Consider the following 219027-nt stretch of genomic DNA (forward strand, 5'->3'; position numbering starts at 1 on the left):
AATGCGTGAGTTGTATTTATCTGTAAAGTCTAGTATTTGATAGCTACATATTGTTGCTTTCTCCACCAAAATTTGAGTTGGTTTGCACCATGGAAACAACTTGTACGATTACAACTGGATTTTCTAAGACTTTGACTACAACTTGAAACGACAATTTACGTATATATGTTTTTGTTTGACTGTGGTTGAATATGTGAATAAGAAGTTTGATATAATTAAGTAATTTTAGCATTCGGATTGAATGATGATTCGAAAGGAACGTAGAACTAGCAGGAATTACTATTCATTATTTGCTACTGAGCATGCGCAGAAGGTGTTCGACAAAATGCGTGATCCAACTGTAAAGGAAGAGGACCAAGAGTATTTGGTTGTTATATAGATATATGTTTATACCTATTATAAAAGAATTTTGTTTTACAAAAGAGTATTTGGTTGTTATATTCCCTCATATATATTTAATTTAAAGATAATTGTGTCATTTAAAATTATATAATCTATGAAAATATGTTTTGTTATTATTATGCTTGTCTTTTAATAGAAAATGCATAAAATGTATGGAATGCCCCAAAAAAATTACTTGTTATTATACCATTATGCTTGTCTTTTATTTATTATTATTGATTCTAGCTTGTAATGTATTGAAACTATATAATCTATGAAAATATTGTTCGTCATGAAAACCCCTGAAATATACCCACTTTATCAAAAATACCCTAAAACTTTCAAAATGTTATCTAAACCCTCAAACTATCAGATTTTTATCAAATATATCCCGCATTTATTTTCTGATCACCAAAAACATGATGTGGCTCGATGGATGCCACAATGTAATTTATATTTTATTTTTATAAATGCAATGACAAAAACGACGACATTTCGTACCATATCATTTATAAAAAAATCACTCTGAAATTTAAAATTCACTACTATTGTGTTTGAAATTCACGCTAATAACCTAGAATTAGGGATAAACACGATAGAATAGTCATTTAAAAAAAATAGAATATAAATTACATTGTGACATCCAGCGAGCCACATCACGTTTCTGGTAACCGAAAATAGATGCAAGATATATTTGATAAAAACCTAATAGTTTGAGGGTTCAGAGAACATTTCGAAAGTTTCAAGGTACTTTTGATAAAGTGGGTATAGTTCTATTCATGAGTTTTCATGAACCCTTTAATATAAAAATGCCTAAAATGTACGAAATGTAAAAAAAAAGAATGTATTGAAACTAACTTGTAATATATTGAAACTATATAATCTATGAACATGTTGTTTGTTGTTGTTGTTATTATTATTATTATTATTATTATTATTATTATTATTATTATTATTATTATTATTATTATTATTATTATTATTATACTTGTCTTTTAATAAAAAAATGTCTTAAATATACGAATGCCCAAAAAAAGTTTTGTAATATATTAAAATTATATAATCTATGAAAATGTTGTTTGTTATTATTGCTATTATGCTCGTATTTCAATTAAAAAAATGTCTTAAATATACTGAATGTCCAAATAAATTTTCTCGAGGGTTATCGCCCCTGAACCCCGTACAACTTCAGCCTCTTCCGAACTTAATTCCTGACTCCGCATCTAGGGGAAATCATGTTCGTTAGGATAAAAATGCTCAATCATGCAAAGTAACACTCCATTAGCGAATTCCAATTTGTCCCACGTTTTACAAAGTAACATGAATTTTGAGAACTTCCAAAATTTATTGCAAATTTAGTTGGGTTGGTCTTGCATGCACCCGGTCGCATACTATGCAATCGGTTACTTTTAATAAGCATATGATATACATTTGTTCGCACAAATGTATATTTATGTAATAGTACAAGTTCTCATTAATAAAAGTAACACTCATCCTGAATAAATGTAATATTTTATAAATATTACATTTCATCGTAACAATAATTACTTTTTGTACGATAATGATTACTTGACCAAATAGTTAAGAATATAAATATTAATGAGTGAAAAAATAACTAAAAGTAAAAGTTCTTATGAATAAAAGTAAACGTTATTATGAAGAAATGTAAACTTTCAAACCGATCCCATACTATGCGACCGGGTATACCCAATAATTTGTGTATTTAGTTTTGACCAAATCGAGACGGGCTTGTAATCGAAATCTTTAGACATCCTAGTCTCGAGTTTTAAAATTTTGATGTCATGCTAGTTTCGAGTTGGCCAAAATCTTGATTTTCAATAAATTTAAAAATCATCAAAGTTCATATAGTAATTCTTCAATTTTATTAAATATGGAAAAAATCAAAATTCACTAATAATTTATTTTTCACTATTCAAAGTGATTAGTTTAAAATTAGTGTTAATAGACAAAAATGCCCACTTCCTTAAATTTTTTTTGTAAAAATGCCCTAAGTTATCATACAAAGCATTCTATGCCCTAATTATGTGAAGTATCTATTTTACCATTTGATGTTGATGGGTTTGCTTGATTTTTTGTGAAAGTCTTGCACATTTGACCGATTTGATAGCCACCAGTCATAAAAGTGACAGTTATCAGTTAAGAATACATATGAACGGTGGACACATCGTTGACTTTTATGACTGGTGGCTAATAGCTGTCAAATCGGTCAAATGTGTTAGACTTTCACAGAAAGCCAAGCAAACCCATCAAATCAAAGGGTATTTAAATAATAAGGCATAAAATGCTTATGTTTATAAAAGATGACATTTTTACTATAGAACTTAAGAAATAGGGCATTTTAAATTTTCACTCTTAAAATTATGCCTCTTTATATATAGTGTCTCATCCACACGTTCAATGTTGCATCAAATGAGAGAGGAATGGCGTTTTGGTCGAATTCAACTTAATTGAATATTTAGATTATGTATTCAAAACTTATGTATAGGGCAGTCTTTTGGTATGTATAGATCTTTTTTTCTAATTATTTTTTCTTTCTAAAAAATACCATTTTTGTCTAATAGAGGCCGTTTTTGGTGCGACCACTATATATATATGTTGTTGGGACTCCACACTCGATCTGAACCTGATTCGGCCTTCTAAGATATTACGTAATTAGTCTTTTGTTTAAAGCAAATAAGATATTTTTAAAAAATTAAATTGTTCATTGCTACTTTAATATACTAGTTATATTACGGAAATTAGTTTTTTATTTAAATTAAATAAGATATTTTTTAAAGATTAAATTATACTTTTTGTAAAAATAAATGAAACTTTAAATTGATTAATCTGAGCACGACTTGTCGTATGCAAATGTTTGTTGTATTCAAATTGCTTTTTACGTAGATTTTTTTTTTGATCAGATGCTTTTTACATAGATAGGAGTATATATCTTTGGCTTATATAATTTCATATCTGACAATTTAATAATTAATATTTGGATTTAGTATATCCCACTTTATATTTTGGAGTATTCCGAATTCAAATTTTTGCTTTCGTGAGATTTTATTGGATTTCGTCGGTGGATGTTCGTGCATTATTAGTGTTTCATTATTGTCCCGAGTTTTATCAAGCAAGAAAATTTAGAATTTGACATTTATACATGGCGAAATAAACGACAAGTTTAGAAAAAACAATTGAATAGTAAATTGAATTATTTTTTTTGACGCGGTATGTCTCGAATTTAAGAGCATCCACAATCATTGAGTCAGTTGGAGGCTCATCCACAGATGAAATTACTTATGAGTAAATGCCGTGCATCCAACTGACTCGTATTGATTTTTGCATTTTTCATTGATTTATTCATTTTCCCCTCTATTCATAGCATATGTCGTTTTGAACTTACGGTGTTTTTATATATGGAATTAATTGATGAGTCATAATATATTTTGATATTTTCGTATTATTATTTTATAAAATACTCCTTTCATTCCTTAAACTTGTGCATCCCTTTTGTCCATACGAATTAAAATTATTTGGAAGCTAAATTAAATTGATTTTATATTAAAATTCAAATCGAAGAAGGTATGTTTCATTACAATATATAGTACAGATAACACAGATAAGGCAATCAGGAACTCTGAGGGGAGAGCTGGGGGAATTGTGTGTTTATGGAATGTTGGAATATAAGCTTGCGGGCGTAGTACAATGTAACACAGAAATGTAGGAGATGAGAATACAAGGGGAAAAACTGTATTGAAATTACAGAAAAACTGAAACCAGTGAAAAAGCCGAGTCGAGGAGAGTCCTCTGTCCGCAAGACGAGATACGCCCCGGTAGTGCTCTCGGTTTGGCGTGTCGTCCCCAAAGATGAAACGGCTTCGTCTCGTAGGTAGCAGCACCGCACACCAACGAGCTCCGGCGAACTGGAACGAGGCGAGAACAGAACTTTACGATGCAGAGTGCAGCAGAGTAAGAGTGTAATGCTTGTTTTCAGGTGTGTTATGATGCATGGAGGCTGTCCTATTTATAGGGCACAGTCCACATCAATAGGGGGAGTTAATACCATTGATGGTATTTAAGTGTGTCGGGAGTTACAGACAGAAACGGACGTAACAGCCCTGCTGTTTGAATTTGCCATGAATTCTCCGACAGCGGTTACAGAAGTAACGGCTCTGCAGTAATGTGGAAGCTTCCTGGGAGACCAAGGGTCCTCCCGGGCCAAGCCCGAGCGGGCTTCGTGTGCATGCGCGTAGGCCCAACCGAGTTGGGCCTCGAACCAAGTTTTCGTTGGTCCAAAAAGATAAGGGTAGGCCCAAAGACCACCCAAAGACCAATTGCCAAGATCCAAGTCCACGGCCGCGTGTCGGGTGACGGGGACGGGACGGGACGGGACCGGGACCGGGGCCGGGGCCGGGGCCGGGGCTGGGCGCCGGGCGTCGGGCGACGGGCGGGCCGGGGCCGGGGCCGGGGCCGGGTCCGGGACGGGCCGGGGCCGGGCGCCGGGCGTCGGGCGACGGGGCCGGGGCCGGGCCGGGCGGCGGCGGCGGCGGCGGCGCGCGCGTGTGGGCTGTGCAACCCGTCACGTGTGCACACAGTTTTATTACATCCTATGATGTAATAGCTTTTATACTGTAATAAATGTTATCCACATTCCGATGTGGGATAAGCATTAAATCTTATTTAATGCTTATCTTTTCCCACAGCTCAATGTTTCAAGTACCCAACTTTAAACAATTATTTCTCACTCACCGGAAATCGGTTTTGAGTAAATAAATATACTACGATCATCTACTCGGAACGTAGATCGATCCTGTCCCATTTAATTATGCTAAATTAAATGTTTTCGGTACTCGAAAAATTCTCAAACATTGGTTACTCACAACCAATTTCCAACAATCCCCCACATGAGTGGAAATAGCCAAATGCAAATGCAGACACAAGCTCTGTTCTCAAGAGACCTTAGTGCATTAGAATAGGTGGTTTGCGGCCTTGAACCATCCTTAGTTAATACTATCGGATATACTGGTGAATTGGTAGAACTTGATGTCTTTGAACCATTTCTCCTTCGTGTATACCGAGACAACAGTATTAACACACTAACGCCTCAACCTCATTTCGTTCTCACGTTTTTTTCCTTTGCGGGCCTTGGACAGCTCTTTGGATTCATACGTTAGGTCGATGCGGCCCCCACATCTCACTTATATAGGTGATTCTTTTCCGAGTATCCTGCTATACTCAACCTCCCTGAGGTGTTTAGGAATCATTAAAAGTCAATGACTTAACCTTACCACTAAGCAGGTTTCAACACTCAGTTGCTCTCTAGGGAATGCAAGTAGTTTGAGTGTTCTACTTGGAGTCTTATAGCTTAGTTTTCCCATTGAACCACGTTCTTGGGATCTCCAGTCATCATGGTTGGGTTACCACTATAATCATCCTTATATTGTGGATTTGACACCCATTCCCTTTAGCAATTTATACATTTGATCTCGATTCAAAGCTTTAGTGAGCGGATCGGCCAGATTATCTATTGACTTTATATAGTCAATTGAGATAACTCCACTTTCGATCAAATGTCTTACGGTATTATGTCGTCGACGTATGTGTCGAGACTTACCGTTGTACAACCCACTTTTCGCCCTCCCAATAGCTGCTTGGTTGTCGCAGTTTATCATGACAGGCGGCACGGGTTTTGACCAACATGGAGTATCTTCCAAAAAGTTTCGTAGCCATTCGGCTTCTTCACCTGCTTTGTCTAAAGCGATGAACTCTGATTCCATAGTTGATCTAGCAATACATGTCTGTTTTGTAGACCTCCACGAGATTGCTCCTCCCCCTATAGTGAACACGTAACCACTCGTTGATAACGAGTCTTTCGCGTCGGATATCCAGTTAGCATCACAGTACCCTTCAAGTACCGGGGGGTATCTCGTGTAGTGTATTCCAAAATTTAGAGTATACTTTAAGTATCTCAAAACTCTCTCAAGTGCTTTCCAATGTTCTTTACTTGGATTGCTTGTATAGCGACTCAATTTGTTCACTGGGCATGCAAGATCAGGTCGAGTGCAATTTGTAATATACATAAGGCACCCAATGATTCTTGCATATTCTTCTTGTGCAACAGGTTCACCCGTGTTCTTCTTCATGTGAACGTTGAGTTCTAATGGGGTTTTTACAGGCGATTTGTCAAACGCATTAAACCTTTTGAGCACTTTCTCAATGTAATGAGATTGTGTCAAAGTTATTCCATCGGTGGTCCTGAGAATTTTCATTCCAAGGATCACGTCAGCTAACCCCATGTCTTTCATGTCAAAATTTCTTTTTAACATGTTCTTTGTATCAACAATGATACGATTGTTGCTTCCCATAATCAACATGTCGTCTACATAGAGACACACCATAACGTACCTATTACTAGTGCTCTTGATGTAGACACATTTGTCACATTCGTTGATTTTGAAGCCATTTGACAACATGACATTGTCAAATTTCAAGTGCCATTGCAGCGGCGCTTGTTTCAGTCCATAGAGAGACTTTACTAGTTTGCATACCTTTTTCTCTTGTCCAGGTACTACAAACCCTTCAGGTTGTTCCATATAGACTTCTTCTTCTAGATCACCGTTTAAGAACGCTGTTTTAACATCCATTTGATGAATCTCAAGATTGTGCAGAGCAGCAATCGCGAGAAGCACTCGAATAGATGTAATCCTCGTCACTGGTGAATAGGTATCGAAAAAATCGTACCCCTCACGCTGCTTAAATCCTTTAACGACTAAGCGCGCCTTATATTTGTCTATTGATCCATCAGCTTTATATTTCCTTTTTAGGATCCATTTACATCCTAAGGGTTTACAACCTTCAGGTAAATCAACCAACACCCAAGTGTGGTTTTGCATGATTGAATCAATTTCACTCTGGACTGCTTCCCTCCAGAGTAGTCCGTCTGGTCTAGAGAATGCCACTTTGATAGATGAAGGTTCTTCATCTAGCATGAAGGCGATATATTCTGGACCAAAGTCCTTGGCTATCCTGCCTCGTTTACTACGTCTTGGTTCTGACCCTTCAAGGTCAGGGCCTGGTCGCTTTCGCGATTCGGGCACTGTCTCAACAGGTTCAGAACTAGTAGCTTCTTCTCTAGTATCGTTGCTTGTACTAGCTTCTTCTTTTCCCTTGTCTTTACAAGGAAAGATATTCTCAAAGTAAACAGCGTTATTTGATTCCATCGTCATTCCTACAGTCATTGTTGGAATGTCTGACTTGTGAACCAAAAAACGATGTGCATTGCTGTTTAGTGCATACCCAATAAAGATACAATCAATTGTTTTAGGACCGATTGTGACTTGTTTGGGTGGAGGCACTTGCACCTTGGCTAGACACCCCCACACTTTAAGGTATTTGTATGAGGGCTTTCTGCCTTTCCACAACTCATAGGGAGTTACGTCCCTTCCCTTGAGTGGTATTTTATTGAGGATATAGTTGGCTGATAGAACAGCCTCCCCCCACATGTTCTGGGGTAACCCAGAACTAATCAACATGGCATTCATCATCTCCTTAAGAGTTCGATTCTTGCGTTCAGCAACACCATTAGATTGAGGTGAATATGGAGCAGTTGTTTGATGTATTATACCACTAGCGTTGCATAATTCCTCAAACGGAGCAACATATTCTCCTCCTCTATCACTTCGAACCATCTTAATTCGACTACCAAGTTGATTCTCGGCTTCCGTTTTGAAGTTCTTGAAAGCTTCAATAGCCTCATCTTTACTTCTTAGAAGATAAAGATAGCAATACCTTGTGCAGTCATCAATAAAAGTGATAAAGTACTTTTTACCACCTCGAGTTTGCACAAACTTTAGATCACACACGTCGGTGTGAATTAGTTCTAAAGGTTTAGTGCTCCTTTCCACAGAGTGAAATGGAGACTTCGTCATTTTTGCTTCAACACAAGTTTGACATTTGTTTTGAGTGTTAAACTCGTTTATTTTTAGTAAATCCATATTTACTAATCTTTTTATCGCATTTAGATTCACATGTCTACAATGCTATAAATCACAACACTCAAATAGATAAGAAATAAACTTATTCTTATTATTATTGAGTTAGATAAGCTCTTTGGCTATGCTCTACCAAAATGCTATCTAAACAATGATTATTACAACTTGGACTCAAACTCTAGTCTAAGCTTCCAAGTTGTCTTGATCAACTTCTACTCAATGATAATGATATCACATCTCGCCTTCTTCTTTTTGAGGTTGGAGCAATCCTTTGCCAAGTGGCCCGGTTTGCCACAGTTGTAGCAATCCTTCATTTTTGCTTTGCCTTTGTCCTTGGCATTTGGGCGAGCACGCTTGTTGTTGGAGGGACCGCCTTTCTCCAACAAGTTGCCTTTGATTTGAGGTGATTTTTCGACCTTGGTCATACATTCCCTCACATCAAATTCTAGGCGCAGCTTGACCATGAGATCTTCAAGAGTTATCTCCTCTTTGTTTTGCATAAGGTAGCTCTTGAAGTCAATCCAGCTTGGCGGTAGCAACTCAATGACTGCCGCAGTGATGAAAGCTTCGGGCATTTTCATCCCTTCGGATTCCAACTCATGCAAGATAAGTTGGAATTCTTGCACTTGGTCCATGATCGATCTACCATCGATCATCTTAAAGTCTAAGAACTTAGCTATTACATCATCACTACGATATTTGTTCTCTAGAGCCTCCCAAAGTGGTTTGGAGGTCTTTACATTGGCGTATACATTGTATAAACTATCCTCTAAACATTCTAAAATATAGTGTTTACAAAGATAGTCACCATAGCGCCAATCGTCATACGCGGCATGCACCCAGAAACTGGTCTCGTTGTCCGCCGGCGCAGGAGGCTCGTCTTCCCACAGGAAATCGACCAAGCCCAAAGTCATGATGTAGAACATCATCTTGTGCTGCCACATTTTGAAGTGTGACCCACCAAACTTAGGTGGCTTTTCGGCTATTGCATTTGCCCTCGGGGGCTGCATTGGCACCGAACCCGCTATGTTGCCATAGCTCACCACGTTGGTCCCGAAGGCCCCAACCGTTCGTCCAAAAGTGGACCCCATGGAACCACTCGAAGTGGAACCAATCGTTGATCCAAACGAGGTTTGGCCAACCGTTCCTTGCACGGAACTAACTCCTCCAAGTGTGGTTTGGTTAGCACCAAACATGAAAGGAAGTGGTGTTGAACCACCAAAAGGACCACCACTAAAAGTGGAGGCAGCAGCGGCAGAGGTGGCGGGTGCCACGGTTGATGCGGCCGCGGTGGAGGCGGCGGCAGCAGCGGCGGCAGCGGCAGCGGCATTGGCAGCGGCAACGGCATTGGCAGCCTCGGTGGAGTTCGCAGGACCGGTCGACATCTCCAGCAAAGGTATTAGGTTTCGAAAAAATTATGTTCAATTACAAGTTCTAAAAACCTCCCACGTTGCAAGCTTATCTCGTCTTGCGATTGTTGGAATATAAGCTTGCGGGCGTAGTACAATGTAACACAGAAATGTAGGAGATGAGAATACAAGGGGAAAAACTGTATTGAAATTACAGAAAAACTGAAACCAGTGAAAAAGCCGAGTCGAGGAGAGTCCTCTGTCCGCAAGACGAGATACGCCCCGGTAGTGCTCTCGGTTTGGCGTGTCGTCCCCAAAGATGAAACGGCTTCGTCTCGTAGGTAGCAGCACCGCACACCAACGAGCTCCGGCGAACTGGAACGAGGCGAGAACAGAACTTTACGATGCAGAGTGCAGCAGAGTAAGAGTGTAATGCTTGTTTTCAGGTGTGTTATGATGCATGGAGGCTGTCCTATTTATAGGGCACAGTCCACATCAATAGGGGGAGTTAATACCATTGATGGTATTTAAGTGTGTCGGGAGTTACAGACAGAAACGGACGTAACAGCCCTGCTGTTTGAATTTGCCATGAATTCTCCGACAGCGGTTACAGAAGTAACGGCTCTGCAGTAATGTGGAAGCTTCCTGGGAGACCAAGGGTCCTCCCGGGCCAAGCCCGAGCGGGCTTCGTGTGCATGCGCGTAGGCCCAACCGAGTTGGGCCTCGAACCAAGTTGTGCATGCGCGTAGGCCCAACCGAGTTGGGCCTCGAACCAAGTTTTCGTTGGTCCAAAAAGATAAGGGTAGGCCCAAAGACCACCCAAAGACCAATTGCCAAGATCCAAGTCCACGGCCGCGTGTCGGGTGACGGGGACGGGACGGGACGGGACCGGGACCGGGGCCGGGGCCGGGCGCCGGGCGTCGGGCGACGGGGCCGGGGCCGAGGCCGGGCGCCGGGCGTCGGGCGACGGGGCCGGGGCCGGGGCCGGGCGCCGGGCGTCGGGCGACGGGGCCGGGGCCGGGCCGGGCGGGCGGCGGCGGCGGCGGCGCGCGCGTGTGGGCTGTGCAACCCGTCACGTGTGCACACAGTTTTATTACATCCTATGATGTAATAGCTTTTATACTGTAATAAATGTTATCCACATTCCGATGTGGGATAAGCATTAAATCTTATTTAATGCTTATCTTTTCCCACAGCTCAATGTTTCAAGTACCCAACTTTAAACAATTATTTCTCACTCACCGGAAATCGGTTTTGAGTAAATAAATATACTACGATCATCTACTCGGAACGTAGATCGATCCTGTCCTATTTAATTATGCTAAATTAAATATTTTCGGTACTCGAAAAATTCTCAAACATTGGTTACTCACAACCAATTTCCAACATGGAATAGGGAGGTGTTCGAAGCATCTAGTTCTTGGGATTTACCGGGGGCCGTGGTTGTTAACGGTAGGTACAAGGAGGACGGTCTATTGTGTTGCATTATCAATGTTTATGCGCCAACTGAATCAAAGGAAAAGAGGATTCTCTGGGATGCAATTGGTTCTATTGTTGAACAGAATGCGGATCGAAGTGTGTGTATTTTGGGAGATTTTAACGCAGTCAGGAGAAGAGAAGAGAGGGTCGGCAGCGGGGAGACGTTTCGAGCGTCGGATGCGAGGTTTTTCGAGGATTTTATTAGGGGGAACGATCTGAAGGAAATTCATACACAAGGTCGAAAGTACACTTGGTACAAGCCCAATGGCAAATGCAAGAGCAAGATCGATCGTTTCCTTGTTAACGAAACTTGGATGCTTACTTGGGAAGGAAGTTCTGCACGCGGTCTTCAGCGTTCGATCTCGGATCACTGCCCAATTGTTCTTACTACTAGAACGGAGGATTGGGGACCAAGACCTTTTAGGTTCCTAAATGCTTGGACGAATCACCCGGAGTTTGAAGATGTTGTAAAGAAAGTGTGGACGGGGACTGACTGTCAGGGATGGAGCTTTTTCGTGGTTAAGGAGAAATTGAAGAAACTTCGCGAGGCTTTAAAAGTTTGGAATCGTACATCCTTTGGTGAGATTGATTCTAAAATTCACGAATTAAAGAAGGAGTTACAACAGAAAGATGAGCTTGACGAGCAGAGTTGTTTAGGCGAAGTGGATGTTATCAGGAGAAATGAGCTCCAAGCTCTCATTTCCCTTCAGATGAAGCATAAGCAGATGACTTTACAACAGAAGGCTAAACTGAAATGGCTTAAGGAGGGAGATGTGAATTCTGGCTTCTTCCATAAGGCGATTAAAGAGAGGCGGTTGAAGAATGACATAGGCGGACTGATCTTTGATAACTCATGGATCTCCAAACCGGAAGAGGTAAAAGCTAGGGTGAGAAATCATTTTGAAACCTTTTTCAAGCAGAAAGATAGACAGATGCCTGTTATTCCCATTGACTTTGTGAGAAGGAAAATTTCTGATGAGGAGAGAAATTGGCTGATTAGAGGTTTCGAACCCGAAGAAGTTAAAGAAGCGGTCTGGAGCTGCTCTGGCGATAAGAGTCCAGGACCTGATGGCTTTAACTTTTCATTCTGGAGATCGGCTTGGCATGTGGTTAAGGAGGATATCCTCCAGGTCTTGAAGGACTTCCACGCGAACGGTAAAATTCCTAAAGGAGGTAATGCTTCTTTCATCGTTTTAATACCGAAGAAAGAAGGGGCTGATTCGTTGAACGAATTTCGTCCAATCTCGCTCATTACCAGCTTGTATAAAATCATTGCAAAGATCTTGGCGGGGAGACTGACGAAAGTGATGGGGTCGATCATCTCTGATAATCAAAGCGCTTTCGTTAAAGGGCGGTTCATTCTCGATGGTGCGGTCATTTTGAATGAAGTTGTTGTTGAGTCAAAAAAGAAGCGACGAAGCCGGATATTCTTTAAGATTGACTTTGCCAAAGCTTTCGACTCAGTTCAATGGGATTTTTTGGATACTTTGCTGGATAGAATGAACTTCGATGGGATTTGGAGGAAATGGATTCAAGGGTGTCTACAGTCAGCCACGGCAAGTGTCCTTGTTAACGGGTCATCAACGGGAGATTTCAAAATGGAGAGAGGCTTGAGACAGGGTGACCCGATGTCTCCCTTCTTATTCCTCATTGTTGCCGAAGGATTGAATGCGCTTGTTGAGAGAGCAGTGGAACGACAGTTATTGTTTCCTGTTAAGATTGGTAAGGATGAAGTGCCGATTACACACCTCCAGTACGCGGATGACACAATCTTTATTTTAGAGGCTGATGAGCGTAATGTGGAATCACTGAAAAGTCTGTTGCTTCTCTTTCATTTTGTCTCGGGTCTTGCTGTCAACTTCGCGAAGAGCAGCCTGATGACGGTGGGAGTGAATGTGTCAGTCGAGAGGACATGGGCTTCGTTTCTCCATTGCAAGATTGGTTACTTCCCGTGTCTTTACTTGGGAACCAAAATTGGAGGCCGAAGCAATGGTGTTAGCGAGTGGAAGTTCTTGGTGGATAAAGTCTCAAACAAAATTGCAAGCTGGAGAAAAAGACCTCTCTCGTTGGCAGGGAGGATCACTCTTGTCAAAGCGGTGCTTCAATCTATTCCGGTATATCAACTGGCCTACGCTTTCATTCCCAAGACTGTGCTCAAGAACCTCAATTCCTTGTTCTCCAGATTTCTGTGGGGTGGAGACTCTCAGACGAGAAGAATCACCTGGTTTAAATGGAGCTCCTTGTGTTCCAATAAGAAAACAGGAGGTCTTGGGTTTCGGGATGTGGAACTGTTTAATCATGTTCTGTTAATTAAATGGCTTTGGAGATTTTTGGTGGATGGGGGAGCTTTGTGGGCGAGAGTGATCAAATCGATTTATGGGGAACTTGTCTGGGGCGAAGAGGGGGATTGCTCGATGGTGGGAAGAAGTGGGCAGTTGGGGTGGTGGGCGAAAATTGTGGAGAAAGGGGGAGGAAGAGACGATAGATGGTTCATTGATCACCTTCAACACAGTCTCGGGGATGGGATGAATACAATGTTCTGGGAGGACGTGTGGGCTGTTAACAAACCTCTCAAGTTCTCTTTCCCGAGATTGTATAACTTGTGCTCGAATAAGAAAGCCCTTGTCGGAGAGAGTGGGTTTTGGGAAGGAGAAGAGTGGGTGTGGTCAGTGAATTGGAGGAGGGATTTGAGGGAAAGAGAGAATGGACAGGTGGAGGAACTTTTGAGACTTGTTGCTGCTTTTGTCCCTTCTACAGGTTTAACTGATGGATGGAGTTGGAGGGCAACTACGGACGGTAAATTCTCAACAAAGTCGGCTTATGATTTGGTGGCGGCTTCCAGAGAGGCGCAACAAACTCAACCGGCTGAGATGGCTATGGTTTGGGAGGCTCCAACATCGCACAAAGCCAAGGTGACAGCGTGGAGATGTCTTAGAAATCGTTTGGCTACATGTGACAACTTAAGTAGACGACAAATTCAAATTAGCTGGGAAGAGAGAGGATGCAACGCCTGCGTCGCTGGAGAGGAGACGACGGAACATCTGTTTCTTCATTGCCCGAAAGCTGCGGCGGTGTGGGACCAAATCTTCCAATGGTTACACATCAAAACGGCAAATCCTAGAGGTACTCTCCATCATTACACTTCCTTCATCTCTGCTGCCAAAAAGAAGAAAGGAAGAAGATTGCTAAATGCGTTATGGGTGGGAACGGTTTGGACACTATGGGAAAAAAGAAACGAGAGTCGTTTTCAAGGAAAGATTTGGGATATTGAGAGACTTGTTTTACAGATCAAGGGTAGACTTTGGAGTTGGAATGAGGTCTATAAAGTTTTGGAGTTGAGAATCCCTTTCACCATGTGGTGCTCAAAGGGTTTCAATCTTTCCTTCTTGTTTTGATTGGCATCCCTGGTGCCTTGCTTTTTATCTTAATAAAATTTTAATTTTACCGATCAAAAAAAAAATTACAATATATAGTACACTATAAAAAAAATTACATTTAATTAATTGAAACGTGCAGCCCATGAGATTTTCTCTTTTCTCGAGATTTTCTCTTTTCTCTTCGCACCACATCGAGCACGAAATCTCGCTCTGAGGCGTGCACCGCTTGGGCTCAATAGCAGCAGGTAGGGATGTCAAAAAAGCCCGAAACCGACGGGTCGACCCGAATAGACCGATAAAAAAGGTGGGTTAAATTTTTAGCCCGAAAAAAATTTAGCCTGAATGGCCCGAACCGAAAATAGTCCGAGCCCGATAGGGTTGGCCCGAAAACCGAGTGGGTTGGCCCGATTAACCGAACACATTCTTAATAATTGATTTTTAAACTTTAATACTTTACTTTTTTATTCAATAATAATATTTTGATGCATGTAGAATATGTTTTGATTTTTTCCAACGGTTAATAACAAACATCTATGATATAAAAGTCAAAGAAAGATAGTCATTTATATTAAATCTATATACAATTTTTATCAAAACGAAATTAAAGTTAGATATTATGTAAACTTATGTTAAAAAAATACTACTTTTTGTATCTAAAATAAAGCGAATTGTCTTGATTTAAAAAATAAGACATATTTTTATTAAAAGAATATGATTATTTATATATATAAAAAATATATATAAAAAATCGTAAAATTTGCGGGCCCGAACGGGCAAGCCCGAAACCAAGTGGGTTAGGGTCGAAAAATTTTAGCCCGAAAAATAAAAAAATCGACTAGCCCGAATCGAAAATAACCCAAAATCGAATGAATTGACCCGAAATCAAATGGGCTGACCCAATTGACATCCCTAACAGCAGGGCTTGCGTGAGCCAGGCATGCGCCTGCTCGCCGACTTCCACTGCGGATGCTCTTATGAAGTGGAAGGGTATAGTTTATCCAAATTTTGATTGATTAGAATTCTCTTTCATAAATCGGATAACTATTCAAGTGAATAGGTTTTTTTTTATTAAAGAAATCAGTAAATAAAGCTGATTTTATTGGTTTTGATGTACATGATATTTAAAAATCCAGCTGGTCTTTTATAAAGTAGGCTGATATTTTATCTTTATGTCACCTCCCGCCCCTACAATTTCCTGTTACTAGTAGATCAATCATTTCTGATAAACTTTATACTAATAGATAATAATAGTCGGCTGGAAAATGAATATTTGAAGAGTTTATAAGTGAATTACAATGCATTTCCGTATTATTTACTCCCTCCGTCCTACTAGAATTGACACTTTTGAGTTAGACACGGAAATTAAGAATAAAGAGTTAAGAGTGTAAAATAGGTAGGGTCCACTTATTTTATGTGAATAGAGAAAATAGGGACCACATACTATTTTGAAAAAGTGTCAATTTTAGTGTGACAAACAAAAAAGGTAAGTGTGTCAATTCTAGTAGGACGAAATGAGTAATTTTTAAAAAAATTATTTCTGCAAATTTGGGTAAAAATATTGGCATCACAACTATATTTTGTATATATGAATTCTTTTTCTTTTTAATATATACTAGGATATATTTTCTCAGTTCTGTGAAGCTTATTAGTATTCTTTTTCGGGTTGTTCCATATAATTTGATCATTTTTTTATATGGTAATTTTTTTTTCTTTTTATTTATCCTTTTATTTTTTCATCTATTGTATTTAACACACTAAATATTAATTAATTTCTTAAAATTTGTATCCAAAAAAAAAACGATTAAGCTTTATGAGACGGAAGGAGTATATGATAAAATCAAATCGGATTTGGGCAACACAGCACAACTATTTGGTCACACTCTATTCAAATGTAGAAATTAGCATTTAATGGGCTTTCTTACTAGTAATACAGTAATAATCTTTTAATAATGATAAATGCACATAATATGTGCACACATAATTGGATTTTTTTTGTCATTTTACATATTTCCATAAATTAAGAAATTAAGTTTATTTTAGTTGAAATTATAATTTACATAATTACCCATGGTGATTATTAAGGAAAAGATTATCTATAATCTACCCTTAATAATTAAATTTTTGTTTCCTTCAACTAACACCTTAAGCAACGCTCATGTAGTTAGGAATTAAATATATAGGAGTACTTCTTTGTTCTAATTACTTTTTACGTAATTAAGAAACCCATGGTTGAATACTTGAATGAAATCTATTTCATTCAAAAATTGTGCCAAAATTTTCGTACCATTTTTTTTTCATAAGACTTTATCTATAGGAATATTTTTATTATTATTATAAGTGATAATCATATTTTCCCTCAAATATATGTATAAAAAAATTCAAAATTCAAATATATTAGTATTATGAGGCGCTGGCAAACATCCTCTTAACATCAGATATATAGAATCTCTTAAGAAAAAAACATTAATAAAACAATAACAAGGCAAAAATCAAACATATCAATATTGATGAATTTTTTTTTTTGCAAAAAATTAAAATAAAATGGAAAAGATAAAAAAATTAATAATGTTTTCAAAAATAATTTTAATGCTCAACCTTCCAAAATACATAAGGAAAAAATTAATAATATTTTGAATTGTTATAATAGTTTAAATAATATCATATGCTACCTATATTATTTGATTATTTCATAAAAGAATAGGTTCAGGAAACAATATATTAAATTAATGAGATCGAAATAAGAATTTACAAATATAAATGAATGACTATAAGTCTATAACTATGAGAATAATGTCACGCATTGAGCGCATCAATCAATAACGTAATAACAATGTATTATAAGATAATATATTATAATAAATTAGTGAAATCGAAATAAAAAATATAAAATAAAAAGAAATTACTATAATTGTGAAAATAATGTCATACATTGAGCGCATTAATCAATTACTTAATGAAATTATACTATAAGATACTATATTATGATAAACTAGTTCAATTGAAATAAAAAAAATAGTAGCACATATTCGAGTATAGAAGATGTCATCAAGAAAATAAAACTAATATAATAAAAATGAAAGATTAAACATGAAAAAGGAACAAAAATACTACAAATAAAATAAAAAGGTTCAAAATAATAATAATAATAATAATAATAATAATAATAATACTAATAATAATAATAATAATAATAATAATAATAATAATAATAATAATAATAATAATAATAATAATAATAATAAAAAACACATAACGACAAAAGAAGGATTCATGAATGGTGTAACAGATATTGGAATATACAAATACAACCTCTCGTGAATTACTCTAATCTTTAGTCACCGTGCCCAATAATTTCAATATTTCATACCTATTTATTTTGAATTGGATTTTTTAAATTGGAGACAATGTCATTATTATAAGAAGATAATAATATATACTAGTATGATTTATGTGAAGAGGAAAGGTACAAAGTTGTCACATTACAATAGAATATTTGCAAATATTTTTAAGATAATAATATGTGGATCTATTTTTATTGAATTGAATAATTTTAAATTAATAAATATTAAAATAATTATAAGTTAATAAGTTAAAAAATTAAGAGCAACTAAATAAAAAAATATAAAATATCAAGCAATAGCAAAAATGGTTAGAATAATTTAATACGTTAGTTACATTGTTTGATTATTTCATAAAAGTACAAGTTAATAAAAAAATCATAACAAATTAGCGAATTTAAATGACTATAATTATGATAATAACGTTATACGTTGAGCACATCGATCATAACTCAATAAAAATATATTATATGACAATATATCATAATAAATTAGTGAACTAAAAATAATAAATTAAAAATTAAAAAGAAATTACTATAATAGTGAAAATAATGTCATATGCTGACACATCGATTGATTACTAAAATGAAATTATACTACCGGACATTATATTGCATTAAATTAGTTATCTTGGAAAAAAAATATATATGTATAAAACATGAAGGGATAACTGAATTGTTTAGAATAATATCATACGTTAATTAACTACTTTGTTTGATTATTTCATAAAGAATATAGGTTAATGAATAAATCATAATAAATTGGTGAAATTAAAAGAAAACTTATAAAACATCAATGTATGACTATAATTGTGGGAATGTCATACATTGATCACATTGATTGATAACTTATAAAAGTATACTATAGGATAATATATTATACTAATAAATTAGTAAACTCGAAATAACAAAATAATTTTTTTAAATGAATATAATTAAAAAAAAAAACAATACTATCATACATTGAGCACATCGATAGTTACTCAATAAATTTATACTGTAGTAAATTAAATAAAATAGGAAGTAATTCTATAATTGTGAAAATAAATTAATAAAAACAACAAAAGAAAAAACAAAAAAAAATGAAAAAAAAATGGAAAGGAAAAACAAAACAAAAGTATTACTCCTATATTTTAGAGGAATATTGAGGCATTTTTATTCACGATTTTTTTTAGAGGAATATTGAGACATTTTTAAATGTTATATATAAATAATAAATCGTAGATTAACTTATTCACAAATTTTTATTCTTTAATAGAATTATCAGTTAATCGGATTATGCATGATTAATGAAGTATTTTAATTAACAAAATTCAATAAAATCGTTCATATCTTTTCTAAAATAAAGTGAGCATATCTAAGTTGGTAGGATCTTGATTAGTGGCCATATCAATATTTTGTTTCCAAAATTGTTGCAGTAATAAAAGAGAAAAAAATCTTTAGAAATTTTCCAATATGAATTAAGGATAATTTAGTAATAACAATAATTTAAATTAGGTAATAAATTTTTCAAGGGCATTATGTGCGCACATATTATGTGTGTTTAGCAGTACTCATAATCTTTATCATTTAAGTAGTATCTAGATTTAAAGTTGACTAAAATCCAACTTCTGCGACAGAAAGGAAAAAAAACATATAAATATATACTATAAATAATTATGTTTAATTAAATTTTGGGCAAATAATAGATCTCCTGTAAGAAAAGTAAATATCCCAACTGTGTTCGGCATTAAATGATACTGGTATAATTAATAGTCACCAATTAATATAATTAATTAATTAATAGTACTGTAGATGGTAAATAAAATTGCTCTAGTTTTTCCTACCTAGGCCTAATACCCAAAATTGTACGTACGTACCTGAGTTGCATTTATGTCTTTGATTTATTTTTTATATATTTTTGTTTGAATAAGAATATGAAATTGAAAATGTGAAACAAATTCTTTAAAAGTTAGATGTTGAAGTATGACTCGGGTGTGTTGTGTTGCTATTAAAGAATATATTTTGTATTAGTTATCAAGTTTCTTAAATTAGCTCAACTTAGCTACTCAAAAACTCTCCTTCATAGTAGTTTCGCCTGCGTGTGATTAATTTCACACCTTTTAATTTATATATTCTTAATTGTAGTTTTCGTTCCGCACCTTTTAATTTATACTCCATATTCTTACTTGTAGTTTTCGTTTTTTCACTTTTATGTGGGTGGAATATATTTTTAATTGTAGTTTTCGTTGTTTTTATTTTTATGTGGTTAGTGGTTTCGCCTGCGTGCGATTATTTTTGCACATTTTAATTTATATATTCTTACTTTTTATATTTAAGAGACTCTTTTTTATGGCATGAGATATTCATCAAAATTACCATGTGAAGGTTCACTATTGAGAAATCCAATTTCTCATTTTTATTATCCGCTGCATTGGAAATAACTGTTTCGAGTTTTCATTTTAATGAACACCACAAATAACAAATCATAGTATTTTTTTTAGTTTTGGGGTCCAATTATGATTAGCTATTTGTGGTGCTCATTAAAAATGAAAACTCGAAAAATTGTAAATTATGTAGTGTAAGAAGCAAGCCAACAAACCATATACCGAAACAAAAAAGATAAATAAAAAGAAGTAGACGCCTCATATTTTTCTTGGTTTCGGATCCCAACAACTTATTATTATTATTATTATTATTCTGTCAGTGAATAATTTTTATATATTCAATAAATTTATGCAGCCACATTATAATCACCTACAAAATAGTTTAAATTATTTTTTAATTTATTTATTTTTTTTTAGTAAAAGTAGGATTTAATTATTTTTATATTATCTATCTTGGAATACTTATTTTTAAATTTTTTTGTATTTTTATTCTAAATTTTAATAAAAATAAAAAAGTTACAAAAAAATAACTATAATATAAACAATAAATAAAATAAAATAAATCTTATTTTTATTTTTAAAATAAATTAAATAATTATTTTTTTATTTAACTAACTTGTGGATGGCCACAATGTAGCTCTTTACATCACTCTTTTATTTTTGCTATCTCAATTTGAATATTTTTAAAGTTCCTCTTACATTAAATTAATGCTGGATTTTTTCTATGAAAACAGTAAACATTGAGAGTTGAGTTTAAAAAATTAAATAGTTTTTTCCTTCATTAAATATTTGGACATACTATTCTCTACAACTCCACCCCTTTCAAAGGTCAATGCACTGTTTTTCTTTCATATTTATTACAGAAAGTACGATATATATATATATATATATATATATAGCTGTAGATATGCAGTGAGAATTTAAATTAAATAATTAATATTATGCCAGATGCCATCTATATATTAAAACTATCTTCCAAATATCTAGATATGCATATATTTGTTGGCATTAAATTCTGGGACAGGGGCATCAATGTCAAAATGAAGCAAATTACTCTATAAATTCACTACCAAGAGCTGGCTGGACTTCACACCACTAAACACTTTTTCACTTGCAAAAAATACTCATGGCTTCTAAATTGCTTTTTGCACTTGTTTTCTCTCTCTTCTTGCTTTCTCAGGTAAAAAATTTTTAAATATTATTCCTTATTTTTCCTTACATTTTAAAAATTAGATTGTTGCAAAAAAAAAAAACACCTACGAGTTTAATAATATTGCTAAGTTTTTATTTTTATATTTTTTCATGCAGGTTTCATCTGATTCAAAGAAGAATGAAGAATCCAGCCATGCTAGCCAAACATCACACGTAGTTTTATTTTTTCTTTCATTTTTCCTATTTTTATTTAAAAATAATATTTTTCTGTCGTGGACTAAATATGGCATATATGTATATATAGATCTGGATAATTGTCTCTCCATTTTGATATTTGGTTGTTTTTTTTCTTCAGGTTTTGAGCAGAGGTGACAGGAAACTAATGCATGCGGGTAAGTTGATTACTTATTTTGATCTTATTTTACAAAAAAGTCTTCTATTTTTATGATATTTCAATTTTTTATTTACTGTTTTTTGCTTAATTATGTACAATGATGATATATTGCGTATATAAGAAGAAACATCAACTGGAAAATACAGCAAAAGATGATACAGTAGTCAGGCTATTTATGTATCTGCGGCTTTTTAATTTCTTTAATTATATATTTTTTTTATAGTGTCATTTTTTTAGAATTAATCATTAACTTAGTACAATTTTTTATGGCTTTAATTAATGTGTATGAATCTAGCTAGCTAGCAATGCATTAAATTTGTTGATTACTCTTTCTGTGTATTATGCTTAATTTCGAACTGTGCCAATTGAAACATTAATATTGTCCAGCTCATTATTGTGACACCTACATATTAGCATGAAATTTCAAATTATTATCTTAGTAAAATTTAAGAACAGTTAGATTCTCAATTAAGACGATGTAAAAAATCTTCCACCTTGTAATAATTCTTTTATTTTTATTTATAGGGATTATGGCAAAAAAATACACGAAATTTTGGTAAAAATTGCAATTTTTTCACCTAATTTTCAATTAAGCCAAAAAATACATGAACTTATATTTTAATTGCGGTGAATGACTTTTGCCGAATTTAGAGTTTATTCATCATATTCAGAAGCATAATCTTGATCAATGTTGGTGGAAGAAACTTAGTATCATGTTCAATAATTAAGTCAAATATATTAGGTTTTGTCTTCTTAGACCTCCTTATGAACTTCCGAATGATAAACTGAGCTCTAATTTCGCAAGTCAAACTCACGTGAAAATTGCAACTAAAATATAAGTTCATGTATTTTTTTAACTTAATTGAAAGTTCATGTGAAAATTGCATTTTCATCAAAATTCATGTATTTTTTATTTTTTTTTTCTGCCATAACCCCTTATTTATATTGTATGTATAATTTGTATCAAAATAATTGTATCATAGCTAGACATATCAATTTTATTAAACACAACTGCATAAAAAAAAATCATATTCATTGTCGATACTTGCCAATGACTCTGAATTATTGTCACGATACTTGAATTACAGTGCTAGATGTCTCGAAGTATTTAAAGGCTCGACTGATACCCCGAGGTGTCGCCCTCGCCCCGGCTCCGGCCCCAAAGCCTAGCCACGGGGCGGTCGACTGCGGCGGGCTATGCAAGAACCGGTGCAGCCTCCACTCAAGGCCAAATAGATGCTTGAGGGCATGTGGAACTTGTTGTGCTAGGTGCAAATGTGTGCCACCGGGGACCTTTGGCAATAGAGAAGTGTGTGGAACATGTTACACAAATATGACTACCCATGGAAATATGAGCAAGTGCCCATAATCAATCAATTAATATATGTATGGGGCCCCATTTTGCAGCTGGATCTTTTGTGGGTTTGATTTGATTGTCTTAGACTATTAGGTTAAGTTTGGTGGGACTATTTTGGTTTGGATTTAAATTATTATCATGTTTGTTGTTTTGTGTTGTCCTTGTGTAATTACAGAGATATGTTTGAATGAGGAGTTGGGAGTATTTCTATGGCTACTACTACTATTGTGTTTTTCATTTTTACTTGGGTGTTTAATTAAATAATTTGGTGAAATTTTTATGAGAGGTTTTATTGATGAAGGAAAATAGTCATTTTATGTAGCATTTAAATAGTTATCTTTTATTTTTCACACTGATTAAATTCTTTAAAAATGTATATAATTATTCTATTTCATATCCATATTATTGCTCTACATATCATTTTCAGTTTTGACAAATTTAAAAAGTGAACTATAATCCAAAAACGAATAGAGAATTAATTAATTTAATGGGAGGATAGTGTACCACATTTGATGATCACACTTCGTATTCCACTTTCATGTCTTAATTTTTTATTTCCTTTCATGTTTTTTTTTCTTTAATTTCAAATTTATATGCTTTAATTTTACTATGTCATTATTAACAAAGGTTTAAATATATAATTATTTTTTTTATCATTTAATTTTACGTTTATCGATTAATAATTACAAAATAAGACTAAAGCATACAAAATATTGATGAATAATTTCACTTTTATTGATTAATAACTACAAGTCATTTAATAAATTCAAAGTTAAAGTATATACATTTTTTTATCTGAATTACTCCGAATTGACAGTAGGAGTATATATTTTTCTTGGAATCTAATTTATTGCTGAAGTATATAATTGAGTTGGGGGTTGTTAAATGCTTTAATGAAAATAATTATACATTCCGGTTGAATCTTGAAGTATCAAAGCTGAATAAGTGAGACAAATTTTCATGGTTAAATCTGTGAAAGTTTTCAATTAATGGTCGACAAGATGAGGCCATGGCCATCTATGAATTAATTTCATATCCATTAATGGGCGTGGGTTACAAGATTATTTATCACTTATCACAGTCGATATTTCTAGAAATAATTAAATAGATAGGTTGTACTTGACCTATCTCAAATATTTAGTCTATTTAATATTCATTTTAGGATTTTTCGATTTATACAGTTTTATTATTATCTTTTGTGCCAATTACAAATATGTCTGGTGGTTTTGAAATTTAATTTACATTAAATTATTGTGAGTCTTGATTGAATAATTTAGTTTTCAAAAATAACTTTTAATCCACTTGACAAGCTAGAGTGGACCAAGTATTTGGGACAAGGGGTATCCTTTATTGTAAAAAAAATAGGTTTAATTAGCTATTTATTTTTCTTTCAGATTTAATAGAAATTTAAAATGGAGTTATAAGGATAAAATAGTACAATCATAATTATTTTTATTATTTTTTAAACATAAATGGCTATAGAGAAAAAATTGAGGGCTTTGTTTAATGTTACTCAATATATTTAGTTTTTTTTTTTGGGAAAGGTAATTTTTTTATTTTTAAATACTGAAAAAACACTTAATTTCCCACTTTTAGGAGGAATTCTAGTTTCTAGCCCATTCAGTTTCCAAGCTTTTGTGACATCTAAAACTACAAAAGCCCAATAAGGTATTTAATTAGATACATATTGGCAAAATTCGAGATTGTTTCTCTTTTTTATTTATAAAAATCAGAAATTCAAATGCGCCTCTTCGTTGAATTTTAAAGTTGCTGTGCTTTTGAAATCTGAAGAGTTGTTTATTTTTTTTAAGAAACCACTGAAGAGTTGTTATTATATTTTTATACTTTCATAATTATGAATTACTATAACATAATGAAAGCTTAGTAATTTCAAGTTTAATTTAAGCTTTAGCATTCATTTTTTTTCTTGTATTAATACTAGCTTAAAATTGAGTTTAATCTATAAATTGATCGTTTTATAAAAAATTGGAACTTAGATTTAATTAAACATATGATGGAACTTACAACAATGTGAATTTCATTAAATTTAACTGGCACTGCACTTTGAATTTAGATTGTTTGAAAATTTAGAACTTAAATTTACATTACTTAAGTTTTGAAGTGAAGTATAACTAATTTATTAACAAAAGCTAAAATGCCTTATACTTTCTTTTTGTTTGTTCAAAATTACAAAATAATAGAAGTAACATCTAAACTAAAAATTTATTCGAAAACATTCCAACGACGAAGACTTTCTTAGTAGAGAAATTAGGTTCAATCGTCACTACGATGGTGAATGAGTCGAGTCAAATACTAGCAGGTTTGAATTCAACTTGTTTAAATATTCGAGTTTGAGCTCGATTCGAGTTTCTATCATGTCGATCGATCTCGGCTAGTCACTCATTTACCGAGTTTAAGCTCGGTTCGAGCTCGGTTTGGACGATGCTTGATAATGTCGAATTGCTTGAGCTCGACTCGTTAATTAGATGTTCGTATATATAATGCTCGAGCTCGAACTCGTTAAAAATTTAATAAAAACTTCTTATTTAATATGTTGCTCGAACTCGATTCATTTAAAGCTCGTGCACTAATTCGATTAAAAGCTCGACTAAAGGCTCGTGAACATGCTCACAAATATGTTCACGAACAATCGAATTCGAACATGTTCACGAGCTCAACGAGCCGAGTGCTGGCTCGAGTTTATTTACTATCGAATCGAGCTACGCATGAACTTTTTTCGAATCAAATTTCGAATAGCTTGCGAGTAGCTCTGTCAATCCTAATCATCACCGTCACTCTTCTCCTAACTCCCCCAAAAAAAACTTATATTATTACAATTAATCACGATCCATTTTCTCTTTAAAGTTGCTTTTTCGAGCCGTATATAATTAGGTCAGCCACCTAATGCAGAAAAGAGAACACATATATAATGAGTAGAAATTGAGATGGACACGACTCAAGTTGATACATATATTTTCTTTCTTTCTTTCTTTCTTTCTTCTTTTTCCTTTGTATCAAAAAATGATAGATAGATATATATAAAGTAAAATAATTTAAGATACATACATACACGATCAAGTTAAACAGAGAATTATTATATATTTCATTTTGAACAAATCTATACATTTTACGAACAGATCAAAATAAGTAACGAACAGACGTATTTGGTAAAAAAAGATAAAAACTCGTCAAACCTGGGGCAAATTACTGTTCATGCGGTACATTGATTTGTTCATCAAATTTATACATCTGTTCGTTTTTGTTTCACGATTCTCTATTATCTAAATATTTAGCATTCTCTGTTTAACTTTTCTCCATACAGGGAAGGGCTAAAATAAGAGCATTTCTTAAGATATAAAATAAGAATTATTTTCAGCCCTTAGATCATCAAGATCTACGGTTGATGCGTAATCTTGTTGGATGGATTTATGGTTCTGAGTTCGAATCCCAAAGGTAGCAAAAATTTATTTTTCACAATTCATACCTTTATACAGCGAATTCATACGTGTTATACATAAAATTCATACATTAAAAATTGCTCTTATTTCTTATTTTAAGAGGTGCTCTCATTGTAGCCCACTCCTCTCCATACACATATATATATGTAAATGGTAATTACGGGTCATCTAAACTGACCACACATGTAGCATATAGATTCCCCAGAAAACACTACATAATATATCTATATATACAGAAAAAAAAATGTGTAGAGATAAAAAAAAAATTGTGAATGTAAGTTGGGAAATTTGCTAACAAGTCTCTGTCTAATTAGCTAGCTAGAGTGAGCCGTTTGCTCATGTGGTTGACACCAGAACAAATCACATGGTGTCATTGTACAATTTATCAATTATGATGATGTTGAATGGTGGTATCATTTTGTAATGAATCATTAAATGTCATCTACTTAAACTCTATTAATTTTTAAAATAGTTTTTCGATGTCATCAGAAACTACATCCAATAGTTTTTGGTATGTGTTTGGATAAACTCCCCGCTCTCATACTAGTTCGCAAACCACACAAAGATATAGGTCGGTACATAGGCTCTTACCCTATAGAAATGTTCGGGACGGATCTAGAATTTGTCGATAAAGGGGACTTCGCAAATTAACCACACAAAGACGAGGTAAATTAATGACACAAAATAGGTCGCTATATAGGCTCAGACCCTATATATAGTTTATATATAGGGTCTGAGCCTATGTAGCGACAGAAGCGGATCTAGAATTTGTCGATAAAGGGGGCTGAATTTGAAGGTATCGCACGGAGGTTCGAGGGCGGTAGCCCTCGGGTCAAAAAATTTTGGACAGTCAGTACAATTTGTTTTTGTGACTAACAAGAATTTTAATGGACTTAAGATTAAAAATCTGTCACATAATATAATAAATAGTTGTACTCTTTTTATTGATTCGATACATTAAAAGCATATAAAGAGCTACATCTATGCATAATTTTAAAAAATAATGCATATTCCATAAAAATAAACTATATGCATGTTCAAGAACTTTTATCATTTTTGAAGACTGGACTGGGCTATGTAGATTTAAGCTAAATATATTCAATATATATAGAAAAAATATTTGGGGCATAGAAACGTAGATAAGATTCGAACCTTAATATGTTTTTACTAAATATTTTTTTTGTAAAAAAAAAAAATTCATATGATGTACCCTAGAAATTTATATGTATGTACATCATATATAATAGCTATGGATATATAAATAATAATTTTATATAGATTTTGATACGTTGGAGTTGGAGAAAATCTCTAGATTAAATAATTCATAGTGTTCTTGAAAATTTGCGAAGCACGTTATGCTGTAAAATAATGATTTGGGATAACCACCACTTACCAATGGGATAGGTGTCATTCGAAACCAATGGTGCAGGAATTTATAGTACTTTTTAAAATTTTATTACATTCAAAGAAAGAAAAAACACACTCACACACTAATTTTTTAGGTGACTCGAACCCCCGATGTATTGGTTGGAAAACGTCTTCATCGTCAATTAAAATCTCAGGAATTTATAGTATAGTATTATTTTTATCACTCATTAATTATTTGTTATTTTAATTTTTTGTAAATTTGTTCTCACTCTCAACATTCATCTAACAAAAATTGCATGAAAGTTGTTACTTAATAAACACTCGATTGAAGTTTATTAAGTTTATTAAATAATCGTTCAGGTTCATTATTATTATTATTTGATTCCAAATGAATTAAGATCCTCACTCGATTAGGGAAAACATCAGAATAACATACATAAGAAACCCTAGATTTCTCAAACTTATTTTGTGTTATAACGAGATAGTTATGATCGATATATTAATATTTAAATTATCTGTGTTGTGGAGATAAATCAATTCTCCAAATAAAATGAATCAAACAGTTCAATTTATTTTTTTCAAAAAACTAAAATTGAAAATGAGATTATTAAGTCGACAGCATTTCGTAGCGTAACATTTTACGATTGTCAGTGTCAGGAAGATCACCAAAAAAACAAAAGAGATAAACGAAAAAAAAAGAGGAAACTTCGTAGAAGCTACAATGCTTTTGTCACTTTTAGAGACGCTATTATTTGCTATTTTCTGTTACATTATTTTCTTGTTAAATTTCTTAATAATAATAATACAAGGAATTTTATGATATCCAAAAATAATAACCGGGATTAGTAATTACCAAGCCGTACACGTTATTTTTATCAAATAGTCATTAAATGACCTAATCTTAAAATGAACTATCGATTAAAAACCATAAAATAGAAAACAAAACACTAATGAACAAAAGAGTACTTTAACATATTTTGTATTCCCAGCTAATTTTATTTTCTATCAAATTCCCCACTTTTTAGCATTTTCTAAAAATTATCATGTTATACAAAATCTGACGATAGAATGATAAGTCGCCTCATTAGATTTTTAGGATTCTAAGGTAGAAACTTTATTTTCAACCCCATCCAATAAGACGATGCCGTTCCACTTAAGAATTTGAAAAATGCTAAAAGTTGAGAACACAATATATGATTTACCCTTACTATAATATGTGAAATGAAATTCTTATACAAGAAAGAAAGAAAGAAAAAAACTTAAAAAATCTTTGAAAGCACAGGAATGTAGTTGAAGCTTATTAAAATTAAACCTCTCCGAAGAAAACCTAGTGGGAAAAACCACGACAAATGAAAACGACTATCATTTTTTTTTAGGGTGAGAAAAAAAAAAGACTATCCTTATTCCTTACTATAATATACATATCAATTACCCTTCGAAATGAATTAAAGGATCTTCATATAGTCTTCAAATAAGGATGGTAAAGAATATGCGTATGATTAATTTTTAACATGCCTAATAATTAATAATGGTATCTAATACTTCTTTCAATAGACGTGTCTAATTGTTAATAAGTGGGCAATATTTTAGTGTTATCTTATTTGTATATATATGCATGTGAAAAACACATCCTACCTAGTTAGGAAAATATCATTCATCGTTTTACCTAACTCAAATTATTGAATTAATTATGCTACGTGTTTGTTTGGTACAATATTGTACATCAAATTGACAATAATAGAAATCTATAAATCAAATTGTTTCAATACTTTATAGTAACTAATTTACTCTATTTTTCATCTTCAGTTCCTTCTGTACCTGCACACACATTTTTATCCATTAATTAATCCTCAAAAATTTTATTGTTTGTATATTAAGATCAAACTTTATAAATATAAGTAAACACCGAAAACATAAATCGTGGGGATTTAATTAATATTCTAATTAATGAACAAGTCTAAAAACAATTTAAAAACAAGTAGGTACGTGTAGTCGTTCAATGGGAAAATTTGTCGGGCTAAAGTTGAATACATACAAGTTATTAAAGAAAATCAAGTACTTATTTGTATTTTTCATATAAGTTGAATTTGTTGTACAAATTAAATTATACTCCATATATATTTAAATTCATAGCTATTCTTTTTTTGAATTAGAAATACAAGAGATATCTGAATATAATCAATTATGCAACTCGTACGCAGGCGGCCGCGGGACCTCAACACCACGCAACTGTGGAAAAGCTACACCGCACACAGGCGATAATACAATACCACCTAAAAGTGGGAAAACCTCAACAACACACAACCACACAACTGCGGCGGTAATATAACACCACCTAAAAGTGGGAAAACAACACCAAACCACACAACTGCGACGATAATATAACACCACCTAAAAGTGATAAAACACCGCATGCAGGCGGGAACCACACAACTGCGGCGGTAATATAACACCACTTAAAAGTGGGAAAACATCGCATGCAGGCGGGATTGAACCAAATACCTCTCACAAGAGAGAGTCTTTGAATGCCTCAACTTTATCACTAGAGTAAGGTGTCATTTACAAATCCAAAGCTATTCTTAAAAAACCTATACATCAATAGTCATCAGAGTTATGATCATTCGATTGAGGTCCAACCAAACTGATAAATATACATGCATTTATATATATTTTAGGTTTAAAACCTAGTCGAATTTTTTAAATTGGATTATAAATTGAATAATGGAGAGATAAATCCAAACAACATTTTTAATAATTTTAAATTCGAATTAAAAAGTTACCGTGAGACTAAAGTTGAGAATATTTTTAAAAATAATCCTTAAAATTTATCTGGTATTTGAGTTCGTTTTTTTTACGTGAAACTTTATTGTACTGTTTATTAGGACTTGACGAGGACTGCATGTGCAAACATGCATGCTTTTCTTGTCCGAATGAATGAATACATAATTATTAAAATACATATAAACTTGTCTATATATATACTTATGTACTTTTCGAAAACTTCGGATATGACCGGTCTATGATTTAATAATAATGGAGTGGTTTGGGCCATGACACTCTTGTTCTATTATATATATATAGAACTCTCACGAATAACTGAGTTATTCGTTTTCATTCACGGTATAATTGGAATTAATTAAAACAAATTATATGATTAAAACAAGTGTCTCTGATATTCAAAACCAATCTCTGAATAGATTTCTAATTAACTTGATTAAACCTAGCTATTTAGATAATACTATATGGTCGAAACACAAATGCAAAAAGTTATGTTCATAGTAGTCACTCCGTCGACTATGAAATTTTTTTTTTAAGAGCATGACACGAATTTTAAGTAAAACAATTTGTGTAAATGAGTGGATAAGAGATCCCACAAATTAAAAAAAAAATGATGATAATTATGGGATTATTTTTAAAAATGGTGAATCTAATGTGTACAGATACATGGGAATTGTAAAAGTAATATTAAATGAATTTCGTCACTTATAAGATTCAAATCCTGAACTGTAAATTCATTCAACAAGCAATAAATCCACTGTAAATTTTTATAATTTAAAGAACGAAAATAATTTATATTTTATACAATATATACCTAACTCATTTGAGCCGCTCTCTATATACACAAACATAAACAAATATAATAAAATTAATCTTATTTATAATGTTCCCAATAAAATTATTCATATTTCCACCCCAATATAATACATATTGTTTTAAATAGACTATGTCAAACATATGCCCGTCCTCGGCCGGAGGAAGAACAACTTTATAACAATATTATTAAATTAAATATAAAAACAATTCTTACGTAAGATTACATCGATTTTATTAATCAAATTGAATTTGTAAATATTGGAAGTTATTAATGTTAAGAATTTCCCAAATTAGTCTTTTGTCCAAATTGGTAAGTGATGTAGCTTTGCTGCTAGTAACAACGACATTTCGATAGTATATTTTCCTTTATTTTAAATTCATTTTCGAGAATCAAAATTATTAGTTCTTATCCCCTTCCGATCTTAGCTGCAGCCGTCATCTACAATTGTACTGTTTCAAATAATTTCATTTTTTAATATTGGTGAAATTTGAATTCACAACGGCAAGCTAGAATTTGATAAATATTAGATGAGAAAAATAGCACTTCCATAGTTTGTTAATCAAAAGATTGGAGGGATCTTGTTAGGAATTTGCATTTGAAATTAATGGTTTCTCGACACAATATTATAGAAAAGTAAATTATTGAAATGCATATTTTTATGTATTTTTAGATGGACTGATACATATTATAATTAAGGGGTTATGGTAAAAAAATACTCGAACTTTGAAAAAAATTATAATTTTTATCTGAACTTTCAATTATACCAAAAAATACATAAATTTATAATTTTGTTGCAATTTTCACCTAAGTTTGACTTTCAACGAAATTAGAGCTTAATTGACAGTTAAGATTAAGTCAAATATATTAATTTTTGTCTTCTTAGACCTTCAAACTTCTAAATATTCATCATTATCAGAACTTAGACCAACATCAGGTGAACTTTTGGCTGTCAACTAAGCTCTAATTTCGCCGAAAGTCAAACTCAGGTGAATAAAAATTTATGTATTTTTTGGCTTAATTGAAAGTTCAAGTGAAAATTATAGTAATTTTTTCTAAAATTCGTGTATTTTTTTTATCATAACCTCTATAATTAAATCTTAATTATTAATAATAAATACTCTATCCGTCCATAATTTTTTGACACATTTTGGATGACACAAGTTTTAATAAAATGTAAGGAAAATTGTTAGTGGAGCGAGAGTCTCACTTTAAATGTGAGTGAGAGTGTGTGAACCTTATAAATGGAAGTGATAAATTTTTTGTGGACGGACCAAAAAAGAAATTGTGACAAATTTAGTATGGCCGGAGGGAGTTAGTATTAACTATGAATTAATAACTCCAAATTATTAATCCCTAACTAACTACTATTATCTATTATAACCAATAGTGATCCATACTTAATTAATTGTTAGTTGCAACCGTTCCCACAGCAAAGTTTTCTCTAAAAAGTAATGGCGTGATGAAATAATATTATTTTAACATATGATATTGAAAAAAATAAAATAAAAATTATGGCCTGAAATGGCATTAATCAGGTCTTCGTAGTTGCTACGACCAAGGCAAATAGGAGCTTCGCTCACCCCACAAAAAGAATAATAAAAACGTTTCAGATATCCAATGATTTGAATATAATAGTAACTTTTTAAATAAAATATTAGAGTATTAGAGAATATAAATTAAATAGACAATACATACTATACTATACAATATTCCATCGAGATACGTAAGCTCCCATGCTGACCAAGTGGGCTCCACGCGCTTTCGGTGACTCCACGTCTTTTTAAGCGTGAATATTTGAATTTCGAATCAAATTTTTGTTTAATTTAAATTAACTAGAAAATTCACATTTCAAAGAAAATAAATTTGATCCTAACCGAATTATTCACAAATTTGAATCTGAATATTTATCAAATCCTATTCGAACTAAATTTTTTAAAATATAGTACTCTTTTTTCTCACAAAAATATGATTTTTTAAAATCATTTTGTATAGTTCATAGAAGTATCTCTTTATATTTTTACACCATTTCAATTCATTTTTTTTTTCTTTTTATAAGGTGAGAATAATTTTTTCACTCACAATATATTTTTATCGGGATGAATTATACCGAGAATATTATCTTTCTTGAGAAATGAGCATGATTGCATAAATCAGTATATAGTGTTACATAAGCTACAGTATAATACTGGACAAAAATTTACCTGGGTTCCAATCGTGGAGGGAGCGAAAATTTTATCAAATTAATTGAATTTCGTTATGCAGTCATTACAAGCAGCTTATGCAAATTACAAACATCTTATGCAACATATATACTGACTTATGCAATCATTCTCCATTCTCACCACATTTGATCTTCTCCGTATGTTTATCTAATATTTTTAAAATCCGTGTAACTTGCAAATGAGCATGTTGTTGTGAGATTGAGGAAATATATTATACTCTCTCCGTCCACGAAATAACTTCCTAAGAGGGAGTGACACATATTTTAAGAAAAAAATTGTTGAGCGTATTGAGAGTAAAAAAAAAAGTTATTGAGTTTATTGAAAATGATGAAATTGTATTTCAATAAATATTGAGAACAGTGAAAAAGTGAAAAATAAGGATAAATGAGACATTTATAAGTGGTGAGGTATAATTAAAAAATAAGTAGAAAATTCTTTTGTGAACGATCTCGAAAAAGTAAAATAGGAAGTTCTTTCGTGGACGTAAGAGTATATTATAAATATGATTTTGATTCTTTTTTTAATTTTAAATTAAAGTATAATCGAAATTATTTGAAAGTCTTAAAGTATGAACAAAACTCAATCAAATCAAAACAAAAAATTCAAAAAAATCATATATGAACATGAGAACATCCACGCCGTTACACAACAAACCGCCTCACACTTAAATTAAATTCGTAACCAAATATTCAAATTTCGAGTACTTTACTCATTCCATTGCCACCACACCACCACTCGCATAATTCCTTCATTAACCCTTCAAACTCCATCAAAATCACCCCATAATCAGCTAATTACCCATATTTTCTGGCAAATTTCATAATCCCATTTCCGAAATCACTCGTGATCGCACCTCTGAATCCAGCCCATCTGTAAAAATCGAATCTTTTTTTGTTTGTTTTACCGCCCTTCCATCCCCTCAAAATCCCAAATACAGAAAACATCCAAACCAATTTAACTCGCCAGTAACGTGCAGATGATATTTCTGTTGTAAATCGTAGCTGTTTTTTTTTTTTTTGGTTGTATTATTTTCCTAGAATAATCATTTAAATTTTCGTCGTAGGACCACCGGATGTTTGGTCTTTTGGTTCCCCCAACTAGCAAATTTGCTTCTGATTCTCTCATTCAGGCACCCGTGATTATTATATTTGCAGATATACACTCATATATAGTTACACACAGTGCCCAATTTTCATCAATTTTAAAGCTCAGGATGTCTCATAAGCGGCATGGACGGGAAGAAGGCGGTTCCATCGATGAGAAGCGTTTGAGGAAATCTCATTCTTTTAGAAGGTAGTTTGATCGCTCAATAAAAAAGTTGATCATTTTTAGGCACATGATCTTTTTTTTTTATTTTTTTTATTTTGATGTTATGGAAAATAATTAGTTTTGGAGTTGATCGATTTGGAGTTTTGATTGAGGATAAGATTACATCTCAAAACTGGATGGATTTCAGCTTAATACAGTTTGAACTTTGTTTAGGGAAATGGTTGATCTTCATTATTGTGTTAACAAATTTTTAGGCACATGTTTTTTTTTTGGGATGTGGAAAATTAGTTACTGTGGTGATGAGATGAGTGAAATGAGCTAAAATGGTATCTTCAAGGCCATGTTTATTGATCTTTATATTGGTTTTCGCCTGAGCTTTCGAAAGTAGAAGGGTGTTTACTATGCTGATTCTCTGCTTTTTTGGCAACTTCTCATAGTGTAGTGCTGGAAGTGATCAACTTGATCCGAATGCAAAACCTCATGAACCCGCTTCTGGAGCCTCTGATTCGTCGAGTTGTAAGTGTAATCGAGATGTTTTCTTTACAAATATCGGTAGTTTACTTTGTCGTTTGATGATTTCTTGAATTTTAGTGTCTCATATTCTATTTGTTGTAAGCATGTAACTTGGATCACTTGATTTCTTTGTTGTGTAAATTGGTTTAGGCGATGAACCCTTCGTTGAAAGATCCCATTTTGGCTGCTATTCGGAAAGAAAAGAGATGCTGTGATCTTGTTTACTTTGTCTTTTGATGGTTTCTTGAATTGCAGTCTCATATTCCATTTGTCTATAAGCATATAACTTGGTCACTTGATTTCTTTGTTGTGTAAATTGGTTTCGGTGATGAACCCTTCGTTGAAAGATCCGTTTTGGCTGCTATTTGGAAAGAAAAGAGATGCTGTGATCTTGTCTTGAGTTTCGTTTGTTTTAGTGTCTGAAATTGTGTTGATCTTTCTGCACGCCTCGATTAGATATCTATATTAGTATCATTACGTACATGAAGTTTATGCTCGATTACTTCTAATATAAGTAGGCTATCTAGTACTATTTCTTTTTCCAGGCACAGGTTCTGATTGATTAAGGACGGCGTTTACTAATATTTAGTTTGTTTCGACTCGAGCTCTCAGGTCAAGGAGGAAGTGGACTCGGCGTTGAGAAAATATATAGTTAGTGTTAAACGGTATGCCAGCAGGCCTCGGTTCAAAGTGACAATTTTGTTGATCGGGATTTTTCACTATTCATACACCATTTGGATCAAATTTTGCAGGAATTCCGGGAAAGACTCGTGCTCTTCTGATTCAAAGAGTTTACAGTTACAGCTGCAGTTGAAATTTTTAAATGCTATATCTCTTCCTGTTTTCACTGGGACACGTATCGAGGGAGATGGTGGCACCAGTGTGGAAGTGGCTTTAGTTGATGTGCATACCGGTGAAGTTGTTTCTAATGGTGCTTGGTCCTCTGCAAAGGTGGAAATAGTAGTCCTCGAAGGAGATTTTGATGGTGACGAGGGAGATAATTGGAGCGTCGAAGAGTTTGCAAACAATGTAGTGAGAGAGCGCGAAGGCAAGAAGCCTCTTTTAACGGGAGATGTGATCTTGACCCTTAACAATGGCACGGGATCAGTAGGTGATATTTCGTTTACGGATAATTCAAGCTGGACAAGAAGTCGTAAGTTCAGACTGGGGGCGAGATTGCTAGATGACGTTGGCGGTCTCAGAATACGAGAGGCCAGATCGGATCCCTTTGTCGTCAGGGATCATCGTGGAGAATGTGAGTTCACTTCTTAGCCCTTAGATTTCTCTTAATGCCTAATTAAGAGAGTAATTAACTTCAAGCTTTGTTTTTTTTCCAAATAGTTTCCACTACTTAGCTTATTAATCAGTAATGCTTGACCCCTCTAATATGTGATTATAATTTACTATTTTGGTATATATTCAGACTTAATTTACTCACACATACTATAAATTACTGAAACTTTAGGAGCTGAGAAAAAAAAATTGATATCTGGAATGTGGATATATGGCTTGTATATATTCTGTTAATTATATAGAGATTGAAATTGCTAAGATAGTTTGCCTTCTTTATTGCCATTGCTGTGCATTCTTTATGACTGATGAAACTGGAAATACACGAGTAATATACGCGGATGTGTATAGTTTGCAACGATAGAGTGAGTATTGGGGCCGTGTTGGTTGACCTATTTTCTTTTCGTATTTGCCGTTTCGAAGTATACAAGAAGCACCATCCGCCGTCTCTGACTGATGAAGTTTGGCGGCTGGAGAAAATCGGAAAAGATGGAGCTTTTCACAAGCGCCTGAGCAAGGAAGGAATCCGGACCGTGCACGACTTCCTGCTCTTGCTCTCGTTAGACCCCACAAGGCTTCGAAACGTAAGCACACCATCAAACTCATCTTGTATTCATATTAATGAGATATGTTTCTTAAAATTTGAAATTCCTGCAGATCCTCGGCAATGGTATGTCCGCTAAGAAATGGGAAGTCACGATGGAGCATGCTCGGACATGTGTACTCGACAAAAAGCTCTACTTGTACAACACCACGTCTCCGGGGCAGAATGGTGTTGTTTTCAATGTAGTCGGGCAAGTGGTCGGGATATTCTCCGATGGCCAGTACGTGGCCTCTGATAAGCTGTCCGATGAAGAAAAGGTCGCCTTTTTTTTTCATCATGCGATTTACTTCACAATGAAGCACAGTTCAGTTGGTGGGATGCTTCCCCTCCAACCATTATACGACGAAGCACTGATCACACTGTAAATTGCATTTCTATGTTGATTTCAGGCAGATGCTCATCAGTTGGTTACCTCTGCATTCAGATATCACGAGAAAATCGTCATCATAGACGAATCGTCCCTTAATATGCCTAGCTCCTCGCCTGGCGTATCCAATGCCGAGCCTTCTTCAAGCTTGCTCTCAGAGGGTAGCTACCAGCAAGATTCAACAACTTCTCAGAGCATGAGCAGATCAACCTACTCACAGCTAGTAGCTTCGTCCCCGGACTTTATGCAATCGTTTTACCCCTTTGGAGCTTCCAATAGCTTCGACTATTACCTGCCCGGTATTGATCCGATGGAGATCAGGTACGACCAATCTTTAGGTTTCCCTAGTCAGGTCGCAGACACCTCAATCTGCGACACTGATGCCATGGCCCGGTATTTTGAGCCGGATTGTTCTTTACGGAGTCCCAACGCGGCAGTATCTGCCGAAAGAACTCATAAAGGGTGGAAATTTTTGGCCTGTGTGTTGAGATGGAGATTCTCGGTGAAGAGAATCGTGTCTAGGAAGAGCCGGTGCTAGGTCGATTTCTTGATGCCGTGACACTAGGCGTATTCATTTATCGAACGTTATGTTTGCCCGATAGTTAAATTGATCTGCCCGACTAGACGTTGCGTGCAGTTATGTTTTCTTTTATTAAAGGAGGATCAATAATGGTTCCCTATTTTCTCTCCTGCGACTCGAACCTCCCAACCTATTGGTTAGAGGGGGAGCCTCTTATCGATTAAGCTGCACTTATTTGTTGCTGCGTGCAGTTCTGTTATGTATAAAGTTGTTAGTGAAATGGCCATTCATTTATTTAGGGGGTTGAAGGTGAAAAGGTTTCTACTACATATTTTGTATAAAAACGATTGGTTATGAGCCAGTTATGAATATTCCATTGCAAAAGTTAATGTATTATTCTACTATATAGTTGCATAACTGCAATAGTCTGTTTACATTGATGATGCTTGAGCAATTATGAATGAAATCAATATACTACAAACAATGTACTCTGTTGAGTATTTGATGCTCAAGTTTGATTATTGTCATTATGTAGACAAAGTTGCTAGTGTTGCTCTCATAGTATCGGACAGTGTTGATACTTCGGCTGGTACTGTTCATTACGGGAGTACTGTTCATTACAGGTTTACAGCTATATATTCGTTTTTGAAGTATATCTCGTGAGTTTTAGATATACTTGCTTCATGAGTCCAGAGCATGCACATCTCCTTGGTTATTTGGAGATAAGGAGTTATCTACAAGAGTCCTTGGTTCATCACATCTCTTCTAGGGTTTGCATCTGCCTACATCTATAAAAGGCTGAAGAGATCGTCACATGAAGGTGGCTGCTGCGTTCTTACTCTTCTTCAGTTCATAAAGAGTGTTTCTTGTGAGTGTTGAGTTCGTTCTTTACGTGAGTAAACGAACTAGAGTGTGTGTTGCTTTATGCATTTGTAAGCAAGGTTGGGAGAGTTGATTTTTCTTGTTTTTCCTTTACCAGGCTTGTTGGTAAAGCTTATTTTCGTGGGTGTTGGTGGTGAGTGAGGTTCATTCACACTTAGAGAGTTGATCGTTGTTCTTCTCTCAATTATTCACGGTTGTGAGGGTTTGAGAAGTTATAGAGGCGAGAAAGCTTGAGAGTTTGTCGTGTAAGTCCTTTGTATAACTTATCTTCACTAGTGGATAATTTACCCTGGGCATGGCCCCTTAGACGTAGGTTGTTTAACCGAACTGGGTGAACAACTCTTGTGTTCAGTGTTGTTACTTTCGTTGATACTTTGTGTTGCACGTTTGCTGCTATTTTGTGTGTGCGATATATGCAATTGGATAGCTTTTCAATTGGTACCAGAGCGGGTCACCTAAGTTATCGGTGTTGATCTTGGTGTTTTTCGCAATCTATCCCGTTGTCGCGCTCGATGGCCTCGCAAAAAGAAGGTGGGTCAATTGTCAGGCCACCATTACTTGATGGAACGAATTTTGTGTACTGGAAGTAACGAATGGATGCTTTCATTCGTGCTGTTGATGAAAATTTGTGGACCTCTGTTGAAGAAGGTTGGGCTCATCCAGTTGATGATCAAGGAAAAGTGAAACCCAGAGTAAAGTGGTCGACCGGTGAACTGGCTGCATCGAATGCAAACCAAAAGGCCCTGAACTTTATTCAGAATGTTGTTTCTATGGAAGTTTTCATGCTCATATCTATGTGTGCTACAGCAAAGGAAGCATGGGAAGTTCTTCAAAGCACCTACGAAGGGAATTCCAAAGTAAAGAAACAGCGACTTCAACAATTGACTTCGAGGTTCGAAGAGTTAAAGATGGACGAGTATAAAACTATCACTATGTTTCATGGTAAAATGCTTGCTATTGCAAACGAGAGTTTTTCATTGGTGAAAGGATACCAGAAGAAAGACTTGTTCGTAAAGTGATGCGGTCGTTGCCTGAAAGGTTTGATTATAAAGTTACTGCTATCGATGAAGCTCACGATGTCTCTGATATGAAACTTGAGGAACTTATAGGGTCGCTGAGGACGTTCGAGATGAATCTCAAATCTGAAAAATCTGGTGAGAAGAAGTGTATTGTTTGCAGCTAAATCTAGAAGCAGTAAATCGGAGATGGCGAATTTTGATACAGATGATCTGGTGGAATCGTTTGCCTTATTTACTAAAAAATTTGGAAAGGCATTTAATAGGTTTAAGAAGAAAAGAGGCACTCAAAAGGATTTCAATAATTCGAACATTCAAAATTCGAACCATATGCAGAGTGAGAAAAATTCTTCTATGACAAACATTCAATGTTATGAATGTCATGGATTTGGTCATATTCAATCCGAATGCGCCAACACCCTGAAGAAACTCAAGGAGCAGAACAAACCCTACAATGTGTCTCAAAGTGATGAAGAAACGGATGAAAGCGGGAGTAATTCTAATGAGGAAACTGTAGCTCTGGTGGTAAGAACTTTGAAACAGGTGAATAAGTATGAGGATCCTCTAAAGCTTGAAGAAATAACTGATTCTGAATCTGTGAATGTTAAGTGTGATGGTAAGCCAGACAAAGTATCAGACGAAGTAACTACTTTGATGCCAACTTCAAAGAAAACTGATATTGATGTTGTGGCATTTACTGTCAAATTGAATGATCTAAATAATTCTGAGTCATCCCAAGATATGCTGAAAGATGATGATGCTATGGATCCTGATGAAGATTATCTTGTGCAAAATTATGATCTTATGCATAAAAAATGCCTGGCTATGCTTGAAGTTAACAAAATGCTTTCTGTCAAGCTTGGAGTTGTCATGAAGGAGAGAGATGATTTAAAGATCTTGTCAGATAGTCTTCAGAGAGAATGAAGTTGAAAATTAGTGAACTCGAACATCACCAGAAACTAGTTAAGATGATGAATTCTGGAACTAAAAAACTTGATGAAATTCTGGAACAAGGGCAGAATACAGATGATAAAGCTGGTATTGGATTTCACAAGAAACAATGGGTTCCAAAAGATGAGATTTTGAGTACAAACAAAGTTTGTAATCCTACTAAAGATGTTCCTCCTGCTCATGTCTCGTACAGAAACTTGCCTCCTAAAAGGAACTTTCCATCTAAGTTTGTTCCAGTTTGTCATCATTGTCAAAGGCGCGGCCACATTCGACCTCGTTGCAGATTTCTTATAGCTGACAGGAAGGCAAATTCCAAAATCTTGAGAAAGTCCTCCTACAGAAATCACAGAAGTTATGTTGTTTGTATTTCTTCTTGGTCAGGCGCGCAAGATAAATGTTATCTTGATAGTGGATGCTCCAGTCATATGACTGGAAACAAGAGTTTATTGACAAATATCAAGACTGCATCCGGGGAAGGAGTTACTTTCGGTGATGAAGTTCAAAGTAAAGTAATTGGAATAGACGATGAGACTGGTATGACTGGCAAAGGTACTGTTAGTATCTCTCATTCCTTTCGACGTGGAGTTGTTTCTGGTTTAGCTAATGGTGTTCATGGCAATGGTCTGCTAGTTGCTTGATCTATTTGTGGTACATCCTCTATTTGCTCTTGATGTGAGGGGGAGAAGTAGCGTTTGGTACTCTACTGCTATTGCTGCTACTTTATGATGATTCTACCTAGAAGATAATGCTCTTGATTATCTGTTGATGGTCTTTGTTTTTTTCTTTGTTGGTTGATGGAGGTTTGTTTATTTGAACTCTCTGATCGATGCTATCTCCTGTATATGTTTGATGCCTAAAGATGAAGCTTGTGTTTAAGGGAGAGCTTCTTATGCGAAGCTTGTGAATTTGAGGGGGAACAATTATAATGCTTACTTATGGTATGATCTTGTTGGTTGTTGCTTCTGTTGAGGTTTTGCTGGTGCTTTGGTGTTTTGTCAACATCAATGACAAAGGGAGAGTTTGTTGAGTATTTGATGCTCAAGTTTGGTTATTGTCATTATGTAGACAAATTTGCTAGTGTTGCTCTCATAGTATCTGACAGTGTTGATACTTCGACTGGTACTGTTCATTACGGGAGTACTGTTCATTACGGGTTTACAGCTATATATTCGTTTTTGAAGTATATCTCGTGAGTTTTAGATATACTTGCTTCCTGAGTCCAGAGCATGCACATCTCCTTGGTTATTTGAAGATAAGGAGTTATCTACAAGAGTCCTTGGTTCATCACATCTCTTCTAGGGTTTGCATCTGCCGACATCTATAAAAGGCTGAAGAGATCGTCACATGAAGGTGGCTGCTGCGTTTTTACTCTTCTTCAGTTCATAAAAAGTGTTTCTTGTGAGTGTTGAGTTCGTTCTTTACGTGCGTAAACGAACTAGAGTGTGTGTTGCTTTATGCATTTGTGAGCAAGGTTGGGAGAGTTGATTTTTCTTGTTTTTCCTTTACCAGGCTTGTTGGTAAAGCTTATTTTCGTGGGTGTTGGTGGTGAGTGAGGTTCATTCACACTTAGATAGTTGATCGTTGTTCTTCTCTCAACTATTCACGGTTGTGAGGGTTTGAGAAGTTATAGAGGCGAGAAAGCTTGAGAGTTTGTCTTGTAAGTCCTTTGTATAACTTATCTTCACTAGTGGATAATTTACCCTGGGCGTGGCCCCCCAGATGTATGTTGTTTAACCGAACTGGGTGAACAATTCTTGTGTTCAGTGTTGTTACTTTCGTTGATACTTTGTGTTGCACGTTTGCTGCTATTTTGTGTGTGCGATATATGCAATTGGATAGGTAACTTTTCATACTCCCTTCGTCCCACGAAACATGAGTCGTATTTGTTTTAGGCCGTCCCACGAAACTTGTTACGTTTTTTTATATGGCAAAAGTTTTTTCCTTTATTCATATTTTTATTTTTTCACTTACCATATTTAACACACTAAATAATATTTTCTTAAATCTCGTGCCCAAAAGAAATGACTCATGTTTCGCGGTATGGAGGGAGTATGAATTTATCACAATTTGAAATAAATTAATGTTTGTAACATATTGCAAAATCATTGAGTTGGTTTTGACTTTTCAATTGATGAAACTTCATCTTGTCTATAGATTGTATATTTTGAACTGCATTCACTACGATATTTCAAATCTTTAATAATTTTCCCAAACAATACATTTCTTATAAGACGATTATTTACAAAATCTACCCAGCGAAAGATAATGGGATTTTTTATTTTTTGCTTTTTGAACAATTTAAGCATTTGATATTATTGATAGTTCAGAACATTTTTGTAAAAATGGGTAATAATTTAGAATTTAAATGGATATTTACCCATTTTTATAATACTATATATCCATGTCCTTTTCAGTTACGTTGAACAAATAATTGAAAAATGCAACCAGAATCACAACACAGCTCACATCATTATTAGAAGATAAACTTGAAAAAAGAAAAGAAGAAATCATCAAGCAAGAAGCATAGACAGAAACCTTTTAATTCAATAAATATGTAACAAAGTTGCTAATGTGTATATATACATAGTAAAACTCATACCTTTTGCAAAGAGAATATGTCTGAGATGCATAATGCTGAAGATGTGTGCAATCTACATTTTACAAACCTTGCTGTCTTCACACATTTCTTTCTGCAACACAAAATTCGGTCATTTAGTAGTTTCAAACATAAAGATTTTTGAAATGCACTTCGATTCTTATGGTTCATCAGTCATGCACATAGCAAACTCCTCGACACTTCTGAGCTACACGCTGTGACAGTATTTATTCAACTAAGCACAAACATTCTCTCTACTAGAGACATGCCAACGTAACTATAAATGGCGTGGACAAGTAAAATGATATACAAGATTGAAAAATATGCATCATTTGTGGATGCAATGCAAGCACATGCATACCTTTTTCCTCCTAGCCTCCAAAACTTCTTCTAGTGGTGGTCGGCCTGCATAACATCAAATAATTTTGCAAGACATCAAATATCAGTGAAGACCGAGACAGTGGAAAAAGGTGGCCTGAAAGACAGGAGAGGAACCTGTGACTTGAAGACGATATTTAGCCCAAACTCCATAAACAGCATCGGCAATGCTTGCTATCTGTGGGTCACACATTGTCATCAATCTACTCAATAGATGAAAGAAGCTTCCAGTTGTGAAAAGAAACAATGTTATTTGAAGATATCGAAGCTGGACTTACAGGTTCATATTTTGTAATGGCATAAACCCATCCCAAACCAACCGCTTCATAAAGTTTTCGGAATGCCTGCATAGGTGAAATCTCTTCTGCGTTATATGCTGCTTCACAGACGAAAAGCATGTAATACATCAATTACATTACAGTATTATCCCTATCGAGTTTCTTTTCCTTTTTTAGTCTGATTTGGGGAGCATGGGAGCAACATATGTTCGAAAATTCGCACCAAGAAAAATGGTAATGGATCATCAACATCAACATGAAGAATGAAAGTAGACTACATTATGGTAACTGAAAACGAATACAACCAAATTAAGATGAATTAATTTTCTTTGGGAAGTTTGTATGCAAAAATTCCGATAAATATTTATTTGAGAAATCAACAACCATAGCTTTAGTGTTCAAGCTTATCAACCAGAAGCACTCATCAAATTTATAACTTGTCGTGAAGAGGTAAGACCGTTTTTCAGGGAAGATTTGCAACCGACAGTTCTGCACACATGACTGTAAATACATAGGCAAATAGATAGGAAAGCTATTTTAAACATCCAGGAATGTGTTAAATACCTAAAACCCACAAGTAAACTAGGTAAGAAATCGATCATCAGAGGGTACTAGGGGTCTATCTATGATAGGCAGATTCAGCAGGAAGATGTAAAATGCAATGGAGTTGACATGATACTAAGAGTGAAACATATAAATAGTAACTGTTAAGAACAGATGCCGTAATATAGCTCGGCGATGAACACACAACAACAAACCTAACAATCTATGAACTCAGATTTACGTGGTTCGGCAAATCAAAGGCCTACATCCACGGCGGAGTCACTGCATTCGATAGATTCAATCAAGTAATTCTCAGCGATTACACTATGAAGATGAATAACACAAAAGTATCTTTCTCTCCAGATCTTACCACTCTTGTTTACACTCTTCCTATACAAATGTATCACAATCTAGAAAAACTCATCAATCCCTAACTAATGGATTGAACACAGCATATATAGAGAAACAGCAAGAAGAAAAACGTGAGCTCCTCGCCAGCTGCAGAAATATCAGTTATAACTAACTTCCCATATTGCAACTAACTCCCTGGACTTCACATATTTGCTGTTAACTCCCCATGCACACGTGGATTGCTCACCACAAATAACAATCTCCACCTTGGTGAGCTAACTCCACCCCATGAATCTACCAAATATCAGTTCCTCCGCAAGAATGCCCCATCACAGGGCTTCCAACTCTTTGCACTTAAGTAAAAGATAACACATTAACCAACTCTAAACAATAGTTGAATTTAGAGCTTGGTAATGCTTTTGTTAACATATCCGCTGCATTTTCATCTGTAGAGACTTTCACCACTTTAACTTTCCCTTTATTCACTATGTCCCTCACGAAATGATACTTTACATCTATGTGCTTCGATCTTTCGTGGAAGGTGTGATGCTTTACAAGATGAATTGCACTCTGACTATCACAGTTCACTTCCACAAACTCTTGTTCAATCCCCAATTCTGACAACATTCCTTTCAACCAAAGAGCCTCTTTCACTGCCTCTGTGAGAGCCATGAACTCTGCCTCTGTTGTAGAAATTGCCACCACAGATTGCAGCATAGATCTCCAACTGACAGCAGATCCAAATAGAGTAAAAATGTAGCCAGTTTGAGACTTTCTTGTGTCTTCGTTTGCTGCATGATCAGAATCTACATATCCCTTCAATGGTTTTCCATCAAAATGTTCTACTTTCCTGAACACTATACCATAGTCAGCTGCTCCTTTTAGATATCTAAACATCCATTTAACTGCATCCCAATGATGTTTCCCTGGTTTAGCCATGTACCTGCTTATCACACTCATTCCATGAGAGAGATCCGGCCTAGTACATACCATAGTATACATCATACTTCCAACTGCATTAGCATATGGTACTTTACACATCTCTCTGATCTCTCTTTCATTATGTGGTTCCTGCTTCTTACTGAGCTTAATATGCTGACCCAAAGGAGTAGAGACAATCTTTGATTCATGCATCCTGAATCTCTTTAAAATCTTTAAGATATAATCTCTCTGCATCAACCATAATTCTCCTGTTCCCTTGTTTCTGACTATATCCATGCCTAGTATCCTTCTAGCATTTCCTAACATTTTCATGTCAAATCTAGACTGTAACTCCTTTTTCAGCAAATCAATTTCTCTTTGGGAATTGCTAGCAATCAACATGTCATCCACATATAAAAGAAGATATGAGATTGCTTTATTCTTGTGTCTCTTAACATAGACACAACTATCATGAAGAGATCTGCTGTAACCAATCTTGGATATCTCTTCATCGAACCTTTTGTACCATTGTCTTGAGCTCTGTCTCAGACCGTATAAAGACTTTTTCAGTAAGCATACTTTCTCTGGATTTTCTGGATTTGTAAACCCTTCCGGCTGGTTCATGTAGATAGTTTCCTCTAGATTCCCATGTAAAAATGCAGTTTTTACATCGAGCTGTTCCAATATCATGTCTTTCTGCACCACCAATGACAGCAAGAGTCTGATAGAGCAGTGCTTCACCACAGGTGAAAATACCTCATTGAAATCCACTCCCTCTCTTTGAGTGAAACCTCTAGCAACCAGCCTAGCCTTGAATCTGATCTTTTCTTGCTCACCATCCATCTCAACCTTTCTTTTGAAAATCCATTTGCAACTAATAAGCTTTTGTTTCTTAGGCTTATCAACAAGCACCCATGTCTTGTTTCTTTCAAGTGATTCTAGCTCCTCTTGCATAGCTAGTATCCAATGCTCTCTGTCTGGACTGTTCATAGCTTCAGTGTAATTTATGGGATCTTGGTACTCAGTTTCCTCGGCAACAGATAGAGCATAAGCAATGAGGTCAGCCTGACTATATCTAGCTGGGGGGTGTATTTCTCTTCTTGTTCTGTCCCTTGCTAACAAGTAATCTTTCAGAGTGTTATCTGATTCTACATCTTCTTCATCAGATGACTCCACCTCCACAGCTTGATCTTCATTTCCTTTTGATGACTGATCTTTCCTCATGTGCTCCACCTCAACATGTGTAATGCTTTGTCTCCCACTAACTGTGGCTGCTGGATCAACTTCGTGGTTAGCTATAAGTGGCATTATTTCTTCCTTAAAGACCACATCCCTGCTCACAAGAATCTTGTTTATGCCAGCTTCATTACACCACAGCCTATAACCCTTGGTGCCTTCCTCATAGCCTAGCATAATGCACTTCAATGCTCTAGCTTCAAGCTTATCTTGTTTCAAGTGCATATATGCCAGACATCCAAAGACCTTCAACTTTGAATAATTTGGAATCCTATTGCTCCACATCTGCTCAGGAATTCCAAAACCAGTTGCTGAGCTTGGGCACTTATTTATCAGTTTAGCAGCTGTTGTTACAGCCTCACCCCAAAATTTCTTGGACAGACCAGAGCTTAGTAGCATGCATCTCACTCTCTCCAAGAGTGTTCTATTCATGCGTTCAATAACACCATTTTGTTGAGGTGTTCCTGGTACAGTTTTGTGCCTCTGCATTCCCTTCTCTTTGCAGAAATCATTGAATTCCTTTGAGAGGAATTCAAGTCCATTGTCAGTTCTTAGACACTTTAGGGATGTACCTTTCTCCACCTCAACAGCTTTGCACCAATCTTTGAACTTAGCTAGTGCATCACTCTTATTCTTGAGTATGTATACCCACACCCTTCTAGAATAATCATCCATAATGGATAGAAAATATCTGCCTCCACCTAGACTTTCAGTCCTAGCAGGACCCCAAAGATCAGCATATGCATAGTCAAGTGGAGCTTGAGATAAATGTTGGCCCACACCAAAAGGTTGCTTCTTACTTTTGCCCAGTATACACTGCTCACACCCATTCTTCTTGAGCCTGCCAGAATATTCAATCTTATTCTGCTTCACCAATTCATTCAGAGCCCTTTCACCAGCATGCCCTAACCTTCTGTGCCAAATCATGCAATCTTCTTTTATATTTGCTTCACATTCACCAACCAAAGTCTCAGCTAGCAGATAATAGAGGCTTGACTTCCTTATGCCTTTCATGATGACTTTATCATCTTTCAGAATGCACAACAGTCCATTATCTGATCTCCAGCTGTAGCCTCTTGATTCCAGAGTACCCAAAGATATCAGGTTCCTCTTTAACTTTGGAATATATCTGACATTAGATAGCCATTTGACATTACCATCATGCAATCTAAGTTTGATATTACCAATTCCTTGAACTGAGCAAACTTCATTATTCCCTAGCATGACTGATCCTGCAGGTTGTATTTTCAAATCAGAGAACCATTCTTTGTTGGGACACATGTGAAAACTACAGCCCGAATCCAAAATCCAATGTTGATCAGTCATTTTATCAACAATATTCAGAGCTTCTGCAGAATCAAACTCTTCAGCTGCATTGGTGGCATTTGTGACTGGAGTCTTCTCATTTTGTTGTTTCTTTTTCCAAGAATAACAGTCCTTTTTCAGGTGCCCAGGCTTCTTGCAAAAGTGACATTTTCTTGTCTCTTTAGTGTCAGAATCCTTCTCTTTTCCTTGCCCAGATTTCTTCCAATCTTGAGCAGGTTTCTTGCCTTTTGCTTTCTTGAATTTCTTCACATTCAAGGCTTCATTCGTGGTTTCTTGTTTCCCTTCATTTGCCTTTTGTAATTCCTTTGCTCTTAGTGCATTTTGCACTTCCTCAAGAGTTATGGAATTTTCTCTCCCAAACAGCATAGCATCTTTAAGATGCTCAAAACTCTTGGGCAAAGCATTAAGAAGTAAAATCGCCTTATCTTCATCTTCAAGTTTAACATCTATATTTTCCAAGTCATCTATAGATTTGTTAAACTCATCCAATTGATCCTCCATTCCTTTTTCCTCAGAAAACTTATAGGAGTACAATCTCTGTTTCATATAAAGGCGATTCGCTAAAGATTTAACCATATACAAGGATTCTAACTTTTGCCATACCTCAGCTGCCGTTTCTTCTTTGGCTACTTCTCGAAGAACTTTATCCGCAAGGCAAAGAATAATGGCGCTGTGAGCTTTCTGCATTTTCTCATCTCTTTCAGCCTTCTTGATGTCTTCAGGAAATCCTTTCTCGCCCTTCAATGCCCCAACAAGACCTTGCTGTACAAGCATTGCCTTCATCTTGATTTTCCAAAGGGCAAAATCGTTCTTGCCGTTAAACTTCTCGGCGTCGAACTTCAGAGAACTCATTGTGTCGCGGATTCGATTCCGGCGGACGGCGCCAATCTGTTAAGAACAGATGCCGTAATATAGCTCGGCGATGAACACACAACAACAAACCTAACAATCTATGAACTCAGATTTACGTGGTTCGGCAAATCAAAGGCCTACATCCACGGCGGAGTCACTGCATTCGATAGATTCAATCAAGTAATTCTCAGCGATTACACTATGAAGATGAATAACACAAAAGTATCTTTCTCTCCAGATCTTACCACTCTTGTTTACACTCTTCCTATACAAATGTATCACAATCTAGAAAAACTCATCAATCCCTAACTAATGGATTGAACACAGCATATATAGAGAAACAGCAAGAAGAAAAACGTGAGCTCCTCGCCAGCTGCAGAAATATCAGTTATAACTAACTTCCCATATTGCAACTAACTCCCTGGACTTCACATATTTGCTGTTAACTCCCCATGCACACGTGGATTGCTCACCACAAATAACAGTAACCTCAACATCTTTTACAACAGTCCCATCCGATTGAATTGCATGGATTCGGCCCATTGCCTGGAATTGGAGAAAAATCAGAAAAAGTTAACCAGGACTGCATCAAAGAAGCATGTCTGTTGTAACTCACATTGTAGGCAACATCCACTGACAGGCATTACCATCACATTTCAGCAATTACATAGTCACAGTAGGTAGAAGATAAATGAACATAACACCATTTTTAGACAACCTTGGCTCATGGGGGAAAAATAAAACGATGTCAAACAACACGTAGGGATTCATATTGAAGCTAAAAACTGTGTTTGTCTAAAGATTCCTTTGCCAAATTGACAAAACCAATCAATACATAGCACAGAATAATGAGCATGGATTCCTAAACATAAAAAAGACAAACATCAGGTTGCAAGAAACATGAGGGAGAGCAATACAGTTTTGTAATCAAGGCCTTGATTATCCTCCGCACTATAGTCATCCGAACTTATGTCCACGAATTTGATAGTTTTATATCCTTCATTCCTCTCCCTCAGCATATTAACCTGATAACCACATGATTTCAAGGTCAAAATTTTTCTTCAAAATCATTAATAAAACCAGAAACAATTCTGATAATCATCATGTGGCATCATTTCATCCAACAGTAAAGTAAAATGTTTGTTTTCTACTTTGGCATTACCTCCCTCATACATAGAGGACACTCCCCATCATAAAGCATCTTAACCTTCCAATTCTCAGATGATCCCTCTCCGATTTCTTTGTTGAGAGGCGAATTATCCACAGCTGATCCATTTACAGCTCGAATCGACAATCTCACTCCTGGAAAATTAAAATAAAAAATTAAATTCCAAAAAATGTCATCCTTTTCGAACCCTAATTTCCAGTAACACAGTCTAAACTTGAACCTCGGAAAGGATTATAAACTTCGAAAAAAATCAACAAAAAATGAAAGCCACCAACAATTCACCACAGAACCTTACAACTTATGCACCACAAAATCACGAAAACCATTTAGGATATGCAGATACCCGATTTATAATTAGGAATTGGGGATGACTTGAGCAAAGGGCTCGAAGCAGAGACAGTATTATATGTTGCTCGGAGATGACGAGGGGCGGAGAAGAGGCGGGTGTTAGCTCGTCTTCCGACGGAGATTGCTCCTCGTAACGCCATTAACGATTCTTACTTGCTTTGTTTGTAGAGAAATGCTGTATAAATTTCTGCATTTTGTGTTTGTGAGTTTTCTGTTGATGCGAACGGTTTTCTGTTACGTGGCGGCACCTTCTTCATTCAAACGATTCGCGGGCTCCGCCGCAATCGGGTCGGGTCCATATTTGTCCCGGCCCGCCCCAGAATTCGAGAATTCGGGTGGGTTTGGTAGGATTTTAAAATATTTTGATGATGTTCGATTATTTCAAATTAAATTGGTTTGTAATTATTAAAGATTAAATTAATTTATGAAATAGGATTAACTTTTTATAGCATTGTTTCAAAATTAAGTATTGAATCGAGTCCATTCAATCGAACAATATATAATAGAATTAAATCTAATTAACCAGGGGCTTAGCTCACCTGGCCACTAGGTCCTCACTTAAGTGATGAGACTCGGGTTCGATCCCCTTTGGGAGTGAATTTGGTCATTTGGGAGCGAATTTGGTCATTGGAGAGATAAGGTGGGTTTGATGAATTCTTGGAGTGTTTGGGGAACTAATTGTTAACATCTAACGTTACTTTATCCGATAAAAAAAAAGAATTAAATCTAATTGAATCCTGCAAACCAAGCCTCCCCTATATTAATTTTTGGTTTGATTTTAAATTTCTCCGATAAAAAAAAAAAGAATTAAATCTAATTGAATCCGGCAAACCAAGCCTCCCCAATATTAATTTTTGGCTTGATTTTAAATTTCAATGTCGAATAAGTATTACAAATTCAAATCCAAACACATGCTAAAAATTATCGAGGTTTAATTTACTTTGGACTATAAAATTAATTTTAATTAGAATAATTAAAAAATTTAAATCGAATACGCAACAATGCTCAAAGTTTGAGGTTTAATGTGCAATTATTTCAAAAATAAGTTGCTGTATAATAATTATTTAAGTTGAATGACATCATTATTATTACTATAGAAATAACACACAAATTTGTGTACAACCGGTTGTATTGTACAATCGGATTGATCCGTACTCATAATAATATTATTTATATAATTTAGGTCAGGATACGGATTCAAATCAAAATACGAGTCAGAATTTAGGTGTAGATGTAACTCGGTCATATGATAGAACTGTAAAATCGATTGTACCCAAGACCTTCTCTGTAAATAATATTGTAGAGTAAATATAATTTAAACTTCTTTGAACTAACAAAAAGCCAACAACCAATCCAGTGACTAAATAAAGAAAAAAAATTCATAAGTAAATAAAAATAATAATAATTTTTTTTCTTTATTTTTAATAACTTAAGATCTAGTACATATCTAATCAAAATCGATCGAGTTAGCTCGATTTGCTCGTTAGCCCAATCGACTTGGGCCAAAAAGTCCGAAATTTTTTAGGGCCGAAAAAATCAATCCTTATACACCCTCTTTTTCGTGTTTATTTTGAATCGACACATCAATTTCGAATTAAATTTACATCCCTAATAATCAATCAAAGTTGGGATTATGCTTTTTTTTTTTAAAGAAAAAAGAAAAGTGGGATTGGGAATTTAACACACTTTTCCCTAAAAAAAAAGAAAAAGAAAAATGGGTCAAAAGTGAGAATACAGAAAAAATTGGGCTATTTTCGGAAATAGAAACAAGAAGCGCTACTCACATCAAACTACTGTGCCCCAAATCTCATCAGCCTGCCACTTCTTTCTGAGCTTAATCTGATTCCTTCGAGAGAAAAAGAAGGGAAAACCATGGCGTTTTTACTCAACAAAACCGCTCTCTCCGCGCTCCGCTTCAATTCCCAGGTACGTGTATGAGCATATCTCGTTTCGATTAGGTTTAATTCCCCCCCCCCCCCCCCTTTCATCGTGGTGTTTATATGTGGAAACAAGCTGTAAAATTTGATGGGTTTGATGTGAAAATATGTACAGAAATCCAATGATGCGCTGGCGCTCTCAAGGCGTGGGTTTCATGTGGAGCCAGGTCCGCGCGAGAAGGCTGTAAGTGATTTCTATTCTCTCAATTGGTATTCTATTTTTTTTTTCTTCTTGTTCGATGGTATTTTGTATGGATATATAAATTGGATCTGAATGCATATGTGGGTAATGGATATGATTCTATTTTTATGGTTGATTGTGGATTTTTGACCCGAAATAAAGAGTTTGAGCTTTTGGTTTTGTGGAAAATCTTTTCGTTTTGTGCAATATTATATGTTTCATTTGTGACGAATCAACTGAATATTGTCTCATATCGATCATAGTTGGAAGTTCAAGCTCAAATATTGAATAATGGTTATGATACATATGATTTGAATTTGAATTGATAATTTTTAATTAGAAAAGGATTTTCTTTGTTTTGTTCTTCTACTTTTGGTAATTCTGGTTCTTAATGACAAGGATTACAGCAGTGTTGTTTCATCAATGCTGTTGTTATGGTAGCTAACTTTCGTGCTTCAATTAGAGTTCTTTGGAAATGATACCTCCTCCCTCGAAAAGAAAAGGAAATTTGCTAGAAGCTATCAAACTGGTCTTTAGATGTATGGATACATATGGAATTGTCCCACACAAATTGATAGCATTTTATGTTGTTAACATGAAGTTTGAAGCGTCTAGGGTGTGCAGATGCTTGTCAAGAGCTTAATCTATCAGAAGGAAGCAACATAATTTTATGATTTTACTTTTCTTCTTGAGCTATCATATATATTTTTCTCAGTAGAGTTGGCCGACGGCTGCAGTTTTAAGGGCAATCGGCATATCTAATGATTGCCTCTTTCTTCCAGAAGAAACAAACTTTGATGGTCTTGATTTTTTCCATTTGACCCTCCAAAGTTCTTTCTTGAATCTCTGATGCAATGTTTTGCTGCCTTGGGGTTCCTATCACTTTGTGATATGCAGCCTCCATGTTTCATTGATCACTTCTTTCTTTCTTTCAGTGCATTTTTGCCTGTAAAATTATACAAGAGGAACTGGATCTATGTTACATTGCTTGTATTGTGGAATGTAATGATGTTGATAAGATTCCACAAAGATTTGAACAATAGCATCTTTTTCCTGGCTATTTTATATTTCACCGTGCATTGTTTGTGCTTTTGTCCCATGTTTTCAGTTTTATCTTTGGGTGTTCACCATATCTTGAATGGTTCAATTGTTTTTCAGCTCTTGGCGGAGGACTCTTCTCTAAGACGCTTCAAATCACATAAGCAAGGAGTACGACGACTCAGAGTTGTAGGAGATGTTCTTACTGTTGTAGTTGTAGCCGGTATGTTTATCCTATAACGCTATATCTGTTCCTTAGGCTGTATACCTCTTGTTGTTTGGTTTTCTCCTAAAAGCACTTTATTATTTGTCTAATATGCTAGTTATAGACTGTTTAATTACTTTATCTTTTATAAAGCAGTTGAATCTTGAATCTGAAGTGTTTCGTTTCGTCATTAGCCATCCTGATGATTCTGTATGATACACGCGAGGAATGGTTTTACATTTGAATTAACTTGATCACCAAGTCTTCTAAAATGCTTGTGATTGCAGCCTAGATTATTTGAAAATGTGACATTGGTTGAAAAATTTTAACTCTTAAGTTGGTTTCATGTTGTGAGGACCTTTGAGTTCTAATCCGATTTCGTATATCATCATTGTTTTGTGGATCCGATTGTTGAAAAGATTTATATGATAAAGATCAAATTGTAAACTGTGACTGTTAGGGTAATCTAGCTTGTTGTCCTTTAGCAGAGTATCTCACTTCTCCTGTGTTTGCTTTTGCTCAGGATGCTGCTACGAGATCTATGATAGAGCAGTTAGGCGAGAGGAAGTCCGTAAGAAGGCGACTTAGAGTGTGTGCCAGTTTGATATTTTTGCTCTAGCAACTTGTTCCAACTCTATTGCTGGTACTGAAATAAATGCAAAAAAAACAACTAATTTTCATGGCTCGGTTGTGATCTTTCAGCTACAAGATTGTTCGTGGAAATTTTTCTGTATTGATTTATTGCATTAACTTGCTTTAATCTCACAAACTATATGTTTTGTGATGAATCTCACAAACTATATGTTTTGTGATGAATCTCACTCTAGAAATATCTGCCATCCTAGAAATAACATTATTCACCTGGAAAATTGTTTTCATTCTGTATCCAATCTTGCAAGCTAAAAGTAGGTAATTGAAGATATGGATGCTATCATGTTTTTATTTGTTTATACTTTAATTTAGTAATATATAGCCATTTAAAATCAGATTTTTAGTGTTCGTCGTTCTTCTCGTTCCCCAACCATGGAAACACTTGCGTTTATGTTGCTTTCGAAGAAGAATGTAATGGACGCAACTTCAAAGAGGGAATATCGGAGATAATGATTTTTTGGGGAACAACTGTGGGAGAATGTTGCGAAACAAAGAACACAAAGCCTTCGGCACATTTGCATTGTACCCTGCCCGGATCCTAACCCAACTAGACTATCCTGTTCGGATGTCAAGTATTAGTGTCATTTCGATGTAGTGTTATTGTCATTTCAGTATAGTGTTGGTGTCATTTCGAGATAATGTTATTTATATAATATGATAGTATCATTTGTAAAACAAAATAGTGTTAGTTAGTGTTAGTGTCATTCCAAGAAAAAACGGGTCAAAATAGTTCAGCTGGGTCAGGATCCGAGTATGGTGCAACCCGAGTGTACAGGAGACTATCTCAATAAAGAAATATAACTTTTTTTGATTAGCTTCTGCTTGGCGGAAGAAGGCCGTTGATACCAAATATAAAATCAAACACAGCAAAATTTACAATTTCATTTCCTGCTATCAATTTGGGAGATAATCTGTTGACCCTGGCAACGTTTTGTAAATAACCATCTTGGCTGCCTCAGTCCAGCGCCTTAATGTTTCTGATGTCATTTGGTGTTCTTCATAGTCTCTCTTGGCGGCGGTATGTGTCTTCGGGATATGTTTCCTTGATGATATTTGGAATTGAAGGCCCTCATTTCCTAGACTCTCTTCTTCTTCCTTTATTTTCATCGCCGAAATCTCAGCAGACTCGCTGCATCTAACCACGCTGATCATTTCAAGCGTCGGAATTTCTCCAATATCCAAAGGGATCGCTTCCAGGTGCTTCAATCCTTCAAGTCTAAGCTTCTTCAAAACTGGGAAATGGGAGCTGTCTGCATCCCAACATCTCAGATCACATTTGATAATGCTCAAGAATCTAAGGCGGCGAAACTCCCCGTTAACCGGACTCCACCTCTGTCCCTTGACGGAATAAACTAACTCGAGAGCTTCTAATTGGGGCAAAGAACCGATGATTGTTACATCATTCCAGTCAAGACTGCAGTGTGCCAGTAACAGCTTCTTCAGAGATACCGGAAATGCACACTTGAGCCGATCTGCATTGCATGAGGATTGGTTAGGAAAGGTGGAAACTACTAGCTTTAGTGATTGAAGTTCATGTAGGCTGCCAAGATTGTGGAGATGGTCGAACAAGCAATCATCATATCCCTCCAACTCATCTTCGTAGATTAGATGCAATTTGTTGGTGTTGGGAATTCTCTTACACACCTCCTCACTCAACCTCAAATTTACTGCTTTTATCAGTGTCTGTAAGTTTCCCATGACAACAGAGTCATTTGGAGAAGGAGGAGGATGGGGAAGATAAATCCGTGAGCACTCCACATGCCTAAGTTGTGACAAGCTCCAAATTTCAATTGGTGCAACGACAAGTCTCGCATGAATTGACAATGTTTGTAGGTTCCAAATGAAGGATATTGAAGAAGGAAGCCTTACCAAGATGCGGAAGTACGGTTGGAAAGTAAGGCACCGCAGGTTCAAGTTCTGAATTATATCCTCCGCGGAACAGTCGCTAGCCATAGTCAAAACCCTCAACAACTTAAACACAACCGGCAGCTTCGACCCTCTGCACACCAGAGAACGAAGAAGCTGCGCTGACATCAGAGCATCAGACATCTCATGAACATCTTCACTCTTGATGAAGTCATGACATATGAACCGACGCTCCTTACTCATGTTGTCGAGTGCCCTCTTGGCATAGAAGAACCTGCCTTTCTCAGAGACTTTCAAGCACAGATCTCTTATCAGATCGTGAAGTCGACAAGACCTAATCTTCCCATTATATCGATATCTGCCAACAAGAACAAGATTCCTGTCAACTAAGTCATTCAAGTACCCCTCTGCAATCTCTTCTAACATTTGGGCTCTCTTCGGCTTGATAAATCCTTCAGCAACCCAAAGTTTGATGATTCGTGATGCACGAATCTCACGGTCCTCCCGGAAAATCCCCATATAAAGAAAACATGGTTTCAGATGAGGGGGCAAGTGATTTTAGCTTAAAGATAACACATCTAAGATCTCTTGCTTCTCCATTGAATTGGGGATTGATTTTATATTCTCGGCAACATCCTCCCAGAATCCTACAGTCCTAGGCGATTTGAGAAGAAACCCTCCAATCACAACAATTGACAAGGGTAGTCCTCTGCACAATCTAACAATCTCATTTCCCACACTTTCTAGTTGAGGATAAGGGCAATGTTCTTGCTGGAAAGCGTTTCTGCAAAACAACACCCAACTTTGATCCTTTTTTAAAGGTTTCATGGTGATGCAAGAACTAGAGCCACAATCACTAGCCACATCCGACAACCTAGTAGTTAAAACGATCCGACTTCCATTCCCATTATCAGGAAAGTAACGCCTCACCTCATCCCAAGCTTCGACACTCCATATGTCATCTAATACAATCAGATATCGTCTACCACATAAAGTCTGATGCAACTTTAGCCCTAAATCATTTCCACTTCCACTTTGGCCTATGCTAGAGAGAAGTTTTGAAAAGATTTCTTGTGCACTGTATTGTTGAGATACAGTAGCCCAAGCTCGAATGTCAAAGTATCTCTGGATGAGTGAATTTTCATAAACATTTAGAGCAAGCGTGGTCTTACCCGTGCCGCCCATCCCCACAATCGAGACGATGTGCTGCTTGGGCTGATGTATGGTGAGCTTGTCCATGATGTGGATCACGTCGTCTTCGAGTCCCACCGGAGAAGCCTTTCCGGTGGTGGTGGTGAGAGGTTGTTTCTCCTCCACAACATCCTTGTCACCATGTGTAGCTTGCTCCTCTCTCACTCGCCATTTCTCCTTAAGCTCAGCACCCTTTTTCATGATACCATCCATTTCTTCAATTATTTGTTGCAGATCCGACAACGAGCATCCATGACTGGATCCAGCATGAATTTGATCGACAATGTGTGATTCAATAACATCTTCAGCTGCGTGAGCTGCAGATGCGATTTGACTCTCCAGATCTGATGCTTCTTTGCTACCTCCATCAATATTACTGTTGGTAATCAAGTCGAGCAAGCCATCAGCCTTTTCCCCAAGCGATTCAATCTGTTTCTTGTCGAATACAGTTGAAAGGCGAGGATGGCTCATTATCTGCTCAATATTGTTCATCAAAGAAACCAGAGCTGCATAAGCTGCCATCTCAAATCCTTCGATTAAGCAGCAGACTGCAATTGAAATTCGATGAATCTGAACGATGGTTATACTGAGATCTGAATTATATTGAAATTCTTTTAGAAATATTAGTTTTATAAAATCTATCAAATTTTCAAAATTTGTTTTGTAAAAGTTTAAAAAATATATATTTATAAAAGAACATTTTGGGTAGTAGTGGTTAGCATTATTATATATTTTTTTTGTTATTAGAATCAATATTTGCTTAAGTAAAATGGTTATTTCAATATTTGTAGATAATTTAAGATACATTTACTTTTCATGATTTAAAATATACATAATTGAGAATTTTTATCCTTATTAATGGGATTTCTCCAATCCCCTTTCAATTGGATAAGACTCAAGCCTTTTATCTTAAACAATAGAAATGATCAAGGGTATTGAGATATCTTAAAATTTGAATTCATCTTAATAAATAATGAGTTAACATATACTCTCTCCGTCCCGCCCAAGATGCTACATATTCCTTTTCGGGTCATCCCAACGAAGATGATACATTTCTATATTTGGCAAAAATAAGGAATTTTAAACACTTAATTAACACTAATTAAGTATTATCTTATTACCTTCTCTCTCTTACTTTATCACTTTATTACTTTCTCTTTCTTATTTTATCACTTTATTACATTCTCTTTCTTATTTTATCACTTTATTACACTCTCTCACCTACTTTATCACTTTATTATTACACACTTAAAATACTAATCTACAACTCCTTAAATTTCGTGCCGAAAAACAAATGTATCGTCTTGGCCGCGACGGAGGGAGTATATGCTATCTTTCCCTATTAAGTTAACCCTCAATAGTAAACGCCTCCTTGTACTATCAAAATTATATATCTTCTTCCCAAAGTCTCATTCCTAACTAATGCCATGCATATTTTTATAATTTGATGGATCTATAAGGTAGCAAGGGCCTCCTAAGAGTAATATTTATAGAAGCTCTTAATTATTTTGAAAGAATTAGGTATGTAGGCTATAAATGAATACATAACTCCACATAAAAGATTGTCAAACTAATGAATTAATTTAATTTGAAAATTGAAAGTTGAAAGTTGAACAAAAAAATTAGTACGATTACTAGCTTGATGAATTAATGTACAAATGTTGCTTAAAGTAATTTTTGAATATATCATAATAGTAGTGCATTATTTTATGTCAAACTAATGCATTATTTTCCATATCTTCTTCCAATGGTAATTACTAATTAGCATCTACGTCAAAATTAGAGAAATATCGCATAAAGTTGTGTGTTATATTATTTATCCATAATAATTTTTTAAGTGCACATTCTGAAGATATGTTATCCATAATCATATCCTTAAGTATTTACATTTTTTTAAATCTTTATTTTGAGGGTTTAAATTATTGTTTCTTTTAATATATAGTAATGTAATCATATTCAAAACTTTTAATATATACTAATGTATTAAATTAAAATAATATCTATAGTAATAATAATAGAATTTTTGTAGGAATAAAAATAGAACTTAAATTAACACCCTAGAAGTCAGTATAAAAACTTCAAATCCAAATTGCGAATTAATTAGATGAATAGAATTAAATGAAATATCCTTTATATTGATGTGTAACTTTTCTATATGAGTTGGTCTTACATGAGACTGGTTCTCACCAGGAGCGAATAAATAAAAAGCATCTGCTACTCTACAAATAACATTTGTTAGCTCAGTGGTACGCTCCTTCATCTATCATCTCTCGTTGGTTCAATTCTTCGTTGCAACAATATTTTTTTGCTTTTTTTTATATATATTATGATACATATTAAAACATTACATTTCTTCATATCAATGGTTACCTTATCTTACGATAATAATTACTTGACCAAATAAATGAAAAGTACAAGTTCTCATGGGTAAAAATGACAATCATCGCGAAAAAAAAAAAAAAAAATTTCATCACAACAATAATTACTTTGAATTATCCATATTTTTTCAACCGGCCTGAGACCCGCGACCTGCGCCCAGACCCCGCTGACCCGCGCCCCAACCCTTCCCCGACCCTCTCATCCATACACTCGATCAGTCTCACCCATGTTTTTGCCTTTTTATCCAATCAAATTATTTATGTAATTTAACTTTACTAATTTTATTTTCATAGAAGGATAAAAATACTATTATTTGATATTATTTATCTAACTAAAAAATATTTCCTCAATGTCTTTATGTATTTTTCGAATCTTTTTGTGTATATAGATTTAGATTTTAGTAGGACTTAATAACATACTTTGTTGAGTTTTTCTTTATAAATTTATTGAATTTATATAGTAAATTTGTTTAAAAAATTAATATAAGTCATGGATTTAAATAATAGATTTATATGTGATAAATATAGATAAGATCGAACTTGTTTAGAATTTTGTTTGGAGTTGAATTCTTTTATGTTCATTATTATGACAATAATCAACTAAATAAAAAAGATTAGAATAATAATAATACTATGATATTACACTATTGTCCTTAAAATAGATTAAGAAATAGGGACATATTAGGAAAATCAAATTTTGTAAAACAAGGCTATTTTATAATAGGTATAGATCTAAATTATTGAAGAGATCTGAATTTCTGGACAGTCATATTCCTTGCTATCATAAATTATTGAAGAGATCTGAATTATTGTGAAAAATTAATAAATTTCTGGACGGTCATATTTGAATGCCCTTGCTGTCATTTTCCTTGAAGAAACGAGCTGACTTTGTAATACGCTGCGTATTATAGTCACGTTATAGAGAACGTGAAACTCCACTTCCTCACGATCACGCAAGAGAGTTTTTTACAATTTTGATATCTGATATCCTTCAAAAGACGACAACCCTAGCTTTTAATCTTCAACTACATTCAAAAGAAAAGCTAGTCCTACACTACGAGCCTCACAAATCAGCCCACATCCAAAATATAAAGTAAGCCCAAGCCCAATTAAAATAAAACAACGATAAAAGAAACTAAGGAACTTGATCAGCATCGATGGTAGCGCAGGGGCTTCTTGATCTCGCGACGAGGTCTCTCTATCGCGATGGTTCCGTGGATGTTTCTTATTGGCTTTTTGTTCCATCCGATGTTGCACCATCCGCAGATACTCCTTGAGCTGAAACAAAAATTTATCACGCTCCAATAACAGAGATTCAAGAGCCTCCACAGCAGTGGAGCCCGGCTCATAGCGTGGCATTAAGGAAGGTGCACGACCATACATGGCTTGAAAAGGACTCATATTTATACTCGTGTGGAAAATAGTATTATAAGTAAATTCAGCCCATCCTAAAATTTCAGACCACTTCTGCGGCCTGTCTGAAGTCATGGCTCGTAAATATTGCTCCAAGCTGTGATTCACGACCTCCGTTTGCCCGTCGGTCTGTGGATGATATGCGGAGCTATGTTTGAGAGTTGTACCGCTAAGCTTGAATAATTCTGCCCAGAATTTGATGAGAAAAACTGGGTCCCTGTCTGAAATTATGGAAGAAGGGAATCCATGCAACTTCACAACCATATCAGTGAATAAACGTGCTACCTTTGCTGCCGTAAACCCATTAGCGAGGGCCCCAAAATGTGCTGCCTTTGTTAGCCGATCAACCACTACCAAGATAACAGAATACCCGTGCAAAATAGGCAAGTGTGTGATAAAATTCATGGTTAGATCGTTCCATGGGAAGTGGTTGTAAAAGTCCAACTGGGGCAACTGTGACGCTTTTCACTTGCTGGCACACCACACAGTGATGAATAAATGTTTCGACGTCCCTTCGCATTTTAGGCCAATAAAACAAGGCAGATAACCCAACTAATGTTTTCTTGATGCCTCCATGACCCGAAAGTGGTGTACAATGAAATTCATGTAATAACTTGAGCTTCAATGCAGATGTAGAGGGCAAATAATATCGAGATTTATATGTGAGCAGCCCATCCACGATCGCAAAATCAACCCCTAACTCTCGGCGATCCATCTGTTGGTGTAAGGCCACCATGTCAGCATGGGTTTCGTTCTCCTGTCGTAATGCAGCCAAGGATCGGCAAACTTTCAATTGTGAAGCAACTCGACTCTGTAACAGTTATGGCTTCCGCCATATGGATACTCACAGCTTCATCGTCCGGAGCCCGGGATAAAGCATCAGCAACTATGTTTTGCTTGCCCGGTTTATATTCAATGGAAAAAATCAAAGCCCAAGAGTTTACGTACATATTTTTGTTGCTCCGGTGTGTGGATTTGTTGTTGCAAAATGTCTTTAAGGCTGCGGTGATCGGTTCGGATAGTAAACCGACGACCCAACAAGTATTTACGCCATTTTCCAACGGCTTCGGTGATTGCATATAGTTCTTTGATGTAGGTGAATGTCCCTTGCAACTGTATGCCCAATTTTCGACTATGATAGGCAATGGGCAGCCCGTTTTGGAGTAACACAACACCAATGCCCATATTCGAAGCATCTGTTTCAATCGTAAACGACAAACTAAAATTAGGGAGCTGTAAGACCGGGGTTATTGACATTGCCTTTTTCAGCGCATGAAATACTTGAGAAGTTGCTTCAGTCCATTTAAAATTATCGTTGCATAATAAATCTGTCAAAGGTGAGGCAATTGAAGCATAACCCTTCACAAATTTTCGATAATAACCTGTAAGTCCCACAAAGCCACGAACATGGTTCACCATCCCTGGTTCAGTCCAATCCATCATAGCCTCAATTTTCTTTGGATCCACTTGTACACCTCCTGCACTTACCACATGCCCAAAATAGTCCACGACCTCTCCCCAAAATTGCACTTAGAAAGCTTTACAAAAAAATGATTAGATTGCAAGCATTGTAAAACAGACCGTAAGTGCTCCACATGTTCCTCTTCGGATGAGCTATAAATGAGAATGTCGTCAAAGAACACCACCACAAAACGACGTAGAAACTCCTTAAGTAAGAAATTCATGGTTGCTTGAAATGTTGAAGGAGCGTTGGTTAGACCGAAGGGCATGACCACAAACTCATAGTGGCCCTCGTGTGTGCGAAAAGCAGTTTTGAAAATATCCTTCGCGTGCATTCGAATTTGGTGATAGCCGGCCCGAAGATCTAGTTTAGAGAACATCCGTGAGCTGCCTAGTTCATCGAGTAACTCATCCACGGTGGGAATATGAAACTTATCCTTGATAGTGACGACATTCAATGCTCGATAATCTACACAAAAACGGAATGATCCATCCTTTTTCTTTACGAGCAGCACCGGAGAAGAAAAAGGACTCTGACTCTGTCGAATAAGGCCTTGAGCAAGCATGTCGCGTACCAATTTTTCCATCTCATTTTTCTGATAATAAGGGTAGCGGTAAGGGCAAACATTCACGGGTTTAGAGTTGGATTCTAGATGAATTCGATGTTCAAAAAGTCGTTGTGGCGGTAATCCACTAGGCTCAGTAAAGACATCTTTGAATTCTGTCAGAATTCCACGAAGACTCAATGGAACCGAATCCATACCTTGTGCGCAAGACGTTGGAGTGACCGGTGACTCAACTTGGCAAACATAGACTTCGAACACCTCAGCCAACAAGTCACGTTTAATCATACCTTGTAACATATGGAAGCTAACCTCTTTATTGCCCAAAGTGGTGTCACCTTTTAATACCACTTTCTTGCGTTTCCATTGGAATTCCATTTGAGCATTTTTGTAATCATGTGTGACGCGACCAAGTTCCTCAAGCCATTGGACACCAAGAATGACATCGGGACCTCGAATAGGTAAAATGAATAAGTCAAGTGAAAATGTTGTACCTTGGAGATCAATCGAGACGCCTGTGCACTTATGTTTACAAATGAGAGAGTCGCCATTCCCAATATATACACGAAAATCATGGGTTGGTTGAATAGGCAATTGTAACTTCTCCGCAAGCGCACGTTGTATAAAGTTATGAGTACTCCCATTGTCAATCAACACTTGAAACCGTTGAGTACCACGCCGGCCAAACAAGCGGAGGGAGCACGGCAGACCTTTGCTGGAAAGAGTATGCAAACTAGAAACATCACCGGTTATAACCACATCTAGGGGGTCAGGTGCGTCATCCTCAAAACAGTTGTTGGTGTCATCATCAACTGTATCGAGCTCTTCGCCATCCAGAAGCATGACGGATCCTCTAGTCTTACAACGGTGGTTGACGGACCAACGTTCATCACAATTGAAACAGAGGCCACGCTCCCGTTTTTCACGCAACTCAGCCCGTGATAACGTTCGAATTGGGATGGTGTTGGTGTCCCGCTTAGGGGCTGGTGAGCTAGAGGTGGGAGGCGTTACCGAGGTACTAGTAATTGGCACCGTTGTGCGAGGAGATGTCCCAATCGGAGTAGGAAAAGAGACACGACTACTAGCGCGTGGCATAGTGCGGAAGTCAGCCTGATTGTCCAAAAATTTGCCCTAAAAAACTCTAGCCAAAGCAAATGTTTCATCCAAAGTACTTGGTCGATTCAGCTGCAATTCACGGCGCACGTGAGGGTTGAGGCCAGATATATAGAATGAAATTAACAGGGCCTCTGAAACAGTACTAGTGCGTGCCATGAGAGATTCAAATTCAGATTGATAATTATCAACGGAGTTGTGTTGAGTAAATTTTGCGAGTTGTCCCCCCGGATCCTCAAAAGGCGAAGCCCCAAAACGAGATTTCACCCTCGACAAAAAATTAGACCAAGATGAAGCATTTTTTGTGATTTCAACCACTGGAACCAAGTGGATGCCTTACCGTCAAGATGGAACGCGACGATATGTATTCATTGATTTTCGGGCGTATTGTGGTAAGAAAAATACTCCTCAATTTGAAACACCCAAGAGTGTGGATCTTCACCCCCAAAGCGAGGAACATCGAGACGAACAGAGGATACCCGAAATGGTGGTGGAGGTTCATTCATCCCTGATCCAGAGGTATGTGTTGACTTGATGAGTCCGATAATTTCATCTAACTGTTTCTGAAACCCAGCTTGGGATTGGCGGAGTTGTTGTTGGCCCTCTGAGCTAAGACGCACAAAGTCGTCCACCTGGGCACTAAGCGCGCCGAACTTCTGCTGCAAGTCTCCTGCACCATGCTCCATGGTTCAGCGTAATGAAAGCACCAATAATACGCTGCGTATTATAGTCACGTTAACGATCACGCAAGAGAGTTTTTTACAATTTTGATATCTGATATCCTTCAAAAGACGGCAACCCTAGCTTTTAATCTTCAACTACATTCAAAAGAAAAGTTAGTCCTACACTACGGGCCTCACAAATCAGCCCACGTCCAAAATATAAAGTAAGCCCAAGCCCAATTAAAATAAAACAACGATAAAAGAAACTAAGGAACTTGATCAGCATCAATGGTAGCGCAGGGGCTTCTTGATCTCGCGACGAGGTCTCTCTATCGTGATGGTTCCCGTAGTTTGTTCTTCACCTGATCCCTGCGATGTATCACTTTGCCTAAATTTACCGTTTCACAGTTTCTCTTTGAAAAACAATTCACCTCAAACATCAGGTAACTAATTATCACTTATATTATGTTGTCATATCTGCCCGTGGATGTAGCCAAATTGGTGAACTACGTAAAACTGTGTCTTCTTTCTGTTTGATTGTGCTCTTTAATCTTATTCTGTCACAACATATTATTTACCTTACTTTTATTAATAAGTTTATTTTTAAATATAGATACCAAGCATTCAAATGCTTGGTATCTTAATATCACAAATTCTCCTGGCACCCGGGTGCACGGTGCACCCGGGTGCACGGTGCACCCGAGTGCACAGTGTCATTTCAATAACATAATAGTGTCATTTTAATACAGTGTTAGTGTCATTTCGTGACAATTCTATTTATATAACATGATAGTGTCATTTGTAAAACAAAATAGTGTTAGTATCATTTTAAGATAGTGTTAGTGTTAGTGTCATTTAGTGTAAGTGTTAGTGTCATTTGCGCCCGGATGCACGGTGCACCCGGGTGCACAGGAGACCACCTCTCTTAATATGTAGCACTTAATCCTTAGCCTTCTCAATTTGTCCTTTCTTGCAAAGTGCACCAATGTAGATTGTTTATGTTACACCGTTGGCTTACATACCTTTTGATAGAATAAACCTTTAATGAGAATATTATATGTTATTATGTCGAATATTATATATTACTACGTCGAAAATGAAGCATTTATCTTCCATAACATTCAACACGAACGGAAAATGCTCCATCAATACGGTGAGCACTATTCAAGCCACCCAACACGATATTGTAAGTCATGATATCAAAATGAACAAGATGCTTGCATCCATCTCTTTCTTGGGAGCGCTTTCAACGGAGAATTTCCTTGTCTCAAGTTGTTGAGAATCGATGGTTGTGATGTCGTGTGTTGGGTTGCAGACACCTCTGCTTTTCAAGTTCTTGAACACGAGATGTGTGGCAGTTGCAAGTTCTTGAAGGAAAGTTCCAACAAGAACATTGCCCTTATCCTTTAGAATCTGTTTCATGCTTCCCAAACAGGACGCAGTTAAAAACTATTGACAAGTCAAAAACAATTAATACACAGATAGAGCTCAACAGTAACATCTGTCTCTCTCTCTCTCCCATTAACATCCCTGCCATCACTCGTTCCTATTCCTACTGTTTCGTGCAGCAGTTCTTCTTCAAGGTGATGCTTTTTCTATGTTCCTTTTTTTCTCCCCAAGAAACTAATTGCTTATTATTTTCGATATTCAGTTTTCAATGATGACAAAGAACCTCAGATACCACAAGAGGTATTGGAGGGTCTCGAGTTCAAATCTCACTGGTCAGACAAAATAGAGATCTTGATTCAATCAAGAATTCATATGCATAATTCTTACATTGTGAAACTAAATTAAATGTAGCTACAATTTGCACATACAATGAATGCAGAAGTTGCAAGTCAAGGTGCATAGCTGAGCAACTCCCAATCAAAGTAAACAATCCCACCAACAGTTAGGGCTGGTAAACCGGTCGGTTCGGTTAAAACCGAACCGGTTTTATTTAAAAAAATTCAAATTTGTAGAATGTGTGCAATAGGATTTGAACTCTTGACCTTTGAAAGAAAGAATAAAGTCTTATCCACTGCACTAATTCATAACTTGTGATAATTTAGAACAATTTTTTTTATAGATACTTGAAATATTAATGTTATTATTTAAATTAAAATATTAAAATATAAATTAATTAATTTAATATAAAATAAACCGGTTAATCAGTTTAACCGGTTAACCGACAGGTTAAACCGATTAACCGATTAGTGATGAACACACTAACCGATAACCGAACCGAACCGGTAAAAACCGGTTATCGGTTAAACGAAAATCGGTTTTTTCGGTTCGGTTACGATTAAAACCGATTAACCGGAACCGTTTTACCACCCCTACCAACAGTGCCTACAACTACAAAATTGAAACATTTTAAATCATCATAACATAAAGATTAAATAAACAAATAAGCAATTGCACTTTCCCGTTAATCTCTATTGCAATAATTCTCGACCTTCAAACACAACATAAAACCTAACTAGAATAGAAGTCCTTTGGTACGAGTTTCTTAACCTTATTAAACAAAACGCTATATTTACCTTCCCATCTCCCAGTTTCAATAAACATCGAATATGCAGTTTTGTCAAGTGTGAATCCCCTTGAATCCATCTCTTCCAACAGTGGCATTGCATCAAACATCTTGTTCATTTTGAGAAGACCTCGAACAAAAACATTGTATGTTACACTATTAGGCAAGCAACCGCTGCTTACCATTTGCGTCATCAAATCCTTCGCCTCCTCTATCCGCCCTTCCTCGCAAAGTGCACCGATAAGGATCGTATAAGTTATGACGTCAGGCTGCAAACCCTTTGATAGGAGCACGTGGAACGGATATTTAGCCTCCTCTATCTGCCCTTCTTTGCAAAGTGCACCAGTGAGGATACTATATGTTACGACATCAGGCTGCAAACCTTTGGATGGAAGATCGTGGAACATACATTTTGCTTCTCTGACTTTGTTGTCGTTGCACAATCCCTCAATCAGAATATTGTATGTTACTATATCTGGAATGATGCCTTTATCTTCCATGGTATGCAACACCGGAAAAGCTTCAACAATACCATGAGCTCCGCACAAACTATCCAACAAGATATTATAAGTCCTTATATTCGGAGACACTTGTAGAGCTTCCATCTCATTGAACAGCTTCAAGCCATCTACACATTTGCCTTCACGAAATAAGGCCTCTAGCATTATGGTATAAGAAACCACATCGCGCTTTAATCTTAGAGCAGGAATTATGGTAAAAAGACGTGAAACTTCATCGACTCGCCCCTTTTTGCAAAACCCGTTCATCAAGCTAGTGTAGCTTATGATATCGGGGCTTGATTCCAGAATTAACTGTCAATTGCAAAATGCGTCCGGCTTCGTCCATTTTCCCTTGCATACAGTATCCATTCATCAATGAAGTATAAGTGACAATGTTGGGTTGTACATCAATCTCCTTCATAGACACCAACATATGTTCGGCCTCTTCCACCTTTCCATCTCTGCACCAAGCATCCACAAACATATTACATGTCACCAGCCTATGATCTAATCAAAAGCTCAAGGATTCCGGATTCACAAGCGAGCTTCGACAAAGAGCTGATGAAACAAGTGTGGGACACACCGGCTCCACAGAAAGCAAGAATTGTTACATGGAGAATTCTGAGAAAGAGACTTCCAACGTGCGACAACCTTAGAAGAAGGACATTCACCTCGGAGAAGAAGAGACCACGTGTAATGCATGCTGTCACAAAGTCGAGGCAATTAATCACTTGCTCCTGGAATGTCCGAAGACGACGGCGCTTTGGAACGGAATTTTGAACTGGTTGGGGATCAGTGGCCCTTGGCCACGCGATGTCGAAGAGCACTTTAAAGCTTTTGCCAATTTGGGGAAGATAAAGAGCCGAAAATTTCTTACAGCACTTTGGATGTGTGTTATCTAGATACTTTGGAAGAACCGGAATGACAGCCGCTTTGAAGGGAAACCCTGGGACATTCAGAATGTGATTCGCGACATCAAAGTTAGATTTTGGAGTTGGAACAAGATTTTTAATTTTTCCAAAACTGAGCTCAGTTTTTCCTCTTGGATGACTGAGAAAGTGTCATGTGAAATTGTGTAACTTTGTGTTGGTACTTCTGGTACCATTTATTTTATAAGATTTCCTTTTTTTCTGATAAAAAAAAAATCACATGTCACCACATTTGGGCTGACCAGATCAGCAATCATCTTCTTCAAAACGTCTTCAGCCTCGCCCATTATTCTCCTATTGCACAACCCCTCAATTATTGAATTATATGTCACGACATTTGGTGAAATCCCTTTATCACCCAAAGAGGAGAAGAGTTGGAGAGCATCGTCCACCTTTCCTTCCTTGCATAGACCATCAATGACTATGTTGTAAGCATAGGCATTGGGTTTGCAGCTCCCTCTTCCTTTTTCCAATAAGTAGAGCAAATAAGGGTGAGCAGAAACCGAACCGACACTGAAAATCGAACCGAACCGAACCGAACTGGATTGGTGCGGTTCGGTCCCAATTCTATTAGTTCGATTTTCGGTTCGATTTTAAAAAGTAAAAACCGAAAACTTTCGGTTTGGTGTTGGTTTCCATTTTTTGGTTCGATTTTAAACCGAACCGAACCGATACATATTAATATTTTATTATATATAATTATTTTATAATTTTTTAACCTAAAACTAAAACCCTAATTCACAATTATAATATATAATTATTTATCATGTTCATGTTGTGGGGATTTGACATTTGAAATTTGTGTATTATACATTATTTTACAATTTTTAATTGGTATTTTCGAAAAAAATAAAATAAAATAAATTGCATTGTTCAGTTCGGTTACCGAACCGAAACCGATGGTTTTATTGGTTCGATTCCGGTTCGGTTCTGGACCCCCAATTGGTGCGGTGCGGTTCCAATTTTAACCATCGGTTCGGTTTTCGGTTTTGAGTTTTTGGTTCGGTTTTGCACCGAACCGAACCGATGCTCACCCCTAAGAGCAAATCAATTGCGTGTAGAATATCTCCAGCTTTGCATAACCCATTAATTATGGTACTATACGTATACTCGTTGGGATCGCACAGTTGGTAGGCCGACAGCTTCCCCAACAATTTATCTGCCTCTGGGATCCTTTCAATCAACAGTAACCCTTTGATGAGAGTAGTAAAGGTTACTACGGTAGGCTCAAACCCACTCTTGAAAAAACTGCCTAAGATCGCAAACCCAAAATCAGGCCTTTTGAGTCGGCAATAGCAATCAATCGCAATACTCAACGTGTAGTGATTTACGGGAGCATCCCTTTTAAGCATTTTGTCGAACAGATGAAGTGCAGCAGAGTATTGTTTCAGCTTCACCACAGCACTCAGCAATCTCGAGAAAAGCTTAACAGAAGGAAGTGGCTCCGTTCTCATCATATCCCGAAATAGAGCGACGGCATCATTGGGCTCACGTATAGATTCAAAATCGAATCTATGATAGGCGGAGAAGTATCTAATTTGGTGAGTGAGATTATCAAGATTGAATCTGGGTTTGGCGGAGAAGTATCTAATTTGGTGGCTGAGATTATAAAAATGGAATCTTGATAGGACAAGAAACGAGTGTAGAGAAGCAATGGGGAGAGTGGATGAATTGAAAGAAGAATTGGAGATAATTCTTCCCAAAATCATGGCAGCGTGATTCCGACTCATTCTCACTCTTTTTTGAGAGATTGCTAAGTGCAAAAGCAGGTAAGTTGAATGAAAAAAAACAAAGTGGGTGTTGGTGTTAAATAGGCTTTGCAAAGAAAAACACAACAGAAAACAATAAAATAGGCAAAACTATTTCTATAGAATAGGATAGATTCAGATTTTGCGGATTATGTATTATTTTTCTTTCTCATACTTTTAACTACTTTTTTGGTGATGAATCAGTCAAGAGTAACTAATTAGCTGAAGAATTGGGGAAGATGGAGAGATAGGGTTTGGTGAGAATAAAGGTGAAAAACGAGCTTTGCGGAATTGGAAGAAAGGGAAAGTAGAAAAGGTGAGTAACTAATCCTAGATATATATAGTTTTGTGTTTGAACTTAGCTCCAATTTTTTTATGAATGTGAAATTAAAGCTTAGACTTCCTTCATTGAATAATGAAATTCTTATAAAATTTTCTGATATGAGAATTTAGATAACTAGTCTCATTTAGCAACATAATTTGATGAATTTACTTTTCTTCTTATCCTATATATTTAAGGGCAATCGGCATATCTAATGATTGTCTCTTTCTTCCAAAAGAAACAAACTTTGATGGTCTTGGTAGGGATGTCAATGCAGCCCGAAACCCGTGGGCCGACCCGAATAATCCGACAAAATTAGAGGGTTAGGGTTGAAAAATCGCAACCCGAAAAAACCTCCAGCCCGATTAGCCCGCACCCGACTAACTCGGAACCCGATAGGGCTAGCCCGAAAACCCGATGAGCTGGCCCGGTGGGCTGACGGAATTGTGACTGATGCATCCAGTTACAACTTCTGCTATGTTTAGATCTATGGTATTTGCTTATATATATATATATATATAGCCTCATTAAAAAAAGTGAAATTAATTAGTTAGAATATATATGTGTGTGTGTGTGCAATCTCATTAAAAAAAAGTGAAATTAATTACGGATTTTTTTGTAGAAATTGATTATTAGTATCTCATTAGTTAGAAATTAATTATTAGTATACCATTTTAAACTGATACCAATTTTTTTTCTGTCAATGAGACGTGCATGGCAAATCCACTAATTATTCAGTAATGATCCAGATTGATTCTAGTGCATTGATACATGTTAAATTTTACTATCTCATTTTAATATAATTTTATTTATGTAATCTTGAATATCTTATATTTTTGCATTTCATGCTTTGCTATATAATTTATATCTTTAATATCTATGTATATTTTATACATTATACATTAGATTATTAGGAATAATAAAATACAAATGATAATTTTATTTTTACGCCTTTAACCTGATTAGCCCGATGGGCTAGCCCGAAACCCGAAAGTTTAGGGTTAGGGTTGAAGATTTATAACCCGAAAAAACCTACAACCCGATTAGCCCGCACCCGACTAACCCGGAACCCGATAGGACTAGCCCGAAAACCACCTGGTGGGCTGGCCCGATTGACATCCCTAGGTCTTGGGTTCCTATCACTTTGTGATATGCACCTTCCATGTTTCATTCATCACTTCTTTCTTTCTACACCGCTAATTTTCCCGCAAGTTATTTTTTACTCCCCTTTTATTTTAATTTATACTTTCCCCTTCATCTTCCTCGATTTCTTAATCGTTCCATCTTCTTCTCATCTGGTTTACATTCTCCCTTTCTCTTATCGATTCTGCATATATTCTTGCCCTCTTTTTTCTCCTGTTACTCGAAACAGATCTATCTAGTCTTCGGGCGCAGCTTCGTCTCCCCGATTCTGGTTTCGCCCTTTATCCTCAATCGAGGGCTTTCGAGAAGCCTGACGACGACGACCTTCCTTCTTCCTTCATCCCTTGTTGGGAGGCTCAGGTTAGACGTGGATTGCGCCTTCCACCGCCTCGATTTTTGGTCGAGGTGTGCAACTTTGCGAGCCTTAAACATGGTAGAGTGCACAAAAATATTTTATTGGATAAACAGTTTGCATTTCATGAAACATTTAAGCTTAATAGCTCAATCATACATTTGAAAAATAAGCCCACCTGATTAGGCAAAGCCTGTCGTTTAATCTTAACTCTGAATAGGAATAGAAGCGCTAGTCCTCACGATCCATAAAGCCTACAAGAAATCTATATTCTTAATAGGTCTCCTAAATCTAATCTTAAGTCATAGTGAAGTGCTTGACATTCTACGATTCATCACGTCGGGTTTTCAAAATTAAATAAAGGGTTAAGTATCAAATAAGCCCTTAACGTGGAAGCCCTTATTACATTGCCGACCCTATCGTAATTAATTTTGAACAAATACACCCTTAGACCTAACGTCCACTTAACTGCCGTTTACTTATTATTATTTTTTAATTTTTCTTTTTTTGGTAGGTCCCACTTAACAGCCACATCATCGTCTTCACCATTCCTCTTGTAGACGATGATGTGGCTGTTAAGTGGGACCTACCAAAAAAAAATTAAAAAATAATAATAAGTAAACGGCAGTTAAGTGGACGTTAGGTCTAAGGGTGTATTTGTTCAAAATTAATTACGATAGGGGTTTATTTGATACCCCATTTGCCATAGGGTCGGCAATGTAATAAGGGCTTCCACGTTAAGGGCTTATTTGATACTTAACCCTTAAATAAATAATTGAAAACTAAAATTCTTGAGTTAAGGACACCAACAATATCTTTACTTGATTTTCTTTAATAACTAGTACACTTGCCCGTGCGATGCACGACGAACATAGCTTTGCATCAAAATTAAACAATGTAGTGTGTGTATGGGCTAAGTGATTGGGGGTTAATGTCTAAAACCGAAGGTCTTGGGTTCGAGCCCCTATGACGCGGCCTTTAAATTTCTTTATGTAATCATGTTAATTTATCAAAATAAATAAATAAATGATGTATCAAATAAATAAAAAATAAATATTAAATATTAAATTATAGAATAAACACGTAATTCAAATTAAAATAAACGAAGAAATAATAATAAAAAAGTATTTATATCACAATATATATTTTTAAAACACGAGCTAATCATGCATAAAATTATTTTTTCTACGTTAGCTCATTACCTATGTCATCTTATTAGAAAAAGCTTCAATTGATCAGTAGGAAAATAAATTATATTATTAGAATTTTTTAGAATTCTAATAAAAGAAGAGTAAAATTTTGAAGTAGCCAAAATGAAGCATAAAACACAATTTATGGCCACACATTGAAAAAACACAAATTTTGGCCATTTTTATAGCTTTGGGACGTTTTTGCCCTTAATTGGGCGGACTGGGTAGGGTCAGGAGCGCGGGTCGCGTGCCGGGTAGGATCAGGCACGCGGGTCGGGTTAGGCACTTATGGCACTATAAGTGCCATAAGTGCCAACGAAATTTTTTTTTTACTCCCCCTGCCCTGTCTACCCCCCAGACCCCCGACCCCACCCACCCCACCCACCCCCAAGCCAAAAAATTTTACTTTATTATTTTATTTTATGGCACTTATGGCACTAATAGTGCCATAAGTGCCAACGAAATTTTTTTTACTCCCCCTGCCCTGTCTACCCCCAGACCCCCGACCCCACCCACAAGCCAAAAAATTTTACTTTATTATTTTATTTTATGGCACTTATGGCACTAATAGTGCCATAAGTGCCAACGAAAATCCAAAATAAAATAAAGTAAAATGGTCTTTTTAGCACTTATGGCACTATTAGTGCTATAAGTGCCAAACATGCAGAACAAATATAGAAACAACAGCATCATCTAAAGCATCATCTAAACCCTAAATGGAACATTTAAACCCTAAATGGATAATCTAAACCCTAAATGGAACATCTAAACCCTAAATGGATAATCTAAACCCTAAATGGAATATCTAAAGTGTTTAAAAAGTTCCTTATGGCTTGGGGGTGGGTGGGGGGGTAGGGTCGGGGGTCAGGGGGTAGGCAGGGCAGTGGGAGTTAAAAAAAAAATTATTGGCTTGGGGTGGGTGGTGGGGGGGGGGTGGGTGGGGTCGGGGGTCTGGGGGGGTAGACAAGGCAGGAGAAGTAAAAAAAAAAAAAATTTGGCTTGGGGGTGGGTGGTGGGGGGGGTGGGGTCGGGGGTCTGGGGGGGTAGACAAGGCAGGGGAAGTAAAAAAAAAAAAAAATTTGGCTTGGGGGTGGGTGGGTGGGGTCGGGGGTCTGGGGGGTAGACAAGGCAGGGGAAGTAAAAAAAAAAAAAATTTGGCTTGGGGGTGGGTGGTTGGGGGGGGGTGGGTGGGGTCGGGGGGTAGACAAGGCAGGGGAAGTAAAAAAAAAAATTTTGGCTTGGGGTGGGTGGGGTCGGGGGTCTGGGGGGTAGACAAGGCAGGGGAAGTAAAAAAAAAAAAAAATTGGCTTGGGGGTGGGTGGTGGGGTGGGTGGGTGGGGGGTGGGTGGGGTCGGGGGTCTGGGGGGTAGACAAGCAGGGGAACTAAAAAAAAAATTTTTTTTTTGGCTGGGGGTGGGTGGGGGGTGGGTGGGGTCGGGGGTCTGGAGGGTAGACAAGGCATGGGTTAATCCCTAAATCTGGATCCGGGTCAAAGGAAGTTGTTGGATCTATTGGGTTAAATGGTAAATTAGGTAGAACACATAAAAGATGGCCAAATATTGATATTTTAAATTTTGTGGACAAAATTTAAGTTTCAATCACCAATAGGGCCATCCGGCCCTATTGTTTCATAAAAGAATTGAATAATTATTTGATGCCAAAAAATAAATTCCAATAAAAATGAAATATATCATTTTGCTTTAGCTTTCTCCTTCAAACATACTTATTTAAATACATTTATAAAATCAATTTTTGCTAAAAAGGTATAATTTCAAAGTTAAAATGTATATATATAATTATTTGTAAAATATTTAAATTATCTTATAATGGCAATTGACATCACACATTATTATTATATAGTAATTAAATAACTTCATTCACAATCTTAAAAAAATAAAAAAAATCATTTTTAAAATTCTATTTTTCATATAATCCCACCTTAACATAAATATGACCGCGTGGTAAAATAGATATAACATCAGTTGGATGAAGCAACGTCGTTTCAGGTTGTTAGACAATTAAAAACCCTAAAATTATTTTCATTTTCTCCTAATCCTTATATCTAATCAAATTTGTTGCAGCAAAAAGAGTTTCTATCTATTACTTTGATTTCTTGTATTACTTCTTGTCATTTTCTCTCATCAGCTTCATTCATCTCACTTTCTCTCAATTTAATACTTCGATTCTTAATTTGTTTAGTTAGATGCTAATTTTAAACGTAAATGACATTTTTTTAATATGCCCAAATTAACATTGTATTAGTAATCGACAAATATGGTACGTAGGATTTCATATAGTATTTCAGCACAAAATTTGACCAAAAAATAAGCGAGTATGCAAAATAAAATAAAAAAATAATAATTGGATAATTTTAATATATATTTCAAAATTGATGTGCAAAGGCCACTAAATTTATATACAGTAGGAAACCAAAGAGAAAAAAGTAAATGTTTGTTTAGTATTAAGGAGATGTGATATTTCCACAAAAGAATTAAAGGTATCTTTATGTTATACTTAATAAAATAATCCAACATATAAATATAATGTTTCAATGATATTTATTTATTTTTTTATCAAAATAGAAGAGAGTGAAAACAAAATTTTGTAGTAGAGAAGGAGAGAGAAAAATATTAATAATAACGACAACCTTAAAACAACCATGTAATAAGAAAAGACAAAAAAATGAAAAATTGATATAAAAAAAGGAGAGAGAAAAAATAAACATCTTAAAATTTTAAAGTATAATGATTTATTTGTTTTAAATTCATATTTGATCATTTTTATACCAAATTAAAGATCTTGCATTTATCTTTAATTTAAGATATATATATTGAATAATTTTTATAACTAAAATTTGATTTTTTTTAAATCACAAAAATATGAAAAAGAGAATATAAGAGAGAGAGAGAGAGTATAGAAAAATGAAAGAAACCGTGTGATGAAAGAGGAGAGAGGAGAGAGGAGAGAGAAAATATACGTGATTTGTTGACTATTTTTATTTTATGGGATTTGTTGAGTTTTGTAAATACCCTTAATATGATTCTTTAATTGTCATTTTGCCATAGACTGTGTTTTTCATATACTCCATCCATCCGAGATATCGTTTCCACATTTGTCATTCCAGTCCCCCCGCGATATCGTTTCCACTTTCATTTATAGATGTAGGGTCCACAAACTTCCACTCACAACAATAGTGGGACCCAAACTCCACTCACTACAATATCTACTACTATTCACCACTTTTCTTAAAACTCGCGTCATGCACAATGTGGAAACGATATCGCGGACGGAGGGAGTAATAAATAGATTGGATTTACAATTAAAACCAATTAAACCATAAATTCTTTTATTGCATAATGCAAATACAATTTAATGTCATGCTTGAAACATAGGATAAGTAATTGCTTAAAATATACGCATAATAATAAATACAATATATTATTATTATGCATCACTCTTTAAAATAATTAATTAAACTAATGACGGTTTAATTAAATAATCAAGGAAGCCCATTTGAACATGAACGTGCACAGCAATTAAATTAAAAAGGCCCTCTTATTTTTTTCTTTTTTTTTTTTTAACAAAATCGCAGCCCACATGAATTAAATAAAACAGCCCATGTCAATTAATAAAAAAGGAGAATAGCCCAGATTTAATAAAATAAATCAAGCCCAAACATTTTAAATAAATCTCTCAACTCCGGCGATTCCCTCCGAAACTCCGGCGAATCAGCAGCAAAAGCCGCCATTGCCGTCCCAGCCCCTGTTCTCCCTCTCCCCCTTTCTTCTCTCTCTACCATTGCCGATGAACTAGCAGCGACGTTCCACTACTCCTCAGACTCGACTCTCACACACAAACATATGCAGACTCTACCTTTCTTTTCTTTTCATTGTTAAAACAATTAAATCATGTTTCATATATGCATATATATATATATATATATATATATATATATATATATATTGTTCAATAGCTTGATATATGAAATCTGTAAATGCCATGGTTGTGCATATATATTCACAGTTTATACTCCACTTGATGTATGAAGTGGTTACCTTGATGGAAGTTTTTGGTGGTTTTGCTTGACTGCTAGAATGGTTTAGAAATGGGAAGATTAGTAACATAAGGAGTTGCAGGGTAAGGTGAGTTGAGGTGTTGATTAGACAAAAAAATACTTCAGGTTGAATTATTGAAACTGTAATAATTCTTTCAGAGTTCGTTAAATAAATAGCTCGTGTAAATGCTCGAATGCTCAAGGATTACAGCAATGTTATGTTTCATCAATGTTGTTGATATGGTAGCTAGCTTTCGTGCTTCGATTAGAGTTCTTTGGAAATGATACCTCCTCCCTCGAAAAGGAAAGGAAATTTGCTAGAAGCTATCAAACTGGTCTTTGTATACAGATGGATTTATCCCACACAAATTGATAGCATTTTATGTTGTTAACAATTAACATGAAGTTTGAAGCGACTCGGTGAGTGTAGATGCTTGTCAAGAGCTTAATCTACCAGAAAGGAAGCAACATATATAATTTAATGAATTTACTTTTCTTCTTGAGCTATCCTATATATTTTTCTTACTATCTAATGATTATTTCTCTCTTCTAGAAGAAACAAACTTCGATGGTCTTGATTTTTTTCCCTTCGATCCTCCAAAGTTCTTTCTTGAATCTCCGATGCAACGTTTTGCAGCTGCCATGTTACATTGATCACTTCTTTCTTTCTCTCCATGCATTTTTGTCTCTAAAATTATACATCGATCCTCCAAAGTTCTTTCTTTCTCTCCATGCATTGATCACTTTCACTCCTTAGGCTGTATACCTCTTGTTGTTTGGTTTTCTCCTAAAAGCACTTTATTATTTGTCTAATATGCTAGTTATAGACTGTTTAATTACTTTATCTTTTATAAAGCAGTTGAATCTTGAATCTGAAGTGGTTCGTCATAAGCCATCTTGATGATTCTGTATGATACACGAGGAATGGTTTTACATTTGAATTAACTTGATCACCAAGTCCTCTAAAATGCTTGCTAGAAATGCTTGTGATTGCAGCCTAGATTATTTGAAAATGTGACATTGGTTGAAAAACTTTAACTCTTAAGTTGGTTTCATGTTGTGAGAACCTTTGAGTTCTAATCCGATTTCGTGTCTCACTTCTCTTGTGTTTGCTTTTGCTCAAGATGCTGCTACGAGATCTATGATAGAGCAGTTAGGCGAGAGGAAGCCCGTAAGAAGGCGACTTAGCCCATGTTTGGTTGGGTGTTTTTGGAGGTTGGAAAGGGAATCAATTAAGGGTTAATTGCCGGAAAAACCATATACTTTTTCGATTTTTGGTTATTTCCCATGACAAAAAAAGTCTGAACAGAAATCCATGAATTGAAAACTTAATTGTAATTTTTCCCCGCGTCCATTTTCCGGCGATTTCCGATGGAGCTCCGATCCAACGTGGCATAATTCATTCCATCTGTCAAAATAAATTGATGACTAGGCAGCCACATCGCCTGATGACTAGGCAGCCACATCGCCGCCGCCTGAAACCCAAATTTCTGAAAGAGGCGCCGCAGATCTAGTTCTGTCTCCCTCCTCCTGCTTTGTCAAGCAATGAGCCCTAATTAATGAGAATGGAGGCGAGCAAACTGGAAGAGGAAAGGGGAGGGCGGAGGTGGCGAGGCGAGAGGGCAGAGGTTGGAGGCGAGACAAGGGCGGCGGAAGTGGGAGCCGGGATCTGAATCATTTACCCAAATTTCTGAAAGAGGCGCCGCAGATCTGGTTCTGTCTCCCTCCCCCTGCTTTGTCAAGCAATGAGCCCTAATTAATGAGAATAGAGGCGAGCGAACTGGAAGAGGAAAGGGGAGGGCGGAGGCGGTGTGTGGAAGCGGCGAGGCGAGAGGGCGGAGATTGGAGGCGAGATGCGGGCGGCGGAGGTGGGAGCTGGGATCTAAATCAGTTCTCTCAAAACTAATTGTCGTGCCAACTGCCAATCGTCGCCGGCGTCGGGGACTCGGGGTGGAGTCACGAGGCTCGGGCAAGGCGACCGTTGACTGGTTTGCTGGCGCCGGAGGTTGAGGTGACGGGACTAAAAAAAGCTTCACTATCGCCGCAAAACTCCAATTCAGGCGACCGTTGACTGGTCTGCTGCATCGTTTAATTAAAATTAAAACAGCGTCGTCTCGTTCAATTCCCGGCGATGACACGCTGGAAATCCGATTGCCACCTCGGATTCAATTTGGGGAAAAAATGGACGCGGGGGAAAATTACAATTAAGTTTTCAATTCATGGATTTCTGTTCAGACTTTTTTTGTCATGGGAAATAACCAAAAATAAAAAAAGTATATGGTTTTTCCGGCAATTAACCCATCAATTAATTGAATCCATTATTTATTGTTTGGTTTGGATAATAAGGTAACTATTACCCTTACTTGGGGGTAATCCAATCACCCAATTTGTTACCCCTCAAAATAGAGGGGAAACAAAAAAAAGGAAATCCCTTACTAATGATTTATTTCTATTGTTAAACCAAACACTCAATAAAAGTAATGCTTATTGTTACCATTCCATTTCTTTATTTGATTCCATTCCCTTTCCATTCCTCTACTCGAACTAAACGACCACTTAATTAGAGCGTGTGCCAGTTTGATATTTTTGCTCTGGCAACTTGTTCCAACTCTATTGCTGGTACTGAAATAAATGCAAAAAAACAACTAATTTCCATGGCTCGGTTGTGATCTTTTAGCTACAAGATTGTAAGTGGAAGTTTTTCTGTATTGATTTATTGCATTAACTTGCTTTAATCTCACAAACTATATGTTTTGTGATGAATCTCACTCTAGAAATATCTGCCATCCTAGAAATAACATCATTCACCTGGAAAATTGTTTTCATTATGTATCCAATCTTGCAAGCTAAAAGTAGGTAATTGAAGATATGGATGCTATCATGTTTTTATTTGTTTATAGCCATTTAAAATCAGATTTTTAGTGTCCGTCGTTCTTCTCATTCCCCAACCATGGAAACACTTGCGTTTATGTTGCTTCAGGGTGGGAATCTCGGAGATAATGATTTATTGGGGAACAAGTGTGGGAGAATGTTGCGAAAGAAAGAACACAAAACCTTCGGCACATCTGCGTTGTACCCTGCCCGGATCCTAACCCAACTAGACTATCCTGTCCGGATGTTAAGTATTAGTGTCATTTTGATATAGTGTTATTTATATAATATGATGGTATCATTTATAAAACAAAATAATGTTAGTTAGTGTTAGTGTCATTCCAAGAAAAAACGGGCCTGAATAGTTCAGCTGGATCAGGATCCGAGTATGGTACAATCCGAGTGTACAGGAGACTACCTCAATAAAGAAATAACTTTTTTTTATTAGATTGGCTGAAGAAAGCCGTTCATACCAAATGTAAAATCAAACACACAGCAAAATTTACAACTTCATTTCCTGCTATCAATCGTAGAGATAATCTGTTGACCTTGACAGCCTTTTTAAATTATTAAGAAACAGGGCTGCCTGTCTCCAGCGCCTTAATTGGTTTGCATAGTCTTTCTTCCTTGATGATATTTCAACTTGAAGGCCCTCATTTCCTAGACTTGATGATATTTCAACTTGAAGGCCCTCATTTCCTAGACTCTCTTGTTCTTCCTTTATTTTCATTGCTGAAATTTGAGCAGACTCACTGCATCCATCCACACTAATAACTTCAAGTGTCGGAATTTCCCCAGTATCCAAAGGGATCTCTTCCAAGTGCTTCAATCCTTCAAGTCTAAGCTTCTCCAAAACTGGGAAATGGGAGCTGTCTGCATCCCAACATCTCAGATCACAATCAATAATGCTCAAGAATCTAAGGCGGAGAAACTCCCCGTTAACCGGACTCCACTTCTGTCCCTTGACGGAATTATCTAGCTTGAGAGCTTCTAAATGGGGCAAAGAACCGATGATTGTCAGATCATTCCAGACAAGACTGCAGTTTTTCAGTGACATCTTCTTCAGAGATACCGGAAATGCACACTTGAGCCGATCTGCATTGCATGAGGATCGTTTAGGAAAGGTGGAAACTACTAGCTTTAGTGATTGAAGTTTATGTAGGCTGCCAAGATTGTGGAGATGGTCGAACAAGCATTTTTCATAGCCCTCCAACTTATCATTGTAGATTAGATGCAATTTGTTGGTGTTGGGAATTCTCTTACACACCTCCTCACTCAACCTCAAATTTACTGCTTTTATCAGTGTCTGTAAGTTTCCCATGACAACACAGTCATTTGGAGAAGGAGGAGGATGGGGAAGATAAATCCGTTTGCACTCCACATGCCTAAGTTGTGACAAGCACCAAATTTCAATTGGTGCAACGACAAGTCTCGCTTCAATTGTCAATGTTTGCAGGTTCCAAATGAAGGATATTGAAGAAGGAAGCCTCACCAAGGTGCCGAAAGCAAAAGGTTGGAAAGTAAGGTACCGCAGGTTCAAGTTCTGAATTATATCCTCCGCGGAACAGTCGCTAGCCATAGTCAAAACCCTCAACAACTTAAACACAACCGGAAGCTTCGACCATCTGCTGGATACCAGAGAACGAAGAAGCTGCGCTGACATCAGAGCATCAGACATCTCATGAACATCTTCACTCTCGATGAAGTCATGACATATGAAGCGACGCTCCTCAGTCATGTTGTGGAGTGCCCTCTTGGCATAGAAGAACTTGTCTTTCTCAGATACTTTCAAGCACAGATCTCTTATCAGATCGTGAAGTCGACAAGACCTAATCTTCCCATTATATCGATGTCTGCCAACAAGAACAAGATTCCTATCAACTAAGTCATTCAAGTACCCCTCTGCAATCTCTTCTAACATTTGGGCTCTCTTCGGTTTGATAAATCCTTCAGCAACCCAAAGTTTGATGATTCGTGATGCACGAATCTCACTGTCCTCCTCAAAAATTCCCATATAAAGAAAACATGGTTTCAGATGAGGGGGCAAGTGATTATAGCTTAAAGATAACACATCTAAGATCTCTTGCTTCTCCATTGAATTGGGGATTGATTTTATATTCTTGGCAACATCCTCCCAGAATCCTACAGTCCTAGGCGATTTGAGAAGAAACCCTCCAATCACAACAATTGACAAGGGTAGTCCTCTGCACAATCTAACAATCTCATTTCCCACACTTTCTAGTTGAGGATAAGGGCAATGCTCTTGCTGGAAAGCGTTTCTGCAAAACAACACCCAACTTTGATCCTTTTTTAAAGGTTTCATGGTGAAGCAAGAACTAGAGCTACAATCACTAGCCACATCCGACAACCTAGTAGTTAAAACGATCCGACTTCCATTCCCATTATCAGGAAAGTAACGCTTCACCTCATCCCAAGCTTCGACACTCCATATATCATCTAATACAATCAGATATCTTCTTCCCCATAAAGTTTGATGCAACTCTACCTCTAAATCATTCCCACTTCCACTTTGCCCTATGCTAGAGAGAAGTTTTGAAAAGATTTCTTGTGCACTGTATTGTTGAGATACAGTAGCCCAAGCACGAATGTCAAAGTGTCTCTGGATGAGTGAATTTTCATAAACATTTAGAGCAAGCGTGGTCTTACCCATGCCGCCCATCCCAACAATCGAGATGATGTGCTGCTCGGGTTGATGTATGGTGAGCTTGTCCATGATGTGGATCACGTCGTCTTCGAGTCCCACCGGAGAAGCCTTTCCGGTGGTGGTGGTGAGAGGTTGTTTCTCCTCCACAACATCCATGTCACCATGTGTAGCTTGCTCCTCTCTCGCTCGCCATTTCTCCTTGAGCTCAGCACCCTTTCTCTTGATACCATCCATTTCTTCAATTATTTGTTGCAGATCCGACAACGAGCATTTATGACTGGGTCGATTTCTCCGTTGCCAGAGCCGCAGCATGAAGTTGGTCCGTGCTTGCTTCTTCTCAGCATGAATTTGATCGACAATGTGTGATTCAATCACATCTTCAGCTGCGTGAGCTGCAGATGCGATTTGACTCTCCAGATCTGATGCTTCTTTGCTACCTCCATCAATATTAGTGTTGGTTATCAAGTTGAGCAAGCCATCAGCCTTCTCCCCAATGGATTCAATCTGTTTCTTGTCGAATACAATTGAAAGGCGAGGATGGCTCATCATCTGCTCAATGATGTTCATCACAGAAACCAGAGCTGCATAAGCTGCCATCTCAAATCAAAGTCGAATTTTGTTGAAATTTGAGGAATCTGAACGACGATTGACGTAAAGAAATAAGTAATCAAGTCGTTTTATTTTCCATTAGCTGTGATCCACAACTATCTCATTATTAAAGTTCCTGACTGGGTTCCACAGCCGCATTATTAAAGTTTCTTTTCCTTTACTAATAAAACCGAATATATTATGTGCTCCACAATCTCTTTATTTGATAATAACGAATCATCCTTTTAAATAAATACTCCCTCCGGTCCCACTAGAATTCATACTTTCGAGTTGGACACGGAAATTAAGAATAAAGGGTTAAGAGTGTAAAGTAAGTAGAGTCCACTTATTTTATGTGTGTAGAGAATATAGGGACCACCTACCATTTTAGAAAAGTGCCAATTCTAATGGGATAAATAAAAAAGGCAAGTGTGTCAATTATAATGGGACGAAGGGAGTATCATTTTTAGTTTCCTTATTTTCTAGTATAAAATAAAAAATACTCCCTCCGTCCACGAATCAATTTCCTGTTTACCTCTAAAATTTTCAGTTTATTTATTTATTTTCTGAATTATCAGTTTATTTATTTATTTATTTATTTGTTTTCTGAATTTCAAGTTTATTTATTTATTTATTTTTGAATTATCAGTTTATTTATTTTCCATTTTTTTATTTATTTATTTTCTGAATTTTCAGTTTATTTATTTATTTATTTATTTTCGAATTTTCAGTTTATTTATTTTCCAGTTTATTTATTTATTTATTTTCTGAATTACAAGTTTATTTATTTATTTATTTTTGAATTTTCAGTTTATTTATTTTCCAGTTTGTTTATTTATTTTTTGAATTTTCAGTTTATTTATTTTTTTATTTTCGAATTTTCAGTTTATTTATTTTCGGAATTTTTTTTCTTCCAGTTTAATTATTTTACAGTTTATTTATTTATTTATTTTCTGAATTTTCAGTTTATTTATTTATTTATTTTCTGAATTTCAAGTTTAGTTATTTATTTATTTCCAGTTTATTTATTTATTTTCTGAATTTCAAGTTTATTTATTTATTTATTTTTGAATTTTCAGTTTATTTATTTCCAGTTTATTTACTTATTTATTTATTTTCTGAATTTTCAGTTTATTTATTTATTTATTTTCGAATTTTCAGTTTATTTATTTTCCAGTTTATTTATTTATTTATTTTCGGAATTTCAAGTTTATTTATTTATTTATTTTTGAATTTTTAGTTTATTTATTTGCCAGTTTGTTTATTTATTTTCTGAATTTTCAGTTTATTTATTTATTTTCGAATTTTCAGTTTATTTATTTATTTATTTTCCGAATTTTCAGTTTATTTATTTATTTTCTGAATTTAAAGTTTATTTATTTATTTATTTTTGAATTTTCAGTTTATTTATTTCCAGTTTATTTGTTTATTTTCTGAATTTTCCGTTTATTTATTTATTTATTTTCGAATTTTCAGTTTATTTATTTTCTGAAAAATTTATTTCCAGTTTATTTATTTATTAATTTTATGAATTTTCAGTTTATTTATTTATTTATTTATTTTTGAATTTTCAGTTAATTTATTTGCTGTTTATTTATTTATTTCCAGTTTATTTATTTATTTTCTGAATTTCAAGTTTATTTATTTATTTATTTTTGAATTTTCAGTTTATTTATTTTCCATTTTATTTTTATTTATTTATTTTCTGAATTTTCAGTTTATTTATTTATTTATTTTCGAATTTTCAGTTTATTTATTTTCCAGTTTATTTATTTATTTATTTTCTGAATTTCAAGTTTATTTATTTATTTATTTTTGAATGTTCAGTTTATTTATTTTCCAGTTTATTTATTTATTTTCTGAATTTTCAGTTTATTTATTTCTTTATTTTCGAATTTTCAGTTTATTTATTTTCTGAAAAATTTATTTCCAGTTTATTTATTTATTTATTTTCTGAATTTTTAGTTTATTTATTTATTTGTTTTCTGAATTTCAAGTTTATTTATTTATTTATTTTTGAATTTTCAGTTTATTTATTTTCCATTTTTTTATTTATTTATTTTCTGAATTTTCAGTTTATTTATTTATTTATTTTCTGAATTTCAAGTTTATTTATTTATTTATTTTTGAATTTTCAGTTTATTTATTTCCAGTTTTTTTATTTATTAATTTTATGAATTTTCAGTTTATTTATTTATTTATTTATTTTTGAATTTTCAGTTAATTTATTTCCTGCTTATTTATTTATTTATTTATTTATTTCCAGTTTATTTATTTATTTTCTGAATTTCAAGTTTATTTATTTATTTATTTTTGAATTTTCAGTTTATTTATTTTCCATTTTATTTTTATTTATTTGTTTTCTGAGTTTCAAGTTTATTTATTTATTTATTTTCGAATTTTCAGTTTATTTATTTCCAGTTTATTTATTTATTAATTTTATGAATTTTCAGTTTATTTATTTATTTTATTTTTGAATTTTCAGTTAATTTATTTCCTGTTTATTTATTTATTTATTTATTTCCAGTGTATTTATTTATTTTCTGAATTTCAAGTTTATTTATTTATTTATTTTTGAATTTTCAGCTTATTTATTTTCCATTTTATTTTTATTTATTTATTTTCTGAATTTTCAGTTTATTTATTTATTTATTTTCGAATTTTCAGTTTATTTATTTTCTAGTTTATTTATTTATTTATTTTCTGAATTTCAAGTTTATTTATTTATTTATTTTCTGAATTTTTAGTTTATTTATTTGCCAGTTTGTTTATTTATTTTCTGAATTTTCAGTTTATTTATTTATTTTCGAATTTTCAGTTTATTTATTTATTTATTTTCCGAATTTTCAGTTTATTTATTTATTTTCTGAATTTAAAGTTTATTTATTTATTTATTTTTGAATTTTCAGTTTATTTATTTCCAGTTTATTTGTTTATTTTCTGAATTTTCCGTTTATTTATTTATTTATTTTCGAATTTTCAGTTTATTTATTTTCTGAAAAATTTATTTCCAGTTTATTTATTTATTAATTTTATGAATTTTCAGTTTATTTATTTATTTATTTATTTTTGAATTTTCAGTTAATTTATTTGCTGTTTATTTATTTATTTCCAGTTTATTTATTTATTTTCTGAATTTCAAGTTTATTTATTTATTTATTTTTGAATTTTCAGTTTATTTATTTTCCATTTTATTTTTATTTATTTATTTTCTGAATTTTCAGTTTATTTATTTATTTATTTTCGAATTTTCAGTTTATTTATTTTCCAGTTTATTTATTTATTTATTTTCTGAATTTCAAGTTTATTTATTTATTTATTTTTGAATGTTCAGTTTATTTATTTTCCAGTTTATTTATTTATTTTCTGAATTTTCAGTTTATTTATTTCTTTATTTTCGAATTTTCAGTTTATTTATTTTCTGAAAAATTTATTTCCAGTTTATTTATTTATTTATTTTCTGAATTTTTAGTTTATTTATTTATTTGTTTTCTGAATTTCAAGTTTATTTATTTATTTATTTTTGAATTTTCAGTTTATTTATTTTCCATTTTTTTATTTATTTATTTTCTGAATTTTCAGTTTATTTATTTATTTATTTTCTGAATTTCAAGTTTATTTATTTATTTATTTTTGAATTTTCAGTTTATTTATTTCCAGTTTTTTTATTTATTAATTTTATGAATTTTCAGTTTATTTATTTATTTATTTATTTTGAATTTTCAGTTAATTTATTTCCTGCTTATTTATTTATTTATTTATTTATTTCCAGTTTATTTATTTATTTTCTGAATTTCAAGTTTATTTATTTATTTATTTTTGAATTTTCAGTTTATTTATTTTCCATTTTATTTTTATTTATTTGTTTTCTGAGTTTCAAGTTTATTTATTTATTTATTTTCGAATTTTCAGTTTATTTATTTCCAGTTTATTTATTTATTAATTTTATGAATTTTCAGTTTATTTATTTATTTTATTTTTGAATTTTCAGTTAATTTATTTCCTGTTTATTTATTTATTTATTTATTTCCAGTGTATTTATTTATTTTCTGAATTTCAAGTTTATTTATTTATTTATTTTTGAATTTTCAGCTTATTTATTTTCCATTTTATTTTTATTTATTTATTTTCTGAATTTTCAGTTTATTTATTTATTTATTTTCGAATTTTCAGTTTATTTATTTTCTAGTTTATTTATTTATTTATTTTCTGAATTTCAAGTTTATTTATTTATTTATTTTTGAATGTTCAGTTTATTTATTTTCCAGTTTATTTATTTATTTTCTGAATTTTCAGTTTATTTATTTATTTATTTTCGAATTTTCAGTTTATTTATTTTCTGAAAAATTTATTTCCACTTTATTTATTTATTTATTTTCTGAATTTTTAGTTTATTTATTTATTTATGTATTTGTTTTCTGAATTTCAAGTTTATTTATTTATTTATTTTTGAATTTTCAGTTTATTTATTTTCCATTTTTTTATTTATTTATTTTCTGAATTTTCAGTTTATTTATTTATTTATTTTCTAATTTTCAGTTTATTTATTTTCCAGTTTATTTATTTATTTATTTTCTGAATTTCAAGTTTATTTATTTATTTATTTTCGAATTTTCAGTTTATTTATTTTCCAGTTTATTTATTTATTTATTTTCGGAATTTCAAGTTTATTTATTTATTTATTTTTGAATTTTTAGTTTATTTATTTTCCAGTTTGTTTATTTATTTTCTGAATTTTCAGTTTATTTATTTATTTATTTTCGAATTTTCAGTTTATTTATTTTCTGAAAAATTTATTTCCAGTTTATTTATTTATTTATTTTCTGAATTTTCAGTTTATTTATTTATTTATTTATTTATTTATTTTCTGAATTTCAAGTTTATTTATTTATTTATTTATTTCCAGTTTATTTATTTTCGAGTTTAATTATTTATTTATTTTCTGAATTTTCAGTTTATTTATTTATTTATTTTCGGAATTTCAAGTTTATTTATTTATTTATTTTTGAATTTTCAGTTTATTTATTTCCAGTTTATTTATTTATTTTTCTGGATTTCATGTTTATTTATTTATTTATTTTTGAATTTTCAGTTTATTTATTTCCAGTTTATTTATTTATTTATTTTCGAATTTTCAGTTTATTTATTTTCTGAAAAATTTATTTTCAGTTTATTTATTTATTTATTTTCGAATTTTCAGTTTAATTATTTTCTGAAAAATTTATTTCCAGTTTATTTATTTATTTATTTTCTGAATTTTCAGTTTATTTATTTATTTATTTTCTGAATTTCAAGTTTATTTATTTAGTATAAATCGTGTGAAGCTTAGAACTAAAGTTGCTAGAACTGAAAGTGTTGTTTGAAGTCGGAGGGGTTTAGTTGCAAAGGCTGAATAGCGGAGGGACTTAGTTTGCAAATTAGAATAGTTTGCAAAGTTATAGTCTCTGTGATTCTAAGTTTGCTTGGTGAATAAAAGTAGATCGATTTCCTTGGCCCGTGGATGTAGGCTGAAAAACCGAATCACGTAATTGCTGTGTTCTTGTGATTTCTTTGTTACTTTTATGTTGATTTCACTAACAAATGCCATTCTAATTCTAGAAATAACATTATTTACCTGGAAAATTGTTTTCAAGATATGGATGCTCTCAGGATTTATTTATTTATAATTTATTTTACTGATATATAGCCATTTGAAATCAGATTTAGTGTCCGTGATTCTTCTCTTTGTGAATCAAGATGTGTGATTTATGAAGAAAAAAAAAAACACGTACGTTTGTGTTGCTTTCGAAGAAGAACGTAATGGCCGCAACTTCAAGGAGGGAATGCTGGGAGATGATTTTTTGGGGAACAAGTGTAAGAGAACGTTGCTGTACAGTAATATTTTTTATTAAAAGAAATCATATTTCTATTAAGTAATATTTTAATATAAGCAAAAGTAATATTTGATATAAGTAAAGTAATATTTGTTATTATAAGAAGTAATATTTGATATTAACAAAAGTAATATTATTTGTTATTAGAAAAAGTCATATTTCTATTAAGCAATAAAGCAATATTTGTGATTAGAGTTTTGAAATAACAAATATTACTTTTGTCTTATAGTAAATATAATATTTTCCAATAGAAGATATGAATTTTTCTAATTATAAATATTTTACATTTGTTATTTGATATGAGCAAAAGTAATATTTGTTATTAGAAGAAGCTATATTTTTATTAAATAATATTTTATGTAAGCAAAAGTGTATTTGTTATTAAAAAAAATATATTTAATATGAACAAAAGTAATATTTGTTATTAAAAGAAATCATATATGTTATTAATTTTTTCATAAAGTTCTAAAGATTAAATATAACTTTTGTTAATAGCAAATATTAACGTTATTCGAAAGTACACAATGTTTTAAATACAATTTATTATAAAATATATTAATAAGTATTAATCACTGATGTGCACGAATAAAAAGTAAAAGAAGTAAACAATGTTTTAACTAAAATTTATTATAAAATATATTAATAAGTATTAATAACGGTTGTACACGAAAAAGAAAAAGACTAAACAAATAACTGTTGTATACGAATAAAAGAAAAAAGAAAAATAAATAAAATAACTGTTGTACACAAAAAAAAATAATAATAAAAAAATAACTGTTGCACACGTACGACAAAAAAGAAAGAAAGAGTAAAAATGAATTCAGTAGAATTTGATCCCAAGACCTTTAGTAATATGAGGGACAGCCCCATTGCCATTACACTATAACACCATCACTGTTTATATTTGTACAATTATCTATCTATATATATATATATATATATATATATATATATATATATATACTTTACATTGAAAATATGTTAAAAGTGTGATTTTTATGCTGAATTTTCGATACTTCATCATTTTGAGGGTATTTATATTTTCTTATTTCAAACTCATAAATCAGTGAACCTTTTTTTTCCGGATAAAATATTTATTTGAAAGTTTTCTATATTATGGCAACAGAAAAGAAAAATTTGAACAATGCAATCTTAAATAACGAAAAACTAAATTGACTTAAACATTTACAAAAGGAAGTAATAAATTCAACACTTAAATTTCCAGGTTATCATCTTACTCAAATTTCTAGCATTATTGCATAAAGTAGTTTATAATTAATTTTTTTATTTAATTTATTTTCATTCTAATAAAAATTATTTGATTTTATTGAATTCAGGAAAATTTAACATGAGATGCTCATGAATATAGCTCTACAAATGTAAAACGATGTCGTCCGACAATTTATGTCATAAACGGAAAATATTGTAAATTGTGCCACAATTGGGCAACATTATTTCAAACGTGTTGTATAATTATGATATTTTAATAAGGCGTCGCCAATTAATGTCTCAATTTTGAGATATTAAAATAAGTGTCACATAAGAGTCATAAAATTGTGACATAATACTTAAATGACGAAAAATTGACGTAAATATATGACATTGAATGCAACAATATTCTAAATATGTGGTATAATTACGACATTTTATTGAGGTGCCGCTAATAAATTGTCACAATTTTGAGACATTGAAATGAATGTTGCGTATGTGTACTAAACTACAACATAACATTTAGATGATGCACAATTGACACAAATATATGACACTAAATGCAACACTATTCTTAATATGTGGTATAATTACGACATTTTATTGAGGTGTCGCGAATAAAATGTTGCAATTATGAGACGTTAAAATGAGTGTCGCATGTTTGTCACTAAACTACAACACAATATTTAGATGACGCACAATTGACGTAAATATACGACACATAAAGCATAACTGTGGTAATTTTACGTCACATACATGTAGTGTCGCATGTACGTATGTCGCAATAGGTCTGTTTTCCTGTAGTGTGTGAAAGAAAAGAGGGAATGTTGGGAGATGATTTTTTGGGGAACAATTGTAAGAGAATGTTGGTGTGAAAGAAAGGAGGGATTTTTGATGAACTTATGCGAAAGAAAGAAATGCTAACTTATTTTGATTAGCTTAGCGGAAGAAAGCCATTCATACCAAATATGAAATCAAACACAACAAAGTTTACAATTTCATTTCCTTTACGACAATTGCTAACAATCAGAGATTGTTAGTTTGTATCTAGAATTCTCTACTAGCATCTATTTAAGGAATTCTCTAGATACTATATGAAAAATATCTAATCTCTAGAATAGGGCTGGTAAATCGGTGCCGGTTTTTCGGTTAAAACCGTAACCGAACCGGAAAAACTGGTTATCGGTTAACCGAAAACCGGTTTGTACCGGTTCGGTTCGGTTACCGGTTAGTGTTCTTACAGTTAACCGGTTAATCGGTTTAACCGGTCGGTTAACCGGTTTAATTCATAAATTAATTAACAAATTTAATTTTATATTACATTTAGTAAAAACTAGGGCATTTTAATTCCCACTCACGCCTCCACAGCTCCCTCCGGCGACCGGCGCTCTTCCCACCGGCCATCGACGCTGGTGTATTCCCCTCCACGCCGCTGCTGCACCTGCACAGGACCGCTGCTGCACCTGCACAGCGCCTATTCCCAAGTTCCCAGACGCCACGGCGTCACCTCAGGCGTGTCGCCGTCGTCTTCTACGACCCAGCGTTGCTGCCCTCTGGAACGAACCAGCGCCGCCGTCCTCTGGAACGAAGTAGCGCCGCCGTCTGGAACTAACCGGCGCCGCCGCTCCCCCACCACCAACACTCTATCATTATCAATTATCAGCAAAGAGACAGTAGGTATGTGATTTTCATTTTTTAGCCTTCATCTTCGAAATTTTCAGCCTTTAATTTACTGTTGAATGTTGATGTTGAAGGCTTGATATTTCGATATTCCCTTTTATTTGGTGTATGAGTTTTGATGGTTAGAAACTCTTATTTGAGATATTTATTTTAGTAGCCCTTTTCCCTTTTAGCTACTTGTTTATGTTTTTCTATGTTGCTATCCAAAAAACAATTAAACATGCAGCGTGTAATCTTTAATCTAAGATCTTGATGAAATTTGAATTCCTCGAGTATTCAAATATTTGGGAATAATATGATAGTTTCTGTACATGCTAGAGAATTGAATTTGTACATATGACTGTTTTTATACTTTTAGGTTGTAAATTTATTATCATTGTTCTTTTTTTTTAATATAAAATTTCAAGTATCTATAAATTATTTTTTTGTTCTAAATTATCACAAGATATGAATTGGTGCAGTGGATAAGATCTTATTCTTTCTTTCAAAGCTCAAGAGTTCAAATCCTATTGCACACATTCTATAAATTTGAATTTTTTTAAATAAAAATCGGTTAAATTCGGACAAATTGAGAAAAATGTGGATTAATCGGTTTCACCGGTAAACCGGACCGGTTAATCGGTTAACCGGTCTACTAATCGGTTCGGTTACCGGTTAGGGAAATGACCGGTTAATCGGTTAACCGGTCTACTAATCGGTTCGGTTACCGGTTAGGGAAATGACCCTTAACCGGTTCCGGTTAACCGGTAAACCGGTTCGGTTAAAACCGAACCGACCGGTTTACCAGCCCTACTCTAGAATACTCTAGGTATTATTTAGAATACTCTAGATTAATCTAGTTAGTGGTGAATTCTCTAAAATATTCATACATTCTATAAATTTGAATTTTTTTAAATAAAAATCGGTTAAATTCGGACAAATTGAGAAAAATGTGGATTAATCGGTTTCACCGGTAAACCGGACCGGTTAATCGGTTAACCGGTCTACTAATCGGTTCGGTTACCGGTTAGGGAAATGACCGGTTAATCGGTTAACCGGTCTACTAATCGGTTCGGTTACCGGTTAGGGAAATGACCCTTAACCGGTTCCGGTTAACCGGTAAACCGGTTCGGTTAAAACCGAACCGACCGGTTTACCAGCCCTACTCTAGAATACTCTAGGTATTATTTAGAATACTCTAGATTAATCTAGTTAGTGGTGAATTCTCTAAAATATTCATAGCTTATTCTTCTTTGCTTCAACATCTCTCAAGAAGTGATACTTGATGTCGATGTGCTTGGTGCGATTGTGTTGAACTGGATTCTTAGCTATTGCTATAGCTGACTTGTTATCGCAGTAGATCTCTGTCGATGAGTCTTGTGGTTCGCCCATATCCGCTAGTATTCTTCTAAGCCATATAGCTTGACATGCTGCTTCGGCTGCTGCAACATACTCAGCTTCTGCTGTTGATAGTGCAACTGAGTCTTGCTTCTTTGATCCCCAAGAAAAAATTCCTGAGCTAAGCTTGAAAGCATAGCCTGAGGTGTTTTTCATGTCATCTTGAGATCCAGCCCAATCACTATCGCTATATCCACTGATCTGTGAGTCAGACTTTGGTTTGTACCAGATACCATAGTTGAGCGTACCTTGCAGGTATCTGAGAAGTCTCTTTGCTGCTCCATAGTGGGTCTCCTTCGGACTTTCCATGAATCTGGATAGAAGGCTTGTTGCATACTTGATGTCAGGCCTTGTTGCTGTCAAATATAGTAGACTCCCAATCAAACTTCGATAGTTTGTAGAATCCGTCGGTTTTGACCCATCTTTTTTCTTCAACTTCTCATTTGGAATGAGAGGTGTAACGACTGGCTTGCAGTCTTGCATCTTGAACTTCTTGAGCATATCTTCAATATACTTCTTTTGTGATAGGAAGATGCCTTCTTCCTCTTGACTTATCTCCATTCCGAGAAAATAGTGCATTAATCCTAAGTCCGTCATCTCAAAGGTGCTCATCATGTCTCTCTTGAAATTCTCGATCAATTTTGTGTTATTTCCTGTGACAATTAAGTCATCAACATAAAGAGAGACAATCAGGATGTCCGTACCTAGAGTTTTGATGTATAGAGTAGCCTCGTTCTTGCTCCTCATGAATCCTTGACCGGTGAAATATCCGTCTATTTTGTTGTACCAGGCTCGTGGCGCTTGTTTGAGCCCATAGAGTGCTTTCTTGAGACGAAGAACTTTGCCTTCTTGCTTTGTGAATCCTTCTGGCTGCTCCACATATATCTTGTCTATTAGATCTCCATTGAGAAAGGCCGACTTAACATCAAGCTGATAGATTTTCCATTTCTTCTGAGCGGCTAGAGCTATGAGTGCTCGAATTGTGTCCATCCGGGCTACTAGAGCAAATGTTTCTGTGTAGTCGACTCCTGGTACTTGAGCATATCCTTTTGCGACAAGTCTTGCCTTATTCTTCTGGATCGAACCATCAGGATTCAGCATTGTCTTGAACACCCATTTGACTCCGATGACTTCCTTGTCACTTGGAAGATCCACCAACTCCCAAGTATCATTCTTTTCTATCATTTTTATCTCCTCCTCCATTGCTTTAATCCAAACTTTCTCTTTGGATGCTTTTGCATAGTTATTTGGCTCCAAAGAACAAAAGTTGCATGTCTCATATATATCAGTGGATTCATATAAATCTGCTAGAGTTCTTACCCGAAAAGGTGGAAAGTCTGGTGAGGAGTCTGAGTCGGATCCACTTGAGGTATTGACTTCTGAAGAGGACCTTGGTGGGCTTTGTTGATCTTGTTCTCCATGTTCTGTGACTTCTTTTAGGAGTGTAGTTGTTGTCCGCCTTTCAACACTTTCTGTCTCCCAATTCCAGGAGGCTTGTTCGTCAAATTCCACGTCTCGACTTGTCACCAGCTTCTTGGTCTCAAGATTGTAGATTCTATACCCCTTGGATTTAGAGCTATAGCCGAGGAAGATTCCCTTCTCCGTCTTGTCCTCCAGTTTGTGTCTTTTTACTGAGGGAATGTGGATGTAGCAGATACTTCCAAAGACCCTCAAATGGTTGGCTGAAGGCTTTTGCCCTGACCAAGCTTCGATCGGTGTCTTGTTTAGCATGGCCTTTGTTGGACATCGGTTGAGTAGGTAGACCGATGTATACACTGCCTCTGCCCAAAACTTCTTTGGCAATTCTTTCTCCGCCAGCATGGATCTCGCCATCTCCATGACTGTTCGATTCTTTCTTTCCGACACGCCGTTTTGTTGTGGCGTGTAGGCCACCGTTAGTTGATGCTCCACACCTTCATCTTCACAGAACTTGTTGAACTCTTTTGAGTTGTATTCGGTACCTCGATCGCTTCTCAGTTTCTTTATTTTGCGACCACTTTGTTTCTCCACAAAGTTCTTAAATCTCTTGAAGATTCTAAATACTTCTGATTTTTCTTGAAAGAAATATACCCAAGTCATTCTAGAGTAGTCATCAATAAAGAGTATGAAGTACCTGTTTTGGTTTACTGAAGGTGTGCGCATTGGACCGCAAACGTCGGTGTGGACAAGCTCTAGTATCTCCTTGGCTCGCCATGTTTTCTCCGTTGGAAATGGTTGTCTGTGTTGCTTTCCGATCATGCATCATTCGCATACACCTTCTCTTTCATTTAGAAGAGGCATGTCTCTCATCATATTTTTCTGATGAAGTAGCCTTAAGGCATTTAGGTTGAAATGCCCAAATCTCTGGTGCCATAGACTCGTATCGTCGAGTTGAGCCACCATTGCCTTTTGTGGATATTGCCATTGAATGGGAAAGTTTCTATTTTTTCCTATTTTTACTACTACAATATCTTGGTTATTTTTCTTGTCGTAAATTCGACAAGAATCTTTCTCAAAGTGGAGGGCATATCCACTTTCCATCATTTGGCCAACACTTAATAGACTTTGTGCAAGACGAGGTACTAGGAGAACATTTCTGATAAATCGCGTACCTTTATTAGTTTCTATGGCAATTGTACCTTTCCCTTTCGTCTCCACCAGTTCTCCATTGCCCATCTTCACCTTCGTCTTGACTGAAGTATCTAACTCACGGAAGATGGTCTCGTTGGATGTCATGTGGTTGCTGCATCCGCTATCGATGTACCATTCTTCTTCTCGTGCTTCTGTTGCCGAGTGACATGCATAGAACATGTACTCCTTCTCATTTTGATTTTCTGAATAGTTGGCTTGATGATTTCTTCTATCTCTGCAATCTTTTTCCACATGCCCGAACCTTTTGCAGTTTTTGCACTGTGGCTTTCCTCGATGATAGCAGTCCTTCTCTAAGTGATTTGTCTTCTTGCAAATTCCACATGGTGGAAAGTTTGCCTTACTCTCTTTGTTGCTGGAGCTTCCTTCCTTGTGATTGGTTTTAAAATTTCCGCCACTTCTTGACTTATTGCCTCTTACGTTGAGCTTGGACTGAAAGGCACTCTCTAGTAAACTTTCATGTCGCCTACTCAATCGTTGCTCGTGTGCTTCCAAGGAACCCATCAGCTCCGCGACAGGCATTTTTGACAAATCTTTTGATTCTTCAATCGCCGCCACTACTGGATCATACTTCTCGGTAAGGCTGATTAAGACCTTCTGTACGATCCTTTCATCGGAGACGTTATCTCCGTATGACTGCATTTGATTGATTATTTCCATTATTCTTGAGAAATAATCTTTTGCTGCTTCTGAATCTTTCATTTTAAGATTCTCTAGTTCTCGCCTTAAACTTTGCAGTTTAATGGTTCGAACTTTAACATTTCCTTGGAACTCCTCCTTAAGGATATCCCAAGCTTCTTTTGCAGTAGTGGCTCGAATAATTCTTGCCATGATAGAATCACTAACAGATTGTTGGAGAAGATAAAGAGCTTTAGCATTTTGTTGCTTTAATTTCTTACGTACCTCGGATGAGGATGTCTTGTCGATATCTTCTCCCGGCATGGTGATTCCTTCTTCAATGACATCCCAAAGATCATGGGATTCAAGGCAAGTCTTCATACGAACACTCCAATAGTCATAGTTTTCTCCATTGAATATTGGAGTCGTGATGGAGAGACTTGACGACGCCATAACGTCCGCTTATGATCGAACAAGCTCTGATGCCACTTGTTAGTTTGTATCTAGAATTCTCTACTAGCATCTATTTAAGGAATTCTCAAGATACTATATGAAAAATATCTAATCTCTAGAATACTCATACTTCTCCTAGGTATTATTTAGAATACTCTAGATTAATCTAGCTAGTGGTGAATTCTCTAGAATATTCATAGCTTATTCTCACCTAGAATATTCTAGATAATCTAACGGCTTTACATGAAGATATCTCAAGGCTGCAGCAAATGTTATAAATGAAATCCTTATTTTTTCACTCAGCCGGGTAAGTGTCTCCTTCGTTGATGATATTTGAACTTGAAGGCCCTCATTTCCTAGACTCTCTTCTTCTTCCTTTATTTTCATCACCGAAACGTCAGCAGACTCACTGCATCTAACCACACTGATAATTTCAAGCGTCGGAATTTCTCCAATATCCAAAGGGATCTCTTCCAAGTGTTTCAATCCCTTAAGCCTAAGCTTCTTCAAAACTGGGAAATGGGAGCTGTCTGCATCCCAACATCTCAGATCACAATTGATAATGCTCAAGAATCTAAGGCGGAGAAACTCCCCGTTAACCGGACTCCACTTCTGTCCCTTGACGGAATCACCTAGCTCGAGAGCTTCTAATTGGGGCAAAGAACCAATGATTGTTAGATCATTCCAGTCAAGACTGCAGTTTTCCAGTGAGAACTTCTTCAGAGATACCGGAAATGCACACTTGAGCCGATCTGCATTGCATGAGGATCAGTTAGGAAAGGTGGAAACTACTAGCTTTAGTGATTGAAGTTTATGTAAGCTGTCAAGATTGTGGAGATGGTCGAACAAGCATTCTTCATAGCCCTCCAAATCTTTAGCGTAGATTAGATGCAATTTGTTGGTGTTGGGAATTCTCTTGCACACCTCCTCACTCAACCTCAAATTTACTGCTTTTGTCAATGTCTGTAAGTTTCCCATGACAACACAGTCATTTGGAAGAGGAGGACGGGGAAGATAAATCCGTGTGCACTCCACATGCCGAAGTTGTGACAAGCTCCAAATTTCAATTGGTGCAACGACAAGTTCTGCATCAATTGTCAATGTTTGCAGGTTCCAAATGAAGGCTATTGAAGAAGGAAGCCAAACCAAGGTGCGGGAAGCCAAAGGTTGGAAAGTAAGGAACCGCAGGTTCAAGTTCTGCATTACAACTGCCTCAGAACAGTTGCTAATCATATTCAAAATCCTCAAAATCTTAAACACAACCGGTGGCAGCTTGTCCCCTCTACATACCAGAGAACGAAGAAGCGGCGTTGATTTTAGAGCATCAGACATCTCATGAACATAATCACTTCTGATGAAGTCATGACATATGAAGCGACGCTCCTTGGTCATGTTGTCCAGTGCCCAAGCATCAGACATCTCATGAACATCTTCATTCTTGATGAAGTCAGGACATATGAAGCGACGCTCCTTACTCATGTTGTCGAGTGCCCTGTTGACATAGAAGAACTTGTCTTTCTCAGACACTTTCAAGCACAGATCTCTTATCAGATCGTGAAGTCGACAAGACCTAATCTTCCCATTATATCGATATCTTCCAACAAGAACAAGATTCCTGTCAACTAAGTCATTCAAGTACCCCTCTGCAATCTCTTCTAACATTTGGGCTCTCTTCGGTTTGATAAATTCTTCAGTAACCCAAAGTTTGATGATTCGTGATGCACGAATCTCACGGCCCTCCTCAAAAATTACCATATAAAGAAAACATGGTTTCAGATGAGGGGGCAAGTGATTATAGCTTAAAGATAACACATCTAAGATCTCTTGCTTCTCTATTGAATTGAGGATTGATTTTATATTCTTGGCAACACCCTCCCAGAATCCTACAGTCCTAGACGATTTGAGAAGAAATCCTCCAATCACAACGATTGACAAGGGTAGTCCTCTGCACAATCTAACAATCTCATTTCCCACACTTTCTAGTTGAGGATAAGGGCAATGTTCTTGCTGGAAAGCGCTTTTGCAAAACAATACCCAACTTTGATCCTCATCTAAAGGTTTCATGGTGAAGCAAAAACTAGAGCCACAACCACTAGCCACATCAGACAACCTAGTAGTTAAAACGATCCGACTTCCATTCCTATTATCGGGAAAGTAACGCCTCACCTCATCCCAAGCTTCGACACTCCATATGTCATCTAATACAATCAGATATCTTCTACCACATAAACTCTGATACAACTTTAGCCCTAATTCATCTCCATTTCCACTTTGCCCTATGCTAGAGAGAAGTTTTGAAAAGATTTCTTCTGCAGTGTATTTTTGAGATACAATAGCCCAAGCACGAATGTCAAAGTGTCTCTGGATGAGTGAATTTTCATAAACATTTAGGGCAAGCGTGGTCTTACCCGTGCCGCCCATCCCAACAATCGAGATGATTTGCTGCTTGGGTTGATGTATGGTGAGCTTGTCCATGACGTTGATCACATCGTCTTCGAGTCCTACCGGAGAAGCCTTTCTGGTGGTGGTGAGAGGTTGCTTCTCCTCCACAGCATCCATTTCACCATGTGTAGCTTGCTCCTCTCTCGCTCCCCATTTCTCCTTGAGCTCAGCACCATTTCTCATGATACCAGATTTCTCCATAGCCACAAGCATGAATTTCTCCATAGCCAGCACCACCGCATCCATGCTGGATTCTCTCCAGCATGAATTTGATCGACAATGTGTGATTCAATCACATCTTCAGCTGCGTGAGCTGCAGATGCAATTTGACTCTCCAGATCTGATGCTTCTTTGCTACCTCCATCAATATTACTGTTGGTTATCAAGTTGAGCAAGCCATCAGCCTTCTCCCCAATGGATTCAATCTGTTTCTTGTCGAATACAGTTGAAAGGCGAGGATGGCTCATCATCTGCTCAATATTGTTCATCAAAGAAACCAGAGCTGCATAAGCTGCCATCTCAAATCCTTCGATTAAGCAGCAGACTGTAACTAAAATTCGATGAATCTGAACGATGGTTATACTGAGTTGCCCCCAAGACTTTGACGGAGTCTGCTAAACATAAATAAATAAATAAATAAATAAATAAAGTCGTTTTATTTTAATCTGGTGAACATGCAGCGCCAGCCTGTGCTCCACAATCTAATTACTAAAATTCTTTTAGAAATTGAAGAGATCTGAATAAGTGATTGTATTTGGCAGGAATTATTTGAATGCCCTTGCTGTCATTTTCCTTGAAGAAACGAGCTGACCTTGTGCAGTATTTTGACCAAACTAAATTAATGAATTATGGCACTATGCATCTTATAATATAAGCTCTAAGTCTCAAATGAATTCTACTTGGACAACAAAAGCCAAGCCATACTAAACAGAAAAATGTAAGCAACAGTAAACAGGAGAGGCATACGTTTCTCATTTCAAAGAGCGAGAGATCTCCCATTTCGAAATCCAAGCGTTTAAAATCATGATAGCATAGAGATTAAACAAACAAATAAGCTATAAAATGTACTCTCTCCCATTAACATCCCTGCCATCACTCGTTCCTATTCCTACTGTTTCGTGCAACAGTTCTTCTTCAAGGTGATGCTTTTTCTATGTTTCTTTTTTTCTCCCCAAGAAACTAATTGCTTATTATTTTCGATACTCAGTTTTCAATGATGACAAAGAACCTCAGATACCACAGGAGGTATTGGACGGTCTCGAGTTCAAATCTCACTGGTCAGACAAAACAAAGATCTTGATTTCAATCAAGAATTATTTCATATGCATAATTCTTACATTGTGAAACTAAATTAAATGTAGCTACAATTTGCACATACAATGAATGCAGAAGTTGCAAGTCAAGGTGCATAGCTGAGCAACTCCCAATCAAAGTAAACAATCCCACCAACGGTGCCTACAACTACAAAATTGAAACATTTTAAATCATCATAACATAAAGATTAAATAAACAAATAAACAATTGTACTTTCCCCTTAATCTCTATTGCAATAATTCTTGACCTTCAAACACAACATAAAACCTAATTAGAATAGAAGTCCTTTGGTATGAGTTTCTTAACCTTATTAAACAGAACGCTATCTTTACCTTCCCATTTCACAGTTTCAATAAACATCGAATATGCAGTTTTGTCAAGTGTGAATCCCCTTGAATCCATCTCTTCCAACAGTGGCATTGCATCAAGCATCTTGTTCATTTTGAGAAGACCTCGAACAAAAACATTGTATGTTACACTATTAGGCAAGCAACCGCTGCTTACCATTTGCGTCATCAAAACCTTTGCCTCCTCTATCTGCCCTTCCTCGCAAAGTGCACCGATAAGGATCGTATAAGTTATGACGTCAGGCTGCAAACCCTTTGATAGGAGCACGTGGAACAGATATTTAGCCTCCTCTATCTGCCCTTCTTTGCAAAGTGCACCAATGAGGATACTATATGTTACGACATCAGGCTGCAAACCTTTGGATGGAAGATCGTGGAACATACATTTTGCTTCTTTGACTTTGTTGTCGTTGCACAATCCCTCAATGAGAATATTGTATGTTACTATATCTGGAATGATGCCTTTATCTTCCATGGTATGCAACACCGGAAAAGCTTCAGCAATACGATGAGCTCCGCACAAACCATCCAACAAGGTATTATAAGTCCTTATATTCGGAGACACTTGTAGAGCTTCCATCTCATTGAACAGCTTCAAGCCATCTTCACATTTGCCTTCACGAAATAAGGCCTCTAGCATTATGGTATAAGAAACCACATCGTGCTTTAATCTTAGAGCAGGAATTATGGTAAAAAGACGTGAAACTTCATCGACTTGCCCCATTTTGCAATACCCGTTCATCAAGCTACTGTAGCTTATGATATCAGGCTTCATTCCAGAGCTCACTGCCAATTGGAAAATGCGTTCAGCTTCATCCATTTTCCCTTGCAAACATATCTGTTAATCAATGCATTGTATGTGACAATGTTGGGTTGAACGTCAATCTCCTTCATAGACACCAACATATGCTCGGCCTCTTCCACCTTTCCATCTCTGCAACAAGCATCAACAAAGATACTACACGTCACTACATTTGGGCAGACCAGATCAGCCATCATCTTCTTCAAAACGTCTTCAGCTTCGTTCATTCTTCTCATCTTGCATAACCCCTCCATTATTGAATTATATGTCACGACATTCGGTGAAATCCCCCTATCACCCAAAGTGAAGAAGAGTTGGAGGGCTTCGTCCACCTTTCGTTCTTTGCATAGACCATCAATGACTATGTTGTAAGCATAGACATCGGGTTTGCAGCTCCCTTTTCCTTTTTCCAATGAGCAGAGCAAATCAATCGCTTGTAGAATATCTCCAGCTTTGCATAACCCATTAATTATAGTATTATACGTATACTCATTGGGCTCGCACAGTTGGTAGGCCGACAGCTTCCCCAACAATTTAGCAACCTCTGGGATCCTTTCAATCAACAGTAACCCTTTGATGAGAGTAGTAAAGGTTACCACAGTAGGCTCAAACCCACGCTTGAAAAAACTGCCTAAGATCGCAAACCCAAAATCAGGCCTTTTGAGTCGGCAATAGCAATCAATCGCAATACTCAACGTGTAGTGATTTACGGGAGCATCGCTTTGAAGCATTTTGTCGAACAGATGAAGTGCAGCAGAGTATTGTTTCAGCTTCACCACAGCACTCAGCAATCTCGAGAAAAGCTTAACAGAAGGAAGTGGCTCCGTTCTCATCATATCCCGAAATAGAGCGACGGCATCATTGGGCTCACGTATAGATTCAAAATCGAATCTGGGATAGGCGGAGAAGTATCTAATTTGGTGGGTGAGATTATCAAGATTAAATCTGGGATAGGGGCAGAAGTATCTAATTTGGTGGGTGAGATTATCAAGACTGAATCTGGGTTTGGCGGAGAAGTATCTAATTTGGTGGCTGAGATTATAAAAATTGAATCTTGGTAGGACAAGAAACGAGTGTAGAGAAGCAATGGGGAGAGTGGATGAATTGAAAGAAGAATTGGAGATAATTCTTCCCAAAATCATGGCAGCGTGATTCCGACTCATTCTCACTCTTTTTTGAGAGATTGCTAAGTGCAAAAGCAGGTAAGTTGAATGAAAAAAAAACAAAGTGGGTGTTGGTGTTAAATAGGCTTTGCAAAGAAAAACACAACAGAAAACAATAAAATAGGCAAAACTATTCCTATAGAATAGGACTTTATTAACTCCTAATCCTAGATTCAGATTTTGCGGATTATGTATTGTTTTTCTTTCTCATACTTTTAACTACTTTTTTGGTGATGAATCAGTCAAGAGTAACTAATAGAGAGATAGGGTTTTGTGAGAATAAAGGTTCGCATCACTTGTCAATGTTTGCAGGTTCCAAAGGTAGGAAAGTAAGGCACCGCAGGTTCAAGTTCTGCATTACATCCTCCGCGGAACAGTCGCCAGCCACAGTCAAAACCCTCAACAACTTAAACACAACCGGCAGCTTCGACCCTCTGCATACCAGAGAACGAAGAAGCTGCGCTGACTTCAGACCATCAGAACTCTCGATGAAGTCATGACATATGAAGCGACGCTCCTTAGTCATGTTGTTGAGTGCCCTTTTGGCATAGAACTTGTCTTTCTCAGATACTTTCAAGCACAAATCTCTTATCAGATCATGAAGTCGACAAGACCTAATCTTCCCATTATATCGATATCTGCCAACAAGAACAAGATTCCTGTCAACTAAGTCATTCAAGTACCCCTCTGCAATCTCTTCTAACATTTGGTCTCTCTTCGGTTTGATAAATCCTTCAGCAACCCAAAGTTTGATGATTCGTGATGCACGAATCTCACTGTCCTCCTCAAAATTCCCATATAAAGAAAACATGGATTCAGATGAGGGGGAAAGTGATTATAGCTTAAAGATAAAACATCTAAGATCTCTTGCTTCTCTTTTGAATTGGGGATTGATTTTATATTCTTGGCAACATCCTCCCAGAATGCTACAGCCCTAGGGGATTTGAGAAGAAACCCTCCAATCACAACAATTGACAAGGGTACTCCTCTGCACAATGTAACAATCTCATTTCCCACACTTTCTAGTTGAGGATAAGAGCAATGCTCTTGCTGGAAAGCGTTTCTGCAAAACAACACCCAACTTTGATCCTCATCTAAAGGTTTCATGTTGAAGCAAGAACTAGAGCCACAACCACTAGCCACATCCGACAACCTAGTAGTTAAAACGATCCGACTTCCATTCCCATTATCGGGAAAGTAACACCTAACCTCATCCCAAGCTTCCACACTCCATATGTCATCTAATACAAGATATCTTCTACCACATAAACTGTGATGCAACTTTAGCCCTAAATCATTGAAAAGATTTCTTGTGCACTGTATTGTTGAGATACAGTAGCCCAAGCACGAATGTCAAAGTGTCTCTGGATGAATGAATTTTCATAAACATATTGGGCAAGCGTGGTCTTACCCGTGCCGCCCATCCCCACAATCGAGATGATATGCTGCTCGGGTTGATGTATGGTGAGCTTCTCCATGATGTGGTGGTGAGAGGTTGTTTCTCCTCCACAGCATCCACGTCACCATGTGTAGCTTGCTCCTCTCTCGCTAGCCATTTCTCCTTGAGCTCAGCACCCTTTCTCATGATACCATCCATTTCTTCAATTATTTGTTGCAGATCCAATATCGAGCATCCATGACTGGATCCAGCATGAATTTGATCGACAATGTGTGATTCAATCACATCTTCAGCTCCGTGAGCTGCAGATCCGATTTGTCTCTCCAGATCTGATGCTTCTCTGCTACCTCCATCAATAGTAGTGTCGGTTATCAAGTCGAGCAAGCCATCAGCCTTTCCCCCAAGGGATTCAATCTGTTTCTTGTCGAATACAGTTGAAAGGCGAGGATGGCTCATCATCTGCTCAATATTGTTCATCAATGAAACCAGAGTTGATAATTTTATTTAGCTGCCTCTGGGCCATAGAGATAATCTAATGAAGGCTCCTTTTAATTTCTGAAATATTTGAACTTGAAGGCCCTCATATTCTACACTCTCTTCTTCTTCCTTTATTTTCATTGCCGAAATTTGAGCAGGCTCACTGCATCCATCCACACTGATAACTTCAAGTGTCGGAATTTCTCCAATATCTAAAGGGATCTCTTCCAAGTGTTTCAATCCCTTAAGCCTAAGCTTCTTCAAAACTGGGAAATGGGAGCCGTCTGCATCCCAACATCTCAGATCACATTTGACAATGCTCAAGAATCTAAGGCGGAGAAACTCCCCGTTAACCAAACTCCACTTCTGTCCCTTGACGGAATTGATTATTTTGAGAGCTTCTAATTGGGGCAAAGAACCGATGATTGTTACATCATTCCAGTCAAGCAATCTGCATTACATGAGGAGTTACAAAAGCTGGTTGAACAAGCAATCATCATATCCCACCAACTCATCATCGTAGATTAGATGCAATTTGCTGGTGTTGGGAATTCTCTGCTGTTGGTTATCAAGTTGAGCAAAGGGATTCAATCTGTTTCATACTTCCCAAACAGGAGGCAGTTAAAAACCATTGACAACTGAAAAACAATTAATACACAGATAGAGCTCAGGAATAACATCTCTCTCTCTCTCTCTCTCTTCCATCACTTGTTCCTATACTATTTCTTCCAGCAGTTCTTGTTCAAGATGATGCTTTTTCTATTTTTCTTTTTTTCTCCCCAAGAAAACTAATTGCATTATTTTCTATGCTCAGTTTTCAATGATGACAATGAACCTCAGATTTTGACACCACAGGAGGTATTGGAGGGTCTCGAGTTCAAATCTCACTAAAAGATTGCCAAACATCAACTTACAAACTCAGACAAAACAGAGATCTTGAATTCAATCAAGAATTCATATACATAATGCTTACATTGTGAAACTAAATTAAATGTAGCTCCAATTTGCATATACAATCCCACCAACAGCGCCTACTACAACAAATGTGTGTGTCATAGGTGAGACAGAGAGAGAGAGGGGCACTTTATTATATGTAGAAAACATAGAGATTACATAAACAACATCACAACTACAAAATTGAAACATTTTTAAATCATCATAACATAAAGATTAAATAAACAAATAAGCAATTGTACTTTCCCCTTAATCTCAATTGCAATAATTCATGACCTTCAAACACAACATAAAACCTAACTAGAATAGAAGTCCTTTGGTACGAGTTTCATAACCTTATTAAACAGAACACTATCTTTACCTTGCCTTTTCACAGGTTCAATCAACATCGAATATGCAGTTTTGTCAAGTGTGCATCCCCTTAAATCCATCTCTTCCAACAGTTGCATTGCATCATGCATCTTGTTCATTTTGAGAAGACCTCGAACAAAAACATTGTATGTTACACTATCAGGCAAGCAACCGTTGTTTACCATTTGTGCCATCAAATCCTTAGCCTCCTCTATCTGCCCTTGCTCACAAAGTGCACCGATAAGGATTGTATAAGTTATGACGTCAGGCTGCAAGCCCTTGGATAGGAGCTCATGGAACAGATCTTTAGCCTCCTCTATCTGCCCTTGCTCACAAAGTGCACCGATAAGGATTGTATAAGTTATGACGCCAGGCTGCAAACCCTTGGATAGGACCTCACGGAACAGATCTTTAGCCTCCTCTATATGCCCTTCTTTGCAAAGTGCACCAATGAGAATATTATATGTTACTACGTTCGGCTGCATACCTTTAGATGGAAGCTCGTCAAAAAGATCCTTAGCCTCCTCCATCTGCCCTCCTTTGCAAAGTGCACCAATGAGAATATTGTATGCTATGACATTAGGCTGCAAACCTTTGGATGGAAGCTCGTCGAACAAATCCTTTGCTTGTCTAACATTGTTGTCATTACACAATCCTTCAATCAGAATACTGTATGTTACAATGTTCGGAATAATGCCTTTATCTTCCATGGTATGCAACACCGAAAATGCATCAACAATACGATGAGCTCCGCACAAACCATCCAGCAAGACATTGTAAGTCTTTATATTCGGAGACACTTGTAGAGCTTCCATCTCTTTAAAAAGCTTCAACCCGTCTTCACATTTGCCTTCACGAAATAAGGCCTCTAGCATTATGTTATAAGAAACCACATCGCGCTTTAACCTTTTGTAGGGAATTATGGTAAAAAGATGTGAAACTTCATTGACTCGCCCCTTTTTGCAATACCCGTTCATCAATGTACAGTAGCTTATGATATCGGGCTTCATTTCAGAGCTCAATGCCAATTGGAAAATGCGTTCAGCTTCGTCCATTTTCCCTTGCAAACAATATCCGTTAATCAATGCATTGTATGTGACAATGTTGGGCTGAACATCAAGCTCCTTCATAAACACCAACATATGCTCTGCCTCTTCGACCTTTCCATCTTTGCACCAAGCATCCACAAAGATATTACACGTCACCACATTTGGATAGACCACATCAGCTATCATCTTCTTTAACATGTCTTCAGCCTCATCCATTCTTCTCCTTTTGCATAACCCCTCAATTATTGAATTATATGTCACGACATTCGGTGAAATCCCCTTATCACCCAAAGTGGAGAAGAGTTGGAGAGCTTCTTCCATCTTTCCATCTTTACATAGACTATCAATGACTGTAGTGTAAGCATACACATCGGGTTTGCAGCTCCCTCTTCCTTTTTCCAATGAGCAGAGCAAATCAATCGCCTGTAGAATATCTCCAGCTTTGCATAACCCATTAATTATAGTACTATAGGTATACTCGTCGGGCTCGCACAGTTGGTAGGCCGACAGCTTCCCCAACAATTTAGCTGCCTCTGGGATCCTTTCAACAAACAGAAGGCCTTTCACGAGAGTGTTCAAGGTCACCACGGTAGGCTCGAACCCACGCTTGAAAAAACTGCCTAAGATCGCAAACCCAAAATCAGGCCTTTTGAGTCGGTAATAGCAATCAATCGCAATACTCAACGTGTAGTGATTTACAGGAGCATCCCTTTGAAGCATTTTTTCGTACAGATGAAGTGCAGCAGAGTATTGTTTCAGCTTCACCACAGTACTCAGCAATTTCGTGAAAACAGTAATAGAAGGAAGCGGCTCCGTTCTCATCATATCCCGAAATAGAGCGACGGCATCATTGGGCTCACGTATAGATTCAAAATCGAATCTATGATAGGCGGAGAAGTGTCTCCTCATTTGGCAGCTGGCATTATCAAAATGAAAAATGGGTAGAAGAAATGATTGATAATGTGGAGAGGCGATGGAAAAAGTGGAGAATTTAGATGAAGAATTCGAACAAATTCTAGGCAGAAACATGGCGGCGTGGTTGTGTGCGCTGAAGTTCGAAGCTGAAGAATTGGGGAAGAAGGAGAGTTAGGATTTTGTGAGAATAAAGGTTAAAAATGAGCTTTGCGGAATTGGAAAGGTAAAGTAGATGTGGTTATTTCGATTCATGATGAGCCGTTGGATGTTGTTGATCAAATCTTTATCTTTATCTTTATCTTTATATATATAAAAAGCAAAGTAAATGTAATTTAATTCAATTACACGTAATTGGAATTGGAGTGAAAAATAATATATAATCCATGTCATATAACTACCGAAAATTGTGATCCAAGGGGAAAAAAAACTGTCCAACTTTAGTTGCTATTTTTGTAAATTTAGTTAAATTTTTTAATTTATTCCATTTTTCTCATTTTGTTGATAAAGCATATTTTTCTCATTTTTATTAAATTATATTTAAGATAAAATATGCAATCTACATCTTGAATAAAAGATCATGAAATTACCTTTAATTTGATATGTAATATGTAAAAAAGAAAAATTAAATGAGAATGTTGTAATAATTTAAAGTTTTAACATATTAAAAGTTTATATTTTAAGAAGTGGTATTTTCCTTAAAATAAGGAACCATATTTTAACTCTTTTAGTTTTCTTTTTCTTTCTTAATTCTAATATTTTAAAATTTCAAATTATAAATTAATATTTATTTTATATTAAAAATATATTATTAATATAAAAATATATTATTAATATTACATTATGTAATTATTATAAAATCATATCATATTATATATTACAAAATATAGTTTAATATATAATAATAATAATAATAATAATAATAATAATAATAATAATAATAATAATAATAATAATGTATTTATATATGATTCGTACTTTATTTCTTATTATTATTTTAAATCTATAAATATTAAAAACATAATTTTTAATATTATTATATTTTTAAATATATAATCCGTGTGCATCGCACGAGTGGTATACCAATATATATATATATATATATATATATATGGGAGAGTGTGTAAATAAATTAAATTAAAATGATATAATTGAAATTTACAATTAAATTATTTAAATATAAATTATCTCAACAATTTTATATCATCACACACGTAATATAAATACTCCAACTATCTAATGCTCAAACTAAATTCATGTTTATTTCGAAACAAATTAATTCACTTATCCAATCAACACTTAGGACGTGATAACTTATGATTTCTTTTTCTTTTTCTTTTGCATGGATTATTTTCTTTTTTTGCATGTAAATGTGTTTTAAATGAAATATCAAAATGTGTACTCCTAAATAGTAACAGTTTATGAAAATAATTAAGTTTAATTAGATATACGATATTTATGAATTGAATTCAAATTGAATAGGTTATGATAATTTAAATTTTTAACATATTATTTGAATGAAATACCTTTTTATTTTCTTATATATTTTTTCCTTATATATATATATATATTACTTGATTTTACTATTAGTTATAATTTTGAATTTTAAAGTAGTTATAAATCCGGTTTATATACTAGCAACTTCTTATACAAGTGATATTATATCTATATATAAACAAATGTTATATTTTTGCATAAATTACATTGATTATATTAAAATATTAGATCAATTTGAAAATAATAAATCTGATATTAATTTTGTAATTTTTTTAGGTTATATGTCACACCCCAATTCTTGAATGAATAAATATAATCGAGGTGCAACTAATTCATAGAAATAAACAAGGAACAACCTTGTAAAAACCCGAAATAGGATAGAAAGTCGGGCTATGCCCCTTTGGATCACAAGTTTTGTTTCATGCTTCTGACAACCGACATTCATTGGCATAAATTTAGTAGTGAAGAGTCTAAGCTCGGTCAGGTATATCATTTGAAATTTAACATGAAGATCTTAAGTTGGAAAAACAAAAGACTGATATGAGTAATTGCTACAGCGGAAGTCTAACATAGGAATTTATCGCTAGCCTCAGCTCCGTCCCGTCAGCACCGGCCAGCCAACCTGAAAACATTTGAAAGTATTTTTGGGCTAAGTACTAATGTACTTAGTGGGCATGCATTTTCATAAACATTTCATTATTTTCTTAAAGACAGTTTATCCAATCATACTTGACATGACTTAGAAGGTTTTAAATTGAAAGAAGTACTTCTAAGCATGTTAAAACATTTTCTTTCATTTGTGCGCACATGTCACACTCCCTTTCTGTTACTCGCTGTGATCCCGGACCTCTAGCCACCGACGGATCTCTGTCTCCTGCTTACTTGAACTGAGGGCGTAACCCAGACAAGTTTACTTTGACCTCGGGACGCTACCCAGGCAGACCTGATATTTCTCATGCTCCGGAACACATCCAGCCGAGCACCCTTATAACGCCTCTGGTTAGAGCCCGATGGAGATCAACCCACCGAGTCAACTAACAAGTGTACACAATTCTCAAACAACGTATTAGGTCATAAGAGAACCTCAATTGATTAACTGCGCGAGCCTTAAACAGAGCAGAGTGCACATAAACATTTTATTGGATAAACAGTTTTCATTACATTAAATAAACAATTTGCATTTTATTGAAACATTTAGAGCTTAATAACTCAATCATACTTTGTACATTTGGAAAGTAAGCCCACATGGTTAGGCAAAGCCTGAAGATCATAATCACATATAAACATGTCTTGGGAAAGCAGCGCTAATCCCCCTGGTCACAAAGCCTACAAGAAATTCTATTCTCAATAGGTCTCCTTAAATCTAATCTTAAGTCATGGTGTAGTGCTTAACATTCTATGATTCACTTAGCCGGGTTTTCAAAATTTAATAAATAAATAATTGAAAACATTTCTCTTGAGTTAAGAACACCAACAATATTCTTACTCATCTTCCTTTAATAATTGGAATTATAAATAAAACCAATTAAATCATAAATACTTTTATTGCAAAATATAATGCAATTTCATGTCATGCTTAGCATATAATAAGTAATTTACTTAAAATATGCACATAATAATAATATAATATTATTATGCAAATTAAAAATAATTAATCAAACTTAATAAGTCTAATTAATTAAAATAGTGTATCTCCTTTAAATAAAAATCTGCATAAATCCAATTAAATAAATTAATAAAGGCCCAACAGATTTAAAAATTAAAAGCCCAGCTGAAACAAAAATAAATAAAATCTCGGCCCATGACTCGAGCCCACTACTAATTAAAATCGGCCCACTCTCTAACAAAGCCCTACCCCAAAGCCCAACCCTCACCCTAGCCCACTGACTCCACCCTCTTATCTCCCTCAGCCGCACAACACTCACACACACATAGCAGCTGCGCCTTCCTCTCCCTCTCTCGGCTCCCTGCCACCTCGCGCCGGACGGCAGTGCTGCCGCCGGACGCTGGCGGCTGACTCCGCCTCTCCTCAACTTCTCTCCCTCTTCCCTCATCCCTCGCTTCACGCCAAACCCCCTTCTCCCTCATCCTCACTCATCAAACTGACCCGCCGCCGTGGAGACTCGCCGGAGACGTAGCAGCGACGAGCCGCCGCCACCAGCTCTCTCTCTGACAGTGGTCGAGCGACAGCAGCCAAGGCCGCCGAGCTCTACCTCCCTCCGCTGAACTTTGGCCGACGGCAGCAGCTTCATGCCGCCACCATCGCCGCCCTCTTATCTCCCTCGGAAATCTCTCTATGACTCCCGCCGACGAGCAGCAGCCGGAGCCGCCCGCCGGAGCCCTAACCTCCACCCAGACCAGCTCCGACCAGCCACATGAACTCTCCCTCGTCCGTGGCCGGACGACAGCAACAGCAAGGCTGCCGCGCCCTGGCCTCCCTCTTCCACTCTCGCCGATCTCTCGACCCCAGCAGCAGCCTCTCGAACTTCACACACACACACACACCATCACACACAAAAGCATCTTATGAAAGAAAAATACTTTGATAGCTCAAGTGCTGAAAATTTCTTTTGTGTATATGTATGTAAAGATTATACTTGAAGTAAAATTTTGTCATATGGTCAGTACATAAAAGTTCATGTGTCTCTGGTATGAGGGATGACTCTTAGTGTATATATGATGCTGGATTATCGATTACCTCCGTGAAAGCAGACTGGTTTTCTCCAATTTACGGATGAGAGAGGATTTCAGATGAAGCTATTGCCTGTTGATTAGAGTTGTTATGTGTGGGTTGTGTCTGCTTGGATTATCATAGATGAAATCAATGCAGGCTTTCTGTAAAAATACAGAAGCAGAAACCTTCCGTGAAAGAAGAAAAATGATGAGCTTGTTGTTGAAAAGCTAATTGAAGAAGGGAAAAGCTCCACGGTGAGAGGTTTGTGTGAAAGATTTGGCTGATTTGCTAAGTGGAATTTTGACAGCATAAAAACAAAAGAAAGTGGAAACAAAAGAGAGTGGACAACTAAAGCAAAAGAATTTGATAAGATATAAGATGATTTGATAAGATATGAGAGGATTTAATTGTGACATGTATGAAAAAAATAATCATGATATAGGGTGGCTATTAGGAACATAAAATACCGGGACTGTAATAATACTTCAGGGTTCGCTAAATAAATAGCTCGTGAAAATACTTGAATGCTAAATTAAATAAATATGCAATGCATATAAATTCAATAACTAAATTTACAAATGTTTTTGTAAATCATTTTTGTTGGAATTAAAAATAAATTCTTTTTCTCAGTCCGGCGTGAATCATCTTAAATCTAAGTTCGAAAATAAATTCTAAATTTAGCTCGGGGAAACGGGGTATTACATCCCTCCCTCCTTAAAAAAAATTTCGTCCTCGAAATTACATACCTTGATAATCTAGCTGGGTATACTAGTCTTTCATTTCATTCATCTCTTTTGTGACATTTTCCATCCTGTGATGATTCCACTTCATGATGAGAACAAAATTATTGTCTCATAAAACTTGAACCTTGCGATCAAGTATCTGGACTGGTTTTTCTTCATAACTTAAGTCCTGACTAGGACTACTTTATCTGGCTTAATCAAATGCTTTGGATTAAACACATACTTTCTTGACTGAGAGACATGAAACACATTGTGCACGTCTCCAATACTGGGTGGCAATGCCAACCTATAGGCTACAGGGCCTATCTTATCTAGGATCTCAAAAAGTCCTATATAACGGGGTCGTAACTTGCCCCTTTTTTTTTCTGAAACGTATAACTCCCTTTGAGGGAGAAACTTTGAGGAAAACTCGATCTCCAACATTGAATTCTAACTCCGATCGGCGTTTATCGGCGTAAGACTTTTGCCTATCTTGAGCTTCTTTGATTCTTTGCTTGATGTGGTCGACCTTCTCAACCATCTGTTGGACCAGTTCAGGACCTAACAGCTTTCTTTCACCCACTTCATCTTAGTAAAGTGATGAACTATATTTTCAGCCATACAAGGCCTCATCTGGATTATTCCAAATGTTGCTTGATAACTATTGTTATAAGCAAATTCTACGAGAGGTAACAAATCCTCCTAACTTCTACCTTTGTCTGCGACAATCGTTCGCAACAAAAATTTTAGAATCTGAATCGTTCTTTCTGACTGTCCGTTAGTCTGAGGATGGTACGTTGTGCTGAAATTCAGCTGAGTGCCCATTGCTTCTTGTAAACTTTTCCAGAAACGTGAGGTGAATCTAGTGTCACGATCTGACGTGATAGATACAGGTACACCGTGGAGGCGTACTATCTCTTTGACATATAACTTTGCAAGTTTCTCCAATCCAAATGTCATTTGAATTGGTAGAAAGTGCGCTGACTTTGATAATCGGTCCACTATGACGCTATATCTCTTTTTATTACTTTCCACCAGAAAATTTTCTTTAAATCCTGGTGCATCTTTGTACTGCCTGGATGTGCAGTGTAAGGAGTATCATGAGCCTCGCTCATAATCTCGTTCTTTAATTCTTCTTTGTGTGGCACACATAATCTTTCACCAACCATAAGTGCGTTATCCTTTGCTTCAGTGAATCCTTTCGTTTCATTCGTTCTTGCAGCGAGACGCATCTTCTCCAAGAACCAATCTTCTCTTTGTGCTTGCACAATTCTTTCTCTTAAATCAGGTTTAGCTGTCAGCGCAGCTACACAACCCGATACTGAATCTGGGGAATAAATACTCTCTAAACTGAGTGAGGCGAAGTCACGAATCAGTTCCTTCTGCTGGGTGATGAAATACCCTAGCTTACCCTTCGTCTTTCGACTTCGAGCATCAGCTACTACGTTCACTTTTTCTGGATGGTAACTAACGGTGTTATCATAATCCTTTACTAATTCGAGCCATCTTCAAATCCTTTTGCTCGAATGAGTACTTTAAACTCTTATGATCTGTAAAGATCTCACACTTAACTCCATAGAGGTAGTGTCTCCAAATCTTCAGCGCGTGCACAACGGCTGCTAGTTCTAAATCATGAGTTTGGTAGTTCAACTCATGGGGCTTCAATTGACGAGACGTGTATGCTATCACTTTCTAATTTTGCATCAACACGCAACCCAATCCTAGTTTCGAGGCTTCAGTGTACACCTCAAATTCTTCATTCTCCCCTGGTATTGCTAACACTGGTGCAGTAGTCAACCTAGTCTTGAGCTACTTAAAACTTTGTTTACAAGCTTCGGACCAAACATACTTAGTCCCTTTTCTTAAAAGTCGAGTCATTGGCCTAGCCAATTTCGAGAATCTTTCGATGAACCTTTTGTTGTAATCTGCTAGATCGAGAAAACTTCTGATCTTATTGACATTTGATGGTGCCTTCCATTCCTTGACTGCTTCGACCTTGGCGGGTCTACTTTGATTCCTTCAGTCGACACTATGTGACCGAGAAACATAACTTCCTTTAACCAAAATTCACACTTGTTGAATTTGGTAAACCATTTCTCATTGCGCAGGGTTTTGAGTACGATGCGTAAGTGCTCTTCATGTTGTTCTTCGGTCTTAGAGTATACGAGGATGTCGTCGATAAACACTAAGACAAAACTATCGAGATACTGATGGAAAACTCTATTCATTAGGTCCATGAAAACTGCTGGGGCATTCGTTAAATCGAAGGGCATCACTGTGAACTCGTAAAGTCCATAACGCGTTCGAAACGCTGTCTTTGGAATGTCTTCTCTTTTCATCCTGAGTTGGTGGTAATCAGATCTTAGGTCAATCTTGGAAAACACACCGGCTCCTCTCAACTGATTTAACAGGTCGTCTATCCTTGGAAGAGGATATCTATTCTTATGAGCTTGCTTCAACTTCTTATAATCAATACACATCCTTAGTGTATCATCTTTTCTTTTACATCTTTAATTAGTGCTCCCCATAGTGACATACTATGTTGCATGAAACTAGGTCTGGTGAAAATTTGGTAATTCATTGGAAAAAAATATCTTTGTACTCTCAAATCTGTTGAACTTCCTTAATTGTTTCCTTCGTCCTAAGTGATCTTTTCAGATTGACTAGGGAATTCTAACATCAAACTTTTCTCATCATCTTCGTAACTTTCACTTCGAGGATTAATGGCACTCCTTCTGCCATGTAAACTCATTTTCCCATTTCCAAATGGTTATTTAATGGGGGTTTCTAAGTTTCCATTGTGGTGGCGTTCCAACTTTATTCTTGCTGTAGCTTCTGGCACTTTAGCCAAAGCATTCACTCTCTTAGCTTGAGCCTACTAGCCTTGGGGTTGGGTTATACCTTAAGTTTAGTTCTAGTGCTTTCCTTCCATTTAAAGGTTTCCTCTATTTCTTTCATTCCATTTCCTTTTTCTTTACCTCCATCTTGAGGTGGTGTACATATCTTGTTTGTGCGTGAACTTTTTACTTCTCCATTTGTTGTAGTGACTCGGTGGTGAGAGTCTCGTTCATTGCTTGTTCCTTCGTAATGTCTCCCTGGTTCACTAGGGGAATTGAATATCTCATGACGCGATTCATTCACGAACTCCTTTACGCATTTCTTATTATTGTCCACCATGTGGACCACATATTGACAGCTGGTTGAAAACTAATGATAAACTGAGTAATTCTAATCGCTACTATACTTATCATGATAAAAGATATTCTATTGTGACAACTATATAGTGCGAGTCTATATATATTGTAGTGATGCTCTACCTCGAGATCAAAAATCTTAATTGACAATCACCGAGATCTTAGTCATGTGGGCTGGCCAGACCCAACAAAACGAATCACTCAGTCAAATGGGAACTTCGCCCCCAATCATGTCAACTTCTTATTCATGTAAGTCTCTGGTCAAACTTCTAACTTAAAACTTACTAGTAAGTACTTCATCATAAGTCATTGATACCATGAAAGTCCATTCTATGCCGTTCTAGCAAAGCTATCACGACTGACATCATAATCATAAGCAACATAAGTTCTTATGTGAAAAACTTAATCTCACCGCTATTGAAATAGCTCAAGTGAATTCTTAGTCTTAAGGCAGTGCCTCTATGTTGTAACATCTCTATGTTAAACATTTCTATCTTACCAGTCTTTACTTAAATCGATCAAGCGGTGCTATCACGATTAACATTCTCAAAACATTCTTGGGTGGTACTCAAACAGTTTGCAAGAGGATCCACCATTCTAATCGTATAGGCAGCTTGCCTAAAACGACAACATAAAGCTTTCTTATTCGTTCATTCTCTTAGAAACTTGAAACATGTTGACATTAAATGCCACATGAAACTTTTCTATTGCCGGCAAGATTCAAATAATCTAACTCGACCATTCATCTGGTATTCGTGAAAGGCTCAATAGTCCTAAACACGACTTTAACTCATCTTATCGTTAAGGGCTCGGGTAGTCCCAAACACGATACTTACTTATCTTATCGTTAAGGGCTCGGGTTGTCCCAAACACGATACTTACTTATCTTATCGTTAAGGGCTCGGGTTGTCCCAAACACGATAATTACTCATCTTATCGTTAAGGGCTCGGGTTGTCCCAAACACGATAATTACTGGTTACATGGGTCGGAGACCCAAAATAACAATATGAAAGCGATTAACAATTCATAACTTATAGCATATGGAAAGCGGTAAGCAATTCACATAGCATCATTCATTGAAAGCGCACACTTTTTCTTTTCTTGGAAACATTCATAACATCTGAAATACATATATGTATATTTTGAAACTATTATCGTACCTTGGTTGCGGCAGTGTGACGGTGAGCTGAGGGCTACTGATATTCTTAGAAGTCTAGAGATACTATTCTAGACTCGACATTGAAAAGCTTATGGTTATCAGAAACATGAAAGGAAAATCATGCTCTGATACCATTCTGTCACACCCCAATTCTTGAATGAATAAATATAATCGAGGTGCAACTAATTCATAGAAATAAACAAGAAACAACCTTGTAAAAACCCGAAATAGGATAGAAAGTCGGGCTATGCCCCTTTGGATCACAAGTTTTGTTTCATGCTTCTGACAACCGACATTCATTGGCATAAATTTAGTAGTGAAGAGTCTAAGCTCGGTCAGGTATATCATTTGAAATTTAACATGAAGATCTTAAGTTGGAAAAACAAAAGACTGATATGAGTAATTGCTACAGCGGAAGTCTAACATAGGAATTTATCGCTAGCCTCAGCTCCGTCCCGTCAGCACCGGCCAGCCAACCTGAAAACATTTGAAAGTATTTTTGGGCTAAGTACTAATGTACTTAGTGGGCATGCATTTTCATAAACATTTCATTATTTTCTTAAAGACAGTTTATCCAATCATACTTGACATGACTTAGAAGGTTTTAAATTGAAAGAAGTACTTCTAAGCATGTTAAAACATTTTCTTTCATTTGTGCGCACATGTCACACTCCCTTTCTGTTACTCGCTGTGATCCCGGACCTCTAGCCACCGACGGATCTCTGTCTCCTGCTTACTTGAACTGAGGGCGTAACCCAGACAAGTTTACTTTGACCTCGGGACGCTACCCAGGCAGACCTGATATTTCTCATGCTCCGGAACACATCCAGCCGAGCACCCTTATAACGCCTCTGGTTAGAGCCCGATGGAGATCAACCCACCGAGTCAACTAACAAGTGTACACAATTCTCAAACAACGTATTAGGTCATAAGAGAACCTCAATTGATTAACTGCGCGAGCCTTAAACAGAGCAGAGTGCACATAAACATTTTATTGGATAAACAGTTTTCATTACATTAAATAAACAATTTGCATTTTATTGAAACATTTAGAGCTTAATAACTCAATCATACTTTGTACATTTGGAAAGTAAGCCCACATGGTTAGGCAAAGCCTGAAGATCATAATCACATATAAACATGTCTTGGGAAAGCAGCGCTAATCCCCCTGGTCACAAAGCCTACAAGAAATTCTATTCTCAATAGGTCTCCTTAAATCTAATCTTAAGTCATGGTGTAGTGCTTAACATTCTATGATTCACTTAGCCGGGTTTTCAAAATTTAATAAATAAATAATTGAAAACATTTCTCTTGAGTTAAGAACACCAACAATATTCTTACTCATCTTCCTTTAATAATTGGAATTATAAATAAAACCAATTAAATCATAAATACTTTTATTGCAAAATATAATGCAATTTCATGTCATGCTTAGCATATAATAAGTAATTTACTTAAAATATGCACATAATAATAATATAATATTATTATGCAAATTAAAAATAATTAATCAAACTTAATAAGTCTAATTAATTAAAATAGTGTATCTCCTTTAAATAAAAATCTGCATAAATCCAATTAAATAAATTAATAAAGGCCCAACAGATTTAAAAATTAAAAGCCCAGCTGAAACAAAAATAAATAAAATCTCGGCCCATGACTCGAGCCCACTACTAATTAAAATCGGCCCACTCTCTAACAAAGCCCTACCCCAAAGCCCAACCCTCACCCTAGCCCACTGACTCCACCCTCTTATCTCCCTCAGCCGCACAACACTCACACACACATAGCAGCTGCGCCTTCCTCTCCCTCTCTCGGCTCCCTGCCACCTCGCGCCGGACGGCAGTGCTGCCGCCGGACGCTGGCGGCTGACTCCGCCTCTCCTCAACTTCTCTCCCTCTTCCCTCATCCCTCGCTTCACGCCAAACCCCCTTCTCCCTCATCCTCACTCATCAAACTGACCCGCCGCCGTGGAGACTCGCCGGAGACGTAGCAGCGACGAGCCGCCGCCACCAGCTCTCTCTCTGACAGTGGTCGAGCGACAGCAGCCAAGGCCGCCGAGCTCTACCTCCCTCCGCTGAACTTTGGCCGACGGCAGCAGCTTCATGCCGCCACCATCGCCGCCCTCTTATCTCCCTCGGAAATCTCTCTATGACTCCCGCCGACGAGCAGCAGCCGGAGCCGCCCGCCGGAGCCCTAACCTCCACCCAGACCAGCTCCGACCAGCCACATGAACTCTCCCTCGTCCGTGGCCGGACGACAGCAACAGCAAGGCTGCCGCGCCCTGGCCTCCCTCTTCCACTCTCGCCGATCTCTCGACCCCAGCAGCAGCCTCTCGAACTTCACACACACACACACCATCACACACAAAAGCATCTTATGAAAGAAAAATACTTTGATAGCTCAAGTGCTGAAAATTTCTTTTGTGTATATGTATGTAAAGATTATACTTGAAGTAAAATTTTGTCATATGGTCAGTACATAAAAGTTCATGTGTCTCTGGTATGAGGGATGACTCTTAGTGTATATATGATGCTGGATTATCGATTACCTCCGTGAAAGCAGACTGGTTTTCTCCAATTTACGGATGAGAGAGGATTTCAGATGAAGCTATTGCCTGTTGATTAGAGTTGTTATGTGTGGGTTGTGTCTGCTTGGATTATCATAGATGAAATCAATGCAGGCTTTCTGTAAAAATACAGAAGCAGAAACCTTCCGTGAAAGAAGAAAAATGATGAGCTTGTTGTTGAAAAGCTAATTGAAGAAGGGAAAAGCTCCACGGTGAGAGGTTTGTGTGAAAGATTTGGCTGATTTGCTAAGTGGAATTTTGACAGCATAAAAACAAAAGAAAGTGGAAACAAAAGAGAGTGGACAACTAAAGCAAAAGAATTTGATAAGATATAAGATGATTTGATAAGATATGAGAGGATTTAATTGTGACATGTATGAAAAAAATAATCATGATATAGGGTGGCTATTAGGAACATAAAATACCGGGACTGTAATAATACTTCAGGGTTCGCTAAATAAATAGCTCGTGAAAATACTTGAATGCTAAATTAAATAAATATGCAATGCATATAAATTCAATAACTAAATTTACAAATGTTTTTGTAAATCATTTTTGTTGGAATTAAAAATAAATTCTTTTTCTCAGTCCGGCGTGAATCATCTTAAATCTAAGTTCGAAAATAAATTCTAAATTTAGCTCGGGGAAACGGGGTATTACATCCCTCCCTCCTTAAAAAAAATTTCGTCCTCGAAATTACATACCTTGATAATCTAGCTGGGTATACTAGTCTTTCATTTCATTCATCTCTTTTGTGACATTTTCCATCCTGTGATGATTCCACTTCATGATGAGAACAAAATTATTGTCTCATAAAACTTGAACCTTGCGATCAAGTATCTGGACTGGTTTTTCTTCATAACTTAAGTCCTGACTAGGACTACTTTATCTGGCTTAATCAAATGCTTTGGATTAAACACATACTTTCTTGACTGAGAGACATGAAACACATTGTGCACGTCTCCAATACTGGGTGGCAATGCCAACCTATAGGCTACAGGGCCTATCTTATCTAGGATCTCAAAAAGTCCTATATAACGGGGTCGTAACTTGCCCCTTTTTTTTTCTGAAACGTATAACTCCCTTTGAGGGAGAAACTTTGAGGAAAACTCGATCTCCAACATTGAATTCTAACTCCGATCGGCGTTTATCGGCGTAAGACTTTTGCCTATCTTGAGCTTCTTTGATTCTTTGCTTGATGTGGTCGACCTTCTCAACCATCTGTTGGACCAGTTCAGGACCTAACAGCTTTCTTTCACCCACTTCATCTTAGTAAAGTGATGAACTATATTTTCAGCCATACAAGGCCTCATCTGGATTATTCCAAATGTTGCTTGATAACTATTGTTATAAGCAAATTCTACGAGAGGTAACAAATCCTCCTAACTTCTACCTTTGTCTGCGACAATCGTTCGCAACAAAAATTTTAGAATCTGAATCGTTCTTTCTGACTGTCCGTTAGTCTGAGGATGGTACGTTGTGCTGAAATTCAGCTGAGTGCCCATTGCTTCTTGTAAACTTTTCCAGAAACGTGAGGTGAATCTAGTGTCACGATCTGACGTGATAGATACAGGTACACCGTGGAGGCGTACTATCTCTTTGACATATAACTTTGCAAGTTTCTCCAATCCAAATGTCATTTGAATTGGTAGAAAGTGCGCTGACTTTGATAATCGGTCCACTATGACGCTATATCTCTTTTTATTACTTTCCACCAGAAAATTTTCTTTAAATCCTGGTGCATCTTTGTACTGCCTGGATGTGCAGTGTAAGGAGTATCATGAGCCTCGCTCATAATCTCGTTCTTTAATTCTTCTTTGTGTGGCACACATAATCTTTCACCAACCATAAGTGCGTTATCCTTTGCTTCAGTGAATCCTTTCGTTTCATTCGTTCTTGCAGCGAGACGCATCTTCTCCAAGAACCAATCTTCTCTTTGTGCTTGCACAATTCTTTCTCTTAAATCAGGTTTAGCTGTCAGCGCAGCTACACAACCCGATACTGAATCTGGGGAATAAATACTCTCTAAACTGAGTGAGGCGAAGTCACGAATCAGTTCCTTCTGCTGGGTGATGAAATACCCTAGCTTACCCTTCGTCTTTCGACTTCGAGCATCAGCTACTACGTTCACTTTTTCTGGATGGTAACTAACGGTGTTATCATAATCCTTTACTAATTCGAGCCATCTTCAAATCCTTTTGCTCGAATGAGTACTTTAAACTCTTATGATCTGTAAAGATCTCACACTTAACTCCATAGAGGTAGTGTCTCCAAATCTTCAGCGCGTGCACAACGGCTGCTAGTTCTAAATCATGAGTTTGGTAGTTCAACTCATGGGGCTTCAATTGACGAGACGTGTATGCTATCACTTTCTAATTTTGCATCAACACGCAACCCAATCCTAGTTTCGAGGCTTCAGTGTACACCTCAAATTCTTCATTCTCCCCTGGTATTGCTAACACTGGTGCAGTAGTCAACCTAGTCTTGAGCTACTTAAAACTTTGTTTACAAGCTTCGGACCAAACATACTTAGTCCCTTTTCTTAAAAGTCGAGTCATTGGCCTAGCCAATTTCGAGAATCTTTCGATGAACCTTTTGTTGTAATCTGCTAGATCGAGAAAACTTCTGATCTTATTGACATTTGATGGTGCCTTCCATTCCTTGACTGCTTCGACCTTGGCGGGTCTACTTTGATTCCTTCAGTCGACACTATGTGACCGAGAAACATAACTTCCTTTAACCAAAATTCACACTTGTTGAATTTGGTAAACCATTTCTCATTGCGCAGGGTTTTGAGTACGATGCGTAAGTGCTCTTCATGTTGTTCTTCGGTCTTAGAGTATACGAGGATGTCGTCGATAAACACTAAGACAAAACTATCGAGATACTGATGGAAAACTCTATTCATTAGGTCCATGAAAACTGCTGGGGCATTCGTTAAATCGAAGGGCATCACTGTGAACTCGTAAAGTCCATAACGCGTTCGAAACGCTGTCTTTGGAATGTCTTCTCTTTTCATCCTGAGTTGGTGGTAATCAGATCTTAGGTCAATCTTGGAAAACACACCGGCTCCTCTCAACTGATTTAACAGGTCGTCTATCCTTGGAAGAGGATATCTATTCTTATGAGCTTGCTTCAACTTCTTATAATCAATACACATCCTTAGTGTATCATCTTTTCTTTTACATCTTTAATTAGTGCTCCCCATAGTGACATACTATGTTGCATGAAACTAGGTCTGGTGAAAATTTGGTAATTCATTGGAAAAAAATATCTTTGTACTCTCAAATCTGTTGAACTTCCTTAATTGTTTCCTTCGTCCTAAGTGATCTTTTCAGATTGACTAGGGAATTCTAACATCAAACTTTTCTCATCATCTTCGTAACTTTCACTTCGAGGATTAATGGCACTCCTTCTGCCATGTAAACTCATTTTCCCATTTCCAAATGGTTATTTAATGGGGGTTTCTAAGTTTCCATTGTGGTGGCGTTCCAACTTTATTCTTGCTGTAGCTTCTGGCACTTTAGCCAAAGCATTCACTCTCTTAGCTTGAGCCTACTAGCCTTGGGGTTGGGTTATACCTTAAGTTTAGTTCTAGTGCTTTCCTTCCATTTAAAGGTTTCCTCTATTTCTTTCATTCCATTTCCTTTTTCTTTACCTCCATCTTGAGGTGGTGTACATATCTTGTTTGTGCGTGAACTTTTTACTTCTCCATTTGTTGTAGTGACTCGGTGGTGAGAGTCTCGTTCATTGCTTGTTCCTTCGTAATGTCTCCCTGGTTCACTAGGGGAATTGAATATCTCATGACGCGATTCATTCACGAACTCCTTTACGCATTTCTTATTATTGTCCACCATGTGGACCACATATTGACAGCTGGTTGAAAACTAATGATAAACTGAGTAATTCTAATCGCTACTATACTTATCATGATAAAAGATATTCTATTGTGACAACTATATAGTGCGAGTCTATATATATTGTAGTGATGCTCTACCTCGAGATCAAAAATCTTAATTGACAATCACCGAGATCTTAGTCATGTGGGCTGGCCAGACCCAACAAAACGAATCACTCAGTCAAATGGGAACTTCGCCCCCAATCATGTCAACTTCTTATTCATGTAAGTCTCTGGTCAAACTTCTAACTTAAAACTTACTAGTAAGTACTTCATCATAAGTCATTGATACCATGAAAGTCCATTCTATGCCGTTCTAGCAAAGCTATCACGACTGACATCATAATCATAAGCAACATAAGTTCTTATGTGAAAAACTTAATCTCACCGCTATTGAAATAGCTCAAGTGAATTCTTAGTCTTAAGGCAGTGCCTCTATGTTGTAACATCTCTATGTTAAACATTTCTATCTTACCAGTCTTTACTTAAATCGATCAAGCGGTGCTATCACGATTAACATTCTCAAAACATTCTTGGGTGGTACTCAAACAGTTTGCAAGAGGATCCACCATTCTAATCGTATAGGCAGCTTGCCTAAAACGACAACATAAAGCTTTCTTATTCGTTCATTCTCTTAGAAACTTGAAACATGTTGACATTAAATGCCACATGAAACTTTTCTATTGCCGGCAAGATTCAAATAATCTAACTCGACCATTCATCTGGTATTCGTGAAAGGCTCAATAGTCCTAAACACGACTTTAACTCATCTTATCGTTAAGGGCTCGGGTAGTCCCAAACACGATACTTACTTATCTTATCGTTAAGGGCTCGGGTTGTCCCAAACACGATACTTACTTATCTTATCGTTAAGGGCTCGGGTTGTCCCAAACACGATAATTACTCATCTTATCGTTAAGGGCTCGGGTTGTCCCAAACACGATAATTACTGGTTACATGGGTCGGAGACCCAAAATAACAATATGAAAGCGATTAACAATTCATAACTTATAGCATATGGAAAGCGGTAAGCAATTCACATAGCATCATTCATTGAAAGCGCACACTTTTTCTTTTCTTGGAAACATTCATAACATCTGAAATACATATATGTATATTTTGAAACTATTATCGTACCTTGGTTGCGGCAGTGTGACGGTGAGCTGAGGGCTACTGATATTCTTAGAAGTCTAGAGATACTATTCTAGACTCGACATTGAAAAGCTTATGGTTATCAGAAACATGAAAGGAAAATCATGCTCTGATACCATTCTGTCACACCCCAATTCTTGAATGAATAAATATAATCGAGGTGCAACTAATTCATAGAAATAAACAAGGAACAACCTTGTAAAAACCCGAAATAGGATAGAAAGTCGGGCTATGCCCCTTTGGATCACAAGTTTTGTTTCATGCTTCTGACAACCGACATTCATTGGCATAAATTTAGTAGTGAAGAGTCTAAGCTCGGTCAGGTATATCATTTGAAATTTAACATGAAGATCTTAAGTTGGAAAAACAAAAGACTGATATGAGTAATTGCTACAGCGGAAGTCTAACATAGGAATTTATCGCTAGCCTCAGCTCCGTCCCGTCAGCACCGGCCAGCCAACCTGAAAACATTTGAAAGTATTTTTGGGCTAAGTACTAATGTACTTAGTGGGCATGCATTTTCATAAACATTTCATTATTTTCTTAAAGACAGTTTATCCAATCATACTTGACATGACTTAGAAGGTTTTAAATTGAAAGAAGTACTTCTAAGCATGTTAAAACATTTTCTTTCATTTGTGCGCACATGTCACACTCCCTTTCTGTTACTCGCTGTGATCCCGGACCTCTAGCCACCGACGGATCTCTGTCTCCTGCTTACTTGAACTGAGGGCGTAACCCAGACAAGTTTACTTTGACCTCGGGACGCTACCCAGGCAGGCCTGATATTTCTCATGCTCCGGAACACATCCAGCCGAGCACCCTTATAACGCCTCTGGTTAGAGCCCGATGGAGATCAACCCACCGAGTCAACTAACAAGTGTACACAATTCTCAAACAACGTATTAGGTCATAAGAGAACCTCAATTGATTAACTGCGCGAGCCTTAAACAGAGCAGAGTGCACATAAACATTTTATTGGATAAACAGTTTTCATTACATTAAATAAACAATTTGCATTTTATTGAAACATTTAGAGCTTAATAACTCAATCATACTTTGTACATTTGGAAAGTAAGCCCACCTGGTTAGGCAAAGCCTGAAGATCATAATCACATATAAACATGTCTTGGGAAAGCAGCGCTAATCCCCCTGGTCACAAAGCCTACAAGAAATTCTATTCTCAATAGGTCTCCTTAAATCTAATCTTAAGTCATGGTGTAGTGCTTAACATTCTATGATTCACTTAGCCGGGTTTTCAAAATTTAATAAATAAATAATTGAAAACATTTCTCTTGAGTTAAGAACACCAACAATATTCTTACTCATCTTCCTTTAATAATTGGAATTATAAATAAAACCAATTAAATCATAAATACTTTTATTGCAAAATATAATGCAATTTCATGTCATGCTTAGCATATAATAAGTAATTTACTTAAAATATGCACATAATAATAATATAATATTATTATGCAAATTAAAAATAATTAATCAAACTTAATAAGTCTAATTAATTAAAATAGTGTATCTCCTTTAAATAAAAATCTGCATAAATCCAATTAAATAAATTAATAAAGGCCCAACAGATTTAAAAATTAAAAGCCCAGCTGAAACAAAAATAAATAAAATCTCGGCCCATGACTCGAGCCCACTACTAATTAAAATCGGCCCACTCTCTAACAAAGCCCTACCCCAAAGCCCAACCCTCACCCTAGCCCACTGACTCCACCCTCTTATCTCCCTCAGCCGCACAACACTCACACACACATAGCAGCTGCGCCTTCCTCTCCCTCTCTCGGCTCCCTGCCACCTCGCGCCGGACGGCAGTGCTGCCGCCGGACGCTGGCGGCTGACTCCGCCTCTCCTCAACTTCTCTCCCTCTTCCCTCATCCCTCGCTTCACGCCAAACCCCCTTCTCCCTCATCCTCACTCATCAAACTGACCCGCCGCCGTGGAGACTCGCCGGAGACGTAGCAGCGACGAGCCGCCGCCACCAGCTCTCTCTCTGACAGTGGTCGAGCGACAGCAGCCAAGGCCGCCGAGCTCTACCTCCCTCCGCTGAACTTTGGCCGACGGCAGCAGCTTCATGCCGCCACCATCGCCGCCCTCTTATCTCCCTCGGAAATCTCTCTATGACTCCCGCCGACGAGCAGCAGCCGGAGCCGCCCGCCGGAGCCCTAACCTCCACCCAGACCAGCTCCGACCAGCCACATGAACTCTCCCTCGTCCGTGGCCGGACGACAGCAACAGCAAGGCTGCCGCGCCCTGGCCTCCCTCTTCCACTCTCGCCGATCTCTCGACCCCAGCAGCAGCCTCTCGAACTTCACACACACACACACACCATCACACACAAAAGCATCTTATGAAAGAAAAATACTTTGATAGCTCAAGTGCTGAAAATTTCTTTTGTGTATATGTATGTAAAGATTATACTTGAAGTAAAATTTTGTCATATGGTCAGTACATAAAAGTTCATGTGTCTCTGGTATGAGGGATGACTCTTAGTGTATATATGATGCTGGATTATCGATTACCTCCGTGAAAGCAGACTGGTTTTCTCCAATTTACGGATGAGAGAGGATTTCAGATGAAGCTATTGCCTGTTGATTAGAGTTGTTATGTGTGGGTTGTGTCTGCTTGGATTATCATAGATGAAATCAATGCAGGCTTTCTGTAAAAATACAGAAGCAGAAACCTTCCGTGAAAGAAGAAAAATGATGAGCTTGTTGTTGAAAAGCTAATTGAAGAAGGGAAAAGCTCCACGGTGAGAGGTTTGTGTGAAAGATTTGGCTGATTTGCTAAGTGGAATTTTGACAGCATAAAAACAAAAGAAAGTGGAAACAAAAGAGAGTGGACAACTAAAGCAAAAGAATTTGATAAGATATAAGATGATTTGATAAGATATGAGAGGATTTAATTGTGACATGTATGAAAAAAATAATCATGATATAGGGTGGCTATTAGGAACATAAAATACCGGGACTGTAATAATACTTCAGGGTTCGCTAAATAAATAGCTCGTGAAAATACTTGAATGCTAAATTAAATAAATATGCAATGCATATAAATTCAATAACTAAATTTACAAATGTTTTTGTAAATCATTTTTGTTGGAATTAAAAATAAATTCTTTTTCTCAGTCCGGCGTGAATCATCTTAAATCTAAGTTCGAAAATAAATTCTAAATTTAGCTCGGGGAAACGGGGTATTACATTATATTAACAATTACTCCATCCGCCCACAAAAACAGTCTATTTTTGTCATTTAAGGACGTCCACAAAAATTAGTCTCATTATATTTTTGGAAACTTTACATCACATGATGGATCTTTTTCTTCACTCACAATATAATTAATTATCATTATTTACACTACTATTTACGTGTGATCCTTTCTCTACTCACAATACACTAATAATTTTTATTAAAATTTGTATCGTCTGTTTCTAGGACTATTTTTCATGGATGAAAAAAATATAAAACATATACATAATTTATATGACCCTAAAATTATAATCACCGCGCCTAGCGCGGGAGATACACTAGTATATATAAAAAGCAAAGTAAATGTAAATAAGTTCAATTGCAAGGATATAATTGGAATTGGAAAAAAAATTGCATCACTCACGCAATCACGCTAATAACTACTACCATGAAATTCTCTCTCTCAAAAAAAAAAAAAAACAACTACCGTGAATGGTGAACACAAGAAAGAAAACTGCCAAATGTTTAGTGTTAATTCCGATTGTTAAGGTCTTAAGGATATAGTTTAAATTTTCAATTTATTTCCTTTTTTTTCTCATTTTGTAGATAAAACATATTTTATCATTTTCATGAAATAAAGATGATTATGAGTAAATCATTTACATAATTTTTAAAAAAAAATATATGCTATCAATTATTATCATTTTCGTACTTTTGATTTTAGTTTTCAATATTTATTTCATCATCAAATAAATGAAAATTGAATTCATAATTAAATATTTAATTTTTATTGAATCAAAAGTTATAAAAGAGAGATAAATAAAATCATATATGTTTGAATTTATTCACAATTATTGTTGCTTTCTAAATATGATAACTTTTTTATTTTTATTAATGTATGTATTTTTTTATATTCGTACAATTATCTTTTATAGGTATTAAATTAAGTTTGGATATCTTTGCATGTCTACTAATATTTTAAAAATAATGTGTAGAGATATGGTCTGTCAAGGACCAATATGCTTAATAACAACTATTCATAATTTACGTAGTGAATTCATAGACAACTTATTTTATATTGATAAATCTGATTTAATTTGGATAATTATATAAAGTTCCTATATAAATGATATTATATCTATATATAGGCACATGTTATATACTTATATTTTGATACGAATTACTTAGGCTATATTAAAATATTAGATCACTTTGCAAATAATAATTTTGGTATAAAATTTTAATTTTATTAGTTTGCATTAATATTATAAATATATATATATATATATATATATATATATATATATATATATATATATATGCACAACTTACGTGATGAGGATGAAATTGAGCACTTAAATATATTCATATCTAACTTCAGTGAAAATACGAAACATGAAGATAAAACCGCAGATCTGAGGCTAAAGGGGAATCATAATAAAAGTGGGAAACGAAACATTTATATTCTAACTACATAGATACAAACTTTAAATACGTGGCAACCAACAATTTGCACTTCTCAAATATTATATTTGGGCTTCGAAATCAGACTAAATGAGCCTTAGTATTGTATCTCAATAATAGACTATAAATAGACCCCTTAAGATTAAATATAAATAAGTCCTTCCATAAGAAGAAATCAAATCAACAAATGCTATCTTCCTTTTCACATTTTTTGAAGAGTCAATTTCTTTGTTTTTAGCTCTTAGCTCGATTTTCTTCACTTTTTCATAAATTTGCCGTTGAATCTAATACCCAACTCAACATTACACGAGTCTAAAATTATATTCACCGCGCTATGGTACACTAGTGTATATAAAAAGCAAAGTAAATGTCAATAAATTTAATTTGAAGGGTAATTTTGGAATTGAGAAAAATCTTAATAATTAAAACGTAATTAGTGGTTTAGTTTTTAGTTTCAAACGGTTACACTTAGTACTTCTCCATTTACTTTTTATTCTCATTCATTATATAAAACTTTTTTTTCTATTTATTTTATAATTTTATTATGAATATAATACACATAATGCATCTTAAATAAAAGATCATAGAAAGATCTTTAATTTGATATATAATATGTAAAAAATTAATTTAAAATAAATAAGTTGTTATCATTTAAAGTTTAACCATATTCAAAAAAATAAATATTTTCTATCTTTCGTGCAAATGTGTAACATGTTCAAATATCTTTCAATTTTTTTTTAATTAATATTTCTTTTTATAAATTTGATTTATTTTCTTATCTTTTTTTTTCTTTTTCTTTCTTTACTTTTTTTCTTTATGGAAAACAGTGGTGCAATTTTATATCCTTTCTTAATAAGTTTTAATCTTAATTATGTAATTTTATTTTAATTGTAAATGACAAGTAATTGAACTTAATTAAGTATGTAAGTGATTATTGTAAACGAATTATAATGTGTGTATATATATTGATTTAAATAAATCTAGGTGTATATTGCATACATTAGAAAATATTTATAGCTCTTGAATATGAAAATTCATGATAAATTTATAATTTTTCTGAATGAATCATGGTCAAGAGTTTGAATAAATTTGATATGTATAATAAATTTGATATGCATTCTTATTTTAGCGTTTCCCTATATATATATATATATATATATATGTGGTGTATATATAGTGGGATTAGTTAGTTTTAATTATTGATGTGGTGCTTACCTTATAATGACTAATTGGTCTAAAACATGTCAATGTCAATATTGATGTGGTACGTGCTTTCCAAATTCTAATATTTTAATTTTCAATTGTGTATTTTTGTTTATTTTAATTAAAAAATATCAATAGGAAATTTATTGGCAAAATGATTTTTTTTAAGACGTGAAATTTGTAAATTTGTAAATTTTTTATTTTTTTTAAAGACATGAAATTTGTAAATTTCCTATCTTCTTTTCCATATTTTTTGCACACTCAATTTTTTTGTTCTTAGCTCTTAGCTCGATTTTCTTCACATTTTCATAAATTTGTCATTGAATTTAATACCCAATTCAACATTATGCAAGTTTAAAATTATATTCGCCGCGCATAGCGCGGGAGGTACACTAGTCTCAGTTTGGTTTGTAAATAAATAATTTACTAACTTAACAAATTATGTTTGAGTTGTGAAGTATGTGAATAATTAAACAAAAATATATTTTATTAAAATATTTAAAATAAAAAAGGGTTAATTACATATAATATTACGAAATTTGCCCGAAATCCATTTTTCCCAATATCTTTAAAAATTCCATTTTTTATCAAATACTTTGACATTTATTTAATTTTCCCATAATTTTTTTTCCGATGACCGAAAAAATGACATAGCAGTGATGTGAATTTAATTTTACACGTAACACTGACGTGGAATATATATAAATTTTAAATTACATAAATAATAATAAAAAAACCCTAATTTCTTTTAATTGCTCTTTTTTTTTCAGACAAAAGGAAATTAACGATTGTTTTCAGTTTGCAGCGTCGAAGTGTTCCTTTCTAGACCAGTGTGGAAGTCTTCATCACCTCAGCAATTCAGCAAAATTCAAAAATATATATGTACATACCGCTCGGTGACGACAACAGTAGAAAGCGCGGCCCAGATTCTTCATTATTTTTGAAGTTTCAACATTTGCTACTTGTTTACACCTACAAACAATGAAATTAGAGGAAGAACCAAAAGAAAAGGAAGAAGAAGACATCTTGTAGATTGAAGAAGAAGGAAACGAGAAAGAAGACTAAGAGGAAAAACTAGATGGTGCGATAATACTGTAACAGGAGGAAGAAGAGGGGCACTGCTTTTAATTTAGAAACTAGGGTTTTAATGTTTAAACTGAATCGCAACGTTTAATTTATCGGAATGACGTGTGCCGGCGAACCACATCAGCGCCACGTCAATTCCGATTTGAGGGGGAAAAAATAGTGGGGAGAACCAAATAAAAAATGAATAAATTAATCAAATTTAAGCTTTAAGCTCGGGATCATATAAATCAGCTAAGTACGTATTAAGTTCATGAATTTATATATAAATATATATTTTTTTGTGTTTGAACTTAGCTCCATTTTTTTTATGAATGTGAAATTAAAGCTTAAACTCAGTTCGTTCGTTGAATAATGAAATTCTTATCAAATTTCCTGATATAAGAATTTAGATAACTAGTCTCATATACAATTCATTAAACAATGAAATTTGGATAAAAATGATAGCCACCCAATAACCCGGCTAATTGAAATGCAACAAAAAAGATTTAAACTAAAAAGGGGGGAAATGAGGATAGAAGTTGGAAATTGTTTAGTAAAATAGAGGAAGATCGGCTCGAAAATAATGAATGGTGAAAAACAGAGGGGCTGAAGTCAGCCAAGGAGCGTCGCTTCATATGTCATGACTTCATCGAGATTGCTGAAGTCAGCGCAGCTTCTTCGTTCTCTGGTATGTAAGAGAATTCCCAACACCAGCAAATTGCATCTAATCTACGATGATGAGTTGGAAGGATATGATGATTGTTTGTGGCAGCCTACATAAACTCCTAAACTATCCTCATGCAATGCAGATCGGCTCAAGTGTGCATTTCCGGTATCTCTGAAGAAGCTGTTACTGTCAAACTGCAGTCTTGTCTGGAATGATCTGACAATCATCGGTTCTTTGCCCCATTTAGAAGATTCCGTCAAGGGACACAACTGGAGTCCAGTTATCAAATGTGATCTGAGATGTTGGGATGCTGACAGCTCCCATTTCCCAGTTTTGAAGAAGCTTAGGCTTGTGGGATTGATGCACATGGAAGAGATCCCTTTGGATATTGGAGAAATTCCGACGCTTGAAATTATCAGTGTGGTTAGATGCAGTGAGTCTGCTGAAATTTCGGCAATGAAAATAAAGGAAGAACAAGAGAGTCTAGGAAAGTGGGAAAGGCAATCATTGCCAGAAAGGGAACCTCATGTTTAGTGATTCGAGCTTTTGTAAAGAGCTGAGATTGTGGAGATAGTGTAAGCACAAGCAATCTTCGTAATCTGTCCAGACATCATCAAAAACCACGCGCAGTTTCTTGATGTTGGGAATTCTCTTGCACGCCTCCTCCGTCCATCTGAAATTCACTACTTGCACAAGTGTTCGCAAGTTCCTCAAGACACAAGCGTCATCTTCCTGGTCACTCAGGGGAGGATCAGGGAGACGAATTTTGTTGCACACGACGTGCCTGAGTTGTGACATCTCCCAAATTTCAGCTGGTGCATCGACTAGTCCACACCTTCCTTGAAAGATCAACGTTTGCAGATTCTAAACAAAGGATATTGAAGAAGTAAGATCGAACTCAGCGAAATTAGCAGGATTATAAGCAAAGAACCGCAGCTTACACTTCCTTGATAGATCTCCCACTGAAGAATCCTCACTCGCATACCAAACTCTCGCAGAAGAAAAGAACTTATCTTTTTCTGCTAAGCTTATGCATAGGTTTCTGAGAAGATCATGAATGCAGACAGATGTAACCTTTCCATTCTTACGATACTTACCAACTAAAACGAGGTTCCTGTCAATGAGATCCTTTAAGTAATCCTCTGCAACCTCTTCCAAGACTCGAGCAGCTTTGGGCTTTAGAAATCCCTCAGCAGTTCGCGAGACTGGAATCTCGCGATCCTCTTGAAAAGTCCCCATATAAAGGAAACATGGCTTCAGATGAGCAGGCAAATGGCTATAACTCGAATACAACACATTTAAGCATTGGTCTCCCTCTCCTGAACTCAAAATTGATCTAATGTTTTCTAACACATTGTGCCAATATTCAACTGTCTTAGCTGACTTCTGAAGAAGCCCTCCGATCACAGTGACCGACAGAGGAAGCCCTCTGCACATTTTGGCTATATTGATAAAATAAACAACAAAAAAATAAAATCTTATAGCATCCATAGCTTGAATTACCTGCTGCAGATCGACCGTGCATCCAAGGCTTGCTTGATTGGATACAGAATGAATTCGATCCACGATTCAATCACGTGCGAGATTTGTCTCTCGAGATGTTGTGCCTGTTTACTACCTCCACCGTGATTATAGGCCTCTATGAAATCAGCCTTTTTCTGAAGGAATTGGATCTGATTGATTGTCGAGAGAGAAAGCAGAGCTGCATAAGCCGCCATTGCCGATGATTTTGGAGGTTCCAGAAAAGGAAGCCTGTTGGGTATCTTCGCCTAGCCGGAGGTTCACCGCTTGGTTCCCGACCGTCCTGCCGCCTTCACACGGCACTCTAGTGCCAAGGTTCACAGTTAGATTCTTCTCCTTTGACTTCTTCTTCTTCTCCTTATTTCTCTTCACCTCCAGCTTCGTCTACTACCTGCGTGTACCTGCAAATCACCAGAAACACAGCAAGTTAACAGTTCAAAGAGGGAAACAAAAGAAAACAGAAAAAGAAGAAAGTCCAGAGAAGATTCAAGGTGGGAAAATGTGTCCTCGGGACACTTTGGCTCAGATTTTCCCACGGTAGACTTGGCTTCTTCCGGCAGCTCAATGATCAAGGCTCAGGGAAACAGGGAGAACTAATCGGCACTCAAGTCTCGCTTTGCACAGCCACCAAAATCCACAGTGTATCACCAAACAGGAATCCAACGGTCAGGAATCCGGCGATACACGCAATCAATCGGAGCGAGGTTCACACACACAGTCACCAAACAGGAAACCACCAACAGGAATCCGGCGACACTTCGGGAAGGAATAGCAGAGCCTTCCGATCAAACAGTGTGTAAAACTCCCTCTAAATGGAAAGCCAATGCAGCGGGGATTAAAAGGGGTCGAGCATTAAAGTCGAAGGTGGGGAAACGAGGAGACGGGGCGGTGGAAGGGCGGTGGAGAGAGGAAGACAAAAGGTTAGGAGGGGAGAGAGAGGAGCGGCGCAGGGGAGTGATGATATGGGGGGGGGGGGGGTGATTTGGACTTAGGGTAAAAGAGGGTGAGTGATTTTGGGCTTGGGTTTGGGTTGGGAATTAATGATATTGGGCCAACACTCCACATTCCACCTTTGGCACAATGATCATTAAGTCACCAGGGAAGAGCCTGCCTTTGATTTGAGCTTATCATCACAGCCATTTTTACTATCATCCTATCATAAAGACAAGATAATAGAGGGTGAGAAAAATATTAACATATTAATCTCAGTCTCAACACCAGAGACCAACCCAAGGAGAAATCACCATTTCTCAAACCCAAAGGGTTATCATTGAAGACACAACAGACACACACACACATGCACTCAAGCAACACCACACAAGACACACAGAGCAGACAACAAAAGACAAAGCAAAACCAGACCAGCACACACAAACACAGAGCAAGCAGACTCACAGAGCAGCGCTCATGACGAACGACAGGGGAACGACACAAAACAAACAGGGCACACACAGAGCAGGCAACAAAGATAAAGCAGACACACAAGAGACGCAAAACAAACTCAGAGCAAAGCTCCAACAGACAGAGCAAAGCTCAGACACAACAGAAACACAAAATGTCATCCAAACTCTTTCTTAGTAAATCCCTTAACAACAAGCCTAGTTTTATATCTCACATTATCAATTTCATGCTTGACTTTGAACAACCATTTGCACTCAACAATAGAACATTCATCAGGCTTTTCAATAAGTATCCAAGTTTCATAATTATTAGTTTTATTCATAACATGCTCACGTCCGGGCTCATCATGCATGATTGGTCCATTCTCAACCACAGGGTTTACATCCAAATTGAATTGGGGATCCACCTCAAAAGGAGCAGTGGGGGTAAGCATAAAATCATATCTTTCATGATCAAAGGATTTCAGTTTCTCCACCTCACTTGGAGCATCAGATTATGAGGATTCAGTCAAACATGGAATGGTAAGTTCATTAAACACTACATCCCTACTGATGCAAGTTCTAAACCCAGGGATAGACCTATCCCTCACCATATAGCAGTTGATCATAATGACAGAAAAGGCTCAAACTGCTGCAGGCAGCAAAACTCAAGACAGCAGCCACACAGACACAAACAAAACAACAGTCAACAAGCAACAACCCAGAGCAGAGCTCAACAAACACCAGAGCTCACACAACCAATCCAGATAAGCCCCTTTCTCCCTTGATTTCCAGGATACTCGCACGAGGAGACTCCTTTAAAGGAGAATCCAGACGAACTGGACCAAATGCAAGGGAGAACCTCACTTGGCTTTGAATGCCAGGGTTTATCGAGATTTCAGACAACACGCGGAAGCACAAAAGAAAACAGGATCGCAAGATACTAAGATCTTCAACAAGCAAAACATGCAAAACACAAACAACAGCAACAACACCAACCCTAGAAGCTAGGAGTTTCAAGATCAAGCCGATTTACCAGAGCCGTCTCTCCCAGGAAGGGGAGAGGCTGGACCTACCTCTTTCCTTGCTCGTCGGGAGCGAATTGGCGCAGCCCGAAGGGGCGGCGGGGTGAAGGAGGTGCGGTCGGAGGGTGCCCCGGCTAGGTCACCGTGGCTCTGATACCACTGTTGGGTATCTTCGCCTAGCCGGAGGTTCACCGCTTGGTTCCCGACCGTCCTGCCGCCTTCACACGGCACTCTAGTGCCAAGGTTCACAGTTAGATTCTTCTCCTTTGACTTCTTCTTCTGCTCCTTATTTCTCTTCACCTCCAGCTTCGTCTACTACCTGCGTGTACCTGCAAATCACCAGAAACACAGCAAGTTAACAGTTCAAAGAGGGAAACAAAAGAAAACAGAAAAAGAAGAAAGTCCAGAGAAGATTCAAGGTGGGAAAATGTGTCATCGGGACACTTTGGCTCAGATTTTCCCACGGTAGACTTGGCTTCTTCCGGCAGCTCAATGATCAAGGCTCAGGGAAACAGGGAGAACTAATCGGCACTCAAGTCTCGCTTTGCACAGCCACCAAAATCCACAGTGTATCACCAAACAGGAATCCAACGGTCAGGAATCCGGCGATACATGCAATCAATCGGAGCGAGGTTCACACACACAGTCACCAAACAGGAAACCACCAACAGGAATCCGGCGACACTTCGGGAAGGAATAGCAGAGCCTTCCGATCAAACAGTGTGTAAAACTCCCTCTAAATGGAAAGCCAATGCAGCGGGGATTAAAGGGGTCGAGCATTAAAGTCGAAGGTGGGGAAACGAGGAGACGGGGCGGTGGAAGGGCGGTGGAGAGAGGAAGACAAAAGGTTAGGAGGGGAGAGAGAGGAGCGGTGCAGGGGAGTGATGATATGGGGGGGGTGATTTGGACTTAGGGTAAAAGAGGGTGAGTGATTTTGGGCTTGGGTTTGGGTTGGGAATTAATGATATTGGGCCAACACTCCACAAAGCCAACAGACTGAGACTTCCAAATTGAGGAGATTTACTTCTTCTCTATGCTGAGCTGTCGTGCCACTCAATTTTCAGGCATCATTTTGCTATTTAAAAAACAAATTATTTTTCTAAATAATTTTATAACTAAATTAATAATTTTATTTAGCTGCCTCTGGATCATAGAGATAATCTAATGAAGGCTCCTCTTAATTTCTGAAATATTTGAACTTGAAGGCCCTCATATCCTACACTCTCTTCTTCTTCCTTCATTTTCATTTACGAAATTTGAGCAGACTCACTGCATCTAATTGTTGCTGGTTGTGAAATAAATGCAAAAAACTTGTAATTTCCATGGCTCAGTTGTGATCTTTTAGCTACAAGATTGTAACTGGAAGTTTTTTCTGTACTGATTTATTGCATTAACTTGGCTTTAATCTCACAAACTATATGTTTTGTGATGAATCTCACCCTAGAAATATCTGCCATCCTAGAAATAACATTATTTATCTGGAACTTTTTTTTTTTTTAATTCTGTATCCAATCAAGCTATGGATGCTATGAGGTTCTTATTTATTTATAATTTATTTTAGTACGGTATAGCCATTTAAAATCAGATTTAGTGTCCATCGTTATCGTTCCCCAACACTTGTTCCTCACAGATCTTTCATCCCCACAAAAATTCTTAAAACCATCGTTTCTTCCATGGTTCCATAAAACATTTCTTCTCTTTATCAAATACATTTTTTTTATTAACCTGGGCTGGCGGAAGAAAACAGTTGATACCAAATATAAAATCAAACACATAGCAAAATTGACAATTTCAATTCGTCTGCGAAAAATGAGAGACTTACAATAAAAATGGGAATTCTTGATGAAGAGTAACTAATCGTAGAGATAATCTAACGACCGTTCATTAAGAAATCTCCAGGCTGAATTCATAATTCGAACTTGAAGGCCCTCATTTCCTAGACTCTCTTGTTCTTCCTTTATTTTCATCGCCGAAATTTCAGCAGACTCACTGCATCCAACCACACTGATGATTTCAAGCGTCGGAATTTCTCCAATATCCAAAGGGATATCTTCCAACTGCTTCAATCTCATAAGCATAAGCTTCTTCAGAACTGGGAAATGGGAGCTCTCTGCATCCCAACATCTCAGATCACAACCAACAATGCTCAAGAATGTAAGGCGGCTAAACTCCCCGTTAACCGGACGCCAGTTTCGTCCCTTGACGGAATCCACTAGCTTGAGAGCTTCTAATTGGGGCAAAGAACCGATGATTGTTAGATCATTCCAGTCAAGACTGCAGTTTGCGAGTGACAGCTTCTTCAGAGATACCGGAAATGCACAATTGAGCTGATCTGCATTGCATGAGGAACGGTAAGAAAAGGTGGAAACTAGCTTTAGTGATTGAAGTTTATGTAGGCTGCCAAGATTGTGGAGATGGTCTAACAAGCAATCATCATATCCCTCCAACTCATTATCGTAGATTAGATGCAATTTGTTGGTGTTGGGAATTCTCTTACACACCTCCTCACTCAACCTCAAATTTACTGCTTTTATCAGTGTCTGTAAGTTTACCATGACAACACAGTCATTTGGAGGAGGAGGAGGATGGGGAAGATAAATCCGTGTGCACTCCACATGCCTAAGTTGTGACAAGCTCCAAATTTCAATTGGTGCAACGACAAGTCTCGCATGAATTGTCAATGTTTGCAGGTTCCAAATGAAGGATATTGAAGAAGGAAGCCTCACCAGCAAGAAGTACGGAGATTGGAAAGTAAGGCACCGCAAGTTCAAGATCTGCATTATATTTACCGTGAAACAGTCGCTAGCCACAGTCAAAACTCTCAATAACTTGAACACAACCGGCAGCTTGAACCCTCTGCATACTAGAGAACGAAGAAGCTGCGCTGATTTCAGAGCATCAGACATCTCAGGAACATCATCACTCTTGATGAAGTCATGACATATGAAGCGACGCTCCTTAGTCATGTTGTCGAGTGCCCTTTTGGCATAGAAGAACTTGTCTTTCTCAGAGACTTTGAGGAACAGATCTCTTATCCGATCGATGGGGCGACACTTCTTAGTCATGTTGTCGAGTGACCTTTTGACATAGTGATAGAAGAACTTGTCTTTCTCAGAGACTTTCAAGAACAGATCTCTTATCAGATCGTGAAGTCGACAAGACCTAATCTTCCCATTATATCGATGTCTGCCAACAAGAACAAGATTCCTATCAACTAAGTCATTCAAGTACCCCTCTGCAATCTCTTCTAACATTTGGGCTCTCTTCGGTTTGATAAATCCTTCAGCAACCCAAAGTTTGATGATTCGTGATGCACGAATCTCACTGTCCTCCTCAAAAATTCCCATATAAAGAAAACATGGTTTCAGATGAGGGGGCAAGTGATTATAGCTTAAAGATAACACATCTAAGATCTCTTGCTTCTCCATTGAATTGGGGATTGATTTTATATTCTTGGCAACATCCTCCCAGAATCCTACAGTCCTAGGCGATTTGAGAAGAAACCCTCCAATCACAACAATTGACAAGGGTAGTCCTCTGCACAATCTAACAATCTCATTTCCCACACTTTCTAGTTGAGGATAAGGGCAATGCTCTTGCTGGAAAGCGTTTCTGCAAAACAACACCCAACTTTGATCCTTTTTTAAAGGTTTCATGGTGAAGCAAGAACTAGAGCTACAATCACTAGCCACATCCGACAACCTAGTAGTTAAAACGATCCGACTTCCATTCCCATTATCAGGAAAGTAACGCTTCACCTCATCCCAAGCTTCGACACTCCATATATCATCTAATACAATCAGATATCTTCTTCCCCATAAAGTTTGATGCAACTCTACCTCTAAATCATTCCCACTTCCACTTTGCCCTATGCTAGAGAGAAGTTTTGAAAAGATTTCTTGTGCACTGTATTGTTGAGATACAGTAGCCCAAGCACGAATGTCAAAGTGTCTCTGGATGAGTGAATTTTCATAAACATTTAGAGCAAGCGTGGTCTTACCCGTGCCGCCCATCCCCACAATCGAGATGATGTGCTGCTTGGGTTGATGTATGGTGAGCTTGTCCATGATGTGGATCACGTCGTCTTCGAGTCCCACCGGAGAAGCCTTTCCGGTGGTGGTGGTGAGAGGTTGTTTCTCCTCCACAACATCCACGTCACCATGTGCAGCTTGCTCCTCTCTCGCTCGCCATTTCTCCTTAAGCTCAGCACCCTTTTTCATGATACCATCCATTTCTTCAATTATTTGTTGCAGATCCGACAACGAGCATCCATGACTGGATCCAGCATGAATTTGATCGACAATGTGTGATTCAATAACATCTTCAGCTGCGTGAGCTGCAGATGCGATTTGACTCTCCAGATCTGATGCTTCTCTGCTACCTCCATCAATATTAGTGTTGGTTATCAAGTTGAGCAAGCCATCAGCCTTCTCCCCAATGGATTCAATCTGTTTCTTGTCGAATACAGTTGAAAGGCGAGGATGGCTCATCATCTGCTCAATGATGTTCATCACAGAAACCAGAGCTGCATAAGCTGCCATCTCAAATCAAAGTCTAATTTTGTTGAAATTTGAGGAATCTGAACGACGATTGACGTAATCTGCTAAGAAATAAGTAATCAAGTTGTTTTATTTTCCATTAGCTGTGATCCACAACAATCTCATTATTAAAGTTCTTTTAGCACTATCTCATTATTAAAGTTTCTTTTCCTTTTCTTAAAAAAAAAAAGTTTCTTTTGCTTCACTAAAAAATCAATATATTATGTGCTCCACAATCTCTTTATTGATACTGAATCATCCTTTTAAATATCATTTTTAGTTTCCTTATTTTCTATAAAATCAAAAATAAGATCCAATTTATCATTTCGTCAATTCACAAAAATATATCATAACCTATTTTTAATAACAATTTGACTAATTTGTGTACCCGTTTCTTCGCTCACTAACAATTTGACTAATTTAATTAACTTGATCACCTAGTCTTCTAAAATGGTAGCTAGAAATGCTTGTGGATCAAGTTGTAAGCTTGCTGTCATTTTCATAGAGTATTTCATCTCTGTTGTTGTGTTTCGCGTTGCTTGTGCTCAGGATGATGCTACGAGATCTATGATAGATCTATGGTACTGAAATAAATGCAAAAAACTTAAAATTTCCATGGTTCGGTTGTGATCTTTTAGCTACAAGATTGTAAGTGGAAGTTTTTCTGTATTGATTTATTGCATCAACTTGCTTTAATCTCACAAACTATATGTTTTGTGATGAATCTCACCCTAGAAATATCTCAAATGAATGTTGTTGTTATTATTATTCAGTATAAATCGTGTGAAGCTTAGAACTAAAGTTGCTAGAATTGAAAGTGTTGTTTGAAGTCGGAGGGGTTTAGTTGCAAAGTCTGAATAGCGGAGGGACTTAGTTTGCAAATTAGAATAGTTGGCAGATCTAATCTGGTCCGTTGGTGCAGATCGTGCGGTTGGGATTTAATCTTTGTTTTCAGTTAGTTATAACTAACTGAACGGGAGTCTTCGTCTTCCTCAACTCAGCTCCTGCAACTAGTTCAAGAAAAATACACAGAGAGGAAAGAATTGTGAGAGGATTGAGAGATTATCTTTCAGAGTTAGATTTGATTTTCGATGTATTTCTTTTCGATTCAAAGTTATAGTCTCTGTGATTCTAAGTTTGTTTGGTGAATAAAAGTAGATCGATTTCCTTGGCCCGTGGATGTAGGTTGAAAAACCGAACCACGTAATTGTTGATATGGTAGCTAGCTTTCGTGCTTCGATTAGAGTTCTTTGGAAATGATACATCCTCCCTCGAAAAGGAAAGGAAATTTGCTAGAAGCTATCAAACTGGTCTTTATATACAGATGGATTTATCCCACACAAATTGATAGCATTTTATGTTGTTAACAATTAACACGAAGTTTGAAGCGACTCGGTGAGTCTTTCCAACCATGGAAACACTTGCGTTTATGTTGCTTCAAGGTGGGAATATCGGAGATAATGATTTATTGGGGAACAAGTGTGGGAGAATGTTGCGAAAGAAAGAACACAAAACCTTCAGCACATCTGCGTTGTATCCTGCCCGGATCCTAACCCAACTATACTATCCTGTCCGGATGTCAAGTATTAGTGTCATTTTGATATAGTGTTATTTATATAATATGATAGTATCATTTGTAAAATAAAATAATGTTAGTTAGTGTTAGTGTCATTCCAAGAAAAAACGGGCCTGAATAGTTCAGCTGGGTCAGGATCCGAGTATGGTACAACCCGAGTGTACAAGAGACCACCTCAATAAAGAAATAACTTTTTTTTGATTAGATTGGCTGAAGAAAGCCGTTCATACCAAATATAAAATCAAACACACAGCAAAATTTACAACTTCATTTCCTGCTATCAATCTTAGAGAAATAACTAACCACGTTTTGTAATAAAGAAAGTTGGCTGCCTCAGTCCAGCGCCTTATTATTTCTGGTAATGTCATTTGTAATTGTTGTTCTTCATAGTCTCTCTTGGATGATGATATTTGGAATTGAAGGCCCTCATTTCCTAGACTCTCTTGTTCTTCCTTTATTTTCATCGCCGAAATCTCAGCAGACTCGCTGCATCTAACCACGCTGATCATTTCAAGCATCGGAATTTCTCCAATATCCAAAGGGATCGCTTCCAAGTGCTCCAATCCTTCAAGTCTAAGCTTCTTCAAAACTGGGAAATGGGAGCTGTCTGCATCCCAACATATCAGATCACAGCTGTCAATGCTCAAGAATCTAAGGCGGAGAAACTCCCCGTCAACCGGACTCCAGTTCTGTCCCTTGACGGAATCACCTAGCTCGAGAGCTTCTAATTGGGGCAAAGAACCGATGATTGTTAGATCGTTCCAGTCGAGACTGCAGTTTTTCAGTGACAGCTTCTTCAGAGATACAGGAAATGCACACTTGAGCTGATCTGCATTGCATGAGGATCGGTTAGAAAAGGTGGAAACTACTAGCTTTAGTGATCGAAGTTTACGTAGGCTGCCAAGATTGTGGAGATGGTCGAACAAGCCATCATCATAGCCCTTCAACTTTTTAATGTAGATTAGATGCAATTTGTGGGTGTTGGGAATTCTCTTACACACCTCCTCACTCAACCTCAAATTTACTGCTTTTGTCAATGTCTGTAAGTTTCCCATGATAAATCTGTGTGCACTCCACATGCCTAAGTTGTGACAAGCTCCAAATTTCAATTGGTGCAACGACAAGTTCCGCATCACTTGTCAATGTTTGCAGGTTCCAATTGGAAAGTAAGGCACCGCAAGTTCAAGTTCTGCATTATATCTTCCACGGAACAGTCGCTAGCCATAGTCAAAGAACGAAGAAGCTGCGCTGACTTCAGACCATCAGACATCTCATGAACATCTTCACTCTCGATGAAGTCATGACATACGAAGCGACACTCCTCAGTCATGTTGTCGAGTGCCCTCTTGGCATAGAAGAACTTGCCTTTCTCAGATACTTTCAAGCACAGATCTCTTATCAGATCGTGAAGTCGACAAGACCTAATCTTCCCATTATATCGATGTCTGCCAACAAGAACAAGATTCCTGTCGACTAAGTCATTCAAGTACCCCTCTGCAATCTCTTCTAAGATTTGGGCTCTCTTCGGTTTGATAAATCCTTCAGCAACCCAAAGTTTGATGATTCGTGATGCACGAATCTCACGGTCCTCCCGGAAAATCCCCATGTAAAGAAAACATGGTTTCAGATGGGGGGGCAAGTGACTATAGCTCAGAGATAACACATCTAAGATCTCGGCAACATCCTCCCAGAATCCTACAGTCTTAGGTGATTTGAGAAGAAACCCTCCAATCACAACAATTGACAAGGGTAGTCCTCTGCACAATCTAACAATCTCATTTCCCACACTTTCTAGTTGAGGATAAGGGCAATGTTCTTGCTGGAAAGATCTTCTGCAAAATAACACCCAACTTTGATCCTCATCTAAATGTTTCATGGTGAAGCAAGAAGTAGAGCCACAACCACTAGCCACATCAGACAACCTAGTAGTTAAAACGATCCGACTTCCATTCCCATTATCAGGAAAGCAACGCCTCACCTCATCCCAAGCTTTGACACTCCATATGTCATCTAATACAATCAAATATCTTCTACCACATAAAGTCTGATGCAACTGTAGCCCTAAATCATTTTCACTTCCACTTTGCCCTATGCTAGAGAGAAGTTTTGAAAAGATTTCGTGTGCACTGTATTGTTGAGATACAGTAGCCCAAGCACGAATGTCAAAGTGTATCTGGATGAATGAATTTTCATAAACATATTGGGCAAGCGTGGTCTTACCCGTGCCGCCCATCCCCGCAATCGAGATGATGTGCTGTCGGGTTGATGTATGGTGAGCTTCTCCATGATGTGGATCACATCGTCTTCTAGTCCCACCGGAGAAGCCTTGCCAGTGGTGGTGAGAGGTTGTTTCTCCTCCACAGCATCCACATCACCATGTGTAGCTTGCTCCTCTCTCGCTAGCCATTTCTCCTTGAGCTCAGCACCCTTTCTCATGATACGATCCATTTCTTCAATTATTTGTTGCAGATCCAACATCGAGCATCCATGACTGGATCCAGCATGAATTTGATCGACAATGTGTGATTCAATCACATCTTCAGCTCCGTGAGCTGCAGATCCGATTTGTCTCTCCAGATCTGATGCTTCTCTGCTACCTCCATCAATAGTAGTGTTGGTTATCAAGTCGAGCAAGCCATCAGCCTTCCCCCAAGGGATTCAATCTGTTTCTTGTCGAGAGCAGTTGAAACGCATCCCTGACTTGCTTGACTGGATCCAGCTAGAATTTGATCGATAATGTGTGATTCAATCACATCTTCAGCTGCGTGAGCTGCAGATGCGATTTGTCTCTCCAGATCTGATGCTTATTTGCTACCTCCATCAATATTAGTGTTGGTTATCAAGTCAAGCAAGCCAACAGCCTTTTCCCCAAGGGATTCAATCAGTTTCTTGTCGAATACAGTTGAAAGGTGAGGATGGCTCATCATCTGCTTAACATTGTTCATCAATGAAACCAGAGTCGATAATTTTATTTAGCTGCCTCTGGATCATAGAGATAATCTAATGAAGGCTCCTTTTAATTTCTGAGATATTTGAACTAGAAGGCCCTCATTTCCTAGACTCTCTTGTTCTTCCTTTATTTTCATTGCTGAAATTTGAGCAGACTCACTGCATCCATCCACACTGATAACTTCAAGTGTCGGAATTTGTCCAATATCTAAAGGGATCTCTTCCAAGTGTTTCAATCCCTTAAGCCTAAGCTTCTTCAAAACTGGGAAATGGGAGCCGTCTGCATCCCAACATCTCAGATCACATTTGACAATGCTCAAGAATCTAAGGCGGAGAAACTCCCCGTTAACCGGACTCCACTTCTGTCCCTTGACGGAATTGATTATTTTGAGAGCTTCTAATTGGGGCAAAGAACCGATGATTGTTACATCATTCCAGTCAAGCAATCTGCATTACATGAGGAGTTACAAAAGCTGGTTGAACAAGCAATCATCATATCCCACCAACTCATCATCGTAGATTAGATGCAATTCTGCTGGTGTTGGGAATTCTCTGCTGTTGGTTATCAAGTTGAGCAAAGGGATTCAATCTGTTTCATACTTCCCAAATAGGAGGCAGTTAAAAACTATTGACAACTGAAAAACAATTAATACACAGATAGAGCTCAGCAATAACATATCTCTCTCTCTCTCTCTTCCATCACTTGTTCCTATACTATTTCTTCCAGCAGTTCTTGTTCAAGGTGATGCTTTTTCTATTTTTCTTTTTTTCTCCCCAAGAAAACTAATTGCATTATTTTCTATGCTCAGTTTTCAATGATGACAATGAACCTCAGATTTTGACACCACAGGAGGTATTGGAGGATCTCGAGTTCAAATCTCACTAAAAGATTGCCAGGCATCAACTTACAAACTCAGACAAAACAGAGATCTTGATTTCAATCAAGAATTCATATACATAATGCTTACATTGTGAAACTAAATTAAATGTAGCTCCAATTTGCATATACAATGTAACTCCCAATCCAAGCAAACAGGTGAGACAGAGAGAGAGAGGGGCACTTTATTATATGTAGAAAACATAGAGATTACATAAACATCACAACTACAAAATTGAAACATTTTTAAATCATCATAACATAAAGATTAAATAAACAAATAAGCAATTGTACTTTCCCCTTAATCTCAATTGCAATAATTCCTGACCTTCAAACACAACATAAAACCTAACTAGAATAGAAGTCCTTTGGTACGAGTTTCATAACCTTATTAAACAGAACACTATCTTTACCTTGCCTTTTCACAGGTTCAATCAACATCGAATATGCAGTTTTGTCAAGTGTGCATCCCCTTGAATCCATCTCTTCCAACAGTTGCATTGCATCATGCATCTTGTTCATTTTGAGAAGACCTCGAACAAAAACATTGTATGTTACACTATCAGGCAAGCAACCGTTGTTTACCATTTGTGCCATCAAATCCTTAGCCTCCTCTATCTGCCCTTGCTCACAAAGTGCACCGATAAGGATTGTATAAGTTATGACGTCAGGCTGCAAGCCCTTGGATAGGAGCTCATGGAACAGATCTTTAGCCTCCTCTATCTGCCCTTGCTCACAAAGTGCACCGATAAGGATTGTATAAGTTATGACGTCAGGCTGCAAGCCCTTGGATAGGAGCTCATGGAACAGATCTTTAGCCTCCTCTATCTGCCCTTGCTCACAAAGTGCACCGATAAGGATTGTATAAGTTATGACGCCAGGCTGCAAACCCTTGGATAGGACCTCACGGAACAGATCTTTAGCCTCCTCTATATGCCCTTCTTTGCAAAGTGCACCAATGAGAATATTATATGTTACTACGTTCGGCTGCATACCTTTAGATGGAAGCTCGTCAAAAAGATCCTTAGCCTCCTCCATCTGCCCTCCTTTGCAAAGTGCACCAATGAGAATATTGTATGTTATGACATTAGGCCGCAAACCTTTGGATGGAAGCTTGTCGAACAAATCCTTTGCTTGTCTAACATTGTTGTCATTACACAATCCTTCAATCAGAATACTGTATGTTACAATGTTCGGAATAATGCCTTTATCTTCCATGGTATGCAACACCGAAAATGCATCAACAATACGATGAGCTCCGCACAAACCATCCAGCAAGACATTGTAAGTCTTTATATTCGGAGACACTTGTAGAGCTTCCATCTCTTTAAAAAGCTTCAACCCGTCTTCACATTTGCCTTCACGAAATAAGGCCTCTAGCATTATGTTATAAGAAACCACATCGCGCTTTAACCTTTTGTAGGGAATTATGGTAAAAAGATGTGAAACTTCGTTGACTCGCCCCTTTTTGCAATACCCGTTCATCAATGCACAATAGCTTATGATATCGGGCTTCATTTCAGAGCTCAATGCCAATTGGAAAATGCGTTCAGCTTCGTCCATTTTCCCTTGCAAACAATATCCGTTAATCAATGCATTGTATGTGACAATGTTGGCCTGAACATCAAGCTCCTTCATAAACACCAACATATGCTCCGCCTCTTCGACCTTTCCATCTTTGCACCAAGCATCCACAAAGATATTACACGTCACCACATTTGGATAGACCACATCAGCTATCATCTTCTTTAACATGTCTTCAGCCTCATCCATTCTTCTCCTTTTGCATAACCCCTCAATTATTGAATTATATGTCACGACATTCGGTGAAATCCCCTTATCACCCAAAGTGGAGAAGAGTTGGAGAGCTTCTTCCATCTTTCCATCTTTACATAGACTATCAATGACTGTAGTGTAAGCATACACATCGGGTTTGCAGCTCCCTCTTCCTTTTTCCAATGAGCAGAGCAAATCAATCGCCTGTAGAATATCTCCAGCTTTGCATAACCCATTAATTATAGTACTATACGTATACTCGTCGGGCTCGCACAGTTGGTAGGCCGACAGCTTCCCCAACAATTTAGCTGCCTCTGGGATCCTTTCAACAAACAGAAGGCCTTTCACGAGAGTGTTGAAGGTCACCACGGTAGGCTCGAACCCACGCTTGAAAAAACTGCCTAAGATCGCAAACCCAAAATCAGGCCTTTTGAGTTGGCAATAGCAATCAATCGCAATACTCAACGTGTAGTGATTTACAGGAGCATCCCTTTGAAGCATTTTTTCGTACAGATGAAGTGCAGCAGAGTATTGTTTCAGCTTCACCACAGTACTCAGCAATTTCGTGAAAACAGTAATAGAAGGAAGCGGCTCCGTTCTCATCATATCCCGAAATAGAGCGACGGCATCATTGGGCTCACGTATAGATTCAAAATCGAATCTATGATAGGCGGAGAAGTGTCTCCTCATTTGGCAGCTGGCATTATCAAAATGAAAAATGGGTAGAAGAAATGATTGATAATGTGGAGAGGCGATGGAAAAAGTGGAGAATTTAGATGAAGAATTCGAACAAATTCTAGGCAGAAACATGGCGGCGTGGTTGTGAGCCCTGAAGTTCGAAGCTGAAGAATTGGGGAAGAAGGAGAGTTAGGGTTTTGTGAGAATAAAGGTGAAAAATGAGCTTTGCGGAATTGGAAAGGTAAAGTAGATGTGGTTATTTCGATTCATGATGAGCCGTTGGATGTTGTTGATCAAATCTCAGTTTGGTGTGTAAATAAATAATTTACTAACTTAACAAATTATGTTTGAGCTTGTGAAGTATGTGAATAATTAAACAAAAATATATTTTATTAAAATATTTAAAATAAAAAAGGGTTAATTACATACTCCCTCCGTCCCACTAGACTTCGCACTTTTGAGTTGGGCACGGAGATTAAGAATAAAGGGTTAAGAGTGTAAAGTAGGTAGAGTCCACTTATTTTATGTGAGTAGAGAAAGTAGAGACCACATACTATTTTAGGAAAGTGCCAATTCTAGTGGGACAAATAAAAAAGGCAAGTGTGCCAATTCTAGTGGGATGGAGGGAGTATAATATTAAGAAATTTGCCGAAATCCATTTTTCCCACTATCTTTGAAAATTCCATTTTTGATCAAATACTTTGACATTTGTTTAATTTTCCCATGATTTTTTTTCCGATGACCGAAAAAATGACATAGCAGTGATGTGAATTTAATTTTACACGTAACACTGACGTGGAATATATATAAATTTTAAATTACATAAATAATAATAAAAAAGCTCTAATTTCTTTTAATTGCTCTTTTTTTTCAGGCAAAAGGAAATTAACGATTGTTTTCAGTTTGCAGCGTCGAAGGGTTCCTTTCCAGACCAGTGTGGAAGTCTTCATCACCTCAGCAATTCAGCAAAATTCAAAAATATATATATACATACCGCTCGGTGACGACAACAGCAGAAAGCGCGGCCCAAATTCTTCATTATTTTTCAAGTTTCAACATTTGCTACTTGTTTACACCTACAAACAATGAAATTAGAGGAAGAACCAAAAGAAAAGGAAGAAGAAGACATCTTGTAGATTGAAGAAGGAAACGAGAAAGAAGACTAAGAGGAAAAACTAGATGGTGCGATAATACTGTAACAGGAGGAAGAAGAGGGGCACTGCTTTTAATTTAGAAACTAGGGTTTTAATGTTTAAACTGAATCGCAACGTTTAATTTATCGGAATGGCGTGTGCCGGCGAACCACATCAGCGCCACGTCAATTCCGATTTGAGGGGCAAAAAATCGTGGGGAGAACCAAATAAAAAATGAATAAATTAATCAAATTTAAGCTTCAAGCTCGGGATCATATAAATCAGCTAAGTACGTGTTAAGTTCATGAATTTATATATAAATATATATTTTTTTGTGTTTGAACTTAGCTCCATTTTTTTATGAATGTGAAATTAAAGCTTAAACTCAGTTCGTTCGTTGAATAATGAAATTATTATCAAATTTCCTGATATAAGAATTTAGATAACTAGTCTCATATACAATTCATTAAACAATGAAATTTGGATCAAAATGATAGCCACCCAATAACCCGGCTAATTGAAATGCAACAAAAAACTAAAAAGTGGGGAAATGAGGATAAAAGTTGGAAATTGTTTAGTAAAATAGAGGAAGATCGGCTCGAAAATAATGAATGGTGAAAAACAGAGGGGCTGACCATCAATGTATTTCTAGAAATTCAACTTTACTGCACACGTTAGCATCCTAGATTTAACATTATTTGTCTGGAATAGAGATTCTTTGGTATAATTTTTTTAAATCTTATTAAATAAAATACTATCTTTTCATTCCCTTCTCACAACTAGAATATGGGGATCTTAGAAGTTTTATCTTTAAGCTATAGTCACTTGCGCCCTCATCTGAAAACGTGTTTTCTTTATCTGAGAAAGACAAGTTCTTCTATGCCAAAAGGGCACCTGACAACATGACCAAGGAGCGTCGCTTCATATGTCATGACTTCATCGAGATTGCTGAAGTCAGCGCAGCTTCTTCGTTCTCTGGTATGTAAGAGAATTCCCAACACCAGCAAATTGCATCTAATCTACGATGATGAGTTGGAAGGATATGATGATTGCTTGTGGCAGCCTACATAAACTCCTAAACTATCCTCATGCAATGCAGATCGGCTCAAGTGTGCATTTCCGGTATCTCGGAAGAAGCTGTTACTGACAAACTGCAGTCTTGTCTGGAATGATCTGACAATCATCGGTTCTTTGCCCCATTTAGAAGCTCTCAAGTAGAAGATTCCGTCAAGGGACACAACTGGAGTCCAGTTATCAAATGTGATCTGAGATGTTGGTTTAGCCAAGTGGGGAAGGCAAGCCTCTTGCTCAGCAAATCCACTGGATATCGCGATATGCAGAAAGGGAACCTCATGTTTAGTGATTCGAGCTTCTGTAAAGAGCAGAGATTGTGTAGATAGTGTAAGCACAAGCAATCTTCGTAATCTGTCAAGACATCACCAAAAACCACGCGCAATTTCTTGATGTTGGGAATTCTCTTGCACGCCTCCTCCGTCCATCTGAAATTCACTACTTGCACAAGTGTTTGCAAGTTTCTCAAGACACAAGCGTCGTCTTCCTGGTCACTCGGAGGAGGATCAGGGAGACGAATTTTGTTGCACACGACGTGCCTGAGTTGTGACATCTCCCAAATTTCAGCTGGTGCATCGACTAGTCCACACCTTCCTTGAAAGATCAACGTTTGCAGATTCCAAACAGAGGATATAGAAGAAGGAAGCTTGAACTCGGAGAAATTAGCAGTACTATAAGCAAAGAACCGCAGCTTACACTACCTTGATAGGTCTCCCACTGAAGAATCCTCACTCCTATACCAAACTCTCGCAGAAGAACTTTTCTTTATCTGCTAAGCCGCCATTGCCGATGATTTTGGAGGTTCCAGAAAAGGAAGCCAACAGACTGAGACTTACAAATTGAGGAGCTTTACTTCTTCTCTATGCTGAGCTGTCGTGCCACTCAATTTTCAGGCATCATTTTGCTATTTAAAAAACAAATTATTTTCTAACTAAATTATAACCAAATTGATAATTTTATTTAGCTACCTCTGGACCACAGAGATAATCTAATGAAGGCTCCTTTTAATTTCTGAAATATTTGAACTTGAAGGCCCTCATATCCTACACTCTTCTTCTTCCAAGTTTTTCTGTACTGATTTATTGCATTAACTTGGCTTTAATCTCAGAAACTATATGTTTTGTGATGAATCTCACCCTAGAAATATCTCACATGAATGCCATCCTAGAAATAACATTATTTATCTGGAACTTTTTTTTATATTCTGTATCCAATCAAGCAAGCTTGGATGCACGGTCGATCTGCAGCAGGTAATTCAAGATATGGATGCTATGAGGTTCTTATTTATTTATAATTTATTTTAGTAATGTATAGCCATTTAAAATCAGATTTAGTGTCCATCGTTATCGTTCCCCAACACTTGTTCCTCACAAATCTTTCATCCCCACAAAAATTCTTAAAACCATCGTTTCTTCCATGGTGAATTATAAAATAAAAACCGCTTGCTTTAAACCATAAAAACATTTTTTTTATTAACCTGGCGGAAGAAAACCATTCATACCAAATATAAAATCAAACACATAGCAAAATTGACAATTTCATTTCCTCTGCGAAAAATGACAGACTTACAATAAAAATGGGAATTCTTGATGAAGAGTAACTAAAATAAAAGTTTGTTAGGTTTTGTGCAACTTGCTCGCTAACGTTTATAAAAATATATCAACTAGTAGTGTTGGCCCAAAAAACCAAATTAAGTATGTTTGAATCAAGTATGTTTGAATCAAGTATGTTTGAATCAATTGCTAACCATATTGAACAAGTAACATAAATATGTGCTTGAAAAAAATATTTAATGTTTGGTAACTAAAAAACAAACAAAGCAAATATGGAGTATTGGGTTACTCAAGTTCAACTCCCATTAAGTTCAAATGTTTGGTACAAGCAAGTAAGCTTGTGAAGTAAATAGGCAAATTGGAGTTCTGATTTCAATCAAATATGTCTTTTGGTATAAATGTCTTAACCTTATTAAAAAGAACACTATCTTTACCTTCCCTTTTCACATGTTCAATCAGCATCGAAATAGTGTTGACACCAAGTGTGAATCCCCTTGAAACCATCTCTTCCAACAACAGAATTGCATCTTGCGCCTTGTTCGATTTGAGAAGACCTTGAACAAAAACATTGTACATCACACTATTAGGCAAGCAACCATTGTTTACCATTTGCATCATCAAATCCTTAGCCTCCTCGATTTGACCTTCCTCACAAAGTGCACCGATAAGGATTGTATAAGTTATGACATCAGGCTGCAAACCTTTGGATGGGAGCTTATGGAACAGATCTTTAGCCTCCTCTATCTGCCCTTCTTTGCAAAGTGCACCAATGAGAATAGTATATGTTATGATGTCAGGCTGCAAACCTTTGGATGGAAGCTCATGGAACAGATCTTTAGCCTCCTTTATCTGCCCTCTTTCGCCAAGTGCACCAATGAGAATATTGTACGTTATGACATTAGGCTGCAAACCTTTGGATGGAAGCTTGTCGAACAGATCTTTTGCTTCTCTGACTTTGTTGTCGTTGCACAATCCCTCAATGAGGATACTATATGTTACTATGTCTGGAACGATGCCTTTATCTTCCATGCTATGCAACACAGAAAATGCTTCACTGATTCGATGAGCACTGCATAGACCATCCAACAAGATACTATAAGTCCTTATATTCGGAAACAGTTGTAGAGCTTCCATTTCTTTGAACAGCTTCAAGCCATCTTCGCATTTGCCTTCACGAAATAAGGCCTCTAGCATTATGTTATAAGAAACCACATCGCGCTTTAATCTTTGAGTGCGAATTATGTTAAAAAGATGTGAAACTTCATCGACTCGCCCCTCTTTGCAATACCCGTTCATCAAGCTATTGTAGCTTATGATATCGGGCTTCATTCCAGAGCTCAGTGCCAATTGGAAAATGCGTTCAGCTTCGTCCAGTTTTCCTAGCATACAATATCCATTCATCAATGCAGTATAAGTGACAATGTCGGGTTGAACATCAATCTCCTTCATAGATACCAACATATGTTCGGCCTCTTCCACCTTTCCATCTCTGCACCAAGCATCCACAAAGATATTACATGTCACCACATTTGGGCTGACCAGATCAGCAATCATCTTCTTCAAAACGTGTTCAGCCTCGTCCATTCTTTTCATCTTGCACAACCCTTCAATTATTGAACAATATGTCACAACGTTGGGTGAAATCCCCTTATCACCCAAAGTGGAGAAGAGTTGGAGAGCTTCGTCCACCTTTCCGTTCTTGCATAGACCGTCAATAACTGCACTGTAAGCATAGACGTCGGGTTTGCAGCTCCCTTTTCCTTTTTCCAATGAGCAGAGCAAATCAACCGCCTGGAGAATATCTCCAGCTTTGCATAACCCATTAATTATAGTACTATACGTATATTCGTCGGGCTCGCACAGTTGGTAGGCCGACAGCTTCCCCAACAATTTAGCTGCCTCTGGGATCCTTTCAACAAACAGAAGGCCTTTCACGAGAGTGTTGAAGGTCACCACGGTAGGCTCGAACCCACGGTTGAAAAAACTGCCTAAGATCGCAAACCCAAAATCAGGCCTTTTGAGTCGGCAATAGCAATCAATCGCAATACTCAACGTGTAGTGATTTACAGGAGCATCCCTTTGAAGCATTTTTTCGAACAGATGAAGTGCAGCAGAGTATTGTTTCAGCTTCACCACAGCACTCAGCAATCTCGAGAAAAGCTTAACAGAAGGAAGCGGCTCCGTTCTCATCATATCCTGAAATAGAGCGACGGCATCATTGGGTTCACGTATAGATTCAAAATCGAATCTGGGATAGGCGGAGAAGTGTCTCCTCATTTGGCAGCTGGCATTATCAAAATGAAAACTGGGTAGAAGAAATGATTGATAATGTGGAGAAGTGATGGCAAAAGTGGAGAATTTAGATGAAGAATTCGACAAAATTCTACCGAGAAACTTGGCGGCGTGGTTAGACCTCATTCTTGGGATAGTTTTGTAGTTGTGACCACTGAAATTAAAAGCTGAAGAATTGGGGAAGCTCGCTGTTGAAGAAGGAGAGATAGGGTTTTGTGAGAAGAAACGAGATTTGGGGAATTGGAAGTGCTAGCTGGGGAAGAAGGGTAAAGTAGATCTGGTTATATTTGAGCCAATCTCAGCCGTTCAAAGAGTAATCGCATTTGAAGAGAGGAAAACGCATTTCATTCTCTACTTTATAATTTATGATGTTATTTTCCTAAAGTAGCTCTCAATTTCCTACCAATTTAATAAGTTCTTAAGATTTTTTTTGTTCTTTTGTGTTGTATTTTTCGGACAATTTTTTGCAATCACATTTAGCTCCTCTAAAATATGATTATGACTCTTCATAATTAATTTATGAGTTTGGCTCAAATTAATACTGCAAATAAATAATTTACAAACTTAAACAAATTATGTTTGAGCCTGTGAAGTACTATGAGATTAATTAAAGAAAAATATGTTCTATTAAAATAAAAAATGAATAAACCAATCAAATTTAAGCTTCAAGCTCAGGATCATATATATTAGCTAAAAATACGTGTTAAGTTCATGAATTTATATACAAATGTATGTATTTTTTTTGTGGTTGAACTTAGCTCCAATTCTTTCAAACTTAGAGCTCCAGCAAGTGCTCCACTATCTGATTATTAAAATTGTTTTAGCACTATTTAAATTATTGAAGAGATCTGATAAGGATTTCTTTTCCAATATTATCCTTGATAATTAAAACAGGTATTTGTGTTGCCAAGAACCATACAGCAAAGTCTGATGAGAAATTCAAATGTGGAGCAAATGTTCATATTGAATTAATTGGCAGGAATTCATACCTAATTTCATTTAAAATTTGTGATGTTGATATAAATTAATAAATTTCTGGACAGTTCCATTTGAATGCTGCTGCTGCCATTTTCCTTGAAGAAACGAGCTGACTTTGGCTCCGTAATAATATATCTTGAATTATTATTATTATCTATATCTTATATTAAAATGCAGTTTTAACAGCAGTTTTTTTGGCGTCAAATTTCTCTCTCATTCATTTTCTTTTATATTTCAAATCTTTTCTAAATATCATTAAATTTAGTTTATGAAAAATATACAATATGTATCTTAAATTAAAGATCTTGTCAAGATCTTTAATTTGATATAAAAATTATAACAAATAAATTTAAAATAATCATTTAAAGATTCAAAATTAATTAAAAAAAAACTTTTTTTTTTCATTTTCCATATTTTATCTCTCTCACGTACATGACATCCATGTTTCTTTTTTCGTTTCTTTCTATTATGATTTTATTACATTATTTTATTTTTTTGTACTTATATCATCTCGCTTGGAGCAATTCAAATTGTATTAGTCTCAATCATTCCGCCAATTAAATATAGATTTTTAATTTGGAGAGCAAGAGCTTCTTCTTGTATAAGTTTTACTTTAGTGAAACCTTATAAAAAAAATCAATATGAAATGAGGTGATTTATATGAATTTTTCACTCGATTGAGATTATTATAAATTTAATACATAATTAAAGATTTCTAATGTATTTCAACACCATATCCTCTATTGTTCTTTATCTAAATTCTTCATTTATGCATTACTAATTTCATAATTGATCTATTATTATTATTATTATTATTATTATTATTATTATTATTATTATTATTATTATTATTATTATTATTATTATTATTATTATTATTATTATTATTATTATTATTACTTTTGACGAAACTGAAACAAATAAATTTTTAGATATGAAAAATATATTTTTTTTCCGTATATAAATAAAATGTACGGATGTATTTTATAAAAAATAAAAATAAAATTTTAAATATATTTATAGACATAAAATAAGATTTTTGTTTTAAAGTAATCAGGTTATAGATTTTGTGCCTTATTATTAAAACATTTAAATTAATGACCGAATTTGTGCCTTATTATTCAAACATTTAAATATATAAAATTTATATAATAATAAATACAATATATTATTATTATGCATCACTCTTTAAAATAATTAATTAAACTAATGATGGTTTAATTAAATAATCAAGGTAGCCCATTTGAACATGAATATGCACGGCCCAATTAAACCAAAAAAGGCCCTTTGTTAAAATAAAATAAAATCGCAGCCCACATGATTAATTAAAACAGCCCATTTCAATTAACAAAAAAGGAGAATAGCCCAGATTTAATAAAATAAATCGGGCCCAAACATTTTAAATAAATTTCTCAACTCCGGCGAATTCAGCAGCAAAAGCCGCCATTGCCGTTTCTTCTCTCTCTCTCTCTCTCTCTCTCTCTCTCTCTCTCTCTCTCTCTCTCTCTCTCTACCATTGCCGTTTCTTCTCTCTCTCTCTCTACCATTGCCGATGAACTAGCAGCGACGTTCCACTACTCCTCAGACTCGACTCGACACACCACCAGTTCAAAAGCAGAGACAAGAATTCAAGACTCTACCTTTCTTTTCTTTTCATTGTTAAAACAAATCCTGTTCCATATATGCATATATATATTGTTCAATAACTTGATTTATGAAATCTGTAAATGCCATGGTTTTGCATATGAAGTGGTTACCTTGATGGAAAGCAAAGGAAATTTGCTAACAAATAGATAGCATGAAGTTTGAAGTGACTCGGTGAGTGTAGATGCTTGTCAAGAGCTTAATCTACCAGAAAGGAAGCAACATATATAATTTTATGAATTTACTTTTCTTCTTGAGCTATCCTATATATTTTTTATTAGAAAAGTGTAGAGCTTGAAGAAGAAGAAAACGCAGCTTTATTTCCTAGTGAAAAGAGAGAATACTCAATACAATAGAGAATAACAAAGAGACAGTTATTTATAGCTAAAGCTATCTACAAATGACAGCTGGAAAAAAACAACAAAAAATGTAACTAACTTTACTAATAAAACGTAAAGTTCAGATATGCGACTCTTCTCAAACTCTAGCTGCCCAATATCTTCAGTTCTTTTCTCAAACCATGCGCAGCTTCTTTCCATTCTTCACCAAATATTTCAACACTCCCCCTCAAGATGGGAGTTGATAGAAGAGAACCCCTCAAGTAGGTGTAGATGGTGAGAAAATAGGAAAATCAGAGGGTGGAAGATGAGCAAAAGGGAACACATGTTCATGAAAAACCACATCTCTACTAACAAACACAGTGTTTGTAGCAAGATTTAGAAGCTTGTAGCCCTTATATCCAGAGGGATAGCCTAAGAAAACACACCGCAAAAGCACGAGCGGCGAACTTTGAGCGGTGTTGAGCATTTGTAGAGGCAAAACACAAACAACCAAAGACCTTGAGATGACTATAAGAAGGAGGTTTATTAAAAAGAGCTTGAAAAGGAGTAAGAGTAGAAGGGTGCAAAACACTAGAAGGAATTCTATTGATTAAGTAAGAGGCAGAAAGAACACAATCACCCCCAATATGGAAGCGGTATATGTGACTGAAAAAATAGACTTCGAGCAACATTGAGCAAATGTTGGTGTTTACGCTCTACCCTAGCATTTTGTTGAGGAGTTCCCACACAAGAATGTTGGACTACAGTACCAAAACTAGAGTATAATGAAGGGAGATTAAACTCAGTGCCATTGTCACACCTAATGGTTTTTATTTTCTTACCAAATTGTGTGTGGATCTGAGTAAAGAATTGAGGTAAAATTGTAGAGACATCAGACTTAGAGCATAGTAAATATGTCCAGACGAAACGAGAGAAATCATCCACAATAGTGAGGAAATATTTCTGACCATTAACAGTACAAGGAGAAAAGGGACCCCAGAGATCACAATGTATCAAGTCAAAACTATTACAAGCATGAGAAACTGAATTTGGAAAACTCAAACGCCGTTGTTTGGCCAAAGGACAGACCTCACAAGGCTTTGAAGAATTATTAGAGAAATGCAAAACATCACTAAGTAACTGAAGTTTATTGTTTGACAAGTGACCTAACCTTTCATGCCAAACCTGTGATGAAACTGTAGCATGGACACTAGGAGAAGAAGAGACATCCAAAGTGTATAGATTGCCTACACGGCTACCCATCCCAATCTGCTTCCCCGTTGAAACATCCTGAATAACACAAGATCGATCAGTGAATGAGACTTGACACTTATTGGCAGTAGCTAAGGAACTGACAGACAAGAGATTATAAGAGAAAGAAGGAACATAGAAGACATTGGATAAAACTAAAATAGGAGTAATTTGAACAGAACCTATGCGTTCGATCTCAACCTTTTGACTATTAGGAAGAGTGACAAAGGTAGAAGTAAGTGGAGTAGAGTGTGTGAACAAATCCAGTGAGCAGCACACATGATGTGTAGCTCCTGTGTCTATTAGCCAGGTGGTGGATGTATGTGAGGCAGAGGCAACTAAAGGTGTTATAGTAAACATACCACTGAAAGAGAGGGTTGGATCTGCAGGGATCTGTTCTGGAGAGGCCGTATGTTCCGTGTGATTTGAAGGAGATTGAACTTGAAGGTGTGATTGAAGGAGATTGATAAGTTGCTGGCAGTATTCAGTAGTAAGCGGAGATGGAGGAGGTGTATGAGAAGTAGGAGAGATATCTTGAGTGACATTATGCATAGAACGTTGTGAAGGCACATTTGGAGCATCATTGCTTCGACCTTTATTTCTGCTGAAACCTGGGGGAAAACCATGCAATTGAAAGCACTTATCAACATTGTGATTAGTCCGACCGCAATGACTACAGTGAAGTTTATCACGTCCTCTGTAATTGGATCCTTGAGCAGCGTTAGCGAGTAAACCAGTTGACTCACTCAAGTTTTGAGAAGGAAAGAGTGATGGAGAACCACCAATAGTGCGCTGTCTTTCCTCTTGATTGCAACAATTGAGATCTAACACCAGCAAATGACTCATTTAACCCAACCAAAAACTGCAACACAAACTCATTCTGCTGATGATTACGCCATTTTTCAGCACTTCTACAGCGACAAACACCACACTCACACCATGACATCGGTTGAAAATTCACGTATTCATCCCAAACAATCCTCAAATTTGTGAAATAAGTGTTAACATCATTAGAACCTTGATTGATGGTGAACAATTGCTGCCTCAACTGAAAAATGCGTGCAACATTACCTTGAGAAAATCGATCTCGCAAATCATTCCAAATCTGAACTGCGGTATCCAAATACAACAAACTCGAACGGATCTGAGGTGCTGTTGAGTTGCGAAGCCAAGATACAACCATACTATTGCATCTCAACCATGCACCGTAGCTAGGATCTCCATGCTTTAGGAATCAACACCGAACCGTCTACTAAGCCGAGCTTATTTTTCGCAAGTAAGGCAGTAGACATAGATCTACTCCAATTTACGTAATTGGAGCCTGAGAGTAGCTCTGTAACTAATACTGCTCCAGGATTATCGTTTGCATGAAGAAACAACGGATTAGAAGAATCATCGAAGAAAGATACAACCTCCTTCGAATTGTTACCACGACCCACCATTATGAGAAGAAATCAAAGGAAAAAACGAAAGCGCAACCTCGGCTCTGATACCATATTAGAAAAGTGTAGAGCTTGAAGAAGAAGAAAACGCAGCTTTATTTCCTAGTGAAAAGAGAGAATACTCAATACAATAGAGAATAACAAAGAGACAGCTATTTATAGCTAAAGCTATCTACAAATGACAGCTGGAAAAAAACAACAAAAAATGTAACTAACTTTACTAATAAAACGTAAAGTTCAGATATGCGACTCTTCTCAAACTCTAGCTGCCCAATATCTTCAGTTCTTTTCTCAAACCATGCGCAGCTTCTTTCCATTCTTCACCAAATATTTCAACATTTTTCTCACTATCTAATGATTATTTCTCTCTTCTAGAAGAAACAAACTTTGATGGTCTTGATTTTTTTCCCTTCGATCCTCCAAACTTCTTTCTTGAATCTCCGATACCAAATATAAAATCAAACACACAGCAAAATGTAATCTGTTGACCATAACCACGTTTTGTAATAAAGAAAGTTGGCTGCCTCAGTCCAGCGCCTTATTATTTCTGGTAATGTCATTTGTTGTTCTTCATAGTCTCTCTTGGATGATGATATTTGGAATTGAAGGCCCTCATTTCCTAGACTCTCTTGTTCTTCCTTTATTTTCATCGCCGAAATCTCAGCAGACTCGCTGCATCTAACCACGCTGATCATTTCAAGCGTCGGAATTTCTCCAATATCCAAAGGGATCGCTTCCAAGTGCTCCAATCCTTCAAGTCTAAGCTTCTTCAAAACTGGGAAATGGGAGCTGTCTGCATCCCAACATATCAGATCACAGCTGTCAATGCTCAAGAATCTAAGGCGGAGAAACTCCCCGTCAACCGGACTCCAGTTCTGTCCCTTGACGGAATCACCTAGCTCGAGAGCTTCTAATTGGGGCAAAGAACCGATGATTGTTAGATCGTTCCAGTCGAGACTGCAGTTTTTCAGTGACAGCTTCTTCAGAGATACCGGAAATGCACACTTGAGCTGATCTGCATTGCATGAGGATCGGTTAGGAAAGGTGGAAACTACTAGCTTTAGTGAGTGAAGTTTACGTAGGCTGCCAAGATTGTGGAGATGGTCGAACAAGCCATCATCATAGCCCTTCAACTTTTTATTGTAGATTAGATGCAATTTGTTGGTGTTGGGAATTCTCTTACACACCTCCTCACTCAACCTCAAATTTACTGTTTTTATCAGTGTCTGTAAGTTTCCCATGACAACACAGTCATTTGGAGGAGGAGGAGGATGGGGAAGATAAATCTGTTTGCACTCCACATGCCTAAGTTGTGACATGCTCCAAATTTCAATTGGTGCAACGACAAGTTCCGCATCACTTGTCAATGTTTGCAGGTTCCAAATGAAGGATATTGAAGAAGGAAGCCTCACCCAGGAGTACCAAGTTTGGAAAGTAAGGAACCGCAAGTTCAAGTTCTGCATTATATCTTCCACGGAACAGTCGCTAGCCATAGTCAAAACTCTCAACAACTTAAACACAACCGGCAGCTTGAACCCTCTGCATACCAGAGAACGAAGAAGCTGCGCTGACTTCAGACCATCAGACATCTCATGAACATCTTCACTCTCGATGAAGTCATGACATACGAAGCGACGCTCCTCAGTCATGTTGTCGAGTGCCCTCTTGGCATAGAAGAACTTGCCTTTCTCAGAGACTTTCAAGCACAGATCTCTTATCAGATCGTGAAGTCGACAAGACCTAATCTTCCCATTATATCGATGCCTGCCAACAAGAACAAGATTCCTATCAACTAAGTCATTCAAGTACCCTTCTGCAATCTCTTCTAACATTTGGTCTGTCTTCGGTTTGATAAATCCTTCAGCAACCCAAAATTTGATGATTCGTGATGCACGAATCTCACGGCCCTCCTCAAAAATTCCCATATAAAGAAAACATGGTTTCAGATGAGGGGGCAAGTGATTATAGCTTAAAGATAACACATCTAAGATCTCTTGCTTCTCTATTGAATTGGGGATTGATTTTATATTCTTGGCAACAACCTCCCAGAATCCTACAATCCTAGGCGATTTGAGAAGAAATCCTCCAATCACAACGATTGACAAGGGTAGTCCTCTGCACAATCTAACAATCTCATTTCCCACACTTTCTAGTTGAGGATAAGGGCAATGTTCTTGCTGGAAAGCGCTTCTGCAAAACAACACCCAACTTTGATCCTTTTTTAAAGGTTTCATGGTGATGCAAGAACTAGAGCTACAATCACTAGCCACATCCGACAACCTAGTAGTTAAAACGATCCGACTTCTATTCCCATTATCAGGAAAGTAATGCTTCACCTCATCCCAAGCTTCGACACTCCATATGTCATCTAATACAATCAGATATCTTCTTCCCCATAAAGTTTGATGCAACTCTACCCCTAAATCATTCCCACTTCCACTTTGCCCTATGCTAGAGAGAAGTTTTGAAAAGATTTCTTGTGCACTGTATTGTTGAGATACAGTAGCCCAAGCACGAATGTCAAAGTGTCTCTGGATGAATGAATTTTCATAAACATATTGGGCAAGCGTGGTCTTACCCGTGCCGCCCATCCCCACAATCGAGATGATATGCTGCTCGGGTTGATGTATGGTGAGCTTCTCCATGATGTGGATCACATCGTCTTCTAGTCCCACCGGAGAAGCCTTTCCGGTGGTGGTGGTGAGAGGTTGTTTCTCCTCCACAACATCCACGTCATGTGCAGCTTGCTCCTCTCTCACTCGCCATTTCTCCTTGAGCTCAGCACCCTTTCTCATGATACCATCCATTTCTTCAATTATTTGTTGCAGATCCAAGAAGCATGGATTTCTCCATAGCCACAAGCATGAATTTCTCCATAGCCAGCACCACGGCATCCATGCTGGATTCTCTCCAGCATGAATTTGATCGACAATGTGTGATTCAATCACATCTTCAGCTGCGTGAGCTGCAGATGCGATTTGACTCTCCAGATCTGATGCTTCTTTGCTACCTCCATCAATATTACTGTTGGTAATCAAGTCGAGCAAGGCATCAGCCTTTTCCCCAATGGATTCAATCTGTTTCTTGTCGAATACAGTTGAAAGGCGAGGATGGCTCATCATCTGCTCAATAATGTTCATCACAGAAACCACAGCTGCATAAGCTGCCATCTCAAATCCTTCGATTAAGCAGCAGACTGCAATTGAAATTCGATGAATCTGAAGGATGGTTATACTGAGTTGGACACAAGACCTGCTAAAAATAAATAAATAAATCAATCAAGTCGTTTTATTTTAATCTTTTGAACATTCAGCGCCAGCCTGTGCTCCACATATTTTTATATTGAAATTCTTTTAGAAATATCTAAATTATTGAAGAGATCTGAGTAAGTGATTGTGGGTAAATTCTACCCGCACATAGGTGCCCAGCACTCTCATACTTGATTGTCGACACGTGTCCTCAACCATGTAATCAATTTTTCTTTTTCTTTTTTAGAAATGAGATAACGCTGTTAACTTATTCTGTCAAGCTATTATTACATTCTCGGGGACCGGTATATCCGGCATCAGAATTCGGCAATTTCATGCTGCCGAATGTTTCGCCAAGTTCATTTTCGGCGCCATTTTAAAAATCAAATTTCCGGCATCAGAATTCGGCAATTTCATGCTGCCGAATGTTTCGCCAAGTTCATTTTGGGCACCATTTCTCATCGATCCCTCTCTCATTCGCATCTCTCACCACGCGACCGAAGATCCCTCGCCGCCGCACTCCACCGCTCCCACCGCTCTCCTTCACCACCACCGTTGCCGCCTAGTGTCTATTCTTATCTCTTTATTGCTAATTTTATATTTGCTCATTCTCTCTCTTAATTTCTCATCTCTCTCTCTCTCTTTCTTACAGATGTCGCCGCGTTCCACCACCTCCACCACCGCTAGAACACCTTTGACGGTGAAGTCTCTCATTCGCCGTCGCCGTCCCTTACTCGATTTCAGGTAAGCTTTGTCCCAATTTTCGGACGGAGGACTTTAAGCATAGGTCTTGATTTTTGAAATTTTTGCTGGTTTAGCTATTATCTTAGTTATATTAAATTGCCTGTTGAAATTGGGCCAAAAACATGCTAGATATTAGCTTATTGAGGTTCCGTGTTGGGGGGTGGGAGGCTTGGTGAAGATTTTAAATTTGCAGATTGAACATGCTTGCCTTGGCTACACACGAAATACACTTCTCAATTTTTTGAGAGGTTTGATTTTTGTGTCTGGTTGTTGGACCACAAACCTTCTTGCTCTCATTTCTGTTGCTTTTAATTCATTACATTGATGTTTATATGTCTTTAAATAGCATCCATGACAGCCTTCGAGCTGTGAGCCTGTTTCGAACCAACCAAATTGTAAATTTCTTTCTGACTAATTACTGATTGTTGGTAGATTGAGCTGATTTTGATTAGCATATATTTAGCATAGCTGAGTTGAAATATTTCATAATAGAAGGCATTAATTTGATTTTTGTATTGTGTAGTTGAACACATGATAATCAGAGTGACAGGTGATAGGTCAGGTATTGGAGCAACACTTCTTGCTGCATCCCATTCAGCTTCGTTCTGCTATCACTGATAGCATACAATCACTTTAGGTACACAAGTATATGCCTTACATATATTTATATAGCCCCCCTGTAAATTTGTAGAAATTATATAGAGTTAGTTAAAATGGCAAGGGAAGGGTTGAATATGTCTTGATTAAAGAAGAGAAATAGTCTTAATGGGTAGTTAAGTTTGGAGCCCATATACATTTAAGACTTTGCTTTATTTACATTCTAGTTTGAATTATTAGATTCTACACTTTGCTTACTGCAATTAGGTTTGATTTCTGATTAATTGTTACAAAAATGATTGAGAAAATCATTCCTCGTGATCATTTGTGAAGATCTAGATAATTCTGAATGAGGTTTATTAAGTTGTTGCTTGTAGTCTTAGTTGAAACAATCTACCGCACCTAGAATAGTTGAAACAATTTTATTGGTTAATCTGATGGTATGTTGTTTGGTGGTTGTCGCACTTCCTTGCAATGTGTCTAAAGTTGTGGTTTGGTGATTGATTTTCTCAGGAATTTGGATGAGAATCTGCACAAAGCCTTCAACAAGTATCTTGAAAAGAGTAAACATCTTTGCATCCATGGATAATATCCCCTTAAATTTTGTTTATTCCATTTAATATTCGGCTTGATATAACTGAGTTTTATATAGCATGAGATGACTGCGTACTTGCTATATAGTAGTGTTTTTCATTTGACTTTTATGTAAACTTAAATTCTATGCTTTGGTTTAATTTTTTAATGTGTCTGCATTCAGACAAATGTTTTGTTTGAATCTTTTTGGTAATATTTTAACTTCAATCTTATTGCAATGGGTATGAAATATGAATGCCATCTCTCTCTTGAAAATAGAGATATTGAGATTGCATTTCAAAATGAATATTTGTGGTTATATTCTAAATTCTCACTTCGATATTTTTGAATGTTTTTTTATGTTATTCTTAGCATGTTCTTCTCAACGGTGAAGAGGCTTCGCGTGCTGAAAAGCTCAGAACTGCCTACGTTGTCTCGTAAGCTCTCTACTTCCAAATCTATTGATATCAAACTCCTCTTTCGGCATGAATTTTTTTTGGAAAGTGAGATATCACGGCTTGGTTTTAATGTAGGTGGACGCAAACAAGGGAAGCTCTCCATGAACGTCTAAGTGTAGCTATTGTGACTGTGAATATGGCTTTTTTGTGTTTAGTGTCGACTTTTCGAGCAATGGTATTAGTTTTTATTGTGTTTTTTTTATGGATTCTAATGTATATTTTGAAGACCATATAACTGAATCTTGTTTAAGTTGTTGAAACATTTGGCCTTTTCTGGATTTCGTAGTGAAGGTGAAACTCTAAGCTTGCGTGTAAAGAATTTGCACCTTTTTTTTGCTGCTTTGAACTTCTATAGGGAATATATCATTAGCGGTTTTTATATGTAATTTTCAGTTGAATGTTGGAATGTTGATATCAAATTTCGAATTTTGCATTCATTATTGCCTGTCTTTGATTTCAATTCCTTTTGTTGGCTCTTTAAAATCCCTGCTTGCAACCTCTCACCTGAAAGAAAAAGAAAAAAATAAGTTCATTGCCTGCAGAAGTTTGGATGGACGAAATTGGAACAACTCTCTTATAAGTATTAGCCATTAGGTAATAAAAAGAAAATACAATTGTGTGTTTTGTTGATCACCTATATCCAAAATCTGAGATGCTGATTTCGAGTCCATTATCAATTTTATTTATTTATTTATGTAATTTATCAAAGGAAGGAAAATACAATGATTTAGCATGATAATATAATTTTGTCATAATTTTTACCAAAAAAATTACATTACTCAATTTCAATAAATCAGTGTCGATCTTAATCTAGAAGTGACTTTCGACATCGAAAAGCTAAATTTGGTAACCGAACATTAAATATTCTTTAAACTTGAAACTCATCAAAATCCCCGAGAATATACAAAACACATCAAACTCTCACATTAACGGTATGATAATATAGCACCATGGAACCCTCTATTCCAAAAACTATACGTACAGAATTTGAAAAAAAAAATCTAGGGGGTTTTCATCAGATTGACGCTACTCGAGTTTCCTTTTAAGATCTCACCAATAGCTTTCAATATCTTCTTCGCATTCTCAGGCAGTTGAAGTGAGACTCGGCCTGTTGCTGTATTAATAGACAAAAGTAACCAAGACAAAGCAGCATAAAGAGAGTATTGTATAGTGGTAATCTCCTGTGCATTGATCGGCACTTTCGTGTCACCATTGCAAGCATCTTGCCTAATCTGATAACCAACTGCCTGCAGTAAAGGACATGGGACTGATAATCTGGCACGATGGCTCTCCCTCCTGCTCAATTTAGCCAAAACTATGATTTCACAAACAAACAACATACAAAATTAATCCAACATACAAAGTTTTTCACCTCATCATCATTGAAAATACTAGCAGCAGACATCGCAAACATTGTAGCAGCAAACATCGCAAACATCTCAGCTACGCATATGCTTAAACACAAGAAGACTTACCACACGAATATCTCTGTAGTGCACAAGAACAATGTGCTTGTATGCCCTGGTACAACAAAAAACATCTTAGTTTACAAGTAGACTCTGTAGTTTACAAGAAGACTGTGCTCATATGAAGAAAACTTATTGCAATAACACACAGAATGCACGCATGTGCTCTCTCACACAGAAGGATAACTCACTAAATTAGGACTTATGCTTATATATCTTTATGTTATTATTTTCTATTCTTAAGAACTAAAGATCTTAGGATACAATCACCTTGGCCAGCTACATCAACACTATTATCTTATAAATGCCACAACACATTCATCTATTTTTTACTCTAAGTCTATAACAAGTATGAAAATCAAAATATAAAAGCTAAAAACCTTCATTTATCATCATCCTAAGAAATTGCGTAAAAATAAAACAAGTTAAAACATAAGGGGCAAAATTTTCATCAATAGATAGACTTGAGCTGTAGAAATGGAGCCTTGAGGAGCAATAGAGTATTCAGAAATATCAAAACCATCAACCCAGACAACATTTACAAAAATGCTACAAAAGTAAAATACAAGGAAGATGAGCCGCATCCATCCAAGGAACAGAACTCAGAAAATGCTAAACTGAGATGAAGGAAAATATATATATTTTTTTTCCAAAAACAAGCAACGACCTCATTCCTCGCCATTTCTCTCATTCTACACACACTTATCCTCTTCGCAGTCCCAATCTCAGCCTACCCTTTAGACATCATCTGCAAACAAGCCAAAAACCCTAATTTATGCTACAATCTCCTAAAGCTTCACACAAATTAAATGCAAACCTACAAGATCGACGCGACGACGACGAGCGCCGCAAGAACAAGCTCCAAAATCCAATTCCTTCTCTCCCAAACCAGCGATCTAAATCTGAAGGTGGTTTACAGCTTTTGCTCGAACTACTACAGCGTCGCGCTCGACGCCCTTTTCGCTGCCAATGAGAAGCTGAGGTTGCGCGTTTTCAACGACGTGAAGTCCGCAGCGAATACTATCTCCGGCGACGCCGCTGCGTGCCGAAAAGTATTTAACATGGAGGGTTTTTTTTTTTTTAGGGGATCTTTGGAGGAGGGTTGTGTAAGGATTTCAATTCTTGTTGAAGTTGGTTAAATTGAGATGAAGAAATTAAAGCAGAGAATGGGAAACAAAAAGAACAAAAAATAGAAGAAAATGGAGGAATGAAAAAAATGAAGAAGGAGACGACGCGCGCTTTCTTTTGTTTCCACTTTTCACTGTAAATTCAAAATTCAAATGGACAATTTTTTTTTTAAATAATTTTAAAATAAGGAAATTAATTAAATTAAACTTGCAGATATTAATTTCACATAATAGACTTACTTCTTAAATTAATATTTTTCATAATTATAAGTTTAATTGTATATTTATATTCAAAAATATGTTGCCGAACAAAATTAATATTGGTCAGTCATAAAATATAGGCTGCCGAATACAATTGCCGAAACCATCAAATCAACTATCAAAATGGCTTGCCGAATCTCATGGTAGACATAATAAAATTAAAAAATACGTATTCCGAGACAAAAAAATATTTAAATAATTTTAAAATAAGAAAATTAATTAAATTAAACTTGCAGATATTAATTTCACATAATAGACTTACTTCTTAAATTAATATTTTTCATAATTATAAGTTTAATTGTATATTTATATTCAAAAATATGTTGCCGAACAAAATTAATATTGGTCAGTCATAAAATATAGGCTGCCGAATACAATTGCCGAAACCATCAAATCATCTATCAAAATGGCTTGCCGAATCTCATGGTAGACATAATAAAAATGAAAAATACGTATTCCGAGACAAAAAAATATTTAAATAATTTTAAAATAAGGAAATTAATTAAATTAAACTTGCAGATATTAATTTCACATAATAGACTTACTTCTTAAATTAATATTTTTCATAATTATAAGTTTAATTGTATATTTATATTCAAAAAATATGTTGCCGAACAAAATTAATATTGGTCAGTCATAAAATATAGGCTGCCGAATATAATTGCCGATACCATGAAAAATTGTGCATGTGAATGACAGCTGCACCTTGAACAGAGTAAAGTTGAAAATAAGGGTCACTACTAATAATTACACAGACGGAAGTTAACGGAGTTCATTTTATATAAACTTTAAATTTATGTTAAATACAAAAGTAAGCTTAAACACATGTCATACATCCAACAGTGGAAAGTATGAGGGTGCTGGGCACCTATGTGCGGGGTAGAATTTACCGTGATTGTGATAGTAATAAATTTCTGGAAAGTCCTTGCTGTCATTTTCCTTATAGAAACGAGCTGACTTTGGCTAATTTACCGTTTCACTCTTTCTCTTTGAAAAACAATTCACCTCAAACATCAGGTAACTAGTATATCACTTATACTATTATTTACCTTACTTTTATTAATAAGTTTATTTTTAAATATAGATACCAAACAAATGCTTAGTATCTTAGAGCATCTATAGTGGGGGTGACCTGATAGCTGACCTGATAGAAAGGGGACCACATTGAGTCAGAAGGTTACAGTAGGGTGACTTGATTTTTTTAGTTTTGATTTTATATTTTTCATTTAAATTTAATTACACAATTATTAGTGTGATAAACCCAAATACCAATAATTAGAAAGAGCGTGGAGGCAAAATACAATTAAATCAAAATATTTAAGTAAAATATAGAATCAAATGTAGTTGTACAAAAAAAGTAAAAATAAATAACAATTGGAACTCGAAAATAAGTTAATTGGTATCTTAATTAAAAACTAAAGTTAAAGGAAGTGCATAGGCTGCTGCTCAAGCCTCAAGGCAGAAACGACGAAAAATAATTGAATTCGATTTTTTCTTTAATTAGTGTGTGAAACGCACGCGCATGGAATTAAGAAGATCAGGCCTCACCCAATAAATCAGGTTGGCCTCGAGTCGAGGGATGCTGCAGTGGGGGCCCCGATATAGTGGGTGACTCGAGTAACCCCCATCGAATCACCCATTGTGCGTGCTCTTAATATATAGTAGCACTTAATCCTTAGCCTTCTCGATTTGTCCTTCGTTGCAAAGTGCACCAATGTAGACTGTTTATGTTACACTGTTGGCTTACATACCTTTTGATGGAATAAACCTTTAATGAGAATATTATATGTTATTATGTCGAATATTATATGTTACTACGTTGAAAATGATGCATTTATCTTCCATACCATTCAACACGAACGAAAAATGCTTCATCAATACGGTGAGCACTATTAAAGCCATCCAACACGATATTGTAAGTCATGATATAAAAAAATACTTGTAATCATTCCATCTCTTTGAACAGATTCCAATCGTCTTTGCATTTTTCCTCTACGAAATAAGACTTGTAGCATTATGTTATAAGAATCAACACAACACTCTAACCTCTTTTCTTATATATTGCATCAATTACTTGCTTTAGTGTAGTAGCCCGCTCTTTTATTTTATGATTAAGAGTAATAAATGCAATATTTATTTATTACATCTTTAAGTTGTTTTAATCCAGTGATTAATATTCAGTTAATTCAGCTCAGAGTTCTGAATTAGATGCCATTACCTGAGATGACCACGATTGAATTATTGAGCAGTCAATGATTTATTCCAGAATGATAATTGACTTAGCAAAGTCAAGTTATTATTTTATTTGTAATAGAAATATTATTTCTATTTATTTAACATTATTACTTGAGTCATGAGTTTACTCCAAATTGTAAAGTGAATTAAATCTACGGATTTAATTTAAATTTATTCTACGAGTCACGATATTAATAGAAGAAAAGTCAGCTATCGAAATATGAAAATTATTAGAGTATTTAGTATTATTAGCAAAACCCAGGATTAGTATTACAGATACGCTATATTAGCAAGACCCGAGATTAATATCAGATACCGCTTTATCAAGATACTGAAGGATTTTATTATTCACACCACAACTTTTCAAACTTTACAATCATTCATTTCCTACATACCTATTACAACACCAGCTAGCAAGAAAAAGAAAAAAAAGGGGAAGTGTGTGAATGTGCTGAATAGCTGCAGCAGCTTACTCCCTTCCCAGCAGTAGCAACAGCTATCCTACCACTGCAACAAGCTACTTTTCCATTTCTCCAGCCATACACAAGGTACATAGAGGCTCAAATCAGCCACTCTACTGTTGTACCAACCCCTGTAGACTACTCAAGTATAGCTACTAATGCACTCCTTCAAACAAACATATCAGCAGCAACTCTTCCATTTCACTCCTCATTTCCCCTCCATTCTGCACTAATAACCCACGTGAAGGAGGAATTCCATTCATTGCTCTTCTGCCAAACTTTAGAGGTAAGATTTGGCTTAACTCCTTCCATTCCTTCCTAAGCTCAACCTGTATCGTTTGAGAAACAATCTTTATATTTCAGTGTATCTATCCACTGATTCAATCACACAGCAGCCACCCAAACACAAGGATCCACAGGTAAATACTAAGCACTCTTATTTCGAATCCAGTTCGCATATCATCCAACAAGCACGATTAATTAGAAAGGCAGACTGTGTATAGATGCATATTTGTATAATGGACTTAGCAAAGTCACACACTTATGTAATATAGAATGAGCTTGAGTTATTACAGAGATAGAATAGCATAATCAGTTATTAATATTGATGCTTCAGCGCCAACTGGTTTGGGATGATGAGAAGTGGTCTAAACAATGCTCTGCTGCTCTGAGAGAAAAGATTGATCAACTTGCTATTTTGATAGAACGCTTGAAGAAGGACAGTAGAGAAAAGATTGATCAACTTGATATATTGTTACTATTCTTTACTGCATTTGTCTATGATTATATGTTTGCTTTTTTGTGGATTTTATTAAAGAGATTTGATCGATTGAAAGAGAAACATATTTTGGATAATTGATTAATGTTCTTGAATTCATAACCAAATTTATGAATTCACAACTTAATATTCTTGAATTCACGCTCAGATCTATGAATTCACAACTTAATGTTCTTGAATTCAAAACCAACTCGATGAATTCACAACTTAATATTCTGAATTCACAACTTAACATTCTTGAATTCACAACGAGATCTATGAATTCACAATCAAAATAAACTCTAGTTTTAATTGTGAATTCAAACTTTAAAAACCTCAAATTCACAACTACTTGAATTCACAACAAAATTAAATTCTGGTTGTGAATTAAATTTTAATTGTAAATTCGACTGGTTGTTAATTCACAACCAAAAAATTCTGATTGTGAATTAAATTTTAGGGTTTAGGGTTTAGGGTTCACAACTAGGGTTTACGGTTTTAGTTCAATTCAGTTGTGAATTTACTGTTTCAGTTCAGTTGTGAATTCACAATCGTAATAATTCACAATTAGGGTTTACGGTTTCAGTTCAGTTCAGCTGTGAATTTACTGTTTCAGTTCAGTTGTGAATTCACAAGCATAATAATTCACAACTAGGGTTTAGGTTTAGGTTTAGGATTTAGGATTTAGGGTTTAGGGTTTCAGTTCAGTTCAATTGTGAATTTACAGATTAAGTTCATTTGTAAATTTACTGTTTCAGTTCAGTTGTGAATTCACAATCGTAATAATTCACAACTAGGGTTTATGTTTAGGGTTTCAGTTCAGTTCAGTTGTGAATTTACTGTTTCAGTTCAGTTGTGAATTCACAATTGTAATAATTCACAACTAGGGTTTAGTGTTTCAGTTCAGTTCAGTTGTGAATTCACAATCGTAATAATTCACAACTAGGGTTTAGGTTTAGGGTTTCAGTTCAGTTCAGTTGTGAATTTACTGATTAAGTTCATTTGTGAATTTACTGTTTCAGTTCAGTTGTGAATTCACAATCGTAATAATTCACAACTAGGGTTTAGGTTTAGGTTCAGTTCAGTTGTGAATTCACAATTGTAATAATTCACAACTAGGGTTTAGTGTTTCAGTTAAGTTCAGTTGTGAATTCACAATCGTAATAATTCACAACTAGGGTTTAGGGTTTAAGTTCAGTTCAGTTGTGAATTCAAAACTAAAAAAATCTGGTTGTGAATTAAATTTTGATTGTGAATTCGACTGGTTGTGAATTCACAAACAAAAAATTCTGGTTGTGAATTCACACTGATTGTGAATTGCGGGATTTTTTAAAGGGGTGATGTAAAGTGGACATTTTTTTAATTTTTAATGTGAAAAGTATTTTGGTAACAGTGGACATTTTTTAAGTTTTTTATTTTAGTGGACATTTTTTATTTTTACAATATGAAAGTGGCCATTTTAAAAATTCACTCAATTATTTTTCTAAATAATTTTATAACCAAATTGATAATTTTATTTAGCTGCCTCTGGATCATAGAGATAATCTAATGAAGGCTCCTTTTAATTTCTCAAATATTTGAACTTGAAGGCCCTCATATCCTACACTCCTGCTTCCTTCATTTTCATTGCCGAAATTTGAGCAAACTCACTGCATCTAATTGTTGCTGGTTCTGAAATAAATGCAAAAAACTTGTAATTTCCATGGCTCAGTTGTGATCTTTTAGCTACAAGATTGTAAGTGGAAGTTTTTTTTTTTTTAATTCTGCATCCAATCAAGCAAGCTTGGATGCACGGTCGATCTGCAGCAGGTAATTCAGGATATGGATGCTATGAGGTTCTTATTTATTTATAATTTATTTTAGTAAGGTATAGCCATTTAAAATCAGATTTATTATCGTTCCCCAACACTTGTTCCTCACAAATCTTTCATCCCCACAAAAATTCTTAAAACCATCGTTTCTTCCATGGTTCCATAAAACATTTCTTCTCTGTATCAAATACATTTTGTTTTATTAACCTGGCGGAAGAAAACCGTTGATACCAAATATAAAATCAAACACATAGCAAAATTGACAATTTCATTTCCTCTGCGAAAAATGAGAGACTTACAATAAAAATGGGAATTCTTGATGAAGAGTAACTAATCGTCGAGATAATCTAACGGCCGTTCATTAAGAAATCTCAAGTCCATCAGTGTGCGAATGTAGATCTTTGTTGTCTCACTCATAATTCGAACTTGAAGGCCCTCATTGTCACGACCGGCCTTAATTAGGGATAATTAAGTCGGGAAACCATGACTTTGTTAGTCAAAGGTGGCAGCTTTCTTTTTTGGCTGCCACCAACCACCTCTCACCAACCACCTCTCACCTACCACCTCCAAATCTTCCTATAAATAGAGAGCTCTTCTGCAGCATCCAACACACAACACAAAAACAACCATCAAAGCTTTTTGCTAGAGAGAGATAGAGAAAGAGAGAGAGAGAAAAATCTTGTGAGAGAAAACTTCAGTGTGGAAGTTATACACGAGTGATAAAAGTGAGTTGAGAGATAGCCTCTGCGTAGGCAGATACAAAATACAGTGTGGTATTTTTGTTGTACTCCTCCTTTTGAGATTCTCTAATATATTGGTGTGGGTCCGTGGACGTAGGCAGTTTGGCCGAACCACGTTAAAAATATCGGTGTCATTTATTTTTCTCGTTTCATATCGGTCGATATCCAAAATATTGCGTCACACTAGATCCCGGGCGGAATTAGTTGCGTCTAATTTCCCAACAACTGGTATCAGAGCCACGTTGGTGGCGAATTTTTTTTTTCTTGCGCTGGTACTATTCACGTGAATAGTGAATTCGTGAATAGTGAATTTTGCGAACAGTGTTTCGTGCGCAACGGTAATTATTCTTTTAAAATTCTTAGTATGCTCTGTGGTTGCAGTGTAAACTGAACCTCCACATCAGAAACGAATTTTTTGAGAAAATTATCGTGTTTTTTGATCGAGTGGGAGCAATGTCGACAGACGATAAAATTTCCAAAATGGAGAAATTCAATGGTGTGAATTTTGGATTTTGGAAAATGCAAATGGAGGATTACTTGTACCAGAAGGACCTGTATAAGCCCTTGAAGGAAAAGCCAGTGGATATGAAGGACGACGAGTGGGAGGTGCTTGATCGAAAAGCACTCGGCGCAATCAGACTGACCTTATCAAAGTCAGTCGCCTTCAACATAAAGCATGAGAAGACAACAGCGTCTCTCATGAAAGCTTTATCCAGCATGTACGAGCAGCCGTCTGTAGCAAATAAAGTTCATTTGATCAAGAAATTGTTCAATATGAAAATGACGGAGAGCGGAAGATTTGGAGAACATTTGAACGAGTTCAACGAAGTGACGGACCAACTTACCACGGTGGACATCGAATTCGATGATGAGGTCCGGGCTTTGTTAATTCTTGGGCAGTTACCTGAGAGCTGGAATGGCACAGTCACGGCCATTAGCAGCTCTGCCGGTAAGTCCAAAATGAAGTTCGATGATGTCGTGAGCATGATCTTAACCGAGGAGATCCGAAGGCAGTCAGATGTTGTCTCCACTTCAGGTGCCGCTTTAAATGCAGAAAGTAGAGGCAGAAACTCAAACAGAAGTCAAGGGCGTGGACGGAGCAAGTCAAGGAATGGCAGGCAGAGCTCCAAGATCCACAAGAATTCCAACAAATCAAAGTCTGTTGAATGTTGGAACTGTGGTCAGGTCGGACACTACAGAACGCAGTGTAAAGTACCTTCAAAGGGAAACGAGACAAAGACCGAAGCCAATGTTGTGGCTGAAGAAGAAGGCGATGCCTTGATATGTTCCATGGAGAAAAGGGCCGAGTATTGGGTCATAGACTCTGGAGCATCTTTCCATGCCACCTCGAATCGAAATTCCTTCATAAATTACATGTCGGGAAATTTCGGAGAAGTATATCTCGGAGATGATCACCCATGCAGCGTGGTGGGCATAGGAGAAGTACAGATCAAACTCAATGGATCTGTATGGAAATTGAAGGACGTGAGACACATTCCAGAGTTGAGGAAGAACTTGATCTCCGTCAAGCAATTGTCAAGAGAAGGATGTGATACACACTTCTCAGGTGATTATTGGAAAATCACTAAGGGCGCAATGATTCTTGCACGTGGCAAGGATACTGGAAGCCTATACACAACGATGAATGCGTGTGTGACAATTGCAGTTGCTAGCAAGAAGAATGCAAATTTGTGGCACCAAAGACTTGGGCACATGAGCCAGAAAGGGCTCAAGTATATGCATTCGAAAGGGAAACTACCAGAGCTTCAGTCTGTTGATATAGACTTTTGCGAAAGTTGTATCTACGGGAAGCAGAAGAGGGTGAGTTTCAATACCAGTGGTAGAACTCCGAAGCAAGTAAAGCTTGAGTTAGTCCACACAGATGTTTGGGGCCCAGCAGCAGTTTCATCCAATGGCGGAAAGTCTTACTTTGTGACTTTCATCGATGACCACTCAAGAAAGGTGTGGGTTTACTTCTTGAGACACAAGTCAGAGGTGTTCGAGGCGTTCAAGAAGTGGAAGGCCATGGTGGAAAATGAAACTAGCTTACGGATAAAGAAGTTGAGATCCGATAATGGTGGAGAATACGAAGATATGGCGTTCAAGAAATTTTGTTACCAGGATGGCATCAAGTTAGAAAGGACGTTGCCAGGGACACCACAACAAAATGGAGTTGCAGAACGCATGAACCGGACGTTGACAGAAAGAGCTAGGAGCATGAGGATACATGCAGGACTGCCAACACAATTTTGGGCAGAAGCTGTCAACACAGCGGCATATCTCGTTAACCATGGGCCATCTGTACCATTGGAGTACAGAATACCTGAGGAAGTTTGGAGCGGCAAAGAAATTAAACTTTCTCACTTGAAAGTATTTGGTTGTGTCGCGTATGTACACGTTAGTGATAATGCCAGGAGTAAGCTCGACTCCAAATCACTAAAATGTACTTTCATTGGATATGGTGGAGATGAGTTCGGGTACCGTTTTTGGGATGACAAAAACAGGAAGGTCATTCGAAGCAGGAATGTCATATTCAATGAAAATGTGATGTACAAGGACAGGAATGCAGTGCAGTCCACCGACACAACAAGTGACGATCCAACATACGTTGATCCAGATGATACTGCAGAGTGCAGTACATCAAAGCAAACAGATGAAGGTTTGCAGACGGAGGAGCCCAACTCTGAGGCTGATCCACCACAGTCTCCAGTTCCAGCTCCAACTCCTATACCCAGGAGGTCATCTCGACCTCATGTTCCAAACAGGAAGTACATGAATCAAATGTTACTGACCGATGCTGGTGAACCTGAATTCTATGAAGAAGCATGTCAAGTCGGAGATTCTGTCAAGTGGGAGCTTGCAATGAAAGAAGAGATAAAATCTCTTATCTCTAATATGACGTGGGAACTAGTTGAGTTGCCCAAAGGAAAGAAAGCTCTACACAACAAATGGGTGTACAGAATCAAAGAAGAGCATGATGGTTCAAAGCGATATAAGGCAAGATTGGTAGTCAAAGGTTTCCAACAGGAAGAAGGAATTGACTACACAGATATCTTTGCTCCGGTTGTAAAGTTGACAACAATCCGATCGGTCCTGAGTATTGTTGCAACGGAGGACTTGCATCTAGAGCAGTTAGATGTGAAAATTGCTTTCCTCAATGGTGACTTAGAGGAGGAAATATACATGCAACAACCAGATGGATTCTCTGTCAAAGGAAAGGAGAAGCTGGTGTGCAAGTTGAAAAAGAGCCTGTATGGCTTGAAGCAAGCTCCGAAGCAATGGTACAAGAAGTTTGATGGATTCATGCAGAAAAATGGCTACATGAAGTGCAATGCTGACCATTGTTGTTACTTCAAGAGGTTCGAGTCCAGCTATATCATCTTGCTACTTTATGTTGATGACATGTTAGTAGCCGGCTCAGACTTGAACGAAATCAAGAAGTTGAAAAGACAGCTTTCAGCGGAGTTCGAGATGAAGGACTTAGGAGAAGCAAAGCAAATTCTTGGGATGAGAATTTACAGAGACAAGCAAAAAGGTGTTTTGCAGTTGTCTCAGGCCAACTACGTCAATCGAATCTTGCAAAGATTCAACATGAGCAGTGCTAAGCCGGTTAGCTCAGCATTAGCTAACCATTTCCGCCTATCCAAAGAGCACTCTCCAAAGACTAAGGAGGAAAGAGACTTCATGGCTAAAATTCCTTACGCCTCAGCCATTGGAAGTCTGATGTATGCCATGGTCTGTACTAGACCAGATATCGCTCATGCAGTGGGAGTTGTGAGCAGATTTATGGCAAATCCAGGAAAGCAGCATTGGGAAGCAGTAAAGTGGATATTGAGATATCTACGTGGATCTACTGATAGATGCTTATGCTTTCGACGAGGTGATGTAGCACTACAAGGTTTTGTAGATGCAAATTTTGCCGGTGAAGTAGATCGCAGGAGAAGCACTACCGGTTATGTCTTTACTGTTGGCACGACTGCTGTTAGTTGGATCTCGCAGATACAAAAGATTGTTGCTTTATCCACTACAGAAGCAGAGTACGTGGCAATCACCGAGGCTAGCAAAGAAATGATCTGGTTACAAAGGTTGTTGGCAGAATTGGGTTTTGATCAGACGAAGAATGTCTTGCACAGCGATAGTCAGAGTGCGATACATCTGGCAAAGAATTCAGCATTTCATTCTAGAACGAAACATATTGGACTTCGTTATCATTTCATCAGATCTCTGTTGGAGGATGAGGTGTTAATACTTGAAAAGATCCAAGGAGCTCAAAATCCAGCCGACATGCTTACAAAGGCAGTAACCATTGATAAATTGAAGTTGTGCTCAGCTTCAATTGGTTTGCTAGAATGACAAAGACAGAAAGGCTGCTGCGTTGATTGAGGTGTGAAGACAGATTGAAATCAGTCTTCAAGTGGGAGATTGTTAGTCAAAGGTGGCAGCTTTCTTTTTTGGCTGCCACCAACCACCTCTCACCAACCACCTCTCACCTACCACCTCCAAATCTTCCTATAAATAGAGAGCTCTTCTGCAGCATCCAACACACAACACAAAAACAACCATCAAAGCTTTTTGCTAGAGAGAGATAGAGAAAGAGAGAGAGAGAGAGAAAAATCTTGTGAGAGAAAACTTCAGTGTGGAAGTTATACACGAGTGATAAAAGTGAGTTGAGAGATAGCCTCTGCGTAGGCAGATACAAAATACAGTGTGGTATTTTTGTTGTACTCCTCCTTTTGAGATTCTCTAATATATTGGTGTGGGTCCGTGGACGTAGGCAGTTTGGCCGAACCACGTTAAAAATATCGGTGTCATTTATTTTTCTCGTTTCATATCGGTCGATATCCAAAATATTGCGTCACACTAGATCCCGGGCGGAATTAGTTGCGTCTAATTTCCCAACAGACTGGGGAAGGGAAATTACGAAGCGGGTTTAGAAAGGGGTGCATAAAAGAATACTCAAAGAGCTTGGATACGCGTGAAATATTCCTTAAAAAGGAAAAAAGGCATAGTTCGCATAAAAAGGGTACTCAAAGAACTTGTATACGCGTTATATTCCTTAAAAAGGAAAAAGGCATCGTTAGGGGCTTGGCTAAAACATTATCAGAGTTTGCAACGGAAGGCGTAACTGAAATAATCAGTGTTTACAGCGGAATGCATAACTGTGATACATGTATGAAGACATGTATCCTTTCTGAGCCTACTTTAAGTTCGACAAAAACTCCACTCAGCAACAACACTTCATCGCCCATCACAGCTCAATCTGCACAAACATAAACATCGAAAGGCTAAGTACAAGAGTACTTAGTGGGCAGTTGCCAAGCATATAACATAACATCATTAACAATTTCACAATATCGCATAAGAGGCATGAGTTTCTTTCATATCCTTTGCTCATTAAACATTTCCAAATTCATAAATAGCATAAGGGCATTCTTCATCATCAATCTTCATTAACAAACATCGTGTCGTGGAGAAGGCCTTCCCCAACGAACACGGGCATCGCACCGTGAGGGGGAGCCTCCCTCAACGGTCACGGCATCGTACTATTGAGGGAGGCCTCCCCCAATAGACGCTGTAACACTGGCATACTGGCATCGCACCGCGAGAGAGGCCTCTCTCAGCGGACATGGGCATCGCGCCGTGAGGAAGGCCCTCCTCAACGGACATGGCATCGTACTGTTGAGGGAGGCCTCCCCCAACAGACGCAAGCATCAATCACAGGCATAAACTTATTAGCGTAAAGCATTCAAGCGTAAACACTTAAGTCGTAACAGCATAGCGTAAATCATTTAGCGTGAAGCATAAAAAGCTTAACTCATTTAAGCGTAATAAAGCATACCGCACTTAAAGATCCAATTTGCATTTTAAAGCATAACACTTGCATAGCATTTTATTTACGCGTAAGAAATTGCCCACCTGATAGCAAAGTTTTGCTAAGGTACTCTAACTCCTTGTGTAGTTCTTACTCTCGCGTTTGACCTTAATCACGAGAATATAAAATAAGACATTGCCTCGAGGAAAATTCTTAATTAATGAGAAAGCGTAATTTAACTATGCATGAATCTGGTATGCATGAACTAATACTCTGAGCGATAATCGGGAATTCTACTATTAATCCTCGTTAATAGATTTAGCTAATTCTCGTCTAGCGCGGTCGAATAAAACTGTGATTCTTCCTTCCTCATCGGAATATTCTAGTCGTGAAATAAACCTCGCATTTGTACTTGATTGAAAAAGGACTAACTCGGCTTTAAACGAGGTGTGACCTTGTAGAAATTATCGGGCTTTTCGATAGAAGCATCATTACTAGCGTAACCTCAAATAATTAATAGGCTCAAAAGAGAGTAGCCAATTAATTAAATAAACCAGTGGCTTAAATGAAATAAACAATAATGGCTTGCTTTAAAGTCGGAAGTCCAAAAACATTAATTAATAAACTGGGCGGCTCATTACTGATAAATAATTGGGCTCCATCAAAAATTGATACTGCTAGGCTTAGCTCAAAGGAGTAACTTCAGCTCAAGCTTTAAAAGAATTAAAGCCCAACTTAAAAAGTCTTCGACCCAAAACAATTAAAATAGGGGTCCAAATAATAATTAATGTGGACTGAAAAGAATTAATCTTAGCCCAAAAAGGCAATTTAATCGGCCAAAATGATGAATTAAACTGGCCCAACGAAATATAAATGGGACTAGAATAATAGCCCATCATAAAATATGCATCAGCCCAACTCCTTAATTAAATCGAGCCCAATAGAATTAATGAGAAGGGCCAATTAAATAAAAGACTGGCCCAATTCGAATTTAACTGTGAAAGCCCAAGCAATTAAAATCAAGCCCGAACTTAAAAGTCTTTGGCCCACAACAATTAAAAGGTGAGGCCCAAATAGAAAAGCCCAAACTTAATTAAAATAAAAGCCCAATCCTTCTCTCTCAACTCTCGGTCCTCTCTCTTCAAGGAGCCGCTCTCTCTCTCTTTCTTCTCTCAAAATTGTCGGCCATGTTCTCTTTCTCTCTCTCTCGCTCAAAACAGACGCACGCTTCGGTTCTCTCTCTCCCGATCCGTCTCCAGCCGAGGCGGGCGCCGCCGCCGCTGCCGGCGCGGTCGTGCCTGGCAGAGGGCGGCACACCTTGCCGTCTCACTCTCCTCTCTCTCTCAAGGAGCTGCTCGCCCCTTCCTCTCCAGCCTGCTCGCTCGGCGCTCGATCAGCCCTCCTTCTCCGGCCGCCTTCTCCGGTCAGCGTCGACTGCCGACGCGTCGAACCCCGGCGACGTCCTCTATCTCTCTCCGCGCAGAACTCAGTCGATCCCTATCTCTGGAATCAGCGCCGCGGTCACATCCTCGTCTGAATCCGGCGACTCAAACGGCGTCGGTCGTCGTCTGGGAGCAGCGTCGTCGGCCGCTGCTGTTGGCAGCAAGTGCCCGACAGCCGCCTCTCCCGGAGCCGCCGTCGCCGTGAGTCGCAGAGTTCCGACAGCCGCCTCTACCTTCTCCCTCTCGTTCTCAGATCCGAAGACCCACTTCTTTTCTCCAACAGTGGAACCCAATCGAGCCATAAGATCTGGAACTCAAGGCCGCTGTTTCTTCGTTCGAAAACCGGCGATTGAGTCGGCGTTCTTTCATCCGGCAGTTGGGGTTCGCCGTTGCCTTGGGCAACCGCTGCTCGGCTCGGTACCGGTCAAGGCAGTCAGCCTTCCCTCCTCGCCCCGACGTCAACAGAGGCCCCGTCGTCGCCACCAGTGGAGGCCGGCGAGTTTAGTCCTAGTCACGATTATCGTTGTCTTCAAATTCAGAGCAGGGCAGTCGCCCATTCCTTTCTAAAGCTAAGTTATACTCACCCCTATTTTGATCGGTTCTTAGCGTGAATTAGGCAAGGATAATGTGTAATCTCTTCTTTGCTTTGCATAAACTCATATGCTTGTTTAGACTACATATTAACTGCTACTTGTTCATGAAAGCGTAATTGGGTGCTTAATAAGTTCAAGATGCTTATATGCTCAACTATATGAATTCTGAATTCTAAGACTGAAGCATGCTTGATGGTGTGAATCATGGGGTGAATTTGAATAAATGAGTTTAGTATTTACCTGCAAATATTTGGTGTTGGTGGCTGCTGTTATTGATATTGAATCAGTGGATAAATACACTGAAATATAAAGATTGTTTCTCAAACGATGCAGGTTGAGCTTAGGAAGAAATGGAAGGAGTTTGGCCGAAGCTCCATGCTGGTAATCATGACTTAGCAATCTGGGCTCGGTAGTGCCCATTCTGACCGCATTTCTTCCGTTTCCGTTCTACTGACCTTCCTTCCTTCACAACTTCGTTTTTCCCCCGGACAGACCTGTACTGACACAAATAAAGAGAAAAAATAGGGCCAAATGGCCCAAAAGTCGAAGACGCATCAGTGATAGGGGGATTTCACCGGATGTCGTGACATATAATTCAATAATTGAGGGCTTATGCAAGATGAGAAGAGTGGATGAGGCTCAAGACATTTTAAGGAAGATGATAGCTAATAAGGTCTGCCCAAATGTGTGGACGTATAATATCTTTGTGGATGCTTGGTGCAAAGATGGAAAAGTGGAAGAGGCCGAGTATACATTGGTAAAAATGAAGGAGATTGATGTTCAACCCAACATTGTCACTTATACTGCATTGATCAATGGATATTGTTTACAAGGAAAAATGGAGGAAGCCGGACGCATTTTCCAATTGGCAGTAAATTCTGGAATCAAGCCCGATATCATAAGCTACTGTAGCCTGATGAATGGGTATTGCAAAATCGGGCGAGTCGATGAAGTTTCACGTCTTTTTACCAAAATTGGCACTGAAGGGTTAGAGCGCAATGTTGTTTGTTATGGAACAATGCTAGAGGCGCTATTTCGTGAAGGCAGATGTGAGGATGGCTTGAATTTGTTCAAAGAGATGCAAGCTCTAGGATTGTCTCCTGATGTGAAGACTTACAATATCTTGTTGGATGGTCTGTGTAGTGCTCATCGTATCACTGAAGCATTTTCCATATTGCACACTATGGAAGGTAAAGGCATCGTTCCAGACATAGTAACATTCAATATTCTCATTGAGGGATTGTGCAACGACAACAAAGTCAGAGAAGCAAAAGATCTATTTGACAAGCTTCCATCCAAAGGTTTGCAGCCTCACGTCATAACTTATACAATCCTTATCGGTGCACTTTGTGAGGAAGGGCAGATAGAGGAGGCTAAGGATTTGATGATGCAAATGGTAAGCAACGGTTGCTTGCCTAATAGTGTAACATACAATGTTTTTGTTCGAGGTCTTCTCAAAATGAACAAGATGCTTGATGCAATGCCACTTTTGGAAGAGATGGATTCAAGGGGATTTACACTTGACAAAACTGCATATTCGATGTTGATTGAACATGTTAAAATGGAAGGTAGAAATAGTGTTCTGGTTGATAAGGTTAAGAAACTTTTACCGAAGGACTTCTATTCTAGTTAGGTTTTATGTTGTGTTTGTCGGTTAAGAATTATTGCAATAGAGCTTAAGGGGAAAGTACATTTGCTTATTTGTTTATTTAATCTTTATGTTATGATGATTTAAAATGTTTCAATTTTGTAGTTGTGATGTTGTTTATTTAATCTCTATGTTTTCTACATATAATAAAGTGCCTCTCTCTCTCTCTCTCTCTCTCTCTCTCTCTCTCTCTCTCTCACCTATGACACACACATTTGTAGTAGTAGGCAATGACACTGTTGGTGGCACTGTTGAGAAAAAAAGAAACACAGAAAAAGCATCACCTTGAACAAGAACTGCCGCAAGAAACAGTATGAATAAGAACAAGTGATGGAAGGGATGTCAATGGGAGAGAGAGAGAGAGAGAGGTTACTGCTGAGCTCTATCTGTGTATTAATTGTTTTTCACTTGTCAATAGTTTTTAACTGCCTCCTGTTTGGGAAGCACGACACAGATTCTAAAGGATAAGGGCAATGTTCCTGTTTGAGGCAACACTGACCCCACCAATCGAAGGCTATAGCGAGAAGATCAACGAGGCAGCGCAGAAGAGTGTTGAAGGGAATAAGCGCAGATGATAAGAGGTTAGAATGCTATTTCATAATTCTTTCACAATCAAATGCTATCATTCATGTTTCAAGTGTTGGGAAGGGGAGTATTTACTTTGGGTGATAGCTTACATAGATAACAATAATATAGGCTAATCCACTGCATACAGTTTGATGGATTGAATAATTTTGAGCTTGTTTGAACATCCAATTCTTCAAATTCGCAATCATGTATTGTGAATCTCTTCCGTCACCCATAGTAAACGCCCTCTTAAAGAACAATCGTAATCCCATTAGAGTTTTAACTACATAAATTTTGACTTTTAATTGCTGAAGAAAATCTACTGTAGCTTAATAAACCTAATGTTGCAGTATGCAGTATTCCAAAAGATCTTCTGCACCAAAAATCACAACCTTTACACCAAATTGCAAATTCCCTATGTTTTGTGCAGATGACTACGGGCCTTCCAACGATAGGGAGCTAGTTGTCTCTCGCTATAAACCTTGTTGTGTTCTTGTAGTCGAGCATAAAAGAGCTGGTGGGAGACATCGAAGAATTAAAGAAGAAGATCACTGGTACGGAGCAGAATTCCTCGAAGAAATCTGCCTGCGTGTTTCCTCGTCTCAACCTTAGATAGACTGTTTTGTGTATTCTGCAGAAGATGCAACTAGTGTGTGTGATGTAGAGTAGGCCCTTGTGTATTTTGCCTTTGTTTCGACACATGCAAATAATGTTCCATTAATTCTCATTAAACAGCTTTGCTTGTTGATTTTTGCTTATATTCCCTCCGTCCACTAATTGTTGGCCTAGGAGGCAAAACACGAGTTTTAAGAAAAAATGTATTTTTATTAGTTAAGTGGAGAAAGGGACCCACAATTCATTAAAGTCAATGCAATTAGTATATTCAATAATTTTTTAATTTCTCTCTCTTCTACTAATGCTGCCGTCTTTTTAAAAAAAAGGGACCCACCATTTATAAATTAAAGACTGCAGTATCAGATAATTAAAAAAAACTTTAATTTCCATTTCACTATACTGAAAATTTATGGAAGGAAAGCCTCCAAATTTCGGCTCCCTCCAAATGCATGAATTAGTCACCTATTTAAACATAAAAGCACTATTCCAGCATCATTTACACTCCATTCGAAGGTTCAAAATACAACAATGGAGCTCATGTCTTCCAAAAAACACCTAACTATAGAAGAGCAAAATGCTATGGCTCATTGGCTTCTCGCAAATAGCACCAACGGGAAAACGAACGATGTAGCACAAAAGGAGGAAGCTGCTATGTTTGGTGTGTCGAGACGATCGGTGCGTCATTTCTGGAGCAAAACAAAACAGAAGATTCAGTCAGGTACACCAGTGATATTCACATCAGCTCACAAAGGTGTGATACACAAAGATATGAAAAAACTTGATGTTGAGAAGGTTAAGTCATTGTCCATTCTTGAGAGGTCTACAATTCGTAAAATGGCTGTCAAGCTTCAAGTTAGCAAGAGCTTACTCGGGCAGTGGATAAAAAGAAAGGAATTAAGACCACATACAAGTGCAATCAAACCACTCTTGACTGATGTAAACAAGATAGCAAGGATGAAGTATTGTTTAAGTAATGTTGTGTATGATGCAGCAATGTCAAGGTACAGTTATCAAAGCATGCATAACGTTGTTCATATAGACGAGAAATTGTTCTATATGACCAAGACATCGGATAGGTATTACATACTCCCTAAAAAAACAGACCCGTACAGAGCATGCAAGTCTAAACGTTTCATGACAAAGGTGATGTTTATGTGTGCTGTCACTAGGCCACAATTTTCAACAGATGGGCAGGAGCTATTTGATGGAAAGATTGGAATCTTTCCATTTACTACAGTCGAGGCAACCAAGAGAAAATCGAAAAACAGAGCAAAGGGTGTTTTAGAAGTGAAGCCAATTCAGTCAATAATCAAAGAGGTAATCAAAGAGTGCATTATTTCATCATATAGCTGCTGCCACATTATTTCAGATTATACCAGCAATTAAAGAGAAGTGGCCAAAATCATATCAACTTAAGCATATCATCATTCAACGGGATAATGCAAAACCACATTTCAATAAAGACGATCCAGATTTTATAACTGCTGCCAACAGTGATGGATTCAAGGTTGAGCTAGTTTGCCAACCAGCCAACTCACCTGACCTAAATGTCAATGACTTAGGTTTTTTTAGGGCTATACAATCACTGCAAGATGACAAGATGGCAAAAACTATTGAAGACCTACTGCAGAATGTGTTGATTTCTTTCCAAGAGCTTTCAGCAGTTACACTCAACAATGTCTTCTTGACATTGCAAAGGTGTTTAACTGAGATAATGCGAGTTCAAGGAAGCAATGACTACAAGATTCCACACATAAACAAATCAAGGCTCTTGAGGATGGGAATGCTGCCAGAATGCATAGAAGTGGATGAATGACTTATCAAAGACAGCCTAACTCATGCGATGCAGTTTAATGTGAATGCAGGCACAAATTATGACATTGGGGAGCTTATGCATCATTTTGGATTTGGCTAAGGGTTAGTATAGTTTTCTTGTTCTCATTTTGTGTGTGTTTACACTAGGAACAACTTAATAGGGTTGTTTATCATGTAAACATAGGGCTTTAGTCTCAGCCTTTATTTTGTACAAAATGAAGCATCATAGACCTTTTATTAAACCTCCAATTACTAGGGATTTCAATACCTAGTGGTGGCTTTGCTTAGATTTCATCACACATCACAGATCACAGAGAGGAAGAAAACCTCCAACAACTAGGGAATGAAGCCTTAGTGGTGGCTTTCATATAACCCTCAGTAAAACATATCATAGGGCAACAATGGAGCAAGTAAATCACAGACCGAGCAACAGAGGGACAATAAACCTCCAACAATAGCATCACATATACAGTAAGGAGCAACCACAGTATAGCAAATCACAGATCAAGCAACAACACCGTAACAAATCACAAATCCAGCAACACAGACATAGAGAAAACCTCCAACAACTAGGGAATGTAGCCCTAGAGGTGGCTTTTATCTAACCCTCAGTAAAACACATCATAGGGCAACAATAGACAGAGCAAATCACAGATCGAGCAACAATATCATAAGATAATCACAGATCGAGCAACAATATCATCAAAAAACACATTTGTGCATCAGAGAGTTAACACCTGATTAGGGGACATTGCATAAGCCCGGGAAGTAAATCAGCATGATTCTGATGAAGGCTGGAGACAGCCCATACTTCCAAGACCGCGACTCGACGTTACCCGGCGTCTCTACTCCGTCAACGGCGAGTCCACCGGTGCTCGATTCAACCTCTGATCGCGATTGGAGTTGTCCCGCAGTCGATTCGTCATTGGCGCGAGATCCGGCGTCTCTACGTCGTCAACAGCAAGATCCGACGTCTCTACTCTGTCAGCCGGCGTCGATTCGTCATTTTCGAGTGAAGCCAAGTTTGTTTCAGGTACAAACTCGCTGAAATCAGAAGAGGTTTCATAAACCTCCAACAAATCAGAGAGCGTATCGAAGGATAATGGGTAAGCAGGGAGCGTCGAGTGGATAGAGGGAGCGTCGAGAGTGAAATCGACACTAGGGAGTGTAGGGATGTGATTCCAATCGGACATTTTTTGCCCAAGGTGAAGAACGAGGCGGCTAGGGTTTGGAAGAATAAAGAACGAAGAACAGCAAGAATGAGGGAGAAGAATAGAGGCGGCTAGGGTTTTGATAGAGATGATTCTGATTTTAAGTGTAAATTTGTTTTAATGTAAGGTAGATAGCATTAATATAGTAGGTGGAATTAATTAGTGTAGGATTTAATTAGTTTAAATAAATTGTTTTATTAAAAGTGTGTTTGACTTGTAGTGTATTTAAATATGAATATAAACTTACCCAAAATAGATAGGACATAAATTGGTGGACGGACCAAAAAGGCAAGTAGGCTAACAATTAGTGGACGGAGGGAGTATTTGTTGAATCCTAAGTTGTTGGTGAACTCAGGGAATGTTTGACTAAGTTTATAAGCTTTTCAAAATATATATTTTACACAATTTATAAGCTCTTGAGAATTGTTTGACAAAATAAGTTGTACGTATAAAGTAATTCGACACTTAATTCACATCGTTTGTTACATAATTTGTTTGAGATCACCTAGTAAAAAGGATGTTTGAATCAATTGAAAAGAATAATTAATGTTTGATAAGTAAAAACAAACAAAGCAAATATGGAGTATTAAGTTACTCAAGTTCAACTCCCATTAAGTTGAAATGTTTGGTACAAACAAGTAAGCTTGTCGTAAGGAACGATGTCAATAATTATTTTTCACTATAATAATAATTACTTTGGATCTGTATAAACAAATACTAAAATAAAGAAAAAATAATAATCAAATAATTATTCAAGTAATCATTGTCGTAAGGAATGATGTAATTATTACATTTGTTCACGATAGTTGTTACTTTTATTTATGAAAATTTGTATTTTTAGTTATTTGATGAAGTACATATTATCATAATAAAAGTAATTATTGATATGCCCAAAGGTAACTTTTTAAAATTATTACATTTGTTGTAATTATTTTGTAATTAAAAGTACTTATTGTTGTAATAAAAAATAATTATTATTATTATGAAGAAATATAATGTTTTGAAACATTACATTTGTGAGAACAAATGTATACAATTTGTGGAAACAAATGTATACCTTATACTAATTAAAAGTAAATATTTCTATTTGAATTCATGATTTAGTATCCAGGGCCTTGCATGTGTTCAGGTTTTTAGGGTTTAGTGTTCATGATTTAGGGTTTAGTTTTCAAGTTTTTAGGGTTTAGTCATATGCTTATTAAAATAATATTCCTATTAGAGTTCGGGATTTAGTGTTCATAATTTAGGATTTAGTTTACAGGGTTTAGGGTTTAGAAAGTATAATATTTTATATTAAATGAAGGTAAATACTTATATTAACATAAGTCTACATTAATTTGTGCAAAGAAATGTATATCTTGGGCTTAATAAAAGTAAATATTCCCATTGGGGTTTAATATTCATTATTTAGGGTTTAGTATTCGATGTCGGGTTTACAAAATATTGAATGATAGGAAATACTTATATTGACATATATAAGTATACATTTGTGCTAACAAATGTATATCTTATGCTTAATAAAAGTAAATATTTTCATTAGGGTTTAGTATTCATTATTTAACCTCAAGGTTTAGGGTTTAGTATTCAAGTTTTAGGGTTTAGTATTTAGTATTTAGGGTTTAATATTTAGTGTTTAGGGTTTAGTATTGATTATTTAGAGTTCAGTATTCAGGATTTAGGTTGTAGAAAATATTGAATGATAAGAAATACTTATATTGACATAAGTATACATTTGTGCACACAAATGTATATCTTATGCTAAAAAAAAGTAAATATTTGCATTAGGGTTTAGTATTCAAGGTTTATGGTTTAGTATTCAGGGTTTAGGTTGTACAAAATATTTAATGAAAGGAGATACTTATTTATATTGATATAGGGTGTGATTCCATGGCAACCACTTACTTAGATGGAGAATAAAGATCATATCATGATCATTGGATCAATCTGAATCAAGGGGCAATATAATTACATGATATTAATTTTCGTGTAATTAAATATTGTTAAATTGCTTATATTTGGCCGTTGAAGGACACATAAGTAATACTCCATTTCAACGAATTTGGTATGTTCAGCAAATCCCATGAATTCCTCATTTTCTATTCTAGTGGGATTCAATCCGATAGGATGGATCAATATTGTAGGTTTCATTAGTATGTTCATTTTCTATTTCAACGAACATATCAATGAACACTAGTATGTTCATTTGTTTTTATACGAACATTAGTATGTTCATTTATTTTTATACGAACATATCGACGAACATTAGTATGTTCATTTATTTTTTATACGAACATATCATCTCGCTCTCACATACCCACATTCAGATCTCTCTCTCTCTCGAACTCAGCCACCACGGCCTTCCTCTATTCCCAGGGACATGATCTATTTCAATGAACATTAGTATGTTTATTTGTTTTTATACGAACATTAGTATGTTCATTTGTTTTTATATAAACATATCGACGAACATTAGTATGTTCATTTGTTTTTTATACGAATATATCATCTCTTACTACTTTTACTCAGAACTCACCTGGACTCGAATTTTATATCAATAGAAACCTCTTTGAATCTAGTTTAATTTTAAAAAACGTATGTTGAAAAACTCCAAGTAGTTTAAGAGATATGACCATTTTCCCACTGCCTACCAGATTTGGCAGTTTCAGGCAACCTGAAGTTCGGATTTTTGAAAAAATAGTAAATGTTATCGAAATGACCTCAAATTTTATATGTGTATATCTAACACATATATATTCACACCATAAAAAGTTGAGAAGTAAATATCAACAGATGGTTACTGAAAGAGATGACTTAAGTGTCTGCCATATGAAAGTTTCCACAGAAACTGGCAGTGGAAGTCTTGAATTTTAAAAGGGTAGTAAATGAAATTCAAATGACTTGAAAATTTGCATGAATGTTCCCCAAATAATTCTCAAGGTTTTCGAGAAACAGGAATTCATCGAAACAAAGGCTTCGATTCACCTTCGTCTATGTGAGCAAGAATAAAAGCTGTTCGCCGGGGGGTTTTCCGATCGTCGTTTCGCGATGGTGTTTAGCCGTGAAGGTCTACGGCTTGGTTGTCCTTGTGCGAGGTAGATCGGGCTACATGACGGTGGTTTCTCGGTCCTTTTTTGTCGTAGGGAGAACGAGAAACGAAGGCCGTGAGTCGGCCGGTTGCTAAGTCGAGAAATCAATGTTGCTACTGAGCCGTGCAGTCGCAGGAGTTGTTGGCGGTTGTGTTCCAGAAGAGGGTGCGCCCCCCACCGTTGACCGGAGGGCGAGGAGGGCGGCACGGTCGCTGGAGAGATCTGAGGAGGCGGCGGGAGAGGAGAGGACGGCGGCAACGGAGGAGAGGACGTCCAGATTTCAAACCCAGATAATAATAAAAATCAATTGTTGATCATGAACATAAATAATTGAATGAAAACCTTCTGTATATTATCATAACTAGCGTATCAGAAATGTTAAGTTTCTAAAATTAAATAAGATTTGATTGATGTTAATTAAGGGATTATGCGGTTATAATTATTATGGAATGACAATTATAACCTTGCGCCACATCTAATATGAATGTAAATGGATGAATCTGATTCGTCCGATCATGTAAGATCAATGAACATGATTTGGTCTCTATTCTTTGTGTAGATGATGGTCTCTATTGAACCTCTCCCTATTGATATAAATATACATTTTTGCAAACAAATGTATATCTTAGCTTCTTAATATGTAGAGTGATACTTATTTTCAAAAGTATACATTATTGATAACAAATGTAAATTGACAATATATAGTTAATTAACAATTTAATATAAATCAAATAACTGAAAGTATAATTTATTATTAAGAAAAATATATATTGTACTGAACAAAAGTAACGTTTATTAAACTATACATCGCATCATTTGAACTGATACTTTACCTAAGATAAGAACAATAATTACTTTCATTGTAAAGCAACAATTTTAATACATGTGTAGCATGTTATCTCCAATATTCCCTGCATGTTGAAAAAAAAATATTTAGAGCGAAAAAAAATAATCTTAATTATGAACATTTATATTTATTCAACACAACTTATACTCTTAAAAATTATATATATAACCATCATATTTATTCAAAAAAATTATTCACAGAAACTTATACTTTTTCTGTTATGAAGGTTTACATTTATTCAACATAAACTTGTACTTTTCCTATAATTATTGACTTGACAAATGTAATGTTTTAATTTTGTGACATTTGTTTATGATGATTGCTACTTTTATTTATTAAAACTTATACTTTTAATTATTTGGTCAAATAATTATTATTGTAATAAATAGTTGATTTATGCTTAATTGTTCTAATTTTAGGGGTTTGCATGTGCATATTTTAAATTAAATCTTCTGGAAATTGGTGCGTTTTATGGTTTGTTTGATGCTTTGCAGGAGATTTGGGTTTATAGATGGAAGAATGCAATTTTGGAGATTTTTGAGCTAAAAATGGTGTTTTTAGCAGACATCGACATAGTCAGCGCCAAAGTCAAAGTCAAAGTGCCAAAGTCAAAGTCAGCGCTACTGCAGTCAGCGCTGCCGAATCCAGCTCCACCCATTCTTGCCAGCGCTGACCATTTTCAGCTCCGCCCATTCACGCCAGCGCTGACCATTTTCAACTCAACTCATTCTTGTCAACGCTGACCATTTTCAGCTCCGCCCATTCACGCCAGTGCTGACCATTTTCAACTCAATTCATTCTTGTCAGCGCTGGCCATTTTCAACTCAATTCATTCTTGCCAGCGCTGACCATTTTCAGCTCCACCCATTCTTGTCAGCGCTGGCCATTTTCAACTCAGCTCATAACTGCCAGCGCTGACCATTTTCAGCTCCGCCCATAAATGCCAGCGCTGACTACTTTCCAGCTCCACCTATTTCGCCAACGCTGACTACCTTTCCCAAGCATAATCATAAGAGTTCACTTTCCAGAGCTATGTTTATTCTTTCCAGCTTCGCATATTCTTGCCAGCACCATTACTTTCCAACTATGTTTATTCTTGCCAGCGCTGCCGCATGTGTATCTAGCTATGCTTATTCTCATCAGAGCTAGGTCTATAAATAGGGTTTCATTTCTATTGTAAAATCATCTATCTTTTGCTATAGTTTGAGACTCCATCTTTGAGATCTCTTGGCATCCGAAATTGAGAAATTATTGCTTTCATAGTTCTTTTTCATAGTATTGAAAATTCATTGTTTTTAGTTAGTTTTCGATTAAGTTAAGTTTTTAGTTATTTATTGGATTGTGATTGCGTGACACAATTACACGTTCAAGACATTTACGGTATTTCGTATTTCAATTCAATTTATTTTCGTTTAATCATGTTTATGTTTTTAGTTCATGTTTATGCTTTCTTTTTAATTATGCAATTTAAATTATGCACTTTAGTTTCATGCCTAGATTAGTTTTATTTTTAATTTACAAGTACTTAATTTTTTAAGTTAGATTTTATTTAAGTTGTTTTAATTCTGCCTAGGGTTAATAATTTAATTCGCCTAGTAATTTTACAATTTGGTTTTAATTCAGTTTTAAGTTTCAGTTCTAGATTAATAATCAAACTCTTTACTGCTTTCTTTTATTACTTTTTCCACGATACTGCTAGAAGCCCTTTAAGACTTTCCTTGAGAGATGACACTGGGTCAACTTACCATCACTAGAATGTCCTTGTTCTATTGCAAGTCAAACTAGAGGTGTTCTAGGTTGAGTCAAATTTTGGCGCCGTGGCCGGGGAAAGTTTTGGGCGTTTTAGTTGTGTCGTTTTTACTTGCTTTATTTAATTTCCAGTTTTTCTCGGTTTTGATTTTACGTTTCTTCCACTCGGTACGCGTAATCTGTTTGTTCAGTGTTATGCATGCAGGGACGCCGTAGTCTTAAAGGCAAATTGGTGTCTCCAACTGACGATTTCTACTCTGGCTCTGAATCTGAACCTGAAATTTCAGAGCATACCGTAGAGACAAAGGAGAAAGAGGCCAACCCTGCCTTCAAGTTCTTCGCTGCCGAAGTCAACGCTGCCAGCTCTGCCGAAGTCAACGCTGCCAGCCCTGCCTTCAAGGAGGAAGAGGCCAGCCCTGCCTTCAAGTTCTTCGCTGCCGAAGTCAACGCTGCCAGCTCTGCCGAAGTCAACGCTGCCAGCCCTGCCTTCAAGGAGGAAGAGGCCAGCCCTGCCTTCAAGTTCTTCGCTGCCGAAGTCAACGCTGCCAGCTCTGCCGAAGTCAACGCTGCCAGCCCTGCCGAAGTCAACGCTGGCTGCGGTGCCGAAGTTCGCACTGCCAATTTCAGCACAGACCAAGCCAGCCCTGCCAACTTCCGCACTGAGCAGAAAACCACCAAGGAAGAAACCAGCTCTGAACAGGACAAAGTTGAGCAGAATTTAAACGAGGAGAAGAAGGAGATGGCCCAGAACAAGGAATACATGGGAGACTTCACCAGACCTGTGATTGGAGATACCAACACGTCGGCAATCGTGCTCCCCACTGCTGTGAGAAACTACAATCTCAAACCAAATGACTCGAGTTTACTGCCGGTGTTCCACGGGATGCCAAGCGAGGATGCTCTGCAATTCATCCGGGATTTTTGCACCCAAGTGCAAACAATTCCTTTGCTTAGTCTCACGGAGGACCAACTCAAGCTCAAGTGCTTCCCCTATGCACTTAAAGACCGGGCGAGGACGTGGATGCTATCTCTGCCACCCAACTCAATCACTACGTGGGGAGATGCTTGTGAAAAATTCATGCTGAAATACTACCCAAGCCATAAGACACAGGAGTTGAGAACAAAAATAATGGAGTTCACCCAAGGAGCGGACGAGCCTTTGCATGAAGCTTGGGAGAGATATGAAGAACTCCTCCGTCAATGCCCTCAACATCAATTCACTAATGTTATGTTGATGCAGTTCTTTTACGATGGGTTAGTGCAAACTGCCCAATTTATGGTGGATAGCACGGCAGGAGGTAACATAGCTCGGAAGACAGCAACTGAGTTAAAAGGGATTTTTAAAACTTTAGCTGAGAGCTCCCAACAAAAATCCGTCCGTGGAAGAAGAGTTGAAGCCAGCGCAGTGACGAATCAATTTGAAATACAACAACAATTGGCTTCAATCATGCGGGACGTACAACAACTGAAGATGGGCAAGATGGATACACCTTCCGTTCCGGTGCAGAATTCAGCTCTGCAGAATGCAGTGCTGTCGACACCAGCTCTGCAGAATGCAGAACTGCCGATGTCAGCTCTGCCGATGTCAGCTCTGCCGAACCCAGCTATGCAGAATATGGAGCCTTGTGGTATTTGTGGAGATTTCAGCCACGGAGCTAATGAGTGCCATAGAATGGGAGAGTTTACTCCGGAAGGACAAGCCGAGGTCTATGCGGCACAAGGATTTCAAAGCTATAATCAAGGGCTAAGTAGACCATATGGGCAGAACATGAATCAAGGGCAACAGAATGTCAATGGATGATGGAGAAGTCAACCGAATGCTGGATGGGGAAATCAAAATTTTGGGGGGAATCAATACCGTCGACCACCCCAAATGGGCTACCAACAGCAACCACAATATTTCCCCCCGCAGCAAAGCTCCTCTCAACCATATAGACCGCAATACCAACACCAACAATCAGCCCTGCAGCAGAGTGCACAGCCCATGCCACCACAGAAAACATCCCTAGAGGATACCTTGCAAGCTTTCATGGAGATTAGTAAGCAAAATATGGAGATGACTAAGCAGAATATGGAGTCCCAAGCATCTACCATAAAAAGGCTTGAAACAACTGTCGGTCAACTTTCCGGTACTTTGAATCAAATCCAACAACAACAGCAGCCCGGAAAGTTTCATGGCCAACCTGCTCAGCCGCATCAAGCTCTAGCTGTAACTGTTCTTCGTAATGGTAAGATGGTGGATAACAAAGTGGAAGTGCCAGCGCTGCCAAGATCATCCCTGACGAACTCAGCATTACAGAATCTCTCAAAGTCAAAGTCAGTGCTACTGCAGTCAGCGCTGCCGGATCCAGCTCCGCCAATGTCAGCGCTGCCAAGTCCAGCTCTGCATAATTCAGCTCTGAATAGCTCTGCCTTCACAAGAGCAGAGCTGCCGAGCTCAGCACAGCCCAGACCAGAGATGCCGAGCTCAGCTCTGACCAGCCCTACCAATGGAGAGAAGGCAGATCAACAAAAAGATGGAGAGATGGAGGAAGAAAAGGAGAATAAACTTCATAAGTCTACCACACCCTATCGACCTCCGATCCCTTTTCCTAGCAGATTGAATAATGAAAAGCTGGATAAACAGTTCGCCGACTTCTACAACATGCTTGCCAAGGTGAACGTGAATCTTCCTCTCCTTGATGTGATCAGAAAAGTACCGGCGTATGTGAAGTTTTTCAAGGAGTTGGTTTCCAACAAGCGAAAGTTCGGGGACAATGAGAAAATTTTAGTCTCGGAAGTAGCGACCTCAATCATGCAGCAATCTTTACCACCAAAGCAGCGCGATCCAGGTAGCTTTGTGATTAATATTGCTTTGGGAAATGGTAAGAAGGCCACGGGTATGTTAGATCTGGGAGCGGGAATTAATTTGATGCCTTACTCTATTTTTCAACAATTAGAGTTAGGTAATTTGAAATCCACTCGCATGTGTCTACAACTAGCTGATAGGTCTGTTAGGTACCCCCGTGGGATAGTAGAGGATATTCTGGTTAGAGTCGGGGGTTTGATTGTGCCTGTTGATTTCGTAGTGCTTGAGATTGGGGATGTGCATGAGAATGGTAGAGACCACACTCTACTATTAGGAAGACCCTTTATGGCAACCACTAACACTTTGATTGATGTTAAACATGGAACTATTAAAATGACGGTGTTAGGGGAGTCGGTGTCTTTTTCGGTGCATGAAAATCGTGCAATGCCTTCTACGAATTTCATAAGTGAATGTTCATATATAGATGCTATTAATGGCTTGGTTGAGAAGGTATTTATTCAGGAACAGGAGTATATGGAAGCTTTTGCTGGATCGGCCGACATGGAGGAATTAGCTAAGGAAGCTGAAGAATCAGCGCTGCCTGAAGAGTCAGCGCTGCCGCAGCCAGCTCTGCCGATTCCCGCGCTGCTACAATCAACTCTGCCGAGCTCAGCACCCTTCAGCCATACCGAGCTGCCCTTTGATGAACAGATGGAAACCAAGAGGTCAGCGCTGGAACTAAAGGAACTCCCTGCCAATCTCAAGTATGTATTTTTAGAAGCAGGTGAGGAGAAGCCAGTGATCATATCTTCCACGCTGACTTGGAAGCAAGAGGCAGCGTTGCTCAAGGTATTGAAGAGAAACAAGGCAGCGTTGGGATGGAGCCTGGCAGACATACGTGGCATAAGTCCAGCCACATGCATGCACAAAATCAACCTAGAGGAAGGAGCAACACCCAAGCGAGACGCCCAGCGACGATTGAATCCTATTCTGATGGATGTCGTGCGCAAGGAGATCCTTAAGCTGCTGGCCGAAGGGATCATCTACTCTGTCGCTGATAGTGAGTGGGTGAGTCCCGTGCATGTCGTGCCAAAGAAAGGAGGAATGACGGTAGTGCGCAATGACAAGATGGAGTTGGTACCGACGCGTCCTACGACGGGGTGGCGGATGTGCGTTGACTATAGGAAACTCAATGCCGTCACCAAGAAGGATCACTTCCCTCTCCCTTTTGTTGATCAAATGTTAGATCGTTTAGCTGGGCATGATTTTTATTGTTTTCTTGATGGTTTGTTAGGATATTACCAGATCGCGATCACCCCGGAAGATCAACTCAAGACTGCCTTCACCACTCCTTTTGGGACGTTTGCATGGAAGAGGATGCCGTTCGGGTTATGCAATGCACCCGGGACGTTTCAACGATGCATGATGTCCATATTCTCTGAAATGATTGGTAAATTCGTGGAGGTTTTTATGGATGATTTTTCGGTTTTTGGGCAGTCCTTTCATGATTGTTTGATGAAGATTGATGTAGTGTTGCAAAGGTGCATTGAAAGTGGCCTAACCTTGAGTTGGGAAAAGAGTCATTTCATGGTTACACGTGGTATTGTCTTGGGTCATGTGGTGTCTAAGCATGGACTAGAGGTCGACAGAGCTAAAGTGGAGGTAATCCAAAAGTTACCACCCCCTATTGATGTTAAAGGAATTAGGAGTTTCTTAGGTCACGCCGGTTTTTACCGACGTTTCATTAAAGATTTCTCTAAAATTAGCCAACCTCTATGCAAACTGCTAGCTCAGGACATTCCGTTTAATTTTGATGACTCTTGCATGAATGCCTTTGAAACATTAAAACTAAAATTGAGCTCTGCCCCGGTGGTGATTGCGCCTGATTGGTCATTGCCCTTTGAAATTATGTGTGATGCGTCTAACTCTGCTGTAGGAGCTGTGCTAGGTCAGCGTGTGGATAAGATGTTACGCGTAATTTACTATGCTAGTTTAACTCTGAACAGTGCACAAGTAAATTACACCACTACTGAAAAAGAGATGCTTGCGGTGGTCTTTGCCTTAGATAAATTTCGTGCCTACATCATTGGGTCTAAGGTTATTGTTCATAGTGACCATGCTGCGCTGCGATATTTGATGACTAAACCTCAAGCTAAAGCTCGTCTGATCCGTTGGGTTTTACTGTTGCAAGAATTTGATGTAGAGATCAGGGATAGAAAAGGGAGCGAGAACCATGTAGCTGACCACCTTTCACGCTTGGATAATCATCGGATAGAGTCGAATCTTAATTGCATCCCTGAATCTTTTCCTTTTGAGCAAACATATGCATTAACCTTTGACAAGTGCAGCGCTGCAGAGTCCAGCTCTACCGAGCCCAGCTCCACCGAATGCAGCGCTGCCCAGCCCAACGCGGCTCAGTTCATCCCTGCGAGCCTTGCCGAAGTCAGCATTGATCAGCTCAGCGCTGTCCAGCCCAGCACTGCCAAACTCAGCGCTGCTCAGTACAGCCCTGCGAGCGCCGAGCCCTGGTATGCCGATATTGTCAATTACTTAGTTTGTGGTATTCTACGACCTGAGCTGACATCGCAGGAGAGAAAGAGATTTTTAGCTCAGTGCAGGCACTACTATTGGGAGATTCCTCACCTCTTCAAGCTTGGAAAGGATGATGTCATTAGACGGTGTGTGCCGACAGAGGAGCAACAACAAGTGTTGAAGATGTGCCATGAAGATCATTGTGGTGGACACTTTGGGGGGCAGAAAACAGCACATAAAATTCTTCAATCAGGTTTGTTTTGGCCTTCCATTTTCAAAGATGCACACATTTTCACTCTTGCATGCGATAGGTGCCAGAGAGTAGGAAATATCGGCCGCAGGAATGAGATGCCTCTCCAAAGCATATTAATTGTTGAAATTTTCGATGTGTGGGGCATTGATTTCATGGGGCCATTTCCTACTTCGCATGGGTTTCAATATATTTTACTTGCTGTAGATTACGTGTCCAAGTGGGTTGAGGCTATTCCCACGCGAACATGTGATGCTAATGTGGTACTTAAGTTTGTGCAAGAGAACATTCTTTCTAGATTCGGATTTCCTAGAGCAATCATTAGCGATGGAGGCAAGCACTTCTGCAACAAGTTGTTTGCAAAGCTCATGAAGAAGAATGGAATCACGCACAAGGTAGCAACACCTTATCACCCGCAGACCTCTGGCCAAGCCGAGACGAGCAATCGGCAAATCAAGGGAATTTTGGAGAAAACAGTTCAACCCTCGCGCAAGGACTGGTCCGCAAAGTTGAATGATGCTCTTTGGGCGTACAGAACTGCCTTCAAGGGCGTGCTTGGGATGAGTCCGTACCGTCTCGTCTATGGCAAGGCCTGCCATCTGCCGGTGGAAATTGAGCATAAAGCTTATTGGGCGATCAAGGCTGCTAACTATGACTTGGACTCTGCTGTGAAGCAGCGCACGCTACAAATGGAGGAGCTAGATGAGCTACGCAATGAGGCGTATGAGAATGCGAGAATTTACAAGGACAAAGTGAAGCGACTCCACGATCGCCGCATTTGCCACAAGAAGCTTTGCCCTGGAATGAAGGTGCTCTTGTTCAATTCTCGACTTAAGTTATTTCCAGGAAAGCTGAAATCCAGGTGGAGCGGTCCATTTTTACTCAAAGAGGTGTTCGAGCATGGTGCGGTAGAGCTGTTGAACGAGCACACAAAGGAGAGTTTCCGAGTGAATGGCCATCGAGTGAAGCCGTACTACGAGCACCAGAGCTCGCCTATGGAGGTGGAGTCTCAAGCTCTGCACAACCCTAGCTGAAGTTCAGCTCTGAAGTCGGGCTGGAGACTTTAACTCTAGCGCTTGGTGGGAGGCAACCCACCTTTGGTTTGTTTTTAATTTTTATTTTTCTTTTGCTTTCTTTGTTTTCGTTGATTGTTTTGAGTCTTTCCTCAGTTTTGGTTGCCAACGCCGACAAAGGGAAGAAGGGAGCCAACGCTAATAATAATAATAATAATAAAAATAAAAAAAAATAAATAAAAAAAAAAAGATAGCTGAAGGAGTCAGCGCTGGATTAAAAACTAAGAAAGGGCCAACACAGCTTTGGCTAGGAAATTAAGTCAACAATTGAAGTTAAAAGAGTCAGCGCTGGCCAAACGTCGAATGGAGCGGGCTAGCAAAAGAAGGAAAAGTCACCAAAATATGCCACCCGCAAGCGGCACCCAGCCGGCCCAGCCATGCACCCGTCAACGCCGCACACCCCCGCCCAGCCACCCCGCCCACCCGCACCCGCCCAGCGCTGCCAGCCGCACACACCGCCCAGCCACGCACCCCCCAACCGCAGCACGCCCCGGCAGCGCTGCCGCCCGCCAGCGCTGCCACCCCGAACTGCCAGCCAGCCACACCGCCCAGCCACCCAGTCAGCGCTGCCACCCGCCAGCGCTGACACCCCAAGCACCCACACACCGCCCAGCCACGCACCCCCCAACCGCAGCACGCCCCGGCAGCGCTGCCGCCCGCCAGCGCTGCCACCCCGAACTGCCAGCCAGCCACACCGCCCAGCCACCCAGTCAGCGCTGCCACCCGCCAGCGCTGACACCCCAAGCACCCGCACCCGCCCAGCGCTGCCAGCCGCACACCCCGCCCAGCCACGCACCCCCCAACCGCAGCACGCCCCGGCAGCGCTGCCACCCGCCAGCGCTGCCATCTCGAACTACCCGCCAGCGTTGCCCGCCCAGCCATGCACCTCCGCCCAGCCATGCACCTCCGCCCAGCGCTCTCGCTCTCCATATTCAGCGCAGCCCACCCGCCACACGGCAGTCCAGCCCGGCTTCTTCGCTACACAACGCCAGCGCTGCCAAATGCAAGTACCTTCACTCCCAAAGATTCGGCCCTGCTGCCACCACGCCTTGCTGCGCCCAACAACCGTCAGCGCTGAACTGCCCTAGCGTGGGGCACTCGTTAGGCGACTTGATTTCAAATTTGGCGATGGCGTTGAAAGGCGGGGCCGACGACACGAAGGTGGCGATATCTAGCTGCTACTTGGAGCCGCTCTTCAACACACTGAGTCAGCGCTGCCTTTCTAGTCTGCAGCTATCAATGCTGCTACACTCCACACTTGCAACAGACCGCAAAGCCCTTTCTTAATCGCCTCTCACGATGCTTCAGTTTTTCAATGCCGATAATCAGGGACGTTTTCTAAACTATTCGTATTTCTTTTCTTCCCTGAGGACATGGCATGCTTTAAGTGTGGGGGTGTTTTCTTGTGCTTATATTTAAAAAATATATATATATATATATATATATATATAATAATAATAATAATAATAATAATAATAAATAAAAAAAATAAAAAATAAAAAAAAATTTGGCGAGATTAGTCTTCTATGCTTAGTTTTTGGTCTTTGTCTCATGCGAATTTTTATGAATTTGTGGAAGAGAAGATGGTTTTCGATGTGCATTTAGGGTTTGTGAATGAATGGTGGTTATTCTTGTTTTATTTTTAATATGCGTCTCTTGATTATGCAAAGAATTATGAGTTTTGTTGCAACATGATTGTAAGTTAGTAAAACGTGATTTGTCCGGTAGATACTAGAAGGAGTATTGTCAGTGTGATTACCTACGATTGTATCTTATCTGTGAAATGTGAAAAATGTTGGACGAATTGCCAACTCTGAAAATTCCAGCTCTGAAACATCTGGCCTGTTCTGAAAACGTGACAGCTCTGAGTCTCTGCTCCTCTAGACTAACTATGAGCATGGGAAACCACGTGAAAAGACTTTGGATTACATTCAAATGGTTTTATTTCATGATTTATGGCTCAACTGTTGAAAATCTTAAGCACAAAAAGTGTGAAAAATGGGGATATTGATTATAAAGGTGATCACATTAGGGAATTCACTTCTAGCGGAGAATCGGGTCTGATCGAATTACTTGCATTACTCTTTTGTTGCGTCTTAAACTTTGAGTTACTTGCATGATCAAGAGATGTGTGTTGTTGATAAAATTTTGAATTGACTTTGTGAACGTTTGGATGAAAATTTGTATTGTTGAAATCAATCTCTTCCTAGGATTCATATGGATTTTGCTTGAGGACAAGCAAAAGGCTAAGTGTGGGAGGGTTGATTTATGCTTAATTGTTCTAATTTTAGGGGTTTGCATGTGCATATTTTAAATTAAATCTTCTGGAAATTGGTGCGTTTTATGGTTTGTTTGATGCTTTGCAGGAGATTTGGGTTTATAGATGGAAGAATGCAATTTTGGAGATTTTTGAGCTAAAAATGGTGTTTTTAGCAGACATCGACATAGTCAGCGCCAAAGTCAAAGTCAAAGTGCCAAAGTCAAAGTCAGCGCTACTGCAGTCAGCGCTGCCGAATCCAGCTCCACCCATTCTTGCCAGCGCTGACCATTTTCAGCTCCGCCCATTCACGCCAGCGCTGACCATTTTCAACTCAACTCATTCTTGTCAACGCTGACCATTTTCAGCTCCGCCCATTCACGCCAGTGCTGACCATTTTCAACTCAACTCATTCTTGTCAGCGCTGGCCATTTTCAACTCAATTCATTCTTGCCAGCGCTGACCATTTTCAGCTCCACCCATTCTTGTCAGCGCTGGCCATTTTCAACTCAGCTCATAACTGCCAGCGCTGACCATTTTCAGCTCCGCCCATAAATGCCAGCGCTGACTACTTTCCAGCTCCACCTATTTCGCCAACGCTGACTACCTTTCCCAAGCATAATCATAAGAGTTCACTTTCCAGAGCTATGTTTATTCTTTCCAGCTTCGCATATTCTTGCCAGCACCATTACTTTCCAACTATGTTTATTCTTGCCAGCGCTGCCGCATGTGTATCTAGCTATGCTTATTCTCATCAGAGCTAGGTCTATAAATAGGGTTTCATTTCTATTGTAAAATCATCTATCTTTTGCTATAGTTTGAGACTCCATCTTTGAGATCTCTTGGCATCCGAAATTGAGAAATTATTGCTTTCATAGTTCTTTTTCATAGTATTGAAAATTCATTGTTTTTAGTTAGTTTTCGATTAAGTTAAGTTTTTAGTTATTTATTGGATTGTGATTGCGTGACACAATTACACGTTCAAGACATTTACGGTATTTCGTATTTCAATTCAATTTATTTTCGTTTAATCATGTTTATGTTTTTAGTTCATGTTTATGCTTTCTTTTTAATTATGCAATTTAAATTATGCACTTTAGTTTCATGCCTAGATTAGTTTTATTTTTAATTTACAAGTACTTAATTTTTTAAGTTAGATTTTATTTAAGTTGTTTTAATTCTGCCTAGGGTTAATAATTTAATTCGCCTAGTAATTTTACAATTTGGTTTTAATTCAGTTTTAAGTTTCAGTTCTAGATTAATAATCAAACTCTTTACTGCTTTCTTTTATTACTTTTTCCACGATACTGCTAGAAGCCCTTTAAGACTTTCCTTGAGAGATGACACTGGTCAACTTACCATCACTAGAATGTCCTTGTTCTATTGCAAGTCAAACTAGAGGTGTTCTAGGTTGAGTCAATAGTAATTACTGTTATAATAAAAAGTAACCATTGATATGATGAAATGTAATGTTAGAAAATATTACATTTCTTCACAATAATTACTTTGAAATAACTTGAAATAAATAACATTTTAAAAGAATGCATATAAAGAAAACTAGAAAGCAAATAAAAAATTAAAGAAAATAGGAAATGAAAACAAAAAGGAAAATAAAACAGAAAAATAAATTATTTGAGAAATAAAAAAAATACAAATATAGAAGAATAAAATATATAAAGAAAACAAAACAAATAATAAAGAAAATAGAAAAAGTAAACCCAAAAAAAAATGCACATAAAGAAAACTAAAAAGGAAATAAAAAAGATTAAAGAAAAGAGGAAATGAAAACAAAAAGGCAAAGAAAAACGTTAAAAGAAAAAAAAACGCATATTAAAGAAAACAGAAAAAGAAAATAAAAAAAATAAAGAAAACAGGAAATAAAAAGCAAAGAAAACAGGAAATAAAAAGCAAAAGAAAAAAATGGCAAAGGTAAGAATCGAACTCGCAATTTCGGGGACAAAGTAAAACTTGAAGTACATGACTAGCCATTGCACCACTGCTTTCATTTTGATTTTATTTGTCAAGGCTCTATTTTAACCGTTTGATTAGGGTCGGGTCAAGACGGACCCGACCCAGCCGCATAGGATGCGGTAACCCGCATGTAAGTCCATCCCTTCTTCCAATTCCGCAAAGCTCGTTTATAACCTTTATTCTCACAAAACCCCATCTGAGCCATCTCTCCATCTTCAACAGCGACCTTCCCCAATTTATTTCCAATTCTTCTTTCAATTCATTCACTATGAGAATGAGGCGGAATCACGCTGCCATGATTTTGGGAAGAATTATCTTCAATTCTTCTTTCAATTCATCCACTCTCCCCATTGCTTCTCTACACTCGTTTCTTACCAAACCCAGATTCAATTTTGATAATGCCAGCTGCCAAATGAGACACTTCTCCGCCTATCCCAGATTCAATCTTGATAATCTCACCCACCAAATTAGATCCTTCTCCTCCTATCCCAGATTCGATTTTGGATCTATACGTGAGCCCAATGATGCCGTCGCTCTATTTCGGGATATGATGAGAACGGAGCCGCTTCCTTCTGTTAAGCTTTTCTCAAGATTGCTGAGTGCTGTGGTCAAGCTGAAACAATACTCTGCTGCACTTCATCTGTTCGACGAAATGCTTCAAAGGGATGCTCCTGTAAATCACTACACGTTGAGTATTGCAATTGATTGCTATTGCCGACTGAAAAGACCTGATTTTGGGTTTGCGATCTTAGGCATTTTTTTCAAGCGTGGGTACGAGCCTACTGTTGTAACCTTCAACATTCTCGTGAAGGGCCTTCTGTTTGTTGGAAGGATCCCAGAGGCAGCTAAATTGTTGGGGAAGCTGTCGGCCTACCAACTGTGCGACCCCGATGAGTATACGTATAATACTATAATTCATGGGTTATGCAAAGCTGGAGATATTCTACAGGCGATTGGTTTGCTCTGCTCATTGGAAAAAGGAAAAGGGAACTGCAAACCCGATGTCTATTCTTACAACATAGTCATTGATGGTCTATGCAAGAACGGAAAGGTGGACGAAGCTCTCCAACTCTTCTCCACTTTGGGTGATAGGGGGATTTCACCAAATGTCGTGACATATAGTTCAATAATCGAGGGGTTGTGCAAGCTGAGAAGAATGGACGAGGCTGAAGACATTTTCAAGAAGATGATTGCTAATAAGGTCTGCCCAGATGTGTGGACATATAATATCTTTGTGGATGCTTGGTGCAGAGAGGGAAGGTTGGAAGAGGCCGAGCATATATTGGTAAAAATGAAGGAGATTGATGTTCAACCCAACATTGTCATATACAATGCATTGATTAATGGATACTGTTTGCAAGGAAAAGTGAATGAAGCTGAACGCATTTTCCAATTAGCAGTGAATTCCGGAATCAATCCCGATATCATAAGCTACAGTAGCCTGATGAATGGCTATTGCAAAATCGGGCGAGTCGATGAAGTTTCACGTCTTTTTACCAAAATTGGCACTGAAGGGTTAGAGCGCAATGTTGTTTGTTATTCCATAATGCTAGAGGCGCTATTTCGTGAAGGAAGATGCGAGGACGGCTTGAATTTGTTCAAAGAGATGCAATCTCTAGGATTGTCTCCTGATGTGATGACTTACAATATCTTCTTGGATGGTTTGTGCAGTGCTCATCGTATCACTGAAGCATTTTCCATATTGCACACTATGGAAGGTAAAGGCATCGTTCCAAACATAGTAACATTCAATATTCTCATTGAGGGATTGTGCAACGACAACAAAGTCAGAGAAGCAAAAGATCTGTTCAACAAGCTTCCATCCAAAGGTTTGCAGCCTGATGTCATAACATGTAATATTCTCATTGGTGCACTTTGCAAAGAAGGACAGATTAAGGAGGGTAAGGATTTGATGACGCAAATGGTAAGCGACGGTTGCTTGCCTAATAGTGTAACATACAATGTTTTTGTTCGAGGTCTTCTCAAAATGAACAAGATGCTTGATGCAATGCCACTTTTGGAAGAGATGGATTCAAGGGGATTTACACTTGACAAAATTGCATATTCGATGTTGATTGAACATGTTAAAATGGAAGGTAGAGATAGTGTTTTGGTTGATAAGGTTAAGAAACTTTTACCGAAGGACTTCTATTCTAGTTAGGTTTTATGTTGTGTTTGTCGGTCAAGAATTATTGCAATAGAGCTTAAGGGGAAAGTACATTTGCTTATTTGTTTATTTAATCTTTATGTTATGATAGATTTAAAATGTTTCAATTTTGTAGTTGTGATGTTGTTTATTTAATCTGTATGTTTTCTACATATAATAAAGTGCCTCTCTCTCTCTCTCTCTCACCTATGACACACACATTTGTAGTAGTAGGCACTGACACTGTTGGTGGCACTGTTGCTCAACTTCTGCATTCATTGTATGTGCAAATTGGAGCTACATTTAATTTAGTTTCACTATGTAAGAATTATGTATGTGAAATCTTGATTGAAATCGAGATCTCTCTCTGTTTTGTCTGAGCTTGTAAGTTGATGTGTGGCGATCTTTAAGTGAGATTTGAACTCGAGGCCCTCCAATACCTCCTGTGGTATCTGAGGTTCATTTTCATCATTGAAAACTGAGCATCGAAAATAATAAGCAATTAGTTTTCTTGGGGAGAAAAAAAGAAACACAGAAGAAGCATCACCTTGAACAAGAACTGCCGCAAGAAACAGTATGAATAAGAACAAGTGATGAAAGGGATGTCAATGGGAGAGAGAGAGAGAGAAAGGTTACTGCTGAGCTCTATCTGTGTATTAATTGTTTTTCACTTGTCAATAGTTTTTAACTGCCTCCTGTTTGGGAAGCACGACACAGATTCTAAAGGATAAGAGCAATGTTCCTGTTTGAGGCAACATTGCCAATCGAAGGCTACAGCGAGAAGATCAACGATGCAGCGTGGAAGAGTGTTGAAGGGAAGAAGCGCAGATGATAAGAGGTTAGAATGCTATTTCATAATTCTTTCACAATCAAATGCTATCATGCATGTTTCAAGTGTTGGGAAGGGGAGTGTTTACTTTGGGTGATAGCTTACATAGATAACAATAATATAGGCTAATCCACTGCATACAGTTTGATGGATTGAATAATTTTGAGCTTATTTGAACTTCCAATATAATTCTTCAAATTCGCAATCATGTATTGTGAATCTCTTCCATCGCCCTCTTAAAGAATAATCGTAATCCTGTTGGAGTTTTTAACTGCATAAATTTTGACCTTTAATAAACCTGCTGCTAGTAAGTGCAAAAACCATGGCAAAGACTGATTAAGAAATCAAATAATTCTCAATTGTCTTTCTACTTTATTTTTTTGGCCAATTCTTTAGGTAGAAATGACTGAAAATTTTCTATTGTCACCAGGCGACGCCTCAGCATGGGTTTGCAACTTCAATTTGCATTGATCTTGCAACGGTTCGTTTTTTAGTATGTAGCTTTGGTTAGTTAAATCACTATGCATTGATAGTTGTTTGCTGCAAATAAGAATATAGCAGTAGCCATACTAGCATTCTTCTTCAGCGGTTGTTTTTTAGTTGCTACTATTTTTTGAATGGTAATTGCGAATCATTGTGGATCATTTTATTGCCTTCTTGAATCTTGTCATCTTATATTTAACATATCAATTATTAAATGGAACATGAAATTCTATGACACCAAATATTTCTTTATTTGCTTTGAGCTAGCAGTTCATGTTTGAAAAGGCAAGAAGTTGGATATTTTGTGTTTGGTTGAGGATTTTACTTAATTTTAACATAATGGACTGTAATCTACATTTATCAATAAATAATTGTGTTTTTAAAACATAATGCTACGAGCCTTATTCCGTGAAGAGAAATGTGAAGACGGCTCGAATATGTTCAAAGAGATGCAAGCACTACAAGTGTCTCAAAGATAAAGGCGTCATTTCAAACATAGTAACTTTACATGCAATGATAATAAAGTTACACGAGGTGTGCGTGTGTTGGCCAAGCGGTAAGGGGTTAATGTCTAAGGCCAAAGGTCTTGGGTTCGAGTCCTCTATGGCGCGGCCTTTAGATTTCTTTATTTAATACTGTTAAATTATCAAAAAAAAAAAAGTTACACGAGCAAAGGATTCGTTCGATGAACATATTGAGGCTAAAAATTCGATGATGCAAATTGTAAATAACAACTACTTGCTTGATTGTGTGTCGTACAATGTTTTTGTTCAATGTCTTCTCCAATCGAGCAAGATGCAAGATGCAATTTTGTTGTTGGATTGAATGAGAATCATATTTGATGGCACGGTTATTTCGATTTTGAGTAAACATCTATCATTATTTCGATTTTAATTAAACATTTGCAGAGCGAAGGTAGAAAATAGTGTTTTTTTTTTTTACAATATTAAGAAACTTATATCAACAAATATATTTTTTGTTTGTACAGTTTACATATTTCACTAAGAAAAATGTGGTAATTTTTTTGTTTATATTAATAAACTAGTTCAAGAAAAATGAAAATATGTAAACTGATTTTTAGAAATGAAAGCACAATGATCCAATTTTAACAGATCGAAAGTACAACTTAATTTTGATAATCAAAGTAAATAAAATTGATCCACGAATCAAAGTAGAATGAGTAGGTTCTAGATATGATATTTTTTGTTCACTATCATTAAATAATTATTTGATTTTTTCATGTCCATAACATAACTGATAAGCTAGTATTGTTATATATTAGCAGAAATACGTTGTACGTATAATTAATGATATTTTAATTGATAATTTATTATTTAAAAAAAATCTATTAATTCATTACTTTTAGATGTAATAAATGTAATAAATCTATTAAGTTAACGCACCCATAAAGTATTCTTTATAGATTTGGATGACAAATAAATGTATATCAAAATAGATTTATATTTTATAAACATAATAATAAATATGTAGCATGAGTAAAATAGACAATCCACAAATTGTGTCTTACATTGCCTTACGCTCTTTTTCTATTAGTACAGATTTAACAAATGTCGTATAAAATTGTATTTTTCTAGTGGGACCCCTCCATCCATATTTAGATGTAATGACCAACTAATTCAATGTTTGATGCGGTATATTAGGGTGGATAAATTGTATTTCTAATGTTTGATGCGGTAGTTTATTAATAAGTGAAGCTCGCATTTATTTGGGGGGCCGTCGTAATTTCACTGTAGCAAAAACATAATTAATTCAGCGCTTATGGAGAGATTTCTAATATTGATAGCTACAGTGGCTGAGATTATAATTTAAGTAGTCGAAATTGTCCCTTGCTTCATTTTCAGGTGGTCATTTCATAATATAAGTGGAGGGTAAGGTGGTCATTTCACAATATAAGCTACACCATAATGTATTTTAATGTCTGCTATCAAACAATAAATTCCTATTAATTAACTAGAGATTATTTAGGAGCTATCAACCAATGATAAATTTAATTAATTTCAATAAATGTGTATTAGGTATCTAATACACATTTTAGGCTACTAATACTTTTTATATTTTAGGCTACTAATACTTTTCCCCCTAAAGTGTTAAGGGCTAAATATAAATTTCCCCCATCTATAAATAATTAATCTCTAGATTACCATCAAACACGCCGTAAGAGTATTTAAAAACTATGACCATAAAAAAAATACAAAACCTGAATTTAGGAGTTATCACTAATTTAGATACTTTGACTAATTCATAACCAAATATATTAAACTTTATGAGCAAGAAAAATAAGACAAAATCCGTCCACCAATTGGAAGGAATTTATCTTCATTTCTGTTTTTAATAAAGTCCTATTCTTTAGGATTAGTTGGAAGGCTATTTAAAACAACACCCACTTTATTTATTTTCAATCAAATTAATCTGCTTTTGCACTTTTCTTATCTATCATACAACTTTTACATTCATCTCTTCCAAACCTTCTAAAAAATTATCACTTTAAAAGAAAAATTTCAATCAAATTAATCTGCTTTTGCACTTTTCTTATCTATCATACACCTTTTACATTCATCTCTTCCAAACCTTCTCAAAAATTATCACTTTAAAAGAAAAATTAGAGTGAGAATGAGGCGAAATCACGCTGCCATGATTTTGGGAAGAATTATCTCCAATTCTTCTTTCAATTCATCCACTCTCCCCATTGCTTCTCTACACTCGTTTCTTGTCAAACCCAGATTCAATTTTTATAATCTCACCCACTAAATTAGATATATCTCCCCCTATCCCAGATTTAATCTTGAAAATCTCAGCCACCAAATCAGATACTTCTCCGCCTATCCCAGATTCAATCTTGAATCTATACGTGAGCCCAACAATGTCGTCGCTCTATTTTGGGGAAATGGTGAGGGCGCAGCCGCTCCCTTATGCTTCTGTTTTCAGTAAATTGTTGAGTACTGTGGTCAAGATGAAACAATACTCTCTTGCCCTTCATCTGATCGATGAAATGCTTCAAAGGCATGTTCCTGTAAATCACTACACCTTGAGTATTGCGATTGATTGCTACTGCCGACAGAAAAGGCCTGATTGTGGGTTTGCGATCTTAGGCATTTTTGTCAAGCGTGGGTTCGAGCCTACTGTGGTAACCTTTAACACTCTACTCAAAGGTCTATTGTTGGTTGGAAGGATCCCAGAGGCAACTAAAGTGTTGGGGAAGCTGTCTGTTAGAAATCCTTGACATCATCTAATGATACGCAGCGGAAATACAATCAAGGATAAGATCTAGATTTATAATTATATTCATGTGTAGAGATAAAACACACAACAGTTGGAATAACTTACTTGTTGTGCGGTAGAACGATCGTGACGTTTCCTGCAGTTGAATCCACTACTAGAGGTATCCACGTGTATGCAGATTCGATGCAGGAACAATTCCAAGTGCAAGTTTCAATCACGGAAAGCTAGGAAATCCTGATTGAATACTATACTGCTCTGTGTGTATTTCTCTCTTGTGTTTTCACGTGTCAGACAAAAGAAATATATTCTTATTCTTATAAGACTGATAGCCGCCTATTAACCCTAGATTAATAGGGCCGGGCCTTTTCTTTTGTCTACAATTAATTAGTCCAATAGCCCAACTAATAACTAATTAATTAGGTTATTAGAATATATCAAATATATCCTAATCTAGTCCATAAAATATCTTTCAATCTCCCACTTGGACTAGTATTAGATTAAACACCAAGCACTATCTTTGCACCCTTGAGCGAATCAACAATACACATAAAGTGTGACCCAATAGGCCTCCATTATCGTCGATAATCAAATTAAAGTCTACACAAAACTCCTAGACTGCGTTGTGTAGCGAACCCGATATATGAAGAACGTTTACGTGGATTATGTAAACAAACCTTTATATGAAGTTTATGTAATATCCTTTCATTCACGAACCACTCGATTGAGCCTATGATCTGCCATGTGTCTATCAAAATAGCTCAATCACTTTATCTCATCTTTATTATATGACTCATTCGATCATATTCAATTACTTCTAATTGAATATATCTTTGCATTGGCCAATGACTAACGGTCAAATAATATAGAGAATTTGAAGTGTTCTCTCGAAATTCAAATCGAGGAATGAATCCTATTCTTGGCTCAACTACCATTTCCATTTGCCTCATGATGTACCCAACACAAGCCGTATCTACCCCTTAGATGGAGTGCAAGCATTGTACTTGGTCAAAGCACACCACTCAACAAACAAAATGAGTATTGACCTCAAGTCAAAGGACTATTACATACTCCACACACTATTAAATCATAGACACTAGAACAAATGATTTAATAGCAGGGCATACCAATACTCTCCAAAGTATCCATGTTGATATGATCCTTGCCGATCTATCGAACACCACGCAAACGGAAGACTTGAACAACGAACAGAAGATGGAATCCCAAAACCTCTGAATCTAACCCACGGAATGATTTAGGCGAACGAATCCCTAAACTCCAACGTGCAGTTGACGCAGCAACTCGGGGACGCTGAATGACACCCGACTAGGGTTGGTTGACTCGCCGTTACGCCGATAAATGAATTCGTCTTGGAACAATCAAGAGGAATTCGGAATTCTCAAGAGAGAAATAAAACTCACAAGTTTATTGATAAAAGTATGCTAATTTTCGTCCAACATGTAGCAGCCATATATATAGGCAAAACTAAACCTAGTCTAATAAGGAAACAACTTAAAAACAAGCCCTAATAAGCCAAACAAGGCCCTTACTTTAAAATTCGAAATTTAACAAGGCCCTTAACTAATGGGCTGCAAAATAAAGCTAAATAAATAAAATGAAGTCTTTCAAACTTCGGTCCACTCGCACGTAATAAGATTAATCAAACACGGGCTCAATTCGCCAACTCCACAATCTCCAATTGGCTTTTTGATCAACTCTTGCTTCCAAACTTCTTCAACTAAGATCATCAAGCTCTCCTTGAACTTCTTGGCTCGAGCTCTTGTAACTGGACCAACAGGAACATGCACTGGATCTTGTACTAACGAACCTTGGGCTGCATCATTCCCCTCCTCTTGAAGAGGATTTGTCCTCAAATCCAAATCGTCAATGCCAATGCCGGGATCAAAAATCAGATCTTCGTTTGTTGCAAGAAACGATTGATGGACCCTAGCTATTCTCTCTTGTCCATCATTCATCTTGCCGGGATCAAAAACCATATGCTTCGGCTCAAACGCTGAATTTTCTTGAACTTTGAACATGCTGAAATTGTTGTTGAAAATACCTACATGCCTCTTCTCTCTTCCGAACAGCCATGTAGTTAGCATCGGCGTTGCATCACCAAAGATTTCCCTTACATACTTATCGATGTGGAACGGACCCCTCACCAACTTCATCAGCTTGGTGTTGCCAATATTATTCTGCCATTGCAGCTGATGTTGCGTGAACAAGGTCAATTCGAACTTATTTGCACCATCACAGCGCTGCTCCTTGTCAACATCCTTAGCTTGCGTCAACGCCTTTGCGTCCAAAGTAGATGGAGTAGAGTCCTCACGCACTTCCTCACGTGATTCCTTCAATTTCAGCAACGTAAGATTAGACTCCTCATCTTGGACAGCAACAACCTCTCTATCAATTTCCACCTCAACCTGCATCTCTTTTTTCTCGACCGGCTGCTCCCTGGACTTCACCTCATCCGCTTCATTGTGCAGTTGCTGCAGTAGTATGTGATCCTCATAAATTTGTTTAGGACTAAGGGAAACCAGTGCCACCTTCCTGTGCTTATACGCGAAGGAGTACTTGTTGGTGATTGCATCATGAGTAGCTCGTCTATCAACCTGCCATGGTCTACCCAACAAAATGTGGAGCGCCTGCATGGGAATAACATCGCACAAAACCTCATCTTCATACCTCCCAATGCGAAAAGGCACTTTCACTTGCTTGGTGACCTCGACAACGCCGGTCTCATTCAGCCATGGCAAATGATACGGTTCGGGGTGATTGAACTCGGGCAGCCCCAATCTCGTCACCATGAACCTACTCGCCAGATTCGTACAACTTTCTCCATCAATGATCACACTGCACAACTTGTCGTGGACAAGAACTCTCGTGTGAAAGAGAGTCTCCCACTGCTCGCTCTCATGGGGTCCGAATCCCTGACATGTACGACACTTCGTATCTCGATTGCAACCATCAAAAACTGCCGGATGGCCGTGAGTTGCTGAACTCACACTCATACTCTCTCAAGAACGTAAAGATCCAAACAGAAAAGACAAAACCCTGGATAATTTCGACCCATACGAAACCTGGAAAACTGATACAAGATGATATGATCCTTACCGATCGATCGAACACAACGCACGCGGAAGACTGCACTTGAACGGAAAGGATGGAATCCCAAAACCTCTGAATCTAACCCACGGAATGATTTAGGCGAACGAATCCCTAAACCCCAACGTGCAGTTGACGCAGCAACTCGGGGACGCTGAATGACACCCGACGAGGGTTGGTTGACTCGCCGTTACGCCGATAAATGAATTCGTCTTGGAACAATCAAGAGGAATTCGGAATTCTCAAGAGAGAAATAAAACTCACAAGTTTATTGATAAAAGTATGCTAATTTTCGTCCAACATGTAGCAGCCATATATATAGGCAAAACTAAACCTAGTCTAATAAGGAAACAACTTAAAAACAAGCCCTAATAAGCCAAACAAGGCCCTTACTTTAAAATTCGAAATTTAACAAGGCCCTTAACTAATGGGCTGCAAAATAAAGCTAAATAAATAAAATGAAGTCATTCAAACTTCGGTCCACTCGCACGTAATAAGATTAATCAAACACGGGCTCAATTCGCCAACTCCACAATCTCCAATTGGCTTTTTGATCAACTCTTGCTTCCAAACTTCTTCAACTAAGATCATCAAGCTCTCCTTGAACTTCTTGGCTCGAGCTCTTGTAACTGGACCAACAGGAACATTGTTGGGAACCTTGTGGAATATCCTAACCCTTGTTTTGATGATACCAAAATTCATAGGACTTAAATGTAATAGACTAGAATCGTTTTTGAACTCAAGTGTTAGAGTTCGTTTCTAGTTTAGTTGCGGTGTCAAAGACTGAAGACTGAAGAACGAAGACTGAAGACTGAAGACGGCAGTTACCAACTGAAGTATCAGTTGAAGAATCAGTTGAAGACTGATTATTTAATGCGCGCCATGGACTGATACTAAAGTCAAGTATCAGTTGAACATTCCTCCTAGGACTGATCTTCCAACGTTCAGAGGAAGCCACGTACGCTCAAGTACAGCCGCATTAAATGCAGAGATATCTCAATATCTTATCTCTGCAGAGGTCATTCCTATCTGGTGGTTACTTTTCAGAGATGTCACATCTCCTGTCCATCAAAGAGAGCCGTTTCCACACAGACAAGGAACCTCGAAGATTGAAGCCTCAGCCCAAATTCGAATTGCTCTCCAACGGAAGAAATCTTGAGGACGATTTACGCCAACGGATCTATTCAAGAGTTCTCCTACAAATAGCGCTCGAGGATCACTTCAATCTTCACCGATTCAACGACATAAGCTGAAGCTCTGCCGAAATAGCTACTCAGCCTAAAGCTTAAACCGCCAAAGCTTGAATCGAAGAAGAGAATTCCAAAGCCAAAATCAGTCACTGCTGATTACATACATTCTCTTAGACCCTAGGCATATATTCTGTGTACCCAGAAGCCAAAGGTCAAACTTGCTTCAAAGAACTTGTTCTTTGTAAGTATAGTTGGCACTCGTTTAAACCTCTCCCCCATAAGAGTGTTTGAGTGACTCGGAGTTTCAGAAGGTGTTCTGAACTCTGATAGGGAAGTCTGAGCACGGGGTGTGCTTAGCAAGGAAATCCTGCGCGAGCTGTGTAGGTGCTGAAATCCTGCGCGAGCTGTGTAGGTGCTGAAATCCTGCGCGAGGTGTGTAGGTAGGGAAACCCTACGCGAGGTGTGTAGGTGCTGAAGAGAGAGCTATCTTCAGTTCACGGTTTGCAGTGCACCCGGGAAGCACTTGCGGAGTGGATTGTTGGTCTGATCAACCAGCCGTGGATGTAGGAAAGAGTTTTTCCGAACTACGTAAAAGTCTCTGTGTTATTTACAGCTTTCAGTTTTACTTTCATATCTGAGTTATTTCAATTGATAAAACTGAATGCTGACTAACTGAAAAGAGAAACCTTAATCCAACTATCTGCTCCACCGAGGCTATTCGAAACTAAGTTTAATTTCCGCTGCGTATGATATCAATCTGACTCACTATCCTCTGATAGTAAGGAAGAGAGATATCATCTTCATCTCTGCAAACACGACTGAAGCCCTTACGTGGATCAGTTAAGTTCCAGTGACTTAACTGATAACTCTTTACTGAAGAGCTTTCAGTATCAGTCGTCAACCCTGTTGGTCAACACTTATTTTGGTTAAACAAGTGTCTTGTTTGCGTGTAAAGTTTCGTCTCTATCTCTGACTGAGATCCCTCTGATTGAGGTTTGTAGATAGAAGAGAG

The 219027-nt window shown here is 37.1% G+C and overlaps 17 protein-coding genes, 4 long non-coding RNA genes and 2 pseudogenes across 31 annotated transcripts; 7 read left to right on the top strand and 16 right to left on the bottom strand.

The window, feature by feature from the left end:
- The first annotated feature begins 21207 nt into the window (after window positions 1–21207).
- On the top strand, window positions 21208–23399 carry LOC130999379 (gibberellin-regulated protein 14-like). The gene is made up of 4 exons (XM_057924910.1): window positions 21208–21460; window positions 21589–21645; window positions 21788–21824; window positions 22915–23399. Exons 1-4 carry the CDS (start codon window positions 21407–21409, stop codon window positions 23193–23195), a joined length of 429 nt encoding a protein of 142 aa, XP_057780893.1. The 5' UTR covers window positions 21208–21406; the 3' UTR covers window positions 23196–23399.
- Window positions 23400–34412: 11013 nt separating this feature from the next.
- LOC130999343 (calmodulin-binding protein 60 A-like) lies at window positions 34413–38806 on the top strand. Its single transcript, XM_057924866.1, has 7 exons — window positions 34413–35119; window positions 35533–35611; window positions 36221–36273; window positions 36361–36863; window positions 37322–37482; window positions 37556–37759; window positions 37892–38806. The coding sequence occupies exons 1-7, from the start codon at window positions 34899–34901 to the stop codon at window positions 38405–38407; spliced, it is 1737 nt and encodes a 578-aa protein (XP_057780849.1). The 5' UTR covers window positions 34413–34898; the 3' UTR covers window positions 38408–38806.
- A 4956-nt stretch (window positions 38807–43762) lies between these two features.
- Window positions 43763–51465, bottom strand: LOC130999373 (uncharacterized protein At5g50100, chloroplastic-like). Its single transcript, XM_057924905.1, has 8 exons — window positions 51231–51465; window positions 50882–51021; window positions 50637–50744; window positions 50209–50265; window positions 44491–44556; window positions 44330–44390; window positions 44196–44239; window positions 43763–43928 (listed from the first exon to the last, which is right to left on the bottom strand). The coding sequence occupies exons 1-8, from the start codon at window positions 51373–51375 to the stop codon at window positions 43890–43892; spliced, it is 660 nt and encodes a 219-aa protein (XP_057780888.1). The 5' UTR covers window positions 51376–51465; the 3' UTR covers window positions 43763–43889.
- Window positions 51466–52939: 1474 nt separating this feature from the next.
- Window positions 52940–55384, top strand: LOC130999389 (succinate dehydrogenase subunit 7A, mitochondrial-like). Its single transcript, XM_057924924.1, has 4 exons — window positions 52940–53161; window positions 53288–53356; window positions 54512–54614; window positions 55120–55384. Exons 1-4 carry the CDS (start codon window positions 53108–53110, stop codon window positions 55182–55184), a joined length of 291 nt encoding a protein of 96 aa, XP_057780907.1. The 5' UTR covers window positions 52940–53107; the 3' UTR covers window positions 55185–55384.
- A 757-nt stretch (window positions 55385–56141) lies between these two features.
- Window positions 56142–57632, bottom strand: LOC130998780 (putative late blight resistance protein homolog R1C-3). The gene has a single exon (XM_057924187.1). It carries the CDS (start codon window positions 57630–57632, stop codon window positions 56142–56144), a length of 1491 nt encoding a protein of 496 aa, XP_057780170.1.
- A 9201-nt stretch (window positions 57633–66833) lies between these two features.
- On the bottom strand, window positions 66834–71609 carry LOC130999338 (putative pentatricopeptide repeat-containing protein At1g12700, mitochondrial; annotated as a pseudogene).
- Window positions 71610–81938: 10329 nt separating this feature from the next.
- LOC130999307 (putative late blight resistance protein homolog R1A-4) lies at window positions 81939–84863 on the bottom strand. Its single transcript, XM_057924822.1, has one exon. It carries the CDS (start codon window positions 84775–84777, stop codon window positions 82039–82041), a length of 2739 nt encoding a protein of 912 aa, XP_057780805.1. The 5' UTR covers window positions 84778–84863; the 3' UTR covers window positions 81939–82038.
- Window positions 84864–98745: 13882 nt separating this feature from the next.
- On the bottom strand, window positions 98746–101841 carry LOC130999393 (putative late blight resistance protein homolog R1A-4; annotated as a pseudogene).
- A 676-nt stretch (window positions 101842–102517) lies between these two features.
- Window positions 102518–110013, bottom strand: LOC130998782 (uncharacterized). Its single transcript, XM_057924188.1, is given in 9 exon segments — window positions 102518–103549; window positions 103552–104876; window positions 104971–105312; window positions 105417–105991; window positions 106086–106532; window positions 106644–107001; window positions 107062–107142; window positions 107386–107437; window positions 107806–110013. Coding segments are annotated over 9 exon segments (6228 nt in total). The 5' UTR covers window positions 109934–110013; the 3' UTR covers window positions 102518–102629.
- Window positions 110014–111648: 1635 nt separating this feature from the next.
- On the bottom strand, window positions 111649–114452 carry LOC130999403 (uncharacterized). Its single transcript, XR_009093500.1, has 2 exons — window positions 114012–114452; window positions 111649–111935 (listed from the first exon to the last, which is right to left on the bottom strand). It is a non-coding gene; the product is annotated as an uncharacterized LOC130999403 (long non-coding RNA).
- Window positions 114453–119298: 4846 nt separating this feature from the next.
- LOC130999401 (uncharacterized) lies at window positions 119299–122054 on the bottom strand. The gene is made up of 2 exons (XR_009093499.1): window positions 121615–122054; window positions 119299–119540 (listed from the first exon to the last, which is right to left on the bottom strand). It is a non-coding gene; the product is annotated as an uncharacterized LOC130999401 (long non-coding RNA).
- A 4802-nt stretch (window positions 122055–126856) lies between these two features.
- LOC130999398 (uncharacterized) lies at window positions 126857–129630 on the bottom strand. Its single transcript, XR_009093494.1, has 3 exons — window positions 129220–129630; window positions 127767–127847; window positions 126857–127143 (listed from the first exon to the last, which is right to left on the bottom strand). It is a non-coding gene; the product is annotated as an uncharacterized LOC130999398 (long non-coding RNA).
- A 4353-nt stretch (window positions 129631–133983) lies between these two features.
- Window positions 133984–136725, bottom strand: LOC130999365 (toMV resistant protein Tm-2 netted virescent-like). The gene is made up of 2 exons (XM_057924893.1): window positions 135789–136725; window positions 133984–135714 (listed from the first exon to the last, which is right to left on the bottom strand). The coding sequence occupies exons 1-2, from the start codon at window positions 136001–136003 to the stop codon at window positions 135150–135152; spliced, it is 780 nt and encodes a 259-aa protein (XP_057780876.1). The 5' UTR covers window positions 136004–136725; the 3' UTR covers window positions 133984–135149.
- LOC130999319 (putative pentatricopeptide repeat-containing protein At1g12700, mitochondrial) lies at window positions 133984–157070 on the bottom strand. 3 transcript variants are annotated; one of them, XR_009093468.1, is made up of 3 exons: window positions 154796–157070; window positions 153510–153678; window positions 133984–135149 (listed from the first exon to the last, which is right to left on the bottom strand). XR_009093468.1 is itself a non-coding variant. In XM_057924836.1 (2 exons), the coding sequence occupies exons 1-2, from the start codon at window positions 156777–156779 to the stop codon at window positions 154817–154819; spliced, it is 1911 nt and encodes a 636-aa protein (XP_057780819.1). In that variant the 5' UTR covers window positions 156780–157068; the 3' UTR covers window positions 154538–154816. The 3 variants fall into 3 exon arrangements, 2 of the variants coding, with proteins under 2 accessions (XP_057780819.1, XP_057780818.1); XM_057924836.1 differs by lacking the exons at window positions 133984–135149; window positions 153510–153678 and having other exon boundaries at window positions 154538–154915; window positions 154968–157068; XM_057924835.1 differs by lacking the exons at window positions 133984–135149; window positions 153510–153678 and having other exon boundaries at window positions 154539–157068.
- On the bottom strand, window positions 136165–142751 carry LOC130998783 (putative late blight resistance protein homolog R1A-10). The gene is made up of 5 exons (XM_057924189.1): window positions 140130–142751; window positions 138530–138539; window positions 138222–138428; window positions 138048–138135; window positions 136165–136207 (listed from the first exon to the last, which is right to left on the bottom strand). The coding sequence occupies exons 1-5, from the start codon at window positions 142749–142751 to the stop codon at window positions 136165–136167; spliced, it is 2970 nt and encodes a 989-aa protein (XP_057780172.1).
- LOC130998784 (putative late blight resistance protein homolog R1A-10) lies at window positions 145457–148174 on the bottom strand. The gene is made up of 5 exons (XM_057924190.1): window positions 148104–148174; window positions 147363–147720; window positions 147140–147251; window positions 146545–146921; window positions 145457–146497 (listed from the first exon to the last, which is right to left on the bottom strand). The coding sequence occupies exons 1-5, from the start codon at window positions 148172–148174 to the stop codon at window positions 145457–145459; spliced, it is 1959 nt and encodes a 652-aa protein (XP_057780173.1).
- Window positions 148379–150808, bottom strand: LOC130999315 (putative pentatricopeptide repeat-containing protein At1g12700, mitochondrial). The gene has a single exon (XM_057924832.1). It carries the CDS (start codon window positions 150734–150736, stop codon window positions 148499–148501), a length of 2238 nt encoding a protein of 745 aa, XP_057780815.1. The 5' UTR covers window positions 150737–150808; the 3' UTR covers window positions 148379–148498.
- Window positions 157071–162360: 5290 nt separating the features above from the next.
- LOC130999309 (putative late blight resistance protein homolog R1C-3) lies at window positions 162361–165534 on the bottom strand. The gene has a single exon (XM_057924824.1). The coding sequence runs from the start codon at window positions 165456–165458 to the stop codon at window positions 162747–162749; it is 2712 nt and encodes a 903-aa protein (XP_057780807.1). The 5' UTR covers window positions 165459–165534; the 3' UTR covers window positions 162361–162746.
- A 455-nt stretch (window positions 165535–165989) lies between these two features.
- Window positions 165990–168211, top strand: LOC130999395 (uncharacterized). 2 transcript variants are annotated; one of them, XR_009093491.1, is made up of 6 exons: window positions 165990–166103; window positions 166189–166280; window positions 166804–166917; window positions 167391–167440; window positions 167823–167887; window positions 167984–168211. It is a non-coding gene; the product is annotated as an uncharacterized LOC130999395 (long non-coding RNA). The 2 variants fall into 2 exon arrangements; XR_009093490.1 differs by having other exon boundaries at window positions 165996–166280.
- A 535-nt stretch (window positions 168212–168746) lies between these two features.
- Window positions 168747–170656, bottom strand: LOC130999382 (uncharacterized). Of its 8 annotated transcripts, none has more exons than XM_057924914.1 (4): window positions 170196–170646; window positions 170042–170122; window positions 169384–169429; window positions 168747–169223 (listed from the first exon to the last, which is right to left on the bottom strand). In XM_057924914.1, exons 2-4 carry the CDS (start codon window positions 170063–170065, stop codon window positions 168910–168912), a joined length of 384 nt encoding a protein of 127 aa, XP_057780897.1. In that variant the 5' UTR covers window positions 170066–170122; window positions 170196–170646; the 3' UTR covers window positions 168747–168909. The 8 variants fall into 8 exon arrangements, 3 of the variants coding, with proteins under 3 accessions (XP_057780897.1, XP_057780896.1, XP_057780898.1); XM_057924913.1 differs by having other exon boundaries at window positions 170192–170646; XR_009093480.1 differs by lacking the exon at window positions 170042–170122 and having other exon boundaries at window positions 168747–169204; window positions 170192–170649.
- A 14161-nt stretch (window positions 170657–184817) lies between these two features.
- On the top strand, window positions 184818–186369 carry LOC130998785 (pentatricopeptide repeat-containing protein At1g62930, chloroplastic-like). Its single transcript, XM_057924192.1, has 3 exons — window positions 184818–184822; window positions 184947–184994; window positions 185157–186369. Exons 1-3 carry the CDS (start codon window positions 184818–184820, stop codon window positions 186244–186246), a joined length of 1143 nt encoding a protein of 380 aa, XP_057780175.1. The 3' UTR covers window positions 186247–186369.
- Window positions 186370–187971: 1602 nt separating this feature from the next.
- LOC130998786 (uncharacterized) lies at window positions 187972–189259 on the top strand. The gene is made up of 3 exons (XM_057924193.1): window positions 187972–188519; window positions 188613–188760; window positions 188813–189259. The coding sequence occupies exons 1-3, from the start codon at window positions 187972–187974 to the stop codon at window positions 189257–189259; spliced, it is 1143 nt and encodes a 380-aa protein (XP_057780176.1).
- A 17970-nt stretch (window positions 189260–207229) lies between these two features.
- LOC130999329 (putative pentatricopeptide repeat-containing protein At1g12700, mitochondrial) lies at window positions 207230–210659 on the top strand. Its single transcript, XM_057924844.1, has 2 exons — window positions 207230–210006; window positions 210428–210659. Exon 1 carries the CDS (start codon window positions 207291–207293, stop codon window positions 209181–209183), a length of 1893 nt encoding a protein of 630 aa, XP_057780827.1. The 5' UTR covers window positions 207230–207290; the 3' UTR covers window positions 209184–210006; window positions 210428–210659.
- The last annotated feature ends 8368 nt before the right edge of the window (window positions 210660–219027 follow it).

Source organism: Salvia miltiorrhiza, chromosome 8, assembly GCF_028751815.1.
Source record: "Salvia miltiorrhiza cultivar Shanhuang (shh) chromosome 8, IMPLAD_Smil_shh, whole genome shotgun sequence".
In the NCBI taxonomy this organism is placed as follows: domain Eukaryota; kingdom Viridiplantae; phylum Streptophyta; class Magnoliopsida; order Lamiales; family Lamiaceae; genus Salvia; species Salvia miltiorrhiza.

Coding starts and splice junctions, on each gene's coding strand:
- LOC130998786 (XM_057924193.1), top strand. CDS start 187,972: ATGGAGCTCATGTCTTCCAAAAAACACCTAACTATAGAAGAGCAAAAT. Junction 188,520..188,612: donor ATGACCAAGACATCGGATAG/GTATTACATACT, acceptor TGCTGTCACTAG/GCCACAATTTTCAACAGATG. Junction 188,761..188,812: donor TTCAGTCAATAATCAAAGAG/GTAATCAAAGAG, acceptor ACATTATTTCAG/ATTATACCAGCAATTAAAGA.
- LOC130999319 (XM_057924835.1), bottom strand. CDS start 156,779: ATGAGGTCTAACCACGCCGCCAAGTTTCTCGGTAGAATTTTGTCGAAT.
- LOC130999373 (XM_057924905.1), bottom strand. CDS start 51,375: ATGGCGTTACGAGGAGCAATCTCCGTCGGAAGACGAGCTAACACCCGC. Junction 50,266..50,636: donor AAGGCCTTGATTACAAAACT/GTATTGCTCTCC, acceptor CTCCAATTCCAG/GCAATGGGCCGAATCCATGC. Junction 44,240..44,329: donor ATATCGTCTTCAAGTCACAG/GTTCCTCTCCTG, acceptor GATGTTATGCAG/GCCGACCACCACTAGAAGAA.
- LOC130999365 (XM_057924893.1), bottom strand. CDS start 136,003: ATGGCGGCTTATGCAGCTCTGCTTTCTCTCTCGACAATCAATCAGATC. Junction 135,715..135,788: donor GCACGGTCGATCTGCAGCAG/GTAATTCAAGCT, acceptor CAAAATGTGCAG/AGGGCTTCCTCTGTCGGTCA.
- LOC130999382 (XM_057924914.1), bottom strand. CDS start 170,065: ATGAGAGAAATGGCGAGGAATGAG. Junction 169,430..170,041: donor GAGAAATGGCGAGGAATGAG/GTCGTTGCTTGT, acceptor TTGTTGTACCAG/GGCATACAAGCACATTGTTC. Junction 169,224..169,383: donor ACTACAGAGATATTCGTGTG/GTAAGTCTTCTT, acceptor GTGAAATCATAG/TTTTGGCTAAATTGAGCAGG.
- LOC130999307 (XM_057924822.1), bottom strand. CDS start 84,777: ATGGCAGCTTATGCAGCTCTGGTTTCTGTGATGAACATCATTGAGCAG.
- LOC130999379 (XM_057924910.1), top strand. CDS start 21,407: ATGGCTTCTAAATTGCTTTTTGCACTTGTTTTCTCTCTCTTCTTGCTT. Junction 21,646..21,787: donor ATGCTAGCCAAACATCACAC/GTAGTTTTATTT, acceptor TTTTTTCTTCAG/GTTTTGAGCAGAGGTGACAG. Junction 21,825..22,914: donor CAGGAAACTAATGCATGCGG/GTAAGTTGATTA, acceptor CTTGAATTACAG/TGCTAGATGTCTCGAAGTAT.
- LOC130999309 (XM_057924824.1), bottom strand. CDS start 165,458: ATGGCAGCTTATGCAGCTGTGGTTTCTGTGATGAACATTATTGAGCAG.
- LOC130999343 (XM_057924866.1), top strand. CDS start 34,899: ATGTTTGGTCTTTTGGTTCCCCCAACTAGCAAATTTGCTTCTGATTCT. Junction 36,274..36,360: donor TATATAGTTAGTGTTAAACG/GTATGCCAGCAG, acceptor CAAATTTTGCAG/GAATTCCGGGAAAGACTCGT. Junction 37,483..37,555: donor ACCCCACAAGGCTTCGAAAC/GTAAGCACACCA, acceptor AAATTCCTGCAG/ATCCTCGGCAATGGTATGTC.
- LOC130998784 (XM_057924190.1), bottom strand. CDS start 148,174: ATGCCTGGCAATCTTTTAGTGAGATTTGAACTCGAGATCCTCCAATAC. Junction 147,252..147,362: donor TAGGAAATGAGGGCCTTCTA/GTTCAAATATCT, acceptor AATGTTAAGCAG/ATGATGAGCCATCCTCACCT. Junction 146,922..147,139: donor CAACACTAATATTGATGGAG/GTAGCAAATAAG, acceptor CTATTGATGGAG/GTAGCAGAGAAGCATCAGAT.
- LOC130998785 (XM_057924192.1), top strand. Junction 184,995..185,156: donor TTGGCCGAAGCTCCATGCTG/GTAATCATGACT, acceptor ATGGCCCAAAAG/TCGAAGACGCATCAGTGATA.
- LOC130999315 (XM_057924832.1), bottom strand. CDS start 150,736: ATGTTTCTGCCTAGAATTTGTTCGAATTCTTCATCTAAATTCTCCACT.
- LOC130998780 (XM_057924187.1), bottom strand. CDS start 57,632: ATGGGGATTTTCCGGGAGGACCGTGAGATTCGTGCATCACGAATCATC.
- LOC130998783 (XM_057924189.1), bottom strand. CDS start 142,751: ATGGCAGCTTATGCAGCTCTGGTTTCTGTGATGAACATCATTGAGCAG. Junction 138,136..138,221: donor TCCTGGGAGAGACGGCTCTG/GTAAATCGGCTT, acceptor TGCTTGTTGAAG/ATCTTAGTATCTTGCGATCC. Junction 136,208..138,047: donor GGCATTCAAAGCCAAGTGAG/GTTCTCCCTTGC, acceptor GGTGATTTGCAG/GTACACGCAGGTAGTAGACG.
- LOC130999389 (XM_057924924.1), top strand. CDS start 53,108: ATGGCGTTTTTACTCAACAAAACCGCTCTCTCCGCGCTCCGCTTCAAT. Junction 53,357..54,511: donor CAGGTCCGCGCGAGAAGGCT/GTAAGTGATTTC, acceptor ATTGTTTTTCAG/CTCTTGGCGGAGGACTCTTC. Junction 54,615..55,119: donor TACTGTTGTAGTTGTAGCCG/GTATGTTTATCC, acceptor GCTTTTGCTCAG/GATGCTGCTACGAGATCTAT.
- LOC130999329 (XM_057924844.1), top strand. CDS start 207,291: ATGAGAATGAGGCGGAATCACGCTGCCATGATTTTGGGAAGAATTATC.